The following is a 288,358-nucleotide window of genomic DNA, read 5'->3' as shown; positions in this document are numbered from 1 at the left end:
AGTGAAAAGACATTAGGTTAAAAATATAGTTGTGAGCCAGATTATGAAAATCCTTGAATGTTATGTTGAGCAATTGGGACTTTATCCTCCCTATAGTCAAAGATTGTGGTGGAGTGGAGAGAAACAAGTGGCATATTGACTCTATTTTATTTATTCTCAGATGTACATTTTTCACTTTTGACAAATCTAATATTACAATGCATCTTTCAGTGGGTAGTCCTATAGTAGGAGCTACGATGTAATTGTAGTTTTCTGTACCTACAACTTATATTTTCCTTCTTATGCATGCACAGGAGTAACACATAATAAAAATCTGACAAAATATGTCTTAAATAGATTGTAGGTATGAAAAGAATAAGTCTAAGTGATAAGAAGGAATTATTGCACAGCTTAATTGGTAGTATTTTTTTTCTTGTTTGGTGATACATAAAATAACTCTATGGTAGATTGCTTTAAATATATACTGGTCACAATGTAAAATGCTTAAATAGGGAAATGACATCATCAAATTTGTTCTTAAAGAATATTTCCTGTGAAATGCTAGTGGATGTATTGGGGAAGGGAGGAGTGCTGTCCAGTGACCAAGCTGGAGGCTATTCTAGTAGACTAGGCAAGAAAAGATGGTACAAATGTGGCCGTGCAGTAGGGATTCAAGAGAAAGAGTCAGGGTGCATTCTAACAGTACACTTGATGAGAATCAGTGTCCATTTGATGTGGTCTGAGAAGGGAAAAGGACTTAGTCTTAGAGGTAACTTCTTTTAGATTTTTATTGTATTGTCTTTGCTTGTTTGCTATTGTCTGCATTTTTTATTCACCAAAATAAAAGTTCTGGTGTAGCCACACAATCTTGCAGTCAAAAAAGAAAATGGTCTAATCAATGGCCAAGTGCAGTGGCCCATGTCTGTAAGCCCAGCATCTTGGGAGGCCGAGGCAGGAAGATCACTTGAGCCCTAGGAGTTCAAAACCAGCCTGGACAACATAGTGAAACCCCGTCCCTATGAATTTTTTTTTTTTTAAATTAACGAGGTATGGTGGCATGCACCTATAGTTTCAGCTACTCAGGAGGTTGAGGCAGGAGGATCACTTGAGCTCAGGAGTTTGAGGCTATAGTGAGCTATGATTGCACCACTGCACCCTAGCCTGGGCAAAAAAAGGAAGACCTAGTATCTTTAAAAAACAGGGGAACAAGGTGAATGAAATGTCCTCCTCTTTCTGGCTCTGTGAGCAGACCTTTTTTTTTTCCCCAAGTGAGAATGTATTTAATTCAAATGAACGGGTTCTTAAAATCATTGAAGGACTATGAAACATAGGTTAGATCCACCACTAGCTTTAAGACTTTTAAACATCCATTTTATAAGAGATGTCATTTTGGTCTGTCCACATAGTCTTCATGACTTTGAAGGTAATCTATGGCTAACACTAATAATCTGATCCATAAAACCACCCATCTAGACAACCAGCTGAACTGCCAGCTCAAACTTCCCAGGAGATAATCCCTGCACAAAGATACCCAGGAGAGCTTTGGGACATCTGCATGATCTCCAGGGCCATTCAGTATTTATTTGAGGAATTAAAGTCATGGTCCTCAACATCCATTACTTTCTTACAGTAAATGAGCCTCCTGATTGACCCACAAAATGAATCAAAAAAGAAGTACAGCATGCCCAAAGTAAGTCTTCCACAAGTTTAATTTTGGAAAACTGCCATAGTCCTGCACATTTTTATGACCGTCTTTAAGCATCTTACAATAAAAAATAATAACCAAAGTGCGAGAGTTCTTTTAACATTTATATTTCCCTTGGTGTGGCTTTGATAAAACCAAAATGCAAGGCTGAGGTCTCTTAGAAAAAAGTTTGATTTTTCAGGAAAGCAAAGAGGTTGACTAGGAATAGAGTGGCTCCCTGAAAGGCTTATAGAATCTAATCACATGGTGGTCATCACTTTTGGCAAAGAAATTATCTCATTAACACTCTTGGTGTTATGAGATAGGTAACTAGGACACTGGAATCCAGAACTCTCAAGAACAAAGACTCTGTAACATGCCAATCTCCAGGCTACATGAATACATGTTGCATCTTGAGAGTCAAAAAAAGAAAATTAAATCATTTGCTTTTTTATTCAAGTTTATAAATTCAAACAGGAGGGATACATTGTATTTAGATGGACATATTTCCAAGTATACTGACAAACATACAGCCTTAGCTTCAAATGCTTCTTACCACCCCGAACTCCATTTTGTTAGCTCTATAACCAACAAACTTCTTAATTTATCTAAACTTCTGCATAATTCTCTTAATTATCATTTGATTATTTATTGTTTTGACAGTGGACTTAGCCTAACAACATTCTCAGGAATCTGCCTCCAAATTTTCTTTTGAGGCCCCAGTATTTTAGGGTAACTCTTACCCTAGCCTCACTGAACCTTCCAGAAAGTATCAGAATCCTGTGCATATGACAGTCTCATTACACTTTTTAGAATGGCATGTAAGTAGGTGGACCATATAATATATTGTCTATATCAGAACGTTTTTGACAGTGTAAGGGAACATTACTAACAATTACACAGAAACAATTGGTGTAATCCAGCTCAGGAAGAATGGTCATGTTGCTTAAAAGGCTCTGGGTGATCTGGCCTCTGACTGGGTCCCCGGTTTCATCTTCCTGTTCCTGTGCTTTAAAAAAAACAACACTGTTTGTATTGAATCATTCTTTCTCTGATTTAATAATTTTAGAATGGAGCAAAGTACTTCTTAAGAAAATCAAATTCTGACAACCAATTCCCACCTTTTGACCAAAAGCCACATTAGTTGAAAAGGAAATATTTGGTTAAATTAACTTAGTATTCTGATGCAATAGTCCTAAAAGAAAGTGTGAAAGGTAAGGTTAAAGTCGCATCTCCCTGGAAGATGCTACTTTCCAGAGAAGATTGATAGTAGAATTCCAAAAAAGTTCTGTGCCCCGAGAAGATTAAAAAACTCAGGTTAAATGATGTGGAGTGATTTCCTCACTGCAGACCTTCTTAGAACCTCTGACTGTGAATCTCCAAGAGAGGGATGATATGCCGTGTTTCCATAATATAGGGGAGCCTGAAACTTCTTTTTGGGAGATAAATGTTTCTTCTGTTTCATAAAACACTTTTTCAGAAATGCTGGTCTAAAAAAAAAAAATTATACTTTACCTCCATTTAAGAGGTCACAGTGTGTGCTTGTTTTTTCCATAGTTACTGCTTCAATATTTATTTATAACCCTGAAGTAGCAGTTGATGTTGAGTTGTGGGTAATTACTTCCTTTTTCAATTTACTCTGTTCCTTGATATTGCTGTGATTGGGTTTGAGCGAATACATAAATGCAGCAGTGAGACTTGGGGGATACAAAAATTATCAACATAGTGTGTCTGTGGGTAGGAGTTTCTCCAATTCCATAAGCAGCTTTTTAAAGTCTAAGAATTTATAGCATTCCACTCAAACTGTCTTTAATTATCAGCTTCCTCTTTCTTTTTAACAGCATATTGTAAATGGACTGAAACCAACCTGGCTGCTTCCTTTCTGGATAAGCAGGAGACAGGCCGTGCTCTCTCTTAGTTTAATAAGACTATCAGGGTGTGAAAGAAACAAGTCTTGGCAGAGCTATTGAGATAAATCCCCAAACGAAACTCAGATAAAGACACATGTAAACTTAGTAACTTCATAACCTTTTGAGAAAAAAAATGTTTAAAAGGATCCAGTGAAATGTTTAGGACCAGCCATTAAAGGCAATTTTTTAAAATGGAAATTTAGAAATGTTGTCTTCCAGAGTATGATTCCTGCAAAAGCGTAATTCAAACATGAATCTCTTTTGATAAGTGGTAAGTCATTTCACTCAGTCTTAGAATTTTAAAATAATGTTCCACATGCCATCTGATGAAACAGCTAAACCTGAAGGGAACCCTGGGACAAGATTTCTTATTGCCAGGTTTATTTATGTTCTTTTGGTTTGTAGCCCCCAAACTTACCAAACACTTTTACTAAAGTTAATTTTTTTTTTATTTCAGCTTATCATCATGGGGGTACAAAAGTTCAGGCCACATACACTACCCATGTCCCACCCATCCCCCCGAGTCAGAACATTCAAGCATGACCATTCCCCAGACGGTGCGCAACACACTCATCACGTAGGTATACACCCATCCCCTCCCCCCACCCCCCACCTCAGTCCGATACCCAATTGGTGTTATTCCCTAATGTGCACTTAGGTGATGATCAGGGAAACCAATTTGCTGGTGAGTACATGTGGTGCTTATTTTTCCATTCTTGGGATACTTCACTTAATAGAATGGGTTCCAACTCTATCCAGGAGAACAAAGGGGACTCCATATCACCGTTATTTCTTATAGCTGAGTAATACTCCATGGTATACATATACCACAATTTACTAATCCACTCATGAATTGATGGGCATTTGGGTTGTTTCCACATCTTTGCAATTGTGAATTGTGCTGCTATAAACATTTGGGTACAGGTGTCTTTTTTATAGAATGACTTTTGTTCCTCTGGGTAGATGCCCAATAATGGGATTGCTGGATCGAATGGTAGGTCTACTTGAATCTGTTTAAGGTATCTCCATAATGCTTTCCACAGGGGTTGCACTAATTTGCAGTCCCACCAGCAGTGTGTGAGTGTTCCTGTCTCTCCGCATCCACGCAAACGTGTTGTTTTGGGACTTTTTGATAAAGGCCATCCTCATGTAGCCATCTAATCTTTGACAAAGCAGACAAAAACATACTCTAGGGACAAGAATCCTTATTCAATAAATGGTGCTGGGAAAACTGGATAGCCACATGTAGAAGACTGAAACAAGACCCACAGCTTTCACCTCTTACAAAAATCAAATCACGGTGGATAACAGACTTAAACCTTAGGTATGAAACGATTAGAATTCTAGAAGAAAATGTAGGAGAGACTCTTACAGACATTGGCCTAGGCAAAGAATTTATGAAGAAGACCCCTAAGGCAATCACAGCAACAACAAAAATAAATGAATGGGACCTGATTGAATTAAAAAGCTGCACAGCCAAAGAAACAGTCACGAGAATAAACAGACAACCTACAGAATGGGAAAAAATTTTCACATACTGCACATCAGATAAAGGACTGATAACAAGAATCTATTTAGAGCTCAGGAAAATCAGTAAGAAAAAATCAAACAACCCTATAAAAAGTGGGCAAACGACATGAATAGAACATGAATAGAAATTTTTTAAAAGAAGATATAAGAATGGCTAACAAACATATGAAAAAATGCTCAACATCCCTAATCATCAGGGAAATACAAATCAAAACCACAATGAGATACCACTTAACTCCACTGAGAATGGCCTTTATCAAAAAGTCCTATCTTTTTCTACTCCTCTTTCTTTCACTGACTTTCACTTGCCTTATTTTCCTTCTTTTGGGGATAGCAGTTCTGAAAATTCAATACCTGTTGGTTTTGAAGGAAAATCTATAGATAGAAAAAGTCTAAACAAAGTGGGTATTAGACTCTGCCCATCATTGTTTCCAGGAATCAAAGATTGTTGCCCACCCCATCACCAGATCCTATTATCCCTCCAGAAAAGTAAACCTATGCAAACTGTTATTTCCAGTCAATATTAACATCTGACTCCATGGGCCCTTGTATTAGTCTTCTGGGGCTACCATAACAAAAAACCAAAGACTGAGTGGATTAAACAACAAAAAATTATTTTCTCTTAATTCTGGAGGATAGAAGTTTAAGATCAAGGTGCCATCAGGGTTGGTTGCTGCTGAGGGCTCTCCTCCTGGCTTGTAGGCAGCTGCCTTTTCACTGTGTCTTTCCAAGGCCTTTCTCTGTGAGTCTGTTGTGAGAGAGAGAGAACTCTAGTGTCTCCTTTCCTTCTTATGAAGACATCAGCCCTGTCAGATTAAAGATTAAAGATTATGACCTCACTTAACCTTTATTACTTCCTTAAAGGCCCCCTCTTCAAATATTGTCACATTGAGAATTAGGGCTTCAACATATAAGTTTGGGGGGGACACAATTCAGTCCATAATAGCCCTGCTTTTTCCCATCACCAAGAGAACATATAAGTCCCTTCTCCCCCAGTATTCAGACATCTTTTTGGGGTAGGGTGAGGAGAGGAGAAAAAGGCTCAATCAGGTGAAGACAGAGATGGTAGATATCTGAAGTGGTGCAAATAATATATTTATTTTACACACCTTTTCAAATGAAAGATTGGAATAGAGTTTGGAAATTTAAAGTATAGCACTGATTTCTTTCTCTCTTTCTTAGTCAGTTCTGGCTGCTGTAACAAATACACCATAGAGTAGGTGGCTTCAACAATAAACATTTATTTCTCATAGTTCTGGAGGCTGGAAGTTCAAGATCAAGGTATCAGCATGTGAGTGCCTTCTTCTGGGTTGCAGACTACTGACTTCTCCTTATATACTTACATGGCAAAAAAAAGAAAGCTAGCTAGCTGTCTGGCCACTTCTTGACAGGGCATTAATCCCATTCCTGTGGGCTCCACCCTCATGGCTTGATTGCCTCCCAAAGGCCCCACCTCCAAACACCTTGGGATTAGGGTTGCAAGATGTGAATTTTGAGGGGACACAAACATTCAGTCCACTGCACTCACTAATGAACTCTTACAGCACCTTCCTATCTCTCTCATAACACCTAGTACCTTCTACTTTGTGATATGTAATTGTTTACATGTTTCATTTTTTCTCCTAAAAACACAAAAGTCTTCAGAGTCAGATCTGTGTCCAGTGATTTTATTCCTCATAGTAATTAATTGTGTTTCCATATATTTTGGTTCAGTCCCTACCATATGCTAGAACAGTAGAGCTTGATTTGAATTTTCTAACAAATGCATGAATGAAATTATAAATAAATGATGAAATAATTAAGAATAATTAAAAACTGGATATATTAATATTCTGATCCATGTTTTACATATTTATAAAGTATGTTTAAAATTTATCATCACTTCTGCCATACATATGAGCAAACATATGGCTCAAAAATATTTACCTTTTTGTTCTATATTACTCAGAAGTATTTGCAAGTAAAAATCCTCCATACTATTTTTCACAAGGGAAGAATTAAATTCAAATTGCCCAGCACTATGCCTAGCATATATGTTCATTGCACAGTAAATGTTAGAACAGTTTATAGTAATTCTACATACCACTGGATAGCAGATTAGTTGAGAGCAGGAGCTGGTTTCTTTTACTTAATATAATTTGTCCTTGTAATGGTTATTTTTATGTGTCAACATTCCAGAGCTAAGAAATGTGCAGACAGCTGTAAAACATTATTTCTGGGTATGTATGTGATGGTATTTCTGGAAGAGATTGGCATTTGAATCAGTAAACTGAGTAAAGAAGATCCACTTTCACCAGTGTGGGTGGGCATCATCCAATCCCCTGAGGTTGGAATAGAACAAAAAGGCAGAGGAAGGTCAAATTTTCCGTCTCTTCTGGAGCTGAGACATTCATCTTCTCCTTCCCTAGGACATAGGTGCTCCTGATTCTCAGGCCATTGAAGTCCAAGTTGGACTTACACTAATGGCTCCCCTGGTTCTCAGGTCTTGGGGCTTGGACCAGAACTACATCACCAGCTTTCCTGGTTCTCCAATATGCAGACAACAGATCATGGAACTTAGCTTCCATATGCCATGAGCCAATTCCTTATAATAAATCTATATATATTTATATATGCCCTATTGGTTCTATTTCTCTGTAGATCCCTGACTAATACAGTCCTTATGGCCCCAGAATGATGTCCTGAATTTATTTAATAGCAGTTATTCAAGAAATATCTACAGAATAGAATAAAACAAAACTGAATGTGTTGGGAATATTTTTTAAAATAGAGTGAGCTCTGTGTAACTGTTCCTTTTAACAGATTTCCTCCAACTATTAGCATAACTTTGGGCTTACCAATATGGTAGCCACATGTGGCTGTTTAGTCTTTGAAACATGGCCAGCCCAAATTGAGAGGCACCATAAATAAAAAATATATATCAAATTTCAAAGATTTAGTACCAAAATAATTTTTAACATTGATATTAACATTAATAATTTTAATATTGATTACATGTTGAGATGATAATATTTTGTATATACTAGGTTAGATAAAATGATATTAAAATTAATTTCATGGGTTTTTTTCCTTTTTTAATGTGGCCACTAGAAAATTTTAAATTTCATAAGTAGCTGGCATTTATTTTCATTATATAGTGTTAGTGTGATCTCTTCATAGGTGCAAGCTATTTTGCCTAGAATTATACTATACTAGCACAGTTACAACTATCATAACCTGCTAAAATTTTTTAAATTTTATTTCTATAGAATCCTCGGCCTCTTAAAAGCATGTTCACAGAAAAAAAGGGATGTAAATGCATGATGTGGTTCAGACAATGTATTTATTTTTTAGCACTTATTTAAGACAAGTTGTTGAATAGTTTGAAAATTCACAGTGTTACGTGGAACAGTTCAATTATTGTCATGTAACTTCTTGACAATTACTTCCTAAAACAGTACCCAGTTGTGGATCAGAAAAATTAAAAATTGTTGTGTCTTCGCACATTTGGGAATAACACTAATTGGGTGTCAGGCAGATGTGGTGGGGGAGGGGATGGGTGTATACCTACATAATCAGTGTGATGTGCACTGTCTGGGGAATGGACACGCTTGAAGCTCTGACTGGGGGGTGTGGAGGGCATGGGAAATATACATAACCTAAACTTTTGTATTATATTATGATATGCTGAAATAAAAAAAAATTGTTGTGTTTTAGTGGTCTTTATACAACATGCATAAATTAGAAACTAGATATTTTATAATAACTACCTTCAAGAAAAGTGAAATTTGAGCTCCTATTGCAGAAATGTTTTTGAGGAAGTAAAGATATAATGTCACAAACAAGGAATTTTTATTTAATAAGCTTTTACTATTATTTTAGTAAGTTGATATCTGCATCAATGCCATTTCAAGGTTGTTGTAAGCACTTGGGTGAGGATAAAATTAGAATCCTATATATTTGTTTATTAGAGATGGTGACCTTTGCAACTCTCTTCTATTTACTAAATATATTTCCATATATAGTGGCTTTCTTTTTAATTCTTGATATCAAAACTCTGAAAAACACTGACATCAGTTAACCTCAATCATTAGATAAGTCATCTACATTAAGCAGTTCACGATACGTTTTCATGTTGAATGCAGAAGTCATTTTCTTCCGCCATTGGTGCTAATAGGCCACCCATTCCAATTAAATACAATAATCAAGAAGCATTTCTAAGTAGCATATCTCTATTGAACAAAGACATAATGATACCTCTTCTTTTGTGTCATCAGAAAAGCTTTATAAGGAATGAGAAGGTACTCTGTCATGGTTAAAAATGGAAGTTTAGTCTGAGAGGAGCACAAGAGTGAAGATACTAGTGAGATAAAGCAGCAAGTGCAGGGACCATTTCAAAACAGAACAATCATCAGAAGTGCAGAAGAAAAGGAAGTGCACTTGCCTCTTTAAAAAGGAATGAGAACGTGTCAGTTCTCAGGGATGAGTGCTTTAACCTCAGACAGCTGTGAGCAATTTATCACCCGCTCTGAAGTGTGGCTCAGAGTCAACCCCTGGGTCTCAAGCCAGGAGGCTCGGGTACTGGTTCCATGAGGCTGAAAGCACAAGAGGATACTTCTGTCTGAAGGACGTCCTAGCTGTTATTGCAGTCCACAGTATATCAAAACAGTAGAAAAGTAATTCTTACAAATTAAATGAACTGCACTAATAAGCACCCTGGATGCATGAAAAAATTAGATCAGCAAAAGCTATCAAATAAAAGTGTCTACATGGTGTGGTGGAAAAATCACAGCCATTTGCTATGGTTCTGAATCCTGGCTGTACAATTTAACTTGGTTACCTAAGGCAATTCCTTTAGCCTCTATGAACTTCAGTTTCTTCTTCTATAAAACAAAAGTAGCATACACTCAGCCCTCTGTATTCATGGGTTCCCCATTTGTGGATTCAGCCAATCTCAGATTGAAAATATTCAGTGGGAAGGGGGGAATTCCACAAAGTTCCAAAAAGCAAAACTTGAATTTGCTCCACACGAAGTACTACATTGAATCCATGTGAATCAAGTGATGTGTAGCCATTATATTAGGTATTATACGCAATCTAGAGATTATTTAAAGTATGGGAGGATATGTGTAGGTATGAAAATACTACATCATTTTATATAAGGGACTTGAGCATTTGCAGATTATCATATCCAAAGGGTATCCCAGAATCAATATCTCATGGATACCAAGGAACCTGGGATTTAGAGAAATTGTGCTATTTAAGGTTTCTGGATCATAATAGGTTCTTAATATATATTAGTATCTCTCTACCAAAGTAAACCATAGCAATAAATACATTGATAAAACTTAGAAAGGGGATTGTTTTCTGTTCACTCTTATAATCTTTGTGATTTGATATGGGAGTGACATAATAATCTAGAAATTTTCTGGGCCCCTGCTTTGCTCCTCATGTTTCCTTCAATGCCAATCTGATAAGGACCTGGGGCTGACAAAGCTAACCTGGAGGGTCCACGTGGTTCCTGAGTTTCAATCTTCCTCACTACCCATCTTGACCAGTCCGTAGATTTGTCTTCCACTGTGATTCCTACTCTTCAGTTTTTCTAACCTGGAGTCCTTGTTTCAACACCTACTCTCACTCACAGTGACAAAAGCTACTGTCTCACTTTTCCTTGCCAGTCTTCCTTTCTCTGATGGTTTGATTATTCTGTGTACCCATGAAAGGATTGTTCAAATAACCTGACAGCCAAATGCAGTAGTTCCTCCTTACTCACAGTTTTGCTTTCCAAAATTTCAGTTACCTGCAGTCAACTACAGTCCAAAAATATTAAATGGAAAATTTCAGAAATAAACAATTTGTAAGTTTTAAATTGAGCACTGCTCTGAGTGGCATGATGAAATCTTGCACTGTCCTGCTCTGTCCCTCCCACAACATGAATCATCCCTTTTTCCAGTATCCATCCCATAGACACTACCTACCCCTTAGTCACTTAGTAGCTGGCTTGGTTATCAGATTGTCCTTCAGGAATTGAAGTGCTTATGTTCAGGTAACCCTACTGTACTTAATAATGGCCCCAAAGTGCAAGAGTAGTGATGCTGGTATTGACTTAAGAAGAAGCTGAGGGAAAGTTAATTTAAGTGGGGAGATAATTTGGTCCAAGCTTGAAGAGTGTAAACCAGGAGCATAAGTTCAAGTTGCCCTGAATATACACTCCCATTAGCAGCAGTTACAAGTGGATTTTTAAAGGAAAATAAGAGGAAGTTCCTAAGTTGTGTAATAAGAATTTATATTAAAAAAAACATAAGCTATTAATTGGCTATATATTTTTCTTTATATCACAAATTCCAGGAAGACAATGGTGAGGCAACTAGGCAGCAACAAAATGCCTTTAAACAATTGCCCCCCGGGCATGGTTGCCAGGGGTATGACTAAAGTCCCATATTCTTGTCTCTCTGGGCCTGACACACAGATTGCTCTTGAGCTAATTTTCTTTTCTCACTGGAAATTCAGATAATTCCAAAGAGAAGCCATAAAGTGCTTCCTTTGAGTGTTAACTTAATAAAAAAAAATCATATGCTGAGATTGCTAAGATCTATGCTAAGTATGAATCTCTTATCTATGAAATTGTGAAGAAGGAAAAAGAAATCTGTAGGGTGACATCAGCAAAATGGCTGACTAGAGATGCCTGACAGTCATCTCTGCCAGAAGAAATGACCAAGGCAATAAATAAACAGATAAGGTTTGACTAGAGTGTTGTCAAGAGGAGAGTGCTGGAGCACAGTGGGAAAGGGCAGTGTGGAGGCACCTGGCCTCTGAAGCCCCTAGTCTCCCAACCTCCATCAGATCTTCCTGGAGTCAGGAGGGACTTCCAGTTGTGGGGAAAATGTGAACAGAACTCTCACCAGTCCTCATTGCCAGTACAGATACCCACAGTTCTTACAACGGGAGAATCCGACAGTCCTCACAAGCCCTGATCCCAGTTTGCAGAACTTCTGGGAATTCACACAGCTGCATTGCCCCAGATTAACAACACAAGGTGTACACCTCGTAGTCCTGACACACTCTGTGAGCCAAGTTGTTGCAGCATGTTGCCATCTTACGACCAAGCCGCCTCTGGAGGATACCCTGCCCTGGGGACCAGTAGCCACCATACCTTTCCTGCACTGGGACTCCATGTTCATTATGCTAAGCCCACACAGTGGCTGAATGCAACAACCCTAGCTGCACACTCTGAGAAACCAACCTCTACCACCTCACTTCCAGATAGAGGAACAGTGTGGCAGTCCTGCCCAGTGTGAACCCGCCCTTGAGCCAGCCAAACCCACTGTGAGCCCTCCCCAAGTAGGAGAGGTTTCTAAGCCTTCCAGCATGTGAAACATCCCTTGGCCAACAGAGTGGCTATGTGCCTGTGCTCAGAATGTTAAAAAACAGCCCTGCAACACCCCTGCCTCCAGCAGACATACCCCTGGCCTTTCTGTCCAACAGTCCTGTGTCCCTAATAAGGGCATGAGAAACAGTCTCATAGGCCACCCCTGGAAGCACGCCCCCAGATTGTCCAAGCAGCCAAGAGACCATGTCCCAGACCTAAGAAACAGCCCTGTGGGCCACCTCCAACAGACACCCTAGATGGGCAAGGCAGATGTGTGCCCATGACCCAGGCCTGGGAAACAGCCCAGTGGGTCACCTTTGGTGGCTATGCCCTCAGGCCAATCGAGCAGCCCTGTGCCTATGTTCCAGGCCTATGAGACAGCCCACAGAAATGCCCCTAGGCCTGCCAAGCACCCCCTGATCCCATATTCTGGACCTAAGAAATAGCACTGTGGGCTGCCCCTGGTAAACACACCCCAGGCCGGGCAATAAACTGCAACTTTGTTCAAGCCTGAGAAGCAGCTCTCTGGGTTCCCCTGGCAAACACCCCTGGGCCAAGCATGCAGCCATGAACCTGCATACCAGTTTGAGAAATAGCCCTGTGGGAAGCCCCTGGTGGGCACACCTCCAGGCCATTCAAGCAGCCTTGCACTCATATCCCAGGCTGGAGGAACAGTACCATTGGCTGCCTCCTGTAGACAGGACCTCAGGCCAGCCAAGCAACCATGTGTCCATGCTCCTGGCAAAAGTAAAAGCTCTATAACTCCAATCTCAGTGAGCCAGACCCCAAGTTGGCTGACCCACTGTGTATGTGCACATGCCCCCACCCTGAGAAACAGCCCAGCAAGCCTTCCCCTGCCAAAGTTGGACCACCATTGGTAAAAATTCTCTCAGCCTAGGTCACTGAGAAACTCATAAATCCCACTAATATGTATTACAGTTGAATAAACTACAGAGACTATGCTACCATATCTACCTACAAATAAGGCTAATGCACCCCCCTAAACCAACACCCCAAGACCCATTCATAAGTCTTTCCCTACAAAACATACTCGATAAAATTCTAAGAAGCAATTTTTGCACCAGCTGTCTAGAAATCAATATAGGGACATACAAAAGACCAAGAAAATATGTCACCTCCAATGGAAAACAATAATTCTCCAGTAACAGACCCCCAACAATAAGAAAATATATGCAATTCCAGAAATAGAATTTAACATAATATCTTAAGTAAACTTAGACAATTCAATGAAATCAGGAAAACAATTCATAATTTCAGTGAAAAATTCAACAAAAACATAAATATTATAAAAAAGAATCAAATAGAAATCCTAGAGCTGAAGAATTCAATAATTGAAATAAAATATACCATCAAGAGCTTTGACAATAGACTAGACAAAGCAGATAAAGGAATTTCTGTACTTTAGACAGGTCTTTTGAAATAACAGGCAGGAAGAAGAAGAGGAAGAAGAGGAGGAGGAGGAAGAGGAAGAGGAAAAAGAAGAAGGAAAAGAAGAAGGAGAAGAAAAAGAATAAAGAAGGGCTGGGTGTGGTGGCTCACACCTGTAATCCTAGCACTCTGGGAGGCAGAGGCAGGTGGATCACTTGAGCTCAGGAGTTTAAGACCAGCCTGATCAAGAGAGAGACCCCATCTCAACTAAAAATAGAAAAATTAGCTGGGCATCATGGTATGCACCTGTAGTCCCAGCTACTTGGGAGGCTGAGGCAGAAGGGTCACTTGAGCCCAGGAGTTTGAGGCTGCAATGAGGTATGATGACGTCACTGCATTCTAATCAAGGCAATGGGGTGAGACTCTGTCTGAAGAAGAAGAAGAAGAAGAAGAAGAGAGAAAAAGGAAAGGAGAAAGAAGAAAGTAGAAAGAGAAAGAAGAAAGAACACCTACATGATTTATGGAACACCCATAAGGGGAAAATTTTTCACATTATGAGAATACCAGAAGGATGAGAGGAGGCAAATGGTGAAGAAAACATATTTAGTGAAATAACAGCAGAAAACTTCTCAAGTCTTGGGAAATAGATGGACATCCACATTCAGGAAGCACAAAAAACCCCAAATAGATTCAACCCAAACAGGTCCTCTCTGAGGCACATTATAGACAAATTATCAAAAGTCAAAGATGATTCTAAAGACAAGAGAAAAGCATGAAGTCACATATAAGGGATACTCATTAGACTAACAGCAGATTTCTCGGCAGAAACTTTGCAGGCTTGGAGAGAATGTGATGATATATTCAAAGATCTGAAAGGGGGGAAAAAAAAACCTGTCAGCCAAGAATATTTTACCCAGCAAAGCTATGTGTCAGAAATGAAGAAGAAATAAAATCTTTCACAGACAACCAAAAACTAAGGGAATTCATAACCACTAGGCTTGACTTATATGAAGTGCTGAAGAGAGTCTTACATCTGGAAATCAAAAGATAATAACCACCATCATGAAAACTTGCAAACCTATGAAACTCATTGGTAAAGCTGATACAAAAAAAAGAAAGAGAAAGAAATCAAACATTATCACTACATTAAATCACCCAACCACAAAAATAAACAATAAGAGAAAATGTAAGAAACAAAGAATATATAAAATAAGCAGAAAACAATCAATAAAATCACAGGAATAAATCCTCACAAGTTAATAATAACCCTGAATATAAATGGAATAAATTCTTCATTTAAAAGATATAGACTGATCAAATGGATTTTAAAAAAAAAGATGAACAAAAACCAACTGTATGCTGCCTACAAGAAACTTAACTCACCTGTGAAGACACACATAGACTGAAAATGAAGGGATAGGAAACGACATTCCATGCAAATGAAAACCAAAAGTGAGCAGGAGTAGCTATGCTTATATCAGACAAAAAATAATTCAAGTTAAAAGTGGCAAAAAGGGACAAAGAAGGACATTATATAATAATGAAGGAATCAATTCAGCAAGAGAATATAACAATTGTAAATATATATTCACCCAATACCGGAGAACCCAGATATATAAAGCAAATATTATTTTATCTAAAGGTAAGAATAGATCCCAATACAAAAATAGTTAAGGACTTCAAAACCCTACTCTTAGCATTGGATAGGCCATCTAGACAAAAAAATCAACAAGGAAACATTGGTTTTAACTGTACCATATACCAAATGGATTTAACAGACATTTACAAAATATTTCACCTTACAGCTGCAGAATACACACTCTTTTCATCAGCTCAAAGAACATTCTCCAGGCTTAACCATATGTTAGGACACAAAACAAGTCTCAAAATTTTAAGAAAATTAAAATAATATCAAATATTTCATCTGACCACAATGAAATAAAACTAGACATCAATAACAACAGGCACATTTGAAACTATATAATTAAATGGAAATTAAAGAATACACTCCTGAATCACCAATGGGTGAAGGAAGAAATTAAGAATTAAATTCTAAAATTTCTTGAAACAAATGAAAATAGGGACACAACGTATTAAAAACCTATGGGACACAGCAAAAACAAGATTAAGAGGCAAGTTTATAGAAACAAATACTTACATCAAAAACTAGAAATATTTCAAATAAATACTCTAATGTTGCACTTCAAGGAACTAGAAATTCAAGAGCAAATCAAACTCAAAATTAGTAGAAGAAAACAAATAATGGTCATGGCAGAAATAAATGAAATGGAGACTAAAAAAACACAAAAGAGCATTGAAAGAAAAATTTTATTTTTTAGAAAAACAAACAAAATTAACAAACCATTATCTAGATTACAAAAAAAGGAGAGAAGACCCAAATTAATAAGATAAGAAATGAAAAAGGAGATGTCACAATGAATACCACAGAAATACAAAGAATCATTAGAGACTACTATGAAGAACTGTATGTTAATAAATTTGAAAATCTAGAGAAAATGAATAAATTGCTGGACACATACAACCTACCAAGACTGAACCAAGAATAAATAGAAAACCTGAAGAAACCAATAATAAACAAGAAGATTGACTCAGTAATAAAAAGTCTTCCAATAAAGAAAAGTTCAGGACTGGGTGGCTTCGCTGCTGAATTCTCCTGAACCCTTAAAGAAGAAATAATACCAATTCTTCTCAAACTAGTCCAAAAAATTGAAGCAGAGGGAATTCTTCCTATTTCATTTCTATGAGGTCAACATAATCCTGATTCTAAAGCTAGACAGAGACACAAACACAAGAAGAAAACTACAGACCAGTATCCCTGATGAACATAGATGCAAAAAATTTCAGCAAAATACTAGCAAACCAAATCCAACAATACATTAAAAAGATAATATACTATGATCCAGTGGGATTTATCCCAGAAATGCAAGTATGGTTCAACATATGCAAATCAATAAAAGTCATATATTACATCAATAGAATTGACAAAAACTATATGATCATCTCAAAAAATGCAGAAAAAGCTTTTGATAAAATTCAACATCCTTTCATGGTAAAAACTCTTAATAAATTAGGTATAAAAGGAAAGTACCCCAACATAATAAAGGCCATATATGACAAACCCACAGTTAACATCTTACTGAATGGGAAAATGCTGAAAAGTTTTCCACTAAGAATGGGAATAAGACAAGGCTGCCTACTCTCACCACTCTTATTCAATGGTACTAAAAGTTCTAGCTAGAGAAAATAGACAAGAGAAAGAAATAAAAGACATTCAAATTGGAATGAAGGAAGTCAAATGTCCCTGTTTGCAGATGACATAATCTTATATATAGCAAAACCTGAAGACTCTACCAAAAGACTCTTAGAACTGATAAACAAATTCAGTAAAGTTGTAAGATATGCAATTAATATATAAACTCAGTAGTGTTTCTATACATGAATAATGAATTTGCTGAAAAATAAATTTAAAAGGCAATCCCATTTACAATAACTATAAAAAATAAAACAGGAATAAGTATTAAAAAGAAGATAAAAGATCTCTATATGGAAAACTTCAAGGCACTGATGAAAGAAATTGAAGAGGACACAAACAAATTGAAAGACAGCTCATACTCCTGGGTCAGAAGAATTAATATTGTTAAAATGACAATACTACCCAAAGCAATCTACAGATTCAATGCAATTTATATCAAAATACCAATGGCAATCCTAACAGAAATAGAGAAGAAATCCTAAAATTTGTATGGAACCAGAAAAGACTCCAAATAGCCAAGGCAATCCTGAGCAAAAAGAACAAAGCTGGAGATATTGCACCACCAGACATCAAAATATGCTATAAATCTGCAGTAACCAAAACAGCATGGTACTGGTGTAAAAACAGACACATAGATCGATGGAACAGAATAGAGAACCCAGAAATTAGTCCACATATCTACAGCCAATGATTTACTGATTTTTCACAAAGGTACCAAGAACAGTCATTTGGGAAAGGACAGTCTCTTCAATGAATGGTGCTGGGAAAACTGGATATCTGTATGCAGAAAAATGAAGCTAAATCCCCACCTCTCACCCTACAAAAAAATTCAATTTAAAAAGGATCAAAAACCTAAATGTAAGACATGAAATAGTAAAACTACTAGAAGAAAACATAGGGTAAATTCTTCAGGACTTTGGTCTTGAAAACGATTTTAGTGAATAAGACTTCAAAAGCACAGGCAACAAAAGCAAAAACAAATAAATGGGACTACCTTAAACTACAAATCTTCTATACAGCAAAGGAAACAATCAATAGAGTGAAAAGGCAACCTACAGACTAAGAGAAAATATTTGCAAACTACTCATCTAATAGGGGATTTATATCCAGAATATACAAGACACTCAAACATCTCAACAATAAATAAATAAATAATCTTATTTAAAACTAGGCAAGCAATCTGAACAGATATTTCTCAAAAGAACACATACAAATGACAACCAAGTATATTTTAAAATGCTCACCATCACTCATCATCAGGGAAATGCAAATCAAAACCACAGTGAGGTATCATCTCACCCCAGTTAGGCTGTCTATTGTCAAAAAAGACAAAAAATAATAAATGTTGGTGAAGCTGCAGAGAAAAGGCAACTCTAACACATTGTTGGAGAGAATGTAAACTAGTACAATCACTATGGAGAACAGTATGGAAAAAAAACTGCAAATAGAACTGCCATATTACCTAGCAATCCCAGCATTTGGAAATCATTATATCAAAGAGACATCTGCACCCCCATGTTTATTGGCACACTGTTCACAGTAGCCAAGATATTGAATCAAGCTAGGTATCTAACAACAGATGAATGGATAAAGAAAATGTGGTATATGTACATCATAGAATACTACTTAACCATAAAAATTAATGAAATACCATCATTCACAGCATCATAGATGGAACTGGAAGACATTATATTAAGTGAAATAAGCCAGGAACAGAAAGTTAAACACTGCATGTTCTCAGAAGTCAAAAAATCTGATCCCACAGAAGTAAAAAGTAGAACAGAGGCTACTGGAGGCTGAGATGGGTAGGGTGAAGGGAAGGATAGGGAGAGATTTGTTAAAGGATACAAAATTACATCTAGATCGGAAAATTAAATTTCAGTGTTCTATACCACAATAGAATGACTATAATTAATGAAAATATATAGTTTCAAATAAGTAGAGCATTCTCAATGCAAAGAAATGATAATTTTTTGAGATGATGGATACGCTATTATTCTGATCTGATCACTATACATTATATGTTTGAAACATCACCATGTCCCCCATGAATTTATGTAATTATTATTTGTTAATTAAAAGCACAAATTTTAAAAAAGTAAAGAAAAGTTCTAATCAGTGGTGTTAAAAAAGAAGGAATGCAACTGCCAGAAAGTGGGAGCAAAACTATTATTATTTGTCAGGTGATATGACTGTATACATATAATGAGGATGAAGACTGCAACCCAGAGTAGAAACTCAAATCCATCCTTGGGAGTGGCTCAAGGTGAATCCTGCATGTGAGTCAAGCACCTACCTATCCTTGGAGAAATTATGACCCAGTAGAGTAATTCAAATGCAGCTATTCAGACTTTGGTGTTAAATATTTCATTTTATAAAGCAGGAATATCTCCTCCAGGGTAATTATGATGTCTTTTGAGTGTTTTGGTCTTTTGAGGGATTCAGCTAAGAAGACAGGTGATGGAGATCTCACTGGTGTGAAAGGATATGGGGAACAGGCCTGGTAACAGGGCAGCAGGAGGGGGAAGAGCTAAAAGATACAGGGTATAGAAAGCAAGTGTGTCTGATACTCAGGAGTCAAATTCCCTTTCCTGACTTTTAATTCTTTTATGTTATACTCAAACATAAAAGATATTTATACTCAAAATAAACAAATAAATCTGGTTTAACTCATCCCTCAACAAAAGAAAAAGAAAAAGTAATTAGTGCTAGTTTTGCTGTCGCTCCTCATACTGCAAAAGTTATGGCCACAGTGCATGATAAGTGCATAGCTAAGAGGGAAAATGCATTAAATTGGTGAGTAGAAGACATGAACAAAAACATGTTCTTATTGACAACAGTTGGATTTGGTACTTTCTGAGGTTTCAGGCATCTGCTGAGGATCTTGGAATGTATCCCTCGAGGGTTCTGAGGGACTACTGTATTGAGGACAGCCTGGAATCTCCACCGGACTCCAAACTCCTGGTGAGAGAGCAGAGTGTGCTCCAATCACAGATAAACTAGCCATACCCTTAGGATGCTGGGTTTCACGTCATCCCTACTTCTGGTCCAGTTCTGTTGTTCCAGGCTCCATCCTAGCTCCTCTGTACCCTCCCTGTTCATCCAACGACATCACAAATAGCCAGCCTTAAAAATGAAGCTTAACAGAAATCGGGGGCAGGGAGGCAATGGGTAAATTCACACCTAAGGGGTACAATGCACACTATCTTGGTGAAGGGCACACTTATAACTTTGACTCAAACTGTACAAAAGCAAATTATGTGACCAAAACAGGTGTACCCCCATAATATTCTGAAATAATTAAAAAAAATGAAGCTTGAGAGTACATACTATATTTAATTCTGTTTTTCTTATAATTCTAAACTTTAAGTTTACTGAATCTTGGAGTAAGAATACAGAAATTTCATGGACTTTGCAAAGAAAGTGCAATGACAGGAATAATAGGATTATGTTTGGGATACTGAGGGAAGTCAATTGTAAAAGCTTATTTTGAATCATTAAGTGAAGTGTAGACCTATTTTGCATCTTTATTCTTGCTCCTCAGTTCTGAACTATGCCCAAATCTCCCTGTGGGTCAATTTGTGGTACTCACTTGGATTTGTTCCATGTGGCATTAAAAAAAAATCCCCTTGAGAAGAGCAGTGAAATAAAACAAATTTCTTCGTTTGTAAGTCTGGGTTATATGTTTGATAAATTTGCTAGCAGTAAGGAATGAGTCTGTAAGAAAGCAACAAAGATATAATCTAATGGAGTCTAGTGGCGTAGTACAAAAGCATAATTGTTACTAATTTATGAGTTTGATGCCCTTTCTCTTTTCAGCCAAGAGAAACAGTCTCACCGTATTCTGGGCTTTTCCCATCCTGATGTGATCTGCCAGTATCTCCTTTGAAAATGTCAGCAAAATGCTGCAAACTCTTTGCTATATGGAATTGTGTAGAAACTGGATGTGCTGATTAATCTAAGAATTAATAAGCATTTCTTCTACATATATGTGACAAAGTAAGAACTAAACCTGTAAAACAGGAAAAAGAGCAGGAGTGACACCATGACAGGCTGGACCTCCTGGAATAGGCCTAAGTTTTGGTTTCCCCCAGGCGGGTCCTCCCCTTCCCCAAAATGTCGCTAACAACTAAAAGGTCCCGAGACTTGGAACCAACCAATTAGAAGCCAACACGACCTTGGAGCCAACCAATCAGGAGCCAACACGATCAGCCACTCTTGAAGGAGCAAATGAACTAAGGGGGGGGGGATGGTGTGGCCAGCGTATGTAACCTACTGAAAAGTATAAAAGCCTAATTTTTACCCCAGGGTGGGGTCCTGGTTCGTGGAGAGGCCACTGCATTGGTGCTCTGGGAGTTGAACCCTAGCTCGAGCTAGCCAATAAACTCCTTTGCCTTTTGCAGCCTCAGTGACTCTGCCTCTCTGTTCCTGGGATGGAGGGAAACCGGTTCTAACAAACCACCTTGGAGTACTGTGCATTTTCTCTAACTGCTCTGCCAAAGCTCTCAAAGCTCCACAGTTGATGTTAAATGTCTCCATTTTCATTGTGCTACCAACAGGTAGGTGCATGTATCAGTTGATCAAGAGTTCTCATTGCTAGAATGCCAGGAAACAGCTATATTGTAGTTTTTCTTGTGCTCTTTTTTTAAAAAAAGGAGAATGTCATCATCTTTACAAGGCATATGGTAATATTCCTCAGGTTACCCAAAGATAGCAGAGGCTGATGCTGATTAAATATTAATATTAAGGTTACTTGTAATTAATGCTCACGGAAGGTGAGCATAAGTGATATGCATAGCATGTTCTATGAAAACAAAATAAACAAAAGAGTTTTTGCTTTTTATCTATTTTGAGTTTTTGTTTTGTTTTTGCTTTATTTTTTTCCACTGGATAAATTCTTCCCCTCCATGATTTCTTTCAGAGTTAGGCATGAATAACTATGGGTAAAAACTAGCTTGGGGAGGGGAGGGTCAAAGAAGTTAGAGAAAACCATATTGACTTATTTTATTTTAAACTCATGATCTGAAACCTCAAATGCGTAATCAATAAGACGATGAAATTTCTTCCATGTTTCTATAGCATGTTGTCTCACACCTTCCAAGAAAAGAATTTCAGACCTTCACTCTCTCTCTCTTCAAATCCTTCTCATCCTCCCCTCACTGTCAACTGCCGAGAACACCTCACACATCACCCATAGATGCCCCCTGGGATAAGCTTCCCACTCTTTCCATCATTTCACCTTCAGACTCCCTCCCTGCAGGACTCCCAGATCTCTTCCTTCTGATCCTGTCCCTTGTGAAAGCCCAACCCCTCTTTGTGTGCCTGGATTCCATTCCCTGTCACCTTCGCAAGGACACTGTTCCTTCCTTATCTACCCTTTCCCTCTCATCGCAAGCCATAAGCCTTTCCCCTTCTACCAGTTTATTTCATCAGCATAGGAACATGTCCTAGCGTCTCCCATTAAGAAACAAAAAAACAAAAACAAAAACCTTCCTTATCTCTGATCTCTGTCTTCAAATCCTCCTCATCTCTGCCCTCCTCTCCTCTCGGTTGCTGATAAGAAATTAAAAGGTAATAATAGGGTGATGAGCCCCACTCCATTTCACTGATGTCCTTCATAGCTGAATTTTCTCCTCTTTCTCATCTGCTTCCATCTGCTTACACACTCCGTCCCTCACTGAATCTGGTCAATTATAGTTCTTTCTATTGCTGAAACAAATAATGGCCATAGCAAAACATATGACTTTGATCATATTTCCTCACCTCTGACCTAGATCACTCCAGTGGAAAGGCCTCCCTGTCCTTGGTTTTCTTGTAGCTCAAAACAACAATTTATTGTTTTCTTTTGCAATTTGGGGGGTAATGGGCTCAGCCAGGCAGTTCTTGTTTAACATGCTTCATAAAGTTGTAGGCAAACCATGACTATGGCTAAATTCACCTGAAGGCTTCTTTGCTCATACATCTGGTGCCTGGGCTGGGATGGCAGGGACAGCTAGTGGTTGGTGGGGCATCTCTCTCCCTGTCCCTGGCCCTTTCCTTCTATACCCTTCTCCTTACCCCTCCCCCAACCCAATGTGGCTTCTTCATATGGCCAGATTGGGCTTCCTCATCATAGTCCTGGCCATCTCAGGATAGTCAGACTTTTTACATGGCAGTTGACTTGCAAACATTCCAAGTTGCCTGAATGGAAGCTACAAAGCTTTTGATGAGCAAGGTTGCAAAATCTAAGAACATTACTCTGTGGCATCCTATTGGTCAAGCAGGTCACTGAGGTTCAGAGAAGGGGAGTTAAATTCCAGCTCCCAATGGGAAGCATCCTCTGAACATACTGGAATTCCTGCCTCTTCCCTCAGCGGGGCTGCTCTTCACCCCAGATGTCTGCAGGTTTCACCCCTCACCACCCTGACTACGGTATTTAAAATGATTCACCCACTGTGCTCTCCTCATCCCCTTTCCCATGTTTATTTTCCTCCATGATGCTTATTATTTTCTCATTGTTTTTTGTCTGCTTCTGTCTCTGTCCACATGGACAGAGACTTTTTTCATGTCTATATCCCAGCACCTAGCAGTGTGTCTGCCACATAGGGGATGCTCAATGAATATTTGTTGAATGAAATGTGTCAAGTACGCTTCTGAGAGTTTTATGTGTACTACATCATTAAATCCTTGAAAAACGCCCACTGAGGTAAGAACTACTGTTACCCACATTTCAAATGGAGAATCAGAGGCACATGGAGGCCTACTTGTTTTGTTCCTAAGGTTGAAGCTAGCATTCAATCCCAGGCAGCTGGGCTCCAGGATTGGAGCTCTTTACCACTTTATAAAACCTTAATAAAGCCAGGTTCAATGATCCCTCTGTCTTCATCTCACTCATCTCTCAGCAGCCCTATATGACATCCTCCACTTCTTCTTTCAAAACATCCTTCCAAGCTAGTTTTTGCCTTACTCTTTGGCCTGTTTCTCTATTCGTCTTCCTTGGTGAGTTCATCAGTTCCCAGGAACGTACTGATGAATCCTACTCTGTACCTCACACTATGACTTTTCCTGGGAACTTCATGTTCACATATTCAACTGCCTGCTAGACATTACCTATCACAGCGATCTGAAGCCTGGCATGTCCAGTGCAATCAAAGTATGCCCTTTAATCTCTTACCTCAATAAATGGCTCACCCACCCACTTGGATATTCAAGCCAGACCCCCAGGAGTTATCCTGATGTCTCTCTGTCTCTTGTCTCCTGGCCAACACATCTAATTATCAAGCTATGATAATTCTGTGTCCCAGAGAAATCTGCACACTTCTTCCCATCCTCTCAGTACCTACTGAATGCAAGTATGTGCCCAAATCACTACACAACTTTGTGACTAAGGCCTTCCTCCATTCTTTTCCCTCTAAATTATTCACACCACAGTGGAGAACAAGCGAGAGGCTTTATTAGGATCTAAATTGTATCTTATTACTTTTCAGTGCAAAAGCCTTCATAGAGCATAAAATCCAATCCTACACTCTTTGTCTTTGCTTCACAGAGGTTATTAAAACTGGCCATTTTTTAAATATATTTTTATTTTCTTATTTGTTTGCTTAGTACCCCACTAAAATATAAATCCATGAGATAAAGGAAGATCCTTTATTTGCTATTGAGTACCCATAACTTTTCATTGTCCCCTGTTCCTAGTGAGGGCTCAACAAATATTTCCTGAAGAAATAATACAAAGCTTTAGAATACTATAGATAAGTAGAAAGCACCCCCCCTACACATTTGAATTTAAAAGTTCATGCTGTGTTTGTTGGTCTGCTGTAATTATTGGCTACATGGTTAAAGTAGTTTAATGAGAATACACACAAATGTATGCAAACTAACCCAGCAAGGGTAGCCAGTATGACATGTGACCTCACAAGTAAAAATAAAATCTTAAGCCCCCCAACTGTCTGAATAGTTTCCTTCTCGGTCAAGTGGATCCCAGAAAATTCTTAAAACTGAGTTCCCAGCCATGACAGGATGGGAGGTCAGACACGCCTTATTATATCCCCTCCCTCGCTAACCACCCAATGACTTTCTTCCCTAAGGGTTAAACAGAAACTAGTCCTTTGGAAAGACTTGCTCCACCACTGATTTCAACCATCCTTGTGACTACCCCTCCCGTTCGTGGTTTCAGGACAACAACTGACCAGCATTCCTGTCTAATAAGAGACCACTGACCATGGAGTGGTTTTGAACAGTCTACGGAGGCTGCACACAGTGGGCCTTTGTGTTCTCTGCTTCACCTTTTGAGTCAGAGGGACAAAAGCTCCACCCTCAGATCATGCTAACGCCACCATTTTTTGAACATACAACCCATGAAGTGGCATGATGCTCAATTGCACGTTTCTGCTTTCATAAATATTCATGACTCCTCCTACAGCTTATTAAATATGCATATTCAGCCACTACCCCACTTAGCATAAATTTCTGTTCTCTTTACCCTTCCCATGAAGTACTTCCTCTCAGTATCTGCCCAAGGCTATGCTTCCCTGCCTGCAAAATGGCCAGCCTACAGGCTGCAACCCTTAAGAGAAATAAAGTTCTCCTCTCCAAATTTATGAACCTCATGATTCTTCAGTTGCCAGATCCATGACACTTTCTTCTGCCTAAACTAAAAACAATTATTTTCAATCGGGAAAATATTGATTGCCAGAGTTTTGTGAAAATATTGATTATCAGAGTATTATGTGTTTCCCTGACAAAATGTTATACTTTAGATAAGATGCTGTGATTCTGAAGTAAAAAGCATGATTGCAAAGAGTAATATGATTTACAAAATGGGTATTTACCACTACCCAGAGATGCTAAGTATAAAAGTAAGTGGGATGCAAATTGGATATTTTATATATGCTTATCTACACAGACAGTAATATAAATAACACTATCCTTGACCAGAAAAATAATGTCAATTGCTTTTTAATTGTAGGTAAGTGTGGTTTGGTCCTTTACAAAACACTAAACTCTTTGAGGTTGTATCTCAAAGTCATTGAGGCTAGATTAGTTTACACTGTTTTTTCATTTTTAAAAAACACATTATAAAAGAAGGGCACATCCTTTTTTTCTCTGTAGTGGTGATTTCTTTCAAGGGTTATGTGTTACTGAGTCAGTCTAGATTGACATACAATGGTTAAAGTCTGAAAATCTCTGAGAACAGTAGACATTATTTCCATGTTGTGGTCCACAGTGGATTCCAATCCTTAGTTTGTATTTGCTTACAAGTTATTTCTCCTGACAAAGGCTATATTTAGCTGAACTATGTGATTTGATTTGCAAATCCTCCGCCCTCACACACACATATTTAAGTAATTGTTTCAAACAAGGGTTCACACTATCTGCTTTGTAAGGAAGGTAGAAGGTATAAGTAAAGTGGGTGTAACTGTGTTTGTTTCTGCAACAAGTAAAAAAGTCCCTTAACCTGAATACTTAAGCAAATTCTGTGCCTTTGTTTCCTCTTCTATAAAATATAGGTAATAATAGTAGCACCTTCTTGTAGAATGAGAATTAAATGTTTTTATTCATGAAAGAGCTCATTGCAGTGCCTGGCCATAGTAAGCAGTTAAGAAATGATTATTATTATTATCAAATGATTGTTATCATCAAGGTCAAAAGCGGAGTCAGACCCCTGCTTCCCTGTAAGAAAAATAAGCCTCTTAAGTAATAGCCTAATCTAGTTATCTTGGTATCTGGTTGTGTTTCTTGGTAAATGAAGTTGTAGGAACACAAATATCCAGGAGCATGTTGATGATGTTTCCTACTTCTTTCTTCTTTTATATCTCCAAACAAAACAAGAATTCACAACAGATTCACTGCTTTATTCTGTCCTTCTGACCACTCAAATAGTAATCATCACTTTAACAAACATTTACTCAAATATTAAATTATCCAGTAGATCTATCAGCCTGGATATCTTGCAAGCACCTCAACTTCAACACCCCCCAAAAATGAAGTCTCTGTTTTCTCTTTGCATTTCTAATATTTGTGAATATATTTAGCCATTTCTAGAATCATCTTTGGTTTGGCAATGCTACCCCAGTGAATTTCGCTCAAATCCATTTTTTGACTCTTATTACTGAACTGCCTTGGTACAGGCTTCTTGATTTATTGCCTGGAGTCCTGCTTTAATTTCTCAATGTTTCCTGTCTCTTTCCTCTCTTCTACACAACATTCCCCTCTTCTATACAACCATAAAGACAACCTTTCTAAAATGCAGATCTGATCAAGTTCACATTCACCATTGCCTACAGTTTAAAGGCTAAAGTCCTAGGCAATATATTTATGGTTCTTCAAGTGGTTACTCTGCCTTAATAAAAGAGTTTGCCAAGGCTGCCATAACAAAAACCAGGTTTCAATTTACCTTTTTGGTCCTGCTACTCCCTGATGTGCCTGTGCAGCCTTGAAGGTTATTGGTTGACTTCTCCCTCCCATCCCTGCTGCCCCCAGCACACACCACCACCAGGACCCTTCTGGGCCTTTGCTCATTCTAGTCGCTTTCCCTGAATGCCCTTTCTCCTTTCTCTGTCCTGAAAACCTCTACTTAATCTTTAAGTCCCAGGTCAGATATCACAACGGTTAAATTTCTTTGCCTTAGGCTTCCTTCCATAGAATCCCTTAGCACTGGACTTAGATAGCATTTTAGCATTTTACAAGCATTAAGGGCACAGTTGGCTTAAAGGCAACATATTAAACACATAATATGGTTTACTCTGCCAATTAGCTGAGGTGCTTTTTAAAATACATGAATTCTCTCTTCTTATGCATTTTAACTTCAGCAGCTAGCATGGTTCTTAGCACATAATAGGTATTCAAAAACATTTGTTGAGTGAATGAATGAAAGAAATCTTTACCTCAGGTATATTTTTACTTCTTACCAGCATAATAATATAGAGTAGCACTTTCTTGCTTTAAGTTATCTGTTTACTAATTTCTAGCAACTTATCCATGCACTGGGTAAATGCCATACTAAAGAGATGATTCTGCCTTCTTTCTGGAATGCCAATGGACTCAGCTAAAGGAAAGCGGAGAGAACAACCATTCATTCATTCATCTGATGCCTGCTGTGTGTGAGACCTGCTTCTAGTCTCTGGAGAGGCAATGAAACATGCAATGTCCCTACTCTTTCAGATCTTCACTTCCATAAAGATAAGACATAAAAGACAAGTAAACAGACAGACAAGTTAATTGTATCTAGTGATAAGGGTAAGAGGACTATGAAATGGGGTGATGTGGTATATTGTGACTAATTAGGGACAGGGATTACTTTAGATTGGGTGGTTAATTACATCATAATGTGAGACCCGAATGTTGAAAAGGAGCCAGCCATGTAAAAATGTGGCGCAGAGAGGACATTCAGGGCAAAGCCTAAAGGCAGGAATTAGGAAAAGAAAGGAGACAAGTGCAGCAAGCATCATTAGCAAGGGGACTACATGATATACCAGATACTGTATTACCTGCGTCCTATGCATTTTCATTTACATCTAATTAAATCTTCAGAAGGCTATCCACATTTTATAAATGAGGTCTCATATCTTGGAAGTTGAAGGAGTAATTATTCCAAACAAAGTCAGATTGTCCCAAAAGTTCAGGATCAAACACCAGGTTAAAATTAAATTATTTTAGATAACAATCATTTATTGATAATGTCAACCTAAAATACTCAAAAGGATTAGAGTCTATTTTAAAGAGAGTTTATTCAAGCACAAAGTTTGAAGATGAGCCATGCATAAACCACAGATTCCAAAGAATGGAAGTCAGTGTGTTCCAAAGTATACAAATTCAGAATCACTTATATAGACAAAGCTTAAGGAAATTTAACAGAATTTCAATATCTTTCTATGTAAGTCTTAATGCATAGTTACAATGATCTGATTGCACAAAGTGGTCTTTTTCTTTGGGAAAGAAAGAAAATAAAGACGTCACCGTTACGGAGTCTTGGGCACTATCTGGTCCGTTAGTACAGGACAATAAAGGAAGCAGTTAATCTGTAGCAAAGATCAGCAATTGGAAAGGGAGAGTTCTGGTCTCTGGTCTCTCCCAGTTATTTACAGAACAAGAACAATGGCGAAGAAGTTCCACATAGAAACCATGCTATATGACTCGGTCTCCAGAGCTTAACTTCCCCTTGGCATAGTAAATTTATAGGGTTCTGAAATTTTATTTTCTTTTACAATAAACCACTGGAAACATGATAAAAAGTAAATACAATGAAATCCTTTCATATATTGCTGGTGTTAGAATAGACAATATTACCCGTCTTCAAGGTTAAATCTATTATATTAAACTTTTCCTTATTTGCAAATTAGATGCTTCAAAAATTATTTTCAAAACTATGGTAGAGGCTATGTAACCACAAACTTCTTTATAATGGAATTTTAATAGATCAAATTAAAATGCCTATTGATATAAATGCAAATAAAATTAAAACTCATGGTTAGATGATAATATAAACTATTTGAACATTTTTTTAGCTGTTCAAGCTAAGGGACACTTCAATGTTAAAAGGCAACCTTTGTCTGCAAAGCATTGTTTTCTATTTGATATGAAAACATTCTATCAATTCTTCGAGACTGAAATGGCAGATTGAACAAATAAGAAAATGCAACCACCAAGCAGTTGAGGGCACTTCAAAAGAGCATGCAGTTTGTAGTGAACACAATGAACAAACACATCTTTGTTCTATTAACAAAATTAATCCACCAAAAAGCTAATTAATGTGTTAATGAAAATCCCATGTAACTTTCTTCCCTTGGGCCAGAATAAACTTGAGGTGATGTGGAATTTAATTATACCTACACTGGGAGACAGTTTTTAAAACTAAAATACCAACAGATTCTAAATTAAAGTATTATCTCAATTAATATGTACAGCAAACTTGACCAATTGCCTTAAGGAATCAGACCATAGATTTTTTAAATGTACAGAAGGAAAAAGACTATCTCCAAAGTTCTTTCTAAGACGCAAGTCTTCCTCCTCAACTTAACAGTAAGATTCAAGTTTCAAAGAACTGATCTTTGGACAGGAGTTAAAATGGAAATCTTTTACCTATCTAGCAAGTACCAGAACACTGTGACCAGAGATCATAAAGAACATTCTGGTAGAAGTGTTCTCCACCATCAAAGAAATTTATCACCAGTGCATCCCTGAGTCCTATGCATGAGGCAGAATGTGCATTGGCTATTTTCTGAGAGTTATTTTTCCTTCCAGGTATGCTTTTCCTGTCAAAGTGGGGGTCCCCTGGCAATATCATTTTACTTTATGCCCAAAAACCTCATGAGAAATATAGATCATAGTTATCAATTTGATTTTAGGAGCTCTAGAGATTGGGAGTGATGTTTCCCTGACCTTGTCTATTTCACTTCAGAAGGGGTAGAGAGCCTCATTATTAACAAGAAAGCAAGCAAATTTGTAGGGTTTTTGTATGTGCCTTTGAGATCTCTGATGGATTAAACATCAGGAAGTTGAGGAACATGACTCAATTAAGTTGAGACTTTATAAAGCACAGATGAAGAAGAACTAGGAGTTTCATTTTTAAATGAACCCCCTAGAGTTTTAATAAAATATACAGCAGTCATTACTTGACATACTCTCTGCCTCTTCTGCCCCTTCTTAGCAAAGTTGGAAGACCGTGAAAGAGGATGGGATTTCTATTTCACCTCATGAGTCCATGCCAGTTGGTCAGTTTGGAAATCAAGCCTAAAGCAATAACCAGGAAAAGTTTGAATTTACATCCAGTATAACAAACAGGTTTCACATTTCCTGCCAAATTTAATCAATTACTCATGACTACCTGGAGTTCCACTTCTAGCACAGTGGCAAAGTACATTGACTCAGTGGGAAACAAGCCCCAATGGCTTCTTTGTGCTTAGACTCAGGAATGGAACGTGACAATGCTCCTACCATGCATTTAATGACTGTGGTAAAGACATTCAAAGAAACAATGGAGATGGAATGATTGCATTGAAGAATTGTGATGGAGAAAAAATAAAACTTCCATACCAAAAAGGGAAAAAATCCAAGATGTTTATCTGTGTGTTACATATAACGCCTCCAGAATAAAGCCATTCGTATATATACTTATGTATAAAGTACATTAAATGTAAAAATATATAAATTATATGTTATATATAAATAAAAATAACAATAAATATTTATTGAATGTGTCATTACAAGGTGCTAGAGATATAATAGGAAACAAAACAAATTTTCAACCTTATAGTCCGTGTGAGAAAAAAGAAAAAGCAATTGAACAAGTAAATATACGCCTGGGAGTTATAAGGGCTGAGAATAAAAACAGCAAGGAAAGGGTATATTGATTATTGAGGGAGCTATTTCATATGAAATGGTCAGGGCAGCCTTCTCTGAAAGATGGTATTTGAGGAGAGCCTAAAATACCGTGCAGATATATGGGGCAGCACTAAGTTCAGGGAGGAGCAAATGCAAAGACCATGGGGGGTGTCTGTGGTGTATTTGAGGGGTTCAGTGTGGCTGGTTTATCAGGAGCAATGGGGAGAGTGGAGGAGATGAGGTGAGAGAAGTAGCAGTGGATAGATGATGAGGGACCTCTCCCCTTGGCCATCGTTAGAAGGTTGCCTCTTACTCTAAATGAGAAAGTTACCAGTGGGGAGCTGTGAGCAGAATTGTGCCATGAAAGACCTCACTACCATTGAGAAAAACCGTGACATAGAAGGGAAAGGGACAAAAACAGAAGAAAATAGACCACTCAGAAGGCTACTTTGATAATCTAGGCACAAAAGGTGTTAGCTTGGACCAATGTAGTTGTGGTGGAAGTGACAAGAAATGATCATATTCAGGATATATTTTGACAGTAAAGTGGATGGAATTTCCTAATGGATTGGAAGTGAGATGTGAGAGAAAGAGAAGAGTCCAGAAAGACTCCAATATTTATGGCCTAAGCAGCTGGTGAAATAGATTTGCCAAACATTGAGGTAGACAGACTGAGAGCAGCAGGTTTTCAAGAAAATCTACACTTCATCTTTGGATATGTTAGATTCTTTTTACGTTTTTAAATCAACTTCATTAGATTTAATTCATAAACAATAAAATGCATCAGTTTAAAGAATTCAATTTAAGTTTTAACAATTGTATACCCTTGTGTAACCACCTCTGCAATCAAGCTATGGAATGTTTTTCATTCACCCCCAAAATTTCTGTTGTGCCCTGTCCTGGGCAATTTCCCAACTGCCACAGGCCCCAGGCAACAGTTGATCTGCTTTCTCTCCCTATGGCTTAGATTTGACTTTTCTAGTATTTCATGTCAAAACCTTTTGGACTGACTTCACTCAGAGTAATATTTTCATGACTTCATCCATGTTATGTGTATCAGTAGTTCATTTCTCTTATTGTTAAGTAGTATTGAGTTGTAATTGTTCTTCCTGTATCTTGGATATTACTCACTTGTCAAGCACATGCTTACCAAACATTTTCTCCCAGTCTGTGGCCTGCCTTTCCTTATGAAGAGCAGTATATGGTGAAGAGCAGAACTTTTAATTTTGTTGAAGTCTAATATAGAAAATTTCTTCTATGATTTGTGTTTCTTTTTTAGTTTTTAATTATTATGAGTCCGTAATAGTTTTATATATTTATAGGGTACGTGTGATATTTTGATACTGGCATACAATGTGAATTAATCGTATCAGGGTAATTAGGGTATTCATCACCTCAGGCATTTATCATTTCTTTGTGTTAGGAACATTCCAATTCCACTCTTTTAGTTACTTGTAAGTATACACTAACTTGTTGATTATAGTCACTTTGTTGTGCTATCAAATATTGTTCATTCTATCCAACTATATCTTTGTACCCATTAACCATCCCGATTTACCCCCTTCCCCTCCCCACTACCCTTCCCATCTTTTGCTAATCATCATTCTACTCTCTGTCTCCATGAAGCCAGTTGTTTTAGTATTTAGCTCCCACATATGAGTGAGAATACGTGAGATTTGTTTTCTGTGCTCGGCTTATTTTACTTAACATAATGTTCTCCAGTTCCATTCATTTTGTTGCAAATGCCAGGATTTCATACTTTTTGTGGCTACATAATATTCCATCATGTATATGTACCACAGTTTCTTTATCCATTCATCCATTGATGGACATTTAGATTGATTCCAAGTCTTGGCTATTGTGAATAGTGCTGCAAAAAACATGGGAATGCAGATATATTTTCTGTGTACTGATTTCTCTTCTTTTGGATATATACTTAGCAGTGGGACTGCTGGGTCAGATGGTAGTTCTATTTTTAGTTTCTTGAGGAGCCTCCATACCGTTCTCCAAAGTGGTTGCAGTAATTTACATTCCCACCAACAGCGTACGAGTGTTCCCCTTTCTTCACATCCTCATCAGCATTCATTATTGCCTGTCTTTTTGATAAAAGCCACTTTTACTGGGGTGAGATGACATCTTATTGTAGTTTTGATTTGTATTTCTCTGATAACTGTGTTTTTTATTTCTAAAATTATTTCTACTTACCCTAAGATTGTAAAAACTTCCCCCTATGCTTTTTTCTAGAAGTATTATAGTTTTAGCTTTTAAGTTTAGCTCTGTAATTCAAGTTAGGTGTTGTATATGGTATAAAGTTTATTTTTTCCAAATAAATATCTTCTCCATCACCATTTGTTAAAAATAATTTATTTTCTCTATTAAATTACCTTGTCATCTTTTTCAAAATTTAATTGACCATGGACATGAGGGTCTATTTTTGGACTCTATTCTGCTGAATTGATCTATATGTGCATTCTCATGCCAGTACCACATTGCCTGGAAGACTATAGCTTTACAGTAAGTCTTGCTTCAGCCCTGTAGGAAGTGTCAGTGGCTCATTGTTGTTACTAACATCCAGGTTTCCTCATCATCCTTTGTTTGGCTTCTCAGCTTTTCTATTATTCAAATACATTAAGTTCTTACTGTAGATACATTAAGTAGTTTGTGTTTTCCGGGTTAAATCTGATGAATATAAATCCTTACAAAAGTGGTAGGCAGGTACTATAATTATCCTTACTTTACAGAGGAGGAAATCAAGATGCAGAGAAGTTAAGTAATTTGTCCATGTTTAAAGAGCCGTAAAGTGGTAGAGGCATGATTCAAAGTCTGGTTCTAGAGCTTGTGCCTCTCACTTCTGCTCTGCTGCTGCCAGGCATCAGTGTACAGATGATAGACCTTAAAAATGAGTGAAACCAGTTTTATTAATAATTCACTGTAGGAATAGGAACAGGTCAGAGGACTGAGCCCAGGGGAATGCAAATCTTTAGAGCACAAAAAGATGAGAAAGAACCAAGAAAAAAGCCTATAAAGGAGAAATGAGGGAGGGTGGAAAACCACAAGAAAGGAATTTCTAGAAACCAGATGAAGAAAATGTGTCAAGAAGGAGTGTGTGATCAGCTGTCAAATGCTGCTGGAAAGTCAAGTCATGTGAGCATTGGGAAATGATTGCTGGGTTTGGCAACATAGGTCATCGATGATCTTGATAAGAACGGTTTGGGTAGAATTATGCGGGAAGAATAAGCCCAAATAAGAGTGGGTTCAAGAGCAGATAGGAGGAGAGGAAATGGAGATAGTGAATATATACAGCTCTTTAGCTGAGTGTGTGTTGGGGAATGGGTGGTAGCTGGGATGGAGAGTGAGGAAATGAAGTCAGGTTTCTGTGATAAAGCAGATGATCTAATGAAAAAGAAAATATTGGTGATGCAAAGTGGGGGAGGAAACCACATGTTACGTAGCTTTGAAATGTTTCCAAACACTTGCACAATGTGCTACATGAGTGACGTATTGGAGTATAATTTCCCTCCCTGCAAGAATGTGACATCACACCTTACCAGATCACATATATGAGGTTTGGCCTCAACTACTGGACCCCAAAACTGATATAAACCCAAGATTTTGGACAGATACATTGAGAGCTTAGGCTGCGACAGGGATACTCTCCGCCAGCTGCTTCTCTGAAGACCAAGAGCTCAGGCTAGTCTCTGAAGCCTTGCCCACCCACACTGGCACTGCTCACTGGCATTCAGGGACCTTGCCTATCATTGTGGATCTACACTGTGTTGGTCAAACCATCTCTTCCAAGAACCTCTCATAGAAAGGTAGGCCTCAAACTTCAATTAGACTTTATATCCACAAAGGTCTGCTTCTATTCTGATTGAGAAACTATACTTCAATAATTGGACTCTAAATGAAATTGGAACTCTCTCACTATGTACTTAATTTAGGCCCCCCTTATCCTCTGGGGATGTGTTCCAAGACCTCCAGGGGATATTTAAAACTGCAGATAGTACTGAACCCTATATATACTGTGCACTGATTTTTTTTTCCTTCTTCACAATTTCACTGATGGAAGAGTCATTCTTACCATAGATCTTAGCAATCTCAGCCCACAATTTTTTCTTTCCTTATTAAGTCAAGAACTTTCTCCTTTTCACACAAAAATAGCATTTTATGGCTTCTCTTTGGAATATCTGAATTGCCAGCATCACTACTTTTGCACTTTGAGGCCATTATTCAGTAAAATACAGGTACCTCATCTTTCGAGTATATTCCCTGAGAGATTGCTTCTTGTTATTCTCACCTTCTTTGAGCATTGTCAAGAACAAAAAGAATCTCTTTGGTATGGCATTTAACGATGTGATTCATGAAATTAGACTTTGATCTTCTTATTTTAACCATAGAAAACACCCCAATTTGGACAGGAACCAAATTATTAATATTAAAGAGGCAAATGAGAACAGGGGCCACATCTGGTGCCAAGAGGAAGAGTCAGGTGTAAGAGGAGGAAAAATTGTCCACTCCTAATAACAGGAGAAGAAGGCAGAGGATGTGGGTACAAAGTGGTTTGACAGATGTGGTGGTGGGAACATGTGGAAGTCTTTTTCTAGTGGCTTCTATCTTCTCAGTGAGATAAGAAGTTAGATTATCAGCTGAGACTGAAGAGGGGCAAAAAAGTTGTGGAGGTTTGACTGAAATGGAAAAGGCATGAATTAGGAGAGTGGGAATTAAACAGATTGAGGAAATATGGTAGAATTGCCTGGCGGTGGCACTAGGGATCTGCTTGAAGTTAATGATCATAAATTTAAAATGAGAGTCAGTCAGTTGATGCTGAGTAAGTACCTCTCATTTTCTAAATGGCCACTTTCATTCTAATCACATATTTGGAAAAGGATAAGAAGACAGATCTTTGAATTTTTAAAAACTAACAGAATCTCCATAAAATTTGCCAATGAAATTATAGTATTATATCAAAGATAACTTTTTGATTTTTTAATAGTTTAATAGTTTTAATAGTTTTTCTGTGGTTATATAAGAGCACTGCTATATTTTAGAAATTACACAATGAAATATTTGAGGGAAAAGGACATCATGTGTGCAACTTACTCTTAAATGTTCCAGAAAAAATAAAATATAAGTATAAAATGAAATATACATATATTATTTTGCTTCCCAGTTTTGTTAAGGTATAATGACAAACAAAAATTATCTATATTTATGGTATATGGCATGATGTTTTGATATATGTATATATGGTGAGATAATTAAACTAATTAACATAATTTTTTAAAAAATAAAAAATAAAACAGCACATGAAAAAATGTCAGGGGAATATGTTCCTTATGGCATTGGAAACATTAACCCCTGCTACACTGAGGGGTAAAAATGTAATACCAATCACACTAGAAACAAAGGGGACGAACACGCTAAATGAGTTTATTCCAAGGCCACTTGGGCGACTTCTTTTACAGATGAATCAATATGTATGGATGCTGTGGGCAGGGGGAGGTAGATTGGCTTAATGCAAGATTTCTCAACTTCAGCACTGTTGACATTTGGGGCCAGATAATCTTCCATTGTGAGGCCTGTCTGTGCCTTACAGAATGGGTGGGTAGCATCCTCTCTGGCCTCTACTTACTAAATGCTAGTAGCAACCCCTCTCAAGTTGTGACAACCAAACGTGCCCATTCTCAAACATTCCTTGGAATAATATCACCCCTGGTGAGAACCACGGTCTTAATAAACACTTGTGTGTAATTTCTTTATGTGGAGTTTTAGAAGTTAAGATTGAGAAGTTAGATTTAGAAGCTAGCATTAAGTATACATATATGTGTATATAAATATATATATATCACACACACATGTACACATATATACAATACACAAACATATGTATTTACATACACATAGTATTAATATATGTATATTATGCATTATGTGTATGCATATATATTTATGTGCATATAGATAGAGACAGAGAGAGAGTAAAAAGGACACAGCAAATATAGTAAATGTTAATATTTGGGGAAATCTGATTTAAAAGTATCTAGGATTTGTTTATGCTATTCTTGCAAATTTTCTATAAGTTCAAAATTATGTCAAAAAACAAAAGACTAATCAAAGACTTTCAGGCCTATATTTGAAATGAAATGCATTTGAAAAATTGGTAAAGTCTTATATCTTCTCTTGATTTCTTCCATATATTCTTATAATGTCATAATTCAGAAATTTTAAGGAGCTATTTATTCAGAATTTATATTTAAGAGAAAAGTCAAGACAAGACTCATGCTAGTTTGTTTTTAATTTGTGGCTCAAAGCATTAGAGGAAATCTGTCATTAGGGTATAAATGTCTTATGAAGGAAGAACATGGTTATACTGGTTGTTACACAGATTCTCTCTATATTTGCATTTTCCCCAGGACTCTTCCACACAATAAAGAACATCTTATTCAACACAAAATTCCAGTAACTGTTGTTAAGTCTTCTTTCTCACACTCCACATCTAGTCCATCAGAAAATGCTGTTGACTTGATCTTTTATATCCCTCCTGAATGCCTCACTTTTCTTTATCTCTCTGATTCTCACTCTGGTCCATGTCACCATGTCACTCCCCTGGAGACCTGCTTGCACTACTGCCTTTCCCTCAATCCATCTGCACAGCCACCTACGTCATCTATTTGATATCAGTCCTGTTTAAATGCTTAAAATGTTCAGATGCACTAGAATTTTCTAGACCCCATCTATGTCTCCAAGCAACTCTTTCTCTTTTGTCTGTCATTCCACATGTTCCGACCACATTGAATTTTCTATGGCTGCTGGAACAAGCCATGCCTGTTCTCATATCAGCAGTCTCAGCTGTAATACCCTTCTTCCTGACCATCCACATCTCAACATTTATTTAGCAAAGATTTATGAATCATCTCTTATGTGCCAGGCACCATTCCAAGCTCTGAGATTACAATAGTGAAAACAGCAGATATAACCTTTTCCCCAGGGCTTAGGTTCTAGTCTGTGACATATCCTGGATTTGTAGAGCCTGAAATTAACATAATTTGGGGACTCTCCCCAAGAAAAAAAAATTACACAATTTTAATGCAAAATTAGATTTTAATTATTTAGAATAAGAGAAAAAATTTCAACCAGTTTCTTGGCCTTGGACATTCAGGCCCCTTTTTCTGAGATGAGATGTCCTTAGACAATTTCCTAGAAATGCCTGCAGAGAAAGGCTTCCTGCACCCTAAACACTCTTCATCCTGAGCACTCCCCAATTTCCATAGCCTCCTAGCACTCACCAGAACTTCAGGCAAGTGAGGGACTATGAAGGTGAAACTTCACTGGCTTTAGGGGAAATTAGTCTCTAATTCTGTGGATAAGACTGATAATACACAGGTATACCAAAAAATATTTTCAAAGAGTGATAAGTACTATAAATATATAAAAGAAGGCAATATGGTTCAGAGCACATGGGCAGGAAGTATCAAAATTGTGGAAGTGAAGATCTTAAACTTTATCCACAGTAAAGACCAAACAATAGCTACAAGCCTTTAAAGATAAGAAGTTCTTTGCTTTTTAAATTTTTATTGCAGTAAATTTTTTAAAAGGGATAATAGCGAAGTGTAGCAGAAGGCTGTGTTGCTAGCAATGATTTCATGGATATAGCACAAAAACATGGACAACAAAAGAAAAAATAAACAGGTGGGACAACACCAAACTTAGAAGCTTCTGCACAGCAAAGGAAAGAATCAACATAGTAAAAAGGCAATCTATGGAATGAGAGAAAATATTTGTAAACCATATATCTAATAAGGGGTTGACCTCCAAAATATATAAGGAATCCCTACAACTCAATAACAAAAAAAACTAATAACCTGGTTAGAAAACATTCTAAGGACTCGAATAGACATTTCTCCAAAGAAGGCATATGAATGACCAGAAGGTTTATTTTAAAATGTTTAGCATCACTAATCATTAGAGAAATGCAAATCACAACCACAATGAAACATCGCCTCACACCTATCAGGATAGCTATTATAAAAAACAAAACAAAAAAATGACAAGTATTGATGAGGATGTGGAGAAATTGGAACACCATTGGTGGGAATGCAAAATAGCACAAATGCTATGGAAAACAGTATGGAGTTTCCTCAAAAAAATTAAAAATAGAGCTACCATATGATCCAAAAACTTCACTTCTGTGCTTACTCAAAAGAATTGAAATCAGGATTCTAAAGCGATATTAACATTTACATGTTCATAGCAACATTATTCTCCATAGCCAAGATCTGGAAACAACTTAATATCTTATACGTTTGTTCATTGACAGACAAATGGATAAAGAAAATGTAATATATACATATAATGCAATACTATTCAACCTTAAAAAAGAAAGAAATTCTCCAACATATTGCAACATGGATGAACTTTGAGGACATTATACTGATAGTGCAATTATTAGCCAGTCACAGAAAGATAAATACAGCATGATTCTATTTTATGAGGTATCTAAAATACTCAAATTCATAAAATCAAAGAGTGGAATGGTGGTCACCAGGGGGTGGAGGGAGAGGGAAATGAGCATGAAGTTTCAGTTAAGCAAAATGAATAAGCTCTAGAGATCTGCTGTACAACACTGTGCCTATAATCTACAATAAGGTATTATACACTTAAAAATTTGTTCAGGGTAGATTTCATGTTGTGTTTTTACTACAGTAAAATAAAATTATCAAAAAAGAAGAAAGAAAGCTGTATTGCATTTATTATAATACAAAGCTAGTTTACATATAAAAAATCTATTAAGATAAATTTTTAGAGAAAAGAAGGATTTTGCTATACAATTAATAAAGATAATAACAAAGATTAATCAAGACAAGCAATGTTCTGTTGATGAAAATACATCATTGTAAATGAAATTACAGGACTGTTTTTCTCAGGGTATCTCTGTAACTACTTTCCCGCAAATGGTACTACTTCTGAGAAATATTAGCAGAAAAAAAGTCATGGTCAAATAAATGTGGAAAATACTGGGAACAAAGTAACATAGGCTTTTTTATTGAAGATCTTCTCAAACTCTTTTATATGATAACATATGTCATTTCTCTAAAAGGGATCTATAGAATGCAAAAAAAAAAAAAAGATAAGCAACTGTCACTTTAATCTTTGAGACTGTGATTCAGATCACCTTGCAGGGTATTTAAAGATAACAACTTGCCCAAATTCCATTTGGAAATTGTCTTAAAATTCCAAGGTCTCTATTTGAATAGAAGTGCATAGTGCTGTATCTTAGAGAAATTACCAAAAAGAATGAAGAGGGAGTTCAGTTTTAACAGAAGACAAAGAGCTCACAAAGAGGAAAAAAAAAAAAAGACTGTGAAAAGCTTTAAGTTCCTAAGTACCATACCTTAAATACCAAAGACCCCAGGCCTGTTTACCAACTTAAATTACTGATAGATGTGGTCATGTAGAGACAGAGAAAAGAGATTCTCAGCTGCATTGTAGTGTCCCAAATCTGGGATGAAAACTCTAAATGTTTCTAAACTTCTACTGAATCACAAAGAAATTTTCTTGAAATTGGACTTTGTCATTTTATAAGAACTTTACTTAGCTCTTAGAGATTTTTTTAACAAAAGAGTATTTCAATTTAGGCTCTTAGAGAAATTAGTCAAATGGAGTTGGCTATCTTAATGACTATTCTGACTTCTATTGTCACTGAGATAATATGCACAAATACTCAGAACTGGAAGCTTTTCCCAACTCCTCTTTCAAATTCTGTCAGGTAAGTTCTGCACAGTTGATGCAAACTAATTTCTGACAATTTCTATAATGAAATTCCTTCTGTCAGCCTGATCAATTTTTTGAGGGGTCTAGCTAATTACCTTTGAGGGATATGAACCCACAGTTTAAAAAAAAATCAAAAGGACAGAAACATATGTAATGAAAGGAAAATGTCTCTCTTACTATTTCATGCCCAAAGGTAAGCAATTGAGAAGTTTCTTAGGGATCCATCAGGGAGTAAGGGGAAGATATACACACACACACAAATACATACACATATGTGTATAACGTTTTATACAAATTCCACTTTATATCAAAGTTTTTTTGAATCTTTACATTTTTCAATGTGAATAACTATTGCCAAATTACCTTTCCAGGAGGTATATTTTTACTTTCCTACAAGTAGTATATGAATGTATCTATTTCTTTACACCCTCCCCGTATTGTATGGTATCAAATCTCTTTAATTTTGTTAATCAGAAAGGTGAAAAAGATCACTGTAAGGTCTTTTGGATTGGCAGGTGCCAGAGAAAGAAAGATGAGCAGAGTTGAAAGGGATAAGTAAAAAGGCATTATTGGAGTGCTTCTGAGTGAGGGCAACAGGTCCCAAGAGAGAGGGGCTGGCTGAGGTTCTCAGGTCGGGGTGGCGAGGGGGGGCTGAAAAGTCGCATCGCCCAGAAGTCTGAGTGGGTTTATATATGTTTTTAGGGCTGGGGGTGGGGGTTTCTTTGGCGGGAAGGTTTTTGGTGGGGAGAGCAAGGAATTTTCCATTGCAGTTTTAGGGCAGGTATTGAGAAATAGGAGGGGCTGGTGATATGTGTGGACTCCAGGAACCATGACTCTTATCAGGGTAACCATCCAGGTGTGGTCATCCTTTAACTTAGCTGGGCCTTGCAGGCATTGTTCTCAGCAGGTCTCATGGGCTTCTTCGTTTTCCATTAGGGAGGGGAGGGGTGCCCATCACCAGCCTTACAATCACCAGTTTTGCTTTTGTTTACTTTATTTAATTATGAATGAAAGTGAATATCTTTTCATGCTTTTTTGGCCATTTATATATTTTTTTCTAAGTGTTTATCACCATTACCTGTTTCCTGCTATATTTTCTTTTATATGGCCATTCATGTATGTCCCTGTAAATTTAGAAAAATCACCATTTATAGGTTACAAATACTTTTCCAAGTTGGTCATTTTTTATTGTATTTTGTAAAACTATGCTTAGTCTTTTTATAGTACAGGGTTACTTTTTTAACATTTTTTAATCTTTTTCTTTATGGCTTTGATGTTTTGTGTTCTGCCTAGAAGGCCCTCCCTATATCAAGATTATTCATAAATTTACCCAGCTTTTCTTCTAGTAATTTTATAATTTTATTTTTAAATCTTTGATGTACCTGGAAATTATTTTAATATAAGTGTTAAGGTAGGAATCAACTATTTTTTGAAGCTTCTAGCACATTTTTCCAGTATTACTTGTGAAACTATTTTTTCTCCACTGATTTGTTATGCTGCCTTTGTAATGCACTGATTTCCCACAAATGGTTGTATCTATTACTGTACCTTTTATTATATTTCCTAGATCTATTTCTCTTATACTACCAAACTCTTTTAGGCATTTTTCCTTAATTATGCATTTTATTATCTACAGACTGGTCTTTTTAAATTACTTTTCTTTTTCAAACTTGTCCTTGCTGTACTTATTTGTTTACTTTTACAAATTTACTTTGGTAACATTCTGTGTAATTCTCCCAAAAACCTTTTAGTATTTGAATGAGATTGATTGACTTTAATAAATTAATTTAGCATTAATTGCTAGCTTTGCAATGTTGACTCTACCTATCCATAAGCAAGTTATCATTGTCTCTTATCCATCTCAAAGAAGTTTTAAAAATGTAATCATAACACTCATAAATTCTATATATTTCTCATTATTTCTTTTATAACTATTGTAAATGGAATATTTTCCTTTTTCTTTTTAACATTTCTTCTGAGGACAGATTCTTTATTGTTAATAACAGTTGTACATTAATTTTGCAACTAGCCATCTTGCTAAAATTTATCTTATTGATTTTAAGAGGATTTTTTATCTTTCCTCTCAATTTTTAGGTAATCATCTCACCTACAAATAATGATAATTTTGTTCCTATTTTCCATTAGTTTGTTTTTTCTAGTATCTGTGCCTCTTATTTCTTTCTCTTGTTTACTTTGTATTGGCCTTTGCTTCCAGAATAATAGTAAATATTAGTGTTAGTATTGGGAATCCTTGCCTTTACCCTGAATTCATCTTTCATTGAAATATTTATAGCATTTCCCCATTAAGTGGTTTCATCATACTGGATGTTTGTCATGTATCTCCAACATCTGTTGGGATGGAGTATTTCCCTCTTTTAGCCCAATATTATGAGGAATTCTATTAGTTACTTTTCTAATGTGTAAGTATCTTTGCATCCTTGGGATGAACCTCACTTGACCAGGAAGTATTAATATAATAGTATTTCTTAATTGACTCACCTAATGCCATTTACAAATTTTTAAAAGATATTTGTATCAATAGTATAAATGAACTTGGTCTGTAATTTTTTTGTGGGGAGAGGCAGATTTTGTTATCATTTCTCCGCTCTATTAGTAAGTGGAGTTGGAAGTTTTTCTTCTTTCTCTATTTACTGTGATGTCAGGTTAGAGTTATCTATGAAACAATTTGGACTGATTTTTTTCTGAGTAGCACTTCTATGTTTTCTGCAGTTTGCTTTTATTTTTTCTTTACCAAAAAGCCTTTTAAATAAAAGTATAAATTTTCAGAGGTTATGGGTTTTTTTAATTATTCTTTTAATATCAGTAGGCTCTATCATGATAGTCTCTTCTCATTCCTGATCTTGATGGTTTATCTTCTGGTTTTTTTCTTATCACTATCTAAAAGAGTTTGTCAATTTTGTTGTTCTTTCAGTGAATCAACCTTTGGCTTTGTTAATTTTCTCTTGTCTGTTTTCTATTTTGTTGATTTCTATTCTTATTTTTATTATTTCCTTTCTTCTACTGACTTTGTATATAATTTGCTCTTTTTCTGGCTCCTTAAGGTGGAATGTTCAGCATTGATTTTAGGTATTTCTGCTTTTCTAATGTAAGCGTATAAAGGTATAAGTTTCCCTATAAGCACAGTTTTAGCTTTATCTCACAAATTTCTATATGTTGTCTTTTCATTATAATTCAATCCAAAGTATTTTCTAATTTCCCTTGTTTTCCATACTATTCTTTGAGTTTATCCTGTCTAGGGTTTGCTGAACTTCTTAAATCTCTAAATTAATGTCTTTCACCAAATTTGGAAAATTTCAGGTTTTTTTCTTCAACTAGTTTTTGTGCCTCTATCTCTTGCACTAACTTTCTGAAATTCCTATCCATGTGTGTTAGACCTTTTAATAGTCCCAAGTATCCCTGAGAGCTGAGGGGTCTTTCAATCTATATTTCTTCAGGTTGGATAATTTCTCTTGACTTATCTTCAAATTCACTGACTTGTTCCTCTGTCAGCTCCATTCTGCTTGCAAGCCTATCTATCTAGTAAATTTTTTTAATTGAGAATACTGTGGTCATGTGCTCCATAGTGACATTTCAGTCAATGACAAAACACATACCTCATGGTGGTCACGTTAATTTATAATGGAGCTGAAAAATTCTTATTGCCTAGTGATGTCCTGATTATCCTGACCCTGACCCCTATCCTATCCTAACCTGTAGGCCCAGGTTAATATGTGTGTCTGTGCCTTAATTTTTAACAAAATGTTTAACCAGTAAAATTAAATAAAAAGCATTTTCAATAGAAAAAATCTTAAAGAATAAGGATGTAAAGAAAGAAAATATTTTTGGACAGTTGTATAATATGTTTGTGTTTTAATCTAAATGTAATTACAAAAGAGCCAAAAAGTCAACAAACTTAAAAAATTTATAAAGTAAAAAAGTTGCAGTAAGCTAAGGTTAATTTATTATTGAAGAAAGAAAAATATTTTTCATAAATTTAGTGTAGCCTAAGTGTACAATCTTTATAAAGTCTACAGTAGTGCACAGTAATGTCCTAGGCCTTCACATTCACTCGTCGCTGACTCACTGACTCAGCCAGAGCAACCTCCAGTCCCACCAACTCCATTCAATGTAAGTGCCCTATATACTATTTTATCTTTTATACCATATTTTTACTTTACCTTTTCTATGTTTACATACACAAATACTTACCATTGTGTTACAATTGCCTAGAGTACTCAGTATAGTAAAATGCTGTATAGATTCCTAGCTAAGGAACAATAAGCTATAGTCTAGACGTGCAGTAGGCTATACCACCTAGGTTTGTGTAAGTACACTCTATGATCGCAGAAAACAACGAAATCACCTAATGATGCATTTCTCACAACTTGCCTTCATGGTTAAGCAACACATAATGGTACCTATCATTTCTGAAATTTCATTTGTTTCTTTTTATTTTTTTATTTTTGTTTTTTTCTGTGAACTCTGTAGAGAAGTATCATTTGGATTTTTTCAAAAAGACAAGCCCCTATTTTCTCATGAGACTTTCTCTCATTTCATTCTTTTCAGGAGTGTTTTTTCTACATCATGTTGCATAGTTATAATAGTTTCATTAAAGTCTCTGGTAGTTCCAAATATCTAAGTACATCTCAAAGATGATAGCTGTTCATTGTCTTTTCACTTGAGAATTAAACACATATTCTTGATTCTTTGTATGTAGAATAATTTTCTATCATATCCTTAACACTGTGAAAGTTACTTTGTGCAGACTATGGTTTCTGTACTAATCATCTGTAGAAATTAGTCTGATTTGGGCAATAAGATGTCTCCTTTCTGTGAATGGTAATTCAAAACTCAGTTCCATGTTCTGAGCCTTCTTTAATCTGTTTTAGTTCTTGATCATGTATTTATAGTCCATGGGTTAGTATGAGGATATTTTGAGTAGTCCAGTTTTCAGTGCAGTTCTTTAAGCCTTTGTTTGGGTCTTTCCTAAGTAGACATTATTCCAGGGGACATTATTCCTATTAAAGCAAGGAATTTGTACATGTTGTTCAAAGCTCAGTTCTGTTTTGAAGACTTTGCAATGTGTTGGTTTAGGTCTGATTTGTGCATGCATAGATCGAAAGTTAGCCTGAGATCTGTGCAGGTTCACATACAGAATTAGAAAGCCTCTTCTCCAGCTTTCTCCTTTCCAGGATGTCCTAACACAGGTGCTTTGGCTTGGGAAGTCTCCTCTTCCTGGTTTCTGTGGGGCCTGCTTTTAGAGCAGAGACACAAAGAAAAAATAAACTAATAAATAAATGGGAAACTCTCCTTACATGAACACTTCATTCCGTTCTTTCTCTCTTCTACATCTGTCTGATTTTGTTTCTTTTCAGAGTCCTGGAGTAATTCAGAACATTTTTGGTTTTTGTTCAGAGTTTTGCATTGTAATCAGCAAAAGAGATGGGCTCTAGTGAAATTATTTTCTGAGATTTTTGCGTTTGTTTAAAGATGCACTTTGCCTTTGTGCTTATATGACAACAAGGCTTGAATAAATTTTCTTATTAGCCAATCTCATCAGAGCTCTACAGACATTCTGTCACTGTGAAATTAGAGGACACTGTGAAATTATCTACATATAGCCTTTTTACACCTAGATCCTCACAGAGTTCTTTGTTCTTGAAGTTCAGTAAATTCTTCAGAATATTCTTTGATGATGAACGTTCTGTATCAGTTTTCCCCAGAGTATGGTAGACCTTTTAATCTATAGTTTCAGTTCTTCCTTCTTCTTACAAAAATACTCATTATTTTATCTTTCAATGCTTTTATCTATTCCAGTGTTTGATTTATCTTATTGACGATACTAAAGATTTTCATGTGGAATTATTGTTTGCTCTCCACATATTTTACATGCTTTCTATAATAACTGTTTTTATCTCTTTGCTATCAAATCACTGTTATTATCCCAACCTTTCTTCCATTTCAGAAGCTCTGTTTTTAACATGTCTATTCCAATCCTTACTGATTCTAATTTATTTATTAGTTCTTTATTAAGCACCCTAAGTTTGTTTCCTTAGCCCTGAAATCTCCCATTTTATCTCTTCCTGCTACTTAATTATTTTTTTTTATTTTTTATTTTTTTACTGAATGTATGTTCTTTCTTCTATGGTCAGATCTCTCATGGTTTGTGTAGTGGATTGAATAGTGTTCTCCCAAAATTTATTTTTGGAACCTCAGAATGTGAGTTTATTTGGAAATATAATAGAATCTTTACAGATGTAATTGAGATAAGATCATGCTGGGTTAGGATGGAGCCCATACCCCATGAGAGTGCCCTTATACTAAACAGAAAAGGACAGACAGAGAGACACAGAGAACAAGACGATGTAACGCTGGATGCAAGCCAAGGAGTACCAAGCATTACTGCAACCACCAGCAGCTAGGAAAGACACAGGGGAGAGTTTCTACCTCAGAGACTCCAGAGAAAACCAACCCTGGTGACATTTAATTTTAGACTTCTGAACTTCTGAACAGTGAGAAAATAGATTCCTATTTTTTTTTTTTTTTTTTTAGGAAAGCATGAAAATGAGGTTTATTGAGGAGAGAAAGATAGGATTATAAGGCAAGAGCAAGATATAGGTTTACAGAGCATGGTACATACACCACAGATGACGACCGGACCCACTGTCGCAGCAGGGCAGGCAAAAGGAAGGGCAAAGAGAGAATGATTCCTATTTTTTCAGGCTACCTAGTTGTGGTAATTTGTTATGACAGTCCTAGGAAACTGATACAGATTTTGATACCGGAAAGTGGGATGTTCCTGTAACAAATACCTAAAAATGTGGAAGTGGCTTTGGAATTGGGAAATAGATAGAGGCTGGAAGAATTTTGAGGCACTTCATAGAAAAAAAAAGTCTGGATTGCTTTGAAGAGATGGTTGGTAGAAATATGAACGTTAAAGGCAATTCTTGTGAGGGCTCAGATGAGAAGCACGGTAGAGAAGGCTTCTGTCATCTTTGAGCATACATATATCATCATGAACAGAATTTTGGTAGAAATATAAACACTAAAGATGCTTCTAGTGTGATCTCAGAAGGAAATGAGGGATATGTTATTGCAAACTGGAAGAAAGACAATTCTTGTCATAAAGTGGCAGAAATCTTGACTAAATTTTGTTCTATAGTTGGGTGGAAAATAGAACTTGTAAGTGATGAAGCTGGATATTTAGCTAAGGCTATTTCTAAGCAAAATATGGGAGATTTAGCATGATTGTTCCTTGCTGCTTGTAGTTAAATGAGACAGGAAAAAGATACATTGAGGTAGAAACTGTTAAGGAAAAAGTAATTGGAATGTCATGAGTTGGAAAATTCTCAGCCTATCAGATAACATGCTCTAGAAATAAGACCAAAGGTTCTGAACAATCTTTTGCTGGAAAGATCACGTGTGTAACTCAATAATCAGATCAACTTTCTCAGCAGAAGCCAAAAATTGAGATGAAGTTATTCAAGAAAAAATTCTGTGGAAGACTCTCTTGTCTGATGGCATGAACTGCCATGAATTGCACAGGAGACCAACAGGCTTTTGAGCATGTTACACCAGCAGAACCACTGCCAGCCTGGACTGAAAGAGATAGAGATAAGACAAAATGAAGGAGGCTGTCAGGCTTCTGGGATTCTACTAACAAGAAATTCTTTAGTCATTTCTATTTTAGTGCTTTTTATGTAGCTTTCATGCCATTTTTTAAATCTTAATTATTTTCATTTGTTCTATCAAGACCTATTTGCTCCCAAATAATTTTGGAGCATTCTTCCTTTCATGTTACTGAGAACCATTTTTGGATTCCTCAGAGGTTTTGTATGAATATTTTCATTTCTATGATTGTGCATGAAGGGGAAGAGTTAAGTCTAACTATGAACAATCACAGGTAGATAACCTTGCCTATGTGTTCTCTTGCATAATTTTGTTAAAAATTCACTGTATAAGAAAATGGGCTAAAGACTTCAGTAAGTACCTCACAAAAGAGGATATTCAAATGAACAATAAACATATAGCTAAAATTAAAAAGACTGAGTTGGCAAGGATCTAGAACAATCAGAAATTTCATTCATTGTTGGTGTAAATTAGTTCAACCATCTTGCAAAATTGTTTGGCAGTATCTACCTATATGTTTGGTGATATATATATACTCTATGACCCAGCAATTCAACTTCTAGATAAATTCTCAACAGAAATGTAATAACGTGTTCACTAAAAGACATGTAAAATATGTTCATAGCATTTCTAAACTGGAAACTGCTCAAATACTTCAACTATAAATTGGAAAAAAAATGTGATATGTTCACACAATGGAATATCATACAGTAGTAAGAATGCACAAACTAAAGCTACACACGATATAGATGAATCTTACAAACATAACATTGAGCAAACAAAGAGAGAAAATCTATTGTGTGATTCCTTCATTTGTATAAAGTTCAAAAACAAGCAAAACCAATCTGTGGAGTTAAAAGTCAGGATAATGGTTACTCTGGGGAGAGGTGAGTAATGACCAGAAGGGAGCCCAAGGAGATCTCTGAGGTACTAACAATACTCCCTTTCTTGATGTGATTGCTAGTCACATGGGTATGATAACTTTGTAAAAATTAATTGAGATGTACACTTATGATTTATTCATTTTTCTAAATTATGTTATACCTTAACAAAGAGTTGTGGGGGTTTTGTTTTGTTTCATGTTAAGTTCAATGCCTTAGTTCATTTCTCCTAGTCAGGCCACAGTTTGTTTGTTTGTTTTTGCATGAGCTACTCTTAGGATGCAGCTCATCAGTCCCCTTACTGTGTTTCACCAGCTCCCACTCTCAATCCCCTCCCACTCAGGATTTCTCTTTTGTTTTTAACTACACATCATTGGTTTGTGGAAAAGGATTTCACCTGCAGTTCTCTAAGTGCCTCTTCCTTCATGTGATGTTGTCTTATTTTCTTTCTGGCATCCTTTATTCTGGACCTCTCAACAGTTTTGAAGATCAATTAATTTTTGTGATTATCACAAGTTTTCAGACTTCTTTATCCAGCTTACTTCCCAATAGTGAGCCCTCGTAGACTTGCCTGCTTCTGGTGCATCGGTGAAAAGTGGCTGATATTTTATACTCTCAAAGGGCTTAATGTGGCTTCACCTGGCTGGGCAGTCACTTATGCATTCATTTGTCTTCAAATTGTGGTGACTGTGTGTGGGAGGAGAAGGGAGGAGTTAAGAGAGTAGAGATCGGTGATAATGTTTTAGGATTTAATTCATCTCCTTTCCTCATAGTGCTTACAGGATGGAAGGAGGAGGGAATCTTCACAATGCCTGTCATATTTTGTCTTCCTTTTCCTGGCTTAGTTATACATTTATTTGCTTGATTCCTGATGCCATATTAAATTACACTTTTGTACATGTCAGTTGTTGCTGTTTTAAACTCATTTATTTATCTATTTTGGAAAAGAAAGGATCTATTATATAACTTTTTCCTGCCATCTTATCCCAGAAAGCCCAGGCCAGGTTTCCCTAAGAGCTACTGTATATTCTAAGATGCATCAGTAGTTAGTCAATTAAAAAAACTTGGGTGAACCCCCCTAAATAATAATAAGCAAATAAAAAACTTTATTGAAGACTGCTTATAATAACTGACCCAAGTTATTATGTAGTAGAATTCTATGAGGCCAGAACCCAAGAAATGAGAACATCTTCCTCTCCTCAAAGGACATTTAAACACTGCATATTTTTTTTATGTATTGATTTATTTAATTTTTGCATCTTTTCTCCTTGAAGGCAATGACAGTATCTTATTTACTGTTCACTGCTCCATCCCTACTGCTAGGACCTTGGATAATGTCCAGTTCTAAATAAATATTTATGACTGAATAAATAAATGAATGAATGGGAATGTAATCATAATAAAATATAAACATAGCATGCTAATGTTAGAAAAAGAGAAAGATGTAAGAATCATCTATTTGCCATTCTTTTATACTTTTAAAGCAGTTTGCTAGCATTGTGCCAAAGAGAAAACAACCATTTAACTTAATAAGTTAGAAAAAGAAAAACCTAAGACAAAAATTTAAAAGATAACATCAGAATTGAATGAAAAATAAACAAATGATAATTTGATAAACAAAACCGTAGACTGACTTTTTTAAAATGCCACAAAATGAACAAAGAAATGGCTTATAAGCCTCATGAGGAAAAGGACTGAAAACAAAATCTCCATATTGAGACATTTGAAAAATCTCAATATTTTGCCAGTAGTAACTGTAATTTCCTAGTAAAACACCCATTTCCACAACTACTTAAAGAAGAGGAAGAATATGTGAGCTTGTCAAAGAACTGTCTCTTGCAAAAGGCACAGGTTCCAGATGATTCCATAACTGAGTTATTTCAAGTCCTTAAGGAATAAATAATTCTTCTGCTTAAATGTTTCCAGATCATAGAAAAAGAGGGATCACTTCCAAGTGTACTTTATGAGGTTAGCATATTTATAACAAAACCTGACTGGAATGACATCAAAATAGCTGATCGTTATAAAGAACATTCTGCATAGCAAGAACTATTACAAGTGTTCAAGGAATATAAATTCATTTAATTCTCACAAAAAGCTTATGAGATGGAGTATTATCCCCTTTTTAGAGATGACAAAACTTAGAGAAGTTAAATAACTTCTTTAAGACCGCACAGTTAGTAAATGTTGGACAGGGACAGAACCAGGTAACTTGCTTCTAGAAGACAAGCTATTAACTGCTACACTGCGTGTCTCCTGTGGAAAATAGACACTGCAGCCCTACTTCATTTATGAATGATGATGCCATCATCTGAGATAATTTATTAGCAAGTTTAATTCAAAAGTATATTCAATGAAAAAGAAGAAAACCAATATATAGCATGACCAAAGTAAGGCTTTTTTAAAGAAAATTAAAGATAGAATAATAGTATAAAAACTATTTATATAATTCTTTGGCCGGGCATGGTGGCTCACACCTGTAATCCTAGCACTGTGGGAGGCTGAGGCGGGAGGATCACTGGAGGTCAGGAGTTCAAGACCAGCCTGAGCAAAAGCGAGACCTCGTCTCTACTAAAAATAGAAAGAAATTCGCCGGACAACTAAAAATATATAAAAAAATTAGCTGGGCATGGTGGTGCATGCCTGTAGTCACAGCTACTTGGGAGGCTGAGGCAGGAGGATGCTTGAGCCCAGGAGTTTGAGGTTACTGTGAGCAAGGCTGATGCCACAGCACTCTAACCCAGGCAACAGAGGAAGACTCTGTCTCCAAAAAAAAAAAAAAAAAAAAAATATATATATATATACACGTAATTCTTAAACTCCAGATAAATTAAAATTTTATTTAGTCTAGTCAATGAGAAAAGATATATATATATGGGACAAAAATTATCATTATTTGCAAACAGTATAATGAATGCAAATAAATAAAATTTAAAACAACATAAAAATTCAGTACAGGAGTTGTTAACTAGATATTGGTGGGCAGGCAACTAGACCCAGAGTCTCCAAGCAGGAGTTGTTAATCAGTTGATCACTCTTGAGCAATAATTATAAGGGTAGAAAGTAACCACATTTTACTTGCCACTTAAAATTACTTTGGCCTACCAGGTCATAGATTACTGACTCCAGGAATATATCTTCATGCATGCTCTGGGGGAGGCTGGGGACAAGAGTGACATTCTGAGAGGCTACAGCAAAATTCGAATTTCACAGCTGAAAGACAGCCTCTTTGATCTGCAAATGTCCTCCCTTTGGGCTTGCTGAAAGCTGAAATCCCATTATTAAAGATTTTTCTCGTTAACTAGAAGCTTTCTTAATGTGTTAAATGAATATTTATGGTTAAGATGGTTTACTAACTTTCAACAGACATTTCTACCTTAGTACAGGTAATTCACGGTAAGTATATTGATCTCTCTAGTCCTTAGTTTACTCATTTGTGCAATGAGGGGGTTTGAACAAGAAAATCTAAAATCTCTTCCAGCTCTAACACTTCATGATCCTGGAGGCCTCAGAGTATTCTCACAGAGAAGGTGCTTATGGTTGTGATGGAGCTGAAGTCCTGAGGCCCTGATGGCATTAAGAAGGAGCAAGATGGTGAGCGGCTGGCAGGGGTCAGAAGTAGGGACAAGATTCAGGGAAGGTGTCTCAGTTTAGGCTGCAGTAGCACAATACTATAGACTGGGTGGCTGAAACAACAAACACTTATTTCTCATAGTTCTGGAGTCTGAAAGTCTGCAATTATAGTGCCAGCATGGTCAGGTTCTTGGTGAGAGCCCTCTTCATGGTTGTGTTCTCACATGGCCTTCCTTGGTGTGTGAACATACCAGCATACCAACATACCAACACTCTAGTTTCTTTCTCTTATTATAAGGACATGAATCCCATCACGAAAGCTCCACCGTCATAACCTCATCTAAACCTAATTACTTCCCAAAGGCCCCACTTCCTAATACCATCTCATTGGGGTAAGAGTTTCAATATAGGAATTTCGGGTGGGCACAAATATTCAGTCCACAACAGAAGGCTAAAGACAAACTCCAAATCTTTCAGAACTTTGTCTAAAGTATGCCTTATTGAACAATCATTTGCATGTAACATGTAAAAAAGATGTGCCAAGTTAAAAGCACCTATATAAATAAAAAGTACCAAGAATTCTTCATTCCGTTTTATTCTGGAACATGAAGTCATGGAGGGGGACTCTATTACTATAACTACCATTTTATTGCAAGCTCGCATTTGTCACTGGTGTATAAAAATAAGATTGACTTTTATTTCAACCTTACACAGCACAAACTTACTAGACTCACATATAAATTCCAACAATTTATCTGTAGCTTCTTTTAGATTTTCTAAGTACACATCATGTCATTTTCAAATAAAGGCAGTTTTATTTTCTTCTTTCCAAACCTTTTAACGTTTTTTTCTTTGTACTGTCTTACTGCCCTAACTAGGATTTCTTGTTCAATGTTGAGTAGGAATGGTGCTAGATACCATCCTTGCTACATAGTGTAATTCTTTTGTTTTATATAGTTAATATTAATTTAGATTTACCTATTTGCCTTTACATTGTTCTTGCTTTTCTGAGTTTTCACCTGCATCCTTTTCCATTTGCAAGATGAACACCCTTTAATATTTCTCTTGGTGTGGTGGATTTGTTAGTAACAAATTCTCTTTAGTTTATCTTCATTCTTGAAGCCATATTTTTTAAAAACTTTGAAGACTTTTGTCTTTGGACATCTATTCTTCCTGCTGAAAATTCAACTATCAGCCTTATTGTTAGTTCTTTGAGTTCAAGATTGTTAACCCCTCACCACCAGCAAGAAGTAACTGTAAATCTTCTGTGAAGAAACATACTAAATTTAGAATTATTTCACAGCATTTTATATACCATTTCTAGTATCCATTCAAATTTTTATATACAAATTCCAGGCACATGAAGAGAAAAGAGAACAGAAATAAAATCTTAGAGAAACAACAGAAAATACAGACAAAACAGGTAGTCTCCCACCCTCCCCCTTCACCCTTCCACTTCTCTGCTATCTGCTTTTTAAGATTTTTCTCCTTGACTTTGGCTTCCAATGTGATTACTATCATGTACCTGGATATGATTTTCTTCTTTCTCTCTTTTCTTTTTTAACTAAGCTTTGGCTTTTTGAATCTGTGATTCTTATCTTTTACCAGTTTTGGAAAATTCTCAGACATTATTTCCAAGTATTGCTTCTATCCTATTCTTTGTATTCTTTTTCTGGGACTCCAACTATAAATACAGCAGTCCCCCCTTATCCACAGTTTTACTTTCCACAGTTTCAGTTACTAGGAGTCAACCATGGTCTAAAAATATTACATTAAAAATTCCCCAAACAACAAATGTTGGCATGAATGAGGAGAGATAGGAACACTCATACACTGCTGGTGGGACTGCAAACTAGTACAACCTCTGTGGAAAGCAATATGGAGATACCTCAAAGAGATACAAGTAGAATTACCATTTGATCCAGCAATTTCATTACTGGGCATCTACCCAAAAGAACAAAAGACATTCTATAAAAAAGACATCTGCACTAGAATGTGTATAGCAGCACAATTCACAATTGCAAAGATATGAAAACAACCCAAGTGCTCATCAAAACATGAGTGGGTTAATAAAATGTGGTATATGTATACCATGGAGTTCTACTCAGCCACAAAAAGCAATGGTGATCTAGCCCCTCTTGTATTATCCTGGATAGAGGTGGAACTCATTCTACTAAGTGAAGTATCATAAGAATGGAAAAACAGGCCGGGCGCGGTGGCTCACGCCTGTAATCCTAGCACTCTGGGAGGCCGAGGCGGGTGGATCGCTCAAGGTCAGGAGTTCGAGACCAGCCTGAGCAAGAGCGAGACCCTGTCTCTACTAAAAATAGAAAAAAATTATATGGACAACTAAAAATATATACATAGAAAAATTAGCCGGGCATAGTGGCGCATGCCTGTAGTCCCAGCTACTCAGGAGGCTGAGGCAGGAGGATCGCTTGAGCCCAGGAGTTTGAGGTTGCTGTGAGCTAGGCTGACGCCATGGCACTCACTCTAGCCTGGGCAACAAAGTGAGACTCTGTCTCAAAAAAAAAAAATAAATAAATAAATAAAAAATAAAAAATAAAAAAAAGAATGGAAAAACAAGCATCACGGTACTCACCATCAAATTGGTATTAACTAATCAACATTTAAGTGCACATATAGTAATAGCATTCATCGGGTGTGGGGCAGATAGGAGGAGGGAGAAGGGGATGGGTATATACACACCCAATGGGTGCAGTGTGCACTGCCTGGAGGATGGACACGCTTGAAGCTCTGACTCGGGTGGGGCAAGGGCAATATACGTAACCTAAACATTTGTACTCCCATAATATGCTGAAATAAAAAAATTATAATAAAAAAAAGCATTGACAAATGACCCTAGAGAAAAAGTATCCCAAATGGAGGTCTCACTTCCTAGGTTTCCTTTTTCTCCTGGATCTTGACCCCAGAGTTTTTCACTATTTTATCTTATTGACTTCTTTTGTTTTTCTGTTGTTCACAGAGGGAGTTTTGTTCTGAATTTCATATAGTCTGCTGTTACTGATAACCATTTCTCCTCTTTAATTCAAACTCCTAAAGTCTCTTGGGCATATGTATATTTTTAACTTTCTCAACGGCAATATGGCTGGACAAAAGTTTCTGACAAAGTGATCACAGAAGTACCTTGTAAATTTTAGCTTAAAAGAGGTGAAAGAATTGTAAAAGTACATGTCTAGTTCTCCAAGTATCTTAGTACATTTTGTGTTGCTATAACAGAATATCATAGCCTGGGTAATTTATAAAGAACAGAGATTTATTTTCTCACAGACTTGGAGGCTGGGTAGTCAAAGATCAAGCTGCCATCATCTGGTGAGGGCCTTTTTTGCTGCCTTATAACATGGTAGAAGAGCAGAGAGAGAGAGGAGAAAAAGGCTGAACTTGTCCTTTTATAAGAGACTGACTTTCACGATAACAGCATTAAATCATTCAGGGAGGCAGAGCCCATGTGGCCTAATGACCTATTCACAAGTCCCACCTCTCCACACTGTCACATTGGAGATCAGCCTCCACTACATGAACTTGGGGTGACACATTCAAACCATGGTGCCCAAGTATAAGTCAGGCAGAAATATTTATTTTTCAGGCAAGATAAAGTGATCCTTTGTTCATTATTTGACTAACTTTGTTATGCCAACTGATCTTAGCAAATTTTTCACCATGTCATTGTCTTAAAAAGAATACAATCATTGATAGGCAAAGACAACCAAAGCATAAAATAATCTTTAACAGAAAGTTCTTTAGAATCACATGATGTCATATGATGCCCTGCTTCTTGTCAGATAGTTAGGATGTGGTGGTTAAAATAAAGCCATTCGCAACAAAAATGACTGGATTTGAATTTTAGCACTGTCACTTGCTGGGGCAAATTAATGTGTCCAATCCTTAGTTTTCTCATTTGTAAAATGGAAATAATAATAGTACATACTTAATCAAGAATACATAAACAGTAAAGAAAAACATTGTTTAGGAATGATTTATTTAGCACAGTGCTCAGTATACAGTAAATATTCAATAAAGAGTATTCATTATTAGTCATTATGCTAGACCACAATTTCTCAACCTTGGCTCTATTGACATTTGGACTGGACAACTCTTTTCTAAGGAGCTGTCCTGTGTATTGTAAGATGTTCAGAAACATCTTGGCCTCTGTCTACTAGATTCCAGTAGTACCCTTTCAATTGAAAACCAAAAATGTCTCCAGACATTGCAAAATTGCCCAGTTTAGAATCTCTGTGCTGGACTATTATGTATATATATATAGAATAGTCATCATATTCAAGTGTAAAGAATGTTAAATTTGGAGTTAGAATACCTTAATTAATTTCCTGGATTTTCCTATTATTAAGTTCTATGAACTTCAGAGAATTCTTTGATAACTCTTCATCTCAGTTTCTCCACTATATGTTTATACCTATGTACAGGCACACCTCAATTTATTGCAATTTGCTTTATTGAACTTCACAGATACTACATTTTTTAACAAATTGAAGGTTTGTGGCAACCCTGTATTGAGCAAGTCTATGGGCCTCATTTCCAAACAGCATGGGTTCACTTCATGTCTCTATGTCAGCATTTTTTAGCAATAAAGCACTGTTTACTTAAGGTACATATATTGGTTTTTTAGACATAGTGCTACTATACATTTAAGAGACTACAGTATGGTAAGCACTGAGAAACCAAAAAAAAAAAAAAAATCTGTGTGACTCACTATATTGCTATATTCACTTTATTGCTGTGTTCTGGAACCAAATCTGCAATATCGCCAAGGTATGCCTATTTGCATATATGTGTGCATATGCTATACTAATATGGGCACATGAATATATAGCTATTTAATATTTGTGGCAGTTCTTTTTACACTGAAAAAGATTATACATAAATAAACTGTGAATAAAAGCTTGTTAAACTTTCTCAAAATTTCATTGGCCTGGTAAAGAAGAAAATTAAAATGGTCTACCTATTGATCACCGATACTCCAGTCTCCAATTTTGAGTCCTACAGAAACAGAAAATTGGCCATCACATAAACCTTTACATTGAAATCAAATTTTACTAAGAAGTTAGTCCTCAAGTCAGTAGGTAGACAAAAATCATGTAAAGCCAAAATAACCCTTGAAACCCCATTAGGAAGGTGCTAAGTTGGAAAGTTGTAAAAGACCTCTCAGTAATTAAAACATATCCAGCATTCTGTCCCATGTTGGAATAGATGGCTTTCTCCCATTGAGCACCATATGAAGTGTTTGGCTCCTGCTTAGGGAACATGATTTTGTTTTTGTTTTAGAGTATATTTAACAGCTGTACTAACACTCTAGTTGGCAAAATACTCAATGATGAAAGGCACAAGAGAAGATGGCATGTGGTGACTGTGGCAAAAATTGAGTGATGCACTGAGTGAGGCCAAGAACAGAAAGATTTTTGTGTCCTTTCTATTTTTCATTCTGCCGTATATACTCATTGAGTGGAATAATGAAAAATATCATATGCTGTTTGTGTGTGTGTATATATATTATTTATTGAACTGCACATATCCTGTAGAATTTAAGTATCTCAGTTATGTTGATGGGGCTCTTCTGAGTGCTCTTCTACTCCTCCATGCCTTTGAACATACTGTTACCTGCACTTGGAAAATCTTCCCCCTCAATCCACTTAATGAGCTCTTAGGTGTCGTATGAGTATCCCAGGGCTGCTGTAAAATTACATCAAACTGGTGCTTAAAACAACAAAAATATATAGTCTCACCATTCTGGAGGCTAGAAGTCTGAAATCAAGGTGTTGACAGAGCCATGCTCCCTCTAAAATCTGTAGGAGAGCATCCTTCCTTGACTTGTTTAGCTTCTCGTGTTTGTCATAGATCCTCGGCATCCCTTAGCTTGTAGGTGCATCCCTCAGACTTTGCCTCTGTCATCACATAGCCATATTCTCCTGGGTGTCTCTGTTTCTATGTCTCTTCTCTTCATCTTATAAGGACACTAGTCATATTGGATAAGGGCCAACTTACTCCGTTATGACCTTCTAGCTATTTAGATCTGCGACAACTTTATTTTCAAATAAGATCACATTCTGAGGGTCCAGGAAAGACATGAACTTTGAGAGAACACTGTTCAACCTAGCAGAACATCTTTTGGCAGTTTCTTCAAAGATAATCTCATTCTTGAAGCATATGTATGTGTGTGTTTTTTAATCACCACTTCAGACATTTTTTCATCAGAGCACTGTAGCTAGTGCTTTTCCCTCTTGCTCTGTCTTCCGTACTAGACTGAGATTCTTTAGGAGAGGGAACATATTCTATTTACCTTTATGCCTTAAGTGTTTTATGAAGTAAAATGGATGCGCTACCCTTCACCTGGATCCTAACGACCCTACAGATATAAAGACAAATAGAGACACCCTCCCTCAAACCCCAACTAAAGAAAAGTGGAATAGGATATAGTCACTCACAGCTTTCAACAAAGAATAGGCTATAATTATCCTTAACTTTTCTTGAAATCTATATAAATAAAGAGAAATTTTGTCTGTTAGTACATATTTAAAAAGTGGCATGATAGAGCCTCACCAAATTCAAAGGTTAAGTTTTGGGCTGTCTAACTTAATACATGAGCTAGATGACATAAGCAAAATCCACTTTGTGGAGCGCTGGGTGGTGCTGTAGGCAGGCAGTCAGTTATATCCCAGAGCAGACAAAGCTGAGGCAATGTGACTAATTAGGAGAAGCATTTCATACAAAATAAGACCCTGAAGTCATAGAAAACAGTGCTTTCAGATAAGAACTCAAATTACAGAGACATAGACTGATGTTTTAAATTGCTGTAGTTGCTGTGCATTGGAGCTCCTTCTTACATGGGCAGTTTCATATAGTGTCTTTCAGAATGAACAGGGCAGGAATTTAATTATTTAAGTAATTCAGGAGTGGTTAGCTGGTTAACTTAACACAATGAACTGTCAGAGCAAAAAGTTATTTTCTAGATGTCATCTAGTCCAACTTCCGTTTTATGGAAGTAAAACTAAGGATCACAGTTTAAATAAATATTGTGCAGTCCAAAAATCAACTTTTAAAAAGTATTTAATGACAGAAAATAAGTATTTTGTAATTCTAGTTTTTCTTTAAGTACAAAAAATTATGACAATCTAATTTAAAAAATAATGTATATGAACTTAGAAGAACATTGGAAGAATATACAGTAAAAAGAAATAATAGTAGATATGAATATTGATGATTATTGTCTTCTTTACATTTTTTCTAGTTTCTCATATCCTGTAAATAAATAATATGAGTTTCTCTGATTAATAACAGGGCTAAGTTCCCTAAATGTTTTGCTCACCCCCTCCTTGCCTACCCACTGTCTCCTCCCCAACACAATAGTGGATGCAAACCACTATAACTCCTATTTTCCATGCAGTGAGTAGTTTTAAAATACCTGGGATACACATTAAATGATTTTTCTCAAAATTCAGTCATTTGTGTATTATATGCTAAAGAGGAATTTGAATATAATTGAATATTCCCTACATAATATTTTTTTCTATAGATAAACTCACTTCCTTTAGCTAAAAACATATTGTAATAAAATTTTATATCATTACCATTGATTGATTGATTGAAAATCTATATTGCTTACTATAAAAGTAAATACAACAACAAAAAAGTATAAACAAAAAGTCCCAGCTGGGTGCCTTCATCTGCTAAAGATTCTGAACCTGAGGAGAGATTTCTCTTTGTTGAGAAATGTGATTAGCAACTGTTCCAGAGGTGATACACAAACATGATTTCCGTCTGAGACTTTTTCCTTGACATAACTAGATGAATCTAAAGAGAAATCAAACAAAATACCATTTTCACAGTGAGATTTATTCATATTTAATACCTCTGTATACCACTACAACCATCTCACCTATCACTGGCAGAACACATAGCATATTTTGGAATTCACTGACTTAGAGATTATAGAGGAACCATGAGGAATAAGGCAGAATATTTAAATGGGATTCATAATGTATTTTCTGGATGTAGGTAACATTGAAGAAAGCTAGCTTTCCTTGGGCTTGCAAAAGATTCTCCTAGAGATTTTATTTTTAGCTATTATTCCAACAATTATTGGGGAGAAAATACAGACAACTAAAAACTCTCACTCAAAGACAAAATAGAGAAGTTTTAATATATTTAAAAAAATTACATAACAAGTGCATTTTATTTTCCTTTTAAAATACTTTTTTAATGGACACTTCACAAAACAAGATATATGGATAACAAATAGACACATGAAAAGATGCTCAAATTATTAGTCATTAGGGAAATGCAAATTAAAACCACAATGAGACACTATCACACACCTATTACAATGGTTAAAATGAAAAAGATTGACCAGACCAAGTGTTAACAAGAATGTATAACAAATGGAACTCTCATACAATACTGGTAAGAAAAACGCTACAACTACTTTGGAAAATAGTTTAACAGTTTGTTAAACAGTTAAAGATCACTGCCATGTGATCCAGTCGTTGTGCTCCTAGGTGTTTACCCAAGAGAAATGAAAATATATGTTCACACAAATGAATTTTAATAGCAGCTTTGTTTTGGTGCCTATATATTTATATATGGAACGTATATAAATATCCATCAATAGATAAATAGATAAACAAACTATGGTATATCCATTCAAAGGAATGCTACTCAATAATAAAGAAGAATGAACTATTCCTACTACATGGATGAATATTAAAATAATTACTGAGTAAAAAAAAGGCCAGAAGTTGACAATAGTTTATTGCATTTCAGAATAGCTAGAAGTTTTCAAATGCTTCCAACATAAAGCAATGATGAATGTTTCAGGTGAATCCTGTCCTAGTTACCCTGATTTGATCATTGTATGTTGTGTGCTTGTTTCAAGATGTAACATGTAATCCATGAATATGTACAATTATTATGTGTCAATAAAACAATAATAAAAAAAGGCCAGAAAAAAAGAATATTTATAATTTTATAATTAAATCTATATAAAATTCTAGAAAATGCAAACTAATATACAGTACACTGACAAGAGAACTAGTCAATGGTTGCCAGAGAATGAGAGAGGTAGGGAATGGCAGGAGGGAGAGATTACCCAGGGTAGAAGGTATTTTTGGAGGGTAATGGATAAATTTGTTATCTTGATTACGATGATCCTTTCATGGGTATATACATGTGCCAAAATTTATCAAAATGGAGACTTGAATATGCTCAGTGTATTGTCAATTATGCATTAATAAAGCCACTGAGCCAAACTAATTCCCCCTAAAACTTAAATATTGTAGGCTGTCTGATACAGTGTTATTGGTATCATTGTATCAGCTACATTTTCTTAAAAGTTTCTGTGCTTATAACCACACTCCCCATGTTTATAGGCCTAGCACACACTTAACTAGCACAATTTCTGTTAAATTTGGCTTAGCGGGAGTCAGATTTGAAAATACAGAATTTTGTAGCACTGGAGAGTAATTGAAAGTTTTTCGACATCTGAGTGAGTGAAATAATCTGAGCTTCTGTTTAAGACAATTGATCAGGAAATAATGTAAGTAATGAACTGAGATAAATAAAAGATGAAATAATGTCTTTGTGAGAATAAAGTTTAAAATGTCAGTATAATAATCCAGGAAAAAATATCAGAATAGAGTTCATGCTGGCTAAGGTTGGCTTTGGAAATGAAGTGTAGGGGAAGAATTCAAGCAACCCTGTGAAGATAAAAAATTTAGGACTTGGAAACTTATTGTTTGTTGAGGAGTAATAAAGAAGTTGTCAAAGGCCACTGGGATGTGCCACGCCTGGATGAACTGGGATAATGCTGATTCTATGGTTTATAAGTTCACAGGAGAATGGATATGTGAAGTGTCCTGCAAATGGAATGAAAAGTGGGAAATACGTTAGACTAATTGATGTAGGTTTGGGAGTTGTCTGCCAAGGTATCAAAGCTGAAATAATGAGAATGGATGAAAAACAGTCAAGGAAGGAACGGTAGATCGAGAGATGAAAGGAGAAGAAAACATGCTTTATTTAAAGTAGGCAAATGGGGGAAAAAGAGAAAAGGAAATACCAGCACAATGTTGTGGAAGCTAAGAGAACTGAAAGTTCAATAAATATATGGATTAAAGATTAAGAAAGGTCACTGGGCTAGAAATAAAGGAGAAAATCAAACAATGCTTTGAGTAAAAACGATGAGAGGATTGATCAGAGTTGGGTAACTCAGAGGTAAGAGAAGTTTGTTGAAACCCAGTATTAGACTGAGCCCACAAGTGACTGACTGCGGGGGGAAGAAGAGCATCCCTGTAATTGAAAAGTACTAACCTGACCCCCTTTCTCAGGCACCTTAGAATATTATCATTCCCTGCTATGATGTGAACTTGTGCCTTAGCAACTTATTGGTAATATAACAGGAGGAGAGAGATTATATTTTATGGAGAAACCTTTTTATTTTTTTATTTCAGAATATTACAAGGGTACAAATGTTTAGGTTACATGTTTTGCCTTTGCCTCGCCCAAGTCAGAGCTACAAGAATGTCCATCCCCCAGAGAGTGCACACCGCACCCCTTAGATGTGAATATACCCATCCCCTCCTCCCACCCCCACCCCCCGCCCACCTGCCTGACACCTGATGAATGTTACTACCATATGTGCACTTAAGTATTGATCAATTAATACCAATTTGATGGTGAGTACACGTGGTCCTTGTTTTTCCATCTTTGTGATACTTCACTTAGTAAAATGGGCTCCAGCTCCATCTAGGATAATACGAGAGGTGCCAGATCATCATTGCTTTTGTGGCTGAGTAGTACTCCATAGTATACATATACCACATTTGATTAATCCACTCATGTATTGATGGGCACTTGGGTTGTTTCCACATCTTTGCAATTGTGAATTGCGCTACTATAAACATTCTAGTGCAGATGTCTTTTTTATAGAATGCCTTTTTTTCCTTTCGGTAGATGCCTTTTTGTTTTTATTAACTCCTACTTCAAATAGTTACTGGAGAAATTAATATGACCCTGAATTCCTTAGCAGAAATAAACTCACTGAGTTTCAAATAAGTAAAAAGCAGTATCATTAGATTAACGGACTGGGAATAGGCTCCCTTGCCTTCCGCTATTTTAATACCTTGGTACTCAACGAGAATGTGGCTGAACCTATCCCTGATCTTTGTGATGTCAGTCAATCTCAGCAGAAAGACCTTATTGAGAACTGCCCCCCTACCCAGCTCAGAAGCAGCAGGAAATGGGCATAACCAGAGGGAACAGGAAGAGATTGTTTTCCTAGGGGAATATAACTGCCTCCTCTACCAATAACCATTAGTTAAAACAGGTGGACAAGGCAAACAGATAACAACTCTTCTATAATAATATAGTTCGTTTGATAGAGGTGACGACAAAACAGACCACATTGTCCATTGTTTTTGGAGCTTTCAATTACATACAATTTTGCACTAGTCAAATCGGCCTCTTAACACTTTCATTTCTTTAATTTTTCTGGCCTAGTTTTAAAAGTTACAGTGTATTAATGTGCATTGCACAAACTTTTGTGAGATAGCATCCCCAAATCGCTGTACTTGAAAAGAGTTTTCACATTAAAAAGCATCTCATAACAATGAGCAGTTAGTTTTTTTAAGATTTTGCATTCAGATATTTTTAAACATTATAATAAAAGTATATACTGAAAGCCACTATGTACATACATCTGCATGTACAGAACAGGTTGAACTTTGAAAAGTTCTTTTCGTATGAACTTAAAGAATGTAGATAAATGCAGTAATCTTTTTTTTAACTTTAAAAGTACATTTATTTGCCAGTCCTACTGTTAGTAATGTTACAATGGTGTTCACATCATATGCGTTTAACTTATACAAATTCAAAATATATTGGTATAGTGAAACTGCAAAATTACATGGTAATATATACTCTTTTAGAAACCTTATTGTGTACAGATTCCATATATAAAACTGCATATCTATACTGTGTATGTACTGTACTTTATGGGTAATTTAAAGAATTTCCAAAGATATGTTTGCCTGTAACCAGTTTTTGCTTTAGGCAATGTCTCCCCTTCCTCCCTCCTTCCCCCCCCCCCACCCCGGTCATGACCACCACCTTCAGTTGAAATTCCACTGTGTTTATACCAAATTATTTTTGATACTTCTCAACTGTGGCCCCAGGATCCACAAAGTGCTATCGGCTGGTGTTTAACTCTAAATATTATTCATGAATCTTAGTTAGTAAGAATGCTTGTTTTGAGAATGCCTGATGGAAAAGATTAAGAATAATGGGGTTAAACACAAACTTTACCTTTGCAAAAAGATTAGTATGGTATAAAGCATAAACAAATAAAGCATTGAACATAAAAGTCTAAAATTCAGATATTTCTATTTCACTTAGCAATTTTCCTGGAAACATTACAGATCCAAGAGAAGTTGGGAATCATTATACGTGGAATATGATTATTTCAAAGTGAGATACAAACTTTCCTACTCAGGGGTTACTTTAGAAGCCACATTTCTTCATCTTGCTTGTCCTAGTTTTGACTATTTGAAATCTGCAACTCCACCCAAGGTGAGAGTCAGAAAGAATCAGAGATTTAAAGGTTAACTATGCCAAGACTGAACAGCTGAAGTGTTTGAGTTCTACCTGTGGCTGCTGTAGTATTCAATTCCCTGCTCTTACCCCAAGAGTCAGGGCCACAGATGTCCACGGGAAATGCATCAGAGAGGGCTAATGCGAGTGAATCAGATGCACATGTTCCTTGGTATGTGGCAATGGGCATACCAAGGACTCAAAATCAGCCCTCCCTCCAGGCCAGAATTGGTTCCAGGCTTGTGAATGCCAAGTGTCCACACAAGTTGTGCTGTGAAACCACTCTCCTTTCTCCTTTCTCTATACATTGCTAGTAAAGGAATTTTTCTGTGTTGCTGGGATGAAATACATAATCATTCAGGGAACATGGGTAGATGGGCACATCTCCGCATTTGAGCTGGGTTGGTCACATCCTCCTACGAGGGGAAAGAGCAGCCTGTCCCCATAGGACTTCCCTGCTGTGCAGTATCAGAGCACCTGGAATAGTTTAGCTGGAGAATAGGCTCAATTTCATGTTTTGAAATTTAATTCACAGTCACTCAGTTATAGTCAATTGAAAAACTTGCTTGGTGCATGATTGTTTTCAAAATAATTGTTTGGTAATTACTGGTTATATTTTCTGGAGTAAAACGTGAAGGTATAATGTTTCTGATTCTTATTTGTTCCATCATAACAGATACTTATTGCATTTGGCATGTAACAAATATTTAGATGTTTTCTGGATTGTTGAAAGCAACAAACATCTCAGTGTTACATTCTATAATATGACAGAAATGCTACAACTTCAGCAAGATGTCCGACATCCTGCCCATAACCCCCCAAGACCACCAAAGCTTCCTATCTCAGGGAAGTGTCAGACCTACCCAGTTGCCCAAAACTGTAGGAGTCATTCTAGATTCTTTCTTCTTTACGTTCAATATCAATAAAAATCATTAAGTCCTATGGAATCACCTCAAAAATCTCTCCTGTAGTTAGTCGCCTTTATATTCATTTATTTTTAAAACATCTCTCCTAAGAATTATTGTGCTAGCCCTCTAACAGATCTCCCTGTCTCCATCCTCGCTACCTCTATCCATCCTTTCCATTCCCATAAATGCATCCTAGGCAGTCTAACAGACAACTCCAACCATATTGCTCCATTGTACATAATTCCAACGTGCCTTTCTATTGTATGTAACAAAATGTAAATACTTTTGCATCACATGCAAATCTCTTCATTATATGTATTGTATTTCAGCCTTCTCTCAAAAAACTGCTCCCCATCTCTCCTCATGTCCCATGCCTTTTATACTTCAGCAATACCTTCACTTTAGTAGTTTTGTTGAAGTCATCAAAATATTCCACTAGATCTCAAACAATATTCAAGACACAGAGAATGTTCTCTATGTTCTCTGTCTCCAGAGAAATGCCCTTATCACCTCCTTTATCTGAAAATTCCCACTTATTTGTCAAATCAAATAAAAAATGTATTATGTGATGAAGTGTTCTAAAATAAACAATGATAAAAAGTTGCCCTTTCAATATATTTCAAGTGAACTTTGCATATAACTCAATAATAAAAATTACTGCATTCTATTGTAAGTGCTTGTTTGCATTTCTCTTACCCACTAAACTATGAATTTCTTGATTGTATAATCATTATTCCTTCTGTTTTCTTTGTATATGTGCTATCTTGCACAGGATTTGCTTGCTTTTTCATTCAGTATTATTTTTCTGAGAGTCATCCATATTGATTTATTTAGCTGCAGTTGGTTATTTTGCATTCTATGCAGTATTCTATTTTATGAATGTATTACAATTATTTATCTATTCTCCCATCAATGGACTTTGGTTTTGGCTCTAGTTTTTTGAAGATTTTATACATAATGCTGCCAGGAAATCTTACACATATCTCCAGGTGCATGTGTGCAGGGTTTTTCTAGATTGTGTACCTAGGTAGAATTATTGGGTTGTAAGTCACATATTTCTTTAACATTTTTAGATAATGTAAATGTATTCCAAAATGGTTTGTTAAGTGTGGTTTTTTTTAAAGAACTGTATTGGCCTATCAAAACTTTTATGGCCTATAAAATACAAGGTTTGGAGTGATCTTTTCCACGAACATCAATAAGATCTCTGCCAAAAAAAGTTCATTTGAATGGTTTTAAATGAGAATCATTTGCATTGCTATCAGTTTCCTACAAATTCTTAAACTAATTCATTTGCATCACTATCATTTTCCAACAAGGGCAATCTTTTCAAAGTCAATGGAAAGTTAACCAAAGGTACACATTGCGATAGAATCACATAATCCCCTAGAGGATCTACTAGGCAGGGATCTGCAAACCACAGCCAGCCAGCCAAATCCAGTAGTGCCAGTGGCCTGTTTCAGAGCCCACAAGCTAAGAATGATTTTTACATTTTTAAGGAGTTGTAAACAAGAAAGAAGAGGAATATACAACATTGACATATATGGACTTCAAAGCCTAAAACATTTACTATCTGATCCTTTACAGAGCAAGTTTTGCTACCTTTGTGCTAGCCAAAGCTCTGAATTCCACTGAAAAGATAAATAATCTTTTTTGCCCTTTACAAGAACTTCTTTTTTCCTGCTAGTAGACTCAAACCACAGGGCAGCTTCAGATTATACAAATTAACACTCTTACCAGTGATATATATTAATAAGAAGTCAGGTGAGTAAGACTTGGTTTTATGCTGGAGTTTTAATTGGCTCTTACCTATTAATGAATGAGATTATTCATCTTCTGTGCTATGGTTATTTCTATTTATTCTTCATTGTAATGCCAGTTCATACCTTTTATCCAATTTTTGAGATTGTTTGGCTTTTATTTATTTGTGGTTATTTACATATTCCAGATGCTAATAATTTTTTACTTTTATATGTTGGCAATGTTTTTCCCTAATGTGTGGCTTGTTTTTCTTTTGTTTTTTTGTTTTGTTTACTCTTTTTTTATTTTTTTAAAAAGTGTTTTTTGAAAAAACAGAAATAGAATTCAATTTTTAATTGCATTTATTAATCTCTTTATTGTTTGAATTTTGGGCTTTAAAATCATTCCTTAACTCTAGGTCATAAAGATATTCTCTTATGTATACTTCTAACACTTCTAGCACTTTTTCAAAGTTTTGCTTGTCACATTTACATCTTTAATTTGTATGAAACCAAATTTTTTTGTATGATGTAGGAATACAATATATTTCCCTTCTGCAGGTCTCAGCCCTATTTAAATAGGGTGAAATGTTCTATATGGTTCTACTGGATAATCTTTTAATATTGTCATTCAGATCTTCTATATCCTCACTGATTTGTGGACTTGATTTATCAAATAAAGAGAAAGGTGTATTAAAATCACCGGTTAACATGGTGAATTATCAATTTCCCATTTTAGTTCTTATGTCATTTTTTGCAGCATACACTTAAAATTTATGCTATTAGGTGTAATCAAGTTTAGAATTGTGTCATCCTGCTGAATTGATTATTCTTTTTTGGTAAAATTTTAGGGTCTTTTGTCTTTTTACAAATTGCTACTCCAGCAATCCTTTGGTTATATTTGATATATCTTTTCCAACATTTTACTTTCACTCATTCTACAGCCTTATATTTTAGGTGTGTCTCTTTTAAACAGAAGATAGCCGGATTTTATTTGTTTTATTCCAATCTTAGTCTTCTAATTAGAGAATTTGGTTCAATTATATTTATTGTGATTAATGTATTTTAATTTCTACCATCTTATTTTGTACTTCTTATAATTCCTTAACTAATATTTCACTTTTTCTCTTTCTTGTCTTCCTTTAGATTGACTTTTATTTAATTTCAGTTTTTTTCCTCTCTGTAGGATTTGGCCTTATGCACTCTATTCTAATCCCTTTAGAGTTACAATAGTAATTTTTACATGTATAATTAACATAGACTTTATTAAATCTAAAGCATAATCAGTATCATTATCTTCCTTTCCAACAACATAAAGAATGTTTCCTTCCTTTCTTCCTTTCTTCCTTCCTTCCTTCATTTCCATCTTTCTTTCTTCTTTCTCTTTCTTTCTTCTTTTCCTTTCTTTCCTTCCTTCCTTCCTCCCTTCCCTCCCTACTTTCTTTTTTCTTTTTTTTCTTTCTTCTTTCTCTTTCTTTCTCTCTTTCTCTCTTTCTTTCCTTCCTCTCTCTCTTCTTTCTTTCTCTCTTTCTTTTCTTTCTTTCTTTCATCTCCTATATTGCCCAGGCTGTTCTTGTACTCTTGGGCTCAAGTGATCCTCCCACTTCAGTCTCCTGAGTAGCTGGTACTACAGGCCCACACCACTCTAATTAAATTCTTTCAACTTACACACCACCATTTTCAATATTTTAGTTTGTCTTTTTCATTACCATACTTTTTTTGGTCAATGTTTGCTTAGATTTATCTATGTTGCTATTATATTCTTTGCCTGCCATTCCCTTGCATATCAGATCTTCCATCAAGTGTCATTTTGTTTCATAAATTCATTGACAAGAAGTTCCTTAATAAACCACGAGGAGATGGGAGGAATTTCTCAAATCCATCTCCCTGAAAATTTGGGAGGAAGGGTTTCTAAAGATAGTTTGGCTTGCAAAGGGCTAGATAATTGGGTCTGCTAATTGGCTGGGTTTGGGACGGAACCAGAGGGGTGTAGAAATTGTCTTCTTTGCTGAGTCAGTTCTTGGGTAAGGGGTGCAAAACCAGTTAAGTCAGTTCCACGGTGTGGACCACTGGTCTGGGTGGATCAGCTGTTCTACCAGAATTCAGGGCCTGGAAGATGTCTCAAAAACTAGCCTTAGTTTTCTCAAGGGTGATATTATCTAGGGGAGCAATGAAGAAATCTAAGAATCTTTATGACCATCACCTATGTGACTCCGGAGTAGTAAGCAATTATAGGAGAGCAAGCTAGGGAACAATTGCTGGTTATATATATACATATATATTTCCCCTACCACAGTTCCCACCTTGTGGCCCTTTATTAAGTTTATAAAGGGCAGTTTCACTTAAGCAAGAGTCAGATGGCCATAATTCTCTCAATTGTTATTTAGCACGGTCTAGCAGGGAGTACTTTGCTATAAATTTTTAACTTGGGAATATTCAGGCCACACAATTAGTATAAATTCTAGCCCTACATCCATCTGAAGTCTAACCTGATCATGAATTCTTACAAGAAATTTTTTTTTTTTTTTTTGAGGCTAGACTTCGCTCTGTTGCCAGGGCTAGCATGCAGTGGCGTCATCAGAGCTCACCACAACCTCAAACTCCTGGGCTGAAGTGATCTTCCTGCCTCAGCCTCTCTAGTGGCTGGGATACAGGCAAGTACCACCATACCTGGCTAATTTTTCTATTTTTTTGTAGAGACAGGATCTCCCTGTGTTTCTTAGGGTGGTCTAAAATTCTCAAGTGATCCTCCAGCCTTGCCCTCCCAAAGTGCTGGGATTATAGGCATGAGCCACTTCACAGGCCTTGTAAATTTATCAGGTGAGTCAAAGGTGAAAAAGCAAATATATTTATGTTTCTGGAGGCAGAGTGGAGGAGAGCAGTGGGAGTGAGTTTAAAGTTTTGTTTTTTCACCTTTTCACCACTAATGTTTCTTTTCAGTGGTCCCAGCTTTATGTAGGAATCTTTGATCTGACTTTTCATCTTGCTAGGCTTTGTATGACGTCCCTGGGACTTGTAAGTCCTGTTAAAATTGAAGCTCTAGGTCCTCTCAAGCAGTAAGTCATTTTGATGTTAAAAACAGATAATTCCAGGTTCGGGAAAACTCAGTTGTATTTCAGTATGAATTCTTCAGCGTGTGTGTGTGTGTGTGTGTGTAATTATATGTTATTCAAAGAAGGAAAGAAATCAGTGTTAAAGCAATTCATATACTTGGCATTGAATAATTGAATTATAAATCATGGAAGCAAAAAAAAAAAAGTAGGGGAGGTTCAGTTTGAACTCCTTGACAATTACAGCTGATAAAGACAGCGTTTATGAAACAATTGCCTTTGTGCAAAAATATTTCCTTGTTTTCCATCCTTTTGAGAAGGATTCTCAATGTGAGAAGTGAAAATAGTGTGCTGTATGGCTGCATTAAATTGACAAGGGTCCAGACGTGTTACAGCTAATTTTAGTAGGTAGAACAGACACAGTTTAGCTTATTTTTATGGTGTTTCTTGCTCCCACCCTCAACCCTCCAGGTACACATGTTATACAATTCTCTAGAGTCAGGAGGTGGAAGTGGAGAGTTTCAGTACAGATCTTAAAATCATATTGCTCTGACCAAGAAAAAGATGGGAAAGAAGGAGAAGATGAGGGAAAAGACGGAAAGAAGGAAAAGGGAGGAAGGAGAAGAAAAGAAAAAAGAAAGAAGGGGAGAGAAAATTTTGAAAATGAGAAAGGAAGGAAGGAAGCTTGGATGCAGGGAGACGAAGGAGCGAGAAAGAGAGCGGAGAGGGTAAGAAAGCGACAAGCTAATTATTATAGTCTCAGGTCCACTGGAGGGAGAACCTTCATCAGCACTACAGAATCCCGAAGAGTCAGAGTGTGTATTGTTTTCTTGAAAGCCCCGAAGCTAAGCAATTCCAAGAATGTTTGGCAAAGCCCTTTTGGGAATGGCGCGGTGGGGGAAAGTGCGGTGGGGGGACTGTCTTACCGTCCCCCCCCCACACAAACCCCCGCCCGGCCCCCTCACTTGAAATGACTGGAGTCGGGAGACCTAGTGGAAACCTTCAGGTCACCCGGGGAACTGCTCCTCTCGCTGGTCCTGCAGCGGCGAGGCGGGGGGGTGAGAGCGCCGAGACGCGCGGGGCGCGGAGATGTGCAAGTGGCGAAGCCTGACCGAGCGCAGGCGGGAGCAGCCGCCCAACTCCCGGCGCGGGATCTGCTGAGAGACCACGGTGAGTCTCTCCGGGTGCGGGTCCGAGGGATGCTCGGGTTTCCCGTCGCCCCCTGGCCCGGGTCGAGGCTGGCCCGGAACCTCCCCGAAGTCCGGCCTCAGCTCGGCGCCGCTCAGGGCGCTCCTGGGCGGATGCACCGACTGCCCGGCGCTCGGCGGGGTTCCCCGCCCGCCCGCAGCCCGCCGCCCGCCGCCCGCCGCCCGCCGCCGCCCGGCCCCGCGCGCTCATTGGTCGGGATGTGTCTGCTCAGCAGCCTCCAACTTCTCCCGAATCCCACTGGTGAGTCCCGGGAGAGCGAGCTGGCACCTGGGCGCTGAGGGAGAAGGGTCCAAAGGGCGCGAGCGCCCGGGGCGCTCGGAGCCCGTGGGACGGGCAGGGGGAGGGCAGAGCCGGCCGCGGGGAGCGGCTGCGGGGAGGCGCGCCGAGCAGGGTCCGCGGCTAAGGTCTGGCGCGACCGGAGCGCCGGGACTCCGCGGCCGTGGGCGAAGGAGGCGTGCCCTGGGAAGGAGCTACAACTGGGACCTGAAGAGTGAGGGAGGGAAAGGGGCAGAGAGGGTGACCTGGAGGAGGACTCTGCGAGTGATGTCAGGTCGACTCTTCAGGTTCATTTCCATAGCTCCCTGCAGCCTCTGCCTGGGGAGTTAGGTTTGGTTACGGAGATCAGCGCTACCAAATTGCAGCGGGTCTGATTCTGGGGCTGGGAATTTGCCATTCTGCTGTACAGACACAGATTTTTTTTTTTTTTTTTTTAAAGCAAGGTTTGTTTTCATTTTGGTTTCTGTCGGATTTTCTCCTCAATTGTAACTCACTTTTCTGTTTTTGCTTTTCTTAACCTGAAGATCTTTTCATTTTCCCACCTCTTCATCTTGTTTTGAACCTTGATTTCCTATTATATAATTTATGCTTAAATCACACAAGGGTTGGTCGGTGCGGGGCGGGGTGTTCTTTTGCAGATGAAAGTTTTAAGACCATCTTCTTGCTTAACTGGTCTCAATCTATTTTTATTGTTTGAAAATAAGGGTAATTGCAAGCGAACGTCCTCTTTAGCCTCTTGATCAAGTCTATTACTCCTCTATATATGATTCAAATGGCAATTTTGTTAAACTGAAAACTAGTACCTGACTTGCAGCGGCAGCATTTAGAATCTGCTAATCGGCAATTCAGCTGTGAAGGAGTGCAGCTTCACTCCCTTGAGTTATTGTTGGGTTCCAGCACTTAAAAAAATTGTCTAGTAATTTCTTGAACTCGATACTGTGTCTTTTGTTGTATAGCTACAATACACGTGGGGGGAGTGCGGTTGGGACTTCGTGTCCAGAACTGCGTAGTTCAGGCCCCAGGAAATACCTACTAATTAATGTCTGGAAAACAAGAAGATGATTTCTACTGAGTACCTCCCTCCCCAGCTTCTGCAGACACAGTTTAAACATGGAACTTTTCTCTCATTCCTGTGCCTCAGTTTCCATAATGCAAACTGTAATTGCATAGCACAACCTCAAGGACGTGCAGAAATAAGTTAATGTTGTAATGTACTGTGAAGATGAAAATTGCTTACATAAGTCTATGTCTCCAAATCTATAAGTAGACATCCCTTTAACAAATCAATTATCCAGGTTTCCTGATTTGACCATCTGATAAGGTGATGCTTACACTCAATTGGTATGAAAATTGCTGTTTTACATTGTTTTGAAATTCATCTTATTTTAAGCAAAATAATAATTCATTCTTTTGGTGATGTTGTCAAGCTGAAGTTTGCCAGGTTCTTGTTGAGTTAGATCTCCTAATTTTCTATCCTCTTCATCTGTGGCCGTGTCTGCTTTTTGGTTTAAACATTTTAACACATCTCCAGTTGAGGAGAAATATTTTAAGAATATAGATATGTTTTTTGGGATTACAAGTATCAACTTTGTAATTTCTTTGTATTCTTTTGTTTACTTGTGCCCCTTTCCCTCCTTCTCTTAAATGCGGTTGGGTGTGGTCGAGTTGGATATTCAGGTGTCTGGGGGTTAATGATATGTTCCATCCTGAGGTTCAAGATTCTGTCCCCTATTTTCTTGAAGGAAATAACGAATCCTCCAGAATTAACTGGAAATGAATGACAAAGTTAATCAGGAGGTTAAACTTGCGTCATTTCTGCTTCTGCTCAATGCTGTCAAAAAGTACTACTTAGAAGCAAAAGACTTCTTTGAAGAATTTACAGAGCATTTACAAGAGGGACAGATGGAGAAAGAGTTTGCAGGTTATTCAAAGGTGATATTCATTTGCTGTAGCTTCAGTCACTGCCTTAATTTCCCTGTAACTGTTTGCAGCCTTAGTTGCCCAACCATTAAGAGCACAGCTGCCTCGTACCCCAGTCTCAAGGGTAAGGAGAAAAAGCCAGGGAAAAGTAACTCAAAAGGGAGAAAGAAACCCCTGCCTACCAGCTTTACTGCACCATGTTAACCCTGTGTCTACCCTGCTTCCCCTACCCTATGCTTGACTTTTCAGAGACACTGATTACTGTTTCTAAGGAAGAACTAAAAAAAAGAATGGGTCATTTTATACCGGTAAAACATTTCTCTAGATTGTCTTATGCAATATTATTTGAGCCAGGGGAGACATATTCAAGAAAGGGAAATACTAGAACAAACGTGATTAATATTCAGATGTTCTTCAGGTCAGTCTTGAAATCTGGAGGGACTGGGAAAATTACTCTTTTTGTTGTTTACCTCACTGTAAGGTGTCCAAGTATTAAATTTGTTCCAATCTTTTCTTTGCCCAACCACTATCCCTATGAAAATAGGCCTAAAATCAATGAATGTAATTCCATATCATAACCCCAGGGGGTGGTGAGACTAAGCCAACATGAGTTACATAACCATTAAGTAAGACATTTTAACATTCAGGTACATTACATTCCACCTTTATTGAGCAGACACAGTTTTCATTGTCTAATAAAGTATTTTTATTTGATAGTCTGTCCTTGCTTATAGCCTCTTGTAATCAAAGGGACAGCATATTTAAGACTTTGTATCCAGAACTTTAAAGTCTAGTTGTGCTTCACTTATTAATAACTCACTGGGGAGGTTAAATTCCTACTTATCTGCCAGATCTCTCAGACCACACTTCAAGTGTAGAATATGTTTCTACTTTCTCCTATGCCTCAGTTTCGACAAAACACAACTTCAGAGAATTACGTGTATTCAACAAAGATCTTTTAACTATAAGAGCATTTCTGAGCAATCACTTCATCTAGGAACTAAATTTTAAGATTAATTTGTGCTGAACTATAAACAGCTAATTTTTTAGTTTAAGATATTCTTTTATACAGTAATGTAGAAAAATGGAAATTGTATGTTCTAAGGTTTGGTGACTGACTTATAAAGAATCACTAGGCCTCTAAAAGAAACAATGAAATATAATATTTCGGCTTGTGCCCCCTTAATTTTCCCCCTAAATTTCTGCAATAAGATCTTAAATAGTTTTTCTTGCATGATGATACAGTTTTACTTTGAACAATGACCAAACGTGCTCTTTACAAAAAATATTGACTAGTTGTGTAGCTTTGAGCAAGTTACCTGAATTCTCTGTGCGTCAGTTTCCCGAAGTAAAGAATTGGAATATTAATACCCATGTTATGATGGTTAAATAAATTAGTATATGTAAGATACTAAGAACTGTGACTAGCACGTGGGAAGTATACAGTAAATGTCAGCTCTTATTAGTAGAAGTATTACTTTTATTAATTTAAATACGAATTAAATTTATATGTTAACAATTGACACTCTGACCTGCAAAGTAGAAATTTTTTGAATCATATATATTTTTTCTCCTTCACTTGCATATATTTTTCTCCTTCCAAAACATTGATGTGGCTAATATTTTTCATCCCAGGGTGTAAACCACTGACTGTTGGTTCAATGAGTGACCATTTTCAGAATTTTATCTAACCAGTTAGTTAATAGATACCCATATTAGCAGTAGTAGTAATTTTGAACTGTAAAACTAAAAGTTGTTTTTATGACTAAAATAAACTACCTCGAGTGTTTGTTCCTCTTGGGTTTTTATCTGTATTTATATTTCAAATGATTGCTTAGTCAGAACCTCTAGGTATTAGTCATTGATTTTTGAGCTTATAAAGGAAGCCACTGGAGCAAGATATAAAATTAACCTTTGATGTTAGTCCAGAGTTCAGAAGGGTGAGTTTAAAACTTTCTTAATGATGTACAGCAATTATTTTCTTCTGAACTGCTGAAGTAATCCTACATGAGTATTTAACCAAGTCTATTTGTCTAAATTTACTGGGATCTTCAGGGATATATGTTTAAAAAAAAAAAAAAAAAAGGTTGTAACTGGGACCTGTCAAATTCATCTGGCTCTCTAGTCTTAGTTTGCAGCATCAAAATTTTCACTTTTCAACCAAAAAAAATTTATGTCTCACTTAAATTAACTTCTTATTTTATTTAGCCACATTAAGCATTTGGAAAATTGTATGTGCATTTTCTCTTTTTATCTATTCATTTGTTATTATTGGTATTTTAACTTTTTGCAGATTTTAGGTGATGGGCAGATCAGAAAGTCAGATGGATATAACTGATATCAACACTCCAAAGCCAAAGAGGAAACAGCGATGGACCCCGCTGGAGATCAGTCTCTCAGTCCTTGTTCTGCTCCTCACTGTCATAGCTGTGACGATGATAGCACTCTATGCAACCTATGATGGTGAGTTACGGCCATGCCCATGCACGCATAAATGCAGAAGAGAAGGCAATCTTCATCTACCTAACAGATGTATTAAGGATAGAGACACTTGAAGAAGGTGATATAAAGATTCATTTGTAAAATGTAACATCACTATGTTAAGACAATTAACTTTGACTACAGTCTTTTATGTTTGAGCTAAGTTATTAATTGCCAAGTGTATTTAGTGCACTCATGCTTACTTTATGGGGATTCTAATGTGCAATTTTATTTGATTAAAGTATACACAGTTCTATGGCCAACTTTAGTAATAGGCATTAGTCAACTTTTGCTGTGTCATTGAAATTCTAAAGGACTTCACAGGAATTTAAAAAATCTAGTTTGAGTCTTGGAAGTTTTTCATAATAAGGATTAGAAAAGATTTGTTTCTTAATGGGAAAAAAATGATTACTAGACTAAAACAACTGATTATTTCAATTAAATAGGCCTAGGGCTTAGTTGGCAGAAATGATATATAATAACATATTTTCCTTCATAATCAACATTTTAAATTTAGGATTTGCCTATTTCATTCCCCTATATTTTTTTCTAACCACTGACAATGATACATAATAATCAATTTTTAGTTCTTGCTTTAAGGAATTGCTTATTTAATTGGGACTTTTTAAAGGAACAAAAGACAGGGAGAAATTAGAAAACCTGTATTACAAATATTTATGTATATATCCTCCTTTTTCTAGACGGTATTTGCAAGTCATCAGACTGCATAAAATCAGGTAAGAAGTGGTTTTTTACATTTAGTTGTTTTACAATTAATGTGTAACTTAGAAAAATCATTTGCTTTGTTTATACTTTTGTTCATTATAGATAACTTATTTATGTGTCATGCTTTATAGTCAAGGAAAGCTAAAATGTATCTAAATAGTAGATTAAGTTTTCAGCCCTAGGCTGCATGATAATGTGATAGAAAACCATATTTTTGTTTTTATGGAGCTTGTGATGTAGTTGGAGAAAGAAAATGAACGTGTATGAAATGGGGGGCATCATATTATTAAGTGTTAAGTTTCTCAATGTACATCATTAGAGGGATGAGAATTAAGGGAGTGACATGCAGTCGTATAAGGGTAGGTGGAGAAGTTGAGATTTGGAAGGGCCTTGAAGTGGGACAAGGATTTGGAAATGGAGGTGCAGAAGGGAAATTCCAAACAAGGAGATAAAACAACAGGAATAAATCATGATATTAAGAAGCAGTGCAAATGTAGGCTTGGTGGATAGGGGCACATTTTGGAGACCCTGGAAAATCCATGTTTAGCCTTGATATTGTAATAGAAGAAAAACATTTTTTTTTTTTTTTTTGAATGAGGGAGTGACCAGGCAGAAATTGAAGGCTGACTCTGGGAATTCTAGGCTGGATGGATTGAGTGAGACGAGATAAGCCTGGGATAGCAGGCAGGAGGGGCTGCTGTGATCCAGGTGTGAGCCGAGGAGGTCAGCCTGTGGTGTGATGAGAGCACAATGGAGACGACAGGAAGGGGGAATTGGAAGACTCAATAGAACTGACTTGCTAAATGAAGTGAAGGATACAAATGAGTTGAAAATGATGTTAAGTTTTAAAACTCATTTGTACCCCTGTAATATCCTGAAATAAATAAAGAAAAAAGAAAAAAAAAAGATTTTGGCTGGAGACTGAATGCAGAAATATGTACATGATGATTTCATAGAATGTGTAGTAATCATAAACCAACTTTAAATCTTTCTATTCTATCATGAGTACTCTTGGGGACTTATGGGGAGGAAAACATTCATGTCCTATTCAGTAAATCTTTCCTCTGAACAAAATTTGCATTTACAGTTGGGACTAAATGGATATGTGGACATCTGAGGGCATTAGAAATGTAAACACTTTTCATTGAAATGTACTTACATTTGTACTAAAGTTTTTTTTTTTTTGCATTACCTACTTTTCTTTAGATTGAAGATATGTGATATTTTATTTAAAAAAAAAAGACCCTTCTCAGTGGAAAAAAATAAAATAAAATAAAATAAAACCCAAGTTACTAAGGAGAATGGTGGCAGCCCACACAGAAATACGGAGGTTAAGAGGTGGATCTGGATGTGTTTGGTCTGAGCACAGTAACATCTAAGTGAGGATAGACAGGAGGAAGGTAGAGATGGGGTATAAGAAGCTGGAATTTGGATTTGGGGTCTGTCAGCTTAGGGGTGATTATGGAAACCTTGGGAGTATTTGGATTCCCAAAAGGAGAAGAGAGGAGGTACCAGGGCTGACCTTAAGAGGACACCAATAATTAAGGTAGGAAGAAAATAAAAGCCAGAGAGGGAAAGAGAGAACTGTATGGAGGTATATAAGTCACATCCATTAGAGTGTGGTGAACAAAGGAGAAGGGCATTTGTCCTTTCTTCAAGGAGAAGAAAGATGGTAGCTGGATACAGCACTCTCGGATATGAACACAATGTTTATGTCCCTTAACCTCCTTTCTAATGTCTACATGTTTTCTAAGAAATAAATTGTCCCAAATGATTTTAATTGTTTTCTGTTATATATTCTTATCCGAGTTTTTCTTACTCACAGAACTTTGCAAAATAATAGTGGGAAAATGTCTTGGAATTCTAGGTTATAGTCTAATGTCTTGAATCTGTGCCCTTTGCTTTTCTGTATTGCTCTTTGACGGGTTTTTGTTCGGAATCTCAAATCCAATGGACATACACCCTGAGATGTGCTGTGGGAAACTTGAGGGAGACCTGGTTTAGATATTAGCTATTTACTGCTAAATATAATAGCATGCACTTTCACATCCAAAGGCTTTCCCAGAAACAAAGTAGTTTCTTTATTCCCCAGGGAAATGGCTGTACAGGTACCTTGGCTGGGAGATGTCCAGGTTCAGTGTGTGAAAGTTGGTATGTGCCCAGCTGTCAAAATTACCATTTACTTCCTCCAAAAATCTTCTAGCTCCTTTCTCTTTCATCAGCTACCCTATTATATGCTCATTCCTGTCCTATTTTGAGAAACTTCCACTTATGTATTGACTTTTAAGGGTTAGTTCCTCTGTCCTTAATAAATGTGACATGTCTCTTAAGTATCTTAATGTGTAAATTCTATCTTTTCTTTCTCTTACTCTTTTTTTTCTTTCTCTCTTTTTTCTTGCGTTTTATTTTTGAAGCAACTGGATTCTTTGACTATGTCAACATATTTTCATAAACTCCTCGAGGCGATTTTTCTTCAGAGATCTAGGCAGGTTTCTCCTAGTAGTACCCATCCCAAGGAACAATATGACATTTGTAATCTGGAATCTTAAATATGATGTAATATTTAGGAGTATGGTTTTTAAATAGTATTTGGCAAGGTTCAACTTACTAAAATATATTTAACCTGTATCCTTTTAACTGTAGCTTAGAAATCATACCAAATTGTAAAATACCTGGCAGAACTGTAGCTTAGCAGAGAAATGTATACAGTAGAGATAGCTTCTGTGGTAAACATGGTTGCTGTATAGCCGTGTGTTTTTCTTCGTTCTGCTCTGTTGGTTCACAAGCCATTAGAATACTTTCATATTCTTTCATATTTATAGTTACTGCTCTTCCTGGGGAATAAATGACATAATAAATGACATAACACCAAATGTGTTATGTACCTTCATGGAAAAACTCTTCACACCATGCAAACACACACACACATGCAGGCACACACACAATCTTCTCTGGTTAGGAAATCTTTTCTATTATACCACAGAAAATATAACTATTTCTTTTAAAAGTTTTTGCAAATTAGGAAAACTCTAGAGGAAGTCTTTCACAGAAGCAAGTCACAAAGAAGAGTAAAAAGAATGGAGTGGATGGAAACAAAAAAAAAGATGAAAATAAAGATGTTATAAAACATCCTACCAGCAATTCTCTAGACCACTTTAAGAAACTAAGAGAGTTCAAATATGAGCTCAGAAATTTCTGAGAATTGGACAAGTTGGTAGTGATACCCAAGGTGCTTACTTTAAGTGAAAGTTGGTTCCAACTTGAATCTTTCTTGCAGTGAAAGGGAATGTCATGGCAAGTGTGCTTTTCTCTTTGATCCATTGAAGTCAAGGGATAGAAGTCAAGCCATACCAAAGCAGAAATAAAATATCACAAAAGGGCTGGGTGTGGTGGCTCATGCCTGCAATCCTAGTACACTGGGAGGTAAAGGCAGGAGGATTGCTTAAGCTCAGGAGTTCGAGACCAGCCTGAGCAAGAGCGAGACCCCATCTCTACTGAAAATAGAAAAATTAGCCAGGCATCATGAGGTGTGTCCATAGTCCCAGCTATTAGGGAGGCTGAGGAAGGAAGATCACTTGAGCCCAGGGGTTTGAGTTTGCACTGAGCTATGATGATGTCACTGCACTCTAGCCTGGATGACACAGCTGAAAAAAAAAATTGCAAAAAGCTCTGGATCATATTGAAATCTGTTTGGTATTATGTATTTTATATTTGAGCATCTGTGATTTAAATATTTATGTTGTACATAAAATGATGTTTATAATACATACTTTAACTTGCCTATTTGTGAAATGCATCAATATAAAAGATTATACTAGATAAAAAATAAAACAAATACTACTTAACAAATAACAACTTAAGGCAGAATTCAAAACCCTACTATTAAAGTATATTATTCATCACTTATTTACCATATAATATTGTCAAAAACTTGGAGTTATAGAGCCAGTATGTGATTTTTCAAACTTCTCTATGTAAATCTAAATCCTGAAACTGGCTTCCATTGCATTCAGTCTTCCTAACTTAGAAGATTTCAAGGAATTTTTTGCTTTAAGTCAGAGTTTCTCAGCCTCATCACTGTTGACATTTGGGGCTGGATAATTCTTTGTTATGGGTGCTGGCCTGTGCAACACAGAGTGTGTAGCAGCATCCCTGGCCTCTGCCCACTAGATATCCAGTAACACCCCCCTCCCAATTTTGACAACCAAAATGTCTGCAGACGCTACCAGATGTCCCCTGGGGGCAACAGAATCACTTTTGGTTAAGTACCACTGTTTTAAATGATCTTGAGAGGTTATGAATGCTCTTCCCTTGTGGTAGGCAGAATAATGGCCCTACGAAAATGTTCATGTCCAATTCCCAGAACCTATGACTATGTTACCTTATATGGCAAAAGGGAGTTTAAAGACAAGATTAAGTTAAGGATGATCTCACCTGAAATGGAGAGATTATCCAGAATTATCTGGGTGGTCATATGTAATCACAAGGGTCCTTATAAGAGTATTTTGTCCGTCCACCTTTTGCCATGGGAGGAGGACACGGCCAGAAGACCTTCACCAGATGCCGGCACCTTCATCTTAGACTTCTCAGCCTCCAGACCCAGGAGGAAATAAATTTGTGTTCTTTTTAAATTACCCAATCTTAAGTAACTCGTTATAGCAGCGCAAAATGGACTAAGACAAGGAATAAATATAATAATAGATTATAGGCGGATAAGAGACTCATAGAATATAACAAAATTAAAATATAATGGAATAATAATTGCTAATGCTTAATGTTTATGTTTCTGGCACTACTGTAAGCAGTTGACAGGTATTAACACATTTGATCCTCATAATGAACCAATGAGGTAGGTACTGTTATACCTTCTTTTTACAGATGAACAGACTAGAGCTAGGATTCCAACCCTGGCAGCATGGCTCCAGAGCCTGTGTTCCTGGCCGCTTGTCTTTGTTGCCTCAAAGGAGAACAGCAGTCTGGCAAACTTTCAATACCCTATGCGTGTATATACAGTGTATGAGAATAGATTGCCCCCCACCTCCTGCTAGAACGTGGAGCTAAAGGACATATAATGACTCTCAGAGAGTTAACATCATTAAATCCAGATCAAGAAGTAGGAGAATATATATCTCTTAGGCTCCAGAAACCAGCTAATTTACTAAGAACAATGAGCAACATTATCAGTGATTTTAGTACAACCAAATACAACGGGAATTGAGGGATCTAAAGAAGCAAATGTTGGCAGTATGGTCCTAAACTATCCAAGGACCAGAGAAGCCAAGTTAAGAAACATGAGCAATAGAGTTTGCAAGACAGCAGAACCACTTATACAGTCATGCAGATTGTACACTGCACAATTGTCTGTGGCAGCCCTGAGAGACAGGCTTGTGGAACATTAAGACCTGGATGAAACACCTCTCAGAACTACCTATTCTTTGTACTTTAATTCTGTACTTACTAAGCAAACTTTTGATGAGTATTCAATTATTACTACAAGCAAAGGGGGCATTCTGTTCACTTGAAAGGTATATTCAGCATGGTGAGATAATGTACAGTAGTCCCTCCTTATCCTCAGGGGATACCTAAAAGACCCTCAGTAGTTTCTCTGAAACTGCAGATAATACCAAACCTATATATATTGTGTTTTCTTTTCCTATAAATATATGCCTATGGTGAAGTGTAATTTATAACTTAAGCACAGTAAGAGATTAACAATAACTGTTAATAAAATAGAACAATTATAACAATATGCCAGCATCATTACTCTTGTGCTTTGGGGCCATTATTAAGTAAACAAAAAGGGTTACTTGAACAGAAGCACTGTGATATTGGAACAATCTGATAACCCAGATGGCTACTGAGTGACTCATGGGCAGGTTGCATGAACACCGTGGATATGCTAGACAAAAGGATGGCTCTCATCACATGCAGGACAGAATGGAACAGCATAAGATTTCATCACACTACTCAGGACAGTGCACAATTTAAACTTTAGATGAATTGTCTATTTCTGGAATTTTCTATTTAATGTTTTCAGACCATGATTGACTGTGGGTAACTGAAACTGTGGAAAATGAAACTGAAGATAAGAGGGTGACTACTGTATTCATATTCTGATTTAATTATCACTTTTGTGTGGCTTGATCTATGAACCTTGAAATAAAGTGAACCTTGTATAGTAAATCTCTGGTCATATCTGCAAGGGCCAGATCATGGTAAGGCCCTAGATAAAGTAACTCCACAACAGCTGGCCATTTCCTGGTAGCAACAGGGCATCTCTGCCTCCCAGTGAGTCGTGAACTCTGCCTTCTTGCCTGTTAACACCTAAAGCCTCCATGAAGAAAAATGGCACAAGTAGGAAGGACTAAGTATAAGAAGGGATGCTGGCTGACTCTTGTGGGCTGCCGACCCTGTAACAACCTTTCAGAGCAGGAGATGAGGCTAGTTTATTATATAATTAAATTTGAAAAAATCAGGCAATCAAAACACAGCAGGTGTCTTGGTGGAAAGAACGCTGAAGCACACCTTTGTTAATTTAAATGTGGCATGTGGCAAGTTGCTTTGGGTGATTTCCCTGACACAATTCTCATGACAGTTGTGTAGGGATACTGCCTTAAAATTTCTCCAGCCAAAATTAGCATCTGTCAGTCATATCCTTTCCAGGAAAAGGAATCAGTTGGGTGATAAATACACAAATGCATGACATGTGTTTTTACCTCGAAGGGATAGTTTAAGCAGTAGTTGTACCATCGTTTTTTAATGCATGGTCAAGGGATGGAAAGCATAAATAAGTTGATTCAGGCAGTTAAAGGGAAAGAAAATTAGCATTGCTGGGTAAGCTTAGTGGTCAATCTAAAGGTTCGTTTTACAGCTACAGAAATTATCTGTATATAAAGGGGGTGAATATAAAGTGTAGCTTAGGCTGAGGTGAGGATCCTGGTCTTACACTTAACATTTTAGAATAAGAGATACGGAAAGATCCCTCTGTATCTTGCTCCTGCTCTGTACCCCTCTGGACCCGTCTCTCTTGCTCATCAGCAAATCCATGGGGTAGCAAGGTACCAAACCTTTGATATGACATGAAGCTCAAGTTGATAAAATTAATAGATTATTTAAAGGAAATTGAAAAATATGGAATTAAAAGGACCATAAGAGAAAACTTGCATAAGCCCTTGAATTCTAAAAATTTTCATTCTTTAAGACCATTCAGAAAAGGACATTGGGTTGGTGGTGGCTTGTTTTGATACGATTTCTGGACTAACTGAAAATTGAAATACATTCTTTCTATTGAAAACATCCACTAGAAGGGCTACATATTAGTCAGGGTTCTCCAGAGAAATATGGTGTGTATATATATGTGTGTGTGTGTGTGTGTGTATATTGATATGAGGGCATTTACTATGGGAATTGGCTCATGGATTATGGAGGTCAGTAGATCCCATGATGTACTGTCTTCAAGCTGGAGAACCAGGGAAGTGAGTGGTGTAAGTTCCAGAGTCCAAAGGCCAAGAACCTGGCATTTGATGTCTGAGAGTGAAAGAAGATGGATGTCTCAGCTCCATAAGAGGGAGAGAATTCACCCTTCCTCCACCTTTTTGTTCTACTCAGGCCCTCAATGGATTGGATGGTGCCCACCCAAGTTGGTGAGAGTGGACCTTCTTTACTCAGTCTACTAATTCAAAGGCCGATCTCTTCCACAAACACCCTCACCAGAGAGAGCAGTACCACTTGTACAGTCATGTAGGGTGTACACTGCACAATTCTCTGTGGCAGTCCTGAGAGACAGATTGTGAAATATTAAGACGTGGATGAAACACCTCTCAGAACTACCTACTCTTTGTACTTTAATTCTGTACTTGCTAAGCAAACTTTTGATAAGTATTCAATTATTAATACAAGACACACTGAGGAATAATGCCTTATCAGTTATCTGGGTATCCCTTAATCTGGTCAAGTTGACACCTAAAACTAAGCATCACAGGCTATATAAAAAAGATAGACAATCTCAGGTATTAGTGAAGATGTGGAGAAACTGAACCATCATACATTGCTGGTGGGAATGTAAATTTCAATACATCTTGGCTCAAAATGTAAGAACCATTTTGGAAAACAGTTTGGCAATTTTTATAAAAAGTTAAACATATACTTTCCATACACCCCAGCAATTCCACTCCTAGATATTACATAAGATAACCAAAAACACATGTGCTCTTAAGGACCTTTATGTGATTGTTCATTATAACATCATTCATTATAGCCAAAATATGGAAACAACCCAAATGTCTATCAACAGGTGAATAAATAAAATTTCATATAGCTATAACCTGGAATACTACACAACAATAAAAAGGAACAAACTACTGGTACATGCAAAAATATGGATGAACCTCAAGAACATTATGCTAAGTGAAAAGACTACACAAAAGACTACATATTGTATAATTCCATTTATATGAAATTTTTGGAAAAGGCAAAACTATAAAGGCACAAAGCAGAATGGTGGCTAACTGAGCTGGGGGTGGAGCAGGGATTGGCACCAAATGGGCTCAAGGTAACTTTTTGGGGTAATGGAAGTGTTCTAAAATTGGCTTGTGATCAATTCTCAGCTTTTTAGCCAAGATCAAGTGTAAATTGGATATGGTTATGATCACATTGCTGTATAAATTTATGAAAAATTGTTAGGTGAATTTTATCATATGCAAATTAATAGCCCAAAAGAAAAATTACTCTCACTCTTTTTTTCCATCCCTTCAATGTCCATTTCTAAGTAATTATCTATGTTTTGGTCTTATGCTTGCTATTAAATGTCAAGTCCATCGAGTCCTGTTTTCACAATTCAAACGATTATGTGTAGTTTTCAAAGTCTACCAAATCTTCACTCAATAAATGAACTCAAACTTCTCAGTTTGAATGAGCTCCTATTATTTGATTATATTAGGATTATATTGATGAAAAGTGTATGGAATAGTAAATCAACTGGGATGTTAAAATTATTTCAGGGTGAGGTATTGGAAGCTTTGTTTGCATCCCCTGGGATATCACTCACAGAGGACATCAGAGATAGATGAGGCCAGGTGTACCAGCCATCTGAATCAAAGCCAGACCACTGGGTCCACCACAGAGCCGTTAGCAGTTGCTGCTTCTGGAAAAATGTGCTGGTTTTTCCTACAGGGGCTGTGAGGAGGTTCCCTTTTCACCTTGACTGGTAGGAAGTCAAGAGCTACATTTGTGAACTGAAATTATAGGCCCTCTTTTTATAAACTTGATTCATTAGCAATATTCCTGCCCTCTTTTGCTTTCTCGAATAAAATATATGAGTTTATTTTATGTATCCTTGTAAGGCCGCTCAGAATTCTTTTAGGAACAATGTTAGTAATAAGATGAATAGAACATAAATTCCAGCAAGAGATAGGAGCAAGAGAATGGCTTTTAAATTGTAAATTTTGTTTCAAAGAGATACAAGTGTTATGAATGATAAAGCCACAATCTTTTGAAAGCTTATTGCTTTTTTTATTTTATCTTTGAGATGGGGTCTCACTCTGTTGCTCAGGCTGGAGTGCAGTGGCACAGTCATAGCTCACTGCAACCCCCAACTTCTGAACTCAAGGAATCCTCCTGCCTCAGCCCCCACAGTGGCTCGAACTACAGGCTTATGCCACCATAGCAATTTTTTTTTTTTTTCATTTTCTGTAGAGGCGGGGTCTCGCTATGTTGCCTAGGCTGGTCTTTCACTGCTGGCCTCAAGTGATCCTCCCACCTTGGCCTCTCAAAGTGCTGGGATTATAGGTGTGAGCCACTGTGCCCAGCTGCTTACTGCTTCTTTTTCAGTTAAGCCAACTTTTAGCATGGGAGAGCTAGGATGTAAGTTTTGGCCACATCCTGTGTTGTTGGTATGTGATCTTAATTAAGTCAGTAAGCTTTCTGCATTGCATTTTCCTTATCTACAAAATTGGAATTAAAAGTGTCTCATTTTACAGAGAAACAGCAAAGACTAATGACAGCCCATTTCGTGTTACGTATCTTCCAGGGAGATGTACCATAGGTATTATGTATAGATATATTTCATTTAACATCTTATTTTCTGAAAATTACAAATGTACTATTTAAAGATTTTTGTTGAGAATCAAAAATCAAACAATATATTTTAAAAAGGGAAAGGTGTGTTGAGAGAGAGATGGGGGGAGAAAGCAGAGAATTAGAACATTTTAAGTATTCTGAGATAAAAATATTTCCTCCTTATTAACATTTTCTTTGACTGCTATGCTCTATCTAGCATGGGGATGATATTTCAGACTTTGAATCAATTAAAATGAACACAATCAGAAATGAGCACTTGAATCTGTGTTTCTTATAAAGCAAAACCCACCAAGATGAACACCTTGATTTGAAAACCTAGCTACCCTGCTCACCCACACAGACCCTTGCTGTTAGCCCTTTTCTCACCACTGATTAACTCCTAAAAGTAAACAAGCCAGAAGCCTGCTGCAGGAGAATGACTAGATCCTTGTTACCCAAAGTGTGGTCCATGGACCAGCAGCACCAGAATCAGCCTCAAGCGATCCTCCCGCCTCAGCCTCCCAAAGTGCTGGGATTATAGACTTGAGCCACTGTGCCCAGCCACTTACTGCTTCTTTTTCAGTTAAGCCAACTTTTAGCATGGGAGAGCTAGGGTGTAAATTTTGGCCACATCCTGTGTAGGAAACATCATCCACTAAATTCTGAAAGATAGTCAGAGATTGCCTGACCAAGTGGAGCAGAGGACAGCGTGTGCATAGGCTGGATGCGAGACGGAAGTGAGAGCTCAGTGGGTTTAGGACCTGCAAGTGGTTTGTGATGGCTGGAGTGTAGTGTGGGATGCACCAGGCTAACAAGACATGATGCTGGAGAAGTAAATAGGGCCCAGGTCACAAAGGGACTTCTATGGCATGCTAAGTGGGTTGTAATTCCTCCTAAAGTCCATAGAAAGTGAATAAAATAAATATGCCACAGGGAGCATCTAAAGGGTTTTAAACAGGGGTGTGGCGTGCTCACGCTTGGCTGCCACCTAGCTCAGGTCCAGTGAAGCAGAGGCAAAGCTTTACCCAAACAAGGGGGTAGCACTTCAGTGTCCCTAGCGTGAGAGAGAGAGAGAGAGCCTAGCACGATTGAGGAACTGAAAGAATGTCTGTAGGGCTAAGTCATAGAGGGTGTGTATAAAGATACGAGAGTGAGGGCGAGAAGGGGAAGTGTTCAGAGTTGGCAAAAGAGATAAGCAAGAATTGGACCTTGTCGTCTGTGTTAAAGTGTCTTCACTACCTACTAATAGCAATGGGAAGTCACAGACAGAAGGGTTTTAAATGAGGCATGACTTGATCAGAATTATTGAGAAGGATCACTGACTATAACCAAAGAATGGCTGTGGGCAGGAAATTAGGCTACTGCATTTATCTGGATGAGCGTTACAGTTGCTTGGATTTGAATGGTAATAGTAGGGGTGGGGAGAAACGGATGGATTTGAGAATTCTTTAGTAGGAGTTAGAATTCATAAAGCATAATGCTTATGTAAATAGATGAGATGATAAAAAAGAAGTGAGAAAAGATAACTCTTCCCAAGATAACTTGGGAAACTGAGCGATAAGTGTGGCTATTCACCCAGCCAAGGAGCACAGAGGAAGAGCTTGCTGGGCAGTAGGCTGGAACCGATGCAGTGAAGAGCTCACCTGGAGACAGTTTAAGTTTGAGGCACTGGTAAGTCTTCTTTGGTTGTTTCTCAGAAGTATGAACTTCCTTCAAAATAAAAAGAAAAAAAACCCAGAATTATCACATCTTAGAAGTCAAAATGTCTTCATTTTTTAAAGTCTTCAAGCCATACAAGTCAGACTATAGTACCTTAGCTGTGACATCAATGAAAAGGGAGTTGGTCCTCTGCATATTGGGAAGTCAAATTGGAATCACTTAGCAGGTAACCAATAGCCAGCAGTGGGTTTGTTCTCTGTGCTTGATGCCCAAGCAAAAGCCAGCAAGCCAGGTATAAACCGGTGGACATGGCCTAGGCCGTATCGTTTAACTAGTTTTTTTTGCTGTTGTTGTCAGTCAAGGCTTTCCTGAACTTCACAAAAATTCTTAAAGAACTCCCAAATTGTCAAAGACTTCTCATAAGATGTGCTTGAGGATCCAGTAGTTACTCAAAAATACTTGCAGGGAAAAAAAACTTTTGTTAAATTCTTTGGCTTATAAGAATTTCTGGTATAATGAAATCAGCTGAATGAAATTAGGATGTTTCTGATACCTCTGCCAGGCTGAAGCTAAAATGAATTCATTACCCCCAAAACATACGGATATAGCAAATAATGATTTTACTTAGAAGACAAGAAGCAAAATAGTAATAATTGTATTTTTGACAGAGAAAGAATTTTAATCATATTTGAGTGAATCAAATATGCATATATTACTGTGATGTAATATACACATCCTCATTAACTCAGCTGTGAATTTCTCAATGCACTGTATATAATATTCTGTAGCGAGATCTAACAATATGTTGAGAAGAAACGATGCGAGTGAAAGTTGAAGCCTTGAAAGTTGCCTTAATCAAACTCATATCCATGCAAATATGAATCTTGTAAAAGAGAATATAAGATAGTAGAGCCAGGTGTGGTGATACATGCCTGTAGCCTCATAGTCCCGGCTACTTAGGAGGCCGGGGTATCACTTGAGCCCAGGAGTTTAACACCAGCCTAGGCAACATAGCAAGACCCCGTCTCTTAAAAAAATAGGTAAAATATGAAGATAGTGTCAATAGGTGCTATGAAACTTTGCATGGTACATATCAACTATGGTAATAAAATGAAAACAAAGACAAGAAGTGGGAAGATCTGGAACGTTGACAAACTGTGGTTGAGTTCCATGTGGGGCCCCAGTTGCAAGCTCAGCCCTGTTCCAGACCCAGGCACTTACTGGAGCCAAGGTCAGTCGCTCAGTGGCTCCATGTCTGGTCAGCCCTGCCCCTGGTGATCTGCCTCTGACCCCAGCTCTAGTAATCAGGTTTCTGCCTTGTCCCTTGGGGATCTCACTACTGACTTATTCCCCACTTCTGGAAAGTGAGTTTCTGCTTTTCTTTCCTGTCTTCTGGGACTGAAATCTAGCTTAGCTCCTAACCTCATAATCTTTTGGCAGGCCCTGAGGAACTAAAGCTTCCCTAGGTCAGCACATACCATCCATCCATCCACTGGTTATAGTTCCTTCCTCATAGCTGCCTGCGGGTCCCATCCCTGGGTGGCTTCTTCCCATTGCTTGTAGCTGGGAATGTCTTCTGTTGTTGCTCCCTTATAGTCTGTCTAAACCAGGATTTAGTCCCACTGGACTGGTCAAACTACTTCTACTTGAGCCCAGTTTATGTAAATGACAAACATTTTATATGGAAGAAAAATATTTCTTCATTTACCGAGGAAGGAACAGCTTCACTAGTTTTGTATGCTGACACAGAAAGCCAAGGAGCCTGCTTTTCTCTCACCTGTCAGCCACCACTGCTATTAATTTTAAAAAGTTCAGGGGGGGATCGGTTTGTTTTGTTTTATTTAATAAAAGAAAATCTAATTATGAGTGAAAAGTTCAATAATTTTCAGATCCTGCTTATCTGATTTTTAAATGAGCAATAAAAGTCATTTTTTTTAATTCAAGGGTAGTAAGGGGGAAAAAAAACAGTATCAAAATACTTTAAGGTTTTGGTAAAGTACATGTGTGCGTTTTAGTTTATAAATAGCACATGATGATAATTTACTACAAGAAGACTTAATTGAGAATAAAGGATCTTTTTGGGGTGCCCATTATAGGTGGTCATTGTGCTAGGCGTGGGGATGGAAATCCTTGCCCTGGGTGTAAGTGTACTTAAAATTGTCATTGCTTGTAATTACCTTGATATGTACTTTGAGTTATTTCAGAAATTGTGCATGCCATGCTGATCTGATAACTCATTGCATTGTTGATGGTCTGAGGCTCCATCCCCTCCCCTAACCATGTGGTCATACGTATTTTCCGGGATATGTGAACCTTACCAAAGGGGTCAGCTGGCAGCTTAACATCTGCAAAGCAGAATAACCCTTTCCGGATTCATGCAGAGGCCTTGCCCAAGCTCGGGCTTGTGAAAGCATAGGTCAGCTTGGCAGGGCATGTGTTAAACAGATGATTTAAAACTTTGTGACCAGCCATAATGACAGCTTAGAATAAAAGAAAAGCTGTTCCCCTGAGATACCAAGGAATTCTAGGGCAAGGCTGCTGTTTCCTGCAACCTCAGCAAGAGTGAGCGATCAGATGATCAGATCCCTCCCATTCGCCAGACAGGGTGACAAAGGCCAGGCTTCTGCTTCCCCCAGTCAAAGACAGGCAGGGCTCCTGGAGTGCTGAGGCCTTGGTACCTTGCTCTTCTTCCTCTGTTCCTTCCCCAGAGGGTGCCCTGCCCCTCCACACTCCCAGAGAGCCACTCTGTATGCCAGTCTTCTTTTGCTTGCCTCTTTTGTCAAGGTCGTCGCCCACTTTCTCTGCCTGGAACACAGTTCTGTGTACCTGACTCAAATATTTGTTGAATGGTCAAAGGGCTGAATGAACCCATGAATAAAATGCTCTTCTCTCCTCTGCCTTTGACTAGCAGCTCCATCTTCATTCCCAGAGCACCCAGTACACTTCACCCATAACTCATATCCCACTTGTTATTACTTGTCCAATGTCTGGGCTTTGCCCACTAAAATGTAAGTTTTGACCGTTTCTATCTTACTCATCATTCTATTTTCAGCCACTAGCCAGGTGCACGGCACATACTAAGTTATTAATAAATATTGGTTGAATAGATGAATATATTCTCAAGTTCTTATCTTGAAGTTACAAAACCACTGTTGTCTATGCGAGGTGATTTGTCAGAGCACCTGATACACAAATATAGCAGCAAAGAAATCTTTTCAGTCTGGCCTTGTCCTGCTTATGCAACTCGGATTTCTCAGTTCTGTATTTCTCTGTCAAGGCTCCTAGGTTTAGCCCCTTTCAGTCTGATCCATCTCCTTTGCTAGCAGTAAAGTCCATTACTCTCTTCTCAGTTGCCTAATTTGCCTTCCTAATTCCACCCTCCTAAGCTAGAACTAGGTCAACGAGGAAACAGTTTCTGTATGTGTTTCTCTTTTCCCATTATTTTCCTGTTTTAGGGAGAATTTCAACTAATTTCCTATTCAGGTAAGCATTTACAGCTCTGTAGGATGAAAGTGTCTACTAGTCTGGTTTTCCTTTTCCAACTCAAGTTCTTTCTGAATTCCTCCCTTCTCATAACTCATTTCTGCTCTCCTTTAATTAAACCCCTGTGCTCTTCTTCTCTTGGACACCATTATTTAGCTAAGCATTGCTGTTCTTCAACAACCATCATTCTCTAAGGCTCCTCTATCCCTGGTTGCTTCATTCATAACATGTCAATTGAAATTCCTAGTCAGCTCACAAGCACAGATTCATTTATGGCGGCACATTGCAAGTGACTCCTTACCTCTAGGTTGCCAATAAAGTAGGAGCTTTGCTTGTCAGCTGAACACTGGGTAAGTTGGGGAATTGAAAGAGACCTGAGCATAACAAAACGGCCCTTCCTGTCTAGATACAGTTACAGTATAGGAGATCATGTGCATTATCAAAGACACAGTCTTGTTTAAGGTGAAAACCTGCAAGCTCTGTGAGGGCAGGGATTATGTCTGTTTATTCACCATGGCATATCCAGTTGCTAATAGTGTCAGATATAAAGAGGTACTCAATATTTGTAGAAAATGAAACACTTCGGAGTCTTCATGCTTCACAAGTAGAAAATCTTTTGGAGAGGCAAATGATTTAATATAATCCTTTGAGTGTTCTGTAATAGAAAATAGCTATTTACTCAGTAAAAAATTTAAACATGTGGAGCCAAACACTGTCTTGTGCCAACCAAATGCTTGATTTATTAATAGGTACTAAATGTAATAGTACTCTCCAGAGAAGAGCCTTTTCACAATTTGGCTTCATTTTAGGTAACATTCTAGAAGCACCGTTGGTTGACCTAGCTTGTCCTCTTGCTTGTCTTTTTACAAAGGCCTTTTTACAATTTGACTTCGTTTTAGGCAACATTCTAGAAGCTCTGTTGACCTAGCTTGTCCTCCACTCCCTAACCAAAACAGATGCAAAGGCAGGATACTTTGAGTTACTGTCAGTAATTACATATTATGGAAGTCTGCTGGTCATTCTTGACCAACAACATGATCTAAAATACCAAAATATTTACACAGAAGGAAAAGGGTGTATAATCCCATTGCTTCCTCTTCAGAGACATCTGCCAGGGTCCAGGGAGCTTGGGATCTACCTGAAGAGTGTTACTAAGAGCACAGTGTAGCCTTTTCATGACCTTCTATGGCTTTAGTTAAAAAAGGAACATTACAGTTCATTGACATTATAATCAACAGCAGATCTGATAACTTATTTTAAGTGATATATTGTATTTAAATTACAAGTATAATCCCTAATAGCTTTTTGCCAGCAGAGAGTCTTTTAGGATTCAAAATGCAAATTGCACCTGAAAAAGAAAAATTATTTTTAGACTTAGGGCACTTTAACTTAACTGTAACAGAGTTATGGTGCTGCTTTTTTTTTTTTTTTTTTGTATTAACAAAATATGTTTTGGTTTTGAATTTTGGAGGAAACCCTACTGGAAAATTATTGCCAGTCCTGTCTTGGCTGTGAGCCATTTATTAAAATGAGCAATGAGATAAAGATAAAGAATTTCACTAATTTGGGGTGTGCTAACTAAAGATTATTACTGTGGGTCCATTAGACTTGAGATTTTTGTGATTATCTCAACAAATTCTAATGAGAGAAAAAAATTCATATAGCTATACACACGTTATGGAGCAATTAAAATCTTAATTGAGTGTCAAGAAAAACAGTGGTTGCTGTATAACTTAATTTGGATTCTCTCCCTCTCTCTGTAGAGCTTCTGAAATTTCTTTAATGTTATTTGGAGGTACGGCAGAATTATACTGTGGAAAAAGCATCAGCTTAAAATTAGACATAGGTTCATCTAAATTCATATTGATGACCTGGGGTATGAAACCACCCTCTGCTAAGATTTCCTTAAAGTAGGGGTAATATGTCCTACTTGATAAAGCATTTTTAAGGAAGTGAAATGATTAGAACCAAAGAGGCAGTTTAGTATAGCAGTTAACAGCCCAGACTATGGCCATCAGGCTACTTGAGCTCAGCTTTGCCCTTTACCAACTATGTGACCTTGGGCACAAATAACTTACCCTCAGTTTCTGTATCTCTAAAATAGGGACAAAAATATGGTTACCTTATAGGGTTAAATGTAAACAAACATTAAAGAAAGCATTTAACACTTAAGTGCACATATAGTAATAACATTCATCGGGTGTCGGGCAGATGGGGGGGTGATGGGTATATTCACGCCTATTAGGTGTGGCGCGCACCGTCTGGGGGATGGACACGCTTGAAGCTCTGACTCGGGTGGGGCAAAGGCAATATATGTAACTTAAACATTTGTACCCCCGTAATATGCTGAAATAAAAAAAAATTAAAAATTAAAAAAAGAAAAAAAGAAAGCATGAAGCCACGTGTCAAACATTGGCTTCTAGTTGTTGTTGTTGTTGTTATGTATAAGCATCTTTGGCTGAACCCAAATGAAAATCCTACAGTTTACAGTGTATGTGTAAACCTGATGGTGAGTTTGTCTGTAAATCTGATAGCAAATGGATTCCAGGTTGACTATTTATTATAGGCATGTACCTATATGTTTGTGTATACATACTTGTGTTGTACGTATAAGGCCTATGCATTTAAAGTGAATTAGTCACATATATATGAAATACAGTTAAAAATGAATTACTCCCCAAACTTTAACATCAAAAGTAGATCTCCTTCCTTGAGAGTGCAGCTGTACAGAGTAAATTCTCTGTGCTTGGGAACTCCTCCCAGATCTACTTGTGTAAATCCACAGGCAGTTTCTGAACACTTGTATAGTGGTGGCTTTTCTTGGTACTAACCAATTAGACAAGTATAAGATTTGACCTTGGCTTGCCTGGAACTTAACCAGTGGTTGACAAGGAGTGTTTAAATTAAATGATAAACTAGCAGCCCAGGTTAAACTCAGCACCTGGTAGCACCACGCCTCACCTTTCTTCAACCAAGGCATCACAAAAGCAATCTGGGGACAGGGATTTTCATGTAAAAATGAAGAGTAAATTGTGGAGGAACCCAAAGTGTTTAAATGAAAGCCATTTTGTTTTTGTTAGCATTAGAGTCTCTGCCGTTTGCTAATTTTTAGTCATTTTCTCTTCAGGAATGGCCCCCCAGGTTCCAGTTTTCACACTGCTGCCTTTGGAATGGAGTCCTTTGTGACCTGTTGTGATTACATTGCATTTTCCTTGTGTTCTTTCAAAACGTTCTGACTTTGCCTTAATTTTGGTTGGGGGGATGGTGGGAGGAGGGCGGCAGCAGGGGAGTGAGGTCAGCAGTACTTTCAGCACGTTGTCAAAGGAGATTTCTGCATTGTCAAAGACCACCTAGTAAGTAATATCAAGCTCAGTGTCTGTTAATAAAGTGAACACTTTTGACAGAAAATTTGGTCACAAATGGGTGTCCTAAGTTCTCCGCAAAAGAACATTTGCTAGTGGGTGCTCTGACATTTCTCTGACCTCTTCTGGACACTTCCAGAACAGTCATAAGTGAGACTAATTATAGTGATTTTAAGATACTGACATCAAAATATTGTGTGTTTGAGGTCAGGAAGCTGAGGGCTTAGGCCAGTTTGGAGAGAACAAGCTGAAAACAGTCTTGCTTGTGTACCGTTCCCTAAACCTTACTTCAGTACAGGGCAGGAATAGTCAATGAGGAAATTTTGCCATGGTGCCAGGGGTGCCTATGTGGTGCATATGTTATAAATAGGTGCTAACCTATTTAAAACGTGATGAATTATGAGTTTATAGTGACCAAGAGTTTTTTAAGTAGAGTAGTAATTGAGCAAGAAATTGTGTCTCATTCACATTTAATTTTGTTGCCTATTTTGTATATTTTCCTAGATGTCTCAAAAAGTCCCAAAGAGACATAAGCACAAAAGGACATAAGTACAGTCACTTCTTATTATTTGTGGATTGCATATTGCTAATTCACCTTCTCACTAAAATTTATTTGTAACCACCAAATCACTGCTCACTGCTTTTTCATAGTCATTTGCAGACACATGTAGATTGGTTAAAAACATTTGCGTCTCCCTACATGCATGTACTCGGCAGGGGTCAAACAAGGGGAATGTAGACAAGGGTCCTTTTTGCAGTCCATTTTGAGCCATGTTTCTTGCATTTTTGTGCTGTTTGATTTTATTGTTTAAAATGGTCCACAAGCATAGTGTGGAGGTACTACTCAGCGTTCCTAAGTGCAAGAAGGTTCTGATGTGTCTTACAGAGAAAATACCCATGGTAGATAAGCATTGTTCAGGCTTATCTATGAGCTATAGGGCTGTTGCTGTGAATTCAATATTAATGAATCAATAATATATATTAAATTAAGTGTCTTTGAACAGAAACACGTAAAACAAGGTTATGTATTGATCATTGTGTGATCAGAAGCTCACAGGAGCCTAACTTTGTGTTTCCGCTAGGGTCAATGATTCAGTATTCACTAATTCAATGTTAATGGTGACTTAATAGAATAAAACTCCTGAAAATAACAAGAATAAGACCTATTGTTTTATAATTCTCATGAATTCAATCACAGGGGAAAGCCTCAATGAACTACTAAGTAGGGACCAGCATTAAAAAATTAAACCCATTTAAAAAGTATTACAGCACAGAACTTTATGCTACCTATTTTATTCATTTGCTGCTTATAGTAATCATATTTATATCAGTTTTATCCTATTTTCCTGATAATGTCCCCCCAGGAGCATTTGACAAATGTAGAAATTTCTTTAAATGTACACACATGTGCACACACATACATACACACACGCACACACACACACACACACACACACAAACAGGACCAGAAAACTAGCCTCTAGGGAATGTACATATATAAATATTAAAATAGCTGTTTTGTATAGTGCCAAAAATCCTATTTTCAGTTAGCAAACTCTTGGTATTGTTGGAAAGAAGGCATGCTGAAGGCCATTGGCATTCGAGAGCATACCGAGGATGGATTGCCTCTTCTTAAGGTAGACATGTAGCAGGGTTCCAGCGTAACTGGAATCCCACCACATCTAATCATGTCTGGCAGGCCGGTAGAATGGAGAGTCTCAAGTCTCTTCTGAGAGTCTTGAAAGCCTGCTGAGATGTCAACAACAGACATCAGAGAAGTGATTATGAATATAGTTCACTCCAAAACCAGGCCTATTGGTGCCTATGGTTCTTGGGAGAGGAGAGCATGGAGGTAAATCTAAGACAGTTATTTCCCTGTAGGCACAAGAGCCCTGCTTGAGGCTCAAGACAGTGAAAGAAGAGGGAGGGAGGCTTCTCCTGCATCATTCAGCTGTAGCACCCAGAGGGAACTGGCCCATGATGAAGCCTGGGCAGGAAGTTGTAGAGGCTAACATCAACGGAACAGAGGGGAGGCCTGGAGGAGTGGACTTTGCATGAGACACATGTGAGGTTCCCTGCAGCCCTTTGCCAGACACTCGTAGGGGATTGACATCACTACGAAATATGGATTACCACGATGTGAGCCCATTTGCACTTGCAGACCAAAAAGACAAGGGGAAATATTCCTGACTTACATAAGTATGGGACCATTTTTACTTTCTGACATTAGATCTGTTTGTCTCACTTCCCATGTTTCTCTATTGTCTAATATGGTGGTTCCCCTGGCTGAACATGAGAACCACTCGGAAAGCCTTAGAAAAATGTCTGAATCTACCCTAAAGATTCAGATTGAGTTGATCAGGAGTGGATCCTGGTCATCTGTGTATATAAAAAGTTTCTCAGGTGATACACATGTTTGGCCAGAGTTGAAAAATGCAACCCTAAAACATATTACTGAAATTTTTCACACTCCATAAACCCAGTGTGCCCTAGAGATAGGTTAGGCGGGAACACCTACATGTCCGCCTCGAGAAAATGCACTCCTGGGTGTGCCTTTGAGCAGGTCCACCTGAGTGGCCTCCAAGCCTGTCTGCTTACTGCACTGTGAAGAATTCATCTGTGGATGCTCCAAGTCCTAATGCTGTACTTTCTCCTGCCTTTGCTCTGTAGGTCATTGGTGATAAGGCTGAGACTGGAGAAGGAGAGAAGCTGTGGTGTCAGAGGGGGAGGAAGGAGAGGGAGTGCGGAACAGGGCAGGGCCGGGGAAAGCAAAGGGTACTTGAGAAAGAGTGGGGAGGAAGGCCATGCAAGGCTGCGTCTCACGTGCCCTCTCCTCTGTGTCCAAAGCAGGGAGGGATGAGAGTGAACTCAGAGCCACATTTGCCTAAGCACAATCCTGGGGTACCATCATTTACTAGCTGCTTGATCTTGGGAAAATTACTTAATCTCATACAACTGAAAAGTGGTGGAGCTCTGGGATCCAAAACAGGTCTGTCTGACTTTAACACCCAAACATTTTTCCAGCTAATACAGCATCTCCCAATCCATACCCACACAATAGATCTTCGGTGATGAATACAGTAATTAATAATTTCCCAGATGATAGTTGAGCTTGTTTTTAAATTTCTGTAGTCAAATAAGTTGGGAGAGTGTTACAAGGAGATTAGTTAGAAAAAAAAATGGTGTCATTTATTATCAGCTCGAAACATTCAGAAATGTCATTTGTAAGAAATAAGCTCATTATTAATGGAAGATTACTTTTCTTGTCTTTATGTGACTATTTTCTTAAATTAAAATAAACTTTTTTTCCTTATTACAAAAGCAATGCATGTTCATCTAATACAAATTGGAAAATAAAGATAAGCAAATAACACAAAATTAAACACACTCACAATACCTCTACTCGAATATAACTGCTGTAAATGCCCTAATATGTATCCTTCTAGACTTTCTGTGCTTTTATTTAGGTTTTTAAAAATCATAGTATATTCTCTCTCACTGTTCGAGGTCTGGTCAACAACATTCCACATCAATACCTTTACTACATCATTTTTTATGTCTGCTTATTAAGGTGAATAATTTTGTTTGATTTTAAGCCACATTTGTTTACTCAGATGTCAGAGACCCACAGATAAGGAAACATCTGAAGAGCCCAGGTGTGGTTATGTGGAGAGGTTGAGTAATTCAAAACAAAGCACGAAACATAAAAACAATTACAACCCGTTTGACAGTCGTACGTCTGTTTCCTACGGCCTCTACCCACAAGTCTACTGCTGACTTCAAAGAAAAGTCAGCACAGAGGAGGTCCGGAGGGTGAGGTGCAAAACGAGAATCAAACCCACGATAAGAGATTAAAGGAAGGTTGATCAAAGACCCAGCATAAAAGTGTTAGCCCATGACTTGCCTTGGCCCATGGCCCCCAAATATTCATCAGAGCAGAGAGCTTTCTTTGAAGTGATTGGAAGCACCATGCTCAGAATAGCTCTCTGGTCAAAGGGAAATTTAAAAAGTGGCCCCAGAAGGAGTTAGCAAAGTTCCTCTGCATATCCCTCATAAACTGTCTCTTTGGTTTTTTTGTGCAGATGCAAGTACTTTACTATAGTGGGTATCAGGTGAGAAAATTTGAACCGGAGGAGGGGAAGGCTGATCTTTCTTCCTCCTGGGAGATGTGGGAAGTACAGTTGCTCTCACAGGACAGAGAATTTGCCCTCATGATCAGAGAACTGCAGCCACTGCCCATCGCTTTTATTCAGGGTGTTATAAGGGCATGTGGTATTTCCAAATAGGCGATAAGACTCGTTTATGACTCTCCATGTTCATTCTACTTGGTCGTTGTTCACTACTCTCCTGAGTAGAGTTTATTTTTCTGTGGTGTTATGACAGAATCCATACATTTCCCCAGAGAAGGGGAGAAAATAGAGGTGCTCCCCAAATGACAGTAGCCTTTACAAAATTCAGTTTAAATTTTTAAAAGTATTTTAAAAGAGACAAGTTACATAAAATTTCTTAAAGTATGTTCTTAGAACATCTGTAGTTAGCACTTCTTTCGGGCTCCAATTTTCTGGTTTTTCACTTTACATGATAATCCTCATATTTAGGGTCTCTATTTTCTCTTCCCCCATCATCTTATCTTTATGTCCTTCAAAATTCAAGGGAATTACTTTTTCTCCCTACCGTATTTGGATGGATTTCCTAATCTTTGCCTGAGGTTTTAAAGTTAGAGCATTCACTGCCGGTCTTGATGGAGCACAGTGTTAAGCTCCATGAGAGACTGGGAAATGCATTCCCCACTTTCACAGAGCCGCAGTCCTGGTGAAGAGGTGATGAATTTGCGTGAAAAAAAATGAACATGAGGCAAGCTAATACAGGCTTTGTAAGGACAGTCTTTCACGAAGAAGGAGGATTTGAACTAGGCTTTGAGAATGCCTGAAATTTCAAAGTGTGAAATAATACAAAAGAATATCTATTAGTAGGGGTTGCAGATGGATAACATGGTTAAAGTTAGAGCAAAAAGTTTTTTGTAAGGACGCAAGATGTCTCACAGCAGAAACTTAATACGCGCGTTTAACTGAGCATGTGGCTCACGTGAGAAAGTACCAAGAGAGAAACTTCGTTAGATATATTAGTGTTCAAATATGCTGTGGAATTGGGATTTCATTATGAATGCAAAAGGACTGTATTGAAAACATCAGAGTGAAAAATGACACGCCGAAATGTTTTGAGAACATTAATCTGCCTGTGGAGTGCGGGGATGGACCAGGATTGGGCGAGGCCTGGGGCCACAGCTTAGGCTACAGGGCGTAAATACAGCCTGAGAGAAAAAGGGCCTGAGGTAGAGTGGAAACAGTGGCATTGGAAGAGATGGAATGGACTCTCAAGGCCCTGAACTGGGAACTGATCTGACCCTTGGGAACAGGGGAGGGAGATGTGCAGGAGGAGAGGGTGGGAGGACTCATAGATGATTCAGGCACATGTAAACATAATTGCACCCCTATTACCTAGGTGCTAGCTGATGAGAATACAAAGAGATAAATGGCATCAACAAATGGTTAGGTAGACAAAGTATCCACAATACTTAAAGTGGCCTCAGCTAAGCATTAAAGACTGAGTGAGGCAATGAGCTCTCGGGAGTTCAGAGAAAGAAATATTCCTTGGCCGGGCGCGGTGGCTCACGCCTGTAATCCTAGCACTCTGGGAGGCCGAGGTGGGCGGATCGTTTGAGCTCAGGAGTTCGAGACCAGCCTGAGCAAGAGCGAGACCCCATCTCTACTAAAAATAGAAAGAAATTATATGGACAGCTAAAAATATATATAGAAAAAATTAGCCGGGCATGGTGGTGCATGCCTGTAGTCCCAGCTACTTGGGAGGCTGAGACAGGAGGATCCCTTGAGCTCAGGAGTTTGAGGTTGCTGTGAGCTAGGCTGACGCCACGGCACTCACTCTAGCCTGGGCAACAGAGTGAGACTCTGTCTCAAAAAAAAAAAAGAAAAAAAAAGAAATATTCCTTGAAGTCTGGAGTCGTGGGAGCATCAGGGAGGAGATGGTATGAGAGTTGAACCTTGAATGATGGGTAGAATTTGGAAAGAGTCAGGGGTGGGGGCGTGGGAGTTAAAGCTGTGGGTTGAGGAGGGCAGAAGCAAAGGCGCAGGACTAGGAAAACACAAGGAGTGTTTGCAGCACACTGAGCAGGCCTGTCTGGTTGGAACAGAGTTTGCATAAAAACACTGAGAGGGGAAAAGGTGAGGGTGGAGACATGAAGAGTCTGGTAAAGGTTTAGAGGCCAAGTTAAAGAGTCTGTAGTTCAACCTGGGAAACATTAAGCCAGAGACATTTTTGAGCAAGGTCATGATCACTACAAAAGGGTTTTGGAAAGTTTAATCTGTGAAGGATGTGCAAAATATATCAAGGTGACTTCTTTCTAGTCAAAAGGGAATGAAAATGTAAACTAGGTTGACAGTGACCGTAAGACAAGAGGTACAGAAAAGAGGCAAAGGAATTGCCAATAAACCCCAGGGGAATGGAGAAATACAGAGTTTTACCCAAGGTTTCAAACCTGGGAGGCTGTATAACAATTGTGCTATATAGCAAAGCATAAAAATCAAGAGAGAAATGGTCTGGAGGCAGCTCCAAGAGTGTAGTATTGAAGAAATGGAGACAAGCAAACGTGCCCAAGGGGTGGTTAGAAGTGGGGCATGCGGCTCAGCTGGTAAGCAGATTTACCATACCAAGTTGAAAAAATCCACACAGCGCAGCAAGTGTTTGAAGTTTTTAATACATTAATTAATTCATGAAGTGAAGTATTTTCAAAAGCTCGTTTGAGAGCTATATTCTCTTGATACAGATGAATTCTCAATTGCTCTTTTGTTTTCATTGCAAAACAGTTCAATTTGTATGAGACAGAATGTGGGGAGGGTAGTAACAGGGTTTCCTCTGTTCCAGGTGGAGACATTATGGGCATTGGGCCATATTCTCCTGTTTGGTGGTAATAAATCATATTTCAGACATTGTTCTATCAATTGAAGCACCTAGCAGAGTCAGTGTCTTGCACATTGTAAATACTCAGTGTTGGTTGATTTGCATTTTCATCATGGTCCTCAAAGATGAAAGAGTGGACCTGAGAAAAACTAACAAGCTTACAGCCAATTTTATAATGACAGACTCTACATAAGCAAATGCAAATTGGATGTCAAATTTGAATTGCAAAAATTTTATAAGCAAGGTCCAAGAAGTAATAACTAGGCTTCAGATCCTTACTAAAATGATAAAAACCCATTAACAATCATCCATCCCTTGGAGTCTCAGAGACATTCAAAAGTCACAGCACCCTGAAGAGCAGAGTTGGCAACTAAAGTTATAAAGAATGACAGGTTAACAGGCCCAGGATGGCCAAGGCACAGTAGACCAATATTCTTTTTTCTTCTGAGATAAGAACTGGCAAAAAACTCAGATATTGGAGGGCCAGGAAGGGGGAAAGCTATGAGATGTAGGGTGGGAGGACCCAGACAGCTCCAAAATAAAAAGAACCAACTATAGTGAAAGAAAAGAGGTTTATGCAGAGACAATGTTCATCATTCCACCTGAATTGACAGTATATAAGAAAGAAAAAGGAACATCCGTCCAGTTGATGTGATCGAAAGAGGGAGCAACATGCCTCTTGTTTTCCTTCCAAACCACTCGAGAAATACACCCTTTGTTTTATCTAGTCCTTTCCCTGGTCTTTCAGCTGCTCGACTGATCCAGAACATGGATGCCACCGCTGAGCCTTGTACAGACTTTTTCAAATACGCCTGCGGAGGCTGGTTGAAACGCAACGTCATTCCCGAGACCAGCTCCCGTTACAGTAACTTTGACATTTTAAGAGATGAACTAGAAGTCATTTTGAAAGGTTAGTGGAGATTGTGTCTGTTCATCAAGGATTTCTCTCTTAATATATCCATAGTTTAAAGGTACAACTGTTAGCCATTACAAGGAATATTGCAAAAGATTAAAGTTGGTAATCCCTCCAGGTTTGTGGACCATCACTGAATCACCTCGAGGGTGGTAGATGCTGAAATGGATATGTTGGCATCTCTTAGCATTCCTGCTTTCATTTGTAGGTATGCATATGAAAACTCTATCATCCTTAGAGATGGCAGTTGTATGCAATTTACAGAAGAATAAAAATTAGATTGCCACTAAAAATTACTTCTGCTGCCTCTGTACCCCAGCCCTGTGTTAAAGTCGCTATGTTGCTGAAATTTCCCTTCCCAGCATAGGTATATTATTCTAAGACACTCCCTGGGAAGTTAAACAAGTCTAGATAAGTCCCTACTGTTCTGCAATCTCATCCTCTGTTCCATGCTCTTCTAGAAGTTACTTTGTAGAAAAACAATTTTTGCTATTTTTTAACGTCCAAACAAGTAGAACAATTCATTTAATTCATTTGGAGCATGAACAGTACAATCACACAAAGATAATTATTTTCTAGCCATCAAAGGACTATCCATATTACATTCCAAATTCCTCTGTATTATTTTTGTTTTCTTTTTAATCTCAGGTTCAAGCAAAGTAACTATTTTCTGTGGCAGAGCAGTACACATCACTGTTCATAAAATAAGATAATCTGGTCAAAAAGACTTGCATCTAAGTTGGCTAATGAAACTAACTCCCAGTTCTGTGCTAGGAATGATGATCTGGTGGGGTTTATTTTTTCCTATAAGGTTTTGGAATGGGAAAGCAGAGAACACACTTGCAGAAAAGAGAATTTTTTTACTGAACGTACTTTGCAAATGTTAATTACAGCATCAAATGAGCAATTATGTTGATGTGTTTTATTAAATGCCCTATTTCAGATGTCCTTCAAGAACCCAAAACTGAAGATATAGTAGCAGTGCAGAAAGCAAAAACATTGTACAGGTCTTGTGTAAATGAATGTAAGTGCACTTCATTTGATTTCATTAGGAATGTGCATATTTTGGTGCCAAAATATGCATAGACTTCATATTGAATTTATTTTCATTGTTTTCAAAAGCTGCGATTGATAGTAGAGGCGGAACACCTCTACTCAAATTGTTACCAGATATATATGGGTGGCCAGTAGCGACAGAAAACTGGGAGCAAACATATGGTGAGGCAATTTTTTCTTTTTTAAAAAATTAATTTCCACATAAAAGCTATGTTATTTTATAGTATGGTTAATGAAATAAAGTTTTTAAAGATATATTTCACCTTTCATTGCTTTAGGTCCTTCTTGGACAGCGGAGAAATCTATTGCACAACTGAATTCTAAATATGGGAAAAAAGTCCTTATTAATTTTTTTGTTGGCACTGATGATAAGAACTCTATGAACCATATAATTCATGTAAGTTTGTGTGGCAACAGCCAAAGTTATCTTTAAATTATAATAAAACTTCCACACACATTGTTATTATTGATATTTAGAAATAATACATATTTTCATTTGAATTGCATAGATAAGGTGGTAATAAATGCATGCTCTGTCCCTGATACCTGGAGTCACAATTTTGAAAGTATTTTCTTAATATTGTGTTTTAGACATTCACCTCTCACTTCCCTTACCTCTGTTTTAGATATTCATGCTTCATAAAATAAATAACAGAGGCAATTCAGAAAAAGCACCCAATTTCTTTGTATATTTAATGAAAGGAGCCTGCTTTGATTTATATAAGTAATGCAGGTCTGGAAACCAAAAATTCCCAATTGTTTACAAAAAGAACATAAAAAAGGGATTTGGAAATAATTTTGGTCCTCATTAAAGAATATTTGTACTTTTTTCTCAATCAAGGTAAATAAAATGCCATTCTTTTTACATAGCTTTATTAGATTTTTTAAAATGTAAACCATTTATTTAAGTGTCACCTAAGACTAGATTAATGAGTATGTTTGGAATGGACTAAAAATTCTATAGATTTTTTATTTAGTCTCCTATAAAAGAAATCATAACAAAAGCAGGTCACAGAATCGTATCCATGTCACTATTGCATAAATCTTTATGATCATTTTTATTAAAATCATGAAAGGGATTGAACCCAACTCTCTCCAAACTATCCCTTTTCACTGATGACAAGATCCTGTATCTAGACAATGCCAAAGACTCCACCAGGAGACTCCTGGAATTGATAAATAAATTCAGCAAAGTCTCAGGTTACAAAATCAATGTACACAAATCCGTAGCATTTCTATATACTAATAACAGTCAAGCTGAGAGTCAAATCAAAGTCTCAATACCATTCACAATAGCCACAAAGAAAATAAAATACCTAGGAATATATTTACCCAAGAAGGTGAAAGATTTCTACAAGGAGAACTAAGAAATACTGAGGAAAGAAATCACAGAGGACACAAACAAATGAAAAAACATATCTTGCTCATGGATCAGTAGAATCAACATTGTTAAACTGTCCATACTATCCAAAGTGATTTGCCAATTCAATGCAATCCCCATCAAAATACCAATGTCATATTTTACAGATCTAGAAAAATTAATTCTCTCCTACAGTGGACTCCTTTTCTCCCTTCCAAAATTCTCTCCTGGGGCCAAATGCCAGCATAATCACTGAAAATCAGGAGGTTGAGGAAGAAGGATCAGGGCCCTTCATTTGAAGATAACTTCCGGCTCTTTCTATACCAGTCCTTTTGGTTATGTTTCTTTTGTATTAGCATAGGCTCTTCACTGCTGCTAGGATTCTCACTTTAACCGATAATTACCCATAAATACTTGGTTTGTCCCCACACTTATGCTACCAGGCAGTGAATAAGAAACTATCTCACAAAGCTATGAGTATGTCCAGGTAGCTCTCACTTGGGTATCGAAGGTAGGCCAGACACCCTAGAGCAGAACTGAGTTTCCTCTTTCACACACCTAGCTGCTGTCTGGCTGTGCTGAAGTTCTGAGCAGAGCAGCTTTGGGGAGAACCAAGGAGAAGTCTTCACCATACCCCTGTGGTAAAGGATATTAAAAAATTTCTGGCAAGAGTTAACTAGCTAAAAAGTTCTAGAGTTACCACAGAGGTTTTCTACTCCCCTCATCCATCCATCCAAATGAACTTGAAGGATATGACCCACTACTCCCACCAATTAAGTGGATCCCAAATAAGGGTGGGAGTGGACCCAGAGTGGCATAATAGAATCGCAGGAACCTGGGAAGCCCTGAAAATATGTAATTTAGAAACTCCCCAGTCCTAGAGTCTACCATGTTTTTGTTTACCTGCACCTTCTGCTCTGTATTAAAAATCCTTCCCAGTGTATTTTTTGTTCATTTTCTTCAGTTTTCCTCAAATATCTGCGGCACAATACTCCAGATTATCTACTGCTGATCAGTTTAACACTTACAAATAGTGTGGAAACCATTTCCTAATTATATATTTGCTCGGTGTCTGTGTTACCCTTATAAACAGCAAGACTAGAATCTTGTGCATATACAGATAGGCATGCTTGTATTTTTTCTAACTGGTCTATATCAGTTGAACGATTTATTTTCTTTTATGTATTTTTTTTATAGTTTGACCAACCTCGACTTGGCCTCCCTTCCAGAGACTACTATGAATGCACTGGAATATATACAGAGGTAAAAAAAGGAAAAAGAAAGAAAAGAAAAAAAGGAAAAAGAAAAGAAATAGCTAAAACCAAACCACAGAACCATCTGGTGTAAACCTTAAGACTATAGGCAAATTTAAACTTAACTTTCTTATGTTATTCACTCAGGATAGACACTTAAAATCACACATAATAGTGAGCTACCTTTGGTAGAAGGAACATTTTCAATAGAATGAATGAGGTATTTTAAAAAACAAGAAAACTTGAAATTTCTTATTTGTATCTTAATTCTTAGTATTTATATCATATGACTCATTTTGAAAAGTCAGTTTTAAATGCTTTAATCAGCCTGTAAATTGGATAATTTTAAAAATGAACAGATTTATCATGGTCCAGGGTGGTGCCAGTGGAGACCAGGGAGTGGGCCAGTGAAATACATACTCTGTGCAGCATTTTTCCAGAATGTTCTGATTTGACTCTCAGATGACTATGCAGGTAGGGGCATTGGGCTCAGACAAACCTTTGCAGCTACCTTCTGACTCTAATGATGGTCAGCTAGCCAGTGGGCATCTCATTGCACAGAGCTGCTGGACATTTGGCTATTCTGGAATGCTTTCTTGTTGTCTTACAAGTTTGCCTCCCTTGGGCTGATACTCATGTGCTCTTCTGACTGAAGTAAGGAACCACCAGATAGAAAACTAGTAATGTTATCTATGATTAGATATTGGGGGAAGGTGCTGGTCCTACAAAGGTTTCCCTTACAATTATTTTGTGCTTCAGAAGTCAGTCAGGTTTCCCTTTGATGATCCTAATGGGTCACAGTGTGCTGGTGTGACTGCAATTACTCCCTGGTTACAATTATTAGCTAAATATGTTTATGATTAACATTTCTTTTGCCTTACTACTAGGTTCAAATAACATGAAATAAATTCAGTGTGTCTGTCTTAGTCCATTTTTGTTACTATAAAGGAGCACCCACAGCTGGGTAATTGCTAAAGAAAGGATGTTTATGTGGCTCATGGTTCTGCAGGCTGTACAAGAAGCATGGCGCCAGCATCTGCTTCTGGTGAGCACCTCAGGCTGCTTCTCCTCATGGTGGACAGTGAAGGGAAGGTGACTATGCAGTGATCACATGACTAGAGAGGAAGGAAGTGGGGGGAGGTACCAGGTTATTTTTTTAACAACCTGCTCTCAGGAGAACTAACAGAGAGAGAACTCACTCATTACCACAGGGAGGGCACAAAGCCATTCATGAGGAACCACCCCCATGACCCAAACAGCTCCCATTAGGCCCCACCTCCAACATTGGTGATCCAATTTCAACTTGAGGTTTGGAGGGTTAGATATCCAAACTGTAGCAGTATCTTTTTGAGTGGCTACACAACACTGAAATGAAGAAAAACATATATTATCGAAGACTACACTTAATAGCACAGATAATCAAATGCATGTGGTATATTTGAGTTCAGTACAATCTAGTTACTGTGTAGGGTATAGCTATTGGCTTTAAGAGCTGTCCAGCTGCTTCTTGTTGCAGATTTGAAAGTGATTGAGGAATTTTGGCTCATTATATTACATTTTCATCATCACCAACTGGGTTGCTTTTCATATTTAGGATTGCATTCTCATATCAAATTTTTCCAATTCTAAGATACGTATTTTTGCACATTTCTGGTATCAAAGTATATCTGGTAGTCAATGTATACATTTAAAGTGGTAAAGTTTTTTTCTTTGTTTTTTAAAAAAAATTATTATTAAGATGATGATGTATTTACGCATTTTATATTCAGTGCAATCCCACGATCTAGGATAGGTTGAGCAAACTGTCAGTCTTTGACTTGAATCTGATATAGAAGCATTTTTTTGTAACCTGCAGTATTTTTTTTAATTTTGAATTAGTTGCCAATATTTTACAAAAGTGAAAGATTTCCCTTGAGAATCCAGATTTCTTAATAAATTAGTAGGATTTGAAAACCTAGGCTTCCATTCTTACATAGTAGCAATTGGCCAGAGTTGTGTTGTGGTTGCTCCAATTCTACAGTGCATTTGTTCTCCAGGTTTGAACCAGTCCTCATCTAGATGACTCACTGATTTATATTAATTTCCTAATAGGCACTTGAGTTGGCATATTAGTCGAGTCTTGGCTAAGCTACAGCACTAAAGACATCCAAAAATACAGTAGCTTGAATAAGAGAGAAGTTTATTTCCATCTGCCATTCCAGTCCAGAAGTAGGTAGGCAGTCCAGGCGAGGCAGGAAGCTCTTCTCATGGGAATGCCTGGCAGCCCAGCTTTCTTTCATTTTGTTACTCTAATGTCAACCTCCTCTGTCATTTACATTAGTTTATTTAGTCAAAGTTGGTTTACTGGTGCCCTGTTCACATGTCAGGCCACAGGAAAAAAAAAGAAGGAAAGTAGTTTCCTTTATGTAAGGGATGGAGAAGTTGCATACATTCCACTGGCTAGAACATGGTCATGTGGCCACAACTGAATATAAAGGAGGCTGGGAAATATAATCTGGAGCAGAGTGGCCATGTATGTGCCTATCAAAGCCCTGGTGGCAAGGAGGAAGGTTCTATCGCTAAAAAAGAAGAAGAGCGTGTATACCAAAGACATTAAGCAGTCTCTGCCACAGTTTACATCACTGATCTAGGAAATACTGTATTTGTAGTCAAATAACACAGCGGCAATCAAACCCAGAAACAGAAATATATTATGTTTATAGAGATTTTATTGGTGAGAAATCTGAGGCTCAGAACTTTGCCCTGGGATGTTCAGCACAACAGTAGTAGAGCCAGCAGAACTTTTGTCCCTGTCTCTTGCTCCTTCCATTATATCATTCTAGCTTCTTACCCATAGAGTTCTTTAAGTGAGTAAATAATAGAGAAAACTCACCAGCACTGGCACTTACAGCCTAGAAGTTATTCTCAGCTCAAAACGGAGCCCTGCAACGATCGGGATCACCGCATGCTTGCTGCCTTGTCCCCTCCCAGAACTATGGCCATTTGGTCACAGCACTCCTTCTGCTAACCTCAGGAGAGAACTGGAGAATCCTTCTCACATCAGTGCTCCAAGCTCCAAGCAACCTCCTTCTAGAGGAAGGGAGTTGGCACGTGAGATAAAATCTAGTTGTCACCCCAGAAATGGGTAATTATCTGAATATTCCTCTCTTTTTAAATCCATTATTGGGGGGGCGAGTGTGTGTAGTTACAGAAAAAAAATCCAGTTTTCTCCTCGTTTCCCCAGTGATGTTTGCTGCTCTCTCCCAATCACTACTACCTGCAATCCCTCTCTTAGTGTCCTTTGCATCCCCAGCCAGCTATTAAATAAAAGTTAATTCCAGTTTTTTCACTACCTTGCCATATCTAAAAGAAGTCAACCCCCTTATGTATTTTTTCTTAGTATTTTATTGCTTCATGAAAAAAAATAACAAAATAACATCCAGTAGAGAAGTCATAAACCTGGGAGAAATCTTAATATCATTGTATCAGTGTGTCATGGGTCTTCATTAATTTTTCTCACTGTATAAGTTTTTATATATGTTGTTCCCTTTGCCTGGAACTTGCCCCCAACACACACCCTCTTTCCTTTCTCCTCACCCTTTAAATCTAAGCTTATATATCACTTTTTCATGAAAGCTTTTTCTGGAACTTTAGCCTAACTGAAGATACCGACATTACAGTTTTTCTAGCACCCGAGTTTCTATATACTTTTTAATTTAATGTCATTTTTTTCTAAAAAAAAAAAAAAAAAAAAAAAAACACCTGTAAACCAGATGGAAGCAATGCTGTGTCTCATTGTCCTTTGCTCTTTTCCTGGTGCCTAGCTCAGTTTCTGGCCCTCAGTAATGATCAAATAACTATTACTCAATCAGTGGATGAATGGTTGAGGGGGCAGATGGCAAGGAAGAGAGTAAAAAAAGAAAGATAGAGGAACCTGATCTCTTGGAGGTCCTTCCTGTTTCCTCACCTTGATTCTCAGGAAGGTATGAGCTCTAGGGCATCAACAGCTAATAGCATACATTTCCTGAGCACCTTACAAGCATCTTACAAACCATGTATTCCTCTTCCTCTTTTCAATCCCCAATTATTTCTTTGCTATACTTGATTTGTCTGAAGGTATATTCGTACACTCAGTGCATCCCATACTTTTGCATTCCACATTTATTGAAAATAACCAAGAGAAGTTTTGAGGATTGGCATAGGGTCATCAACGTTTTTGCCCAGAAAGATGTTCTGTCTTGGACCAGAGATGCCTGGCTTCTCCGCCTGTCCTTTAGCCAGTGATTTTTAGACTTTAGTGTGGAGTCTAAGTTCTGCAACTATTTATCAGGGGTGGCAGATCAGGGAGGGTCACACCACCTCCTTCGGTCAAAATAACTCATTATAGATCTCCTCGATCAAATTATTAACTAAGCCCATTTCCCTGGGTGCTCTTTGGTCCCTCCTTCAGGGGTAGCCAGCTCGTCCAGCAGAATCATCTTCCATAGTCCTACAACCACCCTTCTTATGAACTGTGAAAATAGGCCAAACAATTACTAAGAGAGGCCATTTTACTTTGGAGAAACCCTTTTTTGCTTTGGATACTCTTGGAATGGAATTTTTGTGTTGTAATATTTGTATGGCATTCAAAATAGTAAAATGCCTGTGTCATTAAGCTACTAGGTAATGAAAATAGATAATGCATTTTTAAAGAACTGTATCTCACTCCCTTGGTTAAAGACAAAACCCATTTTTTTTTCTCTTGTTAAAAGGCCTTTTTGCCTTTCAAATTTATTAAGTGCTTTTATTCTTACAGTTTTAAATGTTACATTTTGAGAAATGCTTACTGTATTTCTCTTCTTATAATTCTAAACTCCCTTTTCAACTTCTGTACTTTTCCTCAGTTAAAGGGGAAATTTACCCTAAGGCAACCAAAACCGAAAGATATATATTCTTTTATTTTTTACGTGACAGAACTATATGTTTTCTGCAATAATTAATGTTACTCATGCACGAACTTTAAGAGCTAAATGGCTCTTTAAGAGATAATTTAGTTCACCATCTCACTTTACAAATACGGAGATGAAGACCCAAAGCAGTAAAATGACTGACTTAGGGTCACAGAAGATTCATGTGTCAGTTAGAAACATTAATTATAAACAATAGAGACCTACTGTGATTAAGTTACATTTTTAAAAAATATTTTTTGTTTGCTTGTTTGGCTCTCCTAACTGAAAATTTCTAGGAATGAATTAGGCATGATTGGTGCCAGGAGTTTGACCACATCATTTTATCTCTTCTTTCCCCACTCTCAAGGTTCTGCTTTCTTCTGTGTTGGCTTCCTTCTCCAGCAGGCTGTCTCCACTGTGGTATCCAACATGACCCCTGGCAACTTCACAACCCAGAAAAAAGAAATTCCATCTCTTCCAATGTCTTGAGAAGGGTTCTCATTGGTCCTGCTTGAGCCTCCTGCTTCTCTTTGGACCAATCACTGTGTTCAGGGAACTGGGTTCTCTGATTAGCTAATTGGTAGTTCCTACCCATCTAGTTCCATGAAGAAGAAACAGAAGAGAGGGTTTTATTATGAGAAGAGGAAGAGAAACAGCTACCCACCCTACCATGATTCAGTGTCCTGGTTCCCGATATAGCTTTGCTTCGAGATGGTACTATTTCTACAAAAAAACCTGGAGAGCAAATCTCATTTAAAAGTATTAATTAAGCCAGCTCTTGTGCATGACACAAGCTGCCAAACAAAAACAGATAAATACTGTCTTTTTTTGGGGGGGGGGGGTTATAATCTAAAATTGATAATTCAGTGTTATGCAGGCCAAATATGAGTCTGAAGGCCATATAGACATTGTGTTAATACTGAAAAAATACATATGTTTAAAAATTGGAATGTTTTACTAGTTTGGATTTATCTGTATGACATTCTGTTGTATAAACCTACCTTCCCAGGAGATTTAAATAGAACTTTCCAAATGTCATGGCAGAAGGCTACCACTTTTACTGGCCCCAGTGACATACAAACTTCAGTTACAATGAAATTTGTTGAGAATTGCTTGAGTGTCTTTAAATCCTAATTTAGATTCTTAAAATATGAAATAAACCATGCTGACATCTGGAGGGATACATATGCCTTTGATATGATCTTGACTCTTTGACAGAAGAAAAGGAAAAAGAATATTGCTTGTTTCAGGAGTGCAATGTCAAAATATCCTTTCACTGCAATCTTTTAAATATATTACACCTTCCTCTTTTTTAAAGATATCATGAAGCATTTTGCATACTGTCATCATATGGAGACCACCATATTCCTATAAGGAAAACAGTAGGCTGAGTATTTTAACCTCGGGATACAGATGGACTGTAGAGTCCTTGCTAAGGGAGCTATACTGAGTAGGTAATAAAGCCAAGAACAAATCTTGCCCTTTGATTTTTAGTGATTCTATTTAATGTTCTGTTTTACAAAGGCAAAACTGCTCAGCCAACATATGCTAGGATGGTACGTGGTAGAGCTAATCTCACTGTATAACACAGCTTTGACTTGATAAGACGGATCCTGCAAGGGAAACTGCTGACCTCATTTCGTCCTTTCTGGGTATCAGGTGACTAATAGTCAGAAGGTTTCACCTCGTCTGGGTATCTGTATTTAACAAAACATAAAGGAGCTTTTAAACTTGGGACTTAGAAAATATGACAAGAGAATTATTTAAGATCAGCTGAACCTAGTTTATAAAAGAACTGTATGCAGCTTCCCAAACATATGCAAGTAAACCTTAGAAGTTACACAGTAAGTTGATGTACACATCTCTAGGTTCTCTTTACTATCCTGAGGAAAGCCTCAGCCAGTCCCCATGCTGCTTCAAGATGGGTCCACTTTGGGTCCTGTGTTCCTTCTGCCCTGCTTGAGTTGGGGGCTGTTTCTCACTTCCAGAACCCAGGAATGGTTATGACTGTATGTTTGCAGTCCCTTGGAGGGGAATGAGTCTCTCTGTGCTGGCAGCTGCACACTCCCTGACGTGCTGCTGAAACTGGGAAAAGTTTCCAAGCCTTTTCAGTAGGAAACATAGTTTCCTACTTAGTGTCTCTGTGCCTTTCCTAGCAAACTTCTTGTGTAACACTGTTAGATATCCCCCAACATCAGTGGCCGAGAATAGCACAGTTCTGTGACTTCTCAATCACTTCATATTCCACGTGATGGGAGTTTGCTTCCTAAGAAGGGGAAGACAGAAAATTGGTAAGAGCTGGGTGTCTCAAACATAATCTTTTGGGTAGTTAGTCCACTAAGGTACCCAGGTATCAGCCAATCTGACTGGAGAGCTTTCTGTTCCTCCCTGCATCTTTCTGTCATTCATTAGGAATGATATTAAAGGTTGAAGGATAGTAGTCAAATGGCATTGCTCTCTGCTTCTTTGGCAAATCTGACAAACATCTGCTTTTTTCCAGGCAGGAGAAACCCCACTTCCAAGGGGCCAATTTATAAGTATCATTACCTGGTCCTGCAAAATGAAGATAGTTCTAATTAGAGTAAATAATCCGTGGTGTTGGGCGTTAGTAAATATCTCATTCCGCCATCCCTGCCTGTTAGGGACCAGGCTGCAGAGCTCCACCACATCCCCCCAACACACACCCCTCCCTGGTCCATGGAAAAATTGTCTCCTATGAAACTTAGAAAAGGGGGGTGCAGGGGACACACAGCAGGAGGTGAGCAAGCAAAGCTTCATCTGTATTTACAGCCGGTCCCTATCGCTCGCATCACTGCATGAAATCCACCTTCCTTCCCCCTCGCCTGTCCGTGGAAAAATTGTCTTCTGTGAAATGGTCCCTGGTGCCAAAAAGGTTGGGGACCTCTGATTGATGTGTGATTTAAAAATCCACAAAACTTGTATTACATGGATTTTACTCAACCATTTAAAACTGATTATCCACCTTTGAAACTATTGTAAGTGCTGGGATTTATACTTTTTTTTTTTAAAGAAAGGGCTACATAGATGTTTTTGTGTGTTCTTCTTCAAATAAAGGATCATTTTGATATGCTATTTCAAGAGTACAAGGAAGCTACTTAATGACTATCAAAAATGATACCTGACTCTGGCCTCTGTCCTAAAAACTATATGCTCTCAGTCACACACACACACAAAATCAAATTTTCATGTGAAAAATATCCTGACAAATCTATGATTTAAATATTAAAATATATATTTGGTTACTTTCTCCCCAAATCATGACAATTATAATCATTCGACATTTTACACATCTAGAAGTATGTTAATAAAGAAAATTGAAACCTTAAGGTATAATCACATCTTGTAAAAGAGATTTAACAGCAGCAATTAGCTTAGGTTCTGACAACTATTAGATAAATTTGGAAGCCAGGAAAAATAATCAAGACACTAAGACACATGTTTTAATCAGTCACATTGGAGTAGTTACCATAATGGACCTCATTAAAAGAAGTATTGTATTCCATGTAGCTATATTAAATATCCAAGCATCCCAGAAGCTAGTAATACCATATGTTTCCAGTTTCCTGAGAAACTTCTTCAGTTCAGCAGGCTAGAAGCATCCTTTGAAGATCTTGTGTTTGCCTTGTGTTAAAGTTTCATAGTCTTTAAATATATCTGTAAGGATAAAGATACTGGAGTAGAACCAGTTTGCAGAGTCAATAAAGTGCACAAGAGGATTCCTGTTATTGTTTTCTCACATCATTAACAAAAAAAATCCCATATATAAAGAAAAAATCTCAGTAGATTGATATTAAAAAATTCAAATTACCATCTCCTTCATAGTCAGTAGTGTTAATAATTCCCTGCTGAAGGCAGATGGATTTATATTCTTTGAAATACAATTAATCCAAAACACTGCATACTTTTTGGAATAGTTGGTCCCATAAGATATGAACTCAGACATATTTGTTTGCTTCAAAGTGAAACAAGAATTTTGATTACCTTTTAATAGGAAAAGAATGAAGTTGATAAGAATATATGTAAAATCATCTTTTTATTCCTGTTACCTTAGTGATTAGGTTTTTGATGCAGATTTACAGCCCCAAAATTATTTGTTCTCTTGAGAACAGATCCATGGATAGAGATGCTAGCTAGATAGTCCCAGCACCCAGAGTAGCCATGAAAAGAGAGAGCCCCTCTCTCCAGGGAAATGTTTACTTAGCATTTATTAAAGGCCATGAAATACCAGTACATAAACCTCTGGACTTTCAAACTGATAATAACTTGGTACATTTTCCTTAGGTTCTTGCTCAATAAAATATTTTCATTTCCCTATTATTAATAGTTTTAGTTTTGATTAAGGAGTCAGTGTAAATTCAGATGTGCCTTTGCACTCACAGTGAATGTAAGGCTGTCCCTTTCGCTTATAACTGATTAGCAGGGATATGAAACGTTTGTGAAAATGTTAAGCAATTTATAGCTTTTCTTTGTATTTACCCTGTAAACAAGCTTAGAAGCATAGAAGACCACCTATTCCCTCATCACAATTGCCTGCCTTACCAGTAGTAAAGCTGGTGCCAGAAACTTGAATTTGGGGTAAATTCTAAATGATATGGGATCATAATTTATTTTAATTGCTGACAGATAATGATGACTAATAAATAGCAAGAGATTGAGATCTAACTTTTGTTAGGATTAGTGGGATTCAATTTCCTGGTGTTCACTCTAAACTTAAATAAGGCATTTCTATACTCTGTGAAAGATTGGTAATATAACTAGCTTATAGCTTACTTTTTCAAATGAAAATATATGTGAAGATAAAATATAATGAATTTGAATTTTTAGAAGAAAGCTGATGATACCTAAATCTATGGTATCTTACAGTGAAATTTCACAGTAACAGGGGCTCATTATAGAATTAACTAAAACCCACAAGTGTGTGTTGGAGGAGCTCCTAAAAACACAGCAGCCTCATAAAAAAAATATTGCTTGGCCTGAGGAGACAGCTATAAAGATGTGCTTATTACATTATATGAGTTTGTGGCCATCTCTTTATCAATAGTGGAAAAAATAATTATGATATATATGAGCACAGAAAATCTAGAAAAATATTTGGTAATGAAATTTATTATTTAAGAAAAATAGTATGTGTTATTACTTACCAAGTATTTTGCATTCTTATTAAAGCAAAATAACTTGATTAAAAATTTAAAATTGCAAAATCTCCATAACACAATGGTTGCAAATTACTTAGTACTTTCAAAGTGATGCTTTATTGCTTTAAGCTCTAATTCAAAGAAACATTGACCATCTAGGAGTCTGTGCAGGTCATTTCTTTAAGTATTAGGAAAGGATTTCTACTTCACTATACTTTATCTATTACTAAACATTAATGCTGAATTGAAAATATATTTTAAGTTAAAGTATCATGATGAATGTTCAGAAGCTTCTCCAACAATTTACTACTATTTATTTCTTGCAGGCTTGTACAGCATATGTGGATTTTATGGTTGCTGTGGCCATATTGATTCGTCAGGAAGAAAAATTGCCAATCAATGAAAGCCTGATAACGATGGAAATGAATAAAGTTATGGAATTGGAAAAAGAAATAGCCAATGTAAAACACATTTTTTCGATACACTGAATAATGTCAACCACTTTTTTTTTCTTTCCTCTATCATGTTTTAAGGGTAAAAGGTGAAACTCTTTAACCAACTGATAAAAATGCATAGCTCAGTAATAGTTCATTGACTTCAAGAGGATCTTTGAAACCATAGAATTTTGTAGCAAACTGGGTCCCTGACCTCCAAGAGACACCCTAAATTTGACAAATATTGAACTAGAAACACTGAATTGCCTATTTTAAGTGGATTACATCAGAATTCTACCATCTACAGTCAGACTGTTATTAGATGTGCTTGGGACTCAGGACACATGCAAAGCTATTTTAGTTTTGTTATATACAATTTTACTTTATTCTAAAGTTTAAGGTGATCACAGAGATTGTCTTTATCCCTTTGTTAAGAAGTATTAAACCCCTGAACATGGTCACTTGTGACTACTGAGTTCAGACTGTCAGGCTGCTGAGCTAAAGGAATGTAAGACAAGAAGAAATTAGCAGCAAAGTCCAACAGGTGTACTCCTGAATTTCCTCTGATTCTAGATGAACCCTTGGAGTCTGAGTTGGCACATTCTTCTCTGACGCTCCTTTGACTGAGCCCTACAGTCTCAAGTGAGTGAACTCTTGAGTCCAGAGTGGCATCTAGGTTATTGATTGAACCCAGGGTCAGATCTACACTCTGTGTCATTGCAAACAACAATCTGCACCCCTAGCTCCCTGTATTCTTGCCCCTGCCATCTGGCTTCATCAGAATCTTAAAGAGTAAAGATTTGGGAGGGCAATTTTAGCTCTCCTGGGGCTACATGAAACCAGCAATCTCCAATCAGAACCAGAATGTGCTCGGAGCTGCCACTGGATGAATGGCAGTGATGGGTTACATGTGGTTCTGTGCTGGAAACAGAATTGTTAGAGAAGAACAATCCTGCTCTGGGTTTTTACCACTTACACCTTCTCAGACAATGTTTTCCTTTTTTTTTTTTTTTTTTGGAGACAGAGTCTCGTTCTGTTGTCCTGAGTAGATAGAGTGCCATGGCATCAGCCTAGCTCACAGCAACCTCAAACTCCAGGGTTTAAGCAATCTCCTGCCTCAGCCTCCTGAGTAGCTGAGACTACAGGCATGTGCCATGACACCCAGCTAATTTTTCTATTTTTAGTAGAGACAGGATCCCGCTCTTGCTCAGGCTTGTCTCGAACTCCTGAGCTCAAGCAATCCTCCCACCTTGGCCTCCTAGAGTGCTAGGATTACAGGCATGAGCCACCAGGCCCAGCCCCATGTTTTCCTTTGACCAGCTTCAGCTCTGTAGCAGTTCGATCTTACTCAGAATTATGTGTCTATATTTTCACTCTTGTCTTAGACTCTGAGATTAGCATGGGGTCTTAGCCATGTTTGAATCACGTATGTATCTCTAACAATATCCAGCATAGTATTCCATGCAGGAGATAGTCAATAAATAATTGTTGTCAATAAAAGAAAAATAAGTGACCTACAGGGGAAATTGGAGCCATTGTCACTGAGAAATAATTCTCATTTTAAACCTTTATCTTTTGTCTCTTCTCACTTAAAATTGCTTTTACTCATTTCAACCAGTAGTTGGGGAGTCATAATTACAATTTTCTTTTTTTAATTCCGTGAGGAAGAAAAATTGGATGTTGTTGTACGTAGAGCACCAAACTCTTCAGACAGGGTGGGAGGACAGTCACAAAAGTAGATGGTGCTACCTTTCTCTTCAGATAACTTGCAACCTAACTGTGCTATGTACTAGCAATTTTCTGTGTTACTTGCCATAAATTCTTGTAAAAACTGTTGTGCTTTTTTTTCCCTGAGTGAATTTTAAGTAGGACACTGAATGATAGTGGTGGCGGTGGGGGGAGATCGAGTATTTGGGAGAGAAATTGGAAATGACTATATCCAAGAAAGTTATAATAAAACAGCTACAGACACAACTGAGCTGGCCATGAGCCATAGCCTACAAATATTGTTATGTGACTTGGCAGTTGTCAAAATATAGAAAGATTTTGGAAGAATTTTAAACTTGGCACTGCAGCCAAATCTCAATAATTGTTACTGTTTTAAATTTCATTTTTTAATATGACAAAATAAATTATAAAACAAGTAAATCAAATTATACTGTACCTCTTTTATATTTTTTCTCATATATAGTTATATTTTTCTAAAGAATTCTTAGTTCTAAAATAGTGATCAAAAATTAAATCCATAGGCTACAACTAAACCCGAAGATCGAAATGATCCAATGCTTCTTTATAACAAAATGACGTTGGCCCAGGTCCAAAATAACTTTTCACTAGAGATCAATGGGAAGGTAAGTGGCAAATTTTATGTAGCCTCTTATTGTGCCATTTTCTAAAATTATATCATTGAAATACCATTTTTAAAATTCATTGATTTCTTATTTATTAAAATAAATTGAACTTCAAAATGAATTTAGAGGATACCAGCCTTATAACTTTATGAAAAAAACTACTTGAAAACATTATATATATATTAAGTTGGAGTGAATTTCAAAGGTAAAACTCCTTTTAAAGCAGCTAGCTGTACAATAATGTTAGAAAATATCATAGAAAAGGGTTAGGAAAACATTAAAACTGAAAATCTTTCTGAGAGCCCATTATATAGTCATCAAACTTGGACAAACAATAAAAGCACTGTATTTCTTTTTAACTCCTAAAAAGGATCATTTGCTCATAGAATTTTCCATATTTTCATCAAGGCCATCTACAGAGGTATTCAGAACAATAATAGAGAATTAGAATACAGAAATGAGTAGAAAATCTCTCTCATAGATTCCATTTGTAAACACTCGTTGACTTCTTTTTGCTTAGCTAGTATCCAATAATTTCTTTTGGGGGCTGTGCATTTATTCTCTTGTACTAGTTGATGTACATAGTTGAGAAATGAAGCAACATCCATGGGAAAATCGACAAACTACCACAGTCAGTGATGGAATTCTCTTTTGCACTAATTCTAGTAAATAAAGACTTTTTAAAAGGCATAACTTATTGAGTTAGACATTCCTTACATATAACTTTTTAATATAATAAATGTTTAATAAATTTGTTTTGAAATAATGGTCCAAACCACCAAGGAAATGAAGAAAAGTATGTAGAATAGCACCTCATACTAGAAAGGCAAGATTCTATCTTTTGACATCTCCAAACTTAGCTTCTGAAGTTTAAAAACTGCATGCCCATAGACTCAATAGTTTAAAATGTGGGGTTCTTTTGGTTTGACTTCATAACATCATTGTGCCTTTGTTATAACAATGTGTTTTTGTTTACAGCAAGATCTCCAGTAGTATTTATTACTGTATTTAAATAGATTGTTTATTAATATCCACTTTAAAAGATAAACACTTTATACACATTTTCATTTGTACATAAACCTTTATAAAGCTTTATTTTTAAAGCTTTCTTTTTCTTATTTTTTTATATTGGTTAGACCAAGAATATGGCATTGAGCCTAATTCTAGTTGTATGTTCTCCAAGCTTAGAGGCTTTGTTTTTGCTCTTAAATGGTTAATTTAATACTGCTATCTACATAATTATGTTGCAGAACTAATTTTTATTCAAAAATTGATTGAAACAATTGAGGTAAAATCCCAAACAAATATCAGACTGAGCATTGTAATAATGTTTAATGATGCAACTGACACCCTTTAATGTCTGATCATCTAACAATAATTGAGTCTTGAAACCGGGAAGAGAAATTCATAATTACTGAATGTTTTATGCCTGCTTTTTTTCCAGCCATTCAGCTGGTCAAATTTCACAAATGAAATCATGTCAACTGTGAATATTAATATTTCAAATGAGGAAGATGTGGTTGTTTATGCTCCAGAATATTTAACCAAACTTAAGCCTATACTTACCAAATATTCTGCCAGGTAGGTATGCCACAGTGCCCATGTTGTCAAAGTTTACATTTCATATCACTCTTTAGAAGCTTTGCAGCCTCATCTTTTCTGTTGCTGGGTGGTGGGTTTTTTTATACAGAGATCTTCAAAATTTAATGTCCTGGCGGTTCATAATGGATCTTGTAAGCAGCCTCAGCCGAAACTACAAGGAGTCCAGAAATGCTTTCCGCAAGGTGAAGAAAAAATCTCTCTTTTCTTAAGACTTAAAGCATAAGGTGATACATGGTTATAAAGGCTTGCCATGTATGACTGCTAGAGTGTGGTGAACTTTGCCAAGGGACAAAATGCCAAATGTTGATTATTTTGCACATGTTTAGGATATGGTGCCTAGGAAAGACATCAGTCTTCGTGGGCTTTACCATCCTATGATAGTCTATGTGGCACCATGATTGCATTGCCCTGTAAGGAGTTTCATTTGGTTATTTGAGCAGTTCATGAAAGAATACTGCCTTGATTTTTTTGTTGCTGTTGTGTTAAAAGTAATTGCAGGGGTATCTATCTCAATCAACTTGATTTTCAGGTGCTCGTTGCACACTGGACCGATTTTCAGGTGCTCATTGCACACAGATGGACTACAGTGACGTGGACAATCCATTGAGAGTACACCTACCCGGACATAACTTTGAGGCCTCTTCTTAGGCTGTACCTACATTATTTAAACAATCATCATTTTAGTCCTGTTGTGAGGGGAGTAGGCAGCAGGAATTGAGGCAGGAGAGATTCTAGCAAACATGTTGGTTGGTGTCCTGGAAACAAAATATCTCTGATTGATTGAAATTTCTAGCCTTTAACCTTAAAAAGAAAATGTAGACACATTTTTTAAAATTCAATAATGTAAAAATGGTATTGTGCTAAATTTTCCTTGCCTAAGTTAATCCCCTTATAATATATAGATTTATACACGTACAGTTCTTCTATGTACCTGAAGTTCAGCTAAAACATTAAAAAGCAGGAATGTGTTTTCTTCTTGTATACCAGATTTCCCCCCTGTTACACTGTTACATTTATTGAACATTACCTCACATTTATGTTTATGCAGTGGTTACAATGTTGTATTTTTTATAGCTTTCTAGGATGATATTACCTTGTAATAGCCAAAAGTTCTAGTGGGACATGCTACTGAAAATATACCTTGTTTTCAGATTACATATAAGTACACAATCCAGTCGAATTGCATTTTATCAGAGGCTAGGGGCATGTGCCTTGTGAGGAGAAGTGATGAATATTGCAAGAACTTAGAGGAGACATAAAGAATAGTCATGTGAAATTTGCGCTCTTACCATACTCCAGCCCTCTACTCCTGATCAAACGCCATTTCCTCTTTCTCTTCCATAGGCCCTTTATGGTACAACATCAGAAACGGCAGCTTGGAGACGTTGTGCAAACTACGTCAACGGGAATATGGAAAATGCTGTGGGAAGGCTTTATGTGGAGGCGGCGTTTGCTGGAGAGAGTAAACATGTGGTAACATTTCCAAACAATACACCATCAGTTACACAGTCCTATCAGTTTGCATTGATGGACAGTTACAGTTGCCCATCATGTGGCTAAAATTGTATTAATTAAGCAGAGAAACTCTGAATCATAGTATGCCACTGTTTTCCAATAAATCTCACCCTACTTTCCCCAGTGGCCTAGTTATGTTTCTGCTCCTAAGATTGTTCAGTCCAAAGCCAACTCTCCATTTTCTAGAAGCAGTATATTCAAAGAACTCAGTCACCTGTGCTACTGATAGTCATTTATAAACTCTTCTATTATCAAAATTGACCAAGAATTGCTGTTTTTTGAAAAAACCTAAAAAGCAAACCAGGGTTTATCTGAAGTATAAGAAATGTGTTCCATAACTGAAATCAAGACAATGGAACTTGATATGGTGAAAGAATCTATTGAAATGCTACTTCATGGTTAGCTAAACCATTAATGGTAATGACAGCTAATATTTTGTGTTAGTTCTTCTCATTTGATAGTGGAAGCCATTACATTCTGAAGATGACTTTTGAAATTAATTTATATATTAAGACCTAGTTAATCAGAAGTGTTGATAGTAGCAATATTGCTTAAAAAAATATAATGATCCCATATATCCATTTGTTTAGGTCACAGTTTGTCTATAAAGTATCATAGTATTGAGTCACATAACGACAGTATGTAGTTCTGATTTTTAAAATTTGTGTTACAAAGAATGAATTAATGACCTAAATTTGTCTTCTGTTCTTTTGATTTGAGGTTGAGGATTTGATTGCCCAGATCCGGGAAGTTTTTATTCAGACTTTAGATGACCTCACTTGGATGGATGCGGAAACGAAGAAGAGAGCTGAAGAAAAGGTAAAGAGCAAGCAGGGCTAAACGGGTAAAGAAAAAAAATTTTGTAGGAAAAGATTAACTTTAAAAATATTTAGAAAAAAATATAATCAAAGATTGTATAAAACATTATAAGCTCCTCCAAGATGTAATGTTTCCAAGAACAGTTTTCATGGATAAAGATATTTTTTCTATGATTTCCATTTTTTAATCTCTGCAGCCAATATCCACATTCCATGTTCAGTTTAAAACTTTGAAAGTGCTACCATTTTCCTTTTGTTCAAGGAAGATGTTGGAAAATTAGAGGAAAATCCTGTATGAACAAATAAAGAATTAAAAGATACTATATCAACGGTTCATACTTTTTCTCCTTTTATAAAACATATCTAAAAGGTCTCTATAAATGGCTAGAAATGTTTCTTCAATGTATAATGCAGGATTCTGGTTATACTTTTAAAATGTGTCCTATTTAGCTTTTTGTATGACCTAGGAAGAAAAAAATATTAAATTTCTGTTCAAGAAAATGTAAAGTAGTGCATTATTTGTGTATCATAAAATCTATAATTAAAGGGATGTTGAAGAAGCCTTTTTATGACTACTTCTATCTACTCTTAATATGCAGCTTTATTGAGACTTTTAATACCTTGCATAAGAATAAGTGTGGGATTTCTAAGAAAATCGTTGGTTTGGATTTACTGTGATCATTTGTCTTTATAATTATATGAAAACTAGGGGGAACATGTGCTGTGAAAACTGTGAGCATGCTTTATGAGCAACAATTCACATGCAACCAAACTACTCCTCTATAGTTAGAGTGGCAGAAAAAAACAGACCATTCTTTGGATTGACATAGGAGTCCATAATAAATTTTATTTTAGTAATATAATCAACCTCTACTCTAGTTTTCTTTCAGAATTGAATCAAATTAAATTTAATCAAATTAAATTAAACGGAAAGACTATCATTTTTTAGGTCTCCAGGAGCCCTGGGTGGGTGAAGACTAGCATTTAGACCCCCAGCACAGCTGTCTTTCCATCACTCTGGCCAGTTTCCCAGATGTTCAGGCTGGATTTGCTCCTTTCATGTGTAGCTATCCATGCCATGGTTCTGCCTGATGTAGCCAACTGAATTGTTCTAGATCAGCGTTTCTAAAGTGTCATCATAAAATACTGGACCTGCAAGTTGTTCCACAAGAGTGCCATGGTCAAAAGAGTTTAATAAACACTTCTTGTAGGAGGGCTTCTCTCATCCCACCCTAAGCTAGGTTCCATGCTCCTAGGGTGTGATTTTTACGGCACCATACATCACACTTGGAAGTTAATATTTATTTCACTGCCTATCATTGCTTTTCATGGTAAACTCTATGGGGAAAGAAAATTCCGCCTAGCATTATATTCTCTGCCCTTTACAAAGTGCCTGGCTCTTAGTAGACACTTGAACATATGTTGAATGAATAAATCAACAAATGAATTCCTCCTCTTGTACACTTACAATAACCTAAGCTTCTAACTTTTTAGTCTAATCTCTTTTCAATTATAAGAAGCCCTGCAATAAAGAAACCTGCTTAATGTTTTTGCTACAATATTTACCCAAAGTATTTGACAATACATCTTTTTTATGTAGTACCGTTTGTGTTCTGTAGAATTTGTGTCCCTTAGAACACTATTTAGAGAAATGCCTTCTGGGAAATAAAATATAATTGAGAAGGGCTGGATTTGTAATGAGTTTATGGTTGGAAACCTACAAGAAAATGGGCTTGGCCTAAATGACTTCAGTGACACATGTGCTGCCTGATCCACTGGGGAAATCCTGTGCTCATGTGATAGATTTGTAACAAAACCTCATCCATTTGATGGCAAGCCAAGCAACTCATAGATACAGGCTGAACTCCCCATGAAAAATTTAAATTTACTAAATTATTTAAGAACAATATATGATAGAATCAAAAGTCAAATATCTTTGGGAAAATCAAGAGAGAATAAAAACATAAAAATAGGAATAGCAAGTAGTAAACAAGTGGTGATAATGAAATTATAAAAATAAATAAACCATTTTAAAATAATAAACATAGTAGACTATTAGAAATACTAGTAATAAATGGTAAATATGAGCTGGAATAACAAGGAACACACTGTTTTTCACTTGTTTAATTAATGTCATTCATTTTAACTTCAGAAGATAGGTACACTGACTTTGGAGAACAAAGGAGAGCATAAAAACTCCAGGAAACAATATTTAGGAAGAATATTAGCACTAAACCTGTAAGACCATATCTGTTTTCTCAGCCAAATCAATGAAGTGGAAAGATAATTATAACCTGCTAGATTGAAAGCTCTAAATATTACCCCTTTTGTAAAACTGAAGAAAACAGTCTTTCAAAGAGAAAGTTCATAGAAGTTCGATACATGTGGAACAATGACTTCTGCCAGTTTTCATTTTTTTTTTTTTTTTTTTTTTTTGAGAAAGCTGCAGCCTATAAGAATAGGGCATTAGAAGCTAAATTTCAGACCCCTTTTTTTTGAACCCCAGGAAGAAAGGAGACATGGCAAAGATCTTTGCTTAAGCATTGTCAGATACTCTTTTTGTGAACAGTATGGATCAAGTTATTCAATTTCTAGTCATGGGCAAATTAAAATGTTTGTACCTGAAAGTTACATAATCATTTTTACATTCAATATTATAATTTTCATAGGCCTTAGCAATTAAAGAAAGGATCGGCTATCCTGATGACATTATTTCGAATGATAACAAACTGAATAATGAGTACCAGGAGGTAAGTCTCCATAAAGACTCTGTGCTAATGACACCTGGGGCTGGTGGCAATATCATCTTTAGCTATGGGGTGCCAGAAATTATGAGAAGTAGTCTAAAACTCTGGGTCTTACTTTAACATTGATGTCAGAACTATGTTTGTTTTAGCCTTTTGTTTCATTAGCTTGGACTCTATTTGGTTTCTGTTATTTAGTTTCCATATATACCATTTTAAGTATAGTAAGGAAAATCTGGTGTCCTTTAAAGAGTATTAAGAGGTGGACATCAAGGCGATGGGCAACAGGCAGCCGTCGGGCTCCTTATCATATAGATTTCATGTACACCTGAAAAGTCAATGCTTCAGTTTTCCTTCCACTTTCTAATTATTCCCCCCACTGGATAAACCAGTTCATGCTTCCTCTATTTAAAAAAAACTAATACTTGAGAACTGGAAACTATTTTATTCTCCCCGGTAATATAACAATTAAAAGGGAAGAGAGTTGATTAATGCCACTACAGTACTGATTTCAGACTCAGCTGTTGCTCAAGTCTTGTTGCTAATCTTGTGGTCACAACTATTTGATACCCTGATGACAACAAGGTGATCCTTGTCCAGGTTCAGGGATGGTAATCATGCCTCACCCATCGATTACTAGCCTAACATAGTGGTTTGCATGCCATAGTGCCCTCTCCTCCTTTTCCATTTGCAGGAAAACTTCTCTTTCTCTTTTAAACGAGCAAGCTGCAGCTTGCAAGCCCCTGGGGTCCTTATGACAGGGGTGTAGTGGCTAAAAGAATAGACTCAAGCCAAGCGTTTTGGGTTCAAATCACAGTTCTACCACCTATTTAAACTTGGGCAAGTGATTAAACTGTATCTCAGTTTCCTCAACTTTAAAATTGGGATAGTAGCCTTTTGCTCATAGGATTACTGCAAGTACTAAACGAATATAATACATATTTAACGTACTTAGAACAGTACTTGGTACAGAGTATGTACTAAATAAGAATGTGCTGTTATCATTATTTGTTATGTGAGGATTAATGTCAACATAGTGAGGTTTGTTTGACACTTGATTTCATTTCATTAATTATAAAAGAATGGGCAGACACTGTGATTTGGCTAGAGCAATACTGACCTGTAATATAGAACTGGGCTAATTGGAATGAAATCCTTCTTTGGTAAGTTTCTTAATGCTCTCTGTTAGCTTTATTAAACCATAGAATTTAATAAAATATCCCTTATGTTATTTAGAAAAAATTTTGAAGATACTGGTTTTAATATTTCTCCCAAAATCTCTTACATAATATAGTTGAACTACAAAGAAGATGAATACTTTGAGAACATAATCCAAAATTTGAAATTCGGCCAAAGTAAACAACTAAAGAAGCTCCGAGAAAAGGTGGACAAGGATGAGTATGTATATTCCAGTTTCTAACCTGTTCATTCAGAGTAGAGCTTTTCCCTCCCTTCTTTGTTAGATTAAGAAAAAGAGCCTGGCTTAGAAAAATATTAAAAACTACAATGTCCTCTTTCTATTGAGAACCTCTAAAAGCATCTAATTATATTATATTAAAGATACAGGTCAGGAATTTAACCAAATTTAAATTTTTTCATGAAGATATCCACAGACTTACCTATTTCTTTAGTTTCTTTTTATATCATTGCCAGTCTTTCTAATTTATTTGTGAACAAGTTTCTCAAAAACACCTTAATTTAAGTAACCTAACCCCTAGCTCCTTTACACCTTCTCCTAGACCTCTGTCTGCTAACAGCCCTCCCTTTTTCCTGTCAGTCAGGAATCCTACAATTCCATCCCCTTCCTGGATTGGTTCATGTAACACTTTTCTTAGCTCTGCAAATAGGAAATAGCAGGAACCATTCTCATTCATAGCCTTGAAATGGTCTTAATTTCTGCTTATTAGTGACATCAGTGCTTCATAATAACTATTAGTTTAGTGTTTGTTTTTTAACTAAATAGATGTATTTAACATATTTATCAGCATGTGCGTTTGTGCACTTAAATCCCTAGAACTGCTTTTGCCGACTTTTTTCCCCTAGGCTCTTAGCCCCTCTGGAACAGGGGCTATTCTTTTTGATTGTAAGGTCTTAGCGTCCAGCACATAGAAGGTTCTCAGTTAAAACTGAATTAATGAGTGAATGAGCATGTGAAAAATAAATATGCTAACTTGATTTGTGTAACTATTAATAACACAATAACATGCTAAAGAAGTACTTTCATGCATTCATTTATTCTTTAATTCATTCACTTATTTAACTATTAATTTGGAACACTGACTAAGTCCGAGTGTCTTTGGGCACTGGGGGAATCAAAGGTGAACTTTGATTATATTACATTATAGCAGCAGAAAGTAGACAAGACATGATGTAATAAACCATGCCACAGGGAGGGAAATGGGCCAAGAAAAGTACAAAGTGTGGTGAGATTGTTTGATGACAAGACTGTTCTGTTCTCAGTAAAACAAGTGCAGGTTGGACAAAATTACTAATGGAAATGCAGATAAATTTTAACTCTTAGTCAACATTTTGAACTCTTGCAACACTGAAGTGCCCTGAAAAAGAGTGACTCTTTTGCTGACTTCTAGCTTTATATTGGAGCAAACATTGTGTTGTCTGACTCTAAAACTGGGGCCGCAAATATCATAGGAGATTTAGTGTTCCATCTGGGAAAGAACACGTTTGGTTTTATGTTATAATAAAGTTATCAAATCCTGTCTCTAGAAACCCATAAAAAGTTGTCAAAAGGAATACTCTAGGTAGATTTATAATCTGAGAAGTTTCTTAGAAGTCTGAATATTTTTATTTCTTTAAAAATACAAATAGTTAGATTTAATAATCACTAGCACTATGAAATATCTCCAGACAAATATTGTCAAATATTCTTTCTGAAATGGCAAAATAACCTGTGCTGATAGGACACCAGAAGATTTCTTCAGAATTTTAAAAATAATTGTTTATTGCTTGATGTTTTCTTTATAACTTACATTGTTTATTCCCTTTCATCATATGGGCTGATTTTCTGAGTCCTTCTCTTTTAAAGATAGATAATCAAAAGCCAAAACTGTATACAAGATTTTAATGAATATTTGGTCAATTACATGCACACTTCAGTAGTCCTTTGTGGGTTCTTTCTATGAGCTTCTGATAGCCATAAGCGCAAAATAACTTCTAAGATCTTCTCTACCATACAGTGCCAGCTTTTCTTCCTTCTCTGTCTCTGCCTGTAAACAGGAAATAAAGCTTCAAAACTCTGGCTACATGTTAGAATCACCTGGGTACCATTAAAAATATACTGATTCCCCAGATCAACCACCCTAGATTGTGATGTAATTGCTTTGTGTCCGGGACCCAGATGCTGGTATTCTTCTAAAGTACCACCTCACATGTGAGAACCCTGAATTAGTGTTAGTTCCTTTTCCTATTGTATCATTCTTATTCATATTTAATTTTATGGAATTTTTCACGAGATGATGCCTTTAATGTGACAATTTAAGCTTCAAATTTATTTTTGTCTTCCAAAATAATCAGAAACACTCTTGACAGTAATTGCATCAAATCATTAGGACTGAGCCCTATAGGATACAACATAATAAAAGTTCCTCTTATTTTATTGAAATTTCTTATAGTGAACGTTTCTGACTTACTTTGTATCCGTTTAATATCAATAAAGTCACTAGCCTATATTCTTTCCTTTTTTATGTAGCACCAAGTTTAAGTCTTCACTGCATATGTTCAAAAGATAATCTCTACTTCGTTCACATGGCCTGTCGTTACATCTTGGAGAATTATATTTTCAGATGCTCAAGCTCCTCACTCCTAAGGTCTTGTGGGAGAAATACATGTGCAAACCCAAAACTGAGAGAATGGAAATGAGACGATATAACTGAGGGTTATATTGTAGGGTACTTTAGAGAAATGATGATGCATTAAATTTTCAAGGCAGCAATTCATTTAAACAAATTCAATTAGCCAACTAGTAAACTTCTAGACATTTCCTATTCCCACTCCATATGCTCTCGTTTGAGCAAACACATACACTTCTTGACATCTTCTACCATTGTTATGACAGCTGAATATTTGTATCTGACTCAGTTCCATTTGCTGAGCTCGAGACTCAAATGTCTAGCTGCTTATGAAACATCTCCATGGAGATGTCTCATTGACCCTACAAGCACAGCATTTGTCATTTAAGCAAAATTAATGATCTTGTCTCCCCATATCTACCCATTTCTAGCAACATCCATCTTATTACTCCCAAGACAGAAACGAGGGACTCAAATCATCCTAGACTAGTCCCTTTCTGTCATCCCTGACATCTACAGAGATATCTAATTTAAATCTCCCTATAAAAAAAATTCTACATCCACCAGTGCTATTCAAATATTATATGGGAATGGGGGGATCTCCACGTCACCATCCCCATTGTCACTCCCTTAATTCAGACACTGCTCATTGTTCCCCAGAGTTATTTCAATTTTGTTTCCTAATTTTTATCACCAATCATCTTGTAAATCTCTAGTTTATCCTCCATGCTACTGCCCTAGAGATTTTTGTAAGACATAAATTGAGTTATATCATTTCCAGACAAAAATCCTTCAAAATATTCCTGTTGTCTGTCTCCAGAGGCATGACCTCTTTTAAAAGAGGTCCAAAGCTCTTCGTAATTCCCACTAGTTCTCCAGAATTCCTTTAGATTCTCCTTATCCCCTACCAGTGCCCAAAGCTTCAGCCATACGAGTTACTTCCAAATAATTCCTCTTTTCCCCCTCTTGGTTTCATGCCTTGGACCATCTAACAGAAACCTACATATGGTTTGGCTGAGCTTCCGTGTTCCCCCCTTACTCATAGCACCCCATTACATGTTTGTCTTTACCTCGTGCCTGCACTATACCTTGTACATTCTAGTCAAACTACCAGTACATTTTACTACATTTAGTTTCTCTAGCCCATGTTGAAAGCAGAAAGAAATCTTTGTGTCAACAGAGCTTGAAAACTAATGAATAGAATGTAGACACTTCATAAATGTTTATGAGGTGAATAAATGATAAAATAGCCAGTTTGTAATGCTGATGAGGCTAACTCAGCTACTAAAATGAAAATTGTCACATCCAAGCATTTCACCATCATGGCTGGTAAAGATGTGCAACATCAACCTTACCAAATTCAAAAAATTGCAGAAGTCAAAAGTCTGCAGGTGATACACCCAAGTTAATCATTTGGCTGCAAGGGCTTCCTTCTGCCCGTATGGGCAGCCAGCACCTACAAAGGATAGGGATTTAAATTTAAAAAGCCTTTGGTTGTGGTTTCTGAGTGCCTAGTATGTGTTCCCAAAATTATCTCAAACATTATGTCTTCTAAGTATTTGGTGCCAGTTTGTAAAGAATTTCAAACGTATCATATTATCAAATAGAAATAGTGCTGAATTAGGAGTTTATTCACTTAAGAGTTCATAGAACAAACATAAACCTCTAAAGAAAAAAGGTATACAAGAACAAAACAAAATGAATCTCTTTTGTTGGGTTTAGACATGATGTTATGTTGCTGAAGTCTCAGGAAAGAACTTTCTTGTATATAACTGTGACAGGGAGTGCTAGTGTTCGTGAATAATGACTGTTGAGCCCTGGAGTTACTCTTCATAAACTACAAAGACTTATTTCATTGCTGCATCTCTCCTGCTTTTATGCAGCAAAATAAAAACACACTGACATTGACAGGAGCCAATTCAATAAAGATTTATTGAGCAGCTACTATGTGCAAAGCACTGTGCTAAATACAGTAGAGGATAAAGAGATGAATAGGATGTTGCCCTTCACTCGGGAGCCTCCAATCTCAAGAGGCAGGTGAGTAAAAATTAAATCTGATGAAAGGCAGCATTTGCTGTGCTATTACAAGGAAACAAAGTGCTACAACTTTCTTTCAACTACAATTAAACCTTTACTTATTGGCAAAACATTCTCTGAAAACAATATGTCAGCATTTAAATTAATACTGGGGTGAACAGAGGATTCACTAAACACAAACAAAACAAAAATGGGTGGCTCATTTCTGTCTTCCCATAGTTGCTTCAAGCTTGCAGTTTTTTCTAATCTCGGCTACTTGAATGGTGGCAAGCCACTGAAATAGGTGGAACCCCCCTACCCCAAAGCTGGCAGCTCGATAGCTGTGACTCTGTGGTTCTTCCTGAAAGGCCAGCACCACCAAAAATGGCAGGGCGGTTGGCTCCCTGTGAAGTGACACCATGGTTTTGCCACTGCAATGAATCTCTAATACTCTCTTAGTGTCCCAGTTTGGCCAGTTACCATCTGTGGTCTTTTAAAAGCCATGCAGTTTCCTTACTTACAAAATGAGCAGGCTGCCTTAGACTGTATAATGTGTCTAAGGTTCTTTCTAGCACTAAAATTCTGTGGCCCTTACTATGAAGTTTTGATAAGAGCCATAACATTTTCCTCCTGGGCTTCTCCACATCAAGTAACACAAGGGAAAAAGAACATATTATTGAGAGGTAAGGAAGTACCTCACTTCTTTCAAAAATATCCCTTCTGATTTTTCCCCTTCACTCATGTTTCTATAACCAGGCTTCTTTCTAATTATGTCCTGTATTATTCAACTTGGATAGCAAAAAAAAAAAAAAATAGTTACGTAGGACTTGTATGGGTAAATGTGATGGCACAGAGGTGGAAAGTCGACAGAATCCATCCAGGGTGGGCATGCAAAGCGCTGGACACTCAAGAAACAAGTGGATCTCCGTAGGTGTAGATGGGGATGATTTGTAAAAAAGATTATTTGACTCAGCAAGTATTACTCAGCCAGAAAGACCCTGAATATGAGATAGTTAGACTAAACCTGAACAAATCATTCTGAATTTCCATGACAGTATGTGCCAGGGTATGCTCATGTTCTGCACATGAGCATAAATAAAAATTTTAGATTTCCATATTTTGTACTCCCATTAGCCAACAAAGACTTTGAGGTTTTTCAATGTATTTTAGGATTGTAAGCAAAATACATATTATCAGCAAAAACATTTCTGCTTTTAAATTAGCAGAATTTAATTCAGATCCCCCCTGAGGAGGGATCCTGTCTGGTTTTGTTTTCAGATGGGGAAGGGGAAGTAGAGAGGAAAGCTAAATAATTTAAAGATTTAAGTTTTAGGTAGTTCTTTTAAAATACATATATCATCTTCAAACAAGACAATCAAAAGTTCCTACACTTCCATTTAAACTGGGAGAACTTTGCAAAATAATACTGGTACTTTGATTCCAGTGTAAATCTCCCGAGAGGATGTTGTCCAGATGGTGTATGGCCACCAACTGTCACTGCTCTGTGCAGTGTGCATAGCAGTGGTGCCCTCCAGCCTCCAAAAGTCACAGGATGAGATGAGTTAGCACACTGGGGGACTGGAGGACCCATTGATATGCCACGGCCGAGATATTTATTAAGTGCCTACCGTGTTCCCAACGCTGGTCTAAGACCTAGGGATTCAATTAAGGACAAAACATGGAACATCCCTGCCTTCATGCAGTTACCTTCTAATAAGCTAGGCAGGCAATAGCCTTATGTGAAATTATGTCAGTGCTAAGGCTTATATAGGATGGAAGAGGTTTCAGATCTTTTCTGGAAGTTCCTAGGATTACTTTAAATCAATAGAAAAAGTCACCGAAAGAAAATTCTGACAGAAATGATCCACCCACCCACGTGTCTCCAAAATAGGAAATTTCTCTGAACTTAGCATACCACGTGTGTGTGCACACATACATGCATGTACACATGTATAAAGTTATGTAAGACTAGAAAGACTGTGCCTTGTTGCCAAATTGGAACCACACACAAACAACTGATGACATCTAGGAAGAAAATCAGAGTAGTGATTTTCTGTTACCTTTTGTTGAAAGAAAAGTGGATTCTCTCAGTTTAGTGTCAGAACGAGAGTCCTGGCCTCAGACAGATTCAGGTGAGTCACTGAGCGTAGTACTTCAGTTGTGTTAACAACTCTGATGCAACAACAGTGACCAGTTTAATGAAGTTCCTTGGTCGTACTGTGCATCTGCTTTTGGGAAAAACATTGCACCTTATGGAACAAAGGAACGAACATGTGCTATGGGAGTCAGGGTAGGGGAGTTGACCTGAGTCAGGATTCGTGCTTTGCCTTTTATTAGCTCTGTGAACTTAGATAACCTCAGAATTCTAATTTCTCCTTTATAAACTGGAAATAATAACATCTACTTTTGCCTTGAATGGCCGTGTTGTATGTGGTATAATGTGCCTGGTGTGTAACTTAGGTGCTGATTAAATAGTAGCTATTGTAGTTATTGTAGTCTAGTCATGATGGGTCTTCTAGAATTAGTTCAGGGTTGTATAGAGACCAGTATCTTAAAGACTTTGAAGGGAAGGGGGATCCTAAGTATGAAACAGTGGTAAGAAACGATCATCTTCATTTTTAAAGAGAATGGCAAGAAAAAGGCCTTAGTCAGGATAAAATTTTCTGTATGATGTAGATCAGCAGCTTAGAAGTAGGAGATTTGATTGGAAGCTAAGCAGATTCTCATTCTCCTTAGTTTAAATATTCTTTTTCCAGTATATCACTTAGTTTATATGTGTACTAGGAAAAAGAGTTTAATAATCATACTGTGCCTCGCTCTCTACACCTGCAAATTGTAGGTGCCATCTATATTATATGGATGTTTTGAAATGTGAATGAAAGTATATAGGAAGCTTTGAAGTCTTGACAAGAGAATATTGATAAATGTAAAGGATTATAGTGATTATTGTGATCACAAGATAAAAATTCTTTCCACTCAGGGATACTTGAGGAAGACACAGAAAAACTATCATATTGCACTGCTAGTTTCAAAGGAATTGCCTTGAGACTACTAGATACTGAGAAATTGAACACTTGCAGGAAAGGCGTATTAACAATTTTGTTGTCTTAAGTTTTACAGTTACACAGGAGTGGATGAAAGAGAAATTTATTCCAGGTGCCTTTGCAATCCTGTGGGTTTATTATATCCCACATGCTGTAAGATCAGTCTGTTGGCTTCTGCTTTTCTTCCCTGCTATGAAAATGATGTTCGTGCACTTTTATTTCATCACCGCTAAGCTTCTTCAGGGTAATAAGAGACAGAGGAGAAACACCTGGTCCCTCTTTCAGGTGTATTTCAGTTATATTTCCTACCCATGCTGTTAGTTCAGCTTGAGGGCCCTGCTGCTTGTAGCGGCCCCTCTTTGTTTTACTATTGAATGCCCCCCAAAAAGAATAAGCTTACCTGACAAAATTACATTTCAGAAATTAAAAATAAAGTTTCTTACTTCCTGTTCTCCCATTCTTCCCTTTAAACCACACGCACCACACATATAGACCCCTGGAGAAAGGAACAGAAAGGGAAGAGCACAGTACTTTGGCTTCCTCTCTCAGGTGTGATATTGCTCTGTGGAGGCTGTTAGTGTCTGGCCGCCACACTTTAAGGGTCTCTCCAAGTAACCTGTACTAACCCTTATTTTAGGGCAAGAATCACCACTATCTGATTTTCTCTTCTGTGTGTACATTTTCTCTTCTCTGTGCTGCTTTCAAAGTCAAATTCTTCTGTGTTCCATATATGGATGCTTCTCCATTTATGAAGACTGCCACCAGATCAGAAGAACTTACAGTTTTGTTACATCACTGTTTTAATTTGAAAAGCATTTTCTTTGCCCTGTTAATTTAGCTCTAACATTAACGTAGTGAGATATTTCATGATTGACCACAAATATTAGGCATTCAGTCTATAGCTGTGTTACCATTACCTTACTTAAGGTGTAATGATCTAATCACAGTACTTCAAGTTCTGATCATTACCAGGGACAAAATGTTCTGTGCTTTTGAATCAGGATAATTCCCCAGAGTGGTCTGAGGTTGCATCATGAAAGATCTCTAGAAAGAGAAGGCAGATACCACACACTAGTGTTCTGTAAACCCAACCACCATAATTCTAATTTTATTTGCGTGTTCTATGGTCATAAATAGCTACCCATTTCCTGTAGGTATAATTCACAGGGGACATTTTAATATGCAAAACTCTCCCTACTGGAAAGTTACAAACATTAATCAAAATGTAATCTTAAAGTCCTTAAAATCAATGTAACTGAAGAGGAGAAAAGCACTAAAACAAAAGATATGACATTTATTTTTACAAAAGCAATAAACACAAGACGGGTAATATATAAACTTCATTCATCCATGTCCTGCTTTTGCGATCTATTGTTGTCAGAAACATCAGTTTTGTATATGTAGTTCCTCTCCTCTGTAATAACACTTAATTTAAAAACAATTTGGATTGGCATCTTTTCGATTTCATCCAGAAGTTTTGACTAGTCCGGAGCCAAACAATTTGAAGTATTATTTGTAATTACCCATAAAAGTCCATGCAGAATTTACTGTCACTAAATCAGAAGTTCATAAGTGAGAAACTGAACCGTAAAACCAGTAAGACCTGGAAACACATTAAATTAACTTTTATAGTAATTATAATTTTAATAATTATAAGCTGTTTACATATAAAATTTGCTGCCATTTTTGCTATCAGAATTTTCAGGACACATCAGAAATACATGTTACAAATCATTCAAGGAACGATATTTTCCCTCAGGAGTAGTGTGAGCACATTTTCCATTTGGCCCTTTTGCCTGGCAAATTGGAACCATGTTTGAACCTACATCATAGTAACTGTGTAAATAGACATAAACATAGTTATATTATTCTTCCTGATCATAATTTTTGTTTATATAAATATTTTCTCTTATAATAGTTCCTAGTCACACAAATGAAATCTACTCATTCTATGTAAGGTTCTGATCTCTCAATTGTAGTCTAATGTCCCTGGGTTTACAAATAAGGTTTTTCTTGTGAATCACCACAAATTATGTGGGAAGCAAGTGGAGTTTAATTAAAATAAATAAAATTATATTCTCATAATCATCAATCTACAAGAAGTATTAAAATATTGATGACTTGGCTGTGATGAAATTAAGGAGGACTGGTGTATCAGTGCCCCAATCCTGTTTAAAATGTTTTCTCCATTTAAGGCAACAACAGGAAAAAACTAAGAAAGAAACGCATTTATCAACCATTCTTCCTCATCTCCAAGCTTATTTTCTTTCTAAAGAAAATTCACAGAAATATTAACTGGGTTTTTTTAAACGTCTCAAATCCTTTTTATGCAAAGTCTTAATCATAGTATTGGAGAAGACAACCCCCATACTTACTCAGAATTTATCAGAAAGTTGTTATATATGGCCCTGTGCCAGTTGTTTTTAAGAGATCAAAATAGAACTCACCTCTGACATCCCACAATAGTTACTGATATTGTAACTAAAATGCTGATTTGGGCAGATGACTTTGTAATGCTTACCTGGTGAAGCAGAGTCTGGAAACAATTCTGATTTAACCTTACTGTACTAATTACTGTAAACTCTTTCTGATGATAATTGTCACACTTTGCCCTAAAAGTAGAATAACCACAATAAAGCCATTAGATTATAATATACAATAGTCTTAAGTGTATGCATGTGTACCAGCATTTAAGAGGTTATCTGAAGTCAAAGTGTCCATTTTTCAGTGAGTATATGACAATATATGTAAGTCTGTTGAGATGAGAATACTATTCCTGTTGCGCAAAAGTTCTAAACACATGATTATTGATGGACAATCTTCATAACTTCTGAGCAGAAAGACACAGAAACATTGGCTCCTGTCCTCAACCCTCAAATTATCATCCGGGAGCTATTTTTATCATTTTATCAGTCTTGTGTTATAATTACTTATGTGTCTTTCTCATCTCCTCAACTAAACTAGAGTCGCCTGAAGTCAGGGACTGTATTTTATAAAATTTCTAGGTTCTATACAGAGCCTAAAACATAGTATAGACAGACAAACTACTTAAGAACTACCTGGGTTTCATTTCAGAGTCATAAAAATATACCTTTGCTCAATTAGGAATGTTAGATTTTTTAAAAAATAGATTTAAATGACAATAATCAGAGGCACATTACTCCAATCTAACTACTTGAGATAGCTTAATTCCCTAAAAGGCTCTTTATAAATCAAGAATTAAATTGTTTTAAATATGTTTGAATCTGAAGTTTTAAGGACCTGTACTTCAATATTCTGTCAACTGATCCAGAATGTTGGCATAGTTACCTAGTCTCAGGAACATAAAGCTAAATACATTTCAATCTAATCTTAACTCATTGCAATTTCTGAAAAAATACATGTTAATAGGTTTTGCACTGTCAGATGCCTCCACAAAAATGCATGCAAATAAAATAACAGATTGCAGACCTGGATATGATACATGCTGATGTTTTCAAGAAATAGAAATACTTTCAAATGAGCTCTCACCTAGTAAGCTAATTTTAATTTGTTGATCATATTTCAGATAGAAAGTTAAAAGTCATCTAGGAATAGTAATAATGCTTTTATTATGGTGAGCAGATTGAATCAGATAATGCAGTATCATTTGTAACGAGTTCTTATGTTTTTTATAGGTGGATAAGCGGAGCAGCTGTAGTCAATGCATTTTATTCTTCAGGCAGAAATCAGATAGGTAAGATGTATTCCTAAAAAATTCTGTAATATTTCTCTATTATTCCCAACCAGTAGTGCATTGTATGACCAATTTACAATACTCTCAAATAGGCACAGCTGAGGCTGAGTCATTGATTGATTGACTGATTTTTTTATAGTAGACGAAGCAATCTAATTTATTATAGTTCTGGTGGTATAATACTATGTTTTTTATTCTTATTTCAGCATATTGTGGGGGTACAAAAATTTAGGTTACTTATATTGCCCTTGCCTTCCCACCCCCTGAGTCAGAGCTTCAAGCATGTCCATCCCCTAGACAGTGCGCATCACACTCATTATGTATGTATACACCCATCCCCTCCCCAACCCACATCTGCCCAACACCCGATCAATGTTATTCCTGAATGTGCTCTTAGGTGATGATCAATGAAACCAATTTGATGGTGAGTACATGTGGTGCTTGTTTTTACATTCTTGGGATACTTCACTTAGTAGAATGGGTTCCAGCTCTATCCAGGAAAATACAAGAGGTGCTATATCACCATTGTTTCTTATAGCTGAGTAGTACTCCATGGTATACATATACCACATTTTATTAATCCATTCATGTATTGATGGGCACTTGGGTTGTTTCCACATCTTTGCAATTGTGAATTGTGCTGCTATAAACATTCAGGTGCAGATATCTTTGTTACAGAATGTATTTTGTTCTTTTGAGTAGATGCTCAATAATGGGATTGCTGGATCAAATGGTAGGTCTACTTGTAAGTGTTTAAGGTATCTTCATATTGCTTTCCACAGAGGTTGCACTAGTTACAGTCCCACCAGCAGTGTATGAGTGTTCCTGTCTCTCCACATCCACGCCAACATTTGTTGTTATGGGATTTTTTGATAAAGGCCATTCTCACTGGAGTTAAGTGATATCTCATTGTGGTTTTGATTTGCATTTCCCTGAAGATTAGAGATGTTGAGCATTTTTTCACATGTTTTTTGGCCATTCTTCTGTCTTCTTTTGAAAAATTTCTGTTCATGTCCTTTGCTCACTTTTTGATAGCATTTATTTATTGAATATACTTCTTGAAAATAAGTGCATCCATGTACCTCTTTTCACTATAATAGGAAATTTTAATTTTATTGTTGGTTGGTTACTTTTTTTAAATTTCAAAATATAATGGTGACACAAATGTTTTTGGTTACCTGGATCCCTTTTGTAATGTTTAAGTCAGGGCTGTAAGTGTGCCCATCACCCAGATGGTGTTCATTGTACCTGTTAGGTATGTTTCACTTACCCTCTCCTCCCCTGTACTCCATGCTTGATTTTCACTGAGTTTTTCTTCCGTCTGTGCACATGTGTGCTCATCAGTTAGTTACAGTTTAATAGTGAGTACATATGGTGTTTGTTTTTCCATTCTTGAGATACTTCACTTAGATTAGTAGTCTCAGGTTCCATCCAAATTGCTGCAAAAGGCATTAATTCATCCTTTTTATGGCTGAGTAGTACTCCATGGTTTACATATATCACATTTTGTTAATCTACTTATGAACTGATGGGCACTTGGCTTGATTCCACATCTTTGCAATTGTGATGTACTGCAATAAATATTCAAGTACAGGTGTCTTCTTGATAAAATGACTTCTTTTCCTTTGGGTAAATATCCAGTAGTAGGATTGCTGGATTGAATGATAGATCTCTTTGAAGTTCTTTGAGAAATCTTGATACTGTTGTCCACAGAGGTTGTATTAATTTGTAGTTCCACCAACAGTGTATACATGTTCCTTTTTCTCAGCATCCAAGCCAGGATCTATTGTTTTTGGACTTTTTAATAAAATCCATTCTAACTGGGGTAAAGTTATATCTCATTATAGTTTAAATTTGCATTTCCCTGATGATTAGTGATGTTGAGCATTTTTTCATGTGTTTATTGGCCATTTTTCTATCTTCGTTTCAAAAGCTTCTGCTAATGTCTTTTGCCCATTTTAAATGACATTGTTTGTTTTTTTCTTGCTGATTTGCTTGAGCTCTTTGTAGATTTTGGTTATTAGCCCTTTATCAGGTATATAGCTTGTGAATATTTTCTCCCATTCTCTAGGTTGTCTGTTTGCTCTATCTATTATTTCCTTAGCTTTAATTTAACCAAGGCTCATTTATTTATTTTTATTGTTGCTCTGATTATCATTAGAGTCTTCTTCATAAATTCTTTGCCTAGGCTGATATCTAGAAGAGTTGTTCCTATATTTTCTTCTAGAATTCTTATGGTTTCATGCCTTACGTTTAAGTCTTTTATCCATCTTGAATTAATTTTTGTGAGTGGTGAGAGATATGGATCCTGTTTCATTCTTCTGCATGTGGCTATCCAATTTTCTCAGCACCATTTATTGAATAGGGCTTCTTTTCCCCAGTGTATGTTGTTGTATGCTTTGTCAAAGATCAGCTGGCTATATGTGGATGGTTTTGTATCTGGGTTCTCTCTTCTGTTCCATTGGTCGATGTCTCTATTTTTGTGCCAGTACCATGCTGTTTTGGTCACTATAGCCTTGTAGTATAGTTTGAAGTCTGGTAATGTGATGCCTCCAGATTCGTTCTTTTTGCTTAAGGTTGCTTTGGCTATTCGGGTTCTTTTCTAGTTCCAAACAAAGTGTAGAATTATTTTTTCTAGGTTTGTGAAATATGACATTGGTATTTTAATGAGGATTGCATTGAATCTGTAACTCATTTTGGGTAATGTGGACATTTTAACAATGTTTATTCTATCAATCCACGAGCATGGTATGTTTTTCCATTTGTTTGTATCATCTGCAATTTCTTTCCTCATTATTTCATAGTTCTGTTTGTAGAGATCTTTCACCTCCTTGGTTATGTATATTCCTAGCTATTTTATTTTCTTTGTAGCTATTGTGAATGGTATTGAGTTTTTGATTTGACTCTCAGCTTGACTGTAATTGGTGTATAGAAATGCTATTGATTTGTGTACATTGATTTTGTAAGCTGAGACTTGTTGTATTTATTTATTAATTCCAGGAGTCTCTTGGTGGAGTATTTGGGGTTTTCTGGATATAAGATCATATCATCAGCAAACAGTGATAATTTAACCTCTTCTCTCCTGATTTGGATACCCTTTATTTCTTTCTCTTGATTGCTCTGGCTAGGACTTCCAGCACTATGTTGAATAGAAGTGGTGACAGTGGGTACCTTTGTCTTTTTCCAGTTCTTAGTGGGAATGCTTTCAAAATTTAGATTATTACAAACCACATTAAGTAGTTTTGTTTCTTTTATAATATTCCCATTTATAGCTAAAATGGTTTTTCTTATTTCTAAGTGCTTGTATCTTATTCCTAAGTACTTTTTAAAAGTCTCTTAAATATAGCCATATGAAGTTATATTGACTTTAAGACTTCCTAAGCATCGCATCTTAAAGTGGCTTAAAGTTCCAAGAACCTACTTTGCACAGATACAATTCTCCTGGCAATTCTGTATGCTGGTTCTGGTAGAGATAGCCCTATCTATGTCATCTTCATTCTGGAAGCCACCAAGGAGTTTAAAAAGTTAAAAACTCAATTATATTAAGTTGAACCATATGAAATTGTATTTACCTAACCGTTTATGATCACTGATAGTAATATCACAGACATATACATAAAAATAATACTTGAATGGTCATATATAATGAATAACTGAATGACTTAATATGAATAAGATATATTTTTTCTCTTCTTGGGAAGGCGTGGACATCTTTGAACTCTCTCCTATCACATACATGGACCTAGTTTTTTGGAGAGTTATTAGCATTAGAAAGGTACCCAACTGACTCAGTACTGCCAGAGGAGTTCTAAATGAACAGTAGAGCCTCCAGATGTACTTCGTACTCTAGGTGTGTTCTGTCCTGCCCTTTAACTCTAAATATGATCTAGAATCAAGAGGGAAGACAGCTGGGCTAGGTGGCTCATGCCTGTAGTCCCAGGACTTTGAAAGGCTGAGGCAGGAGGATCATTTGAGGCCAAGAATTAGAGACTGGCCTGGGCAATATACCAAGCATCCCCACTTCTACAAAAACTTTTTTTTAAAAGATAGCCAGACATAGTGAAGTATGCCTGTAGCCCTAACTACTTGGGAGACTAAGGCAGGAGGACCACTTGAGCCTAAGAGTTTGAGGCTGCAGTGAGCTATGATCATGCTATTACATTCCTGGGTGCCTACATGACAAAGTGAGACCCTGTTCTCTTAAAAAACAAGAAAAAAAAAGAAGATAACCTCAGCATTATTTTAAACTACTCTTCTTCTATCTCAGAGTCTGTTGTAAGCCTCATTTTTCTTGAATTTTGTTACCAATTAGAAATTATGAAAAATCCTGTAAGATATTTATCATTGATTAATAAACAAATCTTAAACAAAATTATATCCTTTTATTTAAAGTTTGATTACACCTTTCTCCATAGCTTTTAAGTTAAGAAGAGGTAGGTTAAGAAGTTATCTACATCTTCTTTTAGTATTTTTATGGTTTCTAATTTTGGAGTAAAAATTTAATCCATCTGGAATTTACTTTGGTACATGAAATGAAAATGAATTATATGATATAATCAGAAAAGGTAGTCTTTATATAACATATAGATAATAAGTAAGATGTGTGCACCCAGGTTCAAATCAGGTAACTCAAAGTCTAAGCTAATATGTCCTCTGGCTATGGAAATGATTGCCTAAACTCAGACCAGAATCTGCTTAATGTTCAACTCCTTGGAACCATGCAGTCAATCGTTTGTAATATATTTCTAAAACCATTCAGAACTTTTCTTAGAAATGCCTTTCTCTCTGGAGGGTCTTCACTTTGAAAACTTATTTTTAGTATTCAGTAGTTCTGTCAATGTAAGATCTAGTTCATTCTACACTGAGACTGTTAAAGTTTGATTACACCTTTCTGCATTGCTTTTAAGTTAAGAAGAGGTAGGTAATTAATTCATTGCCAAATTAATTTTCAGTATAATATCAAGGCACAGTGAGGCAATCTAGACCCTTAGCTGTGCATTAGGGGCAGACTAAGGGATATAGTTCCATTTCAGTCCAGCTCAGGGAGAACCCTGGATCCTATCAGACCTGGTGCTGCTACATCCTCTGTAGGACCACTTAGGCATGTTCAGCTAGAGTAGGCCCAGGCAGCTTAAGGCCCCAAGACAGGACCTTGTTTGACTCTGAATTACCCCAAGTCTCTGGAGGTGGCTAAAAATTAGTCTACTTCAGAGATTCTCTGATCAGAGAAGAGCTGGAAATGTTCTCATTTTGAGTTTGTTGTCCTCAAATCAAACAAGCACATAGCAAAAGGAAAAAGAAGGTAAAAGTGGCCCAACATTTCACAAAATAGACAATTATCCTGTGAATAATGAATAATTGGCCATAGTAAGCATTTTTCTTTTAGAGAAAGAGCCTATCTCTGTCTCCCAGGCTGGAGTGCAGTGGCAAGATCACAGCTCACTGTAGCCGTGAACTCCCAGGCTCAAGTGATCCTCCTGGCTCAGCTTCCTGAGTAGCTGGGACTACAGGTGTGTGCCACCATGCCCAGCTAATTTTTAAATTTTTTGTAGAGATGGTGTCTCTCTATGTTGCCTAGGCTCATTTCAAATTCCTGGGCTCAAGTAATCCTCCTGCCTCAGCCTCCCAAAGTGCTGGGATTATAGGAGTGAACCACCACTCCAACCCCCGCATTCTTAATATATAAGAAAGACCATTTTAATCATTGTCAAGATAAATGCATCTGATGGAAATACGAAATAAGAAAACTTGTTAACCTCTTTTCATATGCTTGTCTGCTAATAACAGCAGTTCAAGAAAGGGAAAGTGTCATGCAACAGGGGAAATCTTTGAAATACGCACTTTTTCTCTTTGACAATTCATTTAGATCTTCAAAGTGGGGATTGTCTTAACTAAAAATAATTGAAGATTCAGATCTTCACCTTTCTTCTTGATAGAAATGTATGGGTGCATATAAATACACACATACAGACATATCTTCTGCAGCACTGTGTTAATGGATTTGGTATGATGTTCATTACAGCGTTAGAGTTGGTATAGAATAGCATGTACCACATACATGATTCCCCACACACACAGACATACAAATACCTCAAGTTAGATTGCATATACTTTTTCCTGGAATTAGTCATTTTATGCTTTTATGTTAAAAAATATTTTATTGTCATGAGGGAGTTACTCATATCAATAATTTCTACTTTTTAATTCATCCCCCACCACATTTTGTCAGAACTCACACTCAAATTTGTTACAACCCCTCAACACTTCACATAAACAAAGAAGTCAATTTCTAGGAAAGAAGGCATACTGAAAGTGTTTAATTTTCTCTTCCTCTTCCTTGCACAGTTGCTTCATGGTGCTCTAGAAGCCTTCCATGTCATGCCATTAAGAAAGTTGACCTTGAATGTTTGTCAAATGTTTCTTTGCAAGTTCCAGGCAGAGTTGAATCATCTTATTAAACCTTAAACTCCTGTCCAAGGAAATGATTGAATCAGATGGAAAATCTTACTACTGCTGTAGTCTCTTTTTTCATTAAAATTTCAGTAGGAAACTTTTAAATGAATATTTTTAAATTTCAGAAATGTATAAGCTATTTGCTATATTCAGCCTGTGTGGTCTATAAATACCTTGAAATAATTAACTTTTCTAAAGTGTCTTTCATTCCTAGGAGTATTATTTTTCAGACTTGAAAACTGAGAAAATGTTTCGAAACATGTTGCTACTCCATTTAATATAAAAGAATGTTTAATTATTTTCCACCAAAAAAATTTTACCTGATTGCAAACGTGAGCTTTATCTGAAACATTCTAAAATTGAATTGCTTGCAGCCTTTAAAAATAACTGAGGAAAGTTGTTGTGGTGAAGTGGTGGGGGTGGGGTGGGGGAGCAGAGGAGGAGGAAGAGGAGAAACAGTCTTTTGTTTCATGGACCAATATCTAATTTAATTAACTAACTTGTTGACAATCATGAATGTAAAAAATGTGCAACCAAGCAGTTGGTTATAAACAACAGTTGTGAAGTCTACCAGTGGCAGCAAGAAGGTTAACGTGGAAAATCCCCCCTAGCAAGATTAGCTGAGGAAGTTAAAGGGGAAATCATGATTAGCAAAGCTGAACTTGAAAACTAGTATTTAATATGAGCCATAAAAATCTTATCACTTGCCTGAAGAGTGGCATATCAGGGTATAATTAAAGCTGCAAGATCTTTATAGTTAATGTTTAGTCTTGATAGCATGTTTCATAAGAGCATTTTATATAATGGGTAAATTTTAATCAAAGTACATAGTGTGGGAGATAGTATTCACTTTAAGTTAATAAAGTACTGTGCATAATTTTTATACTTTAAGCTAAAAATAATTTCTTGGCACTGTTTAGCTGAGGCAGCTACACGTGAGGTATAACTTTCATCAAAATTCTTCAAGGACGAAAGTATTTTTTTATTATTTTGTCATTTGAATGTTATGGCAACTTTCCAAATTTTTTAAAAGTCTGGAGAGCAATTAAATTGCTCAGAGTATTTCTAAAGTCTCTTCTGTAAATATATAATATTTATCCCTGAAATCCATATAAGGTTATGTCATATTCAGCCCACCTGAAAAACAAAGAAACAACATTAGCTACTCTGTGCTAACGAGATCTTAAGTTTCTTAATGTCAGGGCTCTTTTGTTATATTCTTGATATCCCACATAGCAATGGCCTATGGCTTTGCAGATAACAGGTGTTGATACTGAAGATTTTGTTTGTTTCAGAACATAATGTTTCAGCTACTCAGTAGATACTAGAATTTTAAAACATGAAAGATAAAATTACTAAACTGTGGGCATTAATTTTAATTTCTTTCTATGGTCAAACAACATGACCCCAAAATTTATTAAACAGATGAGATATATTCCAAGAGAACAGAAGAAAATCACATTATTAGTATATTTCAGAAATAGTGAAAATATGGTTTGATCAGAATATGTATTATAAGAGGATAATGGAGCAGGGCCTGGGGGAGGTGGAGAAGATGATGTTGTGTTTATATAGAGACCAGTGAGAAGCCTTCTGAAGATTTTTAGCAGGAGAGTACTAATGACCAGAGTTGCTGCTGACTGCAGGATAGATTCAGATTCTAGATTAGATTTAGGATAGATTATAGTTAGGTGAGACAAGAAGTGGGGAGAGGTGTGAACACGACAGTGGCAGTAATACTGACAGGAGGAGATAAACCAAAGAGATGCTACTGGTCTTTGCCTAAATAGAATGTAAATGGGTCTGTAAAAGAAAGGAAGTAGCTAAGATAAATAGAAACATTCATGGGTGATTGAGATCCTTCAAGTGCCATTAGCAGAAATAATAGAGTCAAGAGAGTTAGAGTTATGGCTTAGAGTTTGACGTTTGACCCATTAAATTTAAAGTGTTTGTAAGACCCCTAAATGGAGAAAGTTAGCAAGTTACTGCGTCAGAGCAGACATATGAAGCTTCATTTATTCAGCACATTTCCTGCATACTGATTATGTTCCAGGCACTGTTCTAGTTTGAGGTATTAGAGCTAATGAACTGTAAAAACAGATGGAACAAAAACTCAACAAATGTGTATACAGACTCATAAATCTCAGATCTTAAAGGGCTAATATTTGAGGAGCTAGGGTGAAGTGGGGCAGACAGAAAAAGCAAAAACTCCAGCCATAAACAAACAGAATATAAGATAGTCATGGGTACCTTGATGAAAGTAAAATAAGGTTATGTGATTGAGAGATACCTTCAGTTGAGTGGTGCTGTTTATTTAAGATGCTGTTATAGATAGATAAAATTTTAGAAATAACACGAAAAGTAATATTTGTGTTATTGAGTAACTATTTCTTCCACATATTTATAAGGGAGAAAGGACCATCTGAATGAAGATTTTCATTTTCCTTGCTCCAAACTCCTTACAGCAGAAAATAATCTTAAAAAAGAATGTACAAGGAATTGTGATTATAAATCATAGATTAGGGTGCCCCTCCAGAATGAACTCTTTGTTGTCATCAGTAACAAACAGCCTGCGTTTGTTTCTATCGCAGAAGATTTTCCTATATATCTAAGTGAAACCGATATACCGGACAGCGGCTTAACAAGCACGACGCTGACCCCAGGCCTGCTGTCACAGAATAATACCACAAATCATCCTTAACCATCTTCTCTCCTTGTAGTCTTCCCAGCTGGCATTCTGCAGCCCCCCTTCTTCAGCGCCCAGCAGTCCAACTCATTGAACTATGGGGGCATCGGCATGGTCATAGGACACGAAATCACCCATGGCTTCGATGACAATGGTAAAGTGCAACTGACATTTTCCTTTGGCTGAGATATATCCTCATAAATTTGATTACGAGTCATTATAATTTATCAATACAGAACCACATGTATTCATCTGTGTATCATTAGCTTAATCTTCACCATACTTTCAGTTTTCCCTTTAAACTGTCGCTTAAGAAGATCAAAAAGTTCTAATATTGAGGTAAGTTCTAATATTGAGTGCGCTGTACACTCTGGCAGAAAAAAGCAAATACTGATCTTGAGAAAACACTGTGATATTTGTCAACACCAGTGATAATGCTTGGTCTTATTTTCTGATTATATGTTACTTATCTTGCCAGATCCTTAGAGGTCAGGGTCTATGTCCATGTCTGAGAATCAGATATATTAATAAAATCAGAAAGTATTGCCTATCCAAGTTCCCATAAGACTCTCAAGTTTAAGTGCTTTTGATTAGGGACTTTTTTGGCTTTTTTCATCTTACGCCTACTACCTAGTTCACACCCTTTCAAAAGTAGGTACTTAAATGTTTATATGCTTCCCTAAATGGAAAAAATAGATTTAGAGTTTCAATGAAAGCAGAATTCCTAAAAGTAAGAGAAGAAAAGATGTGAAATATGTAAAGAAATGATAGTTAAAGCTATGAAAATGATTAGTTCAGAAGTGGGAAGAAAGTAAAAAGAGAACAATAGCAAGAAAATAATTAAACTGAACTAGACCCAACTTTAGAGACCCAGAGAAAGAAAAGTAGGCAGGAAGGGTATAATTTTTTAAAAGACTAAGTGTCTATTAACTCAATTAAACTATGCAACAGTCTTAACTGGTAAATACTAATACTATTTTCATTTTTCAAGTTAAAAAAATAGAGGCATATGAAAGACTTTCTCAGTGTTACAAATCTAGGAATTGGTGGAATCAGGAGGTGAGTTCAGGTAGTTTGGCTTCATAGCCCTTTTCTTATTCACTACATTTCAATATTTAATAAATATTAAAAAGGTGATAAAAATAAATGTCAAAACATATGACATATATAAATGCAATTGGAGCTTAAAAAGAAGAAAGATCAATGTAGTTTAGGGCTGGCAGGAAAGCTTCAGGAGAAAAGGAAGACTTTTTCTTTGTGCTTGAAGTACAGGGAAACTGAGCCCACAGTTTCATGTCTCATGAAGGGTCTGAGAATATGAAATGAATGTCAGAATAAAAATGTCCACCTTTTTAAAAACCTCAAAATATCAAATTAGACAGACAGACTTGGTTGAGGCAAAAACCATCCAACAGAACAAGGCATGATTTTAGGAGTGTTTTCTCTGGGGGCCTCACCTGAGATATCAAGAGACTAGTGTGTGAAATATCTGTGTCGGTGCTGAGACACATCAGCAAATAAGCTCCGGCGGTCCAGGCTTTCCCAACCCTGTGGATGGGGCGGGACAGCAGTGTTTCACATCCTCTGTCCAATTATACACAAAAGTATTTTGGTTCTCACACTTTGAATTAAAGATATCTTACTGTAATTCTTGTTGTAATGAGTTCCCATTTTACTTAAATAAATATATTACAGGCAGAAATTTTAACAAGGATGGAGACCTCGTTGACTGGTGGACTCAACAGTCTGCAAACAATTTTAAAGACCAATCCCAATGCATGATATACCAGTATGGAAACTTTTCCTGGGACCTGGCAGGTGGACAGCATGTATGTCATTAGCGTTCTCTTGAAAAGTTTTAAATATATTCAATCTTAAGTGAACTATTGATGCTTTTCTTAATGATCCTAATAAAGGGTCTTCTTTTAACAGCTCAATGGAATTAATACACTGGGAGAAAACATTGCTGATAATGGAGGCCTTGGCCAAGCATACAGAGTAAGTAATAATATTTTCTTTCCATTTTAGTGATTGGAGTGTTTATCATATTTAATCATTCATTTTAAAGCCTTTTGCAAAAAAAAAACCCACATATAATATAAATAGTAAATGATGAATGAAAATGAAAAAAATGTGAAGAGAAAGGCTGTTGTAAATATACCAATCATAAGAGTCAATACAGATGATGTGATAGAGCTGAACACATCTCTTAAGTTTGCAAAAAGCCAAGAAAAGAAAACACAGAATGTTATATCAACAGAAATGAGGAGATATGAAAGTTCCATAAAGGAGGCAACATTATTCTAAGAAATAATCTCTGAAATAAGTTTTTTAGGAAAGATGTCCCATAAGGATGGTTATTTCAGTCTCATTGATCAATATAATGAACAGGACCCTCAGCTTCGCAGCAAGTGGGTTAGCATTTGAGAACAATAATCAGCATAAATCAGAGGCATTATATTAAACCACGGTTCATTTGCCATGATATGATAGGGGACTGAAATGATATGGTTCCAGCACGTGGCCTTACAGTCCACCAAACTGTTATATGCAAAGGAGTATTATCAGTGGAGCATCACTTAGGATTCTATTTAGCTTTCTGCTTATTCTTGCATTCAACAAGTATTTATTGGGACTTTACTGTGGTCTTGGCACTATTCTTGGTGCTGGAGATATAGCAACGAACCTCCAGAAAAAATGTCATTCTTTGATGATCTGAACAAAGGATGTTCTAGTTGATGCCATGTGCATAAGAAAACTAGGGATTTTCACAAAAGGGTGGAGGATTGGTGGTCTTAGAAGCAGCAGGGAGGAGTAAGGATGATTTTGAATGCTTCTCTCAACCCTGAGATAGCCCACATGTGGGAGAATGAGCACAGTCTACTTAGGATGGTACAAGGGACAAGATATCCCTACACTAGAGCTGGGCTTCCCTAAAACAAGGATGGGTGGAATGACTGGTGGAATGGATGAGAATGTAGAATTATTTGTTCACCATAGAAATCTTTGGGTTAGAGGGGAGGAGAAGTACATGAGTGGTTGGGTCTGGGAAGAGAAGGCATCAGAGAAGTGTAGGGAGACAAGAATGGTGGGTCTTGTGACTTGGCAGTGATCAAGGACAATAAGAGTATGAAGTTTGGGAAATTAAGCCTGCTGTGATGTTTCCAAACAATGATTTCCAGCCGATTCCTGAGGGATGGTAGATTGCTACTGCTTTGAATGCTTGGTAATTTTGTTTGTTTTTTACTGGATGCCGGACATTATGCATTTTACTTCTTTGGGTGTTGAATTATTTGTTTTGTTTTGTTTTTCTGTAAATATTCTTGAGCTTTATTCTCAGATACAGTTAAATTCCTTGGAAATGGTTTGATCCTTTTGAGTCTTGCTTTAGAACTTGTTAGGTGAGACTGGGACAGTTCTCAGTCTAGGGACAATTATTTCCAACTGCTGAGACAAGATTCTACTGTGTAAATCTTGGAGTTTTCCATTCTTGTCCTGTGTGAGTACCAGGCATTGTTATCTTTAATCCTTTTGAATGATTCTTCTTGTAGCATTGAGTAGTTTGCTCATACACATCTCCAGATGAATACTAAGCTGAATGCTTGAAGGTGACCCTCTGTGATCTCTGAAGTTCTCTTTTTGTGTAGCCTTCTCCACTGTAGTACCCTGTCCTTGGTATCTCTGAACTCTCAGCTCCCCCTCAATTCCAGGAGTTTCCCAGGCTCTGACTGAGGTTCTCCTTCCTATGCTGTGGGCTGAAAACTCTCAGGGCAATAAGCTTGGCTGTTACAGGACTCACTTTATTTGTTTACCATCTCTTAAGGATCATTCTTTTTTTTTCTTGATGTTCAGTGTTACGCAAACCATTGCTTCATATATTTTGTCCATTGTTTGGTTGCTTCAGCAGGAGGTTAAATCCAATCCCTGTCATTCCGTTTTGGCCGGAAGTGGAAGGCACTGGTGCTCTTAACATTCCCATGGTGGTTTTAACATACAGCCAGATGGAGAATCACTGCTGTAGAAAATCTAGCCAAAGTTTGGATTGATGGTACTTCCGTAGAGACCCTCACCTAGAGAAAGTACAGATACAATGAAGCAAATTGGGAATTGGAAATGACATATCTCAAAAAGTTTGTTGTCAATCCCTTTTTAAGTATATTCAGTAGAGGAAAACTACCTTTTTTCAGTAATGTCCATAAATCTTTAAGAATTAGGAACATTCTTTGACATTCAATTACCTAAATTTCTTCCTCCTAATGTAACTGAAGTTCAATCTATTTTGTCCTGTCTTCAAGGGACCAAAATAGTTGCATAGCCTTATTCTCAGGCTTATAAGATACTAGGCCTCTAAGGAACCTCAAGAGAATCACTCGACTTTTGGTAAGAATCACTCAAACTAAGTCTGGTGTGAGTCTGTTTTGCTAAGAGTAGTAACTAAGCCTAACATAGCAATTTCAGGCTTCCTTGGCAATCCATTCATCCAAGTGACTGGCCTCATCCATAGAACAACATTTAGATAAGTTTTTCATCACTTATTTTAGTCATCCATTCATTCAATTGACATTTATTGATCATCTGACATGTGCCAGGCTCTTGTCATCTGCTAATCAATATCCTATTCTTTTCAGAACATTTGAAAATAAATTCTAGTTTTCTTTCTAATCCATGAAATAGTTTCAGTTTGCCATATCTAAATTATTATTATGTATTATTACAGTGATTTTAATGTAAAGGTTAATTACTTGATTACATGGTCTTTTATGTAGACATATACAAACTTAGAAATTATTGTCATCTTTTTTCTATTTTATCAACTGCCTAGGCATATCAGAATTATGTTAAAAAGCACGGTGAAGAAAAATTACTTCCTGGACTTGACCTAAATCACAAACAACTGTTCTTCTTGAACTTTGCCCAGGTACTGTATCTTTCTTGAACGATAGATGTGGAAATCATTTTGAGTTATAATTTCACAGTAAGTTAGACAGTGCATACTGAGTTTTCTTATTTTTATCAATTGTGGCAGAGCATTTGACTTGACCACCTTTCATTGTTTATGATAGACTGTCAGATCATATTAATGATAAATAACTGTGTTCCTGGTTGTACATTATTTGACGACTTAATGGCTGAAGAATGCAAATTTCAATTTAATTTTGCTTCTTCCTCCCACCCTGCTCAAACAAATCCTTGATTGAACCTGAACACACTGCTTTGCTTTTCCTATTCCTATCTATCCTAGGTGTGGTGTGGAACCTACAGGCCAGAGTATGCAATCAACTCCATTAAAACAGATGTGCACAGTCCAGGCAATTTCAGGTATGTGGGTATGAAGAGCAACCAAGGGGCTCCCATATTGGCTCTATTGCTTCCATATTTGGAATATGTCCTTTTCTAACTGTGATTCTATTATATTTGGAAATCCAGTGCTTTTTTTAATGTTTTATTATTTTATTTTATTTTATTTTCATTTCAGCATATTATAGGGGTACAAATGTTTAGGTTACATATATTGCCTTTGCCCCACCTGAGTCAGAGCTTCAAGTGTGTCCATCCCCCAGACAGTGTGCATGGCACCCATTGGGTGTGTATATACCCATCCCCTTTTTTTGAGAGTCAAAGGATCAACAGGATACAGTGTATGTTTACCCAAGCATAGCCTTGGCTGCTCTTTTTCTTAGAATCTATGTGTCCAAGGCTCAGCACCTGATGGATTTTAACAAAGATGTGGCCTCAGAATAGTGGCTCTATTTAAAGCAAGCATAAAGACATTTTTAAGAGTCTGTGAATGGTTTAGGCCTAGACCAATGAGTTCTAACTTTTAAAGAAAAATTTCCATTCAACATAAAGAAAAACTTCTATTAGTTAGAGGTTCTCCAACATGGAGTAGCACTGTCCCCAAAACTCCAGGAGAGAATACACTGACACAGAGGTCAGGGAACAGCCCATCCAGGGTACTGAAGAAAAATGCCCTACAGAGTGGAAGACTGAGTTAGAAGATACCTAAAGTCCTTCCCAAAATAGAAAATCTATGAGAACAATGGACTGAAAGAGAATCATTCTAACCAACATTTGAATGTTAAATCCTAGATCCCTATGTGTTTTAGGACAGAATTTCTAATGCTTCTAATGCTACCCTTTCCCATATTCTGTAACACTTAATCACTCATTTGCGAATCAATAACTACACTTCTCAGGCAAGAAAGTCTGGGGGGAAAAAAACTAAAAATTTATCAGGGTGGTTGGAAAATGGAATTTGAGAACAAACGAGAACTGATGGAATAAATTTCAAAAGCCCTACCTAAAATGGATGTGAACATACTGCCGGGATCATTCATTCCTGGAAAAAAACACATTTGTTTATGGGGAAAAACACATTCAATTACAAAGTAATAAAATAACACGTTTAAAAATTAAAGAATTTACTCAGCTGGTTCTAGTATCATCATTGTCATTATCATCATCACTACCTAGTATTTGCCTTAACAGTTCTTTCAAAATTCATTTGTTCAACAACTGTTTATTGTTTGTAATCCAAGCTAAATTTAGTCATGCTAAGATATTTAAATTAGCAGCTTTTTAGGTAATGAGCAACAAAGTCACTGAAGCAATTCCCATTATGGTTTATCCAAGAAACTTTTAGTTTTAATTTTTAAAAGTTGTCTTTTTCCTTACTGAAGTCTTCAGAAGTTAAGGTATAAGAATCTAATTCTGAGAACAGCAGAAGCTTACACAAACCACCATATAATCTAGTTTGTCAAAGCTTTGTCTTGCATTTCCCCATGAGCTAAAACATATGTCCATAAAAACCTTAGTAAATTTAAGTAGTATCTTTGTAATACCTTGTGTATCTGTCATCCTCGGAGAATAAGAGGTCACAAATTAATTTTTTGACAGAGTAAAGATTGTCTCTTTTGAATATTAACATTTTATCCTAAACACTGGATTAAAATTTCTCAATTTAAAATACGTTTTCTACCTTCTTGTCCTAACAAAGTATCCTGAACAAGATCTAACGTCTTTTTTCTGATGAAACAGACTATTGTTATGATCATTAGCTGTGGTTTTGCTCTTTATTTATTTAGTGAAATCCTCAAGAGCTATAGTGTGTGGAACTATTTACTCCTACACGAATGCTGATACTTTTTGACTTTTCATTTTGGCTTTTTACTGGAGTTTTTCAGTGTATCTGTTTATTCCCTAGTTCTCTTTCCTTTTACTATATTGCCTGCCTTTAGCCATTCCTCCATTCTGATTAGCTCAGAAAACATATTGTTAAGCTTACAGGGTAAAAGCAAACACAAGCTTTGAAGGAAGAAACACTTGAGTTCCAACCATGGTTCCACCATTTACTAGCTGTTACTCAAACTCTGTGCCTTGGTTTCTTGATATGTAAAATGAGGATTAAATCATCATGAGAGTTGCTGGAGGATTCATATTAATGTATATGAGATGCTTACTACATATAAGTGTTTGAAAATTAGTACTAAAATTATTTTTATATAAGAGGGATGAACAGAGTAAGAATTCCTATGAAAAAGGTTTATGGACTTTGCAATTGCCCTATCAGCTGACAGTCAAGGGCTTTTGTTGCTTATTTCTTATGTTCTGCATAGTTTAGAATGTCAGTAACTGATTACTGGTTAAGTGATAGGTAGGTAACTGTTTTATACACCCAATTTCAAACTGAAAACAATATTTTATCATAAATATGTGAAACTACTTGTGTCTTTAATTTTTTTTTTCTGGCTCCAAAGATGCCCCTTTGACTATTTTTCATTCATGATAAGAGAAGTTGTATGTGTTGTTTTTATTTTTCTTATTTTTTTTTCAAGGGTAAATGGAGTGCCAACCTTTTGTCAAGGAAATAATTATTTTCTCTGGAGGTAAAGAGATTTCCTTGGCAAAAGGTTGAGGTTACATTTAGTTTTGGAAACAGGCTGCTTCCTGGCTGTATAAAGTAAAACAGATTTTTTTAAAGAACTTTCAAAACTAATAGACATTGAGCTGCTACTGAAAATTCATGCTTGGTAGTTTATGTAAAAACCTTTTTAAGATAGAGGGATATTTGTAACCTTGTGCTTAAAAAGCCTCACTGGTAAAAACAAAAGGCAAAATATACTTGATATAAAGCTGAATCTATAAAACCACATTTGTGAGCTCTAACCTATAATTTTCTTCTTCGCAGCTAAAGCCTTGTATACTCTAAAATAAACTTTTTAAACCTTTCAAAAAAAACATTTTCCCTTTAATCGTCTAGAAATTGAATCCATAATTTAAAAATTATTTTTTGGAAATCTAGATTTTAGTTAGCCATCCATAGTCACTTCACAAACTGGTTATTTGTTATAATAGTAATTACTATATAATTTATAAATGTGTTTCTAAAATTATTTTGATATAATAGTTCTACATAATAATAACATGTGAGGGTCTAACGATTTTTAAAGCAAGTCCAAATAAAAAATGATTTAGATGCTTGGATTGTTCAATGTTATTGTCCAGTCAGGGAAAAGAAGGGTACTTTATAGACCTAATATTACTAACAAGGCAAGAAATGTTTTCCACAGCTTAATTTCTAATATTTTTGAAAGAATATTCTTTCTAGTGTTTTAAGTAGACATTTTCAACAAATGTGGCTATTTTGTTCCTTCTCATTCTATAAGTTAGCATGCTTAGACTAAACTCTCTTTGAAATACTGATGTTTCCCCCATTTACCTTAAATATTAGCATTTGTTCCTGATATTTTATTAGTATCAGTATGGATTTTGGTGAACTTTGTAATATTTCTATTAGCACCTATTAACTTTTAGCCCATACCTAGGAATCTATTCAGGCATTTATTTCTTTATGAACCTATAGTGGAACATACACTCATCAATGTGACTTTGCTTTGAAAAAAAATCGTAAAAATTAGTTAATGGTAAAGATCATATAGCCTATTCATGAATGAAGCCAGTTAACCTTGTCATAAAGTCATTCATTTAAAAGAAATAACAAAAGGTTGTCAGAGGAACCATTAATTGTAAAAAGTTTATTCAGTAACTCAAAAATTCCATTGATTACAGGCAGGAGTAGTCAGATATGTTATAGGATATAAAGTCCATTGTTGATCACACAATGTTTAACTCTTAGATGTTTTAATACAAGTGATTATTTGCCAAGGGAATAAACAGCAGCAGTATAATAAATTATTTTATATAATAAAGTTAAAATTTCAACTAAATCACTTTATGAAATATTGTCTTCATTGTCTTATTAGAAATATAAAACAAGAAGTTATTAATACATAGTTTTCATATAGCATGAAATTCGTTTACATATTCTATGTAATACTAATGAAATACGATCTCACTCTTAGAGAAGGGATTCGTTTTATTAATAATGTATCCACTTTTCAAAATAGATTACTTATATCATCCACTCAAAGATTTGATGTTATAAACACCAAACATTACTTAAGAGTTCTAGGAAAGTAAGTGAAGCCCTTGTGTGCTGTTGACCTAATTATTCAGAATCAAATGATCTAAGTGAAGTCTTTGGAAAGAAAGAGAGGAGATGGAATGGACATGAAGAGCTGAGTGCACACTAGGTTGAGTGTTTCCACATTGCTAACTCCCAGAAGTGTTTTTCAAAGACTTTTCTTTCCTTGAGGTGTTTTTTTGTTTGTTTTGGTTTTAATTTTTTTTAAGTTTTTAAAAGAAATGTAGAATTAAGTCATGGCTTTGGACATTTTTACTGAAGTACTTGTCCTCATATGACAAAATTTAAGACACAATACTTTGGGAAAATTTTAATAAAAACAAAAAAAGTGCAGCTCTCTAGTCAGTGACTCGCAAATGCTTACCCTGTCAGCCAGGGAGCTCACTCCCAGTGTGGGGAGTGTCCGGGCCACTGTGATGTCTGCCGCTTAGCCAGTACCTATTCCTGAATTGGGAAAAGGGTTGGATTAAATGAATCAAAGCTCCTCTCTAACAGAGTCAATGAGCCTACAGTCTGAAAAGACTAAAAACTAATGCAAATTCCTAATTTCTAAGATCTTTTGATTCCTACCTATACAGTCACTTTTGACTATATTATAGAAATGAAATTGTTCTCATTTTTGTTTTTTTGGCTTATAAACAATAGAAATCTATTTCTCACAGTCTGGACGCTGGAAGTCCAAGATCAGGGTGCCAGCATGGTCAGGTTTGATTCTGGTGAGAGCCCTCTTCTGGATTGCAGACTATAGACTTCTTATATCTCCACATGGCCAAGAATTTGTTCTTGAACATTTTAGAAATAAGACATAAACATCTCCTTTTTCAATCAAATTAAGCCAAGCTCTAAACTCCTAGCCTAAGCAAAAACATAAGCAATTTAATTTCAGCAGTTTTTCAGTGTACTACTATCTATGGTTGTGCAGAAATCCAAAGTCATCACAGGGGCCTAGAAAGGAGGAAATAGCTTCATCTCCAGCCTGCTGTGGTCACTGCTGAGAGCCTTACAGTCTGAGTGCCCCAACTGAAGTCAGGTGGCTCCATTTCCCTCCAAGGGTCTTGGGCAAGGGCTGCCAGAGCCTCCACTCTTGATGTTCAGGTTCACCAATGGCTAAATACCAGTCCTGGGCCCCACTCCATTCGTGGGGAAGCCAGCCATCTCCCACTCAAGTGGACTAGCAGATCTTTAACAAATTCCCCAGCTCTGTCTCCACCTGACGTCAACACTAGCACACCAGGAAGATTATTTTTACCTTTAAGACTCCTTGAAGAGCCCTAAAAAACAAACAACCAAAAAAATATTATGTCCTCCCTGAAGAATAGGGGGCTTATGGTGGGGAATTGAGGGTTAGGTGATATGTTGATGGGTGACATGAGAAAGTCAAACTAACAGAAAGTCCATATGGATCTCTTTTTCCTAGAATAGGGAAAGAGAAATAGTATGCTTTCTTTCTCTTCTAGTTGGTCCATAGTAGCAAAAAAAAAAAAAAGAAAAGAAAAGAGAAAAGAAAACCCCACCACTAAACAGTGTTTTTATTCATTATGCCCTATTACTCCTCCACAGGCAATCACCGTGACCAGGCCACAAGTCCATTCATTCACCATGTATTGAGTTCTGAGATGCACAGCACTGTGCTGGGCTTTGAGGGTGCAGCAGAGAGCAAGACATACACACACAGCACAGCCGTCCCCTGATATCCATGGGGGATTGGTTCCAGGACCCCCCACAGATGCCCAAATCCATGGATGCTCAAGTCCCTGACATAAAATGGTGTAGTATTTGAATATAACCCATGCACACCCTCCCTCCTATAATTTAAATCACCTCTAATTTGGTACCTAGTACAATGTAAGTGTTATGTAAATGGTTGTTATAGCATATTGTTTAGAGAATAATGATAAGAAAAAAAGTCTATACATGTTCAGTACAGACACAATTTCTCCCCCCACACATATTTTCATCCATGGTTGCTTGAATACAGAGATCTGGAACCCACGGGTACCAGTGCAGACTATATTTTGCCTTCATCAAGATTATAGTCCAGTGGGTGTGTCAGGAAGTAAAGGAGAACAAATCATTGTAAATTTGTGATAAGTGCCTTGATGTGATAGTACAAGTGGGAGGAACAAGTTTAGACAGTACTCAGAGAAGGCCACCAGGAGGTGGATTTTAAGCAATAGCTCGAAGGCTGAGGAGTTAGCCACATAGCAACTGGCAGGCAACTTTCCAGGGAGTGGTAGCAGGTAACAGCAGGCCCCAAAGAGGAAAAGGATTTGCCTGGTTTGAGAGACAGAGAGCAGGTCAGCAGAGCTTGAGCCTAGTGAGGAACTGGAAGAGAAATATACCATGAGGAGGCTGGGAAGGTAGGCTGGAGCCATCAGGACACTGAGGGTTATGGAGAGAAGTATGAATTTCCCTGAAACTGCTGGAAGATTTTAAGTAAGAAAATTGTGGAACCTGATTTAAAGTTTTAAAGATCACTCTATCTGCCATGTGGAGAATCGGGTGGAGAGGAGAGAAGTGCTAGGATGTATACACGATAGGATAAGTACCACGTGGGGAGAATTCTGTAAATCAGAGTGGGCTCTCCTGTCACTTTCTCCTAGTCTTCCTACTGCTGCGGTCCGCGTGCCTCTGGGCCCTTTCTCCCAACCCAAGGTGAGGGTGGCCGCTGATCCCAGCAGGAAGGGAAAGGAAGGGGCTGGTTCAGGGTTCAGGGTTGGTGTGAAAACATCACCTCTGCATCATTGTGCTGAACTGTTTCTCCCCTCAAATGCTGCTCGGTGCCGATAGTGAGTTGGACTATGTTGTTTTTGCCCATTGGGGTCAGAGATAAGAAGAAATTGGCATTTTACCAGCTCTTTCCAGTTATTCAGGCTGAATCCAGTTTCTGATATTTAAGGAGTCCTTTTGGCAAAAAAAGAAAAGAATTCTCTATCTTCCCTACTAAATCACATCAACAAATAACTGTTGAAAGTTCATTACATTTTAGGTTATTGTGTGAGCTTTTTCAAGATGTAGTGAGAAATCATGATTTTATTCTTTTTTTTTTTTTTTTTTTTGTCTCACTCTGTTGCCTGGGCTAGAGTGCCATGGCGTCAGCCTAGCTCACAGCAACCTCAAACTCCTGGGCTCAAGCAATCCTCCTGCCTCAGCCTCCCGAGTAGCTGGGACTACAGGCATGCGCCACCATGCCCGGCTAATTTTTTATATATATATTTTTAGTTGTCCAGATAATTTCTTTCTTTTTTTTTTTTTTTTTTTTTTTTTAGTAGAGACAGGGTCTCGCTCTTGCTCAGGCTAGTCTCGAACTCCTGAGCTCAAACAATCCGCCCGCCTCGGCCTCCCAGAGTGCTAGGATTACAATGATTTTATTCTTTGACCAAACTCTTCTTACAACTCCAAATAGCTGCAACTCCAAATATGAATTAGTCATTTATTTTACAAACACACATTGAATATTTATGAATTATTAACTCCATGACAACCTTAAGATGCAGGTTCTACTGTGCAGAAACTGAGACAACACCAAGGGCTCTTTAGCAGAATTCAGACCATGCGATCTGTCTCCAAAATCTGTGCTCTTAACTCCTGTATTTTGTTACCTCTCCACTGAAAAATGCTGTTGATGAGAAGGCACTGACTCACTGTACCAGTTTTTCTTTCTTCCTTTTAAACTTTAATTTCCAAATTCACCCACTTGGCCTGCATAGAGAAATTCTACAGGGCTCCAATGTGGTTTGGATATGAGTATCAAATCCTAATGGTGACTTTTTGTTTGTTTGTTTCAAAGGATTATTGGGACTTTGCAAAACTCCGCTGAGTTTTCAGAAGCCTTTCACTGCCGCAAGAATTCATACATGAATCCAGAAAAGAAATGCCGGGTCTGGTGATCTTTGGAAGAAGCAGTGCAGCTCTTCGCTAGACTTGCCAACACCACAGAAATGGGGAACTCTCTAGCAGGGAGAAAATGGGCCCTGGGAGTCAGGAAGTGACTTGGGGTAATTAACAGAGATGAGAGCATAATAATACAAATGAAGTTAGATTATTCTAGAAAGGCTCTGGAGGGAGGAAAGGGGTCTAAGGTCTATTAATCACTTCTCACTGTGTAAATAATGCCTAATTCTAAAGATAATATTACTATTCATTTCTGTTTCCTTTATGGTCTGCCAGTTTGATGTTGTCCCTAGAAAATAATGTTAACCACTTGAGGTTAACAATGGGATTAGTGAACATTAATGAAATCCACTGCGATTTCTAATCCAAAGTAGAAAGAAGATGTTGAAGAATATGGTTGAGCACCTGAAGCAGAGTGGTGAAGTTAGTTTAAAACACATTGCCTAAGTACTTGTTTTTACTTTTGTTTGTAGCATTTATACTCTTTCAAAACCCTTCCAAAGAATTCTTATACACATTGGGGCCTTGGGGCTTATATAGTTTTAAACTCAGTTTGCCATGCATCCATTATTCATTCTGTGATTATTTTATTTTAATTTCTCTTAGGGCAAAAATGAAGGTCTAAAATTGTTTTTTGTTGTCACTGCCTTCACTAATATTGAGATTCTTGAGGCCCCCTATAATTTTCTAAGCAATTTCTTGCTCTATCTCAAAACTTGGTCTTTTTAAAAGATTTATGGTAATGTATAAATAATAATTTTATATTTAATTATTAACTACATTTATGACTAAGTAACTATTATAGGTAGTCATTAAATATTGACGTTTCAAACCAAGATAAACAGTTATGAACCAAGATCTGTAAAGTGGTATACAGATGAAAATTTGAGACTTTTCAAATTTACAAATCATATTGATGAAAAGCTTTAAGCACAAACTTTGGGGTAAAAATTGCCACAGGACAGATGTCTAGAGATTTGTAATACTTGTGGTTTATAAGCAGGACTTACAAAATTAAGTCTGTCCTTGAGGGTGGCTCTCATAAAAGGGAAAAACCGCATCTATGTAGCTCTGTGTCTCCTATCTTTTCAGGTTTGTCATCTGCTGGAAATATTTTGATAATAAATTGAAATTGTGAGCCCATTACTCACTAACCCTTTGTGCCAGCTGTCTAGCTTTAGAAAGTGCATTTCTGAATAGAAATGGGAGGCCTCCCATGGACCTGCTTCTAGAATTCTAAGTGATGTAGAGTTCTGGAAGGGCACTGTCTAGTCCCTGATAGGAGTTTATCTCTTGAGGCTTCTGTTCCTCTTTTCCTGTCCTGTTGGCTTGTTTAGTTCATTTCATTACCTAATTAAGATTTTACAAAAGAGGTACACTTCCAAAATCCTTATTTTTCCTAACAAAAGATAAAAGTGAGGGAATTTCTATCCAAATTATGGATGTTAGTTTTCCTCCTTCTTGAAAAATACCCATTTGCCTTTTTAAAAAGTTATAGAAGTATTATAACATATATACAAAAATTACGTAAAGCGTAAGTGTACAGCTCAATGAACTTACTCCAACTGAACACAGCCCTGTAGCCAGCACCTATAAGAAACAGAACATTACTAGCACCCTAGAAGCCCCCCCCCCCTTTTCACTTCATTCCTCCGAGGACAACTACTATCCTGACTCCTAATCTACACTAGCTTTGCCTGTGTTTGTCTTTTGTATAAATAGAAACAAGCAGTCTGTGTTTTTTTGTGTCTGGCTTCTTTCTCTCAGACTTACATTTGTGAGATTCATCTATATTGTTGCATTGATTGTGGATCTTTCATTCCCATTCCAGAATAATATTCTATTGTGTGACTATATTACAGTTCATCCATCCTATTGTTGATGGGCCCTTGAGAAGTTTCCAGCCTGGCACTATTGCAAACAGTGCAGCTATGAATATGCTTGCATATTGCCAGCCTTACCTGAGCCTTTCATGGACTTATTTCCTCAAGTCCTTCCAAAAATTATTATAAATATTGAAAATATATTTTCAGACTAACTATGGATATCCTTAGCCTTTCCCCCTTTATCACTACCACCATTACTGTGGATGATTCAAAGTAACTTTATATCTATATTTTCTTAAAATAAACTTAAAGCATACCTAAGTGATATTTGTAGTTGGAGTGACAGGAGATTCCATCTCTAATAAAATAACTCTCTCTAAGCTATTTTATTTCCATCCTGTCAGAGCAGGTGAAGAGCCAGAAGGGAAGAGTGACTAGTACAAATTATAAAAATTTGTACCAGACTCCAACTGCTAGCTTTTTAAAACATCAGGCTTCCATCCCAATGGAGAAACAACTCTCCAGTGCCTGGATGCCCTCTCTATATAAATACGAGATTTTGGAGGGCAAAGGGATAGATCAAATTTAGAATAGCAGTACCTCCCTATTCTTCACACATGCAGACATCGTCAATTGTACATGGTACTCTTGTTGAGTTATATGGGAGCCTTCTGATCTCTCTCAAACACTACCAATCATTTGAGAGTTGTCACATCAGGTAAGGTGTATCTCTAATCCCACATGTAAATCCAAGTCCACCGTGGCTGAATTCTGGTCAAGGAAAGTTTAGGAGGATTGGGAGCTGATATAACTCAGGAATGAGGATAGGAAGAAGCTCTTGGTGATACCTGTTGGTAAGGAGTCCGCCTCCATACCACAATGTCCACATGGATTCCAGGTGCAAGGTGGAAAGGATGCTATCCTGAGAGAATAGTCCTTGTTCTAGTCCTATTCTGCCACAACTGACAAGGTGACCTTGGGCATTTGCTTTATTCTTTTGAGCCTCTGCTTCTCCCACCTAAACAAAAAGGAATTAGATTCTATCAGTAGTTCTCAGCAAGAGTAGGAGTATGTGTCCAATGCTTCCTTACCCTTAATCTGTCCCCCAGTTAAGAACCAATGGGCAAAATAATCCCAAAACTCCCATTTAAATGCCTGAATTCAATTAGAGCACATTTTAGTCCAAAGAACAAGGACCAAAGTTTCATTGAGTCTGAATCTCTCCTGGTGTTAATGTTAAACATTTAGATGGGGCAAAAGCTTGCTAATTTTCTCAAAAGCATTTATCACTTCTGTTGCCACAGATGGAATTCTCAAAGTAGAAGATATCTTTGGAAAGCAAATTAAATACCACTCTGTCAAAGATAGATAATCAGAAATTTTTCTTAGGTTCCAGTGGCAAAAATACAAAAGAAAAACACTTTTTATACTAATCAGCTCTGTCCCAAACCCCCAACCCCCATGTAAATCTCCACTCCATTTAGTTGCTCAGACCGGAGTGCAGTGGTGCTATCATAGTTCATGAAACCTTGAACTCTAGAGCTCAAGCAATCCTCCCACCTCAGCCTCTTGAGTAGCTAGGATTATGGGCACACACCACCACACCCAGCTAATTTGTTTTTATTTTTTGTAGAGGTGGGGTCTCACTATGTTACCCAGATGGTCTCAAACTCCTGGCCTCAAGCAATCCACCTGCCCCAGCCTCCCAAAGTGCTGGGATTACAGGCATGAGCCACTGTGCCCAGCCTTCATTTGTATCTTGAAAAATGTTAAGACTAAATGGAGCTTTTATCTCTGTAATCTTACACTTCTTGCTATCTTCAAATTGAATCTTTTAAAAATGAATGACATAAACTATTTAACCAATATTTTCTTGTTTCACCACCCCTCCTTCCAAAGAGCACCGTAATTTTCTGATTGGATTTGTTTTCAAAAGTTAAGTGAAATGGTTGCCACATGTTGTAGGGAGTCACAGCCATAATCAGATGACTTAGGTGAAGTCAGAAGTGTCTTTGTGCACTGTCACTGGGTCCTTAGGCTGAGGAACATCACCACTGGCTTGATCAGGTGAAAAGAGGAGTCATACCTGACTGCTGTCAAAATAGCACATGTTTATTACATTCTGATCTTTTCTCTGACAATGTTTTTTTAATTTCAACTCCTTTTATTTTGCATTTTCTCTAAAACAGTGAAAAATACTACTTTCATTTTCAACTTCATTGCCAAAATGTGCTTACATTTTGTTTGACAAAACAGATCTTCTCAGTTGTGCAAGGGAGGCCTGGCAGAAAAATAAGCATTGGCTCTTGCCAGAAATAATGATGGGCCAGCTTGGGAAATGTAGAAAGACTGGAAAGCCTAGTGTTTATGATAAATTTTTATACTCCTGGATTTCCTTTCTACCCAGAAACTAACAATTTTTGCAATTATCAGGCATATTAACATCATATTGCATTCTTATAAATACACTTGATATCATCTGATCATCTCAAGTTATAATACATTGTATAAATTTACTCTGTATCTGGGAAGACACAAACGAGGTCAAGTACCTGGATTATTGTTTACCTAGGTGTAAATCCTTAACACAGGCTATGAATGCTCTATGTTCCCTGAAATACGCTGTTAAAGATGTAATGCTAAGATCTTCATTGCAGCTTTATAATACCAAAGAAATAGGTATAAAAAAATACTAAATAGCAGAAAATGTTTAGATTCTTTAAACGCAAATACAAAAAAAAACCACAATGTTGAATATGCATTATAATTTCAACTATGTTAAAATATTGTTGCATAGAAAACAAAGTGGGAGAATATATGCCAAAAATTAACCAGGACTATCTCTAGATGGTAATATTGTGATTCCTTACTTTTTTTTTTTTTTTTTTTGGTGGTTTTCTACATTTTTAAATTTTTCTGTAATGGCAAATTTTGCTCTTAAGAACTCATTTTCAAACTGTTATTTGGAATGAAAAAAGAAGAGAATATAGAAGGGAGGGGAATGAGGGGGAAAGAACTGACCCAAAAAGAGAAATATAATTTCCTTGAATATAAGCCTTGCTAATTCACTTAAGGAGCTATAGAATTTGGTGTCTTAGGCAACTTAGGGCCAAAGAACCTGGTGCAGATTTTGGTCAGGAGCCTCCAGCCCTGAGGACAGGCCAGATCTCAGTTTATGAGGTGACTTTGACCATACTGCTTAACACAGAAAAGTTGGTGGACCTCCCTCTGTGTTTAAAGTGGTTTGTGAGAACAAAGCATATGCTCTAGAGGGTTTGGGCTTTTTTTTTTTTTTCCTGAAAATGTGAAAGGGTTGAGTGATCCAGCTACACTCTCCTGCCTGGTATTGCCTCCAGACAAAACCCTAGCATTTGCCAAACTCTAACCAAGGTTAAGGATTCAGGATACAGAAGCCAATAGGTTATGTAATGATCAGACTTAAATGCTTCCCTGGTAGGCACCACAATTTACCTGGTGGTTAGATGCTGAAATTTAGAGGTTGAATAAGGAAGAAACAGCAGGATACAGCTAATCCCAGGTGACTCATTGTTTATATATGCTTATATTTGTTGAGACTTTAGTTGCAAATGTAAAAATCAAACTCACGCTAGTTCAGCCAAAACTAGAGATTTTGTTGATCCACATAACCAAATTTGGGGCAGGTATGAGTAACTAGGCCTTCTTTCCGTGTGTCTACTGTATTATCACAGACTGGCTTTCTCCAAAATAAAGCCATGATGGTCAACCCCCCCCCCATGCTCAATGATTCTCCACTTCCTCCCCAGGGGAAAGGCAGACTCCTAATTGCAGTACACATTTGGCAAATCCTAGGAAAAAACCTATTGGCCCATTTTGGAAATATGCCCACCCCTGTGGATAGTGCATGAGGAAGTGGGGAGGTTGTAGAAATTATGATCTTTGATCTCCTATGGAGCCAAAAAAGGGCAGTTTCCCAAAAGCAGAAAAGCAACCTTCCTAGAAGAGGAAGGAAAAGAAAGAGAGATCCAAAACACCAACAACACTAGATAATAACCTGTGAAGTTAATGTTAGTAACCCCATTTTACAGATGGTGAATTTCAGTTTCAGAGAGGTTAACTGATTTACCCAAATTCACACAGTTAGTAAGTGACAAGACCAGGAACCAAACCAATTATGTTGAATTCCAAAGAGTAAATTTACTATGTCTATGTAAATTTACTATTAAATCTCTCTATATCACTATAAAATGCATTTTTGCCTATCAAAATCAACTCATTATTTTTAGCTAATAATTCCCAAAACATATATCTTTTAAGAAAAAATTAATGAAAAACCATATATTTTCTAATTTCTTTATTACTTACATACAGCTTTGTTATTTTTTGAAGAACAATATTTTAAACAATTATGAAAATAAACTGTGTTCAAGATACTATGTTAGTGCACATATAGTAATAATATTCATCGGGTGTTGGGCAGATGGGAGAGGGGAGGAGGAGATGGGTATATAGAGACCTAATGGGTGCTGTGAGCACCATCTGGGGGATGCACATGCTTGAAGCTCTGACTCGGGTGGGGCAAGGGCAATATATGTAACCTAAACATTTGTACCCCCATAATATGCTGAAATTAAAAAAATTTTTTAAATAAAAATTTAAAAAAAATTAAAAAGATACTATGTTAAAAGCAAAAATAAAAGTTAGAAAAGAAAAACAAGATAAAACAATATTTTTTGCTAGACACCGCACTTGCCCACTATATCTGTTCACTTGTTCATCTTAAGTTGCATTTGACAATATGAATGGGATTTTGACAATTAAAGAAGGAGGTAAGGAAATATTTTGGCTTAAGGATAACTTGCATACAAAATTAGGCAACAAAAGAGTAAGAACTCCACAATTGCTGCATAGCAATGCAACTCTGGAAGAACACGGCAAAGGGGAGTAGGCACTCAAGTCTGTTGACACAGTTATTCATTATTCACAGTTGGCTTTTGATGCATCTTGTGTTATACCAAGAAAATCCTTCCCTCTTTATTTGAGCATCTTATGCTATTCTCAAAGTTTATTCATCATCATTCCACTTTGAAAGATGCCTTGTGCATTTCTTGGCATTTCCTAGAATTTGTGTGATAAGGATAACGTTTCATCCTATTGCTGGGAATTTAGAACTCTACTCTTATTCCAATCCTGTTGCTAATTCACTGCATTGAGCAAATAACTAATTTCTCTGCATTTCCACTGTCTCAGAATTAAAATCACAGTTAGGGTCGAGGCCATCTCAAAACCATAAGGCAGACAGATGGAAATTTGCAAACCACACTCCTTGAAAATGGCAAGAGTGCACAGGAACTAGAGCACAGTGTCACGGAAAAATCTGAATCCAGAAAGAGCCAGATAGACTCAGGGACATTCAAGATCAAAGTAAAGACCGACAAAATGGCTATACAGTAACCATTTGGCTCCTCTAAGCCTCAATTTCCTCCTCTTACAAAATCATAATCACATGCCTTCTCTAGGAAGGATACCGTTCCAGTTGCCAACTAAGTTGTATTTTGAACTGCACTGAAATTTAATACCTCGATTGTTACCACTGACTTTTCCCTGGCACTAGTTAAGCTGTGTGGATCTTTAAAAATATAAGAGCTTTTGGCTAAAAGACCAGAATTTTGTTTTTTCTTTTTACCATATTGTCTTTCATGTTGCTCACTTAGGCAAGTCCCTTGCTTGATCCCTTTTGAATTATTTTTCTCACCAGAGACACTTGAAACAGAAAAGGCACAAAAAGTGCAATCCTTTTAATAGTAAGGGATTTCTTCAAAAGTTAAAAGAGCAAAAGCCAGAACATACTCCAAACAAAATTGAAATTTTCGGCAAGATGATAATTTGGGGGAAAACAGTTTAGAGCATTATGCAAGTATCTTCACTTTGTTCAGAAAATGTCAGTGGCCCAGAGATCTTGGGAAAGCTATGTAACTCTTTTGCGACTTAATTTTCTCCAAAGTAAAATGTAAAAATGTAAACACATTTTTGCCATTCAGGTATGTCATAGGAAGAGTAATAGTCACCGAAGCTGCCCATGTGCTAATTCCTAAAACCTAGGAATATGTTAGAGTGCATGGCAAAGGGGAATCAAAGGTTTTGGGTGGAATTAGCCTGCCAATCAGCTGACTTTAAGAACATAAGAGTATGCTGGGTTATCCAGGTGGACCCAATGTAATCACAAATATCCCTGGAAGTGGAAGAGGGAGGCAGGAGAGATAGTCAGAGTGGTGTGATGTGAGAAGGACTCGATCAGCTCTTGCTCGGTTTGAAGATGGAGGAAGTGGGCCACAAGCCAGGGAATGTGGGCAGCCTCTACAAGCTGGAAAAGGAAGGAAACAGATGCTGTCCTTGAGCCTCCAGAAAGGAACACAGCCCTGCTGACACCTTCGTTTTGGCTCAGTGAGACCCACGTCAGATTTCTGACCTATAGAACTATAAGATAATAAATCTGTGTTGTTTCAAGTCACTAAGTTTATTGTAATTTGTTACAGCAGCTATAGGAAATGCACAGTATAAGTAAACATTTAGTAGATAATACTTCAGAATTATTTAAACCTTTTGAAAATGATGCTAAGCTTAGGTATTCTAATGATGAAATACATGCAACTATAAAAATTCCATCCAAACATACTTACTATTCTTATCTGTTATTAAATGGTGAGTATAAGGATACAACTTCAATTTGAGATAACTAGATGAGAATTGGTATTATTCTAAACTAAAATTAGTAGTCATAATTGATTCACTCATGCAAAACTAAAACATTGGCCTTTATAAAATAAACATAATTCCTCATACAGAGTTTAGGTATTTGGCAATTAACAAGCCTTGCCTATCACCCATCTTTCATCTCAGCATGCAAACTAATTAACCACTCAGAGGACCTTCCTTGTATAAGCACTAATATGTCAGGCAAATATTTATGGCTTTATCCACTGAAGTACCTAAAATATAAATTGTTTAGGCAAAGCTTTGAGAAAATAGAAACCCAGGTCTATGGAAATACTAATCATAAGGCAGCCTTGAGATTTTATTGCACTTGGCACAATGCATTTTCCTGAAAGTTATTTATAGGTATTATTTTTACCTTAGGAAGCTAATAATGAATTGCTATGTTCTCAGGAACTTCGGCACTTCAGCTTTAAGGAGTATGTCGTAAAAAAGACATATTGCCAAAATCGTAAACAATAAAGAAGGGATGGTCACACTGGCAAGTGTGTGCTGTCCTTGGTAGCAACATAAAGAATGTTGCTGGTTTTTTAATGTACGACATCTATAAGTTTCCTATTTACATTGCTCAGGGCTGCTTCAACATTTACGGAGTTCTGTAGACAGCAAAATGAATGAACAAAGTCCAGCCCATGGTGTGCTGGAGCCAGCTCTCAACAGATCTTGAGAGCTGATTGTTAAATTTTCAGGAATTTTGTGAGCTTGTGTTGTCATATTGGTAGCTTGAAATCAGCCAACACTACAAATCAGGGTTGGTTGGTTGATTTTTCCCAGAGAATCAGCTGTTCAACATTGGCCAGCACACTGTAGCCCTGACCAAAGGCAATGTACAATCTAGGAAGTGAAACCAGGGTCATCACCTAAAGTCATGCACAATCTAGACTTCTTGTGTGTCTGAGATACAGTAGATTTGCATATTTGTAACTTTTCCCACAGATAGTTATAATTTTCTAACTTTAACAGAATCGGGGCCGGGCGCGGTGGCTCACGCCTGTAATCCTAGCACTCTGGGAGGCCGAGGCGGGTGGATCGCTCAAGGTCAGGAGTTCGAGACCAGCCTGAGCAAGAGCGAGACCCCGTCTCTACTAAAAATAGAAAGAAATTATAGGGACAACTAAAAATATATATATATAAAAAAATTAGCCGGGCATAGTGGCGCATGCCTGTAGTCCCAGCTACTCGGGAGGCTGAGACAGGAGGATCCCTTGAGCTCAGGAGTTTGAGGTTGCTGTGAGCTAGGCTGACGCCACGGCACTCACTCTAGCCTGGGCAACAAAGTGAGACTCTGTCTCAAAAAAAAAAAAAAAAAACAGAATCGGTAGAACAATTTTCCAACAAATGAAAGTAAAGTATCTTGAGGAAGGGCACCTTTTTCTACTTCACACAATGGCAATATGTGAACTAATGCTAACTTGAGGGGGTTAACCTAAGTCAGTGCTACAGACCAAATGTTTGTGTCCCCTGAAACTTCATATTTGAAACCTAATCCCTTATGAGATAGTATTAGAAGGTGGGGCCTTGGAAAGGGGATTAGGTCAAGAGGGTAGAACTCCCATGCTTGCGATTAGTGTCCTTACGAAAGAGACCCCAGAGAGATTTCTCACCCTCTGCCATGTGAGGACACAGTGAGGAAAAGGCAATCTACAAATCAGTAAGAAAGCCCACACAAGATACCAGACACCAATTCTGCCAGCACTATGATCTTGGACTCTCCAGACTCCAGAACTGTAAGACATTTCTGTTGTTTCTAAGTTTACTGTATTCTATAGTAGTAGCCAGAACTAACTTAAGACAGTCAGAATATGATATAGGAATTAATCATAATGGAAGTGATGAAGGAGTTCAAATGAGGAGATTACATCTACTTGTAAATATTTATGAAGCCTTTACGAAGGTGTGTCATTGAGGAAGGTTTCAAACATGGACAGATTTTTCTAAGGGAAACAGTAGGACAAGAATTCTAAGAAAAGAATATAACCTGAATCAACATTGGTAGTTGGGACAGTTCTTCACAGAGCCCGTTGGCTTGTTTCAAACTAACCAGAAGAAAACTTCTCAAGATAGCTTAGAGCCAAACTATAGGGGTCTGGAATTCCAAACTAAGAAGTTTTAATTTTGGAAGTGCATTTGAAATTTTAAAGCCAGATTTTCTGCACAAAAGAGGGCTGTGGTAAAATTAAACTAGAGACCTAGTAAACAACATGAGAGCAGAGTTCATGTCTGTTGTAACTTCAGGGGTTGTTACATTTTAGCCCTCAATTTTTTTTTTTTTTTTTTTTTTTGGTCTGGGGACTGGGAGCTGAGTTCATGCCATTGTCCTTAATCCCTCTACCACAAAATATACCTGTTACAATATTTTCAACACATCCCAACTAAGCCAACCCCCAAACCATTTTTTGAGTCACTTTATAAAATAACTTTTATATCCTTTACTCTGGTAAAAATATTTTGCCAGATTAAAATTTTAAGAAGATTAATGATAAGTAGAACATAATTAGAATAGAAAATTGCTGACAAAAGGCTGGAATAAGGAGACTGGCTTAATAGCATGGTTCACATTCTGTCATGGAGCTGGGAATCAGAAGCAGTAAATGGTTCTCAAAGAGAGGCCAAGGCAGAATAAAAGAAAAAATAGAGTTGAGTGAAATGGGAGATATTTTAGTGGAGAGGCCCATCTTATTTTAGCCTCAGGATTACCTGTTCCTGGAAAGAAAGGGTGTTACACTGGAGCCCTTCCCTCTGCTGGAAACCCTGGCAAATCCATGACAGGCCAGAGGTGGGCAGCTGGCTTGGATCCTTACTGGATAAGCCTCAAGCACCAGACGAACTAGATCAAGTGCAATAGCTGTGAGGTTCCTGCTTATAAAACAAGCAACAGAGGACAGAAGAGGTAGGGGAGATGGTAGAGAAGGTGTCACGGTAAATATCATTGAACAGTCAGTCTCTGTCTTAACTCCCATCCTCATGTGGGAACAAATTCCCTCTCAACCTCCTCCCAAGTATTTCTGAGAGTCTTACGGGGCCCACACACAGGTTTCATATCAAACCAAGTCTACGACACTTGCCTACTAAAGAATTCCCTCCTCTCCAGCCCCAGTTTTTTGCAAAGATTTCTCCTATAAATGCTAATTCCTAATGCAGCAGCTGTGCTTCAAGGCCCACAAAGGAGGCTACAGCTGCTAATCCTCACCAAAGGAACAGCCACTGCTACCTGTCCCTAGTGATATAGTTCTGAACATGCAGATGCCAGACATTGAGGGCATTGTCATCTGACCCAAGGACTCTGTCTCTTGTTACTGCCAAAGATCCCAGCATAGAATCTTTCCATTGCATCAACCACTACATTATTGACATCTTATGTTCTCACATCCCACAGAGATTTTTATGGGGGGAGGGGAATATATCTCTATCTATCACATTTATTTGCCTTGTTGTTGCAGACCACTTGATCTAGGACTCAAATTTAAACTCATACTGACATTCTGAATGACAGACAATGCAATGAGCTCAGAATCTCTCTTTTCCCAAACCAAACTTTTGAATCTCAACTCTCACTTCCATTAGGATAAATTATTTCCTATAAAGCTCCTCCCTTCATTCTAAAACTCCCATTGAGCATTTCCCACCCCCTACATAGGCTGATACTCAGACGGTAGGCACCTATGTGGGTGTGCCATCTGTTGACAGCTGGCACCCACTCTGATTGACTGGTGTTAAATATTTTGGCGAGTCCCCTGCCTCCAGCCCTCCCTAAACCCTAGGGTAGACACAGTGGAGGCTGAAAGAGTGGCATTTTTAAAAATATCATAGGAAAGTATGTTTTCCATGCCTTAGTTCCTTAATAAGGGGGAAAACATAACATTGCTATATCATAATAAAGGTATTGTCTATTATTTCAGGAGGTATCTGTGCTTCTCATTTGCAAGTAAATACACTATAGTATAGTACAAAATATGACAAAACTGATCCCTTCTGATATGGAATCATGACCTAAAGATCCCAATGTGGCTTGTCAGGTAAAAACTGCTAATTGTGTCTCAGTTGTCCATTCTCCTCTTCTTTTTTGCAATAGAATTCCTGAGTTTTGTCTGAGTACATGGCCACCTGGCTGGAGACTACATTTCCCAGCCAGGAGTGGATATGTGATTAGAATAGAATGTGAAAAGAAGCAATAGAATGTGAAATGAAGCTATATATACAACTCTGGGTCACATCATTTAGGAATGAGATTGCTTACACTCCATGGTGTGACTGGAAGTTACAAATGTGGTGCTGGTGAACTAGTTTCAAGTTGGAATGGTAAAGAAACAAGATAGAAAAAAACCTGGGTTCCTGGTCCACCTTACTCTGGGCTTATTCTGGACTATTAAATGAAAGAGAAATCAACTCCTATCTTGAGTCTGAGTTGTTAGTTTTGTATTGGGGTTTTTGTGTGTGTGTGCTGGGGTGGGGGTGTCTCTTTGTTATGGCCACCTAGTCTGTCTGCTGACAAGCACAAGGAGCTACTATAAAGCTATCAGTCTCTGGAAGGAAGAAACGAAGGTTTAAATATGTGTATATGAATGACCAGAGAAATGTATCATCGACCTTTCAGAGACTGTATAGTCAACATGGGAATAATATCTACTGGGAAGAAAAACTGTGGGCTTAAACTTTAGATCTTATTCCTTACAAACTTCATGACAGTCTGGAAATCAACCCCATTCGGGATTTAATATGACAAAAGAGAAGTATATTAAAATAGAGACATTTCCTGATGATGTCCTCTATAGCCACTCCTTTCATATGAGTTCCCAGCCCATCATAGTAAAATGAATAAATAAGATTTTAAAAGCAGTTAGATTTGTCAGGGTAATTAATACTAGCTACTAGAATAAACACTAGCAAAATTTGAGAACACAATGAAAGTTTTATTCTCCCTCACACAAAATGGTATGCAGGCTGGGCATGTTTCCTTGGGTGGCTCTTCTCTAACTAGTAGCTCTGTCACCTGGGCTCCTTCTTTTTACCCACCATCTTGGAATTCTTTGCCTTCCACCACTGGATTTGGGGGGCAGTAGAGAGAGGGCCCACTGAAAATGCACAGAGCATATCGTCACTTAGGTCTAAAAGTGAGAGCCAAAATTTCCACACACATTTCATTGATTAGAACTAGTCACGTGCAAGACTGAGAAATGTAGGGAGCTCATGAATATTCATGAGAATCCACAGTCTCTTCCACAGCAGCCATTTTGACTGCTCTAAAAAGCAACAACCTTAAACATGTTGGTTGTAATTTATTGTCCCTTGAACTCCTGATCCTCTGCAATTCTGTGAAGTATACCCTGAAATGTGGTCTATAACATACATCAGAGTTAGGAAAGATTTAGAATAGCCCTCATTCTGCAAAGCTGGCTCTAATTTTATGGGAGTTGCACATATAGTAGTAACATTCATCAGGTGTTGGGCAGATGGTTGGGGGAGGAGGAGAGGATGGGTATATACACACCTAATGGGTGTAGTGTGCACCGTCTGGGGGATGGACATGCTTGAAGCTCTGAGTCCAGTGAGGCAAAGTCAATATATGTAATCTAAACATTTGTACCCCCATAATATGCTGAAATTAAAAAAAAAAAAAGTTAAAAAAAAAAATGACAGCTGGGCACGATGGCCAAAAAAAAAAAAATTATTTTCTCATTTCATTTGAAATCCTTGGTAAAATGCTGAAATATATATCCTAACTTAGTCACAACCCAGAATTTAGTTGGCCTTTTCAAGAGATACATAAACTGTTGTGTGCTGGGCCAGGAGACAGAAGACTGTGTGCTGAGTCAGGCTGCAGCCTAACTGGCTGAGTGGATTTGGGAGAACCACCCTCTCTGGGCTCCATTTCCTCATCTGAGAGTCAATAAACAAGCAAAACACTAGAAGCTGGAGGGGGGGAGTTGAACTAGATGATTTCTGGGGTGTCTGTCGCATCTAATTTTCAATGGATCTCTAATTTTAAATTTTATGGCTTAGAAACCAGGGCTTTTTAAGACCTTCCTAGACCTTGTGTCTTTTTACTTTTAGAAGCTCCATCCTATTTCATATTAAGCATATTAAAATGTACTCAGATTCCACATAATTTATGTGTAATTCTATAAAATTTTTCATATTTTGGAGACACTAACTTTTTTCAAGTCTAAAATATTCATCCTAACACTATGCCTCTAGGGCTCAGCGATACATTGATCCTCCAGAGAGCCATTCTGCAGATTCTCACAAAATGGATTTCAATAGGGCTCAGTGTGTTCCACAATGCAGGAGTCCTGTGGAATGGGACAGATGTTAAAACACTTTATCCTTAAAAAAATGTGACCACGCAAGTCACTACACTCATCTGGGAAACCAAAGGAGCTGGGATAAGGATTGGCATAAAGTCCAACTTAAAGTGACCAGGAGGCCCAGAGCTATTCAAGCAATGTGGATCAGTAGCCTTGACAGCTCTTGCACACTCTCAGAACATGGTTGTGGAGCAAGTTGGGTATATTGAAAAGGATTTAAAGAGTTGAAAGGAAATTTGATTTTATGTGGAAACATTATTTACAGTAGTTGAGATGCAAGAAAATAGGAATTAGACATCTTAAAAATTACATGGGTTGTTAGAATAAATGGTCTCTGAAATTCAGCAGGTTGAACCCTTTTGTACAAAAGGTTAGGCAGCTTGCTCAATCAATATTCGACACTACCCACTGTGAGCTCCTCCAAGGGAACTGTTGCTGAAGTATAGGTGTGCTGTGTCACCCAGAAGGGCAGTCCAGCTGGAGCCACTACTGAGGGACTTGTGAAAAGAACAACACGTCTTCAAAAGGACCATCATCCCAGGGATCTTATGACCCTGAGCAGAGAGCAGGAAAATCATGGCCTGCAACCCTGCCCTCAGCCCATCCAGGTAAGCACCCACTTATGCTCACTTCTTAGGACTCCAGTTCTTCCTTGGTAAATCATCTTGGGGTCAGTGCAGATAATCCAAACTGATGAAGGCTTTGGAAACTCAAGAAATTCTTATTAATAGGCTTACTGACATGCTATGTAATCATCAAAATAAAACAACATTTGTGGCATTTGTGGCAATGTAGACTTCCAAAATGTCTATCACTACTGGTTGATCTAGTGGCTAATAAACTCATCCATCACTTGCATCTTCAGAAGGAAGATAGAGTCTGCCTCTCTCTTGACACTAATAAAACTGAGTATTTATGCTACAAATGACTTCAAGATAACAGCTTTATTAAGAAATACAAAACTAACATAATAATCCCTTTGTTTGAATGCCTGTGCCTTATGAACCATGAAGAACAAACCTAGAATTATTTGGCTTTCCCAGCCTTGAACATTATGAGATAATTTTTTTAAATCCAAGATTACAAATAAAGTTGTCATGTAAGGGCAGTATTAAAAATTATTGAAAAATATCTAAAAGCCATGGCTCATTCTGAAATCAACTAGATTTGGCAAGCATCTTACTAATTACAAACCTATTTTGTAATTTGGAATTAGGCCAAGCCATTAAGATAGTCTATACAAAACAGCCCAGGCTAGTAAAGGAGGGACCCAAAAATTAGGATAAACCCAAAATGAGGAGACCAGCTGCCTAACACCTGGTAGTTATTAAAAACTGAAATCAAATGGTAAGAATAGCTAGAGGAATGCTTGAAATATATAGCAATAAACCATGTCAAGATGACTATTTACAGAACAAAAAGGAACCCTCCAAGGAGAAGGAAAGAATTCAAGTTTCCCAAGCTAATGAGTTACATTTCAAACTATTCAAGTTTAAATCACAGAGGATCTCAGCACCAACATTTGACTCAAATTTGGTAAAAGTGGGGGAAAGATAACAGAAAATCCATGCCCCATTTATAAGTATAGAGAGAAATCGACAATTAAAAAGTTTAAATGATCTTAATTGCTCTTGCTTATTAACAACTCCAAAAGGAAAGAATAGGACTGGAAGTTAGGAGATCTGTCCTACAAGAAGCTGTGACCTTGAGCAAGTTACTTCATCTTCATGTGCTTCGATTTCTCCTCTCAATTGAAGGACTTGGATTAGATGATGTTTAAAATCTTGCCCAGCTCCAGCGTTGTATTTCACTGAAACACTTTTGAAGTCTCAGCATGACTAAACAAGGGGAATGGTACGTTACTGAGAACGATAAGAACTAGAGCCTGAGGGAGCTCATGCTTGCTTTATTTCTTATCATTGAATTAGGCCCATCATGCCTAATAAATTCAAAGTTCTCTCCTAATTTCCTTAATAGGACATTGTTTCTCACGCTAGTGGACATTATGGCTGCCTTCATGATATTGTGCAAACTTCCCCAGTCACTTTTCATTGTGCTCTGCTTTGAAGTGTATTTTTTTTTTCCTTTATCCCAGGTTCTGATCCCATGGGGTATATTCTTAATGGTACAGCCCCAACAAAAATATGTGCCCTTACCATATCACAATAGTCACTGTTTAAGGAGCAGAGTCTTTTTTTTCTCTCCACCGGGACCAGTTCTAAGTCATTAGGTAAAGTGGGTTCTTGGAGCTGTACCCGCCTCACCCATAGTTTTCAAAGCAGCCTTTCCTCAGTACCCTCTCTCTGGTGTCATCCAGCCCTCACATCCAGGAGACAACTGCCCACATACACAAGCACAGGCTTCCCATGGGAGGAAAAGGCAAGACTTTTCAAAGGCAGACACCGTCATTGATCAAAATGCCTAACACAAAAACACTAGGTAAATGACTCAAAGCATTTTAGACCCAACAAACCTGACCTTATCACATTCCCTCAAGACACTGCTAACTCATCCAATAAATAGCCCCATTTTCCAAGAGTCATTGGATGCTCATATATTCATGTGACAAGCTCTCCAGGTCAGAGGAAAGCATTTAAAAAGGAACTGCTGAGACCAAATGCCTTAACCCTAAATTTCAGGACTCAGGATGGGAGAAAGAAGAGCAGTTCAAAATCTTTCAGTTTTTACAATACATATGCAGCCTCATCCTTCAGACTTATCTTCCAAAACTACAATATGAAGCCATAAAATTTTCACTTATTTAAAGTCACTAGTATGGGCAATTTTAAGGCTTAAGGGACAGAGGGAAGGAGAATGGAAAGGGAGCAGGAGAGAAGGGAAGTCCTATTTTTGAGCTCTGCTAAATTACTGGTGCGGTTCTGGGTACTTTACGTAGAGTGTCTCATTTAAACCTCAAGCTGTTAGATCTTCCCTTTACAGACAAAGAAAATGAGGCTTGTAGAAGTCGGTTTGCTTATACAAGGTTACTTAGCTGGAAAAATAGCAGAGCGACGACTGAAATTCAGCTCTTTTTTTCTATTTGTCTCCTTCAAAAAAGACTTTCCATTTGTGTTTGGCTCAGATTTTCCATAACAATCAAAAGAATCACAGTGAATCTATATTTTCACAGCTCGTGAAACATTCAGTTTCCTCCACCAGACCTTATAGTACTCTGTTCCTCCAGGGCTCAGCTCAACATTCCCAAGAAATCTCTATTTCTTATTCACCTTACCTTATACCATTCCTTGACAATAATATGCCACTGTTACGGTTTGAATGGTGTCCCCCCAAAAAATGTTGAAGTCATAACCCACAGTACTTGTGAATGTGGCCTTGTTTGGAAATAGGCTCTTTGCAGCTGATCAAGTTAAGATGAGGTCATTAGGGTGACCCCTAATCCAATACAACTGGCATTTTTATAAGAAAGAGAAATTTGGGCACCAAGACAGACATGCGCATGGGAAGAACACCCTGTGAAGATGAAGGCAGAGATTGGGATGATGCTTCTACAAGCCAAGGAATGCCAAAGACTGTCAGCAAACCACCAGAAAGAGCTAGGTGAGAGGCATGAACAGATTCTCCCTCACAACCTTCACAACTTTGCTGACACCTTGATCTTGGACTTCTAGCCTCCAATCATGAGACAATAATTTTCCATTGTTTAAGCCACCCAGTTTGTGGTACTTTGTTACAGTAGCCCCAGGAAACTAAGACAACCACCATTCAATAAACATTAATAAGACAGAGGACAGAAGGAGAACAGCTGCAAATTACGTAACACGAAATTATTCAGAAAACTCAGATAAAAATTCAGAAGGCAAAAGTAATCCAATATTTGATCAATATGTATTTATTCTACTCTGATCATTACCGTATTCAGAAAATGAGGCCATCAGATGTAACCACATATTTTAATTACATTAATTGCTCACAATATAAAAGCTTTTAGTCCGGTTAGTAATTTTAATGCCTCCTAGAACTGTATGCTTCAAGATCCATGCATGTGATATTGACAAAAGTATTTTCAATTCACAGAGGAAATTGATATTGCCCAGAAACGAAAGACATTTAACTAATAAAACTCAGTCATAAATTTCAGCTCAGTGTAGGCAGGTTGTTATTCTGACAATCCAGGGTGACAGGCAAGGGCCGGCTTCGTAGACATATTTTCCCAAAACCTTTAAGAGGAGCCTCCAATAACACAGCCAAGGTCATACTTTCCTATGCATTTCTAGTTTGCTTAAAAGCACAAAGGGAATAGAATTCAAATAGTATGGAAAATAAGATTGGGTTTCAGTCAACCCAATTCAATTTGTTGGCAAATATTGAAATTCATTTGTGAATTAGTTGGAAAATCACCAGAGAATTGAGATAACCATGCTTCCACTGTGTATCAAATGGGGTTAGTTGGCACCAAGAAAAGAAAAAGCAATCATGATAATAGCTTACATAGATCAGCTCATTCTGTATGTTTATGTGTGTATTTCTTATCACTCACCAACCACCACATTTTTCCTGGCTCCAGCTCACTGGAACGTGTTATTCAAGAAAGTATTTAAGGCCGGGCACGGTGGCTCACGCCTGTAATCCTAGCACCCTGGGAGGCCGAGGCGGGAGGATCGTTTGAGCTCAGGAGTTCGAGACCAGACTGAGCAAGAGCAAGACCCTGTCTCTACTAAAAATAGAAAGAAATTATATGGACATCTAAAAATATATATAGAAAAAATTAGCCAGGCATAGTGGCGCATGCCTGTAGTCCCAGCTACTCGGGAGGCTGAGGCAGGAGAATTGCTTAAGCCCAGGAGTTTGAGGTTGCTGTGAACTAGGCTGACACCATGGCACTCCAGCCCAGGGCAACAGAGTGAGACTCTGTCTCAAAAAAAAAGAAAGAAAGAAAGAAAGAAAGAAAGAGAGGAAGGAAGTATTTAAAAATTTACTGAGCAACTGTTAATTTTTATTTGTTCAAAAAATACTTATTTTGCTTCTAGTGTGGGCCTAGGACTCAGTGATAAATAGAACTGGTGTAATTTCTGTCTTTGAGCTCACGTGTAAACTTGTGTTTAGTGTGAAGAGAGTGTTTAGAAATGTAATATCCCCACAAGAAGTTTACTGTGTATGGTAAGGGCCAGACCTACGCAGATCTCTCAATTGACAATATAACATACAATACAGGATTAAGGGTCCAATAGTGATATTAACAAATATATCTGAATTAATTGAAGGAGACTGTCGTTTGTCACAGATACCCATTGCTTTTCTGCCTAGAACCCCCTTCTTCTAGGAACTGCCCGGGTCCTCATTCCATATCCATGATTACAGCAGACTCAGCGGTGTCTCAATGTGCCCCTGCCTCCAAGACTATACACATCACCTATAATCATTTATAATCTAACGTGGATTATGATTACTGCTATAATTAAGGTGAAACCCAGGTAGCAGGTAAGGTTTTGCTGTCCCTTGAAATCTAGAGAGGATTGATAAATCCCCATTTTTTCCTGTGACTCATGAGCACCTTCAGCCTTTACTTTCTTCTCTACCAACTTCTTATTTTTTACTCTGTACCTTTTTAGTGTATTTTTATTTCCATGATTTTCAAACCAAATATGCCTCTCCAAAATAAATAAATTGAAATAATCACATCTTTATGAGGCTCTTAAATATGTGACGTCCTTCACTGCAAGCTTTAGAAATACGGACAGGGTGTAATGTACATTCTAATGATATAAACACCCTGAAATTAAATATCGATATCCCTGTTGTAAGTCTTTAGGCCACTCTGCCACGTTACTCAGCTGTTTTCCCCCAACCCTCTCTATTCACTGTACTCACAAATTCCTATTCATTTCTCATACACAGCAATTGGGCTATTTATTTTATTGCCAGATCTTTTGCTAACCTATTACCTCTTTCGGGGATTAAGACCATTTCCTAAACAAAGGCAATTTATTCCCTAAGAAGAATTCTGTTGTCTGTTAATGAGATTTTTTTGCCTCCACTACAGAATATTAGTCAAGTACTTCGGAAAAATATAAAAAGGAGACAGTTGTGTTGAGAAGACTTAAGTGAGGAGGCAATATTTAGGTGGGTTTTAAAGGATCAGCAAGTTTCCTCAGGCTCATTCCAAAAATGAGACAAAGCATGTTCTGAGTGGAGGAAATCACAAAAGACAGGGCAGAGGAATGTGAGAATACAGGGCAGGGACCAGGAGCCTTAGGTGATATTCCAGGCATCTGCCAAATGGACTTCCAGGTCAGACTGCAAAGGTGCCTTGTGGAGTGACAGAGTCTTGGAAGACAGTGCATAGAAATAAGAATTACTATGGACAAAAGTTTTTGCTCTTCATTACATGAATAATCTGTGCTTCAAGACACCAGCTCTAGATATTTGCATCAATTCGATAACACATATTAGGAACTTAATATATGGACAGACACACTACTAAGAATTGGTGATACAAGATAAACATATGTTCAATAGACTGGGAAAAATCTAGTGCACACCTTCCTACCCAAGGTACTAGGACAGGCACACCACCTGTACCTGCAGGTGCATCAAGATATTGATCTCTTCAGTCTTTGAGACAACTGGGAAGAATGTGGGGTGGCAAGAATCTCAGCCTGTTTTCCTCCAGCCACAAGCACACTTTTTCGTTGACATCAGTGTTCAGTACAAATATTGAATGCCATGGCTGCCGTGCTGTGGACACTGTTGGGAGGCACTGGCAGGGGATCATGACACCATTGCACAAGTCCAGGTGCAGCTGTGATGACGGTAGAGAGCTCATGGACTTGGGAGCTATTTATGAGGTAGAATCAACAGATGTTGGTAATTGGGTTCTTGTGGGAATGAGGATGGAGGAGAGGACAATGGATTCAGCATGAGATGTTTGGAAGGGAAGAACTTCTACAATGAACCATCCATCAGGGAGGAGTGGAGCAAAATTTAAATAATTTAAAATGGTTGAACCTTGTTCTCAAAGGATTTTATAGCCAAGAACTGCCGAAAAGTTCTAAATTGCAATGATTTGTTTTCTGCTATATCTCTAAACTTTTCCCTTGTTGAACTTCCTCAAAATATGAACTTGACAAAGTCTTAGCAAAGTCCCAGAAGGTGAAGTCAGAAGTGAGATATTTATAGGGCTTTTGGGTCTCTGCTTAAGTAGTTCAGGGTGGGGGACAATCTTATAAGGTAAGGAACAGATTGGGGTTCAGCAAGGTTTGTGATGGAGAGTTTAGGATTGGTGGGCCCAGTGAGACAAAGGTCTTGAAGCAAATCTTGATATGTAAACAGCTTGATAAGCAAGAGTTTCCCCAGGTGAGCAGACTGTTGTCTCCAATTAATTGATCTGTAGGCATTCTCTGAATCAAATAGTAATTTATTGGCTTACAGTATTTTTTCCCAAGACAAAGTTTTTCTGAACAAACAACAAAATCATGTTGACTCAGGCTGTCTACAGTCTTGTAATAGATGGTCTCAGTTATCAGCCTCAACTTTCTGGAAAATGTTAAGAGTTATGTACACATACCAACTAGAATGAAACTTGGCTACTATCTCTAGAGTTAGTAGAGCCTCTATGTCCACCTAAGACAAGAAACCCCTCAAGTAAATCCTGAGTAACCACCCACCTCTACCCACCTCCTGGCTGTGGAGGGGGACATGGATTTTGGCAGCAAGGGAATGAATAGGAATGAGAAGTGCTTTGTAAGTGACAGTGTGGATTGAGGACACCGAGGAAATTAAAGACAGCAGGTTGTGAGGCCTGGTAGGTTTAACAGCCTGCAAAGCTGCTAGAGAAAATCATATAACACAGAATGCATAGTTTCCAAAATCACCTGAGTTCTCAAAGCTACATGGAATCCTTCTATATTTTCTCAGTAAGCTTTATTTCTCATTTTCCATGAAGGGAATTTCAAGCATTCTTCACTTTTCCCAGATCTTCAAACACACTATCCTCTTCCACCCTCAGCAGAGGACCTTGGTTCCTACTTCAAAAATAAAAACGAATCAAGTAGATTTAGACTCAAGTCTACTTACTGCCATCTAAGTTGAAACTTACAAGTATCTGTGTCTATTGTGTCCTTCTCTTCTATTGAATTGGAAAAGGTAGCATCCCTCCTCCTTTACCTGAAGGTCATTTCTAATCTCCTCAAGTGCAGTGTTCTATTAATTATCCCCACACTTCTATTAATATATCTTTGTTTTTCCTTCCTAATTGGATCTCTATCTTCTGGTTTTCTTCTTGCCAATTCACCTACTTTTGATTTCTTCCAAATAGTCCAACTAATCCTTGGACTATTTCTTAAATACTGGTGCTCCTCATAGTTGAAGATAAGAACATCTTTTCTTCTTATTCCGTATGCTCTTCTTTCATAATCTTTTCTATATTCATGTCACCTAGGACTCTCAACTTCATGTCACTTGTACAATTCTCTCTCTAGAGCTCTACTCATCTGTTTGAGCATACATCTCCATGTGGCCATTCTACTTTCATGTGAAACTCAACATGTCCAAAATGAAACTAGAGATTTTTCCCTTGAAACCTGCCTCTTTTCATATCTTTGATAACAGTGTTATCATTGATGCTGGTACACACAGTATCTGGGTCTCTTTTTGACTCCTCCTTTGCCCTCCATTCTAACATTCAATCAATCACTAGACCCTAAATTCTATGAATTTTACCTTCCAATATGTCCTGCATCTGTTGCATTTCACCATTTCACTGCATCTTCCCTAGTTCAAGCCAAAATGACATGCATGGGTTACTGCAGTAGCCTTTCATTATCCATCCTTCTCCCTTTTAATCTATTCTATGCATAGAAGTCCTGTGTATAACTCGTAATGTCTCTCTGTTTCTCTGGATAAAGTGCACAATTCTTGCCAGGGTTTATTAGGCATTATTTGATCTCCCTCTCTGAATAATTTTTTTCAGTGACATCTTTATGTCACATCTTTATGACACTTTATGTCAGTGGTCTTCTTACATGTGCCTCTCCATAGCACCCTATCCTCCTCTGTCATGACACCTCCCACCCTGCTTTATAATCACTTTATTCCCCACTAAATTGATGTCCAAAAGGAACTTAATCACCATTCCCCATTACATCAAACATCTGGGACAGTGCAGATGATCAATAAGTACTTGTTGAATAAACATTTCAATAATAAAATCCTGTATTCTTGGGTCTCTTTAGATGGCTCTACTCTCTGAAACAATTCTCTGACCTTAAGGAAAATCTAGGACAAATATAATCCCCCGAAAGAACTTACAGCTCTTTCATTTTAACATGTCTTCCCTATTGGTATCTCAATTCAAAACGTTGTCTGTAAAAAGATATGGTTGATCTCCCAGATATCAGTGTTTAAATCTCGACAAGATCTAGAGTCTCTCTGTCTTCATTTTTGTCTCTGTCATCCGTTAGCGGTTTGTGCTGTCTCTTTTTTCTTTTTCAGTGCTTCTGTCCTTTGTATTTTTTAATTTTACTTTCACAAAAATTAAATTTGTGCATGGCTTAGGAAGTCAAATAGTTTTACAAAACTTGTTATAAAAAACAGCAATTCCCCAGCCTCCCAACCTATTTCCCACTCTCCAGAGCAGCCACTTCAAAAATTTTTAGCTCTCTTAATAATACCCCTGAGATGCTACTTTTGACATTTTATTTTTGACCATTATCTCTTGACTTTCCCATCATGGAAGAGGAGAATTAACTCTTTCACACATACACACCTACCATTGCACACATGTCCACTTCCTTTCCCCCTGCTCCCCAGTAGTTAGAGTTTACATAAACTCTTTCCACAATTGAGTCATGCAGTAGGCCCTTCCCTGCATGTTTTTTGCTTCCCTGGAGTTAATAATTCTCTTTCTTTAAATTTTTTTTGGTTATCTATATACTTATCACTAGTTCAACCCCAAACTCTATACCAATGTTCTAAAGCCTTGAGGTAGATATTATATGAATTTCATCTATTTGAAGAAATTTATTATAGAGTTTTTCTACCTGCTTTATTCTAGATGAGTTGTACTCTATTCTCAGCGCAGAACTTTTGTCCTGGAATCTCTTCTTCTATTATCATGGGGATTCTCTTCCTGTCTCTTGTTTCTGCCACGTTTACCTTGAACACACTTAAAATCACCTGGAAAACTTTAAAAATTCTGATGTTCAGGTTTGATTCCAGAACAATTAACTCAGAACTTTTGGAGATGAGGTACATCAAAGCACTTCAGCTGATTCCAATGAGTAGCTAATAAGGATGAGAACCGCTCATCTATCTATATCTTTCTTTGTTTACTTTCTAATTTTGGTGGAGCACATCCTTCAGAAGCTCTGAGAAAGAGCATATAAGAGAAAATTTTGAGACTTTGCTTTTCTGAACATGATTTTATTTTACTCTCTGTTTGGCTTATAATTTGCCTAATGTAGAATTCACACTGAGAAATAGTTTTTTCCTCCAAATTTGTGATGGCATTGCTCCACTGTCTTCTAGCTTTCAACGTTGCTTTTGAGAAGTCTGAAAGCATTTTATTTCCTGATCTTTCCTATATAATCTGTGTTTTTCTCTCTAGATCTTTATAGGATCTTCCTTTTTCCCCAGTACTCTAAAATTTTTTAATGATTGCCTTGGTATGGGTCTACTTTCACCTATTTTCTTGCATATTCATAGCCCCTTCTAATTTTGTGACTTGATTTTTAAATGTGGGGAAATTTTTTTTAATTTTTTCATTAATGACTTCCCCTCCTTCTCCCCCCCCCCCTTTTTTTTTTGTTCTTTTATTCTGGAGCTTATATTTTTTCAGATATTGTATCTTCTTGATCAGTCCTATAACATTCTTTTCTTTTCACTACTTTCCATTTCTAAGTATTTTTGGTCTAGGTTATGGGCTGAACTGTGCCGTCTGCTCCAAATTCATATGTTGAAGTCCTAACACTAAATGCCTCAGAAGGAGACTGTATTTAGAGATAGGGTCACTAAAGAGGTAATAAAGTTAAAATGAAGTCATTATGACCCGAAGCCAATATGACTAACAGTTTATAAGAACAGGAAATTTGGACACAGATGCCCATACAGAGGAAGGCCATATTAACATGAAGATGGCCCTCTGCAAGCCAAGGTGGGAGGCCTCACAAGGAACCAACCCTACTGACACCTTGATCTCAGACTTCTAGTCCCCACATCTGTGAGAAAATAAATATCTGTTACTTAAGCCACCCATTCTGTGGTATTTTGTCATGGCAGCTCTAGCCAACTAATACAGTCTGCTTTACAGGAGCTTTTCTCGATTTTATTTTCAGTATTAATCTTAAATTTTTCCTATATTTGCTCTCTCATTTTTTATCTTTAAGTGTTCTTTCTTGTTCTCTGAATATTACATTTAGAATAGCATCTTTCTCATGCTTCAAGGATACGATATCTTCTTTTATCTCACTGAGAGTATTAATGGCAGTTTTCATCTCCATGATTTCATGTTTCTGCATAGCTTTGTTTTCCTCCAAGTTGCCTATTTTGTGTATGTGTTGCTTTTTTTATTTTTTATCTTTCATGTTAAAGGTTTCCCTCAGGTGTCTGATTGCTCACATTTAAGAGCAAGACCATAAAAAAGCTGATTTGAAGGTCTGAGGGCAAGATGGGGATTGTCGAATGTGGTCTCATACCCTTTGATGTTTAAGCCCAGTGTTGAAAACTGGAAACCCACAAGCTGAGTCTGAAACAAATGTGTCTGTGTTTTGTTTTGTTTTTCAATTAGAATTGCATGCCTTTAACTGGGTATGTCCCCTTTGACTACCCATGAACACCACAAATCCTTTTTGAGTTAAGCTACTTTCAAGTTTGAAATTTCTACCTAACATTTTTTTCTACCGAAGTCTTCCTTATCCTTTAACTCAAGCTCTGATGTTTCTTCCTCTCTGACCCTATCTGTAATGCTCTGGGGCAGAATTCAACTCTGCCTCCTCTAGGTCCCACTAAGTTTCACATCTCCATCAGAGCCCTCGCCACAGTCTTCCTTGTTGTGGCAGATACTTGATGTGCATGGGGGCTACTCCATGAGACCGTACATCCTGTCTCCTGTGAAGATAGGGCTCTGATGCAGCCATGTTATTATCTCATATAGTAGCCTTGGCAAATGCCCAAGAGAAGGTTTCTTGAAAACCTTTGTGCTTAATGGGGCAAGAGTTAAAAGAAAGGACAAGAGAGCAAGTTTGATCTTCTTCCTAGAACTCAAATACTTGAGCATTCTATTATTAAAATCGTGAACTATAGCTTTTCCCCTCAATATAAGCAGCATGCCATGCCAGATCACAATGTGGCTTTAATATACTCTCATGATTACGCTGAACATCATCTGTTTCACATGATAGAATATTTCTCAAGCTGGAACAACAGAAAGAAGAAAAAACAAAAACCTCAGTGTAGCTAAGTGAAAGAGAAAATATTTCTGTATTTAAAGAGGTAATTTATCCTCATTTGTGATCATGTGCTCTTTCAGAACTCAAATAAAGCATAAATCTTGGCACATTTGCCAAGGTGCCCGTGAACGATAAATCATAGTTTGTGGTAAATATTTTGAAAGCAGTTTTCAAGTACCTGAGGCCTTAGCATTTCTGCTGCTTTTGTCTCACCATGGCCTTGGCTGTAAAGTATCCTTGATGTTCCTGAGAAGGATGGATTTTTGCCACACATTGCATCCATTTCCATTTAAAGCTCCAGGAGCACAATCTGCATTCTCACCCCTGCAGTATCCTATCCACGACTGAACTAGTCTTTTTCTTTTTTATTCAGCTACTCATGATGGCCCAATTAAACAAGATTAGGTAACTCTTTGTTCCTATTAATCTTTCCTTCCCAGGATGGTTTGAACATTGTGGTTTTTTAATTATTGACAGAGCCCTGGGAGTTACCAAATATAGACTCATTCATGTGAACAGTAAACAAAGCACGTTTGGATTCACGCAAATTTATGACTCTGGAAAGACCTTGAAGAACCAGATGGATTTTAAGAGTTGTATCTCCAAGTACTACTCTTAACTGGATATGGTGGTTAAGGGTAAACTGTGGCGCAGATGGCCCAGGGTTCCCATTTAGCCACTGCTACGTACAAACTGGGAGGCCTTGGGAAATATTTTAATATTTAGCCTCTCTATAAGCCCCAGCCCCTATATGCGAAATGGACAAAATAATTGCATCTACTTCAAAAAATTTTTGAAAAGATAAAATGAGATAAGGTGCTTGGCATACACTCTGCAAATGTTAGTTGCTGTACTTTTTTTTTTTTTTTTTTTTTTTTTGAGACAGAGTCTCACTCTGTTGCCCAGGCTAGCGTGAGTGCCGTGGCGTCAGCTTAGCTCACAGCAACCTCAAACTCCTGGGCTCAAGCGATCCTACTGCCTCAGCCTCCCGAGTAGCTGGGACTACAGGCATGCGCCACCATGCCCGGCTAATTTTTTTTTCTATATATATATTTAGCTGTCTGTATAATTTCTTTCTATTTTTAGTAGAGATGGGGTCTCGCTCTTGCTCAGGCTGGTCTCGAACTTCTGAGCTCAAACGATCCGCCCACCTCGGCCTCCCAGAGTGCTAGGATTACAGGCGTGAGCCACCACGCCCGGCCTAGTTGCTGTACTTTTTTATTAACAATAGTAATGAGGCTGAAACAAGGTCTCATACAAATTAACTGAAAGGACAATTGTCCATAGTTTTAGAAACTGGTTAGACCTCTATACTTGCCAAGTACAAAGCTGAAGTAAACTGGTTGATTAAACAGAAATAATCAGAATTTTATATATAAATGACTTTTAATACAACATTTAAGAATAAGAATTTTAAAGTAATTAGAAGCATATGGCTTCCAATTTTTTTTATTATTGTAAAGGCAACTTCAGAAGTAAAGTAATCAACTGCCAGTTCAAAACCTGTTTTTCAAGAGTCTTTTCTTTAATTGGAAACCTAAATTTGATGGCCCACACACAGAAACCAGTCCACTTACAGTAAAGAGGGCCTAGCTGAAAATGACAAAGACCACTGGTAATCCAAACTGAACGAAACAATAAACCTTTGTCCGGGTCAAAAAAACAAAAAGTAATACTTTTAAGGTGGGAGTACTTTATAAAATGTACTTTGCTTTCCATGTATTCATTTTGTTTGGTCAAATCAGTAGTTAAGTTGACATGTACAACATACGATAGTTAATGTTGTTTTTCCCAAGTATTCAGATACATTGGTTAATTTAAAATTAATCTGAATTAGTCTTTCCCTATATTGCCCACAGAACATTGTTCCTGGAATGTTAATAAATATGCTAGGAGAAACAAATAAGTTTAAGATAGAGCTGTTCATTACATAATTAATATATTTATCAGTATGTCAAATTCGTATTAGCATATAAAAAGACTCTAAGATGTCCTATAGTGAAGAAATCTCTTTTGTTTTCCTTTCCTCCTCTATTGCATATATTGATCTATAAGACCAACCTCAGTTTTATGGAATGAGGAACATAAAAAACATAACCTTGGCCAATGAGTAAGATATTCTGATGAGGTCTACATCAGAAATTTCAACTGACAGCTAGCCCACAGATATCTTTTGCTTGGATGCAAAATTGTTAAGGCTTTGTATTAGTTATGAACATAAAATATAGATTTTTGGTTTCTCTCAAAAAACATGAAGATCTGAGCAGCAATGAGCTGAAGCTGAAGAGCTGTCATCTGTTCCGGATGGGGCACGTGCAGCACAGTCACTTTGGGCCCCACTGTGTCACTTTGTTTAACTACTTTACCTCCTCCATATGCCTCTGTAAACATTTAAATTTGCAACCTTGGTCTCAGCTAGGTGGCCTCCCACTCCTGCCCATTCACCCCTGTGGAACATCACATCCATTGCAAGGATGTGGGACACTGGATATTGACATCTGGGATCAGGCCACCAACTGAACAGTAGGTGTCTTGATGTGAAACCGCCATGCTGTGATTGGTAGCCCTTTAAGAAGTGTTGCCATTCAGTGTGGGTACTCATTTCAGTCCCTCAAGCAAAAATGTTCAAGTTGCACCCTGGAGACTTCAGGGACTGAGGAGAGCGGCTGGACTGGCTAGGGCCTGTGTCCAGAACACGCTTTACTCAGTCTGTGTCTGCTCCGAGTGTGCAACATCTGTGTAAATGTTCTTCAACTGAGGGCTTCCTTGGTGCTAAGAACATTGTAAAACTATTGCCCCTGAGCTTTCTATATTCCCATCCCCAACAATGACCTTTCTTTCTATATCAGTGTGTTTTAGGTAGCAGTTGCTCAGTAAAAATTTGTTAAATAAATAAATGAATAGATAGATTACGTAAACTTTAGGGGCAAAGGATTGTCTTTCCTTTAAGAAATGTATGATTGCATGTGTGATGAATACCCCACCGAGGTCTCTTAGGCTCTGCTCCTCATTCTCATCCCTGTCCCATCACTAGGATGAGCAAGGCCATTTCCCATCAAAGTTAAGTGTTTCCTCTTCTGGGGAAATCTACATTCAAAGGATTCTCTGATGGTGACGTGAAAACTCTGTCCCCTCTGGTAGAGGTACCAATTATCAGAAAGCAGGTGGAATCAATATTTGGAGGACAGCCTGAAATGTTTCAGGACACCTTTCTCACTCTGACATCATGTTTTATGGACCTGAATTTAAAAGCAAAGAAAAAATGAGTTCAGAATTTTGATAAACCATGACTTATATTTAAATGTGAACAACCACAGAATCACAGAACATTGGTTGGAGCTGGAAAGGATTTTAGCATGGAATCACCAAACACAGTCATGTCGGGAGACCATGATGTTGAAATGCCACCTAGGCCACGTTATTATAAATATCAATTTGCTGCATGGCTGTACAATGTTAAATTTAGTGTGTTTCTTGAAAAAGCTGGTCATTGAAAAGTTAACATTGGATTTTAATAAGGAAAATATTTAAATTATTCTTCAATGTAACATAAACCCTGTTGGAGAGAAGGCATGCTCTGGGAGTGATAGCCAAGTAACACCTTTTTGAAATTGTACTTCCTGATAAAGAGTATTCGCTTCCATTTTGTGAGGATTGGCTTACATTTATTATTTAATTGGGCTAAAAGGTCGTATGCAAATCTTTAAAGTCACATGATCAGAAATGCCTCCCAAACTGCCAAAGGTGCTAAAATAATCTAAGTAACTAAAACCAGACAGATTTATCATCTGGGGAGTTCTTAAAGAATGTGCCACTCAGGCCATTAGAATATTCAGTGAATACGCTTTCTCAAAATGTTGTTAAAGAACATACTGATAGCCATTTTAAGGTTGAAAAATGTCAGAATAATAATTAGGATGAACATGAGGTTTGAATAGTGTTGTTTTAAAATGCGCTACACTTTGAGAACTGCAGAAAGCAGCTGGGCAATTCCTAAAGGGTAAAGGCCCTGGAAATTCAAAGAGATCTCTTATTCCATCCTCCTTTAATACAGGGGAAATCAGCCTCAAATAAGCATCCAGCTGGGGATCTAATTAGCCCACGCTGGGACCACACTGAGCACTGGCACTCGCAGAGGGCATGGGCAGAGTGCACCTGTCACCAGGTGGCCTGCCATTTACAGTCAGGGCTGCCATCAGCTAAGCCCGCTAGCCTTTCCAAAGCTATTCTCCCTTCCGCTTCTACCACGGAGGCTGCCAAAGCTAAATACTCATTTTCCCAGCCCACCCACCTTGCATTTAGGAATGGCCATTAACACAGTTTAGACTAAGAGGCAACAGAAAGTGTTGTGGAGGATTTGGGCAAAATTACTGTTTTTTTCTTTTACTCTTATAAAAACACTGGCTGCACCCGTCTCCTCCTCTTCATTCTCTTTGAACATGCATGCTTGTGTCTGGGACTTTGGAAGCAGTTTTGTGATGTTTTTGAATCTCCAAAGCAATGCCAGAGGCCACCCTTCTCCTGGTTATGGCACTGTGAAAAGGTTTTTTTTTTTTTGTTACTTGCAGCCAAAATACATAGTCGAGAACTAGTAACACCTTCTCTTTGTGGTTTTTTAGCCTATTTGAAATAACATTTCACTAGATGGATTTCTCTCTCTCCAGGAAAAAAAACATCTTCAAACACGCTGCTTGAAGTAGCATGGCTGGTCCACCCTCACTCTGGAAAAATGTATCTGAAGGTCCCTGAAGCCAATATATTACACAGTCTTCTAGGGGAGTTTTCCTCTTGTGTTTGGTGTGGGATGGTCTATAGTTCTTGTCACTTCCATCTGACCAAAATGTTGTTTTGATTTATGACACTATCCATCTGAGATCTCTTCATTCTTGCTTTCTCACAGAGGCTTTATAATATTTTTTACGTCTTAAATAGAAAATGGTTGTGTCCGGCAGATGGGGGGAGAGGGGGGATGGGTATATACACACCTAACGGGTGTGACGCTCACCGTCTGGGGAATGGACACGCTTGAAGCTCTGACTCGGGTGGGGCAAAGGCAATATATGCAACCTAAACATTTGTACCCCTGTAATGTGCTGAATTAAAAAAAGTTAAAAAAAAAAAAGAAAAGAAAATAGTTGTCTAGTTCATAGAAAGTAATACAGTGAAAAGTCTTCTACTCCACTATGTTCAAGTGTTAAAAACTACTATCAGATATTCTTTCCAATAAAACTATTAGCCACATGGTGATTGCAAAACAAAGAGTCTCAGGTCCACTCATCCCTGAATCCATCTTGTTCCCCTATGCCCAATCATTGCATTTGTTTCTTATTTATCTCAGAAATTTTTACTTCAAATACAAGGTAATATGAATGTGCACTCTTTTTTCTTTCTTTTTTACACAAAAGTAAGCCTGCACACACTGTTTTGCACTTCGCTTTCTTTGTGTAATCATATATACCGGAGTCTTTCTGTATCCACGTATGGTGTCCACTTGTCTACAGTGGCGGAGTATTCCATTGTTTGAATGAACATGAGCTATTTATTTCAACAGTCCTCCCTTGTTGGACACTTGAACCACTTCCAACAACACTGTAATATATAACCTCACACACTCATTATCTTACACAAGGGAAGGAATATCTGTGGGATAAATACCCAGAAATGGCCTTGCTGAGGCACAGGGTAAATGCAGATGTCATTTTGATTGTTAGTGTCAAACTGCTCTCTATAGGAGTTGAACCAATTTACATTCCCACTAGCAATATATGAACATGCCTGAAGGGAAATTTAGATTTTACCAATCTGCTAGGTGAAAAAATGGTATCTTAATATAGTTTTAACCTGAATTTATTTTATTATTTTATTGTGAGGAATAAACATCTTTTCATAAGTTATAGGGACCGTTTTTATTTATCTTTTCTGTATATGTTCCTGTCTTTTGTCAATTTTTAAAAAATTATACATAAAATACATTTTAATTTAAAGGATCTCTATACATATTAGGGGTATTACTTCTCATTTGTAATATGAACTGAAGATCTTTTTCCCAATTTGTTCTTTGTCTTTTAACATATTTCTGGTGGGGGCTTTTTGTCATACAGATATTTTGGGGTTTTACTTAGTTAATCTTTTCTGGTATCTGAAATTTGAGTCATGGAAAGACCTTTTCTATTCAAATATTTTAATTGATTTATATGTTCTTTTAGTAATTACATGGTTTCATGTTTTTACATTTAGGTATTGGATCCATTTAGAATTTCTAACAGTGAGCAGTGCGAGAGAATGAATTTATCTTTTTCCAGTTAGTTACACAATTGTACCACTACCTATTAGTGAGAATTCCACGTAATTAGAGTCTTTAAATATGAACTTTAAATGTTTGGCTAAATGTAGTAGAGTTCCTTATTTTCTTAGTTAAATTTCATAATAGGAAAGGAGTTAGGAAATTACCTACTAGTTTGTACACAATCCACATACAAATGACAATGAAAAATTTACATTTGCTCTTGAGAGTCTGTCTTTGAGTAAATAGCAAATAGATTGGAATGAGAGTGTAGAAAGTCAGTGAAGCAAAATGTTAGATTATGTTGGAGAAATATTGTCATGACTTTTTATTATCTTCCTTTTACGGATTTAAGGCAAGTGATTAGCAAAGGGGACTCAAAGGAAAATAACCTTTTTCATTACAAGTGAATGAACAACCTAAAATGGAATTTGATAAAATTCTAGCTCAATGACATTTCTAAACCCCACCTCTAATCTAATGAATCAAAATATCTGGAGCTGGGAGCAGGAAATCTATTTTTATAACAAGTTTCCAGATGATTGTAATATAGGCGGCCTGCAAAAGTCAGTGAACTCATATCCAGGAACCTCTGACTTCTCGCCTGAAAAATGAAAGGTCAGAAGCCAAGTTTTGAACCACAGAGCTAGAAGGAATGTGGAGGCGTGTTGGGGCGAACCCATAGTCTTCATTCTAATTAAAGGATACAGATGTGCCCTGTCCCTCCCAAAGTCTCAGTAATCCACAAATGCCATCAGAAGCTCAAGCTCAATTTCAAAGTCATCACCCCAACAATCAAGATTCCTGTCTTTCCACAACTGATCCGTCTGGCTGCAGTTTGAATCACTTTCTTTTTGTTAAATCCTACTTCATGAAAAAAGAAAGGAACAAGTATTCCTTTAGTGTCAAAAAGTGTTCCAGGCATATTATATACCTTAATCTTGTAACTTGCTTTTCCCATACACCTCATAACATGGATATTATCTCATATTGAATTCTCACATTGAAGCTTGGAGAGATTCTACAACTAATCCAAGGGCACTCGGTGCTAGAACAAGTATTCAGGATCTATTTTGTCAAACCTTTCTATAGAGAACAAAATGACTGGTCAGAATCTGTCTCTATGACCCCTCAGACAAAACCTGTGATTATTTGAGGATAAAGTAATGAAGCAACATTTAGTCTTTATACATTTAATTTGCATTCTGTTAAATATTATTGTGGACATACCTGAGAAGCCTATCTTAAAAAGCACCCCTCCTACCTCGCCTCTGTCTGTCTCTTCACCTGCTTGGCATTTCTTCAAGGCACTTCTCAGGGCCTGAGAGTATATGCTCTATCTACCTGCCATTGCCACTAGAATAAGAGTTTCACTGGGGCAGGGTCTTGGTTTTTCAGTATTCCACTATATCCCCAGGGCTTGGAACACTGGAAGTACTTAGTCAATATTTGCTGAATGAATCACTGAATGAGTGTATTCTTCATTCTTACTGGCTTGTTTCCTTTACAACTATCCAGGTTTGAGGTCCTGTTTTGGTCTCGGATCCTAGGCATATAGGTGAGTGTTTGACGTAATACTTGGACTGGTATAACCCAGTAACTACAATATCCCCTTGCTTTGCTCCTTGGGAAGATGAAGTTCTGCAGAAAGCAGAACTTTGAAAGGCACTAATCATACTTCTAAGGCTTCTTTTCTCTATCTTAACTGGTGTCCAGTTCCTTCTACTTTTTCTTTTCTGTATAATTCTTCTTTCTTCCCACTATACACAATCTAGAACACCATCATTTTCTGGGGAATCTCTTTGTACCAGAGTGTGTGAATTGTGCTTTATAAGCTACCTCATTAAATCATCCCCCAAACTCAGTGAGGTGTCATTACTCCTGTTTTTTCCACATAAGAATTCTGAGGTTTGGAGAGATTGTCACTTGTCCAGAGAGAAGGAGCTGAGATTCAAAAGTGGATTTATATTCTATCCACTTAACACTCAAGCTTTCCCCACTACATCTTCAGTGTGTAAGATAAACCTTCTTGGCTATTATAAAATGTCTCTATGGACACTTAAGCTGTTATCTTTCAAAGATGTGTTGCTAAATGATCTGTTTCATGGTACAAAGTTAGCGGAAACTAGATTTCTTTGCTATCCTAAATCATGTAAAATATGGTTCATTCCATAACTCACTAAGGTCTGTAAGAAACATAACCTCAGTCATTTTGTGTCATATATGAGTTAGGAAATGTCTACAGTTCCATGTAACTGAGACTTAAAGTGGCTTAAACAAATAAGGGTGATTCCAATAAGTGAAAGAAGTCTGGAAATTAGGAGACCAGATATGGCAGCTCCACAAAATCATCTAATTCCAGGATCCTTCCAACTTTCTGCTTTGCCATTTTTAGTGCGTGACTTTCATCCACAAAATTGTCTCATGGTCCTAGATGACTTCTGAAGCTCCACTTATGACATCTGAATATCAGACAGGCAGGAAGGAGGAAGAATGAAGGGACATGTCCTGTTATGAAACTTTCCCAAAAACCCAACCCATCCAATTCCTCCACACTCCATGCCAAGTGTGGGCATGGAAACCTTCTCTGTGGTTCCCACTGACTGACACTTGGTGCCCAGTCTCCTACCAACCATGTGGCGTTCTCCAGTAAGAGGTTCTGATGCTTCTAGAATGCACTGAGGGAAAGTGCATCACTGAGATAAAACAAGATGCAAGTCTTAGTCATCATGTCACCCACGGCCAACTGAAACTTCTTTTCAGTTATTTTGCAGCATAAACAATGAACCTCAAACTTAATAGCTTAAAATACACCTAGTTATTTGCTCAGGATTCTTCAATTTGGGCAGAGCTGGCTTATTTTTGTTCCACATGGTATTGACTGGGAACATGCATGCAAATGCTTTCCACTGGGAGTGCTACTGGGGCTAGAAAGCCCAAGACAGCCTTTTTCCTACAAGGCCCCTCCCCGTGTGGCCACTTACCATTTGGCAGTCCAGCCTGTGGTGGTCAGATACTAAGAGGGCGTATTCCAAGAAGGAGTAAAGAAAAGCTGTACCCCTCTACAAAGCTGGAAGTGGAACTGGCAAGGCAGCACTTCTACCACATTCTATTGGTTAAAACAAGCCATGAGGCCAGCCAGGTTCAAGCAGAGGAGAAAGAACCTCCACTTCTAGAGAGACTCTGTGGTCATCATTATCCACTCTTCCTTTGAAGTTGGGCCATTCTCCCCTTCTTTAAACACCATCCTCCACACTCTGCATCCTCTCAGGACAAGCCCATGATAATTTCCTGCTGGGCAAGCTTGCAAAACAAAGGTTTCCAGGCCCAAAAGCCAAAAAAGCTGCTAATACAATCCACCTGCCTCCCTCCAGGCAAGGGTGCCTGCAATTCCCAATATAGGCCTCTTATGAGAGAAAAATATCCTTTTTCTTTTCTTTTGGAAATGAGAATATAGCAGCAAAAAATTCGAGAAATTCATTATTTTCTATAACATCACCAGTTATGGTCACATTCATTTTTTTAAATATAATTAGCTTCTAATTCTCTGTTATAATTTGGTAGAGTATAGACATAGGAAAACAAAACTTAATGATGTTTATAAAGTCTTATTTTGACAGTTTCAGCCCCATTGACTGATAGACTCAAAATAGTCTATCATACACCTTAAAAGTAGCAGAAAAATAATTGATTTGGCTCTCACCTCCTTCCCCTTCTTACCGTTTAAGAAAAATATATGAGCAGCCCTTAGTACAGAAATGTAGCACAAAGTAGCTCAAGGAAAAAGAAAGCTTACTGGTTCCTAAGCCTGGGGAATCAGGGTTAGGTTTGATTTCAAGTGTAGCTGGATATAGGTGTTCAAATAGTGTCATCACAGTCCTTTTCTATTCTCTTGGCTACAATTCTTTTTTTTCTTTTTTTATTCTTATTTCAGCATATTGTGGGGGTACAAAAGTTTAGGTTACATATATTGCCTTTGCCCCCCACCCCTCCAAGTCAGAGCTTCAAAGGTGTCCATCCCCTAGACAGTGCGCATCGCACTCATTATGTATGTATACACCCATCCCCTCCCCCACCCACATCTGCCCAACACCCAATGTTATTCCTAAATGTGCTCTTAGGTGATGATCAGTGAAACCAATTTGATGGTGTTGGCTACAATTCTTAATGAGTTGGCTTCATTCCCTCCTGCTTGAGGCTCCAGAGCTTCCTCTGTAACTCTAAAGATAGTTGCCAGCAGCCCCAACACCGTTTTCATCAAGCTTAGCCATTTAATTTCTCCTCCCACCCTAATAACAATCTCAGGGAAGTCTTTGATTTTCCTATGTAGGTCACATGTTCACCTTTGGATGAATTACTTTCCCAGGAAGGGAGTATAGTAGATAGAATAATGACCCCACCAAAGATGTTTGCATTCTAATATCTGTAACTTGTGAATTTGTTAGTTTACATGACAAAACAGACTTTGTAGGTGTGACCAAATTAAGGACTACAAGGTTGGGAGGTTATCCTGGATTATTCAAGTGGGCCCAATATAATCACACGGTCCTTATAAGAGGAACACAAAAGTCAGAGAAGAGGAGGTGATGTGATGATGGAAGTAGAGATAGAGATTGTGGTGATGCACTTTGAAGGTAGAAGAAGGAGCCTGAAGCCAAGGAACACAGAAGCTGGAAAAGCCAAGGCAATAGATTCTCCACAACCTCCAGACGGGAACTACCCGGCTGACACCTAGACTTCACTCCAATAAAGTTGATTTTAGACTCTGGCATCTAGAACTGTAAAAGATAAGTTTTTGTCTTCTGAAGCCACTATGTTTGTAGGGATTTGTTATGGCAGGATAGAAACTAATCAAGGGGGTTTCCTGATCTGGCTCAGGAGCTTTTATCTGTAGTCAAGGAAAGGGGGTAGGAGTTGGCCAGGGATGGCAGGGGTGGGAATGCGTGGGATAGTATAGCCAAGACCACATAGAGTCAGGCCACATAAAATTCCCCCAAAGTGAGGTTCCTTTGTTATAAGAGGAAATGGATAGAAAAGAAGGCTTAATAAGTAAAATCATTTATTAACTCCACAAACAAAAACTACTGCGGTCTAAAACTACTCAAAAGTAAAAAATGCTAACAGTCAAACAGAAGAATAGAAGTAAGCAAGGCAAGGACATTAGGATTTACAACTAGGCCTGAATAATCAGGAATCCATAGCAGCAACAGCAAAGATTTTCCTGCTCCAACGTCAGGAAAGAGAATTATGAAGAATTAGTACGTCTTAGAATCTGGAAGATCTCAACTCAAATCTACTACTAACAGCTGACACTTCGATCTTGGTTTTTGACAGTAAAGTGAGAGGGCTGGTACTTCATGAACTTTTTCACAAAGAATCCCTAATGTCATAGAAGGGAAAAGTGAATGAATGCATGCACTGAGATTCTGGAAGCCTCTCAAGGGACCCTTGGCAAGTGAAAATTTCCTTGAGTATTATTTTTGTTATTTAAAATTCAGATTTTTGCTTTAATATAAAAATAATATTTTAAAAGTCCTGCAATTTATTTCCTCTTCTCAAATATTTGTGTTAATTGATGCTCCAGAAAGGTTCACCCCTTTTTACTCTAGCTTCAAGTACTCTAAGATTTCTATGATTTATGTGGCATGTATAGCCCAGGTGTGGGACTAGGTCGGGTCCCTTCTAGACCTCCAATTCTAAGACAATCCCCAAAGCTCTACTGTCCCCATTGTCACCCACCTGACACATGGGCTAAGAGGAAGCACTGTCAGCTGTAGTGAGAACTTAAGTGTGGTGATGAAGAGGCTGATGCGAAGTTCCCTTTAGAAGACACTTCAGGGCAACACAAAAGGAGGGTTAAAGTTTCAGTGGTTTTAAAATATGTCTGCAAATTCTTTGACACTCCTCCTATTAGTAAGTTGTTGTGTTCTATAGCACTGTGGGATAACTATAGTTAACAATAATACATTATAGTTTCAAATAGCTAGAAGGAGGATGTTGAACGCTGCCAACACAAAGAAATGATAAATGATTGAGATGATGGATATGCTATATACCCTGATCTAATCACTGTACATTGTATGTATTGAAACATAGCTGTGTACCCCACAAATATGTACAATTATGTGCCAATTATAAAAATAAAATAGGAGGGGGTCAAGATGGCCAACCAAGAGAAGCCTAACTTAGCAAGAGAAGCCTAACTTAGTCCAATCAGCTCACAGAAACTAGATAGGTAATTATAAATTATTGTTGTTTTATACCACTGAGTTTATGCAGTAACAGATATTCAAAACTAGGGTAATGTATGTAGGACTTAACCACTGGATAGTGAAAAGAATGGAATACGTAGTTCAGAGAACATAATCTTCACATGTCTGGGGCCCAGATTCCACCTGGCACCTCTGATTTCATTTTCCATGTTGGATCACAATGTGTCCATCTATTTCTCCACCGGTCTGGAAGATGGGGTAGAGAAATTTTCTGCATAAATGTATGCAGTGAGCATATGACAGAGGCTGGGAACTGACCCCAGATGACGAGAGCAACAATCCTAGGAATCCACTGAAATCTTTTATAAGTTGAATTTGGCGAATGGCTCCATGTAGTGCAATGCTGCCTAAAGGTGCTGGCGATGCCATCGGCTCCGTCACCTGCCAAAGGAATGTCCATGTTACTTCACATTCCTAGGGCACATTTCTCACACTGGGGCACAGGAAACAACGAAATCAACAGGGTATATCTTCTAGATGTACCAATGGCACTTTATTCATTTCACGAATTTTTACTGAAGATCTATTACCTGTTAGGCACAAAGCTAAGCAATCCAAAATACAATTTTATAGTAAACACAAATGTATTACAGAGAACAAGGCAAAATTAGTATGAATTTTTAAAGAACAAAGAGACATCAAAGAATATTCATCCTCACAGTGATGTCATACCTCAGAATCTGAGGTAGGTGTTTACTCTTCTCAGCTGTTAGGAGTACAGTTTAAGAAAACCTCATTTAGAGCATTAACAAAAATACTTATAATGTATTTCTGTGCCATCTGTCAAAAATTGGTAACCCGTAGCCTAATCTGCAGATGTGTCTTGTGTGAACCACAGTGATTGGGTTTTTTACAACTTGAATTAGCAGCTAATATTTAAGACTCGGGGTTTTCATTTACTAAATTGGATTTCTGGCTTCCTGTGTAAAAAAAAAAAAAAAAAAAAAATTGAAAAAGCCAGCAACCTTGAGTCCACAACCTTATGTGGCAATACCAGCTGGTGCCAATCCTCAGCTTCCATTGTCAGATTAGATTAGACCTGGTCCCCATAGCTCCCCACTGTCCTCACTGCTCCCTGTCCACACCACCAAGCAGAGTCCTGTCCTGCTTCTCTTGTCCACATTACCTGCCTGGCCCCAGGAAATACTGGAATCTGTACCCCTGTTCCAGATTGACACACAATCACTCACGTCATTTGCCAGTATTTAACACTCTTTTTCAACTTCAATGTCTCTAAAACTTTCAAGACACTAGTCTTAACAGTAAAATCCAGAAATTGGGCCTTATCTGTCCAAGTCACAAGTCAGACAATCATACAACTGGAGTGGACCCACTTTTCTGATCATGGCTATAGGATCCTGAAGGTGGTCACACATTGTAGGGATAAGGAAAAAGCCCAAATTGTCTGACTTACACACAAGGAAAGAATCAGTCTGAAAACATACATCTTCCCCAAATATAGAGTTCCAGAAAAATCAGGCAAACACAAAATAAAAGGAGGTTAAACCAGGTTATTTTAGAGCATGCACTCTCCTTACAGGACACAGATTCCTTCCCACAGTTGGGAAAGGGGAAGCGGGGTTCCCAAACATCTTTGGATTCTGGCAAGAATGAGTAAGGGTGGCCTCCTCGCCAGGACAAGCTGGGTAATGGAGCCCAAGTTTCCACAGCACCCTGCGTGCGTGGCTGTCACCATATCCACCTTGGGGACAATGAATGTTCACCATGAGTCATGGTTTTGTTTTCTGGGCTCAGTAGCCTGTGGTCTGGCAGGAATTGAGGTCTGGGATTTTGCAACAGCTGTTCATGTCACCTGGGAAGGCAACTGAGCATGCAATGGGGTAATTTTTATCAGTTCATGAGCACAGGATTTGCCTGCCAAAAGGCCATGTTTCTCAGCTGGAAAAATAATATTTCTATCTGGAACCAGTGTGGAGTCTTAAATGCCTTAAATGCCAGGGTCTAAATTCTTATTTTATGCTACATAGTCTTAAATTGCTCTCATAGTCTCTAATTCCAATTTAAGGCATATTGACTCCTAAAGGGCACAGCTATAACATCTTTTCTACCTACCATATGCTACCATAACTTGAGAGGATCATTAGCAAATAGGGAGATGAAGGCTCATTCTATCTCTTTAACTTAAAATGACTCTTTTAAAATTACTTTCTTGTGGCTTCAGAGCAGCCACCCTGCTCTCTATTCAGGGCCTTAGTACTCCCCTTAATACTCAAACTTTTCTCTCTCAGGCAACTGTTCCAGGATTCTTCATGTCACCTTTTAGCCCTGGTCTTTCCAGATCTCATTTTTAGCCCATCTTGTATGAAAGTCTCCCTAACCCCTTGATCTTGCATTTGCTTTTCCCTGGGTCCTTTCCAGCTTCTCCGTGGAGAGAGGCACAGTGTCCTTTGGACTGTAGCCATGAGAGAAAGACTAATTATGTGATGACCACAGGCACTGCCTGTTCCCTGCAAACAGCACACAGCAATGACGGAGGGACACCACGGGGGACTGTTCACTCCTCTCTTGCTGTGGGAACCTGTATTAACATGTGTGGGGTAATAAAACTAGCTGATTTCGTCAGCAGCTGTAACATAAAAACTTACCAAACATACTTATTTAGCATGTCAAAGATCCGAGCCATAATCAAGGTCTGGAAGACAATTAAGTGAAAAGTCATAACAAGTCTATCAGTATCATTAATGGGGAACTTATCAAAGCTTTCATCTCAATGCCCTCAAAATGGCTTGCTTATTTTGAAGGCAGTCTGATAGTAACAAAGGGAAGTTTCAAGGCAAAAAGGATTTACATGTATGTAATATGAGAGGAGAGTGGAGTGAAAAATTTTATTTAGGTCATTATTTAATAAGATTATCTATCTTTTGTTTCCAGGTTCAAATAGTGTTGACAGAAAATTCTAGATAAAATTTATTGCAGCAAACTTGTGTGGTCATTTTGACGCACAATGATCTACTTTTAATAGTGCTTCTTGGTCTCATCAAATGTCAACCTATTATCACAAAGTACTGACTCCAACGCTAATAATTTTTTTACTATAATCTTTTTTTTTTTTTGGTTCTATACAGTGCTTAAGGCTTTTGGTCTTGAGTCCTGTATAACATGAAAATAATTTTGAGAGGTATCATACCTTTTGTTATTATCCGTGGATATTTCAGAGAAAAAATAAAACCTTAGGATTGATTGATGGTCAGCAGAGAATAAAAGGGGGATTCAGGAGAAGCCATGGAGAGGCAGAGAGAGCAAGGCATGGAGCACACGTGTGTGTGTGTGTGTGTGTGTGTGTGTGTGTTGAAAGTTGGAGGAAGTGGCAGGAAGCAATTCTAAAAAGGAATTGCCTCTCCTTCCCCCATTCAGCTACTTTACAGTTTTGCCAAAAAGTTAGCCCTACATCTAAGATCTCCTGCAACTAACCTATCTACCCCTTCTTATTTCATCCTATTCAGCTTACAAACTAAGAAGAACACCCAAGCTAGCTGCTCTGTGCATCAGTCAAGGAAGGGCTATCGAAAAGAGTAAAGAGGGAACTATAAGTTGCTGAACATTACATAGGGACAAAGATAATGGTTTGGTTCCAAAAAGTGCCACACCGTTTAGATCAGGCCACAGGTAGCCTATTTCCAGGACGCTCTTAGGGGTCATTACTCCCAGAAAGGGAATCATTGTATTTGATCCTATGAGAATCCAAGCATGCCTTCCTGATGAAATGGCATGCCACATGCCAGCAGATTAGGATACTGTTCTGGGACAAAGGGGAACATAAATGGGCTATTCTGAGAGGACTAGAAAGTCATGACTACCCCGCAGATTGGCCCAGATGACTTAATCAGTGTGTGCATGGTATAGAAAAAGAGCATTTTGTTAATATAATTTTCCTTTGTCTTTAACACAACTGGTCACTCTTTTTTAATTATCATGAGTTAACCCAACAAAAAGCAGAAGAAGAAATATTTGATTTGATTATATGGATTGTTGGTTTTTTCAGACAGGGTATAAATGAGGGTGAATATGGAAAAGAAGGAAATGACAGACATAAACCAGGCCATATTCTTGGCTCCCACTTAGAAGGAATTATAATAGAATGTTTGGAGCAATATCACAGACATCTGCTAAACACCCATGCCTGTTGGTCTACCACAGACTGGTTCTCTCCAAAGCGTACATATGAATATGTTTTTCAAAAAAAAGAGGACCAATACCATTGTTTTATTTGTGCTATTTTTCTTAAAAATGTTCAGTTTTACCAGACATACAATATTATAGAGAATATTTTTTTAACTGTTGCCTATTCTTTCTTCTTTAAAAAGTTGAGATTCCTGGTGTGAAATTCTTCTGAACTTTACTTTTTAGGTAATTTCTATAATAAACTAAATGTATTACGTTTTACGGATAATTTTTCTCTCAATTAAAATGTTTCACCCATTTCAGTTGGTATTTGGTATGAAAATACCCACCTGTTTCATCTTGATTGGTTATTTTCATAAACTGTAAAGAATGAAGTTTGTCAAAAAGATAGTTATGTCTCATGAGATGTTTAGGCAAAGGGGAAAAAATTACAAGAAAAGAATGCTATATTGTGGCTAGGCTGCTAGAATGACAATAAAATAAACATTTATCACCCTAGAAAGTAATGCTACCTTTGTCCAAACAGGGGCCACTGAGATCTGGTCATCCGTACTGAGAGGACCACAGCATTTGCCTCCATAATTCAGAGGCCATCTTTTCCTTCGACCCCAGATGGAATGACATTGTTCGGACTTTGCCCTAGAACCATATCCCTGGAATGGCAAATTGTTTGGAGAGAACTACCAAGGATTCTAATCCACCTTGGGCAGAGCCACTGGTTTGACATTGAGTAGTCTAGGGAGCTAAACAAAACTGATTTCAAGATGACTAAGGGAAGGTCAAAGAGACCTCAGGTATTTGAATTCATAAAAGAGCTACTTTATGGTGGTAGCCAAAAACAAAGTAGACTTCTTGACACAAACTTACCCTAAATTTAAAAAATTAGAACTAGGCAATACCAGTTAAAGTTTATGAATTGTTTTGAGCCAAATAGCAGAAGAAGTAAACTCAGTAAGCATTTGTTATTTAAAAATACTGAGTCACAGGTTAAAGAAGGGTTTAGATAAATTCATGGTTTGTGGATCCATGATGTATCATTAAGAAAGCCTGGTAATATTTAGTATACATTTTGTGGTTGATGTCAACAAGGTTAATTATATCTTTTCATAAAACAAAGACTTGTTGTTTCTTAGAGCTTCAAAAGTACTGAAAGGTCATCTAGTTCAGTCCCCTAATTTTACAGAGGAATATAATAAGGCTCAGAGAGGCTAAGTATCTTGCATAAGATCACACAGTCAGTAAATGACTCAAGTAGGTACCAGACCAAAGCACTCATTTCTTAGTACTAGTACTTATTTCCAGACCAGTATGTCCAAAATTGTGTCCTGGGTATATGATTTTCTCCAGGTAATATTAACAATACACACACACACACACACACACACACATCCTTATCTATCTATATATTTATATATATCCTTTCCTTAGCAATTCACAATGCATATTATCATATTTTAAAATATGAATAATATTTCAGTAAAGAAATATGTTTAACTTTACTAAGCTCAACTTTTCCCAAATTTATCTGACCATGAAGCCCTTTTGGCCACACAATAATTATTAACATTCCATGAACTAAATCATGAAACTTCTGCATCAAAACTTCATTTGTATTCATAATTATTCTATTTGGTCCACTGGCTCATTTTTTCAACCTAGTTAATTCAAACTAGAAATATGGGCAACAAACGAAAGTAGATTCTTAAATAAAACCCCATACAGTTACATTCACTCAACCAATTCATCAGTCACAGTGAAATCCCATGGGAACATCTATGCAGACCTGCTGCATAGCACAGAGCCAATGGTTATATCTGTATTTTTATTTTCATAATTAATTTTTAATTTTTTTTTAGAGACAGAGTCTCACTGTCATCCAGCCTGAAGTACAGTGGCATGATCACAGCTCACTGCCACCAACTCCTGGGCTCAAGGGATACTCCTGCCTCAGCCTCCTGAGTAGCTGAGACTAGAGGTGTGCACCAGTGCACACAGCTTATCTCTGTATTTTTATATATTTGCAAGCTAATACAGCATTGGCCCACTTTATTCAAAGGCAGATGGTCACATTAGATGTATACCAACTCATCTGAAGGAAATTTTCTTTAACATTTACAGACTTTTTTTTGTATCAAACAGAAAGTGATTGTCCCATACAACAGAGTTATGTTTGTAGATTTTTATTGTATCTTAGCATTAGCCATGAATTTTTATCTCTAAATTAAACAGAGGAGATTCAAGTCAACAGCTTATAGAGATTTATAAAAGCTTCATTCTATTTTAAAACCTATTGATCAGTTCCTGTAGCATTGTCATTTCACCTTTGTAAAATGGGAATATTAGGCTGTCAAACTGGCATGAAAATTCTTATATTCTTAAGTATTTGTATAATCTGTTGGCTCAAAAGAAAAACAGACCTGAAAAGGCATCATATGCTTTTGCCAAACATGGCAGAACCCTCTGTTGAGGGCACAGACACTACTTATCTCATCCCTCATGGTAGAATGATTTCTAGTAGAATCATGCAGATGTCAGCCGACAATAAAGAGTCATCTGAATTCCTTTGAGATGAGCATATTACTTCACACACACTCCAAACTCACAAATGCCTGGAAAGTACCTGACAGACTTTGATGGTTAATTTTATTTGTCAACTTGACTAGGTTAAGGGGTGCCCAGATAGCTGGTAAAACAATATTTCTGTGAGGGTGTTTCTGGAAGAGATCAGCATTTGAATCAGAATTTCTTTACTCAGTAGGCTGAGTAAAGAAAATCTACCTTTACCAACGTGGGCAGACATCATCTAATCCATTTAGAGTCTGGATAGAACAGAAAAGTGGAGGAAGAGCTCATTTTCTCTCTCTCCCTCCTTTAGCTGGGACATCCATCTTCTCCTGTCCTCAGACAATGGTGCTTCTGGTTCTCAGACCTTTGTACTCTAGGATTTACACCAGTGCCCCTCCCCTGGTTCTCAGGCCTTCAGCTTTGGACTGGGAGTTAAACCATCAGCTCCCCTGGTTCTCAGGCCTTCGGATGTGGAATAAATTACACCACTGGCTTTCCTGGTTTTCCACCTTGTAGACAGCATCATGGAACTTTTCTGCCTACATAATCTTGTGAGAAATTCCCATAATATATATTATTCTTATATATATAAATAGATAGAGAAATATATATATCCTATAGGTTCTGTTTCTCTATAAAAACCTAACTAATATAGATTTTGGTACCAAGGGTGGTTCTAAAGGAACAGAACTTTAAAGGTGAGTTTTTTGAATTAGTTTTGGGGTTTCTGAAATTGGCTCTCTAATCTGATTAGTTTTCAAATGCTAATGATTTTATTTTCAGTAGTCAAAAGAGCACTGATAGTCCATGGCATGAGCTGTTTATAGAGATATGCAAAATATCTACATTGGATACCCCCAGTCAATCATTCATAAGAGGCAAGGGGCTAAGTAACTCTGTTAGTCCCTTCAGATGGAGGCACAAGACCTTGTCCTGTGATTGGCTGAATTATGACACAGGTTGAACGCCCAGCTTCACAGAGTGTCTACTATTATAGTGAGGGTATTCATTGGGAAAGGATGGATTTTGTAAATTTGAATGGGGATATATGGGAAGACCCCAGTGAAGCTGGGGACAATGACCTCTAAATTCTGATGAATCTTCTTTGCCAGTGGAAGAGATCTCCCCACTCCCAGCAAAAGCAGCTTCCCCACCCCCAGTGTTATCAGCCTGCCTGCCTCCATCTGAGGGTATTAACCCTGCATTGCCTCAGGGAAAAATAATGACCTCCTCTAAGGCAGTTGCCAAGCAAGACAATGCTGATTCTCCTCAGCACGTGCCCCCATCACCCCTCTTTGCTTCTAGACCTATAACTAGACTCATGTTTCAGCAGGCCCCTAGAAGTGAGGTACAAAGCATGACCAATAAGAAAGTGTGCCACCCTTGTGTTTTCTAATTTATACAACGAGAAATTCAGGGGACATATGTGGGAATGGATATTAAGGATGTGGGATAATGGCAGAGGAATGTAAAATTGGATCAGGCCAAATTTTATTGACATGAGCCCACTAGGCAGAGATTCTACATTTACTGTTACAACTCAGGGAATTAGAAATGGCTCTAACAGTTTGGTTGGTTGGCCAAAATATGGATCAAAATACCATCCACCTTGGCCAATCTCCCTTGGTATAATGTAGAGGAAGAGATTCAAAGGCTTAAGGAGATTGGAATATTAGAGTGGATATGTCATTTAAAACCTGCTCACCCACATTGGGAGGGTGTAGAAAACATATCTTTCACCAGTACTTTAAGAAATAAATTTGTAAGGGGATCCCCACCATCCATGAAGAGTTCAGTGATTCTTCTTTGTAGGCTAGGCCTTAGAGTGGAAACCACAGTCACTCAATTGGAAAAGGTAAATGCAATGGAAATAATTAGATCTTAGGGTGGCAGGGGTCAAGTGGTGGCACTTAATTGTCATAGGCAAGGTGGGCCCATAACTACCTTTATGGGCGTAGTTACCATAAAAGTCAACAACAATTAGAATAATCTTACTCTTGCAGACCTATGACACTGGCTAGTTAATCATGGTGTTCTTAGAAGTAAAGTAGACAGGAAGCCTACTAATTTGTTATTAATACTTAATCTGCATAAGCAGAAAGTGAACAAAACTCTAACTATAATCATACAAACAGAGAGTAATGGTCCCTCAATTAATTCCCAGACTTGAGCCAGTTTGCAGACCTAGAACCCCTTGAATGAGGGGAGGTCAGTTCCCCTCAAGGAAGGACCCTGCTACACTACCAAAAATTTATACTGTTACTCTTTCTCCCAGCTTCCCCCAAAAGGAGCTAAGGCCTTTACCAGAGTAACTGTGTATTGAGGAAAAAGAAATAATTAGACCTTTCAGTAACTACTGGACAATGGCTCTAAAGTAAAGTTGACCCTCAAACAATGTGGGGGTTGGGCACTGATCCCTGCACAGTTAAAAACCTGCATGTAACTTTTGACTCATTTAACACTTAACTACCAATAGCCTACTATTGACTGGAAGACCTACCAGTCATGTAAACAGTAAATTAACACATACTTTGCATGTTATATGTATTATATACTGTATTCTTACAATAAAGTAAGCTAGGGAAAAGAAAATGTTATTAAGAAAATCATAAGGAAGAAAAAATACATTTACTATTCATTAAGTGGAAGTGGATCATCATAAAGGTCTTCATCCTTGTCATCTTCACATTGAGTAGGCTGATGAGGAGGAGAGAAAGCAGGTGTTGGTCTTGCTGTGTCAGGGGTGGCAGAGGCAGAAGAGGTGGAGGAGGTGGAAGGGGAGACAGGAGAGGTAGGCACACATGGTGTAACTTATGGAAATACATCATAATTTCTGTCTGACTTTTTGCTTTTTCATTTCTCTAAAAATGTTTCTGTAAGGTACCAATGCTTCTTCCACTGTTTGCTTTAGTCTCAGTTCCTGTACCATAGAAGGGTTCATGTCACAAAAGAAGTCAAAAGTAGTCTTGAATAATCAGAACTTTTCTGCCAGATTGTCTAATGCCAATTTGTTTTCTGGCACTTTTTCTTCTACATCTTCTTCCTTATCATCTAGCACTGGTTTGGAAGCACTCATCTCCATCAAGTCATCTTCTGTTAATTTCTCCGATGTGGTATCTGTCAGCTCTTGAATTTCTTCAAGGTTCATACCTTGAACCACTTCACCCCCCATATCCTTTGCCATATCCTCAATCTCAGATGTCCTGGATTGGCTCCATTGTAAATCCCACAAAGTCATGCACAACATCTGGACACAGTTTTCTCCAGGAGGAATTTATTTTATTGTTTCAGACTTGATGGCTTTCACCACTTTTTCTATAAAAATGGTGCCATTTTTAATGACATAATCCTTCCAGACTTTCATGATGTTCTCTCTACCAGGGTTCTCTTCCACAGCATCGACCATCCTTTCCACAGAATCTTGTGTGTAATGAGCTTTTAAGGTCCTTATGACCCCCTGATCTAGAGGCTGAATTAGAGACACCTGTGTTTGGGAGCAAGTAGACTAGTTTAATTCCTTTGGTATTAAACTCACGGGGTTCTGGGTGGCCAGGGGCTTTGTCCAATATCAAAAGAACTTTAAAAGGCAGTCCTTACTGGCAAGATATTTCCTGACTTCAGGGAAAAAGCATCAATGGAACCAATCCAGAAAAAGGGTTCTCACCATCCAGGCCTTCTTTTTGTACAACCAAAAGACTGGAAGCTGCTGTTGATCTTTTCCCTTCAAGGCTCTGGAGTTAGCAGCTTTATAGACAGGGCAGTCCTGATCATAAACCTGACTGCATTTGCACAAAACAGTAGAGTTAGCCTATCTCTTCCTAACTTAAATCCTGGTGCTTATATCTCTTCCTTATGAACAAATGTCGTTTGTAGCTTTATTCCCCTCCCCCCAGAATAGGGCACTTATGTCTGCATTAGAAACCTGTTCAGGCAGATATCCTCTCTCCTCAATGATTTTCTTAATGTTGTTGGGAAACTCATCTGCTGTCTCTTGGTCAGCAGAAGCTTTTCTGATTATCTTGACATTTTTTAAGCCAACCCTCTTTCTAAAATTTTCAAACCATCCTTTTCTGACATTAAATTCTTCAGCTTTAGATTCTTCACCTTCGTTTTTCTTTAAGTTGTCATATATTGACTTTGTTTTTCCTCGGATCATATTAGAGTTTATAGATGTACCTTTCTCATAGGAATCCTGCACCCACATAAAACCTACATTTTCAGTATCAGATAAAAAAAAGTATTTCACAAAAAGTGCAAGGTTCTCATGCTTGGTGGCATAGCTGGAGTAATGGCTTCATGAGTTTTCTTTTTTTCACAATGTTCCTTATACTAGATTCATTTTTCTTTTCTTTAGAGACAAGGTTTCTGTCACCCAGGCTGGAGTGCAGTGGCCCGACCATAGCTCACTGTAACCTGAAACTCCTGGCCTCAAATGACCCTCCTGCCCCACCCTCCCAAGTAACTGGGACTGCAGGCGCGTGCTACCACGCCTGGTTACTTCTTTATTTTTTGTAGCAGGATCTCACTATGTTGCCCAGGCTGGTTTCAAACTTCTGACCTCAAGTGATCCTCCTACCTGGGCCTCCCAAAGTACTGTGATTACAGGCGCCAGCCACCATGTGCAGTCAAGGATTCATTTATCTTGAAATGGTGGCAACAACAGCTGCTGACTTCAATCTACAGTACATATCAAGCAACTCAACTTTTTTGGGGATAATGTCATGACTTTATACCATGACTCCCATGCTTCCTGGGAGTACTTCTATCATTGCTAGTGGAATTTCATATGGGTCCTATGGTGTTATTCAAGATCTACAGTCTAAACAAGATGGAAAATGCAAGATAACTGGGAGAGATTGCTTTTTACTGCCATATGCAATTTACTGGAGAGATGAACTCTTCAGGCGGAGATGATTAGCATCACACAGCATGTTAAGAGGATATTCGCAACACTTAAGCTCACTGCAATAGCAACAAAAGGTGGCTACAAAATTATTACAATAATACAGTATGTTTTATAGTTAATTTTATGCAGTTGTGACTTAATACTGCATCTTTACATTTATTTACACTTCTTTCAACTGCTAATGGTGCCATGTATGGTCTCTGTGTATATATGTTTTGATAAATTTTAACTTTTTAGGATAAATTTGTGTATACTTATGGTAGTAAATGATAAAATAGACTAGTATCTACATATATTTTATGGCTTCATGATATACCTCACTTTTTCTTGATTTTTCCCTATTTCCAGGCTAGTGGTTCATCTGCAAGTTTTTTCAAATTGTCACAAATCTCCAAAACATTTTTCAATATATTTATTGAAAAAAATCCACATATATGTGGACACATGCAGTTAAAACTCATATTGTTCAAGGGTTAACTATATAGTGATTCCAGGAGATCATAATGCCACTCCAGTCCCAGTAAGTAGGGGCTTATAGAGGTCAGGTGATCAGTGTAGTTTTAGTTCATATCTGTCTCATGGTGGAATCAGTAGGTCCCAGAACACACCCTGTGTTCTTTTCCCCAGTTCCAAAATGCATAATTAGAATCGACATACTTAGCAGCTGGTAGAGTTCCCACACTTGTTTCCTGACCTGTGGAGTGAGGGCTACTATGGTGGGAAAGGCCAAATGGAAGCCATTAGAACTGCCTCTACCTAGGAAAATAGTAATTAAAAGCAGTACTGCATTCCTGGAGGGACTGCAGGGATTGCTGCCACTATCAAGAACGTGAAAGATGCAGGGGTGGTGCCTCCCACCATGTCCCCTTCAACTCTGCTATTTGGCCAGTGGGTCATGATGAGATGAATCATGAGAATAACAGTTGATTATTGTCAGCTTAACTAAGTGGTGAGCCCAATTGCAGGTGCTGTACCACATGTGGTTTCATTGCTAGAGCAAATCAACACATCCCTCAGTACCTTGGTGCCTTTTTCTTCATACTTGTCCATAAGACTCACCAGAAACAGTTTGGTTTCAGCTGTGACCACATGACCAATTACAGAAATAGAATTGTAATTGTCATGAGTGTTTTCTCCTTATTTTGCTTTGCATGCATTTATGTGTATATCTACATATATTAAGCAAATATGTTTGTTTTCTTTCCTCCCTTACACCCTAATCATATAACATAAGATATATTGACTTTACAACAGTATTTAATATTGTTTATTTTACATCATGGTATTTAAGTTACGGGCTATCAGGAGAAGAGGAGACATCACTGAAGGACCTTACCACCTCATCTGGGGAAGAGACTAGTGCATTTTTAGTAGTACACAGGATAGTTATATCATTTTAGGTGGAATTACAACCTGGTTATTGTTTTTATTTCAAAATTAATACAGTTTAAGGAGATGCTTAAGGATGCCAAGTTGAGGAGGGATGGACTTTTGACAATTAATTTTATGTGTCAATTTGATTGGGCTAAGAGAAGCCCATACAGTTGGTAACCTGATTTCCAGGTGTTTCTGTGAGAGTGTCTCCAGAGGAGATTAGCATTTAAATCAGTGGACTGAGTAAAGAAGATCTACCCTCAGCAATGTGGGTGGGCACTATCCAATCATTGAGGGCCTAGATAAAATAAAAAGGTAGAAAAAGGGGGACTTTTCTCTCTCTCTTTTCAGGAGCCAGTACATCCATCTTCTTTTCTCAGACATCAGAGCTTCTGGCTCTCAGAACTTCTCCCCACCTCCACCCCCAACCCTCTGTTCTCAGGCCTTGGGCCTCAGACTGGGAGTTACATCAGCAGCTACCCTAGTGTCAGGCCTTTGGATTCAGACTGAATTACACCAAGAGTTTTCCTTGCTCTCGAGCCTGCAGATGGCATATCGTGGGACTTTCTTGGCCTCTACAATCTCACAAAATCTCATAATAAATCTCCTCATATATATCTCTATATATCCTATTAATTCTGTTTCTCTAGGGGAACCCTGACTAATACACAGCCCCTTGGGCTTAAAATGTACATTAGTGCATTAAAATGTTCTATTGAAAGTAAAGTAGTACATTTAGTAATTTTAGGAGGCTTAAATGCCAGCTAAGGCAAGATTTTGTCTAAGCTTCATCTGTTAGCAATCTGTATTCATTTTGATTCCCCATAGTCCACTTGAGATAGCTGCTAAATTAAATAGAAAAATACCTAGATAAACTCATGTGATTATCAGTCTAATACTGCAAACTCACAACCCATGGGATAATTTAAGAGGAAATTACATTTACATCTCCAATCAATGGATCACTCTTATGACTTATTTTGTAATCAGCAATTCTTTTGCTTTTGCTTATCTCCACCCTTGAATGGATATTTTTAGACTGAGGTGGAAAGGATTATTTGCTGTAATCTTGCCCTTAATACTGCTTTTGTGTATTAAGCTTAATTGGTGCTGTGAGAATTAGAGGATAATGTTTGTTAATAAGAACTAATTTCTCTATAGTTCCGTAGGCAATGTTCTGAGTCTCAAAGAATTTATAGAACTTAAAGCAATTGCCTTTGAGGAATAGTTTCCCTCTAACTATCTGCCTCATAGAATAGCTGGAATCAACCTTCATTGCCTTTTAGGTCTGGTAAATTGGAGGACTGGTTGCCCTGTATCTTAGTTCTCCTAAGATTGTTTGTAATCCAAAAAGTCTGAACAAACAGCATGATGATGAATGCTACTAAGACCAGGAGAAAGTGAAATTCTTCTTCAACAACTTATTCTTTGAGACTAATGGATTAGAATAAATCTCAGTAGAACCATTGAGTTTAACTGTCTGTTTAAAATGATGAATACAAGTTTGGTGATATTTTCACTCAGTTTTCTTCCATAAAAGTGACTATAAAAGTACTAATTCTTATTGAGACTGAGGGGGATAGTTCATTTGATTTAATAGTTCTGAGATGATGTTCCTACATTTTAAAATACCCAGTCTTCTTGCTAGTAGTATTCATTATCCATTTTAAAACATAATCTTTTCAAGTCAGAGCTATTCTGTTTTACCCTATTATAAAGGCAGCTAAAATCCACTCTTTTTAACTTACTCTCTGTTTCATGTCCCTCTTATCTACAATTTCTTAATGTTGGGTAATGCCGGAACTCAGTCCTTGGGCCTCTTCTCTGTCTATATGCACTCCTTCGGTGATCTCATCTAGGCATCAAATGCTATTTGCTGATAGCTCCCAAATTTATATCTCCAGTTCAGATGTCTCTGAAATTCCAAACTCTTATATCCAAATTCCTAGTGAACAGCTCCACTTGTATTTCCAATAAACCCCTAAAACTCACCATGTCTAAAATTAAATTCCTACAAAAACTGCTCTGCCCATAACTACCTTCTTATCAGTTGATAAGAAGCTTTGTTCTTCCAATTGCTCCCAAGTCAAAACTTTAAGTCATCCTGGACTCCTCTCTTTCTAACACCTTACATCCAACCTAACTGCAAATTGAGTTGGTTCTATCATCAAAATAGATCCAGATATCAGTATGAACTCATGTTAATTTTACTATGTGTATAGGCAGGTAGATACATAAATAAATGTAGTTGTACATATACATAGAGTGGTAGGTGGAAGATTGTCCCTTCCCCAAATATATCCACATCCTAACTTTGGCACCTGTGAATATGTTACCTTGCATGACAAAAGGAACTTTGCAGATGTGATTAAATTAAGAGCTCTGAGATAGGGAGATTAACCTGGATTACCTAGGTGGTTCCAACATAATCACACTGGTCCTTAAAAGAGTCAAAGAAGGAGATGTGACAACAAAAACAGAGTGTCAGCGTGAGGCAATGTTCATTTAAAGATGCTATGATGCTGGCTTTGAAGATGGAGGAAAGTGTCATGAGCCAAGGAATGCAGCTCCTAGAAGATGGAACAGGCAAGGAAACAGATTTTCTCCTGGAGCCTCTGGAAGTAACACAACACTGCCAATATCTTGATTTTAGCCCACTGAAATCCAATGCAGACTTTTGACCGCCAAAACTGTAAGATCATAAATTGGTATGGTTTTAAGCCTCCAAGTTTGTAATAACTTGTTAAAGCACAAGAAACTAAAATACTTGGGTTAGTAACATGCATTTATTTTTTAGCTCTATCTGCTAAAAGGGTCAAGAGGCAGTGATATCCCACTAGCAATCTGGTCCTCAGATCTTGGCTTCTAAATATCATTCTCCAACAAAAGGTACCCAGGCTCCTTGGTAAATGGCTAATTCTAGAGCTTGTGCAGGGAAAACACAAGAGGAACCTGGCACATTTTGCAACACTAGAAAGTAAGGAAGTGCTCAAAAAAAATGGGGGTACATCAAAAGGACACAGGAGCCAAACAATGTTTCCAATGGCCAAAGAGCAACAGGAGCAACAAAATAATAGTGTTGGACTATAACCCAAAGGGAAAAAAATCCATGAGTCCAGATTAATATAAATGATAAAATAAATACATTGAGAAAAAGGGACAAATCCAATTAACTAATGTGGAAGGATTGAGGGAGATAGAAAATCACCATTAGAACACCACAGTAATAATTTCTGCAGGCAAGATCCACCAATTAGTGCAAAACTTAAAGAGAAACAGGATATTTACATAGCTTCAAAGTACCTCCCCCAAACGATTTGTTAATTGCTATAATGACTTTAAAATATGTCCACAAATTCTTTGATATTCCTCCTTCTAGGAGTGTTAAGCTTAATTCCTAAACCTTTGAGTGTGGGCTGGACTTTGTGACTTGCTTCTAAAAATTAGAATATGTAAAGACAGAAATAGTAACTTTACAGTGGAGAGACCTGAAAGAAAGCACCTTAACCAAGTGATCACAGTATCACCAGTAATAACACATGTTGATATCATGGATCCCAGAAACAATATGATGAAAAGGCTCATCATCTCTATGGTATTCATCCTCAAAAATCTATAAAAAAAATTTTTAAGAGATAGGGTCTTACTCTGTTGCCCAGGCTGAAGTGTAGTGGCATGATCATAGCTCACTGCAGCCTTGAACTCCTGGCCTCAGGCTATCCTCCTGCCTCAGCCTCCCAAAGTGCGTGGATTACAGGTGTGAGCCACCACACCTAGTCAAAATCTATACTTAGAACAATTGTGAGAAAATATCAGACAAACCCAAACTGAAAGAGATAGTCTACAAAAGACCTGACCAGTACTCTTCAAAAGTGGCAAGGTCATGAAAGACAAGGCAAAACTGAAAAGCTCAGATTGGAGGAGACCAAGGAGACGGAGATATGACAACTGAGTTGATTCAAGGTGCAATCCTGGATTGGATCCTGGAGCAGAAAAAGGGCACTAGTGGAAAAACTGAATAAATACAAATAAGATCTATAATTTAGTTAATAGTATTATACCAGTTTCAATCTCTTAAGTTTTAAAAAAAATGCACCATTATCATGTAAGATGTTAACACAGAGGAAGGTAGGTAAAGGGTCTTTGGAAACTCTCTGTACTATCTTTGTAATTCTTCTAAAATTATTTTGAAACAGCTTTTTAAAAATCCAGAATTTGACCACTTTTCATCAATACCACTTTTCAACAATTGCCACTTTGATACGATGATCTTTCTCCAGGGTTATTTCAAGAGCTTCCTTGCAGGTCTCTCTGCTCTCCACCCCAGCCCCCACCCACACACCTTACATCTGCTCTCCATTCAGCAATCCATTCCTGGAGAATACAGACACACAGGCCTTGGATTCGCTCCCATGCCTGGAACACACTCCCATATATCTGCTTGGCCCGCTCCCTAACCTCCTTTATATCTTGGGCCTTCCCAGCCACAGGGTTTCATGCTGCAATGAGACCCAAACCTCTGTTATCTGAATCCCCAACCCTGTGCTAACTTTTCTTTTTTCCATAGCACATTTAATGGTTTAGGTAATTTAATTTTTTTCTTTCATAATTGTTATTTGTTGTTTCTCCCCATTAAATTGTCCTCCATGAGAGCAGGAATCTTTGATTTTTAAGTCCACTGGTACCCTTCCAAGCACCTAGAACAGTATCTGGCACATATGAAATGTACGATAAATTGTTGTTAAATTTAATCTGACACATTAAGGTCAGTAGGGCATAGAATGACCTTCAAATGGTGACAGAATCCCTAAAAGCTTTCACGTAAATTCTTTCTATTCAAGTCCATATGTATTTTGTGAAATAATATAAAGCTCCTAAACCTTCAGGTACAGTGAGACAGATTCCTTGTGGCAAAAAAAGAGACGGCAGAAAACTTTAAAAACTAGATTCTATGACTTTGGCAAAGCAAGAGGCAGTCACATCTCAACACTCCCCTACCTTGCTAACCACCACAAGACTTTTTCCTATAGTTAAATAGAAATCAGCTCCTAAAAAACAATGTCGGAGGGCCAGGTGAGATGGCTCACACCTATAATGTTAGCACTTTTGGAGGCCTCGAGGGAGAAGGAATGCTTGAGGCCAGGAATTTGAGACCAGGCTGAGCAATATATCAAGACCCCTGTCTCTACAAAAAACAGAAAAATTAGCCAGGCATTGGGCAAGTCTCTGGTCCCAGTTACTCAGGAGGCTGAGGCAGGAGAATCGCTTGAGCCCAGGAGTTTAAGGCTGCAGTGAGCTATGATGATATCACTGTAGTCCAACCTAGGCAACAGAGACACTGTCTCAAAAAAAAAAAAAAAAAAACTAGCAAACATATGAAAAAATGCTCAACATCCCTAATCATCAGAGAAATGCAAATCAAAACCACAATGAGATATCACTTAACCCCAGTGAGAATGGCCTTTATCAAAAAGTCCCCAAACAACACATGTTGGCGTGGATGTGGAGAGACAGGAACACTCATACACTGCTGGTGGGACTGCAAACTAGTGCAACTCCTGTAGAAAGCATTATGAAGATACCTTAAACAGATTCAAGTAGACCTACCATTCGATCCAGCAATCCCATTATTGGGCATCTGCCCAAAGGAACATAAGTCATTCTATGACAAAGACACCTGTACCCGAATGTTTATAGCAGCACAATTCACAATCGCAAAGATGTGGAAACAACCCAAATTCCCATCAATTCATGATTGGATTAGTAAATTATGGTATATGTATACCATGGAGTATTACTCAGCTATAAGAAATAACAGTGATATGACATCTCTTTGGCTCTCCTGGAGAGAGTTGGAACCCATTATATTAAGTGAAGTATCCCAAGAATGGAAAAACAAGCATCACATGTACTCACCAGAAAATTGGTTTCTCTGATCATCACCTAAATTCACATCTGGGAATGATACCAATCGGATAGCAGACTGAGGTGGGGATGGGGGGAGGGGATGGGTGTATGCCTACATGATGAGTGCGTTGCGCACCGTCCGGGGAATGGTCACGCTTGAAGGTGCTGACTCGGGGAGGGGGGGTGTGAGGAGGGGATGGGTATATACCTACATGATGAGTGCAAAGCGCACTGTCTGGGGAACAGACACGCCTGGAGCTCTGACTTGGGGGGATAGGCAGTACATGGGCAACGTATGTAACCTGAACTTTTGTACCCCCCATAATAAGCTGAAATAAAAAAAAAAAATTGTCAGAAAGGTTTCTCCACAGATTGCCTTACGTAATGGCCAAACTCTCCCTCCCTTATTGTGGCTTTGCCATGACAGCTGACCAGCCTAACAAATGACCACTGTCCACTGACTAATTCTGGCCAGTTTGTGGAGACTGAATATAAGATGTCTCTGTGCCCTATATTTCACTTTCTGATGTAAAGAGCCACGTTTCACCTCATTTTAATGTTAAATCTACCCCAAACTGAACATGGGATGTATGTAACATATATGTTTATTCACTGTGCACGGATTAGGGTTCCCTCATAAATATTCATTAGTTCTCCTATAACCTGCTGAATATGTATGTATAGCCAACCCCATCACGCATAAATCCCAGCCTCTCCTCTTCATCTTCAAAGTATATGCTTTTTATTGTGACCTAAAATAAAATCTTAAGTTCCCCAGCTGACTGAACCCCCTTTGGCCAAAAGGACCCTCCCAAAAAAAAAAAAAAAAAAAAAACCCTTAAAGCTGAGTTGCAGGCCATAAGGAAAAGGGAGATCAGACACGCCTAGTTAGGCCCTGACCCTTTTGCAGCTGTTTTTTGTAACAATAAGATACAAAATTATTAACAAGCCTGAGGCCATGTAGACAAAGGTTAAGCAACACCTGCAGGTCACAATTTCCTTAAAAGATCACTTGAGTCTTAGTATATGTCTGCTATATGTCCAGTGGCTTGTCTCTGATTAACAGACTTCCTTATCTTAACTCAAGACATTCCAAGCCTTTAGACAAAGCTTCATTTCTTTAGCCAATTGCAAATCTAAACCCACCTATAACCTGTAATGCCCTGCTTCAAGATGCCCTGCTTTTCGGACCAGACCCATCTACAGCTTCCATGTATTGATTTATGACTTTACACGTAATTCTTGTTTCCCCAAAATGTGTAAAGCCAAACTATAATCCAAGCATGGCGAGACCACTCACTCATGCTTCTTGGACATGGCTCTCCAGGCTGTGGTCACAAATACTCTGCTCTTTAAATTATTTTACAGAGTTCTGGTTCTTTTCCATTGAAACTGTTTTGGCCATAGGCTCCATTTCCCAACCTGCAGTTTGTAAGCCTTTATAGGAAATAAAGCTCTCCTTTTCCTTTCTCTCCATAAAATCTACAGATCTTACAGTCTTTTGTTAACAATATAAATATACCCAACACCTCAGATTTAGATAGGGTGACCGATCAACCTGGTTTACCCAAAAATGAGGTGTTTCTAGGTTGGTCAGACTGTTGAAGTTCAGTCTCTGCAAAGGATGCCTCACCAGCCTGGTCCTACACCCATTATCTCTGTAGTCACCAGGGAAAGGGGTGATTAAATACCAGGATATATCCACTAAGCACTGTGCCTAACCCAAACCCTATTTTATATACAGAGATTTCACATTTGAAGAGTAGATATTTTCAGCATCTTTTGAAAAATTGGAAGATCTAGTAACATTGGTCTCAAGTTCTTACTTGCCAAAAATCTGCTACAGCTGAGAAGCAGCTTCCTGCTCCAGATAGGGCATTGTCTCCAAATCATCACAGTTGCCACCTGGACAGTTTTACTCTTTCCTTCACCTGAAAAAGAGGCATTTGAGTTTGTAACCCATGTGTTAGCTTAAAGATGGAATAGAGGAAGAACAAGTGCTTTAGAAATGCATGATTCAGGTTTCAGCTCTACAATTATTCAATTTCTTATGTAAACTTTTAGAACTTTATCTACTTAATGTTTGATAGCGCCAGGTTATAGAGAATTTCGCTGATATTAAACTATAAAGATATGCATTTTAAAACATATAGATGACTTTTAATTTTATAGTTATAGTTTTTAGAAGCCCAAAGAAAATAATGTTCATTAAGCTAAAAAGAAAAAGTAGATGTCTATTTTTCAATACATCTATTTTTGAGGAAAAGGGAGAGGGGGAAATATATACTAAGCAGAAAGTCATTATCTTCTCTTGGAAGGTAAAAAACAAACAAAAAAGCTAGAAATGTCATTTCGTTTTCTAAGCCTTCATTAGATGAAAGAAAATCAGTAAGACTTGCTTTATTTACATTAACTTTTTATCCAAAAACCCAAGATTCCTACATAGTGGTGATCTGAGATCAACAAAATATATCTTATGTTAGTTTCTCTGCCTCTTTATGCTTTGATTTCTTTTCAAGTGGCAGCTGTTTTGGATTTGCTCTTGCATATATTTAACTTAGTGCTAAGTTAAATCAGATGAGGAAATAAAATCAAGTCATTGTAAAAAGATCTCTTAAGCCTGAATAGATCTTTAAACCTTGTTGTAGACCTTACTTTGGTTTTCTAAAGTCTGACTCAAAGCTAATAATTTTACCACACTATACATTTTTTCTGTTATCTACTCTGAGGTTCATATTTACCTAGAAATATGTAATTCCAACAGCCATCAGAATTAAATAATATCACTACAAATTTTCTTGATAATATATTTTAAATAGATTTCTTTAGCCTTATCGACTATATTATAAGCTGAAGGTTGTAGACAGACGTTCTGTTTTATCAGACAATATTCTTTTAAATATGAATTTCAATGGATTTAAGTAGGAAGGAACCCTTTATTTGTTCACTCACTTATCACTGTTCTCTATATTCTTACATTGATTTTATATCTTTCACCTCTGCCACCTTGCTGGTCCCAAAGGCATAATGCAAGTTTATGAGTCCTGAATTATCAATGAATATACTAACTTAGGGTTCACTACAACTAAATTCGAATGAGATTCAGAAAGAACAAAAACTATTCTCTAATATTTAATTTAAAAAGAAATTCATAGATTTCAAGAAATAGACTATGTCAAGATTTTTATTGATACGTGACCAAGCTGAGATATTTTAGGAAAAGTGAGGGAGATGACTTGCAGATGGTATATTAGTCAGGGTTCTCCAGAGAGACATAACTAACAGGATATATAGATAGGCAGATGAGAGGGATTTATTAGGAAGTTGGCTCACATGATTATGGATGCTGAAAAGTCCCACAGCAGGCCATCTGCAAACTGAAAACCCTGCGATTCTGGTAGCCCAGCTCAGTCCAAGTCTGAAAGCCTTAGAACCAAGGGAAGCAGACGGTGTCATTCTCAGTCCAAAGCTGATGACCTGGGAACCCGGGGGCACTGGGAGGGGAGGTGCTGGTGAACATTCTGGAGTCCAAAGGCCAGAGAGCCTGGAGTTGTAATGTCCATGGGCAGAAGAACTGTGTCCCAGATCCAGGACAGAGAGAGAGAGAAAAAAAATCCTTTTCTCTGCCTTTTTTGTTCTATCCAGGCCCCCAGCCGACTGGATGGTGTTTGCCCACATTGAGGGCGGATCTTCCCCACTCAGTGCCCTGGCTCACGTACCAATCTCCTCTGTAAAAACCCTCACAGACATACCCAGAAATAGTGCTGGGCCCCACCCTCAGAGTTTCTGATTCAATAGACCTGGAACCCAAATAGCTGCATTTCTAGCAAGTTACCAGGTAATGCTGCTATTACTTGCCCAGGGACCAAACTCTGAGAACTAGTGAAGTAAAAAATGCCCAGGGACTTTAAAAAGTTATTTTTAAAAAGGAAACTTTGCCAAATTTATTTTTCAGGACACTTGCGTACCAATGCAGACTTTATTTTCTTTATTTTTTACTAAATGATTAAAAGTCCTTTAGAGAGAACTTAGTGGAAGCAAACATATTGGTAGTGAACTAGAAGTAATAAACAAGATTTGGAGTGATGTAAGGAGATGGGTTAGAAAGGTGGTGTGAGGGGTTTATAAATACAGAGTACACTGACTTTAGAGAAACCAATCTCTGCCTAGACAACTCCAGACGCTGATGTAGTTTTGGACACTTAATTACAAAGATGATCTATACTACACAGATCTCTGGTCTAATTGAGGGGAAAAAAACATTTTTATCAACCTGTTAGTAAAAAAACAAACAAAAACCCACCTCTGTTATGATCTTTTATCAAATGATGGGCCAAACATGAAAAAAAAAAAGCACAACCCATAGAGTAGCTTTATCAAAAATTAGTCTAATTAACTGCAGCATGATTGATGATGATTGAGCCTTTCTGTTTTTATTGTTCTTCAAGTCCTTCCTCTCCAGACAATCATTAACTCAATAAACCAGCTATCCCAAAGGCAGAGGAATTCTGCCAGATTTTCTAGGGCTGAATATTGAGTCAGACTTTTCCCTTAGTGCTTTCTTAGACTAAGATGATTAATCAGAAGGGCACAAATGCTTTCAGTAGTTGGGATATGGTCTCCTCCTAAAAAAACAAATTCCAGTTGATAACAGTTAAGCAAAATTATTTCAGACAATGAGTTTCAAATGCTTCTCAGTAGCTGAAGTTCTTAATGTGACATCAAAGAAAACACGGATATGGTTTGAAAGTGTAACACGGAGCTTTGCACCACTTGACCCCCGGTCTGCTTTTCTCCAGATAATGCACCCCAGGGCCTTGCTTTCAGCCTTGACTCGCCTTCGCTCCTATCACCTGACATGTTCACAGGCCCCTCCACTTTTCTTTCTCAAAAGTTCTCCTTGTCACTATCTGTGACAATAAAGTTACAAAGATTAATGAGCTGTTACTGCTGCTACTGCTGTTGCTGTTGTTGTTTTTAAACGTCTTTGGATTCCTGGATGAGACTCAACACTGAAATGCCCACTGATTTATTTTTTCCCTTTGCTCTAATGCGAGTATATTTACACAGGGATTTTAAAAAAGAACAGTGTCTATAGGATTACTTTTGAGCGTATTCTTGTATCGTATTTAAACCTAGAGCTGCAAGGCAACGTCTCTAAACTTGAAGTATTTTAAAATCATTACCTTCTAGATACACACAACAGACAATCCCCAATAAGATGTTCAGAGCTCTCACATCATCCTCACCGTACACCTGCTCTCAGTGGATATTTAATCTAGATTGGTAGGAAAATAAATAAATCATCATGAGTCTTGGTACAAAGAGAACAAAGCTACTGAGCACCTCACACCAAACAGAGCTGTTCACAGTGCTTTAAGTATGTGAAGATATAGTCTAATCAGATTAAAAATACAAGCAATACAGAGATGTGCAATGGCATAAATAAGTTCTAAATCATTTCCTGTAGGAGTATCATGCTTTCTCCCTGTCTGTCAGGCTCGAATACATACCACTGTGAGATGGCATTGGCCACAGCAGAAGACTACGCAATATACATAACATAGTGACTAACAAAGCCTAGTGATCTCTAGGCTCAAAAGGGGCCTGCCTGGGTTCAGTTTCTGACACTGAAAAACTATGTGACTAGAGCCTGTTACTTAACCTCTCTGAACCCCAGATGCCTCATTTTTCAACGGACATCATAATCACACCTAGTTAAAAGGGCCATCATAAAGGTTAAATGAGATAACACATGCAAAATGCTTAAGGTGGTACTTGGCACATGCTTAGAGCCCTGGGTCAAGAATTCAAGTTCTGCTGAACGGGGGACCAGCTGAGCAACTCTGGGCAAGTCAGCCTCCATAAGTCTCATTTCACACATCTGGATATACTTACCTTTCATAAGAATTAAGTGAGATATTATGCAAGAAAATACTTTTGTAACTGTAATGTGCAAACTATTTTGTAAATACACTGAAATCATTTTTGATTTATACGGTTAAACTGCTAGTAGGGGTTACCTCTGAGAAAGAGAGAGTTGAAGATAGATGAAAGGAATTTGAGCTTTTTACTTCCTTCTGTATTGTTTGAAATTTTAAGGGAGAAGAGGTTCATTTATTACATATGTATCTTGCAAAGGTAGAGTCATCTTCATGTGTTGTTATTGGTGAGAAATATACAAGAATCTAAAAAGCTGGACATCTAGGGATATTGTAGTTTTCTTTCCAAGCACTTGAGTGAATATCTCTGTATAGTGCTTACAACATAAAACCCCTCAATTCACTGTCCATATCTGCAGATATAGGGAAAGGTTTAAAGTTCTGTGTTCTTTTGCCTCTTGGAGGAAGCTCACATTGGGCCAAAATTTAAAAGTTAGAAGGAGGTAATTGTATGTATGACTTAGGGTGTTGGGAAAGGAGGTGGGGTGTGGTAGGGCCAAGAAGGGGCTCTTATCTAGAACAGAATGTGCAATTCTGGCTTAAAGCCAGAAATGAAAGCAGGCAGCCCACACATAGCTGTCTAAGACCTTAAGTTCTATGATACAGAGATCCTTTGAAGTCAAGGGAGTGGTAGAATATACATAAGGCATAAGGAAAATTATGATAATAATGACTGAAATAATCTCTCACAATTGAACATTTAATAAGTTCTAGACACTGTGCTAAGAGCTTCACACACTTGATGAATCTCATGAGGCTATTTTGTTAAAGGTAATGTTTAGGGTTTTTTTTAATTTCAAAATATTAAGGGGGTACAAATGTTTTAGGTTACATGGCTTGTTTGGGTAATGCTTGAGTCCTGGCTATAAGTGTGCCCGTTACCCAAATAGTGTTCATAGTACCCATTAGGTTGGGACATGCAAATTAAAACCATGATGAGATATCACCATACTCTATTTAGGATTGCATTTATTATTATAAAAAGTCCAAAAACAACAGATGCTGGTGTGGATGCAGAGAGAAAGGAACACTTATACACTGTTGGTGGGACTGCAAATTAGTATAACCTCTGTGGAAAATGGTATGGAGCTACCTCAAAGAACTAAAAGTAGACCTATACCATTCAATCCAGCAATCCCACTTCTGAGTATTTACCCAAAGGAAAAGAATTCATTTTATCAAAAAGACACCTGCACTTGAATGTTCATTGCAGCACAATTCATGGCAAAGATGTGGAAACAACCCAAGTGTCCATCAATTCATGAGTGGATTAATAAAATGTGGTATATATATACCATGGAGTTCTACTCAGCCATAAAAAAGATGAATTAATAGGTATTTATTCATTTATTCATTCATTCATTTGGCACATATCTATTGGACATCTTCCTGTCATGCATGGCAAATGCTACATGTCACACATCCTGCACTGAAAGAACTTTCAATCTAGTTGGGAGATGTAGAGGGGAAAGGTCTCACTTAGGAGGAACAGAGAACCCTAGGTGTGTGTGTCTATGTGCATGTGGAGATGCGGGTGGTCAGAGAAGGCTTTATTAAGATGATAATGTATAAAAACACTGAATCTTAAAGTAATGCTCTTTGAACTGTTGATTAATCCATTGATTTTAAAAATTAGTTGGGTGGGTTAAAATCAGCACTTTTTAAAAATGATCACTGATCCCACTTATTTGTATCAGAGGACTCTGAGAATCCAGATATGTTGCTTGAGTAGAAGTGTGATCCAAACAGTTCTCAGCATTTCTGGGATCCAACGGGGCAGTGAACTCAAGCACACTTGCATAAGCCTGAGGAGCCTCCTGGGAGAGCTCATCTCTGCCACAAAAGGAGCCAGGCCTGACGAGCTTGGTGCAGTGATTCTGAGTTTGGTGTGGCAGGTGCCACTTGAGTCTGTCTGGCCCTGCTCTGGACGTATGTCTGGATTCTAGGGAGAGAGTAGCGTAAGAATAAAAATTGAGAGAACTATTAACTAAGCTCTGAGGCACAGGGTGGCACAGGCAACACTGCTTTAGAACCCCACAAACAGCAACTTGAGCACAGACCACCACACAGGTCCAGTGAGGGATGCAATGGGAGAGATGGAGAGTGATGGGGAGCCATCCATGGTGCCTGGGAGAAACTACTGGATCCTGCAGAGTAGTGCTGACTAGAAGGAATATAGGTATATAGGAGGTCTGTCCAGAAAGTATCCAGCCATGTAATATGAAAAACAGAAACATTTACTGAAGAAGATACAAGATACAAGAAACGTCGTATGTAGGACAATACTCCTCAGTCCCCTTCAAAGTAGGCACCTTGGGACCTCCCACAGTGCTCCCAGCGTCTCTTAACCTAACCTGTACACGTTCAACATTCTCAGGTGTTCTCCTTGTTGCAAGCCTTCCAGAACGTGGATCTCTTTCAACAGATTCTTGACCATCTTTGAAGCATTTGTGCCACACTTTTATTTGCACTGCACTCATTGCATCATCCCCGAAAGCCTTCTGAATCATCCGAATAGTTTCTGCAGAGGATTGTTGAGGCTTAACACAAAATTTAATGCAGTTCTATTGCTGTACTCGCTCAGTCATTTTGAATGTGAAGGCCACACAGTACACGTGCTCACTCAAGGGTGTCTAGCACCCCACTGACTAGTGCAGTGAAATCATCGTTCACACATGCGCATTCCAGTGCACTCACCTTGGCTGCCAGGTTACCTTGATGTTGAGCAAACCATCCTCATTATATTAACAATGGCTGGTTACTTTCTGGACAGAACTCATATATTTATACACACACACGCACACACACACACACACACACACATCAGCCTACTTAAAACCCTCCTGGCTTCTTCAGGGGAGGAGGCAGAGCCAGGAAACTTTAAATTACCATTCTTAAGGTGATCCCATTACTCCCCAGAGCCCACTGAGACCAGCAAAGTGTTGGTAGAAAGAGAAAGGGGAGAGAATAGTAAATAAAAAGACAAGAACAAAAAGCAAGAGAAAAACAAAATTGAATGAATCTGGCCACATGCTTGAAGAGGTGATAGCATTCGGACTCCAAAGCAATCTATCCATCAGGTTGACACCATTATTGTCAACAGACTCAAAAGCAAGTTTATAGCTTTAGCAGGATAATGAAAAGTGTGCCCAATGTCTGTAACATCCTGATGAGATATCTATGTTTATTATACTAAGGAAATGTGTTTTCTAAGTAAAAATGCATCCTCCTCTGAGGACACCTCACAATATAGGGGTGAGATAAGATGCATAAGGTGCCCGTTTAGGGATTTTGAGCATATCAATATGCAAATCACAAAAAAACCTATTTCCATTGACTCTCCAATTCTGAACCAATTTTACAAAGCAGGTAACTTACAACAATGAAAAGCAGTTTCTCCTTGACCCTGTTTCATTCAGCATCAGGATTCCAATCAATATTCTATTTCCTTTAATATTCATAGGCATAAGTTCCAAAAAAAGAACTTTGTCAGATACATATCTGTGTCATTTGGAATTTTAAATTTATAAGGGCCTGTCTGCTCAACCCAAGAAAATGACTGAAAATGGGCTTAAATCTAGGATAATGAACAAAGCCTAAACCCTGGAATAGTCCTGCCCTTCCAAGAAAACCATAGCTCTTCATTCAGACAATTTGTTCAGATAATTTAATATGAAATTGCATACCTATCTCACTTTTGCAAACCAAGAATCACTTTCAAAAGAGAGTGGAATAAAAATAAAATGTTCATTCTTCTCTTTCTCTGGAAAATTATCAAATCAAAATATTATTCTTCTGCTTTTGGTGTTATTTTCTTTCCTCTAAAGGAATCTTAGGCTAATGTATATTTATATATTAAGCCTAACTCCTCTGCCTGTCCAAAATAGAAAAGAAAGAAAAAGAGAGAGGGAATGTTTGAAAACTGCAGTAAGCAAAAATATGAGTTTTGAGTGCATCCTCACAAAATAAAAGAGAAATTAAGATTTATTTTATTACAAGATCTATAGATAGATTTTCCTTGAAAATGTTACTTGTGTTTGTGCACAGGGATCTCTCCTCTAGGATTCTGTCCTCTAGGGAATTTTCTCAGCTCTACCAGGCTTGGTAACTCATAGCGAGTTTCATTAGACATTTCAAAACTCATTGGGATTTATCTCTTTCCCCAGTCACAGAGAGGAATAAAAAACTTTCTTCCAGTGATTTTTATATTTTATGTTCTAATATAGGGGTAGAGAAAGTAATATTTCTCAGCTCTAACATCTGGTATATGTTTTGGGGTGGGGGAGCATAACCTGGGAAGTTTTTAACCATGGGCATCAATGCAATCAAAAAATTTTAAGGAACAGTTAACTCATTATAATCATCTTCTCAAATAGTCATATCTGCACTTTGATGGAATGTAAGCTAAATATTTTGGAAAACATATAAGCTATTATGCCTTGTGAGGTCTATATGCAATCACCTACCTAAACCTATTGCTCAAAGAATACTAATCATTTCTTTGAAAATTCCAATCCAGATTAAATTGCCCCCAACAATATCTTTAGTGTTTAGAGTTAGAACATTAACATTGTGTATTCAAGATTATTGTAAGAAGAAAATGAATTAATCACCCATTTGACAGATATTTATTAGCTGCCGATTTTGAACTATATTCTATGTATGAGCCAGGAAGATGAGAAATGAATTCACCTATGAAGAACTTAATATTTAATAAGGAAAATATTGGTGGTGTGGTAGCTTATGCCTGTATTCCCAGCTACTAGGGAGGCTGAGGCAGGAGGATCACGGAAGCTCAGGAGTGTGAAGTTGTAGTCAGCTATCATGATGCCACTGCACTCCAGCCTGGGCAACAGAGCAAGACCCTGTCTCAAAAGAAAAAAAAAAAACCCAAAAAAACTATAATGGGGAAAATATGATTCACATATATGGAAATATTAGTGACAAAATAATATGAAGTATTATCATTATACATCATATAATATAAAACATAATATAACCTTACACAACATAATAAAGTGTTAATTTCTTCTTGCAGCAATAAACAGAAAAGCTCACCAATATAAACTGTCATGGAGCTGGGTTTATATGGAAGTAATGCCTACACATGCACGCACATTATAAATGTGTTTTCCAAACTTCTGTGATGATAAAAATCACCTGAGGAGCTGATTTTGTTTAATAGGCCCTCTTCAGACCTACTGAAATGGAATCTCCAGAGAAGGAGCTCAAGAATTTGCATTTTTAACAAATGACTCAGTTGATTCAAATCAGGAAGGTTTAGAAAACACTGCAGTCTTCACAACAATCCCATGAAAATATTATTATTCCTCTTTCATGGTTGAGAAAGTTAAGGTTAGAAAGATTAATTAGCTACTCCAGGGACTCCCAAGTTAGGATAAAATTATCTGACTTCCAAAACTTTTATTCTTTTCACTGTACTAAGTTTCCTTTGTTCTCTGAGAAAATGATCAGGTTGGCTGTGGAAACATGGAATTAAAATACTTATTATAGAAAAATTCATTTCTATTGCTGCTTAAAAACAATGTTACAATCTGTTTTAAAGTGCTGGAGAAAAGAATATTGAGCTCTTGAAATAAGAAAGTCTTTGTCAGAGGTAGAATGTAAAGATTTATGGGAAAGCTGAAACTTTTTGTGTTTCAGAGAAAAGTTGAGCACACATTTGAACAAGAAATGAGATATGCTATAGCTTCAGAGAGCTAAATTAAAGGACCAGTGCATGTGGAGAATAATACTTCAGACTAAAGAAAGGAAAGTATTCTGACAAACATAGGATATAGGTCGCCACAATCTTTTGCTTTCTAGCCTTGCCTGTATAATAAACAAATTGCTGGGACCCTGAGGTGTAAGAAAGCTGACTGATGGTGCCAAGTGGTGTCAGTAGAAAGAATAGAAACATTCACTCTGCCATTATGGAAAATAGTACAGAGGTTCTTCAAAAATTAAAAATAGAACTACCATACGATCCAGCCCTCCCACTACTGGATACATTTCCAAAGGAAATAAAAACAGTATGCTGAAAAGATATCTAGATTCTCATGTTAATTGCAGCATTATTCACAATAGCCAAAACATGGAATCCATCTAAGTGTCCATCAAAGGATGAATGGATAAAGAAAATGTGGTATAAATATACAATGGACTACTATTCGGCCTTAAAAAGAAGGAAATCCTGTCATTTGTGGCAACATGGGTGAACCTGGAAGACACTATGCTAAGTGAAATAGGCCAGGCACAGAAGGACAAATACCAAATCATCTCACTTACATGTGGAATCTAAAAAAGTTGAACACAGAGAAGCAGAGAGTAGAATGGTGGTTACAAGGGCCTTGGGGAGGAGTAGATGGGAATTGGAGATGTTGATCAAAGGATACAAAATTTCAGTTAGACAGGAGAAATAAGTTCAGAAGATCTATTGTACAACATAGAGATTATACTTAATAACAATGTATTACACACTTGGAAATTACTGAGAGTAGCATTTGTTTTTGAGACAGGATCTTGCTATGTTGCCCAGGCTGGAGTGCCATGGTTATTCACAGGTGTAATCATAGTACACTACAGCCCCTAACTCCTGAGCTGAAGCAGCCCTCCTGCCTCAGCCTCCTGAGTAGCTGGGTCTACAGGTATGCAACACCACACCTGGCAAAAGAGTAGACTTTCAGTGTTCTCACCACAAAAAAAAAAAAAAAAAAAGTAAGCATGTGAGGACACGGATATGATGGATATGTTAACTAGCATGATTTAGTCATCCAACAATTTATACACACACACACACACACACACACATATATCAAAACATTATGTTGTATACCATAGATAGATACCATTTTTGTCAATTAAATGAATAATTACTTTTAAAAAAGAAAAATAGTCTGTAGCTAGGAATAAAGCTTAAATATGAGGTCATGTCTTTAACTCAAAGTGAAACCAGAGACAAGTTGTGAAGAAGCCTAAAGGCTTCAGAAAGCGGGAGACACTTGAGGAGCTGCTTAACCTAGGGTGTCTTTTCCATGAATTTCAGGAGGTCAATGAACACCTTGAAATAGTACCTACAACTCTGTGTGAATATATGGTTTCTGGGAGAGTTTATAGCTTTCACACGTTTCTCATTAAAGTCTATAGCACAAAAAGAGTTCAAGTAACTGGAGAGACCATCTTTTTAATTACCTCAAGCAGATTTTTTTTTAAAAAGTTGTTGGTCTTGAATCCCTGGCAAAGCTATATAAGCAACAGATAAGTCAAAAGGATTCGAGGTAGTGATGTGCTGGTGAATGTTTAGAACCCGGCTGTTCAGTGGAAGGAGGCACTTACTGATTTCTGTGGTGCACATACTCCACCATGGCCAATTTCAAGGTACCAATGAGACACTGACTAACTCACAAAATTCCTGAAAATGTTAACAATCAGTTGTCACAAGCCTGTAGGAATCAACTCCAGCAGACCTCTAATTCAAGATGAGTTCAGGTTTTTTTTGTTTTTCAGGTCTGGAGAAAACTAAAATTAGGTCAAGTCATCAATGAAAATAGTTGAGCCTAATTTTGTATACATTTTTTGTTTAAATTTTATAAATATTGCTTTAAATAGAATATTCTTAAGAAGCCTTTTTGAAACATTTAACCAAGTTTAAAAGATAAGAATCAATGAGCACAGCAAAAACTTTCTCTAACTTTTTGATAAGAGCATTGATTTCTGTTGAAAAATTATTTGAATGGAAGAGGGTGCTAAAGTTATGAGGAAAAACTCAGATCCCTTCTAGAGCAATGGTTCTCAAAATACGGATCCTCGGGCAGCAGCATCAGTATCACCTGAAAATGTATTAAAAATTAAGTTCACAGGCTCCCACCCCAGATCTCCTGAATCAGAAACTCTGAGAATGAGGCCCAGCAATTGGTGTTTTAACATGGACTCCAGGGGGCGCTGATGTGCACTAAAGTCTGATGATTTCTGTAAAGCAATGGTTCTTAAATTTCTGTGTGCACAAGAATCCCTGGAGGAATTTGTTAAAATGCAGTCCTGGCCCCTGTTCACACCTGCTGCATCAGAATTTCTAGGGATGAGGTTCAGGAACAGCCCTGTTTTAACTTATGTTATTTTGTTTATTTACTCTAGTTGCAGTTCCCAACATGGAGTCATTAGCAGGAAAAAAGAAACAAACTTCTTATAAAAATGTTTAAATATTCACAAAAGCAGAACAAAGAGTATAATAAATCCTAATGAAATCATCACTTAGCCTAAATAAATATCAACATCTTGCCTATCTTATTTAATATCTCCCACTTTATTTTTGAGTTTGTTTTGTATGGTAGTATTTTAAGGCAATATTTTAAGGCAAGGACATCCTGTCGTGTGACCAGCAAATATTTCGATATGTATCTCTAGTAGATAAGAGCCTTTTCTTTTTCACTGCCAATTGTCATTGTTATAATGTCTTAGTCCATTTTGTGTTGCTATAAAGGAATACCTGAGGCTGGGTAATTTATAAAGAAAAGAGGTTTATTTAGCTCATGGTTCTGCTGGATATGCAAGAATCATGGCGCCAGCATCTGCTCGGCTTCTGGTGAGAGCTATTGTGCTGAGTCAAAACAGGGTGGAAAAGGTCAAAGGGGAAAGTGGGCATATGTAAAGAGGGACCAACCCCAAGGGGCATCCTGGCTGTATAACACCTACCCTCCAGAAAACTAATCCATTACCCCAGAACCAATTCAGTTTTGAGAGAGTGAGAACTCACTCACCACACCATTCATGAGGGATCTGCCCCATAACCCAGACACCTCCCACTAGGCCCCACCTCTAACACTACCACACTGAGATTAAATTTCAACGTGAGACTTGGCAGGGATAAACAAACCATAACCAAACCCTAGCATATGTGAACAAATTAATAACAATTCCTTAATATCTTTATCACTGAAATACAAAAACATGTCTTTTTTTGTAGTTAAGCCATACATTGTATTTGTTTGCTATCCTTTTTAGTCTTTCTTATTCTGTGATAGTTTCACCTTCCCCACCTCACTTCTTAATTCTAGTTACTTCTTGGAAAAACCAGGTCATGTGTCCTTTATAATTTTCCACACTCTAGACTTGGCTGAATGTATCCTCGTGATTTTGTTTAGAGCAGCCTGGTAGATTGACCAGAAACTTGTTCCACTTCAAGTTGACTTGTTTTGGCAAGAATACTGTAGGGGTGACACTGCGTACTTTCTACTGTACCCTATCAGGAGGCACTCAATGTCCAGTCATAATATTTTGTCATGTTAAATTGATCAATGGGTGTAGGTGTCCTTGGACTAATGAATTCAGTATAAAATTATAAATTATATTGTACATTTCCTGTGCCAGGCGAGGGCAGGGATCCCTGCCTCCCTTGAATGGAGACTGGTACTTAGAGTCCACAATGACAGTGTGAGGATTCTCATCCCCGCTAGACTTTCTCAGTGGGCAGAGCTAGGATGGACATCTTTTAGAAGAAGGTAAACAAATAATTAGTTTATACTGATATTTGCAATTCTAACTTAAGATCACCTGGTATTTATTTGACTTTTATGCTGATGATGTGAATTTCAAAACCAACAGTATCAATACCTTTACTGCTAACAAAAAGATTACTGAATGTGTTCAAAATTTTTATCCCATAGGAGATTTGCAGTTAAATCTACCGTGGGTTTTTTTTTTTTTTTTTTTTTTTTTGAGACAGAGTCTCTCTCTGTTGCCCGGGCTAGAGTGAGTGCCGTGGCGTCAGCCTAGCTCACAGCAACCTCAAACTCCTGGGCTCAAGCAATCCTCCTGCCTCAGCCTCCCGAGTAGCTGGGACTACAGGAATGTGCCACCATGCCTGGCTAATTTTTTCTATATATATATTTTTTTAGCTGTCCATATAATTTCTTTCTATTTTTAGTAGAGACAGGGTCTTGCTCTTGCTCAGGCTGGTCTCAAACTCCTGAGCTCAAACAATCCGCCCGCCTCAGCCTCCCAGAGTGCTAAGATTACAGGCATGAGCCACTGCGCCCGGCCTACTGTGTTTTAAAGTTACTTGAAATATTTCTTTTCTTTCTATGGTTATGCCACCAACAGGATATATTATTAGATTTGTTTTGGTTTCTTTTATATTTGGAGGGTTTACTTTTTTCTTGTTAATTTATAAAATATTTACATGATTCCAAAAATGAAAACTATAAAACAAGGTACATTCAGAGATATCTAGCCTCCATTTGTGTCTCTTCAGTTTTAATATTTTAATTAAGTAAATATATCTACATAATGGAACAGCCCCTCCTTTTCTTACAAAAAAAAGTAGCATACATAGTTCTATACTTGGCTTTTTCACTTAACACTTTGTCTTGGAGACCATATCATATCAGTATAGAAAGACACTCTTTATTCCTTTTTATACCTGCATAAGTGCCACATTATGTAGATATATCACAGTTTCTTCAATCAGTCCTCTATTAATGGACATTTGGCTTGTTTTCAGGTTTTTGCTGTAACAAGTTATGCTGGAATGAATGGCCTTGTGTATATGCCATTTTGTATTTTTGCCGGTGTACCTGTGGGGATTGCCATATTCTTAGAATAGGGATAGCTGGGTCAAAAGTTAAATATATATGTCATTTTGATACATAGTAACTGCCAAACACCCCCCAAAAATGTATCATTTTGAATTCTCAAAGACAATGTGTGAGAGTGCTTGTTTCCCCACAGCCAACACATATGTTGTCAAACATCTTTATTTTTTTCCCATCTGATAAGTGAGCAATGTTACCTTAGTGTAGTTTTAATTACATTTCTCTATTATGAACAAGAGATTAAGGGCAAGTTAACATGGACATTTTGTTTCTTGTGAATTGTCTGTTCTTATCTCTAACTCATTTTCTCTATAGTGTTCTTTAGGGAGGGGCAAATCTTTTTCTAATGTAATTAGAAAAATAATGTAATTTTCTAATGTAATTTTCTATATTTCTTTTTTGTGCCTCAGAAGTTCAAACGAGTTCCTGGAGAAATTATTTTCAACATCAAGTTGCTAGCTTATAATCCAAGTTTATAAAGTGATGTCAAACATTGCAGTTATTTAACATGAGACACATTTAATAATCAGTCATGTTCATGTTTTTCTTAATTCTTCTAAATGATGTCAATCTGATGTCTTCTTGCCTGAATGACAAAATGTTCCATTAGTAAAATGGAAAAGATTACTTTTGGAGTAATTTATACTATGAACAACCATACTCAATTGTTAAATCCTTACTTTTCTATGAGAAGACAACATAAACCATTATGATGCAGCCCACAATCCAGCCAATCAGGAGAAGAATAGGAACCAGAAGGTGTGAAAATGTGGACGCTGCTGAAAAGTAAACAAAAGAAAACAGATTAGGTAGATCATTTTGGTATTAAATTTTCTGAGTCAAGAGAATAAGAGGAACTTGATAATATCAAATATATATATATATATTTTCTTTAGTCATACCCATACATAATTTTTTTTCTTTTCTACACAGGATACTTGTGACTAAGTCATGATCCCCAGGTGATGGAATAGAAGACCTGGGTTCAAACCAGTTATGTGACCTTGAGCAATTCTGAGCTGAACTTCTCCATTTATAAAGTATGGATAATGAAACTTGTGATATCTACCTCCTGGAGTTGTTCTGAGGATCAAATGATATAAAATATATGCAAAGCTTTGTAATATCTAACCACCATGTTGTGTGTAGTGTATACACAACACATTCATGCACTTGTGCAATAGCACATAGAACAGCTGTTTACATAAAAACAATCTAATATAACTCTGGGCTAATTCCTACTAAATAATCATAACATAGGGAAAGGTGTTGAGAATTTTTCTTGGCCTCAATAGCTGACTTTAATCTTAAATATCACAGGAAAAGGAAAGCATCATACCTTATATAATGATTCTTAACTTAAGAAAGAGATTCTGTTTTTTATTATGGTTCAATATAACAACCAGCACTGAACCAGAATCTATGGGCAGTAACAATCCAACACACATATAAATGACATTTGCATACATGATTCCGCCTGTGCCTCCTATTTGTATTCTTACTTGTAAAAAGCAATTTATAAAAGTGCCTTTTTAAAATATTCACTGCACCTCAATCTTGTTCTTTCAAGCAAGTGCACACACACACACACACACACACACATCCACATATACATCACACAGAACGATTTAGAAACAACACAGAGACATTGTATAGAATTAATGTCCCTGTGTTAAAGGCTCAGATAGATTCTTAATTGAAAGTACAGTTAGATCTTATGCCATTAGCTAACAAAGAAAAAGAAAGCATATTCCTAACAATTGCACTCCTATTACAATTTCCATCATTTTAATATGTGAAATTTTTAAAATGCTATTAAAATAAAATCATCAGGGGATGAGACACTTCTAAAATTGGAAGACACTCTTATAAATCAAAGTTTCTGAAGTTGAAATGAATCTTAATATTTTAACTCTATTTTCCAAAAGTGTTGGAGTCTCTCTTTTTTTTTTATTTCAGCACATTATGGGAGTACAAAAGTTTAGGTTATGTATATTTCCCTTCCCCCCCACCCCAAGTCAGAGCTTCAAGCGTGTCCATCCCCTAGATGGTGCGCATGGCACTCATTACGTATGTATACACCCATCCCCTCCCCCACCCACATCTGCCCAACACCAGATTAATGTTATTCCTAAATGTGACAGAGGTGAAAACTACAAAACATGGAGTCTCTCTTAACTGACAGATTCAACAGCCTTTCCTTGCTTCTCCATCTCTTCGTGACCTTGAATAGGAATTAACAACTAGATGAAAAACTTTCTTCTTTACCTGCCATGTGATATTGCTTTAAGGATGAAAAAACATTATGAGATGCCTTTTACTTTCATTTGGACAAAAGCCTTCTTATGAATTAAGGTGCCATTACAGTGGAAGCACAAAACAGTAATTTTTTTTAAACTGTTCATGTATGTGGCTTAGTATTTTTCCTAATTTCAAAGAATTTGAAAATTAATATCGATATTTTGAGCGAGCATTTGTAAATATTTTATACATGCATATTTTAATAAAGTGTAACATAAGCATGTTTTAACAAAATTTACATGTAATAAAGCCCTAAAAGGCAATATGCCATTATTTACTATTCCTTGCAAAACAGTACAACTTACTGTGCATTTTACCACTCAAAGTATACATGCATTAATGTGTTTTTAACACTAATATTTTGAATTTTACCACAACCTGTGGCATTGTTTTGAAATAGGAATACATAAGAACACAACATACTTTGCCTATGTCACTTGTATTACTAGCGCAACTAAGAACAAAACCTCTCTTTAAACATGAAGAGTAATTTCAAAATGCTTCTCTCTTGTTTAGTTCTGAGCATACCAAAGTAGTTACAGCTGAAAGTGTTCTTAAGGAAACTGCACTCTGTGACAAGACTGTCTAAGTTCAAGACCTGGTGCCACCACTCCTTAGTGATCATGGACAAGTTGCTAAACTTGTATGTCTCAGTTTTCTTATCTGAAAAATGGGGATGATGATAATATTCATATCTCATGAGGTTGTCAGGATTAAAAGCAAAAATTCCTGTAGATATTTAAAAACTGTTTCTTAGACAGTATATATCCAACCAGCTCTGTCATATAAGTCAATTACTTTATATAAATATAAAAATAACTTAAAACCAGAAAAATGTTATATATGGAGCATACTGAAGATGACTAAGCCCAATATGCTCATTTTACAGTCATTAAACAGGCTCACAGGGGTAGAGAGACTTCTCCAAACTCACATGGCCATTTAGTAGCAGATCTGACACAGAACTCAACTGTCCTTACTTCTTGTCCAGCACACTCCAATACAACACTGGAGAATAACTGATTTCTAACTCACCTTTCAAATTAAGCATGGACAAAATTAAGTTCTTTTGTTTGATTAATCCTTTCAAAATTATTCATAACCTATAAGCATGGTCCATAAATTACATATCTAATGTATTTTTTGCAGCCACACTAACATATATTGCTAATGATACTTTAGCAGAGATACCACAATCTTCAGAATGACTGGAAACACCAAGAAACATAAATAAACCAGTCTGGAAGCCATTTTTCCAAGAGAATTTGATGCCTTAAATCGTACCTTTTTCAGCCATTATTCCTGTTCTCGAGTGGCTTGGTCAGAGCCACGCTTACCTCTTCCTTATTGTTACCCAGTCTCTTTGAACTTTAAATAGAGAGCTATCTGAAGAGCGTGGCAGCTGCCCCTCCCCTGGCTGCCAATTGTCTGCAGAGTGATGTAAGTCATTGGAAAGCAGAACTCCTCTGGCTCTTCTTTAACCTGTTATAATGAAGGAAACAAGGGGCTACATGACCCAAACAATTAAGTAAGTTGAGTTACCCTAATGCAGAGATATGCAGATTTTTAATACACATAATGCTTTCAGGTACCATGAAGAAAATGTTCAGTGAAGGGGGTGTACAGAGAAAAAAATAATATTGCAACTAGACAAGTTCTATCAAGGAGGGAGGGTGATATATTGGAAAGATAGGACTTCGGTGTTGAAGAGACCTGGGTTCAAATTCCATCTCTACTATTTCTGCAATGAAAGCCAAGTTGCTTAACCTGGGTATCAGCTTCTTTAATTTTAAAATGAGGATAATAATTCTTAGCCATGGGAGTTGCATAAAAATGAAATGAAAAAGTTATGTGAAATAGAGACAGTTCTTTATTACACTACAGATGCAAAAGATAAAATAAATGAAATGGTGCCCCTTCCGTTGAACTATTCTAAAAACAGAAAATGTTATTACAAATGTACTAAAACAATAAAGATTCTGTGGCATGGCCTAGAATTTTCAGGGAGCATTCATAAGCTTGTTGTTGTTATTAGCAATGTATAAAAATAGGACATTTCATTTTTCAAAGTCCAACCTGGTTTATGTAACATGACCTAGACTATTGTCTAGAATAGATTCTCATTGGAATAACTTGAATTTCAAAGTCTGGATGGAAAAGTTTTGCAAAGTGACCCTGCGACCAACTGCAAAACAAAATCCAACATAAGATTAAGGGAGTCTACCTCTAAAGATAGGTCTTGGCTGATTAAATCCATCTCTACAGAGGTTCAAGAGCAAAGTTTTCCTACAAATGACCATGTTTCATTACTGCTCAGAATCCATCAATAGTTCTTCATCTCCTAGAGAATAAAAGTCTGAACTCCTTGTTTAGACACCTAAAAAGTCTCATCTCTGTATTCTCCCATCTGCAGTGATGCTTCTGCCATTTTGAACTTCTTGCTGTTGTATGAATCCAGTTCCATACCCACAAGCAAGGAGAACATTTGATTTTCTACCTCAAGTAATACACCTATAGATTAGAATGTGCAGCCAACAATTTGGCTTGTTTATGTCATTTATGCCAAATTCTCTCTCTCTCTCTCAATATACTTCAATATACTGTTTAATATTGAAAAAAATGCCTGAATATACCAGGTAAACAGAGAAACTATGTATTGTCTATGTAACAAAAATCCCTTGCTTATCTGGTAAAGTTGGATATTCTTTAATATTAATAATAATGTATTTTAGAAAGGTTAATTGAGGGCAAGGAAGAGACAGAGATAGAAGAAAGCAGTCACTGATCTCACATAAATACAAAAATTTTTAATTAAAAGGCTCAAATGAATAATAATTATCTAAAGAAAAAGCACATTTAAAAGAAACAATGAGGCACCCACAAAGAGCACAAACTAACATATATACTAGAGTAAAATAATTTGCCTAAAATGTATGAAAATAGAACATATGAAAAGGTTTCTACATTTTAAATACCCATTTCCATTTCAATTATCTTAAGCTTTCTTATTTGGTATAAAATTGACTATTATTAACATTATTACTATTAATTTGGAGTATGGGAGGGATTGCTTTATAATTCATCATTTATTTTTCTTCTTTTCTATAGAAAGGAAAGAAAAGAAAAAACTAATTTAATGAACATGAATTGCCCAGACTTCGGTAAAGGGTTCAATCTAGAATCCAATTTCCTGGGTATCCCATCAGTAAATTAAAAATATATATATATGTATATAAAATATTTATTCAAAAAATGTTTTATTCATTAATAGACGGGTTTTACTTCAAACTCGTAAATGCAAGGGCCTATATTTGACCAATTTCTAATCTTCCTCATAGGACATACTAATTAGAAACATTTTCTACCTCACTTTGCATACTCTTTTCAAGGTTTAGCTCTCAAATTTCTTATTCTCAAGGTGACACGAGATTTTTCTAGGGTACTGGAGATAAAAATTCAAATATTTGATTCCTTTTTTTTCTTTTTTTTTTTATTCTTATTTCAGCATATTGTGGGAGTACAAAAGTTTAGGTTAGGTATATTGCCTTTGCCCCCCCACCCTCCCAAGTCAGAGCTTCAAGCGTGTCCATCCCCTAGACAGTGCGCATCACACTCATTATGTATGTATACACCCATCCCCTCCCCCACCCACATCTGCCGGACACCCGATCAATGTTATTCCTAAATGTGCTCTTAGGTGATGATCAGTGAAACCAATTTGATGGTGAGTACATGTGGTGCTTGATTCCTAATTCAAGATAAATCAAAATTCCTGAATGGGGGGTGTGGGTGGGTGGAACAATAAAGGCAATACAGCGTAACTTAGTTTGCACTCTAAACAAAGGTTTACTTATGGCAATACTTAAAGTATTAAGTAATAAAATGATCTTAACTATGTTAGCCTCATATCTTTATATGGACAACACTTTACAATGTATTCAATTACTGGTAACACTAGAATAAACTGTAGATCAGGAAATGATCAAATAAAAGAGAATGACATTAGCAAAATTGGAGGATTAAGGGCCTCCAAAATTTTTCCCCTCCATAAGAGCACCAAGAAAACTGGCTAAAATTTCTGAATCAATTTTTCAGAATTCTGGAAACTAATCCAAGGCTTACAACAATTGGGAGAGCCTGAATCTCAGTAAGAATAGCAAGATTTGTGATGTTTTAATTTTTCCTATTTCTATCTCCCCCATCTCCAAATTCTCCACAGTAGCCTTGAAAACCAATATCCCACAATCTCAGTGAAAACCAGCAGCCTAGCAGCCACCAGATGGGACAAAGTAGGGTAAAGCTCTCTTTCAAAGTCTCATCTTCAGAGAATTGTCATTGTTTGATCTGTCTGGTGGTTCTCTCAAAGATCTCCCTTGTAAGACTGTCTTTATTTGACTAGACTCAGAGTTTATTCGGTGTGAAAAGTACCTGCTCCCAGAGCATTTTTTGAAAACAATTAGAGCCAATTATTTAACATCATGTTTGCCTGGATAACAGTTAGCATGAACAATAGGCTAACTAAAAAGTTTAAAAGGGGAAGTTAGGGAACATCCATAGGGGCTTTGAGAAGCTTTACATATCCCTGGGAATCTAGAATGCTATGTGCATGTGTTCAGCTGTGTGCATGCCCACAACCATGGGCATGTTTAGGAAAGGCCTAAAAAGGCCCTAAATTTTCACCTCTGGATAGCCTAGAGGCTCAAAGCAGGAAGTAAAGAGTAAGGTAGGCTTGTCAACTGCCTGGCTGAGTGTTAAAAGTATGCCCCAACACACAGAGAGATCCCATTGTCAAAGTCCACAAGACATATTGGTTCTGGGCATTTGAGGAAGTCTTTGTCCAATCATTAGCTGACAACTAAGCTAACTGAGCAGAAACTTTAGTGGCCACATACAGCAAAGAATACATATTGTATAAAATCAGTTCATAATGTCAGTAAACAAATAACCAATAATAACAACAACAAACAGCAAAACAACAAAGTCTTAAGAGAAGGAAAAATATGATTTTAAGAGTTGCCAATTTATATTAGTTAAAATGCCCAATTTTCAACAAAAAGTTATGAGACATACAAAGTAACAAAAAAGTATGGCCTCATACACAGAGTTAATAAAAATTATCAAAAGTAGGCTGGGCGCGGTGGCTCACGCCTGTAATCCTAGCACTCTGGGAGGCCGAGGCGGGTGGATCGCTCAAGGTCAGGAGTTCGAGACCAGCCTGAGCAAGAGCGAGACCCCGTCTCTACTAAAAATAGAAAGAAATTATCTGGCCAACTAAAATATATATAGAAAAAATAGCCGGGCATAGTGGTGCATGCCTGTAGTCCCAGCTAGTCGGGAGGCTGAGACGGTAGGATCGCTTAAGCCCAGGAGTTTGAGGTTGCTGTGAGCTAGGCTGACGCCACGGCACTCACTCTAGCCCGGGCAACAAAGCGAGACTCTGTCTCAAAAAAAAAAAAAAAAAAAAAAATTATCAAAAGTAACTATTTCTGAGACTGTCTATAAATTTGACTGGCAAAGATTTTAAATTAGCTATTTTTAACTATTCTCAAGTAACAAAAAAAAGTGTGAAGATGATGTCTCAGCAAATATCAGTGGAGAGATAAAAAATTACTTTAAAGAGACAAATTCTGAAGTTGAAAGTTATAATGAATGAAATGAAAAATTTACTACAAGGGCTCAACAGCAGATATGAATAGGCAGAAGAAAGAACCAATGAATTTGAAGACAGTTTGATTGAGATTATCCAGTACAAGGAACAGAAAGAAGAAATAATAAAGAAAAATCAATAGAGCCTTAGAAACCTGTGAAACACCATTAAGGATATTAAACACATGCATAATGGGAGTCCCAAAAGAATGAGAAGAGAGAATAGGCATAGAACATATATTTGAAGAAAATATAAAGAAAGTAACAGCCTAAATGTTCCGAATTTGTGAAACACTATGAATATGAACATTAATATACATATTCAAGAAGCTCAATTAATTCTAAGTAGGACAAATTCAAAGAAACTTCCAACTAGACACATCATAGTCAAACTGTCAAAAGACCCAAGACAAATGGAGAATGTTGAAAGTGGCAAGAGAGAAATGACTCATTACATGGAAGAGATCTCCAATAAGATGAACAGCTGATTTCTCAGCAGAAGCCACAAAGCACAGATGGCAATGAAATAATATTCAAGGGAAAAGATTGTCAACTAACAATTCTAAAACAAGAAAAACTATTTTTAAAAACTGAAGAAAAAATTATAACATTCCCAGATAAACAAAAACTGAGATAATTTGTTGCCAGCCAAGTCTGCCCTATGAGAAATATTAGAAGAGTCCCTTCAGAATGAAATAAAGAGATACTAGACAGTAACTCAAATCTACATGAAAAAATAAAAAGCACCTCTACAGGTGACTACATAGATAAAAAAGACAGCGTAAATGTATTTTTTGTTTGTAACTCTTTTTTTTCTCCTAACTGATTTAAGAGACAACTGCAATTATAAATCTATGTTGGTGGCACACAATATATAATGATGTAATTTATATGAAAATAACAAAACAAAAAAGGGGGCAGGGAATGAAGCTCTGTGGAAATGAAGTTGTCATATAATATTGAAATTAGGTTGGTATTAATCTAAACTAGATGGTTATAAATTAATATGGTCATTCTAATCTCCATGACAACTGCTAAGAAAATAACTCAAAAAATATATAGCAAAAGAAATTACAGGAGAATTAAAATAATACACTAAAAAATACCAATTCACATCAAAAATAGAAAGTAAAGGAGAAATAGAGGAACAAAAAGACAGCATACATACAACAAATAGCAAATATAAATTCTATCTTATAAGTAATTACAATAAATTTAAATGATTTAACCATTTCAAATATAAGACGAAGATGGCATAATGCATAAAAAAGTGACCTAACCATACACTGTCTATAAGAGACAGTTTAGATTCAAAAACACAAATAGGTTGAAAGCGAAAGAATGGGAAATGGTATGTCATGTAAATCATAACCCAAATAGACCTGGAGTAGCTGTACTAATAATCAGATGAAATAGATTTTAAGACAAAATATCTTTACTAGAGACAAAGAAGTACATTTTATAACGATAAAAGGAACAATTATAAACATATATGCACTTAACAACAGAGGCCCAGAATACATGAAACAAAACTGACAGAATTGAAGCCAAAAATTGACAATTCAACAACAATAGTTGGAATGATATCCCATTTTCAATAATGGATAGAACAACTAGATAGAATATCAGCAATAGGGAACTTCAACAACACTATAAACCAGCTAGACCTAACAGACATCTATTGTATGCTATACCTAACAATAACAGAATATATACTCTCCAGAAGAAAATTTGCAAAGTTTACAAATATATGAAAATTAAACAGCAATACACCTAAATAACCATGAATCAAAGAAGAACAAGAGAAATTAGAAAATACTTGAAATAAATGAAAATGAAAACACAGCATACAAAAACTTCTGTGATATAACAAAAGCAATGCTTGGAGGGAAATTTATAGCAGGAAAGGCCTATGTTAATGAAGAAGAAAGATCTCAAATCAATAACCTAGACTTCCACCAGAAAACACTGGGAAAAGAAGAGCTAACTAGACATAAAGTAAGCAGAAGGAAGAAAACAATAAAGATTAGAGAGTAAATTAATAAAATAGAAAAGAGAAAAAAAATTGATAAGATCAAGGAAACAAAAGTTGGTTCTTTGAAAAGATAAGCAAAATTTTTTTTTATTTATTATTATTTTTTTTTATTTCATCTTGTTATGGGGGATACAGAATTTCAGGTTACATACGTTGCTCCTGTTCCGCCTTTCCCCCCAAGCCAGAGCTCCAGACGTGTCTGTTCCCCAGGTCGTGCGCATTGCACCCATCATGTAGGTATATATCCCTCCCTTCCCCACCCCCCCTTCCTGAGTCAGCACCTTCAAGTGTTACCACTCCCCAAACGGTGCACAATGCACTCATTGTGTAGGCATACCCCCATCCCCTCCCCTGCCCCCCACCTCAGTCTGATATCCAATTGGTGTTGTTCCCAGATGTGTATTTAGGTGATGATCAGGGGAACCAATTTTCTGGTGAGTACATGTGATGCTTGTTTTTCCATTCTTGGGATACTTCACTTAATATAATGGGTTCCAATTCTCTCCAGGAGAACCATAGAGATGTCGTATCTTCATCATTCCTTATAGCTGAGTAATATTCCATGGTATACATATACCACAGCTTACTAATCCAATCATGTATTGATGGGCATTTGGGTTGCTTCCACATCTTTGCTATTGTGAATTGTGCTGCTATAAACATTCGGGTACATGTGTCTTTGTTAAAGATAAGCAAAATTGACCAACCTTCAGCTAGACTGACCAAGGGAAAAAAGAGAAGAGTCAAATTACTAAAATCATTAGTATAATTCATTAGAATGAAAGAAGGGACCTACTTACAGAAATGAAAAGGATTATAAGAGAATACTATGACCAATTCTATGCTAACAAATTAAATAGCCTAGATGAACTGGACAAATTCTTACGAAAACATAAACTACCATAACTAACTCAAAAAGAAATAGAAAATCTGAATAGATCTATAACAAGTAAAGAGATTGAAGTCATAATAAAAAAAAAGTTCCCACAAAAAGTCCTGGGACAGAAGGTTTCGCCAGTGAATCCTATCATCCATTTTAAAAAGAGCTAACCCAATACTTCATAAACTGTTTCCAGAACTAGAAAAGGTGTGAGCACTTCCCAACTCATTCTATAAAGCGACTATTAATCCTGATACCAAAACCAAATATATTATAAGAAAAGAAAATAGACCAATCTCTTATAAATATAGATATAAAAATCTTCAACAATATACTAACAAACCAAATCCAGCAACATACAAAAAAAATTATACACTATGACCAAATTTTTGGAGTTTAACCCAATAATGTAAAGTTGGCACAATATTCAAAGACCAATTAATATAATACACCATATTAATAGAATAATAAAGCGCATGATCATTCTCAGAAGGTGCAGAAAAAACATTTGACAAAATCCAACACACTTTCAAGATAAAAACACTCAACAAATCAGGAAGAGAAGGGAACTTCCTCAACTTTATAAGGGGCATCTGTGAAAAACCCACAGGTAATATCACCCTGAATGGTGAAAGATTGGATGCTTCCCTCCTAATATCATGATTAAGACAAGGACGTCCACTCCCACCACTTCTATTCAATATTGTGATGAAGGTTCTAGCCAGGAGAATTAGGCAAGAAAATCAAGTAAAAGGCATCCAAATTGGAAAATAAGAAATAAAACTATCTCTGTTTTTAGTTAACATGATCTCACATATAGAAAATCCTAAAGAATCCACTAAAAAACTGTTGAAGTTAATAATTCAGCAAAGTTGTAAGATATAAGATCAAGACACAAATTCAGTTTCATGTCTACACACTAGAAATGAAAATTAAATTAAGAAAACAATGACATTCACAATAACATCAAAAGGAATAAAATATTTTGAAATAAATTTAACCAAAAATGTGAAGACTTGTACTCTGAAGATAAAACATTGCTGAAGGAAATTACAGAAGACCTAAATAAATGGAAAGACATTCGGTGTTCATGAATTGGAACACTTAATATTATTAAGGTGGAAATACTACCAAAAGCAACCTACAGATTCAATGTATTTCTAACAAAATATCAATGGCCTATTTTACATAAATGGAAAATCAAATTCAAAAATTTATATAAACTTGCAAAGGACCCAGAATACTCAAAACAATCTTGAGGAAGAAAAACAAAGTTGGAGGACTCATACTTCCTGGTTTCAAAACTTACTACAAAGGCCAGAGGAATCAAGAATGTGTGGTAAAGGCACAGACACGTAGACCAATGACGTAAAACTGAGAGTCCAGAAATAAACTCATACACCTATGGTCAATTGATTTTCACCAGGGATATCAAAACAATATAATTAGAAAAGAATAGTCTTTTCAATGAACAATGTTGGGATAACTGGATATCCACATGCAAAAGAATGAAAGTAGACTTTTATGTCATATCATATACAGAACTTAATTCAAAATGCAATGCCTAAATGTAAGACCTAAAACTATTACGCCATAAGCAGGGATAAAGAGGAATGAGAAGCAACATCAATAAGGAGCCAGACATCCCTTGTGCATGTTCCCATGGTCATTCCAAGGGTCATCTTAGGGGGGCCATATTAATATCTATTGATCCTCAGGCCAGGATGAAGTGGGGCTCTAGGAGTCCATTTTTCAACTCTCAGTCATTTCTCAACCTGCTTCTGATTATTTCAGCCTGCATTTCTCCATTGAAACAACCTTTTTCTAAGATCACTAAGATCTAAGATCCTGTGACTTCTGTGTTGCTAAAGTCAATGGAAATTTTTCAGTCCTGATATTACTTGACCTCATGGCATTGCTTGACTCCATTGGTTACTTTCTCCTTGAAATTCTCTCTTCTCTTGGCTTCTGTGGCATCAAAGTCTTCTGATTCTTTCTATTTTTGATTGTTCGTTCTTGGTCTTGTAGGTTTATCCTCATCTATCCATCATTAAATATTAGTTTCTTAATAAATGCATCAGAACAAAGCTTTGATGACAATGGAGGATGAAGAGGAGAGAGAACTGATGAGTTAAAGTACTAAGTCATATGCAAACACAGAGCCCTGGAGGTCCTTCCAGGGCCAGCTTCATGGGCAATCTCTATAGTCATTTAGGGTCCCATGCTGGGAAGAGTCCCATGCTGGGAAGAGTCCCATGCTTGTTTTAAAGCTCTGCTGTCAGTGCCTTGAAATTCTTAATAATTTTAGCTTTGAGGGCTGGGTGCTGTGGCTCACTCCTATAATCCTAGCACTCTGGGAGGCTGAGGTGAGCTCAGGAGTTCATACCAGCCTGAGCAAGAGTGAGACTCTGTCTCTATAAAAAATAAAATAATTAGCCCACTTTGGTGGTGTATAGTTATAGTCCCAGCTATTCGAGAGGCTGAGGCAGGAGGATCACTTGAGCCCAGGAGCTGGAGGTTGCAGTGAGCTAGGCTGACGCCACTGCACTCTACCTGGGGTGACAGAGTGAGACTCTGTCTCAAAAACAATAATAATAATCATAATTTTATCTTTGAACTTGTGTTTTGTAAGTTAAGTTTATTAGGACAATGGAGCACACACATGAACAGAGGCAATATTCTGGAGGGGGGGCAGTAAGTTTGTGATACAGTGGTCTAGCAGCAACCTACACATGTGTAGACTCAGACTCCAGGCCCAGAAAACAGCATACACAAAGCAGTTGGCCCCACATAAATGCCAGTGCCTGGGACAGTCCAGAGCTAAGGGGATGCAGGCGAGTGAAGCCGGGCTGGGACCTGGGCACAGAATGGTGGCTGCGATGGCAGCAACAGCAGCAGCAGTGACAGCAGGGATGACAGAACAGGAACTGCTCATGCATAGGTGGTAAACTTCAGCAATAAATTATGGAATCTTCAGTTTTAAAAGCTGCTCAACCTTGCAAGACAAATATATCCACAGGCTTAGAAATAGAAATTAAATTTCAAGATTGTCATGTTTGATGGAAAATAACACTGCTATTATATGAAGCATTGGATAAACTAAATATTAATGAGGCAAACAATTTTAAAATTAATTTTTCCTTGTAATTGAAGATCAGCATAGAATGCACAACAGATGTTTTTAAATATATTCAAATTAGGAAGTTTCTTGTACAACCTCCACAAGTTATGGAAAATGTCAGAGGAAATATTGAAATACCATTGTATAAATTTACTTTTAAAATTAAATTCAGACTTACTCAAACTGATTTGTATGGACAGCTACATCTTTTCCTAGAGAAAACAAGAATAGTCAACTCTAGATGTACTAAAATCTATTTTGATATAATTTATCAACAATGTATTCCAACATTGTTATAGCCTATAAATTACTCTAAATAGCTCCAGTAACAGTTGCATTAGCAGAAGGATCTTCTTAAAACTAAAATTATAAAAATTATTGTGATCTTGCATTTGTGAAGGGCAATTAATGCTGTTTTCAATTGTGTAGATTGAAAATGAAGTTGCTAAAAAAATAAATGTTCGTGATCTAATACCTGTAAATGAATTTGCAAAAAAGTGGGCCAGAAAAAACAATCTTATGAAGTTATCATATTACTAAGTATTTTTATATATTGTACTGCATAAAATTAAAAAGCTTTATGTCTTGGTGTATTTAATGTTTTTTTGCTGTTTTTTTTAACAAAGGGCCCCAAATTTTTGTTTTGCACTAGGCTCTGCAAATTTTGTAGCCAGCCCTCATTTCTTTCATAAAGGAAGGAGGAGGTGGGACAGCAAGAAAGCTGGGCCTTCCATATTCATTTCTCCCTCATTTTCTTTAACCATATCATTTCTCTTTCATGTGCATCATATTTGGTGATTGTGGTGCCAAAAAGTTTGGAAACTTCCCATTTAATCCAACCACACATATGGGAAAGAGTAAACTAAAGCAAAGGAAGGTGAGATGATTTTCCTATCTACAGAGACTGTCTCCCAACTCCCAACTTTCCACCACCATGCTGCTTCCTTGGTATTCATGACATCATGGTGACAAAGCATGTTCAGTGATTACATGTGATACATGACATTATGTGTTCAGGGGTTATGTATGAGATCTCTTTTTCTGGAGCCCAGTTTGAATACTCCTATTATTGGCCTACTTTAAAGCATAAAAGTTGAAAACATTTGGCAGCTGGATGCCCAAATGCAAGCATCTATTTCTTATTCCAAGAGATATTCCCTAAACTTATTACAACTTGCAAAAAAATAATATTTTGATGTCATAATTTTATATAGTATAATATATAATACTTAATAATATGATATCTTGATTATCATAAGCCATTGCTGCCAATATTCCTATCTTGAGAAGCAGTTAATAGAATATGCTTTCAGCCTAAATCTATTTCCCTAATGTTTCAATATAGATAAAGACAGAGGTAAAAATAAAGTGCTGTTTCAGTGTCATTTTCAATGCAGTATTCATGTTCTTGGAGTCTGTGGTGTCAGCAATCTCCTCTAAAGCAGAAACAAAAGGTGTTACTACTTCAGATAGATATTTATTAACTGAGTGGGATAGTTTTGCCACCCAGAGAATCCTTGTGCCTCAGAGATGTCTTGGCTGTGAAAGAGAATTATCTGCATAAACCTAATAGATTCCAACATTCTTTAAAAATAAAAGACAAACTAACTCACTGCTGAGTTCTAATGAAAGGCAGAGTACAGGACTGTGGATTTGCAGTGACTGAGGTTCAAATCTCTGCTCCACTAGCTAATATTTGTGGGACTTGGGACTAGGTTACTGTCAGAAAAATTCTCCAAACTTGGAAATAAGGCAAAAAAATAAGGCAAATTCTTTCAATATCTTATGGGTACAAAGGCCCTCAAGGATTGTATCGATCTGCATTTAATTCACCTCATTTTTACTATTGATTAAAAGCCCCATACTTAGAGAATTTACTTGTTAATTTGCAGATTTCTGTCCAGTACAAATGCAAATAATTTCCATCCAAGGGAACAGACAATCCCAAATATTGATGGCCTGCTGCACATTAACCAGTTTTATATCTATTTCAACAATCTTATCTTAATGCTGATAACTATCACAGCTTCTCAAGTACTCTTTGAGTTGTTCATAACATCTCACTTCTTCGCTCATTAACTAATGAGTTCAATGAAATATTTGACACATGTCCTATTTACATTTGCCTGAGAGTTGTGATTTTAGCATTTTGAAATTTATACTTTAACGTTACTTAACTCTCTTTGCCTCAGTTTCTTTATCCATGAAATGGAAATGGAAAGACCCACTTTACAAGGTTGTTGTGAGAATTAGGAGACAAGGTATGCAAGGCACTTAGCACAGAACCTGTGGTTAAATAAGTGTACCTGCGGCCTGAAGCTTTAGCTGTGAGTTTCTAAAGAGGGTACAAAGGCAGCTGCAATCAGGGATGTGGTCCAGTTTATCACTGGTCATCTTGGGCTCCTTTCCTAAACATCCACATGCGCCAGATTTTACAAACTTGACTGAAACAACTTCTCTGCTTCTATAATTACATTCTTTAAACTCTTATTTGCTGACCCTCTGCTAATTATATGCCTCATACCTCATGGAAATAATGTTCAGTGGCAACTACATGTAAGTGGCAGGGCTAGGTGACCTTCGTCACTGGAAACTTTCCATTGCTTGTTTCCAGTAGGGCTTAGGCCGGCATAAGGTTTAAAAAGCTCACAATACTGTCAATTAAGTAAATTTAAAGCAAAAGACAAGGAAGGTTCTTCTCAGAAACTATCCATTAGCATTTCCATGTTTAAAATGGCAAATTTTTCAAGATGTAAAAGGGTGACATCAGAGATGACATTTTCAATGAAAATTGTTCTGAAGAAATAAATTCAGTTGTAAACATAATCTGTAAACCCTCTCCTTTAATGTGTGCCCCTCCTTGAGAGCTCTCAAAACTAGAGAACCCTCGTATATTTTAATCTCTAGTATGTTTCTTTTGCCACCAAAATATATATTTCCCACCCCACACCCCAAATAAAAGAAGCCCCAAATTTACCTGTTAGAGTCTAAGTACATCTTAAAGGCTAGGAAGCCTGGCTAATTCGCTCCATGGGGTGACAAAGTTATTACTGCTGGGAGCTTAGGTTGAGCCCCCGCAATCCTCAATGTTTTAAAACTCTGTGTATAGAAGAATGCCACTCCTATCCAACACCCATTCTGTGCAATCTTTAAGAAATGTAACTATAGGATTGAGTAGCAGAAAAACACAGAAGACAAATAGCTAAATAATAGCACTTTATGAACTACTCAAAACTCCAGAGTAAACTGTTTTAAATCCTAAAGTTGTTAGCTATAAAAGAGCAACTTAACAAAAACCTCAAAGGGGTGAATAATCACCATGCTTGAAGAACAGACCCACTTGCACAACCTGCACTTAGGTACAAGAACTGCTTTGTTCTCCACCCTTTGGACATGTGTGCAGTACCCAGGACCTGTCCTCTCCTTGTAGCTGGTAGGAGAGCAGTGGCCCAGCACAGGGCTCTCCGGAGAAGGGGCACCCGTTTTACCACACAGGCTCACAGATAAGAACATCAGGAGACCCACAGAATCTAAGAGAGCCACCCCAGGGGCAGCTCTGTCCTCTATACCCAACCCTTCTCATCTGCATCCTGATTCCTGAAACTGTTAGAATAGGTGACAAAATCTTTCACTCTATAACTAGAGTTATAACTTAAAGATTTGCACTTTTATCTTCATTGTATACTAAATTTCTCTGTGATATATTTGATTCTATTTTCCTAACATTTTATTATGAAATTTTCAAGCATGCAGCAATATTAAGATAATTTCATGTAATTACGTAATTTTTCATATACGCAACCCTCTAGCAATCTTATTTTCTGAATTTTCTGATGTTCTGATTTGGCTTGAAATATATTACAGATTTCAGCACACTTCCTTCCAAATACTTTAGTATACATATCATTAGAGTCCAATAATTTTTTGTGGATTTTTCTTTTGAGAGAAACTTTGCATACAACGAAATGTACAAATCTTAACTGTACATTCATTGAGTTTTTACAAATGCATACACCTTTATAAGCCAAACTCCTATGAAGATATAAAACTGAATCTATTTCTAGCTTTTAACCAATGATCTGTCTTTTCATGCCCCAACAACTATGTGTTTTAAATATCCCAGCTTCATAATATGTTTTAAAATCTGCATGCCTTGTTCCCTTCATTACTCTTACTTTCAGAATTATTTTGGCTTTTCTGGCATGTTTAATTTTCCTCCTGAATTTTCACATCATTTATTTAATTCCAAAAAAAAGAAAGAAGAAGAAGGCTCCTGTTGTTATTTTTAATTGACTTACATTAAGTATAGAGATTAATTTAGGGATAAGTGAAATGTTGTAATATTCAGTTTACTCTTCCAAAAACAGGAGATGCCTTTCCATTTAGTCAAGCCTTACTGCATGTCCCTCAGTCATGTGTTAGAACCTTCTTCACAAAACTCTTGTACATTTCTTGTCAAGATTATTCACCTTTAAACATATTTTTGTTGGTTATTGTAAATGTTTTTCCCATTATACTTTTCGATATGAATTTTGTACACAAACAACGTACCAAATTTGCTTATGGTCAGTAGGAATTTTTCAACTGATTTTCTTGGGTTTTGACATATGCAATCATTATCTACAAACAATAATTTTACCTCCTCCTTTCCAATTTCCATACCTCTCTTTTTCTCTGTATTTATGATGGTGTCAGCTTGTACTGATAAAAAAATGATTTCATTAGGGAGGCATTAGTGCTTTTAACAACTTACATCTATCTTTTTTATAGTCAGTGGTCTCTGAATGTAGTAAATGGCCTTCATCTTCTGAGATGGTTTTACCAATTTACCTTTTTCTAAAAATTATTCCACTTCACCTCAGTTGAGTTGAATGAGAGTCAATTATTTCCATTTCCTCTGTGTCTTAAGTCATTTCTTTATTCTCATTTCTTATTTTGCGTAAACTAGTTTTACAAACAGCAGCTCTTGAATTTATTTTTTAGTTTTATGGTTTTTCTGTTTACATGTCATTAATTTTTGTTTTTTTATTGTATTTATTTTTTACAGGTACTTTGTATTTATGACAAATTATTCTGGTTTTCTATTTACTGTAATAAATTAGGTTCCCTATCTAAATACACGTAAGATTTTTTAAAGTGACTGTTCAAAAACATGTATTTAAGTAAACAATAACACAGGAAGTATGAAGATATGGCAAAATTGTGAGGGTAGTTGGTAGATAATTAAAATTTAGGGAAAACTGCATTATGTTTCTTTTTCTTTTTTTTCTTCTTTTTTTTTATGTCAGAATATTATAGGGGTACAGATGTTTTGGTTCCATCAATTGCTTTTCTACTGCTTGAGGCAAAGTTGTAAGTGTATCCATCACCCAGATATTTTTATTTATTCTTTCCTTCAATTTTTCTTAGGTTTGTTTTCTTGTTCTTTGCCTAATTTTTGAAATTTGGTGCTTCATTTATTTACTCTTATTTTGTCTTGTTTATCTGTAAAAACATTTAAGGTTATGTATTTTCCTTTCAACATATTGTTAGCTGTATCCCATGAGTTCTGACATGTAAGGCTTTAATAAATGATATTTTCTAGATATTCTGACATTTTAATTTTTTTCTCTTTAATGAAGAAATTTTTAAGAGAATTTTTTAAATTTCCAGGTGACATTTTGCTTTTAAAATGAATGATACAACGAAACCTTTTGTAGAACAAAGGTTTTAATGTAAGATATTATATACTTATAAATCTGTTCAGGGAATTTTGTTTCCCGTATGTTGGAGACTTTTTTTTCCCAAAGTATTCTTATTTAATGCAAGTGTATGTGTATATACATATATAGTTTTTTAAATATATTTTTGGCTAATATGTATTAACTACTATATACTAGCATTGTGTTTGTGACAGAAATATTAATACATTAACTGGTTCATTTCTTAATTATTCTCTTTTATAGAAGACCAAGTCTCAGAGAGAATAAACAAATAGTAGGTCTCAGAATTCAAATAATAAAGCTAGGAAGCCTGCCCAGGTATGGTTGATTCCAAAGCCTATAAATCTTCCCAGACTGCATTGCTAGAACCATCTGAGAAACTGAAGTACAAAGTACATACCATATATAGAAAATAGATGCAAAACATACCACCATAAACATGCAGTGGTATTTGAAATGCATAATGAGAAATTTAGATATGTTATATCACATTTCTTAAAAGCATAGGAGTTTTATAGATTCCAAATACAAAGAATGTGCCAGGAGAATCATCACTCTGGTTTTGGAGTTCTTCCAGATTTTAAGGTATTCCTCTAAGAGATTCCTTTCAGTGTGTTTTTCTCACCATCAGGAAATTCTTCTTCAAACCCAATCTAATTACTTCATGCTGAGGTTGAGCCCTCTCTTTGGGATTTTTTTTTTAGAGACAGAAAACAGCTAAACTTTATTTTCTATGTAATAACTGCTCATAAACTTGAAGCCTTCCATAGTAATCTTGTCTCTGGGATAAATAATCCTAATTCCTAAATCCTATCCTTTTTTTTCAAATATTTTCTAAAAATGTGGTTGTTTTTAAACCTGTAGAGAAAGATAAATTGTGTGGACTGCTAAGGGACTCTGCATAGTAATGTGGTGAAACTTGCAATGTGACTGTTCTATGGCTTCTACAAGCCTGTCCATGCCTCCCAAGGCCTTTTAACCTAGGTAATAAGGCTCTGGGCATTTGCTATCCATACCTCACACTTAAGGTGCTGAGAAAAATCAAAACTGCACATGGCCAAGGAAAACATGAGAAAAGCACGTAAACAGAGCAATTTGAGGGGTTTGTGTGAAGTGCATTTATTCTTATTTATTCTTATTAAATAATTTAAGAAAACTTAATTGATAACATAGAAAGGAAATAATTGATTGATAGCATAGAAAGGAAATAAAATTAACACCTAGGGTCCATTATAACAGGGTATATATTTTTATAAAATAAAGTCCATCAAAATCTCTTTCCTTTTCAGAACTTTAGAATAATTTCTGAGAGACAGGCATCTCTAGAAATCATAATGACAGAAATCTAAAAACATGATAATGGCAGAACAAAAAGATGGAAGGATTTATTAAGACTGAGTAACTGTACAAAAGAAAGTAACATTATTACAAAAGTGAGTTATATAAAAGATAAAATTATCAATAACTAAGGAAATTATTTGAAAGAATAAATTAATTCTATAATATATCAAAAATAAATATTAATAAGAGATAACAATAATAAAGAGCTTTACTAACTGCCAGGCATTGTTTCAGGCATATGACATGGAGTAACTCATTTAATTCTCCCAACATCCTATCATGTAAGGTTTCTTTTTTATTTTTTTTATTTCAGCATATTACAGAGGTACATATGTTTAGGTTACATATATTGCCCACCCAAGTCAGAACTTTAAGTGTGTCCATCCCCCAAATGGTGTGCACCTCACCCATTAGTTGTGACTATACCCCACTCCCACCTGCCCAACGCCCAATGAATGTTACTACTAAATATGCACATAAGTGTTGATCAGTTAATACCAGTCTGATGGTGACTACATGTGGTGCTTGTTTTTCCATTCTTGTGATACTTCATTTAGTAGAATGGGCTCCAGCTCTATCCAGGATAATACAAGAGGTGCTAGATCACCACTGTTTTTTGTAGTGGAGTAGAACTCCATGGTATACATATACCACATTTTATTAATCCCTAATCCACTCATATATTGGTGGGCACTTGGGTTGTTTCTACATCTTTGCAATTTTGAATTGTGCTGCTATAAACATTCTAGTGTAGATGTCTTTTTTATAGACTGTCTTTTATTCCTTTGGGTATATGCCCAGTAATGGGATTGCTGGATCAAATGATTGTTCTACTTTTAGCTTTTTGAGATATCTCCATATTAATTTCCACAAAGGTTGTACTAGTTTGCAGTCCCACCAGCAGTGTATGAGTGTCCCTATCTCTCTGCATCCACACAACCATTTGTTTTTTTGGGGGGGACTTTTTGATAAAAGCCATTCTCTCTAGAGTTAAATAATATCTCATCGTGGTTTTGATGTGCATTTCCCTGATGATTAGAGATGCTGAGCATTTTTTCATATGTTTTCTTGGCCATTAGTCTGTCTCCTTTTGAAAAGTTTCTGTTCATGTCCTTTGTCCACTTTTTAATGTGGTTTTTGATCTTTTTTCTCACTGATTTTCCTGAGTTCTATGTAGATTCTAGTTATCAGGCCTTTTTTGAATGTGTAGCATGCAAATATTTTCTCCCATTCTGTAGGTTGTCTGTTCTCCTGATCGTTTCCTTGGCTGTGCAGAAGCTTTTTAATTTAATCAGGTCTCATTTATTTATTTTTGTTGTTGTTGTGATTGCCTTTGGGGTCTTCGTCATAAATTCTTTGCCTAAGCTAATGTCTATAAGAGTTTTTCCAACGTTTTCTTCTAGAATTCTTGTAGTTTTACTCCTTAGGTTTAAGTCTGTTATCCACCATGAGTTGACTTTTGTGAAAGGAGAGAGGTGCAGATCCTGTTTCAGTCTTCTACATGTGGCTATCCAGTTTTCCCAGCACCATATATTGAGTAAGGATTCTTTTCCCCAGTGTATGTTTTTGCCTGCTTTGTCAAAGATTAGATGGCTATATGAGGATGGTTTTATATTTGGGTTCTCAGTTCTGTTCCATTGGTCTATGTCTCTGTTCTTGTGCTGGTGCCATGCTGTTTTAGTTACTATAGCCTTGTAGTATAGCTTGAAGTCTGGTAAATTGATGTCTCCCATTTTGTTCTTTTTGCCTAGGATTGCTTTTTCTATACAGAGTCCTCTCTGGTTTGATACGAAGTGTAGAATTATTTTTTCTAGATCTATGAAAAATGACGTTGGTATTTTAATAGGGATAGCATTGTATCTGTAGATCTCTTTGGGTAGTATAGACATTTTAACAATGTTTATTCTGCCTACCCATGAGCATGGTATGGTTTTCCACCTGTTTACGTCCTCTGCTATTTCCTTCCTCAGTGTTTCATAGTTTTCCCTCTAGAGGTCTTTCACCTTCTTAATTAAATATATTCCTAGGCATTTTATTTTCTTTGTTGCTATTGTGAAGGGTACTGAGTCTTTGACTTGGTTCTCAGTTTGACTGTTGTGGTATATAGGAATGCTACTGGTTTCTGTACATTTATTTTGTAACCTGAGACTTTGCTGAATTTGTTTGTCAATTCCAGTAGTCTCATGGCAGAATCTTTGGGTTTTTCTAAATATACAATTATATCGTCAGCAAAGAGCTATAGTTTGACCTCTTCTGCCTCCATTTGGATGCCCTTGATTTCCTTCTCCTGTCTGATTGATCTGGCTAGGACTTCCAGCACTATGTTGAATAGAAGTGGTGATAGAGGACAACCTTGTCTGGTTCCAAGTTTTAAGCGGGATGTTTGCAATTTTTCCCCATTCAGTATGATGTTGGTTGTGGGTTTGTCATTTATGGTTTTTATCATTTTTAGCTAAATCCCATCTATGCCTATTTTGTTAAGTGTTCTTATCAAAAAAGGGTGCTGAATTGTGTCAAATGCTTTTTCTGCATCCATTGAGAGGATCATATGGTCTTTATTTTTACTTCTATTTATCTGTTGAACTATATTTATAGATTTGCATATGTTGAACCATTCCTGTATCTCTGGGATGAAGCCCACTTGGTCATGATGGATTATTTTTTCAATAAGCACCTGAATTCAGTTTGCTAGGATTTTCTTGAGAATTTTTTGCATATATATTCATAATGGATATTGGTCTGTAGTTTCCTTTTTTTGTTACATCCTTTCCTGGTTTTGGTATCAGGGTGATGTTGTCTTCATAAAGGTGATGTTTCTCCCTAACAAGCAGGGGCCAATGGAGTGTTCACCCAGGAAGGTGTTCACCTGTGGCATGGGGTGAGTGCAAAGTGCCTTAAACCTCTGGGGTGTCTGGTGCAAAAGATCAGATGCCATGTGCAAAGACCTGACAATGTTAATGCTGAAGCCAGATAAATAGACGAAATGCCACAGTGCCTAGTCTAGAGGTTGAGATGGGAAAGTGCGGAAAATATAGCAAGAGAGAAACTAGGCATAGGGAAAGTAGGTTAAGACCCAGAAATGTCAAAGTGAAATAAAACTTTTGTACATCAGCAGACAAACATATCTCATAGGACTCCTGTAGACAAGCCTTTGAAATGTCACCAGTTCCATTTTGGCTCTGTTGACATTTTTTTCTATACAGAAGTACTTATTCAACTATTTTAAGATTTTTTTCCTATTTCATAACAATAAGTAGAAAATGAAGAACTGCAATGTACCTTATGATGAGAACAGAAAGCACAAGTCTTATAAAATTTTTACACATATGAAAATCATTCTATGTGCCTTAAGTGGTAACTCTTTAGCTTCAATCTACAGTTCACCAGACTTAAGCTGCTCAAGTGTGGGTTCAATTTTGAAGGAAAAATGCAAAGTTTAAAAATATGTAAAAATTGTTACAACATCTTCAAAATGTGCTACTAAATGTAATGGTAACTAAAGAATTTAATCTTTTTTCATTCTCTCATATAACAAGTTCCTTATAACATATAAATGTGTTGTTCAGCTTTCAGACATTTGACTTTCAAACACATATTTCAGAAACATATTACATAAAAAAAAGTAGAAGATTCTTCATGTAAAACTTTTGAGAACAGGAAATATTACTGTATTTGTTAAGGCAGTGGTCCTCAACAGGGGCAAATTTACCCCAAGGGGACATTTGAAATGGCTGGAGACATTTTTAATTGTCAGAGCTGGGGAAGGAGGTGCTATTGGCATCTGGTGAGTAGAGAACAGGAATGCTGCTAAGCATCCTACGGTGCACAGGACAGCCCCCACAACAAAGATTGATCTAGTTCAATATGTCAATAGTGCTGAGGTTAAGAAATCTTGACTTAGGGTAAAATACAAGCTGTAAAATACAAATAACCCTACTATCTCTGTGTCTTAATACATCAAAGCTGTAAAATACAAATAACCCTACTATCTCTGTGTCTTTATACACCAAAGGTTTATTGCTCTGGTCATAATCTAATGTGGGTTGGTAATGGGGGCTGTGCTGCTTACACACATTCAGGGATCTAGGTTTTACCTACCCAGTGGCCCCACTAAACCCTAGGGCTTTAAAATCTTCCACTAGACCTTTCTGGGAGGCAAAGAGAGAAAAAGACCCTTTAGAGAAATGCATGGGAGACCTTTTGAGCTCTCCCTGAAGGTGGTCTGTATTAATTCTACTCACATTCCCTTGGCCAGAAGTCTATCACATATCTGTATCTAATTCCAAGGGGGGCCAGGAAATGTAGTCTAGCTGTGTGTCCAAGAAGGGGAAACACGTTTGGTAAGTATCTACCCAGTCTCTAACCCAGACTAACCATGTCTTAGTTATCTTTGTGTCTAACAAAATAATTTGTTCACAGGTACTTAATAATAACAAATTAATAATATTAATACAAAGGACTTTGATTAATACAGAGCAATATTGCCTTTTTAAAAATTAGCAACTAGAAGAATCTAAAACTAGCATTTAATATAGAGTCATCTACAAATTTTATTTTAAATAATGCATGTTTCACTATAATGAAATCTGATAGTTGGATAACCAGATTTTTAAGCACTGTATATATCACTTGATGCTTATTTCATATTTTAAATATCAGATATGTTAGATAACGTAAGTTATATTTCTTTTTTTTTCTTTTTTTTTCTTTTTTTTTTTTAACAGTATATCTTGTTAGATACAGTATGTCCTCATAATGTATACATTATTTCTTGTACAATGATATGAAATAATATGGGAAATATTCATGATAAATTATTAAGTGAACAGTGCAAGTTAAAAACAATAGTTTCATATTTTTTCCCCACCCCCTCTTTCCCGAGTCAGCACCTTCAAGTGTTACCACTCCCCAAACGGTGCGCAATGCACTCATTGTGTAGGCATACCCCCATCCCCTCCCCCACCCCCCACCTCAGTCTGATGTCCAATTGGTGTCGTTTCCAGATTTGTATTTAGGTGATGATCAGGGAAACCAATTTTCTGGTGAGTACATGTGATGCTTGTTTTTCCATTCTTGGGATACTTCACTTAATAGAATGGGTTCCAACTCTCTCCAGGAGAACCATAGAGATGTCGTATCTTCATCATTCCTTATAGCTGAGTAATATTCCATGGTATACATATACCACAGTTTACTAATCCAATCATGTATTGATGGGCATTTGGGTTGTTTCCACATCTTTGCTATTGTGAATTGTGCTGCTATAAACATTTGGGTACATGTGCCTTTGTTACAGAATGACCTTTTTTCCTTTGGGTATATGCCCAGTAATGGGATTGCTGGGTCAAATGGCAGGTCTACTTGAATCTGTTTAAGATACCTCCATAATGCTTTCCACAGGGGTTGCACTAGTTTGCAGTCCCACCAGCAGTGTATTAGTGTTCCTGTCTCTCCACACCCACGCCAACATGTGTTGTTTTGGGTTTTTTTGATAAAGGCCATTCTCACTGGGGTTAAGTGATATCTCATTGTGGTTTTGATTTGCATTTCCCTGATGATTAGAGATGTTGAACACTTTTTCATATGTTTGTTAGCCATTTTTATATCTTCTTTTGAAAAATTTCTATTCATGTCCTTTGCCCACTTTTTGATAGGGTTGCTTGATTTTTTCTTGCTGATTTTCCTGAGTTCTAAATAGATTCTTGTTATCAGTCCTTTATCTGATGTGTAGTATGCAAAAATTTTTTCCCATTCTGTAGGTGGTCTGTTTATTCTCTGGACTGTTTCTTTGGCTGTGCAGAAGCTTTTTAATTTAATCATGTCCCATTCATTTATTTTTGTTGCTGCTGTGATTGCCTTGGGGGTCTTCTTCATAAATTCTTTGCCTAGGCCAATGTCTGTAAGAGTCTTTCCTACATTTTCTTCTAGAATTCTGATTGTATCACGCCTAAGGTTTAAGTAAGTTATATTTCTTTTCTAATTCATTTTTTAAGATTTCTTGTTTGTGAATTTTTAAATATAGAGCATTTAACATTTTTACACAAACAAAATTACTATTCTTATAAAGTTAATATAAAATCAAATATTGGCTTTGTACATATCATTCTTATAAGGAAAAGAGACAAAACAGCAACAACAACGCATAATGTTGTAAGTATTTTGACCTTTGACATCTTTAAAGAGAGATTTTTAAAGCAGTTACTTCCACATGCCTTCTTTTTAAAAAAGGGAGGAAAAGGCTAACTTTAAAGTGATGAGTCTTGCATCAGAATCCAAATGTCAGCAATCTGGAATTTCCAGGTCCAAATGAATGTTTATTTCTAGAAGAGGGAATAATAAAATTTTAATACTATCAGACAATAAATTAAATTACCAGGCAACCATTTTCCCAACCACCTATATTGACATTCTTCTGAAATGAACAATTGGATTTAGTTTAGCAATGGATAGCATATATGTTCAAATACAACCAGTTTCAACAACTTCCATTCTATATTTCTACCTTCAATCCTTTCTGAATATCAGAGTTCCTCTTGCTCATGGAATGCTTATACTATGCTAAGGAGTCCATCAACAGTATAGAGTAAGGGTAGAGATAGAATGTGGTCATGATGACATTGCTGCATTCCATTGCAGAGGTAATAAAAATGCATGGTGCCTCATAAATATTTCTGACCCATTTGCTTAGAGGGATGGAAGTATTTATGGTTTGGAAATCTCTGGCTATAAAAAAAGCATTCCAGTTTATTCTACACTATCAAATAGCCTTTTGTTAAAGTAGAGTTTTATGGGAAAGTTATTACTAGGAAACCTGCCTTTAGAACATTAGTAATGCAATAAATTCCATCCAGGCCATCTAGGTTATTTTGGGCAGAACTATATCTAAATGAGCCAACTGCATTTCACGAAAGACACTATTCAGAGGCCCATGTATGATCTTCTTGGTCTCTGTCTTTTTGAGATTAGCAATGGCAAAAATAGTCATAATAGGAGTTTTCTTTATTAAAAGAATTTCAATAAAAAGATGATATGAAAATTCTCTAAATAAAGATTAATAAGTCTGTAGACTGGGCACAATGACTCACTCCTATAATCCTAGCACTTTGGGAAGCTGAGGTGGGAGGATCACTTGAGGCCAGGAGTTTGAGACTAGCCTGGGCAATATAGTGAGACCCTGTCTCTGCAAAAAAAAAAAAAAAAAAAAAAATTTAAAGTAGCCGGGAGTCGTGGTATGCACCTGTAATCCCAGCTACTCAGGAAGCTAAGGAGTTTGAGGCTGTAGTGACTGCCCCCCAGCCTGGGTGTCAGAGCAAGACTCTGTCTTGAGAAAAAAAAAAGATTTGTAGTCAAATCAAGGAACTGAACTGATCTTAATTAGCAATAGAATCACATTGCAGCTCATGAAAATCGTATGTGGGATCCATGAAGGTATTTTCCTATCCTGAGTCCCTTTGTTACGACGTTTATAACATATTCTTTCAAAATTGCGTGGGCACTTTGAAATCTATAGCTGTACCATGCGTGTCTGTCTTGCTTCCAAATTAGGCTGAAAACTCATTGATATTCGGGATTGCATATTTACAAGAGGCAGTTTAGCTTTGGAGCCAGATGTCCTAGGTTTCAGTAATGGCTCTGCCACTTAATAGCTGTTTGGCCTTGGGCAAGTCCAGAGCAATGCTGTGCCTCTCTCTCCTGCTCTGCAAAAGGGGGACAATAAAAATACCTATTTTGTAAAGATTACAGAAGTTATTGCAAATAATGTTCTTAAAAAAATATCTGGCACATAGTAAGCTCTCAATAAGTGTTTACTCCTACTATTGTTGTTCTCTTTCTGTATGGCCCCACACACGGCATTCAATGGATTATTGGTACCACAGAAGGCATTTGGTATATATTTATTGAATTAATTGGCCATAGTATATCTTATACAGTTATGGAGACATGTAGTATTAGCCTAGTATGGTTAGGGGGAGGGATCAGGAGTCAAAGAGAGCCAAGAATCCAGCTTATTAGAAATACAATCTTTGCTAAGTAACTAAGTCTAAGTAATTAAGTCTTAGTTTTCTCTTCTGTAAAATGGTGCCAAGAATATTCTGAAAAGATCATTGCAAGAATTAGGAACAATGTATGGTGAGCATTGGAAAGAATGTCTGGCACTCAATAAACAAAAATAGGTATTACTAACCTGTGCAGGATAGTGCTAAAAAGAATGACAACACCGATCTACAGATACGATTCACTCACTCCACCACCACATCACCACTCCACTTGGGTCTACCCAGTGCAAGACTGTGCTGGTGCCTGGGGATGGAAAAATGGAAAAGACATGATTTATGTTGCTCATAGTATGTTGACAAATAGGATTTTCAAAAGGTGATGAAATAGATAATTTTAAGCCAAAAGCATAAATTTTTTAAAGTGACCCCACAATAAGTAGAAAAGCAGACATAGATCAATAGCCATATTGTAGTAGGCCATGGCCAGGCCCATTTCATCAAAACCTTGAGTAGGTGCAATAGTATAGTAAGAAATTTAAAACTAGGTTATATTATAAGATGCTTTGTAAATGGTAGGTGCCTCAGCGGTACAAAGTGGTACTAAAAAATCTTTAAATCTGGAACTCAGAAGAGGAGTCTGGGTAACATGGTTTTCTTTTCTTTCTTTTTTTTTTTTTTTTTTTTTTTCTTGAGGCAAAGTCCCACTCTGTCACGCTGGCTAGAGTACCATGGTGTCAGCCTAGCTTGCAGCAACCTCAAACTCCTGGGCTCAAGCAATCCTTCTGCCTCAGCCTCCCAAGTAGCTGGGATTACAGGCATGTGCCACCATGCCTGGCTAATTTTTTATATATATTTTTAATTGGCCAGGTAATTTCTTTCTATTTTTTAGTAGAGACAGGGTCTCGCTCTTGCTCATGCTGGTCTCGAATTCCTGAGCTCAAACGATCCGCCCTCCTCGGCCTCTCAGAGTGCTAGGATTACAGGAGTGAGCAACTGCGCCTGGCCTGTCACATAGTTTCACATGTTATTTTTTTAGTATAGGCTCCTATGTGCTCATATGTGCCCACTTACACTTCCCCAGCACAGAAGGTGAGATTAGGCAGTTGGCTACCAGAGCTGGCTTTTCCAACCTAGCAGACCCCTTCCTCCACATTGGACTACTGAGGTCACCAAATGACAGCATGCCTCCGTGAGGACCAAAGAAGGTGCTAGAAAATCCAGTTCACTCAGACCACCATCAATCCTTGAATCCATGAATCCCTGAATGAATCCATGAATCCCTAAATCCTTGTACCTGCTCAATTGCTTGTTTTCTGGCTAGCAAGTCAAATATAGGAAAAGTTATTTTGCTTAAGAAAGTTGTGTTGCTCAAGATAAACTTCTCATCAATCCTCAAATACAGAACAGCTTATATAGTCCAGCTCATCTTACCATTGAAGAAACTGAAAGAAGTATAAATTATTTGCATATTATAGCAACTTTCAATGCATTGAAAAAAATATGAAGCTTTCAATTCCATTTACAAAGCTAGAGAAGCTCCAAAAACTATCATACTCAAAACCAAAACTATATATCAGCATTTCCAAAACTAATCCACAAACCTCTTTCTATTAGATGTTAATGAATAGTCCACACAAGAAAAAGATTTTGAGATCAAATAACTTAGCTCAATGCTATGTATGATATCCCTTTCTTGAAGACTCATAATATATTTTCATATAAAAGGATCTGAGAAATGTGTAGTAAAGAAAGCAATTTAACCAAGAGTTTCCCTAACTTATTTGACTATAAGCTCTCACTCCCTTTTCTGTGGCCCACAACCTTTTCTAAAGTAAAGAAACAATGATGACCAGCTCAATTTGGAAACATATCAGATTTCATCATGACAACAAACATAGATCACATTCCCTGCTCCCGAATAACAACAATGAATTTGTAATACCTCATAAGTCTGACAAATATGTGTTAATCATTTATTCCTTTATATACTGAATTATCATTTCAAAGGGCATATTATTTCTTAAATATCAGCATTAATGCAATTTGTATTTATATTTGGTTTTTCTTCATTGGCTCTGAGAGACACAAGTGAAATTTGGAAGAGCTGGAATTAAGCTCCAGAGAAAAGGGTTGATCAGTCTAGGCAGACAGAATAAAAATAGAAGTTATTTTCTGAAACTTCTAACCAGAGTCTCCCTTACCTTTGACATCCAAGTAGAGAAATGGATTGAATAGTATGGACTTCCAAGGAAGGTTGTAGGAGCCCAGTAAAATTCTTTTACAAGACTACTCTCTGAACTCTATAAATAGCATGTGTGTCTCACATGCTATTTGAACACTTGGCTTTTTTTCCCCATGCCATAGCCATGGTGCCTTGTTGCCAGGTCCATTATGCAAGGGCAAGCTTTAACTGCAAATGCTTTATATATCCTTCATAGTGGATGCTAATCATACAGTATTTCTTTGCCCCAGTATGAACACTGTGACTCTAATACTATCAATCCATACAGATGGCTGGTATTTGATAAAGGAAAGCATCCATTATGCAAACTATATTGGGCTATGAACATTTTGGGCTTGGAATAAACCAAATTAAAGATGTCAAATATTGCATTCTATGCACAAAAATTTTGGGAGCTTCAATCTAAAATAAATTTGAAAATGCATTTTGATTTCAGTTCTGCACAAGCTATGATTTTGTTTCATAAAACAAAGTTATGAACTCCTCTATTTACTAGAGAAATAGAATTACTACATGTTTGCATTCTAGAACCTAGAGAGCAAAAAAAGAAAAAGAAAGAATTACTACATGTCATATGTACATATATATATCAATTGAAATTTCTGGGTGTCATTTTGATATAATGTCCATTTTGTGTGCTAATTTCTAAATCTTGCAAGAGATCATAATACTAAAAACCCAACATCTTCTTTAAGAGGCTGATATCAACAATCTCACTTGAATATCTTTTCTGGTTTGGTTAAAAGGCAGACAAAAGTTGGTAAGTTCAGTTATGACCCAAAAAAAACCCCTAATATTTAGAAAATACAAAAATTGACTTTCCATATTAATTAAGTACAGGGCATGAGCCTATGTACTGGTACTATTACAATTGGTATCAGTTAGGCTATCTCTTTGAAAGTTTCATTGTCTTTTATGGTTGTCATTTGAATTACAACAATGAGGAAATAATTATGAGAAAAAAATCCAGTCATGTATGTGTTCAGCTACATTAATTATTGAACCAAGGTCAAGTCTTTTACTTTTTCATTCTTATGAAGATTAAAAAGGCAAGCAAGCTAAATCATATATAGGCACTATTAAAAGAGGTGATGTTTATCATACTGAGCAGTATCTTATAATTTTTTGAAGACTGGTCCAATATATCAAAAGAGGGAATGAGGTTTTAAGGATATTTGCAATAAATTAAAGGAGTCATTTTTACCCCAGAATTATAAATCATACTCATTTATTTTTTTTAAAAAAAAGCTACTAGACACTAGAGTGAAAATTACAAGCACTGAAATTAATGAGTTAAGAGTACAGGCAGCCAATATTCACTTTTCCAGAAGAATTCATCTTACTAAGGACTCAAAGTAGATACCGGAGAAGAAGCTCATATCATTAAATGGGAAAATGGTCCTGCCTTTGGTCTATTCCAGGGAAAGAGACTCCGAGGCTGAGATGAGCATGCAGGAGACTTATGGGAGCCCGCTAAGGAGCATGCTAAGGAAAACAGCTGTGAGGTAGAAAGGGAAACAGGACTGGGTAGAGGAAGAGGTTGAACTATGATGTGATGGTGACCAAGGTCTTAGCTGAGCTTTCATGAATACTATGGGAAGCCGTAGAGGTGGGACAGCACTTCAGAGTTGTCCAAACTTGAGGCAAGGGGACCAGGCCTTTGCGTCTCCATATGAACCAGTCATTAGATGTGGATCGTATTCAGGAGGGAATGGAAACTGGGCCAAAACCACCCCTTTTGGCCAAGAGCAATGCCCGAGGAAGGACTCAGCTGCGAACTGTCAGCATGCAACTCTTAGGCAGCTGGTGGAACAAAGGGATCCTGGACAGTGTACAGAATCTACTACCAGTCCCCAGAGTGGGGACTGTTACTAATCAGTAATACTGAGCTGCAAGAATTTCTGACATTAGTAAAGTGCAATGAGAAATTCATTTCATGCTTGTCTACTCAGGTGAAATCCAAAGAAGAAAAACCATCAGGACAAAAAATAAAAGCTGAAGTATAAGTTTGGGAAAAATAAAAATAGATATAATGGAATTCTGAGATAACTGACACGTGTAGAAGTCTTACATTAATTATGTATTTAGATTCCCTCGCACACACTCACATGCACATACCCTATACACCATAATCCTTAAGTCAAGAAAATTTAGTCTGACAATAGCTCCTTTATCATGGCATCATTTATCATGATAAACAAACATCAAATGAAGAACTCTCCATGCCATCTCTTACTCAGGCCAAGGCCAAAGCCATGCACTTGTAAATAAGTAACATAAATGCATAGGGGCTTTGGCTTAGCAATAGCATTTTCCCCCCAATTATAGTGTGTTGGCTGCTGAGAAGTTTCTGTTTTCAAATACCTCATCCAAATAAAATATAAAATGTTCACTCCTTGTTTCTTATTTCTCATTGTCTTCACTGCATCTCAACTAGAATGTCCTGCCACCATCTCAAACCTAAAATGGCTCATGCCAGCCCCCTCACCAAATTCACTCAGAAAGTGAATTTACAAGCTATAATACAGACAAGAGAGATGCATGATGCTCTCAGTTGCATCCACTAAAACAAACCTGAAAAGCGGGACATCATTTTTAAGTCAAAGGTACAAAATATTAGAAATTATATTGATTTTTTCACAGTTTTACTGAGGTATACTTGACAAATAAAAATTGTACATGTTTAAGATATGCAACATGACTTCTCAGTATATGTACACATGCATGCATTATGAAAGGATTGCCATAATCAAGCAAACTAACACATCCATCACCACACATAATTTTTTTATGTGGTAAGAACACTTAAGATCAAATCCCATAGCAAATTTCAAGTATACAATACAGAATTATTAACTGTAGTCACCGTACTGTGCATTAGATCACCATTCTTCATCCTGCATAACTGAACCTTTATACTTTTGGACCAATAGTCCCCAATTTCCTCACTCCACAGTCCCTGACAACCACCATTCTATTCTCTGCCTTCATGAGTTCAACTTTGTTAGAGTCCACGTATTAGTGAGAGCATGCAGTATTTATCTTTCTGTGTCTGACATGTCATTCAGTATAATGTCTTTCAGGTTCATCCATATTGTCACACATGGCAAGATTTCTATTTTATAGCTAATTAATATGCCATTGGGTGTATGTGTTTGTGTGTGTGAGTGTGCGTGTGTGTGTGTCTACCTACATACCACATTTTCTTTATCCATTCATCTGTTAATGGACACTTAGGTTGTTTCTATATCTTGGCTACTGTCAATAGTGATGCAATGATCATGAGAGTACAGATATGTCTTCAAGATAGTGATTTCATTTCCTTTGATGTGTGCACAGAAGTAAGATGGCTGGATCATATAATAATTCTATTTTTAATTTTTGAACAACCTCATACTGTTTTCCATAATACTGTTTTCCATAATGGCCGTACCAATTTACGTTCCCACGAACACCGTACAAGGGCTTTCTTTTTGCCACATCCTCCTAATACCTGTTTTGTCCTTTTGATAATAGCCATACTAACAGGTGTGAATTGATAGCTAATTGTGATTTTTGATTTTCATTTTCCTAATAATCAGTGATATTGAGCACCTTCTCATACACCTGTTGGCCATTTGTATGCCTTCTTTTGAGAAATGTCTATTCAGGTCTTCAGTCCATTTTTAAATCATTTACTTTATTTTCACCATTGAGTTGTTTGAGTTCCATGCATATTTTGGATATTAACACCTTATCAGATGTATGGTTTGCAAATATTTTCTCCCATCTGTAGGTTGCCTTTCAATTGATTTTTAGTGGCACTATATTTTTTGAAGGTGAAATATAAAACATGCATTTTTCCTCAACCAGAAACCTACTCTTTTAACAAAGCTGAAATACACAGATAGTTTCAGAATCATTCATGCACCTAAAATATATTGAACAAGCTATTATACTTGAAGCATACAGTTTCAGAGCAAAAAAAGAAAAGATATTAAATCACCTAGTTCAAACTACCCATTTTACAGATAAGGAAAGCAAGGCCAGAAATGGGAAGTCACTCAACAACAAACATAGAGTCAATTGGTAGCCACTGCCACATAGGACCCAACTCTCAAAACAGTGCTCTTTGTGCAACAATAAGCTCCAATAACATTTCAGCAAGTTTCAGTGTGTTCTTGTTTTCTACCATCACTGCAATTAATTGATATTTAATCTGCTAGGAGAGTGTGGTTCCTAATGTCCTTGTCAGCACTAAAGTTAAATGTTTAAGCTGCTTTAGTGTTTCATGTACAATACAGAAAACTGTAGCCAGATTTTATATCTTGAATAAACCTGATTATATATTTTATATGACTCATAAAGTTGGGAAATGTAGTAACCTGGTCACAAAATTTAAATACAAGCTCTTTACCTAAGCCCCAGGCCCATGGAGAAGAACTGACTCTGTAAGATCCATGTGCTGAGAGAACAGACAGCTTTAATAACCTCCAGTAATATTCTGCCTGGCAAAGTTTCCAATTTAAGAGCATGCATGGCCTAAAGCCAGCACCGATCATATAGCATGAAAAAACTAATGCCAGAATATAGTTTCAAATTCTGTAAGGTATTTTAAACGTCTGGCTGACCCTGCATTGTAATTTTCACTGTAACTTTCCCATTTTATTCAGCACAGGATTTCATGTTAGGGTTTTGAAAGAAAATACAGGGAAAAAAATTCCCAAACCATACATTGTCCCAACCCTTAAAAGTCCTCTTTATTTATTGCTTTTGCTTTTATTGTGGATCTTACAAGGAAATATATATATTATATATGTATGTATATTCTATCTTCATATTTCTTGTAATTTTATCCTCATTTCCAGACATGATACACTGTTGCTTAGCACATTTTATATATTATCTATGGCAGATTAGCTCATTCCATGCTTATGAAGCACAAGTCAAAAGTTCAGTTGCAGCAAGAGTCAATTCACTCTTCACTCTGATCTGTGACCCTAGTATTCCATAACCTAACTACCCTTCTAATAAAAAATAAGAAAACCCCATACAAGAGTGAATGGCCTCCCACTTCTTGAAAATATCTCCAATGACACATCTTCATCTAAAAGCCAATAGAATTTTCCTTACATACAAAGGGCAGAAATGCTGACATTAAAATCCAGCTACATTCTTTGCCTTACCCTGGGCCCTGGGGACACAGTAACGAGAAAGTTAGACCCAGTCCCTGCCTTCTTGGAACTGTATTCTAAATTCTTCTTCTTCTAGGAAGTCTGTTGAAAATTTTAGCTGATCCTGATTTCTTTCTTCTCTGAGCATCTATAGCACTTAGAATCTATAACTGAATAACTGACCACCCCACACTGGTATTCTGCTTGTTTGACTTTCATTAGTTCCTACAGCGTTATTAGTCTCATTTCCGCAACCAGATTACTAACATCTTGAGATCAAGGCATTTTCTTTATTCTCTGTTACACATAATGCTTAGCACAAGAGTGGTCACTCCAGTTTAATGTTGCCTTTTTAATGCTCTTAAGCAGCTAAAAAAAATTACAGATAAGAAAGACTGAGCGAATTAAAATAATATTTTGACTAACACAAACTAATTGTGATATATTCAAACATAAATATTTAATTCTTAATCTCTGCATAATGTTAAGTGAAAAAAGTAAATTATTATCCCCATATATGCATTGGAAAAAATAAATAGATAAATATTATATTAAAATACTAAATTAAATCATAACTTAGTAAACTAAGTTGTGGTTTTTATTGTTCAAGAATGTTCAACTCCCAGCAAGTTCATATGGTTAAATCTACTGTAAATCATGTTTAGTTGTAGGTGGATTAAAATGCTCACATTTTAGAGTATTTTTCTCCTTTCCTACAGTGAACATTTATTTTTAAATTAGAAAAACAATTTAGAATTATTCTGATTTGTTGAACACAGTAACAAGGAAATCTTTCTATAAAATTTATGAAAAGATGGCTCTGCCAGAGGAAATCTAACAGCTAGCATCCTAAAGCCTTGTTCGGATTTGCTGCATTAGATCCAGAACAACTGTTCTCAGAGGCAGCTCTTTAGCGTCTAACCCCCTCTAGTGAGCAGATTGCAAACATTCAATTCATTCTTGCAATTGCACTTGAAAACAGGGGACTTCTGCAGTTGATGCCAGCATTGTTACTAACAGATTTTCATTGCAGAAAATTGCAAGCATGATTTCCTAAATAAATGAACTCAGTTTTTATTTTTCCTGAGCCCAAGAGTTTCTCTTTCAGTGTTTCTATTATTAACAGGTTCAGCCTTTACCTTCAATTTGATTTGAATTGCAAAGACTCAGAGTAAGGAATGGTATCATGACATTTAAGGACATCAGGGTTAACAGGATCATCTATCACCTTTCTAACTTCACAGTAACCAGTCTCTATTACCTACTGCACATGCCATAGGAGTAATACCCCTGTGATTTATGGGAAAAACCAAATACATGGCCTAGCACAAGAGGGCTGAGGTGATTATTAAATGCTACCCAATGGAGCTGGGGGCACATGGTTTTCAATGTTGATATTTAATCATAATTTGGATAAATGTCAGTCGTTTGAAGAATTTCAATATAGCCATTTGGTTCTTTGCATTTTAATGTTACTCTTCTGTTGAATTTATGCTTTGAGTTTAGATTTATTGTGCAAATTTCAATTTAATGAATCAAATAAATGAACATCTAAAGATATGATTTATTTATAATTTATACTTCACTTTTTGAAATTATTATTCATTGCTTTCTGAGGTTGAATTTTCCTGATGGAGACTTTTTTGGCACATTCACTGGATAACTCTCCCCTTCCCCCAGGAGGGTCCCAAGCAGCAACTCTACAGTCTCTTGGTTCGCTTTACTCTGGGAGTGTTCTTTGTGAGCTATAAGTCTCAGGCTAACAACCACCTCACCTTTCCTACTTTTGTTGGTTCAACAAGCATTACTATGGTCCTGTTAGAAATAATGCACTGGGCTTCGTGCTATATTTGATACAAAGATAATTTGTTTTTGAGACAGACTCTCGCTCTGTTGCCCATGCTCGAGTGCCATGGCGTCAGCCTAGCTCACAGCAACCTCAAACTCCTGGGCTCAAGCGATCCTCCTGCCTCAGCCTCCCGAGTAGCTGGGACTACAGGCACGCACCACCATGGCCGGCTAATTTTTTCTATATATATTTTTAGTTGTCCAGCTAATTTCTTTCTACTTTTAGTAGATATGGGGTCTCGCTCTTGCTCAGGCTGGTCTTGAACTCCGGACCTCGAGTGATCCTCCTGCCTCCGCCTCCCAGAGTACTAGGATTACAGGCGTGAGCCACCGAGCTGGGCCTGATACAAAGATAATTAAAATGTTTTAAAAATGGGAAATTCCCCCAGGATAGCTGATAATCTAGAAAAGGAATTCATGTCTGTGTATAAGTAACCCTAAAGTAACAGAATGTGTTCAGTGCCCCTCCCTGAGGTGAAACAGAAGGCTGCGGAGTTGGAGGAGAGAGTGGTGGTGTTGTTCACAGCTGACTTTAGGGAGGAGATAGCACTTGAGCTGGGTCTTAAATAATGGCCGAGCTCAAAGTTTTTTCTCTGCCCATTCCCACTCCCACTCTCCTCTACACCAGTGTTTTCTCCCCTTCCAAATGCTTCCCTTTTTTTCATACTTATAACCCATCAAAGTGAAGTCATAGCTTGGGATTGATCAGATGCCAAGGGTGAAATGGACCTGGGCAAAAAGAAAAAGAACAAAAAAGCCAGGAGCTAGGAGAACAGAGAGAAAGATAAAATGTGTTCCATGGAGATAGGCAAAGGGCTCACTTCAGGACTCGGACAAGGGAAACAGAGGCCTGCAGCAGGCCCCCCTTAAATGTGGAGATCAGTGCAGGACCAGGACAAGAAACCCCCATAACACCTTAAGCCTTGGGAGAGATGGGACTGTGATCTGAGTCACATATAGTTACAACTTCTGTTTCTCACATTATAGATTGACTCACCTTCTTATTTTTCTTATTCTGTATATTGATTGACTAAAGAGAATAAGTGATATCAGGAACAAAAACCTTCTGCCTTCTTAATTAATGACCCTTGTTAAAGATTAACTTCCCTTTTATTGTCCTGCTTTGCTTAGACCAGATGACAGAAAACCCATGACTATTATACCCTCTGTAAAAGATGTTAAATGTACCCTTCCCAAAAGAAACACTGCCTATAACCAATCAAATTGCTGTAACTATGCACCAACATTGTATGAAAAATGTTGTAATCCTGCTAAAAAAAATTCCTCTGACTCTGCCTCTGCCTATATAAATGAAACCTTAACATCCCTACTTTGGAACACTGACTCCATTCCTTGGAGATGATGTTTCTAGGTTTCAACTTTGCACCTGAATAAACTCTCTTTAAATTAGATTCTGACCCTTTTGATTATTTTAGGTTGACACAAGTATGTAAAACATACCTATGTCAAGACATTTATATGCTAGGGCTCAAGTTAAGCTATGGTACTCCCATGGTACCCTAGAGCCTCTTAGCCCAAGGAGGAGGCAACACTTCCTAGGTTACCCCAGAAAATTTGAAGATATGAGTTCAGGTTTACTTGGTTTGGATCATGATGTTCCATGGCTATTGAGAGAGCAGGAAAATACCCCTCTTCTTAAAATACAGACTAGGATGGACCTTTTCTTCAATGTCCCTAATAATCTCCTGTTGTGTTCGGTAAAAGATAGTGTAGAGTAGATCTGAGAGAATAGCCCTTCAAGGACACAGACCCATCTTACATCCTTATGTAAAAACAGGAGCCCAAAAGGACCAATACATGCAGGGGAAAAGCCAGTGGCCCCCTCTGTTCCCCTGCAGACACCCCCTCCTCCTCTCTGATCTTCTGCTTCTGGAAGAAAATCTGGCCTGTGTCCTCTGCACTCTCCAAGCTCTCAAACTCTGCCCTCCAGAAAGTCTTGGACTTCACCCCTCTGACCACTATGCAAGTGTCATTTAATCTCAGTTCCTCAGTTTCCTTACCTGTAGAATGGAAATAATAACTACCTTACAGAAATGTTGGGAGGATTACATGAGATCATGTTTATGAATTCAATGAGAGACTGTACTGTATCTCGATGATTTTAAGTGAGGTGACTTATACACATTTAGAAAATGTTACATAGCACACAATTCTTTAGCCTCATCTATGCTATCACCTTGGAGTTGCTTTAATTTGGGCTATTATCTAAGTATTCATATGTGTGAAAGTGATTTATAAACTGTAAAAACCTATGCAAATGTGATATGGCTAATGATTTACTTACTCTGAGGTGTTACCCTTCCCAAGGGTTATTTGCAGACAAATCTTAAGCTAAAGTTGACATTATAATGGTGGAAATTTACACATCAGTCTCATGGGTTGAGGGAAGAGAATGTGGGAAAAGAGAACAATCTTTTTCCAGTGTCCCCCCAAAATATATTACGTAGGAAGAGTAAATCAACTTTACAATTCTCTACATATAAAAGCAACACAGGATGACAACACAGGTCCTGGGGGTCTAGAGCAGATCCATGCCATAGGCAGTGAAGAATTAGACACCTTTTAAAAAACAACTCCTGTGTTACTCTTGAGCTCCAGGAGAGAAGGAATGCTTGACCTAGGGGCTCCAAGCAACCATGCACTTAGAACTTCTCATTATGAGTGTGGTCCTATCAGACCTACCAAATCAGATACAGAATTAGTTTCTAGAAAAGAATTCTTTTCTGTGTGTAAGTAACTATAGCATTACTTAGAGAGATAGATGGGTTAGTTGGAGAGATGGATGGGTTCAAACAATTCCTCATAAAAATAGGATGTTACACTTGATCTTAGCCAAAAGGCCAAGAAGGGACTTTGTGTGTCATTGTAGGTCTATCAGTTGTAACAAATGTTCCACCTGGTAGAGGTATTAATAATGGGGAAGTTTGTGCATATTTAGGGGCAGAGAGCACATGGGAAATCTCTATACCTTCTACTCAATTTTGCTGTTGTAGGAGCAGAGGAAAATGTCCCCTTCACCCTCTGAAGGGTTGTGAAAATGAACCAACAAGATGCAGATTAAAAGGAGAAAAGGCATAGAAATCTATTAACATGCACAGAGGAGAATCACAGAGTGATTACCCCACCCCACAATGTGGTACAGATGGCTATATACTTTTCTTCTTAGGGGAAAGGGAGATGGAGAAGTGTGGATGATTGCGGGGAGGTAATAAATGATTTTTAGGGAAATTCAATGAGCTTGAAGGACATACATGGCTTGGAACAAAGTCTGTTGGGCCCTCAGAGCAGAAAATGGTTTGTGACAAAAGTCTGCCAAGTATGTTGACAGACTTCAGTCTTTCTTCTTCCGATATGAGTTCAATTAATGAAAACTCAGGGAAGGACCAGAGATAACTGTTTTCTTTTTTAGTGGGTCTGGACTTTAGGCAGATAAGGGAACTTCAGAAAACAACTGCATCCTGTGTTTTGGGAGGGAGAGGACTGAGAAGGAATAAGGGGAAGGTCAGAGAAATCTTGAGGCTTCTTCATTTCAGCATATACATATTTTGGGGTATTGGTTTCTGAGCCCCAACATTGTGAATCTAAAACTGCTCTAAAAAATAAAGTCTATTTAAAAAAAAAAAAAAAAAGGTGTACATATTAGTCTGTGTGTATCTCAGGCCCCCGTGGACCTGCAGCGTCACACCCATAGGCACACGTGTGCAGGCACACCCGCACCCTCAATCACGGGATGCTGAGCCTGCCTCCCTCCCAGCTTTGCTGTCCCACCAGATAACTGGTAAAGGAGCATTTTCTTTGGGTTTAAAGATCACAATCATTCACTATCAAAGCGTCCATATTTTATACCCAGAAGTGAAGGTCAGAGAGGAGATGCAGCTAAAAATGGATCCCATGGCTAGAGAGGAGCACACCCCAGTGGAATCTACCCTCCTTATTCCCACCGCTCCACACACCACACTACAGCATGGTAGCATTTAATCTGGGGTCTAGGGCAAATACAAGTTCCAGCATAATTACCCATACTGCTGTCTGAAGGTGAGGGGCTTCAGTAAATTATGCCTATTTGAATTTAATGCAGTACTGATTCCTGCAGACAGCACTGAAGAACCTTCTAATTCCTACACATGGATGAGGAATCTAGTTCATGCTCTTAAATCATTACAACAGTTTTTTATCTGATCTAACACAACTTTTCTAAAGTACTAATGTTTAGGTATAAGAAGAAAAATAAGGCTCTCATCTTCCTCTTCTGAATGACATTTATTTTTCCCCCTTTGTCTAAAAACAAAAAATCTGAAATCCAAGTTTATTAATTCTTTTGACCCAAAGTGTATTCCTCTGTTGCTCTGAGCGGTGGAGGCTGCTGTGAGAGGACAGGGACCAACAGGACACGATGTCCCATCAGATGAAAACCAGTGAGTCTGGTCTATCCATGCAGGCACATTCACAAACAGCCCAACCACCAGATTTTCAAGATAATGGGTTTTTAACAAGACCTGCTTACTTCTGACTCTAAATCTAAAGACTTAACAAAATCATGAAGGTGGCTGGACTGTATCAGCGATCCTCAGAGCTGGCTGATGTTTTTCAAGCCCTTCTTCCAGGTACTCTGATTTACTAGACCAAGATAAGGGCTGAGATAAATGCATTTTTAAGCTTCCCAGAGAGGAGTCAAATTGAAGTCTCTGGAACCACCTCCTTCAAATAAAAACACAGAATCTGATAACCCTGATGTCAGGTTTGGGATCTTCTGATTTCTCTTCCAATACCACAGGGCCTCATGACTGCCAGGGACAGCTGAGGGCAACAGAACCAGCTCCTGCAGGGCCACCTACCTGCTCACGGAAGCCAGAACTGAGTCCTGAAAGTTTTGAAAGCAGTGTATTTAGAAAAAGACATGGGATTCTGATTCTGCATACGGACCTTAACATGTATATTGTATATACATATGCATATAATCATTAGTAATACATGTCAATCAGAGGTAGAAATCGATATGAAGATTAGAAAATGCCATTAATACCATTTCCAGAAAATATCCACTATTTTAGTCTTTCAGAAATGTAGTGAATAGATTTTTGAAGGAACTCGTCAACATTTATAATTATTAAACAGAAACTGGCATGATGCATAATATTACTAATCTGCTAATCTACAATTAGAACAGTAAACATTAGCATATACTCCATTTTCAAGGAACCAATTTAACTAAGAGCCAGATAGCACAAAGCTCTACAACTTAGAAATATTTATTAAAACTGTCAAGGGCAACACACACTTAAGGATGAAAGTAAACTACAGCCAGTGCCTTCTTGTCATTTGCTCATATCCATATTTCCCTTGGCTCTGTGCTTGTCAATTCAAAATTACTAAGTTCCAATGACTTCACAACCTTCAGATCACATCTGACAGTAAGCAGGCTTCCCAATTAATTTTCCTTGGGGAGGTCTTGTGACTCAATGGTGACGTTCTGTCTTGTCATGAATCCCTCAAATTGTTAATGAACTGATCCATGTGTAACCTGAAGAGACTAAATAGGACACGGATTTGATTAGCTGAAGCGTGAATTTCTACTGATTGTCTTACGTGTAGACATCTTGAGCCTTTATGATGTACTCTGTAGCCAATAACTGTAACTTCTCTATTGTGCCCTCCAATGAAAACAGGGCAACTCCAGTATGAGGGGTCCCCCTCCTTTCTTATAAGCCCTCCTACAAAAACCTTTCACCTTGTGACAGACTCTGAAATACTCCCAACTCTGTTGGTGTGTCTTCCCAAGTCCAGCCTCACATTTGGCTTCCAATAAATCCTTGTCAAATTATTTCTTCCTCAACAGCCTTATTTTCAGTGGACAGAGTTATTTGTTTTGTTTTGATAGAAATACCTGGGATTCTTGTTTTAGGGGTGGGGATGTTTATTTCAGAAACAAAATAACAATGTACTCCTAATTATTAGCAGATCTCTTTTTACACGTAAATCTCCACAGAATCCATTTCAGAAATATGCTATATTTATATAGATTTTAGGATAATGATCTTCAGCTCTGATACTCTCCTTCTGGTTCCTGCAACCATCTCTGTCAGTGCCATACTTTTGATATTTGCTGCATATTCCTGATTTGTGATAACTTACTTTTTATGCTTTGTTTTATATGAAGCATTTCCCAGAATATATTCTTCGGAATATATTATGATCAATGGCAGGAGAGTTAATTTGGCTCTGGGGCCAAATTGTAAATATATAGTGTTTCCTGTTTCATGGAATGAAAACTATTTCTGATTCTTTTCTAATTGGAATAAAAAAGAACATATTTGACAAATCAGTGGCCATATACCCTTGTATCCGAGACTATGCTAATCTGCTCTAGAAAAATATCACATCTGCGCCCACTTGACAATAGGCCCAGCAGCAATTCATCACAAGATGGAAACACCATATCTGGGATTTAAAATAAGCACGGTCAGGAGGCCTAAGCAATCTTCATGAACAAGTAGCTCAGACCCCATTGTCAGCCACCAGGCCATTTCTTCAGCTCAAACCGATAGCCCCGTGGGGAATCACTTAGGTACAGCTGACAAAGGATGCTAAGCCGACAGTGGATGGTAAGCTCTGTGGCAGCCTCACTCGTACGTGGCCTTGCAAGAACAGTTTCCAGTGCTCTGGATGGTATCAGAACCAGAAACACTGGCAACACCTGACCCACACTGAAATGATTTGTTTTTCAATTGACATACCTGGGCTACGATTACTGTCATAGGTGTTTATTATCCAGCAGATGCTATCTTTTTCATATTAACCTGAAAGCCAGCAGCTGAGCTACCCTCAAGCTAATTGCACTTGATGTTTTTAAAAGTCCCAGATCTCTTCAGTTTCTAATACTATCATCTTTATCTGCTGAGAGTAAAAGTCTTTGATGTTGGGTCATCTCACATCATAACACAAAACAAGTTTTGCCAGAAGCCCACAGGCAGCCTAGGATGTACACGCAACCCCAGCAATTCACAGGAACAAATGCAGAGCCTCTTGCCATGTTCATTACATTAAGATGAAGGAGAACTCATTGCTACCTAAAACAACAAACTCAAAAAGAAGACTGCAAAGTGGTAAACAAAGAGTCTTCATTCCTTTTTGTAAAACTTATTCAGAAAAGACATTACATTTTATATACAGAAAGACAAATGCATTTTAATTATGCCACATTCAAGAATCTAGCCTACTACCTACTTTTATGCCATCCAAGCAACTTAACTAGCCTTCTGGTTATAACTTTATTTTGCTGCCACTCTTTTGGAATGATCACTTTTCAAACACAAGCAAATCAATATATAACATGCTGTTTTATGACACCCTCGTTACTATGCTGCAACACTTTGTGCCGAGTCTGACATGTGCTGCTTTCCCCTGGCTAACTCATCTTATCTGAACCCGACAGGGACAGAACAAAACCTTCCTGTTACCTCTCCAGGAGGCAGTGCACAGCACAGGACCAAATCGCTCTGCTTTCTTAATCCTGTCTTCACTTAACATATGCTAAGAAACAGGACAGCTTTTCTGAACTAGCTGTGGGAAAAAGTGTCGACCAGCTCAAGAGAAATTTACAGCTGAACAGAATCACAGAATTCACCTAGAAAAACCTTTATATATTGCAAATTGGCAGCCTAGTTCCTAAATAGTGAATGAGACTTCTGCAAGGCTACAGAGCTAGAGAGCAGGAGTGTCATTACGGCAGTGCACTCAGCCAAAAAGAAGTCGTCAGCTGAACAAGTTGGATTGCCCTAGAAATCCACCCCCAGTTACTGCCTCCCACACAGCCTCAGCTCTTTCCTCTGATCACTGACCCTCTGCTCCATCTTTGATATCTCCCTTGTTGGTTCCAGTTGTTTCTTATGGTGTGTGTTCTCAGTTAGGGTCTAGTAAAGAGAATAGCGATCATGCTAGGTATTTAAAAAGAGGGTATTAAATTCAGAGACTTGGGTACATTGTTGTTGGAATGCTGAGAAAGCAAAAATTAGCATGCCAAAATAACCTAGAGATCAGTAAATACAGGAAGCAGCTACAACCCCAGGAAGGAAGTGGTACCCCCAGAGGCTGGGCACTCAGAGAAGAGGTCCCCACGAGGTGGGCGCTCCAGCAGCCATGGCTCCTGCCTGCAGCTGTTGCCTCATGGCTGATGCCTGGATGCGTGAAGAAATTGGCACATGCTTGTTGCCGGACAAATTATTCCAACAGAAGTTACACTACTGCTAAAGAAACAGCTTGTTAAAAGAAATCATTTCATAGCATGTCTGGGGAAAAAGACAAACTGTTTTCTCCTTCTGTACTCTCGACACTCAACACACGACACTTCTGGTCACCAAAATGTGTGGGGTTTTCCCACACCAAGCAATTCTCCAACATTGGCTGGGTGTCCTATAATTGAATTCAATTCTGACCCTAAGAGGAATTAGACCCTACAGGTTAAAGGCTCAGTCTCCTAAGAATGAACTCTGACTTCAAGTGCAAATTGCAAGTAGTAGGTGCCCACGTTACCCACAACTTCTGACCAACTTACCTATGTTGGGACTCAGCAATACCCCAAAATGAAGGCCTCAGAAGCAAAAGTTTTTCTCTGACCTTCTCCTGGCTTCCTGTCTCTGGCCCCTTATTCTCCCCCTGTGCTAACCACAGAAGCTAGAATCCCTTTTCCCCAAACCTGTCCATAAGGAAATTATCTGACCTACGTTATTTTACTGTAGGTCAGAAGACCCCCATTCCAGAGAGGCTTCTGCCCCATGCATAGAAGGAAGGAATGCGTGCTCAGAGGCCAGAATGAATCGAGACAGTCAGGCCTTGCTGGGTTTCCCCACTCGGTCTGTCAGCATTAGATCACACCCTTTCTGCCCAGTCATATTTCTACACAGCTGTCCATACTTTGCTGAACCTAAGCATAAAAATGGGCAAGTTCTCCTGTATCTTTGGACCTTCATTCTAAGGCTCCCATGTACGCATTAAACAAATTTGTATGCCTTTTTTCCTATTAACATGCCTCTTGCCAGTGATTTTCAGTGAAACTTCAGAGGGCAAAGGGGAAGCCATCACTTGTCCCCAACACTTACAAAGCAACGGTTCCCATCACCCAATTCTCAAGTTCAATCATTTTCCAGAGTAGCTCACAGAACTCAGGAAAGCACTTTACTTACTACTACCCACTTATTGCAAAAGGACAACTCCGGAACAATCGCATGGGAGAGATGTACAGGGCTCAGAGCTGCCATGACCTCTCCCAGTGTTCAGCAACACAGAAGCTCTCTGAACCCTGTCCTTTCAGGATTTTATGGAAATTTCATTATGTAGGTATGGTTGATTAAATTATTGGTCATAAGTGATTACTCAACCTTCAGTCCCTCTCCCTTCCCCAGAGGTTGGGGATGCTGAAAGTTCCAACCCTCTAACCATATGGTTGTCTCCTTTGGCAACCAGCCCCGGTCAGTGAGGCTGTCCAGGAGCCCCCAGCCACCTGTCATCTCAATACCACACAGAAAGAAACTCACCACTTGAGAGAGTCCAGGGGTTTTAGGAGCTGTGTGCTAGGAAACAGAACGAAGATCAAATATGTATTTCTTATTGTAAATCACAATAAGAATCACAATATCACATGGCAACTGAAAGCCTTCTTACGCCTATGAGAGATCATTTTATATATTCATTAAAGCCAGTCCCTTAAGGATATATATTAGGCAAAACTTTGTAGTCTGGGTCTAATTACTACATATGATTAAAAGTAATTTTTAAAAACCATTTCTTTAATAATATTGTGTAATTAAGACTGCTCACTCAGATTTGAGTTTTTCCCTATACCAACTTGTCTGAATTAGTAAGATTCTTGCCAAGAGCAATAAATCAAAACCGTTATGTTTACACTGATTGTGTTCCGCCTCATCCATCACAAGTATCTAGTAATTTGACCTGTAATTGCTTTTCTTATTGCCTCAAGTTTTATTAACAGTAATAATTGCTACTATTTATAGAATCAATTTTGTACCAAGTAAGTTATAAAAATCTCATTTAGTCATAGCAATTTATCTTGAGGTAAGTATTAGTATCATTATTCCCATTTTAGAGATGAGGAAGCGGTTCTAAAATTTTCCATGAGTAACTCACATTCACAGAGATTTTTTTAGGGATTACTGTATGATTTACAACATTCATCTCTGTCCTTTGTGCTATTAGAGAGATAAAATGAAATTGTACTTAAAAAGTAACTAATCCAAAAAAACCATAGCAATAAAAACTATCCAAAATGAAGCAAACATTTTTCTTATAGTTATAGCATCTATATCTGCTAATTCCATCATCTCAGTAATTTCTGCAACCCCTGATACTTTAGAATGTGACTTTATTTTGAAATAGGGTAGCTGCAGATATAATTACTTAAGGTGAGGTCACACTGTAATAAAGTAGGCCCTTAATTCAACATGATTGATGTCCTTATAAGAAGAGGAGAGGGGAGAGACACACATGTGATGACAGAGGTTAGAGGGATGCAGCTGCAAGCCAAGGACTGCTAAGGATTGAGGGCCACCGCCAGACGCTAGGAAACGGCAAGGAAGGTTCTACCCAGAGTCTCAGAGGGAGCATGCCCTGCTGACACCAGGGTGTCACGCTGCCAACCTCCAGAACTGGGAGGGAATAAGTCTCTGTTGTTTAAAGTGACCCAGTTTGCGGTACCTTGTTACAACCACCCCAGTAAACTAATAATAATTAGTTTTTACCAATTTACCTGGTAAGTTGGATGAGATGTTAGACATTGTAAATTTTATGTTTTGTGGTGCTGGATTTTGTCATATTCCTTTAAGGAGTATTGGACTTTGTTCTAGCGTGCAATTAAGTCACTGAGAAATGGTTTCATTCTTTTGAAATTTACTTTTAAGTTTCATCAGGATGGGTCAGGAGAAACTGTTAGTCTAGGGCCAGTTTAGCCCTGCTGCTAAGGTAATACCCTTCTTTGAACTCCACTCAACGCCCAGGTCTTACAAGTTTCCCCCACTCTGGCTGATGGCAATATGAAATATTCCCAGCCCAGTGTGATCTCCAGGAACTGTTAGACCTTTTTGCTTTCTGAGGGTCTTTCCCTGACCTCATGTAGTTTCTTCTCACCCATGCACAAATCAGTACTTAGCCAAAGACTAAAGAAGACCCACGTACACTTCTCTGGAACTCTCCACATAGCTCCTCCTTCTCCGGTAACCTGTTCAGAGAATTCTAGGCATCTACTCTCCCAGAATTCCAACTTCTATCTCTTCAGTTCAGCAAGACTTCTGAGTTCTGTTTGGGTCTCCCTCTCAGCACTGCAGCCTGGAAACTGCCTTTAGGAAATGAGCTGGGTCGATTATAGGGCAGTTATCGATTGTCCTTTTCTTACAGATCACAGTTTTCTACTGCCTCTTATCCAGGGCCCAGAAACCTTTGCTGCATATATTCTGTCTGGCTTTCCTTTTTTTGTTTTTTTAGTGTTGGAAAATAAATAAATCTGGTCCCTGTTACATCATCATGGCTGGAAAGAAAGTGTGTTACTTATTTTTTAGTACACAAGAATATGATATTTTGAAGAGTTACAATTGTTTTCCTTCTTAGTATCTGGAGGGCACATCCCATCTCCCTACTTTATATTAATATGCAATATATCATGCATCTTTATGGCACCAATACGTTTTGCTGTGAAGTCTCAAAAAACAAGAAATCTAAAAAGTGAACCAGAGCCTGGCAGATAACACCCAGAAACCCTAATCTCAACAAACATCTGTGTTATTGATGACCATTAGATGCAACCTGGTGATAGAAACCACATTCTGCTTTTCAAGTGATTTCATCAGCCAAGCAGAATGATA

At 37.3% G+C, this 288,358-nt stretch overlaps 2 protein-coding genes and 1 long non-coding RNA gene across 6 annotated transcripts; 1 reads left to right on the top strand and 2 right to left on the bottom strand.

Annotated features, from left to right (window-relative positions):
• Positions 1–73,006: 73,006 nt before the first annotated feature.
• On the top strand, positions 73,007–163,617 carry MME (membrane metalloendopeptidase). Of its 4 annotated transcripts, XM_069475306.1 has the most exons (24): positions 73,336–73,353; positions 74,809–74,998; positions 77,280–77,449; positions 78,169–78,204; positions 104,477–104,638; positions 105,585–105,665; positions 105,764–105,859; positions 105,976–106,094; positions 108,255–108,320; positions 118,700–118,834; positions 121,057–121,158; positions 122,603–122,739; positions 122,849–122,942; positions 124,105–124,233; positions 124,996–125,094; positions 127,763–127,843; positions 129,132–129,235; positions 140,360–140,418; positions 149,592–149,711; positions 151,253–151,386; positions 151,490–151,555; positions 154,380–154,475; positions 154,800–154,876; positions 162,832–163,617. In XM_069475306.1, the coding sequence occupies exons 3-24, from the start codon at positions 77,290–77,292 to the stop codon at positions 162,929–162,931; spliced, it is 2,253 nt and encodes a 750-aa protein (XP_069331407.1). In that variant the 5' UTR covers positions 73,336–73,353; positions 74,809–74,998; positions 77,280–77,289; the 3' UTR covers positions 162,932–163,617. The 4 variants fall into 4 exon arrangements, with proteins under 4 accessions (XP_069331409.1, XP_069331408.1, XP_069331406.1 ...); XM_069475308.1 differs by lacking the exons at positions 73,336–73,353; positions 74,809–74,998 and adding an exon at positions 73,007–73,030; XM_069475307.1 differs by lacking the exon at positions 74,809–74,998 and having other exon boundaries at positions 73,104–73,353.
• Positions 159,275–225,179, bottom strand: LOC138388013 (uncharacterized). Its single transcript, XR_011234033.1, has 3 exons — positions 225,007–225,179; positions 223,500–223,604; positions 159,275–160,312 (listed from the first exon to the last, which is right to left on the bottom strand). It is a non-coding gene; the product is annotated as an uncharacterized lncRNA (long non-coding RNA).
• Positions 225,180–238,888: 13,709 nt separating this feature from the next.
• Positions 238,889–241,802, bottom strand: STRIT1 (small transmembrane regulator of ion transport 1). The gene is made up of 2 exons (XM_069474865.1): positions 241,790–241,802; positions 238,889–238,983 (listed from the first exon to the last, which is right to left on the bottom strand). Exons 1-2 carry the CDS (start codon positions 241,800–241,802, stop codon positions 238,889–238,891), a joined length of 108 nt encoding a protein of 35 aa, XP_069330966.1.
• Positions 241,803–288,358: the final 46,556 nt, after the last annotated feature.

The sequence above is a fragment of the Eulemur rufifrons genome, chromosome 7 (genome assembly GCF_041146395.1).
Source record: "Eulemur rufifrons isolate Redbay chromosome 7, OSU_ERuf_1, whole genome shotgun sequence".
Taxonomy (NCBI): domain Eukaryota; kingdom Metazoa; phylum Chordata; class Mammalia; order Primates; family Lemuridae; genus Eulemur; species Eulemur rufifrons.
This window is presented reverse-complemented; position numbering and strand designations above follow the sequence as displayed.

Excerpts from the sequence above, each read along its gene's own strand:
- MME (XM_069475308.1), top strand. The coding sequence starts at position 77,290 with ATGGGCAGATCAGAAAGTCAGATGGATATAACTGATATCAACACTCCA. Across the intron at positions 106,095-108,254 it reads CTATGAACCATATAATTCAT|TTTGACCAACCTCGACTTGG; the intron begins GTAAGTTTGTGT and ends TTTTTTTTATAG. Across the intron at positions 151,387-151,489 it reads ACCTGGCAGGTGGACAGCAT|CTCAATGGAATTAATACACT; the intron begins GTATGTCATTAG and ends TTCTTTTAACAG.